At 40.5% G+C, this 288,358-nt stretch overlaps 6 protein-coding genes and 1 pseudogene across 14 annotated transcripts in view; 5 read left to right on the forward strand and 2 right to left on the reverse strand.

The window, feature by feature from the left end:
• The first annotated feature begins 32,888 nt into the window (after positions 1–32,888).
• Positions 32,889–131,929, forward strand: MID2 (midline 2). Of its 6 annotated transcripts, none has more exons than XM_036840359.1 (11): positions 33,653–33,763; positions 44,870–45,101; positions 45,378–46,093; positions 61,317–61,412; positions 106,592–106,699; positions 108,089–108,237; positions 116,917–117,044; positions 118,148–118,381; positions 124,906–125,067; positions 126,515–126,722; positions 127,094–131,929. In XM_036840359.1, exons 3-11 carry the CDS (start codon positions 45,434–45,436, stop codon positions 127,494–127,496), a joined length of 2,148 nt encoding a protein of 715 aa, XP_036696254.1. In that variant the 5' UTR covers positions 33,653–33,763; positions 44,870–45,101; positions 45,378–45,433; the 3' UTR covers positions 127,497–131,929. The 6 variants fall into 6 exon arrangements, with proteins under 6 accessions (XP_036696257.1, XP_036696258.1, XP_036696254.1 ...); XM_036840360.1 differs by having other exon boundaries at positions 33,697–33,763; positions 44,941–45,101; XM_036840362.1 differs by lacking the exons at positions 33,653–33,763; positions 44,870–45,101 and adding an exon at positions 32,889–33,133.
• Positions 108,326–113,617, forward strand: LOC118888910 (annotated as a pseudogene).
• A 5,986-nt stretch (positions 131,930–137,915) lies between the features above and the next one.
• LOC118888799 (NACHT, LRR and PYD domains-containing protein 12) lies at positions 137,916–184,334 on the forward strand. The gene is made up of 14 exons (XM_036840260.1): positions 137,916–137,976; positions 139,602–139,668; positions 160,195–160,265; positions 161,326–161,370; positions 164,497–166,156; positions 168,145–168,234; positions 173,565–173,735; positions 173,851–174,021; positions 175,628–175,807; positions 176,502–176,672; positions 176,781–176,951; positions 177,641–177,811; positions 177,930–178,100; positions 182,245–184,334. The coding sequence occupies exons 3-14, from the start codon at positions 160,196–160,198 to the stop codon at positions 182,324–182,326; spliced, it is 3,153 nt and encodes a 1,050-aa protein (XP_036696155.1). The 5' UTR covers positions 137,916–137,976; positions 139,602–139,668; position 160,195; the 3' UTR covers positions 182,327–184,334.
• Positions 170,138–171,495, reverse strand: TEX13B (testis expressed 13B). The gene is made up of 2 exons (XM_036840440.1): positions 171,037–171,495; positions 170,138–170,893 (listed from the first exon to the last, which is right to left on the reverse strand). Exons 1-2 carry the CDS (start codon positions 171,493–171,495, stop codon positions 170,138–170,140), a joined length of 1,215 nt encoding a protein of 404 aa, XP_036696335.1.
• Positions 184,335–226,952: 42,618 nt separating the features above from the next.
• Positions 226,953–261,909, forward strand: VSIG1 (V-set and immunoglobulin domain containing 1). 2 transcript variants are annotated; one of them, XM_036840246.1, is made up of 8 exons: positions 226,953–227,102; positions 241,153–241,313; positions 242,614–242,721; positions 249,059–249,257; positions 255,040–255,195; positions 255,589–255,708; positions 259,516–259,663; positions 260,426–260,899. In XM_036840246.1, the coding sequence occupies exons 1-8, from the start codon at positions 227,054–227,056 to the stop codon at positions 260,727–260,729; spliced, it is 1,245 nt and encodes a 414-aa protein (XP_036696141.1). In that variant the 5' UTR covers positions 226,953–227,053; the 3' UTR covers positions 260,730–260,899. The 2 variants fall into 2 exon arrangements, with proteins under 2 accessions (XP_036696141.1, XP_036696142.1); XM_036840247.1 differs by lacking the exon at positions 242,614–242,721 and having other exon boundaries at positions 260,426–261,909.
• A 3,834-nt stretch (positions 261,910–265,743) lies between these two features.
• On the reverse strand, positions 265,744–272,835 carry PSMD10 (proteasome 26S subunit, non-ATPase 10). Of its 2 annotated transcripts, none has more exons than XM_036840961.1 (5): positions 272,660–272,835; positions 270,381–270,479; positions 269,203–269,349; positions 268,942–269,108; positions 265,744–266,706 (listed from the first exon to the last, which is right to left on the reverse strand). In XM_036840961.1, exons 1-5 carry the CDS (start codon positions 272,771–272,773, stop codon positions 266,553–266,555), a joined length of 681 nt encoding a protein of 226 aa, XP_036696856.1. In that variant the 5' UTR covers positions 272,774–272,835; the 3' UTR covers positions 265,744–266,552. The 2 variants fall into 2 exon arrangements, with proteins under 2 accessions (XP_036696856.1, XP_036696857.1); XM_036840962.1 differs by having other exon boundaries at positions 265,752–266,706; positions 269,021–269,108.
• Positions 272,836–273,016: 181 nt separating this feature from the next.
• ATG4A (autophagy related 4A cysteine peptidase) overlaps positions 273,017–288,358 on the forward strand; it is a 68,997-nt gene continuing 53,655 nt past the window's right edge. The window contains exon 1 of one of the 2 annotated variants that reach the window (XM_036840999.1): positions 273,017–273,084. In XM_036840999.1, the coding sequence (XP_036696894.1) occupies positions 273,075–273,084 (10 nt within the window). In that variant the 5' untranslated portion in view covers positions 273,017–273,074. The remainder of the gene's footprint in view (positions 273,085–288,358) is intronic. The other variant, XM_036841000.1, reaches the window with a different exon arrangement.

Consider the following 288,358-nt stretch of genomic DNA (forward strand, 5'->3'; position numbering starts at 1 on the left):
CAGTGCAAATGATAAACAAACAAAAAAAAACCATTAAGCATCATTAATTCCTTGTTACTAATTTAATCGGGGTCAGCTTCTATACTGAACAGTCGCTTATTACACTCTTTCCTCCTGTGGGCTGTCCTAGGCCATTGTCTCTGCTTTGGGTCTGCCTGTCTCTTTCAGCTTATGTTCAACTGCTTTTTAAAATACAAGTGTTAAAAGACACAAGAGCATCTTCTACCACTCTGAGGCCTAAGCAGCCTCAATCAAGCATTACTTTCTCTCGGCACCAGCCAGATCTCTGGCCATGAGGTCCAGGCTTCAACAGCTGCTCTCAGCTTTCTCTGTCTTCCTAGGAACAGTCTTATAAAGGTGAGGCATGTAACACTGCTGTCCCAGCTCTTTCTAATTTCCTTTCTCAGAGCTACTGCCTTCATCTGGAGCAGGAAACAGCCTGGCTTTTTAAAGAGTCCAAATCTTTATTTCTTCCGCATAGTTGAAATAATACCAAGCATTAATTTAAGGCAGCCATTGAAAAGGTTCTTCGCAGAGTCCTCCTGCTAATTCCAGAAGGCCAGTAAAATTTGTTTCCTGGAAGTTTATTTGCTTTATCTTGCCACCTTCTCTCCTCCCTCCCCTTAGGATTTTGATTGTGATCATTTTGAGCCATTCTTCAAGTTTTTCTTCTATTTTTAGATGCTCTGACTCATTCTTCCCCACTAGCAAGAGTCAGAGAGAGCCTTCTATTCTAGCCAAGCTCTACTTTATAAAGTAGGAAATAGTCTCTCACAGTGTCTACAAATCAACTTGATGATCTGTGGCCTGTAACGACTCCATTGCTTTTCCACCTTCTCTAACAGTAGCCTTTCTAACTCCCTTTTCAGGTATGTATTCATCCAGCCTCCACTTTAATATACTAGGTAAGTTCACATTTCATCATTGGATAAATGAAAAACTGTGCAGAAAAAGATTTGCAATCTTCTCCTTGTAACTTCTCTCCATTAATCTTACTTTTACCATATGGAGCAGAAATAACCCTTCAAATGTATCATGATGCCGGTCATATCCTCCTTTAAAGGTTAACTATCTCTTTGCTAGACTAAACGTGCCCAATTCCTAATCAATCCACTCTAGTTTGTAAGTGTTCACTTTAAAATAAGGTGCCCAGGAATGGATGTACTGCTCCATGTTTGGTTTGACCAGAGCTGAGTACATTAGGACTGTTCCTTCCTGTGATCTTCTAATGCGATTTTACTATTGTGTGGGCTTAAAAAAGGTCACTTCTTCACATTTATTGAGCACCTCCTTTGGGTCGGATACTTAACATCTACTAAGCAACTTCTCCAAAGGTTCAGTGGCAGAGGTTCTCTGTTCTCTCTTACCCCGTGGAGCCAGGAGATGATATAGTTACCCTCTTCCAATCCTTCTTACTGTTATCTACAGCCCTCCAGGTCTCTCACTTACTGAGCACCTCGGTACCTCACTTATAGTCTCCCCAACTCTGGCCCTTATCCTGAGTGACTTTAATGTCCTTGTAAATGACCCATCTACAAGTTTCATCCTTTCAATTTCCTGCCCTCACCCCACCCTGCCACAGAGCCTCATCCCTACACGTCCTAACCTCCTTCCTTCTTGTCTTGCAGGAACTACTTAGGCTTTGGAGCCCATTCTCTCCCACCTTCTTGAGGACCTTTCTTCATCAGTTATCCCCTCTCTCATCTGTATCTTCAGCCACTCTTTGTCTTTTTACTGGCTGCTTCCCATCAGCATTTAGATATGCTCAGCTTTCTCCTATTCAAAAAAGAAACAAACATGGACCTAGAGATTATCATACTCAGTGAAGTAAGTCAGACAGAGAAAGACAAACATCATATGCTATCACTTATATGTGGAATCTAAAAAAATGATACAAATGAACTTATTTACAAAGCAGAAATAGACTCACAGACGTAGAAAACAAACTTATGGTTACCAAAGGGGAAAGGGAGGTGGGGGAGGGATAAACTAAGAGTTTGGGATTAACAGATACAAACTACTATATATAAAATAGATAAACAGCAAGGTCCTACTGTATAGCACAGTATCACAGAATCACTTTGCTGTATACCAGACGGTAACACAACATTGTAAGTCAACTATACTTCAATTTTAAACAAAGAGAAACAAACAAGCAGAACTCTCCTTCGACTCTGTCCCTAACTGGTCCTCACCTTATTTCTTTCCTCCCACTATCATAGAAGCTTTTCAAAAGAGTAGTCTACACTTACTGTCTCCATTTCCTCACCTCCCATTCAAAAGCCAGCCCCGCTTCCCTCCACCCCCCAGTCTGGCTTTTCTGACCCCAGAACACCACTGTTAACTGCTCTTGTTAAGGAAACCAATGACATCCTGATTGCCAAATCCAACGAACAATTTTAAGTCTTTGTTTTGGTGGACCTTTGTTTTACTGGACGTCTTTCTGCTGCATTTAACATTTCATTCTCGCTCCACTTCTGTCCTCATGCCTCTCTGGAAAGTGCCTACTCCTTGGCTTTGGTCATGCTGCTCCTCTCCTGATTCTCCTCATTCCTCTCTAGTTGCTCCTTTATATGCTTCTTTGTGGACTCTTCTTCGGCCACCCGTTAAGTGCTGGTGTTTCCCAGGATGTTTCTCATTCTACACCTTTCCCTTAGATCATCTCATCCATCCCCATGGTTTTATCGACTGTGCTGTTGACTCCCTAATCTATATCTATGGCCCCAGACCTCTCTTGTAAGCTTCAAGCCTGAATCCTCAATTGCAACTAAACATGTGGGACATATGTCCCACAGGTACCTCAACACCAAACTGTGTGTCACAAATTCATCTTCCTTTTCACATCTGTTCCTCCTGCTCTACCTACCCCATAACTACCATTTTGGTGACTCAGAACTTTATCCACAGTAGTCCAGGCCTGAATGTTGGGAGTCATCCTAGACTCTTCATTCAACTAGTTACCAAGACCTGTTAAGTCTACCTTCTAAGTGTCTATCTGGTATGTCTTTTCTTTATATTACTACATTGTATTAGTCTAGAGTCCCTATCATCTCTTTTCTTTTTTAACTACTAAAATAGCTTCCCAAATGGTCTCCCTGACTCTTGGCCTACTCCCCTTTAATCTTTTCTCCATATTGGTACTAGAATGAGTTTTCTGTAACGCATATCAGATCACATCACTCCTCTGCTTCAAGCCCTAACATGGCTCTCCACTGCTTACTGGTAGAGTCCAAACTGTTCCACATGCCTTACAAGGTCTTTCACAACCTGGCCCTGGCTACCCTTCTAGTCTTATCTTCTATAATCCTTTACTTATCTTCTTGCCCAAATGGTATCAAACTGAACACCCCACCATGCCTCCATGCTTTTGTACACACTGTTCTTTCTGCTTAGAATGACCCCTTGTTTTCCAGCCAAACCCTTATTCACCTTTCAGAATTGGACTTGGTGTGTGTCTGGATAGATACACAAGAAACCAGTGACAGTGATTTGCCTCTGCAGAGAACGGGGTGGCTGGGGCACAGTGTCGGAAGGCAGACGTGCTTTGCCCATCTTTTTGTACATTTTATATTTTGTACCACAAATCTGAATCGGCTATTCAAAAAATAAATACAATGTGATCATTTTTTAAAAGACTCAGGGATCATGTCCCCCTAGAAAGTTGTCCCCCCCTCATATTCCTCCTCTGTAGTTTTCTGTCCCTTCTCTGTGCTGCCTCTGGGCCTAGTATGTGCTCCTATAAGTAGAATAATCACATTGTGTTGGAATTTATCTTGTAAGTTGCCAGTCTCCCCAGGTTGTGAGCTCCTTCAGGGTAGGGGCTGTATCTCATTTCTTATTTCCCTAGAATCTAGCACAGTGCTCCATGAATGTTTATTGAATAAATGAAGAAATGAGCGAATAAATGAATGAACTATGGGATTATAAAATTATAAAACAGGACTCTTAAGCCTGTGCTCTTTCCAGATCTCCCTCACTCTGTCCTTTTGCCCTGTGTTGAATCTAAAAGTAATACTTCACATTTATCCCTAAGTATTATCCATCACCTTGTCAGTTTGGGTTCAATAATCCAAGACTGCCCAGATCTGTTCAAAGTCCCTCCTAGCTCTGTGTCATCAGCAGATTTGATATGTACTTATATGTCTTATTCTGGGTCACTGAATCACAGAATTGGAATAATTTGTCTAGTACCTGCTGTTTATTGAACACCTACAGTGTGTTAAGCACTGTGCGAGGTGTTTTCACCTATGACATTGTCACAGCATTTGCTTCAAGGTACGTGTTTTTATCTCTGGTTTACAGATGAGGAAATTGAAATCAGTGTGGTTAAGTACTTTGCCTAGGGTCACATTGCTAATAAGTGGTAACGCTGAGATTTGAACTGAGGTCTTTTGACTTCAAAATTTATACTTGATTCATAACACTACACTGGTTAAAAGGGGTGTCTACATTGCCTGACTGCCGGGCAAGGGGTTCTCCAAGGTTGGCTTGAACTCCTCGGTGCCTGGTGGTCATTGCTCCCCAAGGCAGCCCATTCCAACTTTGGACTGCTCTGACCATTTTAAAAGCTCTTATTTGTAGGAAGCCAAAATTATAAATGAGCTGAACAAGATACAGCCAAGAATAGAGCTTTTTGGCTCACTCCTAGAACTTCCCTTCTAGTCTGACACCAAATCATTCGTTTGTTCAATCAGTTACAGACTCATTTCAACAAACAGCTGGAGCACCCAGCCTATATTCTGCCATCTCATCTGCAATGAAATTATGGGAAACTTTGTCTAATGCCTGGATGAAATGAAATCCACTATAGCTATCACATTCTCTGATCTGTCAATCTAGTAACCAGGTCAAAAAAGAAAAAAAAAAAAGGAAATGAAGTCTGGGAGGGATATTTGTTTTTTAACCGGGCAATTTGTCAATGACTCAAAGTAATGAGTTTCTAGCAGCAGACTTTCAGACACCATTGACAGGCTGTCAGGAAGATGATTTTTGGGCAGTGGGCTTCCTACTGCTCTTCAAATGACATCTAAGTAGGCAGGGCCCCCCATTTTCATTGCTTTGAATTGTGCAGCACCTGGTTTTATTTAGGCTCCCATTTCAGGTTTCTATGCTTTTATTTTTCTTTGTGTTCTACCCTTGCACATGTTTTCTCTATCTGGCTCTTTCCCTAAATTTCTACACCCTCCCCCAAACACACACACACACACACACACACACACACACACACACACACACACACACACCCTCCTTGTCATTTGAGAATCAGTGCACGCAGCCCTTCCTCTGGACACCTTCTCTGGTGCCTCCAAACTGGGTAACTGTTTCTCCTCCTGTGTGATGTAATGGAAAGTGCACGAAATATCCATCGCAAAGTAGATGCCCAATAAATGTTAGTTTCCTTCTCCCTTTCCCCAGGTATTTCGCTGAAATAGTACTGATCACGCCATATCATGTTTTCTTGTTTACTTGTCTGGTTTCATCAGTCAATTCCGAATTCATGTGTTCTATCATTCAGCACATATTTATTGCATGTCTATTGTATGTGCAAGTCATTGTTCATGCTAGGTGCTGTGGATACAATAATTTCTGAAAATCATACTTTCACTGTATCTTTTTCATTTTTGCATTCATAGCACTTAGCATAGTGCCTGGCAAATAAAGATTGCTCATTATAGGTGTGTTAAGAGAATGCATTTCCTCAGAAGAGTTTCTCAGAAGTGTGGTCCTCGGACTACTTGCATCTGGATCACTGAAGGGTGCAGGTTAAATGTTAAATGTCAGTTCCCAGATCTTGCTCTAGATCTGCCGAGTCAGATTCTCTTAAGTGTGGGCTTCAAGAAGCTGCATTTCAGTCTAGCTCTGCAGGTATTTCTTTCACACTAAAATTTGGGAACCATTGCAAAATAGGAGTGGGGGAGGGGGGAGAACTAATGCATATTTTTGAAAAGTGTAGCTAAAACCAGTTGAATCATTTTTAATGCCTCCGACTACAGTAGGAAAATTTAGTAAAGGGGGAAAAGGGCATTCATTAAAATTATCTGGGAAGGGTTTTTAAGTAGACTTGGAATATTCAAATAATTAAATAAAAGCCTGAAGTCTAAGATGATGAGTGGAATTATTGCTAATAAATCTAATCTTAATTTAGGTGAGATTTATGATGCCAGAGAGTTTTTATTTTTATAGAGTTTCTTGTGTACTTGATAGTACATAGGGATTCTGCCTAACCTAACAACACAATATATTGATTTCCATATCATAGACTCGAATCACAAATTTATTATTTTAAATCATAAGAGAGTATGCCACAAGTGTATTTGTGCTTTGACCCTGATTATGTATGTGTTTTATCTGATGCCTAGTCCTTGATCAGGATGATACTAGTGCTCATTCTCCATGAAAATTTGATCCATTTTACTGTCTTATGCTGTATTTTCTGAGAGCGTACTGTTATTAAATGTGTTCTTCGGTAATAGATGAGGTATGTAAGATCTGAGTCAACCAAAGGTAGCATAACTTCCCTTTCAGGAAGACTTGCAAAATGGGGTTTTATGACCATGTTCCTGGGGCTTGGAACTTGCTATTTTTGGTTTGCCTTGATGTGATCCTCATGGTCAAGAGCTGAAATGTCTATGCATCTGGCACAAACCTCTTAAATATCCACAGGTTTGTATTTCAGTTTCCCTCCTTGTAACTTGACTTTTGTTAAATTTGATTTAGGGTTTCTTTGGTGGTGATACTGCTGCTGAGCTGGATCGGGCACTGCTGCCCTCACAGCGCCCACTGGGCACTATGTCCAAGGACCTGAGAATTCTGTGCAGCGACTCCTCCCTGGAGCAGAGCGAGTACCAGGAGCAGCTGCTTAGTAGCAACGACGATGAGCGTGAAAAATTACTGATGGAAAGCTCCACACTGTATGTGGGGAATCTTTCCTTTCATGCAACCGAAGAGTAAATATTTGAGCTCTTTAGTAGATGTGGTGATGTCAAGAATGTTTTTATGGGCCTGGATAAAATAAAGAAAACAGCATGTGGTTTCTGTTTTGTAGAATACTATAACAGAGCTGATGCCAAAAATGCCATGAGATTCCTAAATGAGACCCACCTAGATGACCGTATTATCCACATAGTTTGGGATATAGGCTTTAGAGAGGGCAGACAATATGGCTATGGCCAATCTGGGAGCCAGGTAAAAGATGAATTTTGTGAAGAGGAGGCTTTGGAAAACAGGCTCAGGTCTGTGGCAGGAGAGGAATCCACTAGAGAAATACCTGCAACTCTAGCCCCTAAAAAAATAATTAAAGAACAATACCAGGTCAGCAAATAGCCCATTTCATAACAAATCTAAATTACTTTATTTGCTGGGCAGAAACCCTTTTGCTGTATCTTTCTCTCTGAAATGTTATTAAATGGTGTGAACAAAAATAGTCTCTTGTTCTTGTCTTAATGTTGAAGCTGGTTGTCAGATTACCAGTTTGATCATCAGGTGGTCAAAAGTGAAGTGTTCTTCAGGAATAAATTAGGTACGTGAGATATGAGTCATGAAAAGCACAACTTCCCTTTCAGGAAGCGTCAGTTGGATTTTATGACCATGTTCCCAGGGCCTGAAATGATCATTTTTTTTAGATTTTGCATAAAATAAAGTCAAATAATTGGAAAACTTTAAAAAATTATTAAAAGAATACAAGCACATTATTTTAAAATATTAAAAAATCCAGAAGAGTCTATAATGAAAGCAAAAATCCTCCTGCCCCACCTCTTCCTACCCCAGGCCTATTCCCTGGGTAATAACTTTCAATTATTTTAGCAGGTTGTTTTGGTTTCTTTCCTGGTAGTTTCCTCCATATTTCTAAATAACATGACTGCTTATACTGTTTATTTTAACTTTAAATGTCATCTACTGACTCCCTGCTTTCATAGATGAGAATTTAGCTCACTTACACCCCCACTGGCACTTCTCTTCTCTCAATCCTCTCAATATAGTTTACAACACTTTACTTACATTTTCTATTGTTACATCACATAGGTTAGGTTATGCTGCAGTAACAAACAACCCCAAAAGCCTTAGTGGCTTAAAATCACTAAAGTCTGCTCCTCACACTACATTTCCATTGCAGATTGCCATGATCATGTTCCTTCTGGGGCCCAGAAGTCTTATCTACTATCAGTAGTGTGAATCAGTTATGGTAATTCCCTCTTTCTTGCTGGTGATTGGTTTAGGAATCCAGGCTTAAGCCAATCAGAGGTTTACAATCCCGTGAGATTAGTTATTAATAAGGTCATAGGTGGACAATGACCAGTGGGGACACCAATAAGACAGAAATGAAGGATTTTTAATTTACGTTTGAAGGAGCGGTTGTCTCTCTCCTTCCCACTGGAAGTGAATAAGTATGTGTACAATGATTGCTACAGGCAGCCTTCTTACAACCACAAGAGAAAAAAATCCCTAGGATGAATTGGACTCTTTAGAAGGTGGGAAGAAGGACCAAAGAAACTGTGTCCTTCACAAAATTATCCAGCTGCCGAATCAACTAACCTTGTAGCACACACTATATCTGGATGTCCTATTATGTGAGATAATACATTATTTTATCCTGTAAGCCAGCTTGTTTACATGCATCTGAAAGTACTCTGATACCAAATACTTTTTCTTAATTTCATTCTTGTACAAAGGATTTAAATTGCGCTCTCATGACCCCAAACTTACCTCTCCAGGGTTCATCACCTTTCATCTGGAAAGTTCGATAAAATCACCTTCTTACTCCTGAATCCTTCACCCTGTGACCTGAGGTTATCCTCTCCATTCAGTAACATTCTTTCCTTAGTAGAGGAGGAAAGGGAATGCCAATTTCTATAAATATTATGTGCCAGAAAATTTGCTAGAGGCTTTAAAACACAATTTCATTTACTCTTAACAACTCTGCGCCCCTTACATAGATGAGAAAACTGAAGATCAGAGAGGTAAGGGCATCAACTAGTAAGTGGTAGAGCTGGGGTTCAAACCAAGGCGTCTATGTCAATGATGTTGCCCTTAATCAAGGTACTCTATTATCTCTTTCCCTTATCTTCAGTCAGGCCAGGAGGTCCAAACCTCTCTTTGAGTTTCCTCTTCTCAGGAAATTATCCCACTGACTACATCGTATCTGAGCTCTCTCTCCCTCAAGCAAGCTTCTCAAGTGTGATCGCCTTTCGGCCTTAACGTCGAGGATCACTCAGACTCCACCCAGCCATATTTATCTTTACTCTCTGGGAGAAACAGGAGTACCCAACATGCATTTCTGGCCAGTTTAGCTTACTCTGCATACAGCAATGGAGTTTACTAACTTTTTAGCATCCCCTCTTTGTAACTTCCGTAAAATATAAAAAGAGATTTTTCAAGTCATGGGATTAAAATTTTGTTTTTATCACAGGATGTTTGTGGAGGAGTACCGTGGCATATCTCCCAACCACTCTTCATAGTGGCTACCCACTTAGCCTGCTCCCAAGGATGTCTTTAAGGATTTATCAATGTCCTATGAAGCATACTGTTGGTTAAGTTAAAGGAACTTTCATACTGTATGGCTAGAAGACTCCTCCAGTAGTTCTTACAATATAACATATTCTTTAAAATCATGCTGAATAGGGGCTTCCCTGGTGGCGCAGTGGTTAAGCATCCACCTGCCAATGCAGGGGACACGGGTTCTAGCCCTGCTCCGGGAAGATCCCACATGCCACGGAGCAACTAAGCCCGTGCGCCACAACTACTGAGCCTGCGCTCTAGAGCCCGCGAGCCACAACTACTGAGCCCACCTGCCACAACTACTGAAGCTCGCGTGCCTAGAGCCCGTGCTCCGCAACAAGAGAAGCCACCACAATGAGAAGCCCACACACCAAAACGAAGAGTAGCCCCTGCTTGCCGCAACTTTGCCACGCACAGCAACGAAGACCCAACGCAGCCAAAAATAAATTTAAAAATAAAATAAATAAATTTATAAAAAATCATGCTGAATAAATCAATAGAATAAAGGATAAAAATCACATGATCAAAATTCAATAGATGCAGAAAAAACATTTGAAAAAATTCAATACCCTTATCATGATAAAAATGCTCAACATAGTAGGAATAGAACAGGACTTCCTCACTCTGATAAAGGACACCTATGAAAACCCCACAGCTAACATACTCAATGATGAAAGACTGAAAGCTTTCCCCCTAAGATCAGGAACAATAGACTTTTATTCAATATTGTGCTGGAGGTTTTAAGCTAAGATAATTAGGCAAGAAAATGATATAAAAGACATTCATATTGAAAAGGAATAAGTAAAATATCTTTACTTGAAGGTTGCAAGAGAAAATCCTAAGGGGTCCACAAAAAAGAGAACTACTAGAGGTAATAATTCAGCAAAGTTGCAGGAGATAAAATCAATATACAAAAATTAATTTCACATCTATGAACTAGCAATAAAAAATCCAAAATGAAATTAAGAAAGCAATTCCATTTAAAATAGCACCAAGAAGAATAAAATACTTAGGAAAAAATGCAAAACAAGAGTGGCAAATTTGTACTCTGAAAACTACAAAATATTGTTGAAAGAAATTGAAGAAGACTTAAAGGAATGGAAAAATATATCCCATGATCATGGATTGGAAGACTTATTAATATTGTTAAGAGGACAATACCTCCCAAATTGATCAACTGTTTCAGTGCAATTCCTATCAAAATCCCAGCTGGCTTTTTTTTTTTTTTTAGAAATTGACAGGTTGATCCAAGAGTTCATATGAAAATGTAATAGAATAGCCAAAACAATCTTGAAAGAGAAGAACCAAGTTGGAAGGCTCACACTTCCTGATTTCAAAACATACTACAAAGCTGCAGTAAACAAGACAGTGTTGTACTGCCATAAGAATAGACATATAGATCAATGGAATAGAATTGGGAGTCCAGAAGTAAACACTCACATTTACAGCCAAATTATTTTTGACAAGGGTACCAACACAATTCAATGGGGGAAAGAATAGCCTTTAAAGCAAATGGTACTGGGACAGCTTTAAATGGATATCCACATGCAAAAGAGTAAAGCTGGACACCTACCACACAGCATATACAAAAATTAATTCAAAATGGATTAAATAACTAAAGATAAGAGCTAAAACTATAAAACTCTTAGAAGAAAACATAAACATAAATCTTTAAGACCTTGGGATAGGCAATGGTTTCTTAGGTATGGCACCAAAAGCCAAAGAAAAAATAGATAATTGGATATTATCAAAAATTTAAAATTTTGTGCTTCAAAGGACACCACCAAGAAAGTAGAAAGACAATCCACAGAATGGGAGAAACATTTTGTAAACCATATATCTGATAAGGAACTTGTATCTAGAATATATGAAGAATTCTTACAATTCAACAAAAAAAGACAAACAACCTAAGTAAAAATGGGCAAAGGATCTGAATAGACATTTCTCCAAAGAAGAAATACCCATGGTCAATAAGCACATGAAAAGATACCCAGTGTCTTTAGCAATCAGGGAAATGCAAACCAAAACCACAATGAGATGCTACTTCACAAACAGTAGGATGGCTATAACCAAAAAGTCAGATTCTAATAACAAGCGTTGGTGAGGATATAGAGAAACAGGAACACTTATACATTGCTGATGGGAATATAACTTGGCATGGCTGCTTTGGAAATAGTCTGGCAGTACCTTGAAATGTTAAGCAAAGGGTTGCCAAATGACCCAGCAATTCTTCTCCTAGGTAGATACCCAAGAGAAATGAAAACATATGCCCACACAAACACTTGCACACGAATGTTCATAGCACCGTAATTTATTAGAGGCAAAAAGTGGAAACAACTCAACCGTCCATCTACTAATGAATGGATAGATAAAATGTGGTATATCCATACAATAAAATATTATTTGGCCATGAAAAGAAATGAAGTACTGATACATGCTATAATATGGATGAACTTTGAAAACATTATGCTGAGAGGCACCAGTCAAAAAGGACCACTTATATGAAATGTCCACTGTAGGTAAATCCACAGAGACAGAAAGCAGATTAATAGTTGCCAGGATCCAGGGAGGTGGGGGGCAATGATTGCTGTTTGATATGAGATTTCTTTTTGGGCTGGTGAAAATGTTCCACACTGATTGTAGTGATGGTTGCACAACTCTATGAATATACTAAAACCTTTAAATGGGTGAATTGTGTGGTGTGTGACATGTCTCAATAAAACTGTTTAAAAAAATCACACTGAATAAAAAGTTTGTTGGGGGCTTCCCTGGTGGCGCAGTGGTTAAGAATCCGCCTGCCAATTCAGGGGACACAGGTTTGATCCCTGGTCCTGGAAGATCCCACATGCCACGGAGCAACTAAGCCCATGTGCCACAACTACTGAGCCCTCATGCCACAACTACTGAAGCCCACGCACCTAGAGACCGTGCTCCGCAACAAGAGAAGCCACCGCAATGAGAAGCCCGTGCACTACAACTAAGAGTAGCCCCCGCTCACCACAACTAGAGAGAAAGCCCTCACACAGCAACAAAGACCCAATGCAGCCAAAAAATAAATAAATTTATTAAAAAAAAAAGTTTGTTGGATATGGGCAGATATAGGGGGAGACAGGCTATTTTATCTGTGTATATCCTGGCAATATTGAAGGCTTCTTCAATTTAAAATTTATTATAGGGCTTCCCTGGTGGCGCAGTGGTTGAGAATCTGCCTGCCAATGCAGGGGACACGGGTTTGAGCCCTGGTCTGGGAAGATCCCACATGCCGCAGAGCAACTAGGCCCGTGAGCCACAATTACTGAGCCTGCGCATCTGGAGCCTGTGCTCCGCAACAGGAGAGGCCGCAATAGTGAGAGGCCCACGCACCGTGATGAAGAGTGACCCCCACTTGCCGCAACTAGAGAAAGCCCTCGCACAGAAACGAAGACCCAACACAGCCATAAATAAATAATAAATAAATTTTAAAAATTTATTATATAAGACTTGTCTTCCCTACAACCCTACTTTCACCCCCAATCCGTCTTCTTTCAATTTGTGTTCCTTGATGGTTTTTCTATGGTGCTAGCACCACCAACACTTTCCTTTGTGGGGAAGGGGGATATATATTTAGTCAGACATTTGGATTCGTTCCTGTTTTCTCTTTGTCCTGATAAGGATAGGGCACTGGACCAATTTCTGATCTCAATCTAGGGATAACTGGAAAGGATATATAATGCTACCTTTAAATCACCTCCTCCCTGAAAAACACTTTCTCTGTCCTCTTGATGCTCTTGGATTTTTTATTTTTATTTTTTATTTTTGCAACTGGACAATGAGATTTTCATCTTCACCAATTTTCCAGACCAAAAAAAATCCCCCTGGAACTTTAACTAGCTGTCCCCAGTGGGTGTAAATTGGGCACAAGGTACAAAATAGCGAACTGAGAATGGCCTTGTATCTCACCTCATAGGATCTCACATCTCATCTCATAGGATTCCCCCAAAACTCCCTTACTGAGATAATCCATGCTTTTCTCTAATAAAGTTCACTGTTTTATTATATATGTTCATTTGCTGGTGGGCAGATAAGACCTGCAGATAACAACTTATTCAAGGTTTACCAAGAAATCAGGGAAATGAAAAGGAGGGAAAACTAATGAGTTATAAATTCTTTAATAGTCTTATAATAGATTTCTAAGTATTTTGAAAAAATGTGGTTTCACTATGTTTTGTTTTTGTTTTTGTTTTTGTTTTTTGGTTTCACTATTTTTGAACTCATATTCATTAAATAATTATTGAGTGCCTACTATATGCCAGCCAGTCTGTAGGTTCTGGGAATATAGCAATGAACAAAATGGACAAAAATTCCTGCCTTCATGGATCTTGTATTCTAAAAGGAGGAGACATAATAAATACATACAATATATATGTTGGATGGTGATAAGTACTATGGTGTTAAAACACTATTTAGTGAATGAGCAGGTAGGATTGCAATTTAATATAGAGTGGTCAGGAAAGGCCTCACTCAGAAAGTGTCACTTGATCAAAAATCTTTAAGAGGTGAAGGAGCTAGCTCCCTCTTCTTCTTGAATCTGGGCTGCTCCTGTGACTTGCTTTGACTAATAGAATGGGACAGGAATGATTTGTAAAATTATCAATGCTAGACCTTAAGAGGTTTTGCAGCTTCTGTTTTTACCCTCTTAGAAAGTGGCTGCTACATAGAGAAATCCAACCTCTCCTGATGTAGAAACAGGCCACAAGGAGAATTAAAGTGCCCCAGCTGACAGCGAGCATGAAGACTCCATTCTTGTGAGTGGGGCCATACTGGATCCTCCAGACCTAGTCAAGCTGCCCCATCCAATACCATGTGGAGCAGAGATGAGCCATCCCCACTGAACTCCGCCCAAAGAGGAGACAGACCAAAAAAGGTAAATAAGTAGAATAATTATAAATTATAGTAAGTTCTACAAAGGAAACAAACAAGAGGCTAAGAAGGAGAATAATATAAGGGACCTAATTTATTTAGAAGGATTGGCCAGGGAAAGCATATCTAAGGAAATGGCATTTGAGTTCAGACATAAAGGATATAAAGGAATGGTGGTAAGAGTATACTAGGCAGAGGGAAAAGCAAGTGCAAAAACCCAGTCTCGAAAGAGAGCTTAGGTGTTTCAAGCACTTTTTAAAGAAGACAAGGGGGGCTAAAACAAGGGAGTTGATTCCGGGGAAACAGACAGAGATTTGATTATACAAAGTCCAGCAGTTGATAAAGAATTTGTATTTTTCCCTAGGTGAACTAAAGGGTTCTAAGCTGTGTAGTGACATGATCTTTCATTTTAAAAGGGTTACTTCTGCTGCTGTGGGAGAATGGATTAGAGGGGTCAAGAATGCAAGTGGAGAAATTAGGTCCTATTGCAATCCAGACTTGAGTGGAAAGTAGTCCCGTTAGAGTGACGACAATGAAGATGGAGAAGTGTGACTAGCTTTAAGATATGTTTTGAAGATACAACCTGCTGAGGAGTGAGGGCAGGATAAGGGAAAAGGAAGAATCAAAGATGACACATCGATTTCTGGCTTAGGCAATAGGATTGATGGTAGTGCTCACTACTGAACGTAAGGAGATGATTAGGGGACTCCAGACTTCAGTTTTGAATGCATAAAGTGTGCTATATTTGTGAGATATCTTTATATAGGTGTCAAGTGGCCAACCGGAACTCAGAGGAGAACTCTGATTGAAAGATTTAAATTTGGGTGTCATCAAAATAAAATACGGTATTTAAATCTACGGGAATGGCTAAGATCACCCAATGAGAGAACATAGAGTAAAAACAGAAGAGAGTATAAGACAGATCACTGAAGAATACCAATATTTAAAAATTAGCTAAAGGAGGAGCAGATAGTTAAGCAGAATGAGTAGTGGCTAAGCAGTTAGGGGGAAAATCACGGGAGAACGGTGTCAAGAAAGGCAAGAGAGAAGTGTATTTCAAACTGGAAGGAGTGGTCAACAGGATTGAATGCTTCCTCTCCCATTCCTCAGAATAGCTATTTTGACCCTATACTATGTACTTCTCTCCTTGCACTGCGTAGATGACTTTGCCTCCTACTCACAAAGAAAATAGGTCCATCAGGAAGGAAATCTCTCTCACCAACTCCTTACGTACAAACTTACAAACTTACCTACGTATGCACAGTACCATGTTTTCTTTCTTTTTCTTTTTAAATTAATTTATTTATTTTTGGCTGCGTTGGGTCTTCCTTGCTGCGTGCGTGCTTTCTCTAGTTGCGGCGAGCGGGGGCTACTCTTCATTGTGGTGCGCAGGCTTCTCTTGTTGAGGAGCTCGGGCTCTACGCGCACGGGCTTCAGTAGTTGTGGCACGCGGGCTTCCGTAGTTGTGGCTCGCGGGCTCTAGAGCGCAGGCTCAGTAGTTGTGGCGCACGGGCTTCGCTGCTCCGTGGCATGTGAGAACTTCCCGGACCAGGGCTTGAACCCGTGTCCCCCGCATTGGCGGGCGGATCTTAACCACTGTGCCACCAGGGAAGCCCTGTTTTCTTCCTTCTTAAGTGCAAATCTATCTACTCTCCTGTCTAAGGCTAATGCTCCAACAATGCGGAACTGCACCAATGTGCCCCATGCCAGCGATATCCCCTCTCTCCTGTACCTTTACCCTATTTCCACTTGATGTTTCCCCTGAGGCTATAAACTGGCACGAATCTGTCCCATCTGTACAACAGCAGCAGCTGCAACCACTACCACCACTGTCCTCCCTCTGGAATTGCCTCCACAGGCAAACTTGATAAAAGAAGTCGAAAGTAAAGTAAAACTAGTTGATAAGAAGTTGCTGTCTCCACTTCTTCATCTCAGAGTCACTTCTTTTTGTGAAATTTTAGCTTTTTATTTATTTATTTAAAAATTTATTTATTTATTTATTATTTTTGGCTGTGTTGGGTCTTCGTTTCTCTGCGAGGGCTTTCTTCAGTTGTGGCGAGTGGGGGCCACTCTTCATCGCGGTGCGCGGGCCTCTCACTGTCGCGGCCTCTCTTGTTGCGGAGCACAAGCTCCAGACGCACAGGCTCAGTAGGTGTGGCTCATGGGCCTAGTTGCTCCGTGGCATGTGGGATCCTCCCAGACTAGGGCTCGAACCCGTGTCCCCTGCACTGGCAGGCAGATTCTCAACCACTGCACCACCAGGGAAGCCCTTTAGCTTTTTATTTGAACATAACTTCAGACACAGAAAACTTGCAAGAAGAGTTTTAAAAAATCCCATTTTGCCCTTCACTCAGATGCCCCAAATGTTAACATTTTACCACATGTGCTTCCTCCTCCTCCTCCTCCTCCTTCTCGTCCTTCTTCTCCTCCTCCCTCTCCCACTTCTTCTTCTCCTTCTCCTCCTCCTTCTCCTTCTTCTCCTTCTCCTCCTTCTTCTTCATCTCCCCCCCACCCCATCGCCACACACACACACTTATGTTCTGGACCATTTGAGAGTAATTTGCAGACATGATGCCATCTACCCTTATATATTTCAGAGTGTTTTTCCTAATAATAAGGATATTGTCTTACATAACTCAAGCACAATGATCAAAATCAGGAATTAACCTTGATAAAGTATTAATAAAACTACAGACCTAATTCCTAATTCAGATATCGCTGAATGCATTGTCCCAATAGTGTCCTCTGTAGCAGAAGAAAATCTTGGTTCGTGAGTAGCACTCAGCTTTCGTGCCTCCTTTAATCTGGAATAATTCTACGGTCCTTGTGTTTTGTGACATTGACGGTTTTGAAGAGTATAGGCCAGCTATTTTGTAGAATGTCCTTCAGTTTGAGTGTATCTGAATTTTCCTCATGATTAGGTTCAGATTATGTGCTTTTAGAAAGAGCATCACAGAAGGCCTGTGTCCTCAGTAGGCACATGATGTTGATTTGTCCCATTAGTGGCCATATTAACTTTGACCACTTGGTTCAGATTCTGTTTGTTGGGTTTCTCTGCTGTAAAGTTATTATTTTTTCCCTCTTGTACTGATAGATATCTAGTAAGGAAACACTTTGAGACTATATAAATATCTTTTTACTCAAACTTTCATCCACCAGTTTTAGCATCCACTGATGAGTCTTTATAAGAGGGAGGAAGGAGAGCAGTTAGAGAAGGTGATATGACATCAGAGGCAGAGACAGTGAAGGATATGTGACAAGATTACGCTGCTGGCTTTGAAGATGAAGGAAGGGGCCATGAGGCAAAGGAATGCAGGCAATCTCTAGCAGCTGGCAGAGGCAAGCAAATGGATTATTCGCTAGAGCCTCCAGAAAGAACCAGTCCTATTGACACCTTGATTTTAGCTCAGTGAGACCGATTTTAGATTTCTGACCTCCAGAAGCATAAGAAGATAAATTTGTATTGTTCTAAGCCACTAAGTTTGTGGAACTTTGATAACCAACGCAATAGAAATAGAAATACAATACAATAGGAATACAGTACAGTAGCAGTAAAAAACTAATTCACTTAGCTCCTTGATACTACACTGTCCTGCTTTTCCTACCTCTTTGGCTGCTCTTCTTCCTTCCTTCCAGGGGTCTCTTCCTCTGCCACTCCTTAAATAGTGATGATCCCCCAAACTCTGTCCTCAGCCCATCTCTCACCTTATTTTGCAGTCTCTTCCTAGGTGAACTTATCTGTTCTCATAATTCCAGTGTGCACACTCATGATTTCCACATCTGTGTATTCAGTCCTTATCTCTTTTCTGAGCTCCTCATCCACATATCCATTTGTCTACTCAACAATTCCACCTAGTTATTCCCTAGGCTCCTCACACTCAACATGTCCCAAACTGATCTCATTATTCTTCCCCCACATTCTCCATCACCATTTCTACCCAAAGTCTGCTTCTCCTTCTGCATTCCCTGTCCCAGATAGTAACACCACCGTCTCCAAGTACCCAATCAGAAACCTGACTCTTTTTTCTCCTTCACTTATTTTGTCACAAAGTTCTAAATCTCTTTCATTTGTGTGCTCTCCTTGTTATCTCTTGCTTAACATATTGCAATGGTTTCCCAACAGCTCTTCTGCTTCCGTCTCAACCCCTTTGAATTACTTCAGCTACTTGAGTAATTTTTCTAAAATGCAAATTTCATCATGGCATTCTTCTATTTAAAGCCATTCAAAGATTGCTCATAGCTTCTGGATATGTCCATACTCCTTGGAATGTCAAATAGAGTCCTTCGTGAACTGTCTTCAGACTATCTCACCAGCTTTTTCTCTTCATTCTACTCCATACTCAACCTAGGCTGTGTTGGGTCTTTGTTGCTACACGCGGGCTTTCTCTAGTTGCGGTGAGTGGGGGCTACTCTTTGTTGCGGTGCGCAGGCTTCTCATTTCGGTGGCTTCTCTTGTTGCAGAGCATGGGCTCTAGGTGCGCGGGCTTCAGTAGTTGTGGCATGTGGGCTCAGTAGTTGTGGCTCACGGACTCTAGAGCGCAGGCTCAGTAGCTGTGGCACATGCGCTTAGTTGCTCCGCAGCACGTGGGATCTTCCCGGACCAGGGCTCGAACCTGTGTCCCCTGCATTGGCAGGCAAATTCTTAACCACTGAGTCACCAGGGAAGTCCTATGTGCCTACAATATTATTAATTTATTGAAGTTACCATGTTCCCTTTGGCCTCTGTGCCACTGTGCCATCTTTCTGAAATGCCCTTCTTCCCCTGAACAACATCTACTCTGCTTTCGAAAGATGACATAGTGTTTTTTTTTAAAGTCTTTATTGAATTCATTACACTATTGCTTCTGTTTTATGTTTTGGTTTTTTGGCCGCGAGGCGTGTGGGATCTTAGCTCCCTGACCCGGGATCGAACCCGCACCCCCTGCATTGGAAGGCGAAGTCTTAACCACTGGACCGCCAGGGAAGTCCCTCTACTCTGCTTTCAAGACTCATCTTTCCCTGGCTACCCTCCTCCCACTTCCACTGCTTAGTAGGATCCCATCCTATATGCTCTGTAGCAGCTTGTATCTATCGTATCTCAGTGCTTTATCACACTTTATTGTAATTGTCTGTTCACTTATCTTTCCCCTACTGGACTGTGGACTCCTTGAGGACAGGGACTCAGCACACACTGAAAAAATTAATGCTAGTATAATGAGTTTGATTTACATAAAGCACCAATGAAAACCAATCAAATTGTTTTGTAGTCACAGGCTTGTATCTTATTTCATTGTATATGCATTGATAATTCCTTGAAATAAAATATGACACATATTTTTTTCAACATTGTTTTTAAAAATATTTTATTTATTTATTTGGTTGTGCTGGTCTTAGTTGCAACTTGCGGGATCCTTAGTTGTGGCTCACCAGCTCCTTAGTTGCAGCATGTGAACTCTTAGTTGCGGCATGCATGTGGGATCTAGTTCCCTGACTGGGGATCGAACCCAGGCCCCCTGCGTTGGGAGCGCAGTCTTAACCACTGCGCCACCAGGGAAGTCCGAGAGTTATATATTGTCATGTATTTTGATATATTTGCTAATTCTCTCATTCTGTTCACTTTTCTGATACTCAGTTTCCTCACTTATAAAATTGATATGATAATGCCTCATTGGGCTGTTGTGGAGATTTTTTTTTAAAGAATACAAATTGACACAGATATATTCTTTTGAACATTCAAGCAATCCAAACCAATTGAACTTTCTCTTCATCTTGATTATGCAGGCACATTTGAAGAGAACATCTTTACAGTACTGTGCCTTCCTATACAGAAATGTCGCTGTTTATTTGTCTTTATGTGCCATGATTAAATTAAATGAAATAATGCTTTAAAAACACTTAGCATGGTTCCCGGACATCTTAAGTGCTCAGAACATGGTAGTCGGTGGCTTTAAAAAAAAATTGATTTTGGAAAATTTCAAATACACACACTGTAAAGAGGACAGTATAGGTGAATCTCCATGTATCCATCACCCAGTTTCAACAATTATCACCACATGACCAATCATATTTCACCTGTACACCAACCCATGTCTCCTTCCTCTGGATTATTTTAAAGCAAATCCTAGACACCTATATCATTTGTACACGAATGTTCATAGCACCATAATTTATTAAAGGCAAAAAGTGGAAACAACTCAACCGTCCATCTACTAATGAATGGATAGATAAAATGTGTTTTATCTATCCACAGTGAAGTGTTTACACTTCAGTGTGTATCTCTGAAAGACCAATCCCCACCCCACCCGTATCTCCCTCTCTCTCTCATTAAAACCATTATGCCATTATTTTCACCTAAAAATTGAACCCAAAAATCTTAATGTGATCAAATATCCAATCAGCATTCAAATATCTCCAATTATATCAAAAACAGTTTTTTGAAGTTGGCTTGTTCAAATCAGGGTAAGAATGGAAGTTGTGTTATTCTTATTCTTATTATCATCATCATTATCATTATCATTTCTATCACACAAATCTCCAGCTTTGACCTCCAGTGATGAGAAGCTTACCAGCTCTCACAGCAGCTCATTTTATTTTTCGATAGTGTGACTATGAGGCTTCCACTCAATATAAGGAAGATTGCTGTCTCCCTGTATCTTCCATCCATTAGGTCTTACATAGAACAAATCTGCTCCCTCTGCTCCATTACAGCCTGTATTACTTTTCTGTGGCTGCCGTAACAAAGTGCCACAAACCAGGTGGCTTAAAACAGAAATTTATTGTCTCAGTTCTAGAGACTAGACGTCTGAAATCAAGGTGTTGACAGGGCTATGTTTCATTTGAAGGCTCTGGGGAGAATCCTTTCTTGCCCCGTCCAGCTTCTGAGGGCTCCTGCTCTTTGGGTTGTGACAGCACAGTTCCAATCTGTGCCTCCTGCTTCACCTGGCCTTCTTTCCGCTGTGTCTGTGACCGAATTTCCTTCTCAGAAGGACGCCAGTCATATTGGGTTAAGGGCCGACCCTATGTCAACATGCCTCATCTGAATGAACTGCATCTGCAAAGACTTCATTCAAAAGTAAGGTCACATTCTGACGTTCCAGAGGTTAGGACTTCAACATACCTTTTGTGGAGGGGGCGGGGCACGATTCAACCCGTAACACAGCCCTTCAAATATTTGAAGAAAATAATCAAGTCCCTTACAGTCTTCTCTTATCCTGGTTAAACCTTCCCTGTTCCTTCAACCATTCCTGAACTTTGGCTTTATTTTTTTCCAAACCACTGCCATTTATTGAATAATCCAACTGAGCCCACTGATTGAAATGTTGTTCAGGCATAGTTTGACCATGCAAATAGACCCACACTATCTCCTCCCTGGTTCCACATACTCTATTTCTATCACTGCAGCTTAGGTTTGACGTATCATTTCCTCTACCTCCCCTCATCTCAGGCTGAATTGGGTGTTCCTTTTCTGTTCTTTTGTTTTACCTTTATCATTGCACTTACCACACTATGTAACAATTATTTGTGTGAAAAGAATTAAGGGTGTTATAAGTCAACCTAATGAGCCAACAGTATGTTATGGCCATAAAATAGTTGATTTATCAAATATTCATTGAATTCTTACTATGTGCCAGGCAGTGTACATGGTGTGATGGATACAATTTTGAATAAAGCATAGTCCTTGCCCTCAGGAAACTCATAGTCTGATGAGGGATATGGGCATGTGAACAGACAAGAAAAATACGGCTGGACAAGTGCTGGGATAGAAGCAGGATGCTTTGGAAGCACAGAAGAGGAAAATCTAACCCAGCCCAGGATGGGACATGTTAAAGAAGCCTTCTTTGAGGAAATGATGCCTGGGCTGAGTCTGAGAGGATGAGAAGAAGTCTGCCAGGCAAGGGGGGAGTGAGAAGCAGAGAGGATGGGCATCAAAGCAGAGGCTGCAGCATGAGCAACGTGACAGAAGTGTTTGGAGAATTGCAAGGTTGCAAGGAGTTTGGTATTGTTGAGACATTAGCTGTGAGTGAGGCAGTAGCGTGGGAGATGAAGCTGGCAAGTTTGAGATTTGCATGGCCCTGACATAACTTGGATTCCATCTTGCAGGTAATGATGTGTTACATGATCATATCTGCAATTTAAAAAGCTAATTCTGGTGGCTGTGCGAAGAGTTGGACAGGGTCAAAACTGGAGGCAGGGAGATCAACTAAGAGTTGGTTACAGTTACTAGGTGTGTGATGAGGTGAGAAATATTTGAGAAGGAAAATTATCAAGATTGGTTTGGGGGGACTTCCCTGGTGGTCCAGTGGGTAAGACTCCACGCTCCCAATGCAGGGGGCCTGGGTTTGATCCCTGGTCAGGGAACTAGATCCCGCATGCATGCCACAACTAAGAGTCCGCATGCCACAATTAAGAAGTCCACATGCTGCAACTAAGAGCTGCATGCCACGACTAAAGAGCCCACATGCCGCAAGGAAGATCCTGCATGCTGCAACTAAGACCCAGCCCAGCCTAAATAAATAAATAAGTAAATATTAAAAAAAAGAGATTGGGTCAGGGTTTAGCTATGGGGGGAGTGAGAGGAAGTGAGGAGGCAAAACTGACTTTCAGGTTTCTGGTGTGGGAGTGACTGGGTGAGGCCATCAGTTGAGACAGGGAATATAAGAAAAAAAATAGATTTGGGGAGGAAATACTGAGTTTGGTTTTGGACATGTTCAAGTTGAGGTACCTGCAGGATTTTTCAGACTCGGAGTAAAGTTATGGCCTGGAGTTATACATTTAGGTGTCATCAGAGCAAAGGTAAAAATGAGAACAATGAGGATGGATGGGACCATCTGGGAGAATTTGGAAAGTGGGAGGAACCAAGGACCAAGGATGGAATCCTGGTCAACACCTATGGGTTGATGGAGGAGGAGGATCACGTGAAAGAATAAGCAAGAATAGTCATAGAGGTGTGAAGGGAACAAGGAAAGTGTGGTGTCATGGAAACCACAAAAAAGAAAGAAATGAGCAGCAGTGTTAAATGACACTGAAAGGTCTAGTAAAATAGGGATTCCAGGAAAGAACTTATTTAATGCTTTGCTAAAATCCAAAGAAATCCAAGATTCCATTTGCTTATTCTTCCTAACAATTAGCCTCCTCAAAGAAGGAAATCAGGTTAATTTGACTTATTCTTAGTGAAAACGTCTCCCTTTAATAATCTGAACGTTCTAGAATTTTTATTAAATGGACATATATTTATTGAGCATTTAACTTATGCCAGGCATTGCACTAGGCTCTGTTCTAGGCTCATCATTAGTAAACCAGACAGAAAAATTCCCTTCTCTTGTGGAGCTTGTAATTGAGATACACTATAGCTATGATTCTGACTCCAATTCCGATGAGTGTCAGGGGTTGTCCCCATACCACCAAGCGATTTTCCCACACCAGCCGGGTGTCCTATAATTCAACTCAATTCTGACACTATCCACCTGGACATAAATGTTAGAACACACAGGTTAAGGGCTCAGTCCTATACGACCCCCCACACCTTTAAATGCCAATCACAAGATCAGATTGTTGCCTGTGCTTCTGACCCACTGGCTATAGATTTGAGGTTCCAATGACCCCCTCCTTGAGTTCAGTTAATTTGCTAGTGCGGCTCACAGAACTCAGAGAAACATTTTACTTACTACATTACCAGTTTATTATTAAAAGATATAATTTTAGGAACAGCCAGATGGAAGAGATGCATAGGGCAAGGTATATGGGAAGGGACACCGAGTTTCCAAGCCCTCTCCGAGTGCCCAGTCTCCCAGCATCAACATGTGTTCATCAACCTGGAAGCTCTCCGACCCCTGTCCTTTTGGATTTTTATGGAGGCCTTATTACACAGGCATCACTGATTAAATCATTGGCCATTGGCTATTGACTCAACCTCCAGCCCCTCCTCTCCCTGGAGGTCCCCTGGCAACCAGCACCCTACCTTGGGTGTGGTCCAAAATTCACCTCATTAACATAACAAAAACAAATTTTCCGCTCTCATCACTTAGGAAATTCCAAGAGTTTTAGGAGCTCTGTGCCAGGAACAGGAACAAAAGCCAAATATATATTTCTTACTATAAATCACAATATCACAATAGCATAATTCTATGAGCCTGGGTCTAAATCCTGGAATCACCACCTGCTAAACTATATGACTATGGATAAATTACTTAATCTCACAGCCCTAGTTTCTTCGTCTGTAAAATGGGGAGACTAAGGATTATTGTCGGGAGGCTATTATTAAGGTTAAAAGAGCTAATACACGTAAAATGCTATGAACAGTGTCAGGTGCATAATAAGAGCTCAATAAATGCTAGTTATTCTGTTGTGTATGGGGGCATGGGGACAAGCCAATAAATAAGAAAATATGCATTAGTGCAATGGAAATAATTAAAATAGATTTGAAAGCAAGTAAATGCATAGTTACCTTAGACTGGATTGTCTTACTCTAAGACAAGGATGTTTGAGTTGAATTCTGAACAAAAAGGAATTAGCTATGTAACAATCCTGGCAAAGTACACTCCAGGTAGACCAACTATGTCCCTTGGGCCAAATCCGGTCCATAGCCTGTTTTTGTAAATAAAGTTTGATTCTTTACATATTGTCTGTGGCTGCTTTTGCTCAGAGCTGAGTAGTTGCGACAGAGACCATATGGCCCAAAAGCCAAAAATATTTACTGTTTGGCTCGTTGGAGAAGAAGTTTGCCCACCCCTGCTCTAGGCAGAAGGAATAGCAAATGCAAAGGCCCTAGGCAGGTATGAGCTTGGAGAGTTCAAGGAACAGAAAGAAGTACTGAAATGGGTAAGAGGAATGAATGGTAATGAATCTTGCCTCAGATCCACATTAAGTCCACACTGGTCTGTAGTTTGCAGAACCCACCTTCTTTCCCCTTTTGAAAGCCATTCATCTCCAGTCTTTGAGGATCTGATACTGGTACTTCTCCCTTCTGTACGATTTCCCAAGGATCACTAACCGTGGTTCATCAATTGTACTTGCAGGTTCTCATTGCCTAGGGAGTAATTCATCTGGGCCAGAAGATTTGAACTTATTTAGAGCAGCACTCTTAACATATCACAGGCCAGTCGATACTAACAGTAAGCACTATCTCCAACCACTGCTTTATTTTAAACTTGATCCCATTCAACTTCATTTCACTGGTATTTTTGACTTGGAATTTATTGTCATGGATCTTAAGTTAACTCTGATTAATATCCATTATATATATTTATAGACATACATATCTGTATGTTTGTCTATACATATCTATACTTGTCTATATCTGTGACAGTATTTCCAAAACTGTATTTTGAAAGATGCTAGTATCCTGTGAGATATTAATAAGTGAGTAGAACATGAAAGTTCCACGGTCAAATATATTTGGGAAATGCTAAGCAAAGCTAAAATAGGTTTTATTTCTGGCAGGACTTCTTAAAGCCTTAATGTGCTAATGTGTGCTGTGGGTCTCTGAGAGAGAGATTCAGTGTGCAACATTTCCTAAACTTACTTGATCAAATTCATTTTTCTCAGAACACCAGTTAGTACCCTGAAGGACACTAGTGTTTCTTGGGTCAGTTTGAAAATTGCTGGCTTTTAGGCAGTTGAGGCACTGAGAAATGTGTCTGGCCTCCCTGAGTGAATCTGCTATAAATTTCTGCCAAAAGATCCTTTCCATGTGATATTCTCATTGCAGATTGAAGGTTGGGGTAAATCTGTATCGGTGTGATTAAAGTTATCTCTGGACTGCACTCTTTCCTGATTCTTGCCATCCACCCAGCAAATATTAGCACCTACTATGAGCTAGGTCCTGTTCTAGGTGTTGGAGATACACCAGTGATGGAGACAGACAAGGTCCTCGTTCTCGTGGAATATATATGCGCGCATGTGTGTGTGCATGGCGGGGAACATATAATAAACACATATGATAATTTTAGCTAGTGATAAGTGCCTTGAAGGGTGTTATATTAGAGAGTAATGTGAAGGGGTAACTTTAGATGGGGTAGTCAGGGAAGGCTTCTCCGAGTACGTGACGCATAACCTGAAAGAAGGAACTAGAACAGCTATGTGAAGAGTGGAAGGAAGAGCACTCCAGCAGAGGGAGAGAACTTGCAAAGTCTTGGGGATGGCCAAGAGCTTGTGGTTCAAGGGGTGTCAGAAGTCTAGTGTGTTTGGATTGTAGTGAGCAAGGGTGAGAGTGGAACAGGATGGAGTGGGAGAGGTAGACAGGGGCCAGCTAATGCCAAGTCTTATAGACCATGTCAAGAAATTTGCATTTTTACTCTAATGGCCATGAGAGGAGAAAGTAAAATGGTCAGATTTCCATTTTTAAAAGATCACTTTGCAGTACTGATTGCAGTACTGATTGCAAGAGGGCAAAAGTAGAAGAAGGGAGACTCAAATTAAAACTTGATGGATTGAACATTGGGTGTTGTGGAGAGGAGAGCATCACGGATGACATCCCAGTATCTGGTTTAAGCAATTGGGTGGTGCCATTTACTGAGATGGGGAGGAGTAGAAACCAAGAGGTCTCTTTTGGTCACATTAAGTTAGTGCTGTCCATGAGGCATCCAGGTGGAGATGTGAAATAGTCAGGTGGAGATGCAAGTCTGGACTCAGGGGAGAGGTCTGAGCTGAAGAGCTAAAGTGGGGATTGTACTTAAATCACAGGACTAGAAGAGGTCACCTAGGAAGTGTAGCTGTAGGTGGAGAAGACAGCCAAGGACCAAGGCTTGGCTCACACCAACCTTCAGAGGTTGAAGAGAAGGAGAAGGAAGCAACAGATCCCGAGGAACAGGCAGTGAGATGGGAGAAAAACCTGGAGGATGTGAAGTCACAGAAACTAGACTCTAAGTGACCCGGTGCGCTGGTTAGGAAGTCATGGTGAGCCGGAAGGTTTAGGCTTGGGCCTGAAGATTAAAGCTCTAGGAAGCCTGTGAGCCACAACTACTGAGCCCACGTGCCACACCTACTGAAGCCCGCGCGCCTAGAGCCCGTGCTCTGCAACAAGAGAAGCCACCACAATGAGAAGCCCGTGCACCCCAACGAAGAGTAGTCCCCACTCACCGCAAGTAGAGAAAGCCTGCGCGCAGCAACAAAGACCCAATGCAGCCAAAAATAAATAAATAAAATAAATTTTAAAAAAAGAAAACTTAAAAAAAAAGCTCTAGGAAAATATTTACCAATGTACTGTAGATTTCAAACAGATGTGTTCATTGTAACAAACACAATAATTCAGATAAATTACAAAACTAATAAAAGCAATACCAAAATATAGATCAAAGGTGAATAAGAAATACCAGGAGCATGCCATTTCTCCATACTGGGAATGTATTTATTTTGAACATGGCCTGTTCACAACTGGTTTTAGAACAATGTCTTATTGATGAGCCCGTGCCAAAGTACTTTTCTTTTCACCATCCTGTTAAGAGCCCCCTGGTTAGAAAAGCCTTCAGTCAACCTCTGGATTTCAGACAACCAGCTGCTTCTTTTGAGAGCAGCATGAAGGTTCCCTTCTGCAGAAGCAACAATGCTCTTGTGCAACAAAATCTCCCTTCTGTGATTTTTTCCTTCTGAAACAGACTGGGTTCTGTGCTTCTCTCTGTAGAAAGTATCTGGAGCGTTCCCCTGCCTACCCCGCCCCCTTATTTGTAGTTAGAAAAAAAGAGCCCATGAGCTGTCCCTTTTATACTCTAGGACTCTGGTGTCCTGAGTCTGCCTCAGATTAATTGAATTAAACACCTCAAGCTGAATCTGTCAAACGTCTTTTTTTTTTGCCATGGGCCTGATTTACTTTGCTAATAGGATCAACACATGTAATATACAAAGGTAACCATTAAATAATTATAGACAAATAATTTCATCCCATACTCCCAGCCGATTTTGCATCTCCTGCCAGATACAAAACATTTACTTTAATACATTTACAGCGATAATTTGCATAAAACCACTGAAAGTGGGGACATTTTCAAAGCAGCTGCTTATGTGATGTGATTAGTAAAATCTCCCTACCCCCATCCCCATCCACCCACGCTATTAGTCATTGCTTTGAGTTAATATATTGAAGCCCTCTGTTAAAATTAAAACATTATCTACAGAGACAAATGAAGTTATTAACATTTAGTTCAAATTAGTTGATTGAAATCCTTAATCAGTAAGGTCCTTTGTGAAGGGAACCCAGAAGCAGTGTTAAGTTTTGAGGAAGGAAAAGGAAAGGTCCAGAATATGGGCTGCTGCTCGGGGAGGGAAGATGGGGTTTGGGGCCCTCTGTATAGAGCTCTGGTAAGCCAGGGAATAGCTTGAAAGCACTGGAATCTCAGGCGGAGGGGAGACTGCTAAAAAGTAAAGGAAAGGATGGTTTCTAAAGGACAATAAAAGCCATTAAAAGCAAGTCTCCTTTAAGTGACAGTTCTGCCAAGAGCCAGCTAGCTTGCTTCCGGTGTGTCTGTGATGAAAGTGGTCATTTCTTCACATTTTAGAAAATTCTCCAGCTCTCTGTAAGGATCATATCAAGTGAGGTTAAAGAATTCTCAGGGGTCAATATGTTCCTATAAAAGGGTTTCATCTTCAAGAAATTCATGGAAAAGACTCTGACAAGTACAGGTTTCTGGTAACTGACTGTACTGCTGAACTGAATGAATAAGCATTTTCAGAACTCTAATGAAAAACTGATGAACTCATAAAAGTGCTAACAAAAGATCAAGATGAAAAAAAAATTAATTACATGGGACTGAGTGAACTGATGAGGATGAGTATAATTTTTGTGACTTTCTGTCTGAATTAAAAAAAAAAATCCCACAAGGACTCAGAGGCAAAGAATATACAAATCAATTTTCACTGCAAAGTAAAGGAGTTGTTACAGTGGAGGATTACTGGACTGAATGTCAATATTATGACATAGTATGAGTGTGTTTCATGTTTGGTAATCGCAATCACTGTTGCTTTTGTTGTGGTCATCCATGTACAATGCTTGGTGTCAGTCTATTTATCTCTTGTAAAAATAAAATACAGTGTGTGTGTGTGTGTGTGGAAAAAAAAAAAAAGAATTCTCAGGGGTCAATTGACTTCTGACTAAACTTTGGGTTTTTTGGAGACATATCTTAAAAAAAAATTTAACTACAAAAGAAATTCTCATTGTAGAATATTCAAACAGTTATAAAATACATAGAATCAAACCTGGGGAATTCCCTGGTGGTCCAGTGGCTAAGATTCCGTGCTCCCAATGCAGGGGCCTGGGTTCAATCCCTGGTCAGGGAACTAGATCCCATATGCGGCAACTAAGAGTTCACATGCTGCAACTAAAGATCCCACGTGCAGCAACTAAGACCCAGCACAGCCAAATAAATAAATAAATATATTTTTTAAAAAACCACCTTGAGGGACCTCCCTGGTGGCGCAGTGGTTGGGAATCTGCCTGCCAATGCAGGTGACACGGGTTTGAGCCCTGGTCCGGGAAGATCCCACATGCCACGGAGCAACTGGGCCCGTGAGCACAACTGCCGAACCTGTGCTCCAGAGCCCGCGAGCCACAACTGCTGAAGCCTACATGCCTACAGCCCGTGCTCCGCAACAAGAGAAGCCACCACAATGAGAAGCCCGCGCACCACAACGAAAAAAAAAAAACACCTTGAAAAAAAAACCTGAATGATCCCCTCAACATCCACCACAATTCTAGGCTCACACTATTTTACACTGTGCTTCCAGGTTACTTTCTATGCATTCACTGGCATATACATACATCTATTTTCTTACACAAATACAATAAGCTCTACCTGTCCTGTATACCTCCTTGTTCTTTTTTAAATTTGTTTTATTGTGGTAAAGTGTACATAATGTAAAATTTACCATTTTAACCAATTTTGAGTGTACAATTCAAAGTACATTCAAAATGTTGTTTAACCATCACCACTATTCAGTTCCAGAACTTTTTCCGTCATCCGAAATAGAAACTCTGTAACCATTAAACAGTATGTCCCCATTCTCCCCTCCCCTCAGTCTCTGGTAACCTCTATTCTATTTTCTGTCTCTATGCTCCTCTTTCTTGCAAAATTGTTTTTGAAAAGGTAATACACAAACATTATAAAAAAATTCAAACAATACAAAAGGGCAAATACAATGTAAAATACTTCTTCTCTTATGCTTGACTCCCAGGGAACCAGGTAATCAGTTTCTTAGGTATCTTTACTGAAGAGTCTGTGCGCATACAAGCACACGTGGACAGACATATACCTTCCCCCCTGTTTTATGTAGTAGTAGCAAACCATACACAGCTTGCTCTTTTCACTTAATATCTGCAATATATAAATATGTATATAATGCATATATATAATTCTTATACATACACTTCTGTTATGCTAGGATCATTTTATTTCTGACTCAATTTTTTAAAAATTAATTTTTTTATTGTGGCAAAAAGCATATAACATAAAATTCACCTTCCCAACAATTTCTAAGTGTACAATACAATATTGTCACCCACATGCACATTGTCGTGCAACAGATTCCCCAGAACCCCTCACCCCAGTCCTGCATGACTGAAACTCTACATCCACAAAACAACTCCTTCCCTCCCCCTCCCCCCAGCCCCTAGCGTGCACCATTCTGCTTTCTGTTTCTATGAGTTTGACTACTTTTGGTACCTCCTATAAGTGGCATCATACAATATTTGTCTTTCTGTGACTGGCTTATTTCACTTAGCATATTATCCTCAAGGTTCATCCATGTCATAGCATATGACAGGATTTCTCTCTTTTCTAAGGCAGAATGTATATGCCATATTCAGTGCATATACACTGAATGTATATGCCACATTTTCTTTATCCATTCATCTCTCCACGGATATTTAGGTTGCTTTCAATTCTTGCTATTGTGAATAATGCTGCAATGAACATGGGGGTGCAAATATCTCTTTGAGAGTCTGCTTTGAATTCTTTCATATATATTTCCAGAAGTGAGATTGCTGAATCATACGGTAGTTCTATTTTTAATTTTTTGAGGAACCTCCTTATTGTTTTCCATAGCAGTTGCACCATTTTACATTCCCGCCAACTGTGTACAGTGTTCCAATTTCTCCACATCCTCATCAGCACTTACTATTTTCTGGGGTTTTTTTGTTGTTTTTTTTAATACTGGTCAGACTAACAGGTGTGAGATGATATCTTATTGTGGTTTTAGTTTGCATTTCCCTGATGAATAGTGATGTTGAGCATCTTTTCGTATGCTTGTTAGCCATTTGTATATCTTCTTTGGAGAAATGTCTATTCAAGCCCTTTGCCCATTTTTTAATCGTGTTATTTATTTTGTTATTGGGTTGTAGGGGTTCTTTACATATTAACCCCTTATCAGGTACATGGTTTGCAAATATTTTCTCTCCATTCTTGCCTTTTCACTGTTGATTCTCCTGTTGCACAGAAATTTTTAAGTTCGATGTAGTCCCACTTGTCTATTTTTGCTTTATTTTTGCCTGTGCTTTTGGTGTGACTCTTTTACTTCTCTTAGGGCCAGACTTTCATCAGGATAGCTTGGTTGTGATTTTTGCCTTCCTTTCCACCTCAGTACTCTCTAGCACATTGTCTTGTTTTTAAATAAATTTATTTATTTTTGGCTGTCTTGGGTCTTCATTGTGGTGCACAGGCTTCTCATTGCCGTGGCTTCTCTTGTTGCCGAGCACGGGCTCATGGGCTCTAGAGCGCAGGCTCAGTAGTTGTGGCGCACAGACTTAGTTGCTCCGCGGCATGTGGGATCTTCCTGGACCAGGGCTCGAACCCCGTGTCTCCTGCATTGGCAGGCAGATTCTTAACCACTGCACCACTAGGGAAGTCCTAGCACATTGTTTTACAGGGGTGTTGGCTAATTACTATTGGTTCTCTGATGGGATACACCCAGAATTACCTTAATTTTTCTGGAATCATTCCCATGGAAGAAGGTAATGGGAGGCCTATGTGAGAGGGGATTGTTTCCTCCCATTTTCTCACTTCTTTCCCTTTCATCTCCCCTTTTTCTCCCCTTCCAGAATCTCCTCTGGGGCCTCCTTCCCTCTCCCACCCTCCTCGTGAGTGGGGCGGTGGTCTCTGAGCCAATGACAGGTCAGCCCAAGGGCTGACTCCAGACCAATGAGCACTTTTGGGTTCCAGATGGACCAATTAGCTTATTAGGGACATTGAATACCTGTATGGCTGGCATCTGTCCCATTGTCCTCTTATTAACGACCCTCTTGTCCATCAAGGATCTGAATGTGTAAATGAAGCCGTAATCTCTCTCTCCCATTTTTTTTTTGGTTTTGTTTTTAAATTTTGGTGGCTTTAATCCATCCCCACAACTTCTGCCCAAGGCCAATAAAACACAGCCATTCTCCCTTTGTAAAAAGAAAGAGGGGTTGGGTTTCCTTCAATTGTCTGCCCTTTTCTGTCTCCTCCACTATTTTTGTTTTACTCTGTAGTTAACTTTGCATAGAGCAGCTTCGTCCGAGGACCTGTGCGGTGGACCTAGGCACTCTTTTCTCACTGCCGGTTGCAACCGCCTTTTCGTTGTTCTAACCTGGGGGTTTGTGGGACCAGGGGCTTGGCGGCTGGGAGAAGAGTTTGGCCAGAGCCTTCCTTCTGCATTTCACACACATTCTGCTCTCGCTCTCTCTCTCTCTCTCTCTTACACACACACACACACACTCTCACACACACCCGTTCGGGCCCCTCTCCGTGTGTCTTCCTTCAAGATGACAGGGCGCTGGAGAAAAGGCTGCTGGAATCAGCTGGTAGGTACAGTAGTAGCCCGAACCCCACCCACCCGCTGCCTTTGCTCGCTCAGGTTTCTCCGGTCACTCCTGCCAGGGGAGAAAACATGTAAACGCGCCTCCAGAGGAGGGGCAGGGGGAGCTGGGAGCGGCGGGGGCGGCGGAAGGTGAGCCGGGGAAGGTGGCCGAGCACCCGTGCTGCCGGGCCCTTCCCAGAGCTCCCTCGGGGCGGCAGTCCCAGCCCGGTTCGCCCCCACCCCATCCCCCTTTTCGTCAGGATTGCCTTTTTTTCCCCTCCTTCTGCGGCGGCGGAAATGACAGTGTGGTGCTGCCGCGGTGTCATGGTGCTGCCCCTGGACTGAGGAGCGAAAACTCTAAGTTTGGCTCGGGAGACCCAGCCGCGGTAGCTTGGCGGCCGCCGTGCTGTCCCCGGCGGGGCGCGCGGGCGGGCGGATCCCGGCTGCTGCGCGGCGGCGGCGGCGAAGGCGGGCGGCGGCCTAGAGCGGCGACGGCAACGGCGGCAGCGGCGGCGGCGGCGGCGGCGGCCGGAGAGCTCGCGCCGGAGCCCGAGCCAGTTCGCGCAGGAGGCAGGCGAGCACCCGGCGCCCTCGGGCGCGCCGAGGACATGGCCGGCAGCCGGGAATGCTCTGGGTAAAACGCGTCCCCTCGCCGCGGCCCCGGGGGCCGAGCGCCACCGCCGGCGCAGGGCTCGGCCCCGGCTCGGGCCGCGTCTCAGGTGCGGCCGGGGCCCGGCGCGGGCAGAAGGCTGCTCCGGGGCTCGGCGGGGCGTGATGACGGGGCCCGCGAGGCTCGAGGTGGCGGCGGCGACGGAGGGCGCCCCGGCCCGGCCCTGGCTTCCCGTTGCGCCGCTGGGGCCCGGGCACCCGTCGCTGCCCTCCCGGGACGGAGTTTGCACTCCGCGATGCGGGGCGGGGGCGGGTCCGAGGCCTCCCGCGCAGCCTGGTCGGGCCGGGTGCGGCCCCTCGAGCGGCTCTCCTGGAGCCTGGGTGCTGGTCTGGGAAAGGGCACCGACGCCTTCCCACGCTCCCGCGGCCGGCAGCCTCCTCGGCCCGGGCGGCGCCCCTCGGCCGCCCGGCGGTGTTTGCTGCGGCAGCCGGTTGCTGCGGACAGCCTGCCCGCAGGAAGGCCCGGTGAAACTTAATCCCTTTGCTGCCGGGGGAGCGATCCTCGAGTCTCCGTCTGGGTGGTTCCTTATTTCTGGCCTAGCTGTGAAAGCAGCTCAGTGGGGGAGAGGGAAAACTTATAGGTCCTCAGGACAGGCTGCGACTGAACCCGGGAGAGGTGGGGTTTTTCCATTCCTGGCTCGTAAGAATTAAGTAAATAACGGCGGAGTAGATTTACAGAAACATTTTCGGTGATAAGGATTAGGTTACTTAGCATTTTGTATGCAGCGCATTTCTTGGAGGTGTTTCTTCTCGGAGCAGGAAATTGGGATCCTGAGGTCGTTGGGTTCTTCACTTTCTCTCTTCCACACTCCCCTACCCGCCTTCATGCTCACTCGCCTTCTTCCTACGTGGTCGTCACACATCTACCTGCCCACCCGAATCTCCCACCAACCACCCGTCCCCTGGACTCCTCCCCATCAATCTGTGCACTCCCAGCCTCCCAGCCATGCAGCCTCTGGCTTGTGAGCCAGTTTGCCTTTTTGAGGGTTTCTGAGTGTGGGGAGGGTGGATGGTGATGGTTGTTTGTGAAGAGGAGCCCTTATAAAGGAATATATTAGAGGCTATGTAAATAGACAAGTACTGTGTGTGAGTTGATTCTTCTGATTCTCAAATAGGGCCAAGAGGGCTGCCTTTAACCCCATTCTGTTCCCTCCCAGTACTCTAATCAGTTCTCTGGCAATGTTCCAAAAGAAGGGAAATGCTGAATAGGGAGACTCCCTCCCTACTCTACCCGGGCTGGTTACCCCTAACCCTCACATGCCCCTTTTCACTTCTCTCCACTGATCACTGCCCTGGGGGGAAAGAGTCTTTGCTATTTTTCTATATTCCTGCCCAGTCAATTAACTTAATGCAGATATATAATGTAAATTAGATTTCTCCTGATTGTTCCTCACAACTTGATTTATGTGCTTGAAATACAAGTCTAGGAGCCAAGAAGATCAGAGAGTTCATCCCAAATCTGATGTTGCATTGGCTTTGTGGCCTTAGGACATTCCTATGACCTTTCACTTGTATGAAAGGCATCATATTGTGTACTGGCTATTGTGAGTCTTGGCTTGGCCCTTTGAAGATGAAAGGGTTCTATAAACTCTCAGCACTATACTTTTCGAAGAAAGTTCTTCATTTACCTTTTATTGGGGTAATAGATTGGGTGTAAGTAGCAACCCTAGTTTACTGGGAACCCTAACTTGCCATTATTAATCCCCTTGGGAGCCCAATCTATCACTCTACTTTGGTCCTAAGTCTGTTTCTTTTTTTTTCCTCTAGTGTACATGCAACTGAATGAAAACATACATAAAAGTAGGCATACAGAGTAATTGGTGATTATTTTACGCTAAGGCTTGAATCATATCTAATGTACTCCAACCTAACAATCTGAGTCAGACTCATTTGAAAACATAACCTCACTAATTTTTAGCCCATATGGGGGCAGGTAGTTAATTTCTACTGAAAAGTGGCATAAATAATTTTAGGCATGGCTATCTGCACATGATTAGCATCTAGCAGTGGTGAGTCAACAATATTTATTAAAAGCACCTACAGCGTGCAGAATCCTCTGTTGACTGGTCTAAGGCCCCAGCCTTGGCCTTGTATCTTGGCCTCCTGCTTGTTTAAGGCCTACCTCCTTACTCGCAGCTCGCAGCTCGGGGATTAGGACAGGGAGGGGCTGTGCGGGGCAGGGGTAGAGGCTAGGGACATGAAGGAGCGATTGTTTCCCTCCCATTTACTTTCATGACTACTAGACTCCTCATCTAGCATGTTGTACCTTGCAAGGCCACCCCCCCGGGAAGTACTGCCGCAAATCAGAATGACTTGCTTGCTTCATGAACATATCATCTGAACAGTGCAAATTGATTTAGGTGAAATTGGTTTAGTTAATCCCTCCTCTAAGTGCCGGGCAACTTGCTCAAACTTGTATATCCTAAAGCAGTGCCAGTGGAGTCTCATAATAGCGTCCAAAACTTGCTGTGGGTAGTGAGCCTGTCCATTCCCTCATCCCTCCTCCCATGAAATCTGCTGACACCATGACAATTGAGAAGGAAACTTCAGAAGGAGTATGGCTTTGCTACTTGGTGAGGAGGAGAGAATGTCCTCCCTTGACTCTGTCCCTTAGTACTCAGGTTCTCTCTTTCCCAACAGGGACAGACAGCCCTAAAAAGGAGGTGAAGACAGGGCGGAGGCACAGAATGTGTCTCAAATGGCTGTTCTCAGAGGTACCTGCTTGGCCTTGTGTGTGTGTGTCATTCAATCTCTATGGGTCTTGGTAAGTCCCTAGCTGTTAGGCCATGGGCCTCTGCTGCTAGTGGAGGCCAGGGGGTGTTCCATTTCCAGTTAGCATTAAGTTTTTGGTCTTCTCTTCTGTGCAAAAGGGGAACATGTGGTACTGTGTTTGCGAAGCACCTCCTTACTTAGGCTGAGTGCCTTGACTTAGAGCATTGCATCACCAAGATATGACATGTAACATGTTGTTACTGCATATACGACAGTTCAGGAGAGTTCACAATTGTTCACTTTTTGATGAATGAAATTTGGGTACCAAGGTGGTGTTGTGCTCATGTCTGTATTTCAGGTCTCTCAACAAACATTGTGTTCATCACTGAGCAGTGTGAAAAATAGACTAGAAAAGTGTTTCTCAACCAGTGTGTTGGATCATGCTAACATGTGAGAAGACCAGATGAGTGGTGTTGAGACAAGATGTTCCAACTCCAATGATCCCTCTGTACGGGCTGCTAGCTAGCCCTCTTTTTATTTCCCCTCTCTTCCAAGGATCAATATATGTTTCTGTCTCCATTTTCATGAATTAAAACTCTGCTAAGAGTCTTCTGTGGGCACTGGAGGTTTGTGGCTCTTTCTACAGTTTCTCTTTTTCCATCTTCCCCTTCTCCATGATCACAGACAGACATATTCTTTTTTGACAATCTCCCAGCTCCTGCATTGCCCTTAGAAATCCTGTAAGCTGCTAAGACTACTAGATGGTTAAAGTATGGGTGGTGGAGGGATTTTGAGTAATGTGCCAACATCCCTACTCCCTTCTCTGTGTTGGGTTCAACTGAATACATAATAAGGGTGTTGGTTCTGCCTAAGTGGGTTAGCAAGGTATCCTTAGGAAGACTTGTCCTACTTGGGTTCTTTTCTCCCTGCAGAGCTCTGACTGCCTGACCTTGGGCTTTGTGTCAGACTCTTTCCTGCAGGTCGGACTCCTCTAGTTGATGAACAGCATCCCCAGTCTCTGGATCTTCCTCTTACAGAGACCAGAAGATCTGATAACAAATTCATTATATAACCTAAAATCCTCCTGAAACAGAAAATCCCGGTATTTACAATTTGCCCAATTAGGGGAATAATGTATGGGCATGGTAGACAGTGCTAATGCAGGACAGTGACATGTCTGAATGTATACAGCCCAGAGATAGAAAAATGGTTTACGGTCCAGAATCCTCCATCGCTTTGTCTATAGCCCTTTGTTCAGTGTTGCTAAGATCCATGTGGTTCCCAGGGGAGTAGAAGCTTGATTTCAAATAGGCTTCTGTTCTCTGTCCCTTGTTTCTGACCTGAACTTGGGGTCCTCTCAGCCTAACACTCAACAGCGTGCCCTACATACATATATTGCCAATTTTATTCTGTAGTAGAGATGACTGCCCATCCGGGGGGCGGGCACTGAACATTAAAAAATTTACAAATATTTTATTGGGTAACAGAGATTGGGAAAAGCAGTCCTAGAATAGATGGAAAGCTGTGCTGGTAGCAGTAGGTAAATTAAGTTTTTCCTTCATTTGTTCTCCAATCTGGAAACTGCTAGTGTAATTGGCATTAAGATAAAGGTGTTATGAATTATACTTAACGATTTGTGACAATTATCATGTGTTACCTTGGCAAATCTGTTTCTTGGTTACTTAGATTAATCTACTGTGTTTGTAGCAGATCTAGGACTTTTAGTTCTGCTATTGTGATATTCCTTTTAATGTTTATGATGACTATATTGTATAAAATAGTCAATGGCTGGATTTAGGAGCTAATTATTGTAAAAAAAAAAAAGATCATTAAGGAACTTCCCTGGTTGAGACTTCGCCTTCCAATGCAGGGGGTATGGGTTGGATCCCTGGTTGGGGAGCTGGGATCCCACATGCCTTGGGGCCAAAAGACCAAGACATGGAACAGAAGCAACATTGCAACAAATTCAGTAAAGACTTTAAAAATGGTCCACATCAAAACCATCTTTAAAAAAAGTATAGGTCTCAAGTCATTAAAAAAATCATTAAATCCATGTACTATAAAATATTAAGTAGGCTTTAATAACCTATTAGACAAGAACTGGCTCTGGTGCTGTCAGTCGGTAATCAACCTCCAGTCCTGAGCTCACCCTGTGCGTGATAAAAGCTTAAGAAAAAAGAAGAGAGACAGTTCTTCCCTTTGGGGGGGACTCCAGTCTAACAGGGGAGACATATGAGCGTAATAAATACCACAAGCAGACCCATGGTCCTCCAGAAAACTTGTGGGGGAGTGTAATTGTCCTCCATTATGTCAACCATGCATTTGGGGTGAATTTCCAAACATGTGCTATTTCCTTAATAACTTGCTCTGTGTCTGTCATCTGTGAATGTGTGTTGAGAATATCTGTATTTGTAAAGCAAGTTAATAATTTTATTTTATTCTCATCTGATCCTCACAAGAGCCTGTGAGATGGGTAGGGCAGGTATTTTTCATTTGACAGACGAGGAGGCTGTGGCCCAAACAGTTTAAATGTCTTACCTGGGATCACTCAGCTAATTCAGTTTAGAGCCAAGACTACAACCAGGCTCTGTTGTGAGGATCAAATGAGATAGTGGCTTTGGAACCATTTGAAAAGTGTAAAATAGGTACACAAATGTAAGGTGACTGTTATTATTAATTATGCTTACTGACCACCTAGCCTCTTTTTTCTGGGTTTCTATTTTCAGTCTATCTTTTTAGGGTGATAATTCTATGCATTGGTTGCCTTTTATGTTCCCGAATGATCATTTCTGAAATTAAAGGGGTCTTTTCCTACTAATAGTATTCTAGGATTTGGTTGTCTTCCTTTTCTTCCAAAAGGTGTTGTCATTAGTTTGTACTCTCATGGGACTCTCCTCACCTTTAGTTGTCCCCTGGAACACCCATTATATCTTCTTTGAAGTACAACAGGCAAAACCAGCCACTGTCCTTGGGCACCTTGGCTTAGCCAAGGGTAAGTAATGCATTTTGTTTATTTCCAGTTCGTTTCATGATGACGCCCATGGCTTGTCAGCCTTTCTAGTCACACTAATGAATAAGACTTGTGTCTTGAGGAGCTGGTTTTCAGTAATCCAAGGTGTCTTTCCTATGTGGTAACAGATAGCAAGAGCTCTGTAATAATAGGATGTCAGAGCTGGAACACATGTTAAAGAGATTGTCTGGTGATTCTAGTCCAACTTGAATGACATTTTACAGTTAAGGGAACATCAGACTAAGCCAGGACTCATTTGCTCATCCTCCAAGGCAGAGAGACAGTTTCTGGTGTTTTTAGGAAGAGCTCATGGGACATTACTGTTAATATCCTGAAGAATGTAAATCCTACAAGCCAGCTCAATCCTCATTGTACAGCCCAGGGGTCAGGTTGGGTTTTACACTCATGGTTTTTCTGTGAAGAAAGGGAGACTGTGGCTCCTCAGGGAGGTAATGAGAGCCCAGACCCATGCTCCGCGGATCTGGAAGATGAAAACTAGATGGAATATAAGCTGTTGAAATAAGTGGGCATTTAATTATGTTCAAATAACACTTGAAATAATAGCATTCTGCCAAGTGCAGATCATGGTTTCTCTCTCTGATCAGAGTTAACCGAATGTTGGATTTGAAGGGCAACGCTGAAATCAATCTTTCATTTTGTAAGTGCAGAATGTATTATTTTTATTCTAATCGCCTGCATTGAAAACTCCTCCTTTGTATTTCTATCTACTCACACAGCCTTATGATACCTTCTTAAGGTTTATTCTCATCAACTTTTTTTTCAGGAGCCTCAGCCTGAAGGGGGGTGCAGGGTGACGATAAGCCATACAGAAACAATTTTATACTAGAACAAGGGCAAATACATAAGCATCCTTATTTGACTACACAGCAGTAACTTAATGATATGGAAGGGAACAAATCAGTGGATGTGGATGTGGGCATTTGTTTCTTAACATGGCATTTGGTCTGCCCGCCTAGGCATTTCATCAGTGCATTTTTATGACAAACCATTGTGTTTTCTGGCAAAAGCTTCATGATTACCTGTCATTCGGTGACACTCTATCAGGTTTACATCCTGTCTTTATCCCTAGTATATTCTCTAATTCTGCATAGATTAGTGATTCACAAACTTTTTGAAGTTGCAGCACTGCCATTGTTTTATTTTTTGTCATACCACTTCCTCCTGTACTTCCTAAAGGTATTTTGTGATCTAGGAGTCAAATATTTTTTAGGAGTCTTATCATTTTTAAATGAATAAAAAATTGGGAGGTGATAATTTTCTGGCACCCATTGATCATTAGAGATATCGCAGGTATTGCAAAACCTAGACAGGGAATCACTAACCTAGAAAAACAATTGAAAGGAGTAAGCAATTCAGTAGAGTTTAGAAATAGTACATAGTTACACAGTTGGCAGTATGGAATAGTGGTTAGCTGTTTGTTCACACTCTGGATTGTGGGTTTGAATGTGTTTTAAAAATTAAGGTAAAATCCATATACCATAATATTCACCATTTTAAAGTGTACAATTCTGTGGTTTTTAGTATGTTCACAAAGCTGTGCAATCATCACTGCTAATTCCTAAACATTTTCATCATTGCCAAGAGAAAACCCATACCATTAGCAGCCACTCTCCATTCCCTCTACCCCCATGCCCCCCCGACCCAGGCCCTTGACAAACACTAATCTACTTTCTGTTCTTATGGGTTTGCCTATTCTGGGCGTTTCCTATAAAGAGAATCATATAATCTGTGACCTTTTGTGACTAGCTTCTTTCACTTAGCATAATGTTTTCAAAGATTATCCATGTCGTAGCATGTATCAGTACCTCATTCCTTTTTCTTGCTAAATTATATTCTGTTGTATGGACATACCACATTTGTTTATCTGTTCATAAGTTGAGGGACATTTGGATTGTTTCCACCATTTGGTTATTGTGAATAATGCTGCTATGAACCTTTGTGTACAAGTTTTTGAATGAGCATATCTTCAGTTCTTCTGGATCATATGGTAACTCTACATTTAACATTTTGAGGAACTGCCAAACTATTTCCCAAAGCAGCTGCATCATTTTACATTCCCACCAGCAATGTGTGAGGGTCCCAATTTCTCTATATCCTGGCTGACATTTGCTATGTTTTTAAATTATGGCCATCCTAGTGTGTGTGAAGTAATATTATAGGTATCCTAGTGAGTGTAAAGTGGTATCTCAATGTGGTTTTGATTTGTATTTCCCTAATGGCTAATGATGTTGAGTACATTTTCATATGCTTACTGATCATTTGCATATCTTCTTTGGAGAAATGTCTATTCAGATCCTTTGCCATTTAAAATATATTTTTTTTGCCTTTTTATTGTTGAGCTGTAAGAGTTCTGTTTATTTCTAGATACTTGGCCTGTATCACATGTATGATCTGCAAATATTTTTCCTATTCTGTGAGTTGTCTTTTCACTTTTTTGATGGTGTCATTTTATAGTACAGAAGTTTTAAATTTTGATGAAGTCCAATTTATTTTTTTCTTCAGTTACTTGTGCATTTGGTGTCATCTAAGAAACCCTTGCTTAACCTAAGTTCATGAAGATTTACACTTATGTTTCCTTCTAAGAGTTTTATAGTTTCTGTGCTTACATTTAGATTGTGGATCCATTTTGAGTATATTTTTATGGATAGTGTGAGGTAGGGCTGTAACTTCATCCTTTTGCATGTGGGCATCCGGTTATCCCAGAACCACTTGTCGAAAAGATTATTATTCCCCTGTTGAATGGTTTTGGAACCCTTATCAAAAGTCAGTTGACCATAAATATATGAGTTTATTTTTGGACTCTCAGTTTTATCTGGTTTTGAATCTTAACTCTGCTACTTGCAAACAAGTGTGACCCTGGACACATTACCTTTTTTGTTGTTGTAAAATAGTACCTGCCTTTTAGAGGGTTGTTGTGCCTGGCGCATGGCAAAAGCACAATAAATTTTAAGGGGAAATGTGCTTAGGTAATCAGGGAAGTAGGGAAAATGGGAGATAGGTTGAAAGGATGCTGAAATATTAGGAGTGACCAGAACAAGGTGGCCTCATAAATGAGAGATGAGATGAACAGATGTTTGGAGAAGTTGCAAAACTACTCAGTTCCCCGAAATTGTAAAATAAAACAGAATAGAAACAGTATAATAGAAAAAGTTACTTACCGTAAGGAACAGACTGTTAACCATCTTATATTATTCTCTACACAGCCGAAATCAGTTAAGGTAGCTATTTTGGAGCACTGATGTTTGGCTTTTTTTCTGTCAAGGACTCTTTTGAGAACATTTTGAATGCTATGGACAACCCTCTCCCCGTGAAAGTGTATGTATGATATACATACAGCATCCTTTAAACATTTCTAGAAGGTTCAGGAATCCCTGGTTAAAAATCCTATTTTGACCTTATCCAAGGCAATCCTGACCCATAGCAGGCTTTCCTAAGCTTAGTTTCATAGTGAGGTTCAAGTGTCTCACTTAGTCAGGAACAACTTTTAGGACTGCAGGAAAATTCGCAGAGCTTTTCCTCTGTACAGAAGAATTAATATGGCATGCTCCTAAGATTCAGAAGAGTTGTGGTACTCTAATTGTTTTTGTAAAGGTTACAACACAGAGGCAGGTCTATCAGCAGTGCATCTTGACCAACTATAATTTTGGCAGGAGGCCTTACTCGATTCTCCCAGGTAGCTTCCAACACAGACACTGAGGAATGCAGACCTGCAGTTCTGGAAGAGACAGTAATAGAAATGCAGAGTAAGGTGGAGATGGGCCTAGAAGAAAGAGCTATGATTCTGAAAGGGACTAGGAGTGAGAGGCAGGTTCAGAGAAACTCAGAGGGACACAGAGAGACACAAATAGAAGTGGAAACATGGTGTCTAGAAACCCTCTTGTAAATAGTCAAGATATTTGTCAAGTGAAGGAGGTGAGATGATTGAAATAAAGGTGTGTGGGAAAGAGCACAGGCCTTGGCATTAGACTGCCCCAGTGCTCTGGGTGTGTATGTTCCTGGTTCATTTACTTAATAACACTGAGCCCCAGTTTCCCAACCATAATATGCGTATAGTATTAGTACCTTCCGTACAGCCTTCCCGATAGAATTTAATGAAATATTGTGTGTAAAGTTCTTAACATGGCACTCAGAATACAGGAGGTGCTCAATAAATGCTAGGTCCCTTCTTTAACTTCCTCTACTTGAAGAGATCCTTCATTTAACAATTTTTAAATACTCTATGAGTGTGAGGCACTGTACTATGAATAAAAATATGAAATAGTTGATGCCTTTAAGGAGCAAGGAGGGTTAGCTGGAGACACAGATGTGTAAATGAAATAAAACAGAATGTTCTGGAAGCCACCAAGTGGTTGAAGTGATAAACATGTTCAGTGAGAGAACTCCTAGGTCTCTGGGCTTGGATGGTGATATTTAACAGATAGGGAAAATTGGAAGAGGAGCAGGTGTTTTGTTTTGGGGGGCAGGGAAGAATAGCAAGTTCATTTATGGACATGTTGAATTTGACCAATGGAACTACCAAAGGCAATATTCCTGCCTTGAGTGGAAGTTGGAATCTATCATCTCTAAAGTCTCTTCCAATTCTCAGATTCTATGATATATGTACATTTTAATTGTTTTACTTTTTCATCTCTATAGGTGAAGGCTGATAGATGTTATAAGCTACAAAATACTAGCCAACAATTTCCAAGCTCTTGTAAATTGTAAAATAAGAATACCACACATCTCACTTTTTAAAAAAGTGGTTATACAAACATCTAAACTTATCAAACCAACTGAGAGTGACCGTTTTACCAAAAGATTCTTCACTTTTACAGTCCAATTTCCTATAGATTTCCATTAAATAGCTAGTTAGTTCAGTGCACTTAAAAGGTTTGATTTAGAAACAGCTTTTAGGGATACATCTATTGTACTTATGCACAATGTATAATTGTACTCAGTATTTAAGTTTCCTGTGAGAGGGCTATGCAGATATCTCTGACAGATGACAAAACCTGAACAAATACCAGTGGCAGAATCAAACTTTCAAGCCCTGATGAGAGTCTCCGGTGATAGTGAGATGATGAACAAAAGTTATTCAAAAGCAAAAGATGCCTTTCTCTTTCCTATAAATAAGATTAACACTTTAAACCGGCAAAATATATTTTATAATTTTTATATTTTAATATTTTTCCAATTTGTCTCTAGTAACTCAGTTTACTAGAAATAAGATGGAACAGAAATTTCCATGTGTGGTAACAGGAAGTAATTCAAGTTCACACATCTGAAGAATTTATTATCCTGTGCCGAGAACTACATTTTTCTAAAGCTCTCTCTTCTCTTTTTATGCAGGCTCTGAGAATGGGATCATTTCAAGAACTAGAGAGTTAGTTTCAAATATGGCCTTGTTTTCCTTCCACTAGATGTGAAATAGGAGCAGCCTCTGTATTTTAACTGGAAGTAAAATAGAGAACAATATTGGAGAATGGAGACTGAGAATTTGGCAGGGCCTCAGGTGCATCATAGTCCAGGACAAGAGATGTCAGTGGAGAGGGTGTGTGAGAGACTGATCCGCACCAGTGTGGTGAGTTGGAACAGGAATGTGAGTCAGTAAACCGGGATTCAGAGATGGCCTCTAGCTTCTATTTATTAGCGCAGGAAAATAAACCCAGGCATTTGTCAAAAACAAGGTTTAAAGGGGGAGAATGGCTTTTTGATTAATTCCCAACTCACTTTCCTATTGCTCCAGCATCCCTGGGGAATCCAGCCTATTAAAACCTCCATTGGTTAGTGTGTCATTATGCTACATCCACGTTTCCTTTGGAAATGCTTAATGACTCTTGCTTCGTGTTCCTTGCAGGTGAAAGCCCAGCCTCTGCGGTTCTTAATGCCTCAGCAGGATTATTTTCACTAAAGATGGAAACACTGGAGTCTGAATTGACCTGTCCAATCTGCCTAGAGTTGTTTGAAGACCCCCTTCTGCTCCCTTGTGCTCACAGCCTCTGCTTCAGCTGTGCCCATCGCATCTTGGTCTCAAGCTGCAGCTCTGGTGAATCCGTTGAACCCATTACTGCTTTTCAGTGTCCTACGTGCAGGTATGTTATCTCACTGAACCACCGGGGCCTGGACGGCCTCAAGAGGAATGTGACTCTGCAGAACATTATTGACCGCTTCCAGAAGGCTTCCGTCAGTGGACCCAATTCCCCAAGTGAGAGCCGCCGGGAGAGGACTTATAGGCCCAGCAGCGCCATGTCTAGTGAGCGAATTGCTTGCCAGTTTTGTGAGCAGGACCCGCCAAGGGATGCAGTGAAAACATGCATCACCTGCGAGGTCTCCTACTGTGACCGTTGCCTGCGGGCCACGCACCCCAATAAGAAACCTTTCACCAGCCACCGCCTGGTGGAACCAGTGCCGGACACACATCTTCGAGGGATCACCTGCCTGGACCATGAGAATGAGAAAGTGAACATGTATTGTGTATCTGATGACCAATTGATCTGTGCCTTATGCAAACTGGTGGGGCGTCACCGAGACCATCAGGTCGCGTCCCTGAATGATCGGTTTGAGAAGCTCAAGGTAAGGGATCTGGGAGATACCCCTTACACGACTTTGTCTCTTTATACACAGTTATACACTTAGCAAGTTCCCTAGTAAAACAGGTCACTTTTTCTATACGACAAGTGAATTAACTGCAAATTCTTCTCGTGACAAATAGCCTCCTAGCCTGCAGGCTCTCACTGGAACCTGTTTCATGTGTTGCACAAACCTGCTTGCATTCGTTCACCTCTGGCCAGTTCTGGGGGAATTAGCCTATGGCTCATACTAATAGTACGTCCAGGGAAACAGCACCCTCTCTCCTCTGACAGTGATATATTGTACCCTATATATCTTTGCCATGATCTTTCTACCTCTTCTTTTAAGTATGTGAGTACCCATGTAGGTGTATTACAATTAGCATATGTGCTGATTTGCATATATATGCGTATAGCTATGGGAAGGTTGGGTGTGTCTCCGGTATGTGTGGGTGGAGGTGTCTGAGTGTATCTATGTAGGTGAGAGGTTTTTGTGGAGGACAGTAGTGTATGTGTTTGCACACTCAGTACACTGAATAAACAAAGCTTTGGTACTGGCCACTACAAATTGCCACCAAACCCTTAAGAGGGGGCTAATTCTAAACCTGCCTTAAAAAACAGAGCAAAACAAAACAAACAGACAAAAAAGGGACTTCAGTGTACCACGAAGTTAGGAGGGATAATCAAATACCTGAACTAAAAATTTAAACTGAAGGCAATAAATATTTAATCCAGTATCATATTTTGTGCCAGTGTTCGTTTTGAAGTGCTTGTTTGCAGTCTCTGCCTGGTAAGTTCCTGTTCAGTGGCCAGAGTTTTCTGAAGTTGTTGTGCCAGCAGAGTATTTATATGCAAGTCTAAGTGCCTATTTTTTTAAAGCACTACTACCTCACGTTGATGTTAACAAATGTCAGATCCAGCAAAATTGTTTTATTCCCATTGCCTGTCTGCTGTGTGGCTTGATTTCTCTTAAGAAGCTACTTAACAGAAATTCCAGAAAAATAAAATTTTTAACTGAATAATAAGATTACCACTCCAGAATCAGGCCTAGATATATAAGCCAAGCTGGAAGGAAGACCCAGATGGGATGGAAGGAAGGCAATAAGGGAGTGGAGATCTTCCTCTTGCCATGCTACGGAAAAGTCATTGTAACATATGTAAAAATTATGATGTTGGTGAGGGTAGTAATACTCAGAATAGGATACATTTTCCCTTCTGTAATTTATTGAAAACAATATTGAGAGTCACATTGACAATGGTTTGTGCTCTTTTTGATTTTTTATTTACATTTAATATTTATAAATTTGTACAAAGTTTAACGTTTGTTGATTTCACTAAGGGTGATATTCTCATTCATATCAAGATGCAGAGAGCAACAATCTCAGTGGCTGCAATTCTTTTTCTTCCCCCATTTTTTATTTTTATTTATTTATTTTTTTAACATCTTTATTGGAGTATAATTGCTGTACAATGGTGTGTTAGTTTCTGCTTTATAACAGAGTGAATCAGCTATACATATACATGTATCCCCATATCTCCTCCCTCTTGCGTCTCCCTCCCACCCTCCCTATCCCACCCCTCTAGGTGGACACAAAGCACCAAGCTGGTCTCCCTGTGCTATGCAGCTGCTTCCCACTAGCTATCTGTTTTTCGTTTGGTAGTGTATATATGTCCATGCCACTCTCTCACTTCGTCCCAGCTTACCCTTCCCCCTCCCCATGTCCTCAAGTCCATTCTCTACATCTGCGTCTTGATTCCTGTCCTGCCCCTAGGTTCTTCAGAACCATTTTTTTTTAGATTCCATATATATGTTTTAGCATACGGTATTTGTTTTTCTCTTTCTGACTTACTTCACTCTGTATGACAGACTCTAGGTCCATCCACCGCACTACAAATAACTCAGTTTCGTTTCTTTTTATGTCTGAGTAATATTCCATTGTATATATGTGCCACATCTTTATCCATTCATCTGTCGATGGACACTTAGGTTGCTTCCATGTCCTGGCTATTGTAAATAGAGCTGCAATGAACATTGTGGTACATGACTCTTTTTGAATTATGGTTTTCTCAGGGTATATGCCCAGTAGTGGGATTGCTGGGTCGTTTGGTAGTTCTATTTTTAGCTTTTTAAGGAACCTCCATACTGTTCTCCATAGTTGCTGTGTCAATTTACATTCCCACCAACAGTGCAAGAGGGTTCCCTTTTCTCCACAACCTTTTTTGATGATGGCCATTCTGACTGGTGTGAGGTGATACCTCATTGTAGCTTTGATTTGCATTTCTCTAATGATTAGTGATGTTGAGCATCCTTTCATGTGTTTGTTGACAATCTGTATATCTTCTTTGGAGAAATGTCTGTTTAGGTCTCTGCCCATTTTTGGATTGGGTGGTTTGTTTTTTTGATATTGAGCTGCATGAGCTGCTTATATATTTTGGAGAGTAATCCTTTGTCCGTTGATTCGTTTGCAAATATTTTCTCCCATTCTGAGGGTTGTCTTTTGGTCTTGTTTATGGTTTCCTTTGCTGTGCAAAAGCTTTGAAGTTTCATTAGGTCCCATTTGTTTATTTTTGTTTTTATTTCCATTTCTCTAGGAGGTGGGTCAAAAAGGATCTTGCTGTGATTTATGTCATGGAGTGCTCTGCCTATGTTTTCCTCCAAGAGTTTTATAGTGTCTGGCCTTACATTTAGGTCTTTAATCCATTTTGAGTTTCTTTTTGTGTATGGTGTTAGGGAGTGTTCTAATTTCATTCTTTTACATGTAGCTGTCCAGTTTTCCCAGCACCACTTATTGAAGAGGCTGTCTTTTCTCCACTGTATATTCTTGCCTCCTTTATCAAAAATAAGGTGACCATATGTGCGTGGGTTTATCTCTGGGCATTCTATCCTGTTCCATTGATCTATATTTCTGTTTTTGTGCCAGTACCATATTGTCTTGATGACTGTAGCTTTGTAGTGTAGTCTGAAGTCCGGGAGCCTGATTCCGCCAGCTCCATTTTTCTTTCTCAAGATCGCTTTGGCTACTCAGGGTCTTTTGTGTTTCCATACAAATTGTGAAATTTTTTGTTCTAGTTCTGTGAAAAATGCCATTGGTAGTTTGATAGGGATTGCATTGAATCTGTAGATTGCTTTGGATAGTATAGTCATTTTCACAACGTTGATTCTTCCAATCCAAGAACATGGTATATCTCTCCACCTGTTTGTATCATCTTTAATTTCTTTCATCAGTGTCTTACAGTTTTCTGCATACAGGTCTTTTGTCTCCTTAGGTAGGTTTATTCCTAGGTATTTTATTCTTTTTGTTGCAGTGGTAAATGGGAGTGTTTCCTTAATTTCTCTTTCAGATTTTTCATCATTAGTGTATAGGAATGCAAGAGATTTCTGTGCATTAATTTTGTATCCTGCTACTTTACCAAATTCATTGATTAGCTCTAGTAGTTTTCTGGTAGAGTCTTTAGGATTCTCTATGTATAGTATCATGTCATCTAGTGGCTGCAGTTCTTAGACTCCTAAGACGGTAGGCCTTGGACTTGGTCTAGTTGAAGCCCTACGCTTTAAAGTGGTATAAATGGAGGCTTTGAGAGGTTAAGCAATTTGGTCAAAGTCCCAGAACTGGAAATGGAACTCAGCTTCTAGAGCTGAGTTGAATTAAGTACCCTTTCTATTGCAGCCTGCTGCCACTTTGTTTTGGACCTAAATTTTCCCTGTGAAATGTGATTTGAAACTTACTTTTATGCTCCAGCAACTGCACATTTCATGGGTCACAGATAAATGGTTAACAGCATCAAGGAAAAGACATAGTATAAACTTACAGCTTTTTAATGGCAAGAGGTGGGGGCGGGGTGCAGGAAGAGTGGGGGACATGGAGAGGTAGAACAATCTCTTGCCAAATATTTGCAGGTGTTGGAACTATAATAAGGCATTGGCCTTGAGAAATATTCCAAACAGAAAAATCTGTATCCATATGTACTGTTGAGATAACAAAAGACTGGATAGAATAAGCCTGTATCTACAGAGCACCAGCTTTTTGAAAACATCCGAAAACATGAAAACATTGGATGATTGATTAGATATTTGGCATCGTGCAGCTATAGTCCTTGTCTCCAGGGATAGATGGAACACAAAAGTATTTTACCAAAAGATCCTTTACTCTGTAACTAATCAGTAATTTTTGGAGAAAGAGAGGCCAAGTTTTGAATCGTTCCCCTTTAAGTTTTTAGGAAATGTGCAGAAAATTCAGATTATAAATTAAGTGGAAACTTCTTTGCTCATTTTTGGACGGAGAGTGGAAACATATGAATCATTCCCAACCGTGTGGTTTGTTATGTTGTCTGGAACATCTTGGGCTTTGAGGGGGGAGAGGGAGGTGCTGCTTGTGTGAGAGGGGGATGGAGTGGGGTAGGAATCACTTTGGTTTGGTGCCAAGTATAAAAGGATATTAGTTCTCCACATTAAGCAGAGAGGAAGTCTGACTTTTAGTGTCACATATCCTCACTTCTTTGAGTTAATTTTAATTTAGAAAAGCATTTAGGATTATCCCCTTAAGCTGCTTGATTCTTCCCCAAGGAGAAAGGAGAAAGCCAGCTGTCAGAAGCTATGGGGGAGATGGCCTTGAGCATACCACCCTGGCCCTGAGAGGAGCACGGGAGTCCTACAGGAGAAGGGAAAGAGGTTTGACTTTCTGGCCAGTGACTGATACAGTGTTTGTTTGTACTTTTTTGTTCTAGAGGTTCATTGTTGGCGTTTATAACTACACTTTTGTACTAATCCCTGATTAGGATTAGTGGTCTCTAATATTTATTTGTTCAATAAAGAATAAACAGATCATTACATTATAGATGAAAGGTCAGAATAACCAGAAGCCAGCCTGTCATCTTAACGTGTACTCAAAATGGGCTAGAGGGTTTGGGATACTTAGTATAGTTTATTATCCTTAGTTAATTGTCCAGTCTACCTAAATATCCTTCAGAAGGCTACCAGTGGTTCTTCAATTTGAAAGAGTAATTGTGTTCATGACAGTTATTACAATTGTAAGGCCTATCAGAGTAACTATTTTCTCTATTCTCTTTTCATTTACTACTCCCAATATATATCTTAGTTCATGATCTGTGTCGCGTTTCTAATGCTTCACATTTTCGAGTTTTCATTGTCACATGAGTTCCTCCCCTTAGAAAAGACTGATATTATTGTATTAATAAATGTGGCTTTATAAAAGAGGTCAAATTTGGGTGACTCTCTATTGGTGACAGATCTCAACTCAATATTCCAAGTTCTGTACAACTTGGTTCTCATGCTTGCCCACCTGTCTTTTCTTCCTGCCACTCTCAAACATGTGACCTTCACCTGTCCAGTCTAACCTAACTGTCTGCTAAACATACTACTCTTTCCTGACTCTTAACTTTCACTCATACTGTTCTCTTGGCCTGCTTAGGAATCCTACCTATTCTTTAGTGCTCAATTAAAATCCCACAAGGCCGCTCCAACATACCCCAGCTATACCATAAATTCTTTGGGGACCAGGCACAATGTCTTTTATTTCTCCAATGTCTTCCTTAGTGTCTAGCACACATAGTATATGCTCAAGAAATCCAAGTGAATTAAATCTTTGTAATGGATTTGCAGTAAGTATACCAGCATCTATAGCTTGTTTCCATACTCATAAGATATAAAGCTGTCTTACCATTATGAATACCTTAGAAGTCTGGGGAGAAAAATCTCCTGTGAACTACTGATAATGTTAAAAACCACAGTGTTAGCAAAAGTACGACATGTCCTTAATTTTAGGTGCCTATCCATTTTGATTGCTGGATTTTCCAACTGCCTAACCCCATGGTGACATCTGTATAAATCAGATGTGATTATTGTAATTCTCTTTGAGAGTGATGGCTTCACATTTCCATGCCCACAGCCTGCCAAAAATATAGCTGATGAAAACCAGGGGGAATAGAGGAATTTCCTGAAAGGAATAAACAAGTACATTTTCTTTATCTCATTACATTTCCACAAATTCATTACTACAAATAATTCTTTTTTTTTTAAGATATTGGAAATGTCTGTTTCTTTTTTAAAAATATTTCTTTATTTCTTTCTTTATTTATTTGGCTGCATTGGATCTTAGTTGCGGCACGTGGGATCTTCATTGTGGCATGCGGGATCTTTCATTGCTGTGTGCAGGCTCTTCCTTGCGGCACGTGGGCTCTTCATTGTGGCGTGTGGGCTTCTCTAGTTGTGGCACGCAGGCTCTAGAGCACAGGGGCTCAGTAGTTGTGGCTCGGGCTTAGTTGCCTCGCGACATGTGGGATCTTAGTTCCCCAACCAGGGATCGAACCCATGCCCCCTGCATTGGCAGGCGGATTCTTAACCCCTGGACCACCAGGGAAGTCCCCACAAATAATTCTTAAATGTAGTTACATTTACCTATCAGGGGTCTTGTTGTTATAAAATATTACCTGGTATTAGAGTAAGCTTTTTGTTGTGGGAAAGTAAAATACACACACCACACACACAAAGAGAGACTGAGACAGAGAGAGCTAAAGATTGCCAAAGAGAAGGGAGATATGAGACTTGGAGACTATTCAAAGGAAAACCATAACGAGAGTCAAAAGGTTAGAAAATATGATATCCTAGAATCTTATCATAGTTGGTTACTTCTCCTTCTTCCTACTCAGTCACTCTATCCTCTACCCACCCATTCTCACTCAGCCACCACCTCCTCCCAGTCGTTTGTCTACTCACTCACTCCTGTCTGCCAAAACAGATACCCTCTCAATTTATCTACCAATGGACATTTGACTGTTTCTGAACCAGTATGAATATGAGTATACGAGAAGGAAGGAGAAATATCTTTATGAGAGACTGGGTTGAGAGAGGGCATATTTGCATACGTCTGTATGTGCCACTATATACAAGTGTGTGTATTTCTGCATGGGTGAGTGGCTGAGAATTTAATCTGTGTGTGTCTGCGTGTATCTATAAATGTGTGTCACTGTGTGTGAGGAGGAGAGAGTGCCTGTGTTGATCTTCTGTGGGGTTATCTGTGGATAACTTGGGTATGAGGGGGCCATGAGTGTAGGGCAAGTTTTCTGTGGTCACCCTAGGGAGAGTTAGGGCTTCAGTAGAACCTATCCGGAGACTAGGGATCTCCCTAATAAATGAGCCTCATGATGGACAAATCTTCAGTGGAGGCCAAGGGTGGGTTACCATAGCTGAGGGAACAGAAAAAGTTGTTTCTCACTTTCACTCACTTAGGTACTGAATCACAGTAGCTAAATATTATAAGAGCGAAGCATTTGTGTCTAGATTTGGACTCTCTAAGGTATGGCGGTGGACATGTGTGCATGGGGTGGGCGTAATATCTGTCATGGGGTTTTTCAGCAAAACCAGCCTTCAGCTCAACAATCGTAAAATCATTCTTGCTTGTAGATCTGGCTTCTCTGTGCTCTCTCTTTTTTTTAAATTTATTTATTTATTTATCCTTGGCTGTGTTGGGTCTTCACCTCTGCGCGAGGGCCCTCCCCAGCCGCGGCGAGCGGGGGCCACCCTTCATCGCGGTGCGCGGGTCTCACTATCGCAGCCTCTCTCGCTGCGGAGCACAGGCTCCAGACGCGCAGGCTCAGCAGTTGTGGCTCACGGGCCCAGTCGCTCCGCGGCACGTGGGATCCTCCCAGACCAGGGCCGGAACCCGTGTCCCCTGCACTGGCAGGCAGACTCCCAACCACTGCGCCACCAGGGAAGCCCGTCTCTGTGCTCTCTTAATTGTCCAAGACTTGCTCCCCATTACTTGTAATATGTATAAATCTGTACATGTTTTGTATGTGTGTGAGAGGGTAAAAAATGCATTTTATTCCATTTCTACTCGAACTGTGTGCTAAGACTCATTTGAACCCCACTTTCCCCCCTCCAATAATTGTATTGATTCTCGGGCTCTACTGTCACATAGCATTAACAGGACTCTGTTGGAAGGTGTTTTCTATTGTTTCTTAGGTTTGAGAGCAAGTTTAGCTAGTGGATACTCCACCTACCTGTGTTCTTATCTTTCTGTTTTTCTTTTATTTCTTTTGTCCCAAGTCTCCTCCTCATCAACATCTGAAAGAGCTAACAATCATCAGTCTGAGAACAGCTTACAAAACATTGATTCAGAGATTGTTCTTGGGTGGATGAAAATTCTGTCTGTTATTATTGGGCAAAAGAACATGTTACAGAAATATAATATAGGTAAAGAAAGATGAAAGAAACAAGAATTATTGAACCCAAAGAAGTGAGGTTTAAAGGGGAAAATGTGATAATGACACTCAAGTTCATGAAGGGTTGATATAAAGAGGTACTGTCTTGTTCTTTATCTCCCCTGAAGATGGACCAGACGAGAACTTAAACTGTAGCGCCAGGGATTTAGGCCAGGGGCTCATTCATTCATTTAAAAAACAATTAATGAACATGCACTTTGTTTATTAAACACTTAAATTGTTCAAGTCATTGTAGTAGGAGCTGGGGACACAGGAACTAAGGCACAGTGCCTGCCCTGCGGAGCTTTGAGCTCAGTAAGGGAGATAGATAAGGACATCTTCGAATTCAGTATGGTAAGTGCCATGGCAGAGGTTTGCACAGGGTTCTCTGAAGCACACAGGAAGGGTCAGTGAAAGGAAGTCATTGAGCTCAAAAGCAGGGAATCATAAATGAATTCATCGGAGAAGAGGGCCAACTGGAGAGAGACTGTGAAGAAAGAATTGACAGGACTTGGAGAACGACTGTAGTGGTTATAGATGATGGAGAGAAAGAATTAAAAAATGATTTTTGAGGAGGAGATGTCTTGAAGAATGGTGGTATTGGGCACAGAAATAGAGAAATTAGGAAGGGACTAGCAGTTTTGGGCGATGACTTCGGACTTGAGTCTGAAGGTGCCAAGCGCTAGAAAAGGGGTTGCGGTTCCAGTGATAAAGACAGCACATCCCAACCCTGGTGGAGGTGTCAGCGTGGTGTGCAGAGGCAGACGAGTGAGGACACAGTTACAAGACAGTGTGGTGAGTCCTGTGGCAGTGGAGGCACGGGGCGGGGGTGTGTGTGTGAGAGCCCATAGGAGGGACATCAGAAGAGACTTTGGGCGGCGTTTTGGACCCCTAGTTGGGGGACAGGGATGGGGTCAGGGACAGGGAGTGTTCTAGTTCAGAGAAAATAGTTTGTTCAAATATCTGGTGGAGATAGAGCATGGGGCACTCTCAGAACTGAAAGGGCAAGTGTTCCAGAAGGGGTTGAAATTCAGGCCTTTGTGGTGGCCGAAAGATCAGGGCCAGAGACATAGGTTTGAGGGTCTTTAGCGTGGAGGTAGAGTCAGGAAGTAGGGAGCTGAATGAAGGCTGAGGAGTGAGCCTTGCAGCACACTCCTGGTCTAGAAGGTAGACAGAGAGGAAGGGCAAGTGAAGGAGAAAGGAGAGGATGTGTATGAGAGGCAGGAACCGAAGAGGAATCGTGCAAGTGGAATACAATATGGAGGCCTCCAGGAAAGTAGAGTCGTTTCAGCTCAATATTATCAAAATGAACACTGGATTTAGGTTTTTAGTATAGGTTTTCTTCTCGAAGGTCCAAATAATAATTTATACATTTAAGCTAGAGATTTAACCATGCTATGCACCTGAACAGAGGGAAAAGAAAAGAATAAGGGATTGTGTAACATTTCTGATAAGGGGACTGGGAGAGGGTGTGTCTTTGCTGGATGATTTCAGAACCTTCTGAGAAGAGGAGGGCTGGCCACCTGTTTCACCTGGCTTGAAGACCAGTCTGGTGATTCCCCAGCAAACCTCAGGTAGAGTAGACCTCATGCCTCCAGTATGTCACCTGCATCTCATTCTGGGACATAGCCCGTGTCTATACAACAGCGAATAAATGTTTGGGGAAAGAATAAACTCAGGCATAAGGGTGTGGGCTTCAGTTTGTGGACCAGATGGTGTGTTCTGCTGTTGAAAGGCCATATGTAATTGATACATAAAGTGACAGACTGAAGCAAAAGCAAAGTAAGTATTTTAAGACAAGCAGTTAAAAAAAGAAGGCAGAATGTGACCCCAAAAGTGTGCTAAGATTTTGGCTACTGGCTTTTGGAAGAGCTGGGAACATCCGTGAATAGACAAGATGTCAAAAAAGAGCTTGTCAAAGAATAGTAACGGGGTCACTGGCTCCGAGTATTTTTAAAGATGAAATTGTCTTCTGTCAGTTGGGAAGGCTCGGGTTTGGGGTGGGTTGGCCCTTCTTCCCTTCACTTCTCTTCGAAACCTTCAAGGTTCAATTGCCACATCAAAACAGTTGGGATCTTGTCTAGTTTTAGATAATGTTCGCCTTGTACCTTGTAGAAAGTAAGAGAGAATATAGGCATTCAATGGCAATAAAACATGTTTCAATAGAACAAACAGAAAGGCCCTGCCCCTTTTTAGGCTTCAAGACTCGCTGTGTCAGGTAGGTGTATGTAAGTGTGCTCATACATGTGTGAAGACATGTGCCTTCCCGGAGCATGACATATGAAGATCACAGTCAAGTGTGTGCCATGAGGGGACTCTCTGGCTTCAGTGAAGAGCTGGTGTTTGGACATGTAGCTGGGTTTCTTCAGGGAGCCAATGAGAAAGTTATCTGAAATAACCTGTGTCTGAAGAAGTGAAAAAAAAAAACCCAGCAATTATTTGAGAGTGTTAGTGAAGCCATTTCTTTTTATGGGAAGCTGTCTGGAAGAATAGCCTGTGCCTAGCTTTCTCAGAAATAGCAAAACATTTTCCTCTTTCGGAAGGGTATAACAGAACACAAACAGGCCAAGTCTATATGACACAAATGAAGTGGGACTTGGATAAAAATGGAATCAGTGTAGACTGCCAATTTAGCTAACTTGGGCCTTTTAAAATCTCAATTATGCAAATCAGCCAAATCTTCCCCTCACTTTGTGCTGTTTAGACACATGTAGAATTTTGTGAGAGCTCTAACAATGTAGTCACCTGGGGGTGTGGAGGGTCTCACGGTTTCATAGCTGAAATGGCTTCTCTAACCTTCACACAGGGAAGCACAGAAGGGCCCAGAGGTAACCTCCTGCAGCAGGAAATGGGAGCTTCATCCTGCTCTCCCTGCCAACCTCCTGTCCGGTTTCCTCCCAGCAGATATCTCCATTCCAATCTCCCCTGCCACTTGGGCTCTCTCGCTGTCACAGTTCAAGTATTCTGAGAAAGCTGCACTAACTAGGCTTGGGCAGAAGGAGGCTGGCCCAGTCACTAAGCAGACTGCTTGAGAAAAGAGCCCAGCAAACCGGTTCTTCACAACCAAACCACCACCACAACAACACAACAAAGAGACGTGTTTAGTTTTACATAAAATTTTGCACACACACACACACACACACACACACATATCCTTTTTGTTTACTTAGTCTGCGTATAGACATAATAATTACTTGGCCAAATCAATGAAATCATTCATACCTAGAGTGGCCCAGGATTTCTAGTTCGAAATGATTCGTCAGGGCTAAGCATGATAAGGAAGGGTGAGGAAATCAACTGCATAATTGCTTCAATTCTCTGCTTCCCTTTGCATATGTTGATTATTGAGCATCAATTCCAGCTTGAGAGGAGGCTTTAATTCCTGGTAAATGAATAGGAAGTGAGTAAGTAAATGTTCGGTGTTTCCCTCAAATTATGTCTCGTAATGTAAGAAAACAGTGGCAAAAAGCCGTCAACAGATGGTGTTTTCATTAGCCAAAGATTTATTTTTCAAAGCCTTTTCATATTAATGAAGTAAGGATGAAATTAGAGTCATCTTGTCAGTTCTAGTTCTGGATTGTTAAAATGTGCTGGCATTCTGCAAATTGCTAGGGGGCCAGAGCAAAATAACCATTTGCCATAATGCTGTGATGGAGACCCAAGGTCCATAGTCTAACCAGACCCCAAATTATGTGTTCAGCCCTAATTTTTGTTTTCAGTGGCTTTACAGAAGCTGTGAGTCTCAGTTGTGGGCCACAAATGAGGAACATACAGCAGGGATCTTAGTCCTGCTCTGCATTATGAATTATTTATAAGATATCAGTTTCATGACAAGTGTTGCAACAGGTTGCATACACTTGTTAGAAAACATTCTCCCCTTGGAATCCCATGTTTGAAAGAAAACACATTACAGTTGAAACACAGATTTCTTACACTGTATCTGCTCTGAGTTCCTCAATCTACATTATATTTACTTAATATGTCCATAAACTCATTTGTGAGACGTGGAATTTCCATTGATCTAGGAATCTGGACCACTCTGTGGGAGGAAATCACAAACTGATTGGGCCCGTTACGCATGCCCACTCTCTAACTTGAGCTGGACCTTTTCATCAAACTATAGCTCCATCATATTCACCTTACGTTCGAATTTTTGAAGAGGAGTCCAGACTTGTAGCCTCCACATCGTCACTATTGACATACTCACTAACCCTGTACAGTTTGGCATTTGCTTCCAAAACTCTACTGAAACTCCTTTTTCAAAGGTCACCAGTGACCTCTAATTACCAAATCCAGCTGCCTTTTCTCAGGCCTCGTATTTCTTGCACTCTCTGCATATCTGAGAGTGACAAATCCTTTCTTGAAACATGTTTCTCTCGATTATCCTCTTAGCTTGGCCCAGATCTGCATTACCAACTGCTTTGCATATTGCAGTCTCCTCCTAACCAGTGCCCCTGCCCCCAGGCTCTCCTGTTTTAGTCTGCTCCACATAGGTTGATCTCATAAATGCAGCCCTGATTATGTCATTATCTTGCTCAAAAGCCTTTGGTAAACCCCTACTGCTTTCAAAAATAGGTAGAGACTCTTCACCCAGACATTTAAGACCTTCATAACAGGGCCTCTGTCTCCATTTCCAGCCTGTGCCCCTCTATTTTCTTGTACCCTCTGTTCTAGCCAAACTCAACTCTGTTCCCTGGACATGTCCTACACTTTATTCCCTTTTACTTTTTTTTTTTTTTTACGGTTAGCTATTTGAATTTATTTATTTATTTATTTAATTTTGGCTGTGTTGGGTCTTCGTTTCTGTGCGAGGGCTTTCTCTAGTTGTGGCAAGCGGGGGCCACTCTTCGTCGCGGTGCGTGGGCCTCTCACTACCGCGGCCTATCTTGTTGCGGAGCACAGGCTCCAGACACGCAGGCTCAGTAGTTGTGGCTCACGGGCCCAGCTGCTCCATGGCATGTGGGATCTTCCCAGACCAGGGCTCGAACCCGTGTCCCCTGCATTGGCAGGCAGATTCTCAACCACTGCGCCACCAGGGAAGCCCCGATTCCCTTTTACTTTTGCTCATGCTACTCCCTGTGCCTGGAACGCCCTGCCCACCTCCATCTCTGTCTATTAAAGTCCTGCTTATCCTTCAAGACCCAGCATAATTTCACCTCCTCTTTATCTCTGAAGTCAAAGCACCTTGAATAGAGTAGGTGCTCAATACCTTTTGTATTAAGTACAAATGAAATACCTTTTGTATTAAATCTCCGAACTGCCATTTCTTTTTTTTCCCCTGACATCTAGTTAGCTTAGAACTCATGTCCAAATCAACAATTGCGGCCCTTCGTTTTTCCTTTTTCTCTCCCTTTTTCCTTGCTAAGGAGAAGACCACAGATTGAGATGGTGGTGGAGTTAAAGAAGGCCAGGAGAGACACAGTATCCAAGCTAAGAAAAATAGAATAAGTGGTGAAAAAATCACTCCCGTGGGCATAAAGCCAAAGAAACCAAGCGAGATCTGGCAAGAAGCAGAGATTAAGCTGATTCTCATAATCCAGATTGAGAACAAGTGAGATCAGACTGCCTGTCCTAGAAATACATATATCTGTGGGAATACTCCTCTGGGATGGATTCATGGGACAGTGCTAAGGGTACTAAGGAGCCACAGCTACCTAGCGGAGAAGAAAGGGGCCAACACGAGTCCTCTCCCCTTCTTCCCACTTTCCCTTGCCCCCTCCCCCCAGCCCGCCCCGCCCAAAACATGCACTTTGAACAACTATAAACCGTAGGAACCATGGAGACAGCCATGAAGCAATGAACACGACCAAGGGAAGGAATGCTGTGCTAGCAGAATAAGGGCCAGGAAGTTGGGGTATTCCATTTGGAACAGACTTTGTGGGGATGTTGGGATGGTGAGTGAGAGAGGAGTGGATATTGGGGCAGGTCCTGGAAGAAGCAGCCGCCAGAGCTGAAGACTTGGAAATGAGGAGGAATAAAAAAAGCCCATTACCAATCTAGAGTGAATAACATTCTATTTTTTTCACATGAGGAATGTAAGAGAGTAGCTTACTCAACTGAAAATATGCGAGGAGGTCTTAGTACTGTTTTAACTATGTTATAATAAACAGATTTGCAAAGCGCTGCTAATGTTTCCCTAAAAGGATCTATGTCCCAGTAAACAACAGTAAACAATGGATGTCCTGTCTTGATACATACAGCTAGGCTTTGCATTTTGAAGTCTGGCATTTCTGTAGGCTATTGCTTAGTGCCAAAGGAGGGAAGCTGTGAGATACAACGCTAGATTTTGATGAATTCCACACTGAAAATACCATCTTTTTTTCTGAAGGAACCTACTGATAAATATAAAGTGTTATCAACAAAGACAAAAAAATCATGGAATACTGGGGCAAAGCTGTATCTGAAGACTAGAGACCTGGATTCCAGTCCTAGCTTTGCTACATACTAATTATATGACTGTGCAAAACACTTGAAGCCCACTCTGCAGCTCAGTTCTCTCATCTGTAAAATGCTGACATCTCCTACTTCATAGGCTGTCATGATTATGAAATGATATGTATGAAATTGCCTAGCATAGTGTCTGACAAGTAGTAATTGTTCAATAAATTATAGTTTTCTTAGTCAACTCATCTATCAAAAAGAGAGAATAAAATCTATTCTCCCTATGTCACCGGATTACTATGAGGGCAAAATGAGATATTGACTATGAAATACTTTTAAAAGTTAAAAAATATTATAGAAAACAAAGTTGCTTTAATGTCATTAAATTCCTACATTCACAAAGTCATGAATGTCATCTTTTCCCCAATAATGACAGTCTGGAGCAAAGGTACAGCATTATTAATCGGCACCTAGAACAGTGCTTGGCCCATGTGCAATGAATCTTTGAAATATTTGTTGACTGACTGACTGATTTCCACGTGATACTGGGTCTCAAACTCATTGAACATTTCTTCTTTTTTCCCCGCTTCCCTGTTTCCCTCTGGCTTCATACTCTGCGATGGAAGCAAACTCTGGAGATGAACCTCACCAACCTGGTTAAGCGCAACAGTGAACTAGAAAATCAAATGGCCAAGCTAATACAGATCTGCCAGCAGGTTGAGGTATGTAACAGAAACATCTGTCATTCTTTCGAAGAACCTGGATCAGGCGATCCTTTTGGGGGGACTTGTTTTGTCAGAGTGTAGCTCGGCCATTTGGAGTGAAGGGCTGAATGATAATTTTAAGAAGTCTCATTCCTTTAGGATGCTTGTTCCAAGAAAAGTGGCAGATAGCTATTGTTTAAAAAATAATAATAAGTGGTGGTGGTGGGTTGGGGAGACGTCAGTCCCAGGGGCAATCCCTTCTCCTTTTCCAATAGCAGGTGGTGTGAGAATCCAACATGAAGTGTGTTTCTTTCTGCATCAGACTGAACATCCTAGCTACTTAAAAAGATTGCTAGGGAGTAAGGGAAGTTGGGAACCCCAGGTCCTCAGGGTAGAGTGAGGTTTGTTCAATGCAATATTGTTTCTATAAGAATATTATCAGAACTGCTTCTCCTCTTCCTAACCTCTCCTCCCTTCTTCCCCATGCACCTTACCTGGTCCTCACTCATCGCCTTTCCACTTATTCTTGTCATCAACAAATGATATCTGTGTTAGAGTTATCTGTGAATTATCAAGTGTTGTACAATATGAGGTTATCTACATCAGATCTCAGAACAGAGCCTACAAGAGGAGTCGACCTCTTCATAAGTGGACATAATAAAACAAAGATGTTATTTCTCTCTTTTTTGCAAGAGTGTGAAACTTCAGCCATAGCATTTGGTTTTGTGTTGATTTTGTTGAAGAGGTGATGGTAGGTAGGGCTTAAAGTGTAAACAGGGTCGAGTAAAATATTCTACAGGACTCCTCATGGGCAGTGGTTGGATAAAAATGTTTCTGTTTATAACCTGATAGTCTGGTTCTAATCTTACTTGTATGACAGAAAACGTAATGGTTCAAGTTTATTTTATTTTAAGCAATAAAATAATTTTATTAAGATCTCATCTCTTAATCCCCCCTGGGGAGTCCTATTTAAGAGAATGTGGAGAGTTTTCTTATAAGGCAAAGAATCTTCTTATATAAGTAACCACTCCTGATTGTTTGGATACCTTAAAGTATTGGGTTTCTTAAAGTAGATTGTTGTTGTATGATGGGCATACCATAGCAATTTAATCCCTGCTGGGCACTCCATTTGTGGAAGAGACTGGTGCTATCGGTAGAGTACACAGGATACCAGTTAAACTCAGGTGTGAGATTATGGAATGGGGTGGGGAATTTAGGAAGAAGCATAAGGAATGGAAAGAAAGAATGCTGGAATGTAAGTTGGAAAATTGGTTTCTGAACTTGACTCTGTCATTAACTGGTAGTATGAACTTGAGTAAGTCATCTAGCCTCTCAACTTCAGTGTCCTTACCTATAAAATGAGGGATTGAACTGAATACATGACCTTCGGTGTCACTTCCAGATTTCTCAAGTCGTGATTCTATGAATGGTTGCTTTCTTTATTCTTTTCTTTTTCTCTTCAGTCTCATCCTTTCCAAGAGGGGAGAAGCAAAACAAAAGGCATTTTAGAGTGGTTTTCAGCTAATCAGAATCCCTTTATGTTCTACTCTATCAAAGCTTCTGATTATGCTGTTAGATTACAGTATAAGAAACCCACACTGGTGAAGAGACAAGGAAGTATTGTGAGCAGGAGACAAGATAAGAAATCCCTTGGTTTAGAATTTACATGATTGAGGGTGGGGTAACATCTCACAGTGAATAAAATGTGGTTAGAAATTGTAATCATCACTTCCTCATTCTCATCAAAAAGTTATTTAAGTAGAGAGCAAGTTGTAGTCAAATTAGCAAAGTAAGCAGTTTATTTTCATTGCTTATTCACTTTAGCACCTCTCTAACATCTTATCATCCCACCCCCCCTGCACCGCCCCCCCCGCCCCCCCCCTCCAGGGAGCTTATCACTCTGGCCAGCCTCACCCAAACATAGCCCTGTTCCAACCTTTCCCAGCCCATCGCACCAATCAAACCTTTATGATTCAGGGCCCTACTCTTTTCAAGTGGCAAGGAGCTAGTCTCATAAAACAGTGCATCATTGTGTTAGTGGAGGAGGACTCATCCTGGTCCTCTAGGTTATAGGTGATGTTTTCACAGTGCCTTTCTGAAGTTAGTATTCCTGCTTGAGCCTACAGGAGATGACAGTAGTGGTGCCCATATGTAAGCAAAGTAGGTGGGAAAAGTAGCCCCATGGCAACCAGCAAAGGAGGGGTTTAAGAGACTCCCTCAGGGATGCTTACTAATCCTCGGCCAATCGTCTGCTCTGGTACACAAAAGGTCACCTTTTATTAATACTTACTTATGCGTAGCACTGTACCAGGTACAAAGAAAACAGCATAGACACAGTATTTACCCTCTGGGGGCTTACATGTTATACAAATCCACCCTGATGTGGATACACATGTGCAAGAAATACAGACAATGGAATTAAAATGTTAACTGAGAATTGGGAAAGAATCTTGAGATACTGCATTACATGTCAAGGGCGAGAGTGTATTTTGGGAGTTAACTCCATGGTCTTATTCAGTTTAGGATTCTGTCTTCGACAGGGGCCCTACAGGATGGTTTATGGAAGGCCATGGCTGTGCTCTATGACATCATCCCTTCTGAAAGGTTAGGGATGTGCCCTAACTTCCCCATAATAATAGGGTGAATCCAGGGTACTTATTATGTTCGTTCAGCACAGAGCCTGTGTGTCCAGAAGGCTTCAAGACAAGCCCCGGGATTAGAAATGCAGTTAAAGAAGAGATTTGAGACTTCATAAATGCTTATAAATACTTTATAAAATGAAATAAATAGTAGGATACTTTCATGCAAGCCAGACATTGAGGGGTGGTTTGAATTTTTTTCATTTTATCTAATCCAGATTTGTCTATCGGGAATGACTATATTCACAGTGTAAACCAGGCATTTCACATCGGGCGGGGGTGGAGGATACCAGCTAAGGCACTTCTGAGAAAACTAGAATAGGCTATTTTCCTGCCAAACCTGTTCCCCTTCCTGATTGTCTGCAAATGTTTTTGTCACAGATTGACTTTTCATAAAAGAGCCATAAATACTGCCTCCCTCTCCTGGTTCTTTCTCCCTGTTCTCTATTCTCCTCAGAAAGTAAACAAAGCTGCAGTCTTCCTATTATTACAGAAACAGAGATTAGGATCACCACAGATTTGTTAGCTGAATTCTTTGGTAACGCAGCCTGTTAGAGTCACTGCCCAGCTTTCAGAATTCAGTGGATAGGCAGCTGGAAAATATTTTCTGTCGGGGCTGGAGAACATGGGAAGGAGGGAGAGGCAGGCCCAAGACTCCTTTAATCTGGTTAAGGAAGGGCATGCTCTGACCTTGCTACTCTGGCCACTTGATCTCTATATATAGTTCTTTGTCCCGTCTCATCAGGCATCCTTTGTTTACATTTCCAAAGGAAATTTCTGTTTAATGCATAGCCAAGGGAAAATGTATACCAACAGATGAATAGTTCCTCTTGGCTTCCAAGTCTGCATGGTTTTGTGAATAAATAAGCATTCCGGAAAATATTGAGGGGAAGAAAAATGGTTAAATACTTAGTAATCAGTCAGGCAACAACATTTCTTGAGCAAACGCGATGTACTCAGTGTGGTAGGTCATTTGGGGGCTACAAAAGAAACGTATGTTGTTGATGACCTCCAGAAACTTTTATTAGTCTAGCTAGGGACAACCCAGTTATCTAGTGAGAAAGAGGAGTATTTATAAAACAGCGTGCAGTACAGGGAGCACAGATGAATGTATTATAGCCCTTCTGTGTTTACTTTTTTAGTCTTATTGTTAACTTTCAGGGCACGGAGCATATTAAAGCACTTTCCTGGCTATTTTGTGTGCCATCTGTTTTCCTCCCCTCCAGAACTGCTGCAGGACAATGGGTTGGCCCATCCCAGAAGCTCCATGGGCAGACTGATTTCTTTCTGGCTCTTCTCAAGCCTTTTAAGGGGCTGGGTGGCATGGCTCTTTAGCATTAAGAGAAAGAAAAAAGAAAGGAGACGAGCTGGAAGAGAGGGAAAGGCTTCCCTTAGTTTGGGGAATTTCAGCTTTTCATCTTGCCACCAGGTTTTTGCTCCAATAGCTTTCAGAAGTCTTAGAGCTCAAACCGTAGGTGGCTTGGATTTCTCCCCTTTCTGCTCATGCTGCTCATTGAAATGGTATTTGGTTTGGGAAGAGCAAGATTCAATGTCTGACTGCTTCTCCAAGCATAAAAATAGGTGTCTTAATAGAAATTAGTTAAAACAACACACCACTATGGATGATTTCAGCAGATGATCCTGAAATGTTTTAGAGTGGTCGAGCTAGAAGCAGTAATAGAATCTAAATCATTAAAGCGCAAATACGTTTGTTGGAGGACTCTTCTGCAAGCACGGAGGACATGATAAAATGAAGGAGTGATTAGACTGAAGTAAGTGTAATTAGGGAAAATTTAATGGATAAAATGCATTTTAGCCAAATGTTGCAGGAGGAAAAATAAATTTCTCCCTCTGCTGAGACAGAGAGCAGTGATATTAATGGAGGTGAAAATGAGCAAATTGTATGGGCAAAGTGGTACACTATGCACTAGGTATACACTGGGTATATAGAGATAAATAGCAAATGGCCCCTGACCTCAAGGAACTTGCTTAACAGGTAAAATGTCAAATATAATGTGAAGTCATGATTATTGTAATGAAGGTAAGTGCAAGATGACAAGCTAGCATAGAGAAAGAAACACCTAAGTCTGCCTGAGGGACTTAGGAAGGACTGCAAAATGTAAATAAAAATCAAATTGTCTTGAAATAAGAGTAGAATTTTGCCAAAAAATGAGAAAAGAGAGCAAAGGGAACACCATGTGAGAACATAGAAGGGTAAACACCATAGAGGTGTTCAGAAAATCACCAGAAGTTTGGTTCAGCCAGAATGTGAGATGTGAGATCATTGCAAGAGGTGAGTGTGGAGAAGTAGCTAGGGCCTGGATAGTGAAGGGCCTTGTATGCCATGCATAGGTGTTTGGACTTTATCCTGAAGACTCTAGGGACCCATGGAAGGATTTAAAGTAGGTGAATAACTGGATAAGGTCTTCATTTCAGTATTGCTCTGGCTGTAGTATGCAGGATGGAGCAAGGGTCAGGGGTCAAAACTGAAGGTAAAGAGACCAGTTAGGTGGCTTTTACTGATCCATGGAGAGATGAAAGCCCAACCTAAGGCAATGGCAGTAGGGCTAGGGAGCAGGGGATAAATTAAAAACACATTTGTAGTAGGTAGAATCAGTATGACTTGGTGATCAGTTAGATGCAGTGGGTAGAGAGATGAGAGAGTAGTAGGGTGATCTATAGGTTTCTGTCTTGGGTAACTGAGTGGACGTGTTTCCTTTAACTAGGTTAGGAAATAGATGGAGTTCTTTTTATTTTTTAAATTAAAAAATTTTTTTTGAATTTTATTTTATTTTATAATACAGCAGGTTCTTATTAGTTATCTATTTTATACATATTAGTGTATATATGTCAATCCCAATCTTCCATTTCATCCCCACCCCACCCCACTGCTTCCCTCCCCCCTTGGTGTCCATACATTTGTTCTCTACATCTGTGTCTCTATTTCTGCCTTGCAAACCAGTTCATCTGTACCATTTTTCTAGATTCCACATATATGCATTAATATACGATATTTGTTTTTCTCTTTCTGACTTACTTCACTCTGTATGACAGTCTCCAAGTCCATCCACGTCTCTACAAACAACCGAATTTCATTCCTTTTTATGGCTGAGTAATATTCCATTGTATATACGTACCACATCTTCTTTATCCATTCGTCTGTTGATGGGCATTTAGGTTGCTTCCATGTCCTGGCTATTGTAAATAGTGCTGCAATGAACATTGGGGTGCATGTGTCTTTTTGAATTATGGTTTTCTCTGGGTATATGCCCAGGACTGGGATTGCTGGGTCATATGGTAGTTCTGTTTTTAGTTTCTTAAGGAACTTCCATACTGTTCTCCATAGTGGCTGTATCAATTTACATTCCCACCAACAGTGCAAGGGGGTTCTCTTTTCTCCACACCCTCTCCAGCGTTTGTTGTTTGTAGATTTTCTGATGATGGCCATTCTAACTGGTGTGAGGTGATACCTCACTGTAGTTTTGATTTGCATTTCTCTAATGATTAATGATGTTGAGCATCCTTTCATGTGTTTGTTGGCAATCTGTACATCTTCTTTGGAGAAATGTCTGTTTAGGTCTTCTGCCCATTTTTGGATTGGGTTGTTTTTTTGATATTGAGTTGCATGTGCTGTTTATATATGTTGGAGATTAATCCTTTGTCCGTTGATTTGTTTGCAAATAATATTTTGCATTCTGAGGGTTGTCTTTTCATCTTGTTTATAACTTCCTTTGCTGTGCAAAAGCTTTTAAGTTTCATTAGGTCCCTTTTGTTTATTTTTGTTTTTATTTCCATTACTCTAGGAGGTGGGTCAAAAAAGATCTTGCTGTGATTTATGTCAAGAGTGTTCTTCCTATGTTTTCCTCTAAGAGTTTTATGGTGTCCGGTCTTATTTTTGGGTCTTTAATCCATTTTGACTTTATTTTTGTGTATGGTATTAGGGAGTTTTCTAATTTCATTCTTTTACAGGTAGCTGTCCAGGTTTCCCAGCACCACTTATTGAAGAGCCTGTCTTTTCTCCATTGTATATCCTTGCCTCCTTTGTCATAGATTAGTTGACCATAGGTGCGTGGGTTTATCTCTGGGCTTTCTATCTTGTTCCATTGATCTATGTTTCTGTTTTTGTGCCAGTACCATATTGTCTTGATTACTGTAGCTTTGTAGTATAGACTGAAGTCAGGGAGTCTGATTCCTCCAGCTCCGTTTTTTCCCCTCAAGACTGCTTTGGCTATTCGGGGTCTTTTGTGTCTCCATACAAATTTTAAGACGATTTGTTCTACTTCCGTAAAAAATGTCACTGGTAATTTGATAGGGATTGCATTGAATCTGTAGATTGCTTTGGGTAGTATAGTCATTTTCACAATCTTGATTCTTCCAATCCAAGAACATGGTATATCTCTCCATCTGTTGGTATCATCTTTAATTTCTTTCATCAGTGTCTTATAGTTTTCTGCATACAGGTCTTTTGTCTCCCTAGGTAGGTTTATTCCTAGGTATTTTATTCTTTTTGTTGCAATAGTAAATAGGAGTGTTTCCATAATTTCTCTTTCAGATTTTTCATCATTAGTGTATAGGAATGCAAGAGATTTCTGTGCATTAATTTTGTATCCTGCAACTTTACCAAATTCATTGATTAGCTCTAGTAGTTTTCTGGTGGCATTTTTAGGATTCTCTATGTATAGTATCATGTCATCTGCAAACAGTGACAGTTTTACTTCTTCTTTTCCAATTTGTATTCCTTTTATTTCTTTTTCTTCTCTGATTGCCCTGGCTAGGACTTCCAAAACTATGTTGAATAATAGTGGTGAGAGTGGACATCCTTGTCTCGTTCCTGATCTTAGAGGAAATGCATTCAGTTTTTCACCATTGAGAATGATGTTTGCTGTGGGTTTGTCATATATGGCCTTTATTATGTTGAGGTAGGTTTCCTCTATGCCCACTTTCTGGAGAGTTTTTATCATAAATGGGTGTTGAATTGTGTCAAAAGCTTTTTCTGCATCTATTGAGATGATCATATGGTTTTTATTCTTCAATTTGTTAATATGGTGTATCACATTGATTGATTTGCGTATATTGAAGAATCCTTGCATCCCTGGGATAAATCCCACTTGATCATGGTGTATGATCCTTTTAATGTGTTGTTGGACTCTGTTTGCTAGTATTTTGTTGAGGATTTTTTCATCTATATCTATCAGTGATATTGGTGTGTAATTTTCTTTTTTTGTAGTATCTTTGTCTGGTTTTGGTATCAGGGTGATGGTGGCCTCGTAGAATGAGTTTGGGAGTGTTCCTTCCTCTGCAAATGTTTGGAAGAGTTTGAGAAGGATGGGTGTTAGCTCTTCTCTAAATTTTTGATAGAATTCACCTGTGAAGCCATCTGGTCCTGGACTTTTGTTTGTTGGAAGATTTTTAATCACAGTTTCAATTTCATTACTTGTCATTGGTCTGTTCATATTTTCTGTTTCTTCCTGGTTCAGTCTTGAAAGGTTATACCTTTCTAAGAATTTGTCCATTTCTTCCAGGTTGTCCATTTTATTGACATAGAGTTGCTTGTAATAGTCTCTTATGATGCTCTGTATTCCTGCAGTGTCTGTTGTAACTTCTCCTTTTTCATTTCCAATTTTATTGATTTCAGTCCTCTCCCTCTTTTTCTTGAGGAGTCTGGCTAAAGGTTTGTCAGTTTTGTTTATCTTCTCAAAGAACCAGCTTTTAGTTTTATTGGTCTTTGCTATTGTTTTCTTTGTTTCTATTTCATTTATTTCTGCTCTGATCTTTATGATTTCTTTCCTTCTACTAACTTTGGGTTTTGTTTGTTCTTCTTTCTCTAGTTCGTTTAGGTGTGAGGTTAGATTGCTTATTTGAGATTTTTCTTGTTTCTTGAGGTAGGATTGTATTGCTATAAACTTCTCTCTTAGAACTGCTTTTGCTGCATCCCATAGGTTTTGGATTGTCGTGTTTTCATTGTCATTTGTGTCCAGGCAGTTTTTGATTTCCTCTTTGATTTCTTCAGTGATCTGTTGATTATTCAGTAACGTATTGTTTAGCCTCCCTGTGTTTTGTGTTTTTTACGTTTTTTTCCCTGTAATTGATTTCTAATCTCATAGTGTTGTGGTCGGAAAAGATGCTTGATATGATTTCCATTTTCTTAAATTCCCCGAGGCTTGATTTGTGACCCACGATGTGATCTATCCTGGAGAATGTTCCGTGTGCACTTGAGAAGAAAATGTAATGTGCTGTTTTCAGATGGAATGTCCTATAAATATCAATTAAATCTATCTGGTCTATTGTGTCACTTAAAGCTTGTGTTTTCTTATTAATTTTCTGTCTGGATGATCTGTCCATTGGTGTAAGTGAGCTGTTAAAGTCCCCCACTATTATTGTGTTACTGTTGATTTCCTCTTTTATAGATGTTAGCAGTTGCCTTATGTATTAAGGAGCTCTTATGTTGGGTGCGTGTATATTTATAATTGTTGTTATCCTCTTCTTGGATTGATCCCTTGATCATTATGTAGTGTCCTTCCTTGTCTCTTGTAACATTATTTATTTTAAATTCTATTTTATCTGATACGAGTATTGCTACTCCAGCTTTGTTTTGATTTCCATTTGCATGGAATACCTTTTCCCATCCCCTCACTTTCAGTCTTTGTGTGTCCTTAGGTCTGAATTGGGTCTTTTGTAGACAGCATATATGTGGGTCTTTTTTTTGTATCCATTCAGCGAGCCTGTGTCTTTTGAATGGAGCATTTAATCCATTCACATTTAAGGTAATTATCGATATGTATGTTCCTATTACCATTTTCTTAATTGTTTTGGGTTTGTTTTTGTAGGTCCTTTTCTTCTCTTGTGTTTCCCACTTAGAGAAGTTCCTTTAGCATTTGTTGTAGGGGTGGTTTGGTGGTGCTGAATTCTCTTAGCTTTTGCTTGTCTGTAAGGCTTTTGATTACTCTGTCGAATCTGAATGAGATCCTTGCCGGGTAGAGTAATCTTGGTTGTAGGTTCTTCCCTTTCATCACTTTAAACATATTGTGCCACTCCCTTCTGACTTGTAGAGTTCCTGCTGAGAAATCAGCTGTTAACCTTATGGGAGTTCCCTTGTATGTTATTTGTCGTTTTCCCCTTCTTGCTTTTCATAATTTTTCTTTGTCTTTAATTTTTGTCAATTTGATTACTATGTGTCTTGGTGTGTTTCTCCTTGGGTTTATCCTGCCTGGGACTCTCTGCGCTTCCTGGACTTGGGTGGCTATTTCCTTTCCCATGTTAGGGAAGTTTTTGACTACAATCTCTTCACATATTTTCTCTGGTCCTTTCTCTCTCTCGTCGACTTCTGGGACCCCTATAATGCGAATGCTGTTGCGTTTAATGTTGTCCCAGAGGTCTCTTAGGCTGTCTTCATTTCTTTTCATTCTTTTTGCTTTATTCTGTTCCATGGCAGTGAATTCCACCGTTCTGTCTTCCAGGTCACTTATCCATTCTTCTGTCTCAGTCATTCTGCTATTGATTCCTTCTAGTGTATTTTTCATTTCAGTTATTGTATTCATCTCTGTTTGTTTGTTCTTTAGTTCTTCTAGGTCTTTGTTAAACATTTCTTGCATCTTCTTGATCTTTGCCTCCATTCTTTTTCTGAAGTCCTGGATCATCTTCACTGTCATTATTCTGAATTCTTTTTCTGGAAGGTTGCCTATCTCCACTTCATTTAGTTGTTTTTCTGGGGTTTTATCTTGTTCCTTCATCTGGTACATAATCCTCTGCCTTTTCATCTTGTCTATCTTTCTGTGAATGTGGTTTTCGTTCCACTGGCTGCAGGGTTGTAGTTCTTCTTGCTTCTGCTATCTGCCCTCTGGTGGATGAGGCTGTCTAAGAGGCTTGTGCAAGCTTCCTGATGGGAGGGACCGGTGGTGGGTAGAGCTGGGTGTTGCTCTGGTGGGCAGAGCTCAGTAAAACTTTAATATGCTTGTCACTTGTCCACTGGTGGGTGGGGCTGAGTTCCCTCCCTCTTGGTTGTTTGCCCTGAGGTGACCCAGCACTGGAGGCTACAGGCTCTTTGGTGGGGATAATGGCAGACTCTGGGAGGGCTCACGCCAAGGAGTACTTCCCAGAAGTTCTGCTGCCAGTGTCCTTGTCCTCACGGTGAGCCACAGCCACTCCCCACCTCTGCAGGAGACCTCCCAACACTAGCAGGTAGGTCTGGTTCAGTCTCCTATGGGGTCACTGCTCCTTCCCCCTGGGTCCTGATGTGCACACTACTTTGTGTGTGCCCTCCAAGAGTGGAGTCTCTGTTTCCCCCAGTCCTGTCAAAGTCCTGCAGTCAAATCCCGCTAGCCTTCAAAGTCTGATTCTCTGGGAATTCCCCCTCCTGTTGCCAGACTCCCAGGTTGGGAAGCCTGACGTGACATGGGGCTCAGAACCTTCACTCCAGTGGGTGGACTTCCATGGTATAAGTGTTCTCCAGTTTGTGAGTCACCCACCCAGTGGTTATGGGATTTGATTTCATTGTGATTGCGCCCCTCCTACCATCTCATTGTGGCTTCTCCTTTGTCTTTGGATGTGGTGTATCTTTTTTGGTGAGTTCCAGTGTCTTCCTGTCGATGATTGTTCAGCAGTTAGTTGTGATTCCGGTGCTCTCACAAGAGGGATTGAGAACACGTCCTTCTACTCCGCCATCTTGAACCAGTCTCCCAGAGTCCTTTTTAGCCATGTGAGGTTTGTTGTGCTGTCAGTCAGAGAGTCAAGTAGGAAATGCCTAGTGGACAGCTGGCTGGATCTGGAGGTCAGGAGAGAGGTCTGGGAAAGGGATAAAAACTTGGGAGTCATCTAAGTGGCACTGAAAGCCACGGAGAATGTACAATGTACAATGAGAAGAAAGCCTAGGGAACAGAAATCCAATTGTTTGTCACTCAGAATACAACAACAAACTGACTTTCCATAAATAAATGGGAAGACTGTGGGGCTTTTTATGAGATTATTGAGGAATGGTGTGTGTTTAAAAAATTAAATATCAGGAGCAAATTTTTCATTTGTGGGAATAGTCAACATTTTAGAAATTACCTCTGTAAAAACTATAATAATAAGTGACACTTAATGAAGATTTCATATATTGCAGGTAAGCACTTTATATGTGTTAACTCATTTAATCCTCACAACAACTCTATGAAGTAAACACTGTTATTATTCTTGCTTTACAGATAAAGACATTGAGATACAGAGAGATTGAAGTGATTTGCCAAGGTCATGCTGCTAGTAGGTAACAGAGTGGGGATTTGAATCCAGGCACTTTAGCTCCAGAGCCTATGCCCCTAACCACAGCATTATACTTCCTTTTGCAAGGCCAAGGTACACATCACTTGGATGTCCCTTGTTTATCACCAGTGGTTCCTGACCCATCATGAGGATGGCTTGTAGTCAGTAAGGGGAATGATATATGGGTGTGAATTCTGGAAGAAAGCAAAAAAGAAACAGATGGAGCAGAAGGGAGGAAGAAAACTGACAAAACAGAGGCTGAAAATAGCAAAGGAAGAGAGGCCTTCAAGGTGTGGAACTTTTAATAGAGTCCATTGGAGCAGCACCATTATACAGGAAGATATTAATGACTTTTGAGGGAGAAGGGTCAGTGGAAAAGTGAGGATAGAAGATAGAGTCAGAGAGGTCAAAGAGAAAGTAAGTTGTAAGGAAATGCACGCTGTGAGAAGTTTGATCATGAAAGTGAAGAGAGAAATAGAGTGGAAGTTATTATCCTTTTGAAGTGCAAAACAGTCAGACTCACAAACACTCGTACAATATTCTAGTCGTTTATTTTGTTACTGGGTAGCTAACAGTAGGAGTCACTAGATCCACTGACTCTGACCGCACATGCTTCATTTCCCATCCTGACTTGGCTTCCAGCCATCTTTCCAATCCTGGGCCCTCCTGCCCAGCTCCTAGCCTCAGTTTCTACAACTCACTCCTCCTAGAAAGTGTGTAGGTTCTGGGATGCAATGTGATGTGGTAGCTTTGGAGTTGGGCATACTAGCTGTGTAACCTTGGACACACACATAACTTCTCTGAGCCTCAGTTTCATGATCTATGACACTTAGACTAATCATATTTTGAAGGGAAAGGTAGTACATGTAAAACACTTGCTACTGTAATTGGCAGATAGTCAAGGCTCAATAAATGGTAGTAGCAGCAGCAGCAGCAGTGACAATAGGAGCAGTTGTTAGTATTAATTGTACTAGTAGTACTAGCAGTATTTCTGGGCACCTCACCTTTGCCAGAGATTCCTAGCCCTGACCTCAGGACTTCTAGAGGATCATCATTATTTCTGAGGGTGGGGAAAACAGTCAATCCCCAATGTTCACAATCAATCTTAAATTTAGCACATGAACCAGAACTTTCCTTGGGAAGGGGGAGTGGTAATGAAATTGCAGCACTAAAAATGTTGGAAATCTCAGCCATATGGCCCTATTTAATCACCCACCAACAACTGTGCAAAGGTGGTACACTAAAAAGGGTTATTATGCTCAATAAGCTGCCAGTTTTCAGTTACTGAATTAAACAAATTTTATTTAGTATGGAAAAGTTCACTGCCCTTCTGCAAGAATATCTAAGGGATTCTTTAAGTTGATATTTAAGTAAACTTGCCTATTATCCTGCCCAAATTCCTCTTTTTTTTTTTTTAAACGAACCTGGGAGGGAGACTTTTTTTTTAAAATTTTATTTATTTATTTATTTATGGCTGTGTTGGGTCTTCGTTTCTGTGTGAGGGCTTTCTCTAGTTGCGGCGAGCGGGGGCCACTCTTCATCGCGGTGCGCGGGCCTCTCACTATCGCGGCTTCTCTTGTTGTGGAGCACAGGCTCCAGACGCGCAGGCTCAGTAATTGTGGCTCATGGGCCTAGTCGCTCCACGGCATGTGGGATCTTCCCAGACCAGGGCTCGAATCCGTGTCCCCTGCACTGGCAGGCAGATTCTCAACCACTGCGCCACCAGGGAAGCCCACCAAATTCCTCTTGATTACTGCCCCTAAGCAAAGGCAAAAGAAAAGTTTTGGGGAGGGACAGATACTTTCACCTCTAGTGGTTTTAAAAACAGAGAGTTTGGGGGATTTTTTTTTTATTGAAATGTAATTGACATACAACTCTGTTAGTTCCAGATGCACAACATAGCGATTCAATATTTACTTGGGATTTTAAAATGTTTATTAGCCAGAATGTTCTGTATTTTTGTGGGACATGGAAGAGCAAGAGCAGCAGACTTAATATTAAGCTCCTGAGGATGATTTGGGCTATGAGTGCCTCGTGAAAATGAAATAGCTATTTTGAAACCAATGTGGAATTATAGGTGGAGAAAATGGTTTTCATGAACAATGGGAAATAAGTACATAGTGACCTAGTCAGTGTATTCATTTATACTACTGAAATGACTAATTCAGAGTATTATATTCAATCTTATTAAGTATATGGCAATTAATATCTAATATAGATGAAAAACCTAAATCAACTGTGCAATCTGAAGTGTGGGCATAGCCTATTTTTATACTAGAAAAGAAAATGCTTTATAATTTTCCAGACACCTAATGTGTTTGATTCTTTTTCAAAAATACTTTGTGACAATTCTTGATATATTCCAGTGAAATAAAATTTTCGAGGACATTAAAGGTTGCATTTGAAACATTTGGAGGGTATGGACACATGACAGGGTTGTAAGGATAAAATGAGTTAGGATTAACATTGTTTTCCCTCCCCTCCTCCCCCATATCTATAGGGCATATAAACTTTCCAGTGTGGCCATGTTTTCATAGTCAGAACAGTTCATATAGGCATGCACTCTTGTTCTGTTTTTGCCCTTTTTATGTTCAGTGCAGTGAAGCTCATTTTATAGCTCCATTCCCCATCTGCTGCCTTCTTCCTCCAGTTCCCGTTTCTCAGTGTTCAAATTCTATGTTAAATGACCAGAACACTTGCCTAATGTTGCCTAATGACCCTTCTGCTTACTCCACTCTTTGCACAATCCACCCAAGTTCCCCATTTCCAGTGTGCTCTTGGAAAGTTGGTGGAATTCTAATAATTCAAGTTAAAGCCCTATCAAGCCTACCCTGTACCTTTAAATGTTTCCAGTTCCACCCCTACCTCCAAGCTCTCTTGCCATCAACCCATCCAAAATGCTAAACAAATAAAACAAAACAAAGACCAAAAAAACCCCTAAAATGGAAACGACTACCACGATAACAGACATGCACACAGCCCTTGAAATGCCCTTTCTGTCTCTGCCTGTCTAGAAGAGTCCAGCTGTATGATATGGTAAGCAGAGGTTGGGAGTGGGAGAGAATCATATCTGAATCATATGTGCTGGTCTTTGTGCTAGAGGCATTCTTGTTTCTAATCTCAGTGTTTATGACAACCCTGTGATAACGTTGGTGATATCCCCATTTTACAAATGAGGAACCTGAGAGTGAGAGAAATTAGATGACTTATTCAAGGTCACACATAGAGTAAGCTCGGGCTCTGTCTTGCACCTCTCTGACTCTGAAGTCCATGTTCTTTCCGCTGCACTATTTGTTTACTTGCCACGGATTCATTTGTGTTCAGATAGAAAGGAGACAGCTTAGGATGTCCACTGCTTTTCCTCCCTTCATTAAACAGCTCCAGAAGAATAGATGATCTATTTGGGGCCTTGGCATTCCTGACTCCATGGTAAGCCTCTTTTGTACCTATATTTGATAGCCCAGAGTGGCTCTCTGTCCTAACAGCCCTTCGTGGGGTTAGGAAGCAGAGGGAGAACGGCTGCTAGAGTTGGCAGAAGGAAGCAGTAGTGCCTACTGTTAAGACACTTACTTGCTCAGATTATTTTTGTGCCATGAGACCCAAGTCAGGGGTTGAAAACAGAGTGGGCAGCTCCAGGTATCGATACTGACCCTGGTGATACAGTCAGTTTACTGTGGGACCCGCACTTCCTTCCTGAGACTGTCTTGCTGGGTCGTCCTAGGGCATGACTGTCGTCTCCACTCAACACAGATTTTCTTAATCATTACAAAAGAGTTTGACAGTAAAGATTAACTCTCAAAAAGTGTCCTTAATCTTATCATACTTTGACTATAACTAACAAATATAATACCACAGTGACTGCAAACATATGGATCTCCTCAGAAAAAGTGCATATATTGTTACTATTTTTAAAACTTCAATTTATTTAAACTAAAAAAAAATAGAAACAGTTCACCCATTTCTTCCACCCCCCCCACCATCCCTCGCCTCTGGCAACCACCAATTTGTTTTGTATCTATGAGCTTATTTTTTTTAATTAAAAAAAATTTTTTTAGATTCCACATATAAGAGAGATCACACAGTATCTGTCTTTCTCTGCCTGACTTATTTCAGTTAGTATAATGCCCTCGAGGGCCATCCATATTGTCACAAATGGCAAGATTTCATTCTTTTTTATGACTGAATAATATTCCATTATATAGGTATATCACAATTTCTTTATCCGTTCATCCACTGATGAACACTTAGATTGTTTCCATGTCTTAGCTATTGTAAATTATGCTACAATGGACACGGGGGTGCATATTTTTCAATTAGTGTTTTCATTTTCTTGGGGTAAATACTTGGAAGTGGAGTTGCTGGATCATATATGGTAGTTCTATTTTTAATTTCTTGAGGAACCTCCATACTGTTTTCCATGGCAACTGCACCAATTTACATTCCCACCAAAAGTACACAGGGGTTTTCTCCACAGTGTTCTTACTGCCTATGTTTTCTTCTAGGAGCTTTATGGTTTTAGGTCTTATGTTCAAGTATTTAATCCATTTTGAGTTAATTTTTGTGTATGGTATTAGGTAGTGGTCCAGATACATTGTTACTATTAACAGTGGGCCCATGTCCTTTGATGGAATGATTATTGAGAAGTGCATGTACACCCACGGACTCAGCTATTTACCACCTCAGGACAGAAAGAGAATTCCACATCTCAGCCCATTCCCACTACCTCTCCTCTCACCTACATCATATCTCGAATCTAAGTTTACCCTGTCTCAGGCAGTTCTAGGAACTGTTATTACTCTTAAGAGCTTTATATGCATTCATTCATTTAATCTTTACAATAACCCTATGAGATAAGTATTATTATTATTCTCCTTTTGCAGATGGGGAACCTGAGGCACAGGGCAGGTAACTAATTTGTACAAAGTCACACAGGGAGTAAGTGGCAGAACGAGGGTTTGTATCCAGTTAGACTCTAGAATTCATGCTCTTAATCACTATGCTGTATTAAAAGTGAAAGGCAAAGCTAACCAGATCACTTAGTGGCTCTATGTGCAGTGCCTTCCAAGTTGCTGATTACTGTGCCTATGATCTGGGTAAGGACAGACGTCTGTCTGTATAACCAGTCTTGGTGTGTTATGTGAATGTGTGTCCATGTGGGAAGGACATGGTGTGTATCTGGAGCAGTGTTTGGGCATGTCCTTCTTTGTGGTGGTAAGCTTCCTATAGAGCATGCATCTTAGCGCCCTTGCACATGCTGTGCATCTCTCTATTTCATACATGGCTGACTGAGTGTTCATCTCGTGTGTGTGTGTGTGTGTGTGTGTGTGTGTGTGTGTGTGTGTAGGGGGTATATTGTAAAGAGGATATATGTGGAAAGAAGGACATGTCTAGTAAGAGAATTAGTGTTTAATTAATTAAACATTAAACTGGGTCGTGAGGACTGCTTTGACATCTGTTTTTTTTTTTTCCCCTCAAAGGGTTCTTTCCAAACCCTCGGAATTTTCCCCATATAGGGGAAGAAACTGGGAAACAACTAGAGGAGGTTGTCTTTTGTTTCCTCTGATTGGAAACATTGTCTTTTGTGTTCCGAGCAGTTTTTCAGCCCTCTTCTCCTCCACATCCCAGGCCTGTTCCAGCTTCTTCTAGTAATATCAAAAGCACAAGGCAATCATTGGCTTTGGAATAATTTCTAAACCAGTAAAACTTTAGCCAAAAGATTGCATTGTACCAATGGGAGTCCATGTCACATAGAATCACACACTTCTGCCTTTAGCTCCTCCACTCCCAATCTATATACAGGTAGTCACGCATTGGCACACAATGGCAGGCTTACGAGTGCACAAAGACGTCTTCTTTGAAACATGTCAGGTGGAGGGGCAAGCACAGGACAGGAGGAGGATTAGAGAAGAGGGCGAGAGGACCAGGCAGGAAGGAATCACAATGGTACACTGTGAGAAAGTATGTGAAAAGGAAGGGGGAAACCAATCATAAGATGCCAGTTTAGTATATAGTGAACAGAACAACGAAATTCTTGCCAAATCTGTGACGTGTTCTAGGATCTGAAGAGCTCTGAATCTTCTAGCCTCCTGGGGCTATTCTGGGCTTCTGATTGCCACCGAGTCATCAGCCAAGAAATCCAAACTATTTTAGGAGGATTCCACTGGCTTTCGAATGAAGTGGAATTTATATTATATTGGTAGCACAGATAGAATATTTTATTTAAGAAGAATCTGATCTCACAGGTGAGTAGGCAAATTGCATATTGTCTGCAGGCCAGGGAGTAGAATTAAACATCTTCATGCTTTCACATTCCATTTCTGTCAAAAACAGGATATTGGCAGCAAACCATCTGAAAAAAAACCCCACTGACCTACAGTGAGTACTGCCAAGCACCATGCTTAATGCTAACCTACTGTACAGCTGGTAACACAGTGACACATCATTAGCCCAGGCGGTAAAAGCAAATGGTGTTCCCAGGATATTAGTGTTTACTATTATGGTCTTCTTTTTAAAAAAATAACTACCCTTATAGAGAGTCAGTAAAACTTCTGTCACTTTTCCTATGTGAACCTTTATCAAAAGGTATTTATTAAACTCCACTCAGTGCTTAGCATTGTGCTAAGTACTACAGGGGACTAGAGCAGGTATGTAAGTCACTATCCTTCTCTTCAAGGACATTATAGTCTAGTTGGGGAAACAAGAACTAACAGTATGAAGCAATGGTAAACAATATAAAATAAAATAATTGGGTCCTCAATTGTGTGATGAGGGCTATAGGAGTCCAGAGGAGAGGGAGATCAAAGAAGGCTGACATTATCATCACTCTCATCAATAGCTAACATTTGTTGATACTTAAAATGTGCCAGGTATTGTGCTAAGTGCTTTACACATATTATCTCATTTAATAGTCTTAGCTACCTCTGAGATAAGCATTATTGTTATCCCCAAAAGATAAGGAAACTCAGATAACTAGGTGACTTATCCAAGGGGAGTAATGAGACCTGAGACTTAGAGAGTCAAGGAAGGACCTGATCACAAAAGACCTTAAGAGCCATGTTAAGAAGTTTGTAATTCATCCCAAGGTCAGAGGGAAGCCAGTTGAAAATTAGAATGAAGCTGTTTTAAGCCTGGGAGGAGTGTGTATTTTAAAAAGATTATGCTGCCTAACTGCTGGATTAAGAACACATTTTGTATTGGGAAGATACAGACCAGAGACAGAGGGACCAGTTAGATAACTATTGTAGCATAGTGCCTGGTACATATGTATTAGGCACTCAATGCCTATTTGTTGGATGGATGGATAGATTAAGGAAGAGATTCTAGTGGACAGAACTAGTGAAGTAATAATAAAGGATAGAAAGGGATAGGTTCAAATTATATTTAGGAGGTAAACTATATGGGATTTAATGATTAATTGGATGTGGAGGATGAGAAAGAGAAGTTAAGAACAATGCCCAGGATTTCTGAGGGGCTGGTGGTGCCATTCATTCATTTAGGGAGTATTAGAGAAGAATCAGATTTAATGGAAAAGTGTGGGGGAAGGAGATGAGTTCAGTTTTGGAAACACTGATTTTATGGTTCCTGTGGTTATACAAATTAAAGTGTCCAGTTAACAGTTCGATATATGGGTCTAAATTTCAGGAGGGAGATTTAGGATGGAGAGAAAGATAAGTGAGGCAAATAGGGATCTTTTAGGGGTGACAGAATTATTCTAAAATTGGATTGTGGTAATGGTTGCACAGTTCTGTAAATTAATAAAAACTCATTGAATTCTCTAGCGGCACTATTTACAATAGCCAAGACATGGAAGCAACCTAAGTGTCCACCAACAGATGAATGGATAAAGAAGATGTGGTACATATATACAATGGAATATTACTCAGCCATAAAAAAGAATGAAATAATGCCATTTGCACCAACATGGTTGGACCTAGAGGTTATCAAACTAAGTGAAGTAAGTCAGACAGAGAAAGACAAATATTATATGATGTCACTTACATGTGGAATCTAAAAAGTAATACAAATGAATATACAAAACAGAAACAGACTCACAGACTTAGAAAACAAACTTATGGTTACCAAAGGGGAAAAGTGGGGAGAGGGATAAATTAGGAGTATGGGATTAACAGATATACACTACTATGTATAAAATAGATAAGCAACAAGGATTTGCTACATAACACAGGGAACAATATTCAATATCTTGTAATAACCTATAATGGAAAATAATCTGAAAAAATATATATGAAAAAAATCATTGAATTCTCCACTTAAAATAGATGCATTTTATGGTATATAAATTGTATCTCAATAAAGCTCTTTTTTTTTTTTTTTGGCCACGCCATGCAGCATGTGGGATCTTAGTTCCCTGACTAGGGATTGAACCTGCGCCCCCTACATTGGAAGCACAGAGTCTTAACCACTGGACCACCAGGAGAGTCCCAAATAAAGCTCTTTTTAAAAAAAGATAAGCAAGGCACTGGCATATAGGTGGTATTGAGGCCTTGAAAATGGATAAGATCACGAAAGACTGAGGGTGATAGAATTCTTGGAATACTGGCATTTAAGGTTCAGACAAAGGAGTTAGAGTGATCAGAAGGAAAACTAGGAGAGTTAGTGCCATGGAAGCCAAGGGAAGAGAGCATTTCCAGAAGAAGTAAATGGATGATTTTTTTTGAAACTATAGGAGAGACTTAAATATCTTTAAATGTCAATGGGATCCAGGAACCAGTTGACAGAGAGAGGTTGAATGAAGCAGAGAGAAGGGAAGATTGATTAAATGAGGACCCCAAGAGGGTAGGAGAGGATGAGATGCAGAGCACAGGTAGAGGGATGAACTTTCTAGAGGAAGAGAGATACCACTTTTTTATAATGCTAGAAGAGGGCAGGATGGTTGAGGATGCAGGCATGTTTGTTTATTGGTTTGTTTTGAGAATTTGAGGGAATTCTCTGGAATGAGTACTATTTTCTTTGTGAAGAAGGAAGTAAAATCATTTGCTATGATTTTATTGAATATTATGAGTGAGAAGGGAGGTGGTGGCTTTGGAGCTTTGAGGACTGTGGAGATTTGAATAAGCTACTGTGGAGAGATGGAGAGAGCTGTTAAGGGAATCATACTAATATAAGATTAGTAGGAAGCACTGAGAGCCTGCTTGAAGCTGGACACCACGAATTTAAAGGGGAATCAATCTATGCTTGTGTGATCAGCATATAGGTCGCACTTAAACCCACAAGAATCAAAATGTTGCTTAGGTGAGAAGAAGGAAGGAGATATGTGTGTGTGTGTATATATATATATATATACAATAGATAAAAGGTTAACATCACTAATATTGGAGATATCCAATATTGTATTATTATATTAGTGATGTTAACCTTTTATCTGTCACGTGTTATGATTTTTCTTGTTTGTCATTTATCTGTATTTTCCTGTATGTCTTTTAGTTTTTCTGGCTTGTGGAGGAAGGTCTCCCCTCCTTAAACATTGTTTTCATATTTTCAGTGGTTTTCTTTTTTGTATTTTAAGCCTTTAATATACCTGGAATTTATTTTATGATATAAAGTTTTGAAATTTATCTTAGGATATGTAGTTTTGTTTTCTTCCAGATAAATAGCTCCTATGCCAAGACCATTTATTCACACAATAGTCCTTTTCCCATTGCCATATATTGGGTTTCCATATGTACTTGTACCTATTCTAGACTCTACTCTGTTCTAATGATTTAATTTTCTATTCTTATGCCAATACCTTACTATTTTGATCATAGTGCCTTCATGGTAACTTTTTTTAAAATACCTTTATTGGAGTATAATTGCTTTACAATGGTGTGTTAGTTTCTGCTGTATAACAAAGTGAATCAGCTATACATATACATATATCCCCATATCTCCTCCCTATTGCATCTCCCTCCCACCCTCCCTATCCCACCCCTCTAGGTGGACACAAAGCACCAAGCTGATCTCCCTGTGCTATGCAGCTGCTTCCCACTAGCTATCTATTTTGCATTTGGTAGTGTATATATGTCCATGACACTCTCTCACTTCGTCCCAGCTTACCCTTCCCCCTCCCCGTGTCCTCAAGTACTTTCTCTATGTCTGCATCTTTATTCCTGTCCTGCCCCTAGGTTCTTCAGAATCATTTTTTTAGAGTCCATATATATATGTGTTAGCATACAGTATTTGTTTTTCTCTTTCTGACTTACTTCACTCTGTGTGACAGTCTCTAGGTCCATCCACCTCACTACAAATAACTCAGTTTTGTTTCTTTTTATGGCTGAGTAATATTCCATTGTATATATGTGCCACATCTTCTTTATCCATTCATCTGTCAATGGGCACTTAGGTTGCTTCCATGCCCTGGCCTATTGTAAATAGAGCTGCAATGAACACTGTGGTATGTGACTCTTTTTTTTTTATTATTATTTTTCTTTTATGGCTGTGTTGGGTCTTCGTTTCTGTGTGAGGGCTTTCTCTAGTTGTGGCAAGCAGGGGCCACTCTTCATCGCGGTGCGCGGGCCTCTCACTATCACGGCCTCTCTTGTTGCGGAGCACAGGCTCCAGACGCGCAGGCTCAGTAATTGTGGCTCACGGGCCCAGTTGCTCCGCGGCATGTGGGATTTTCCCAGACCAGGGCTCGAACCTGTGTCCCCTGCATTGGCAGGCAGATTCTCAACCACTGCGCAACCAGGGAAGCCCACATGACTCTTTTTGAATTATGGTTTTCTCAGGGTATATGCCCAATAGTGGGATTGCTGGGTCATATGGTAGTTCTATTTTTAGTTTTTTAAGGAACCTCCATACTGTTCTCCATAGTGGCTGTATCAATTTACATTCCCACCAACAGTGCAAGAGGTTTCCCTTTTCTCCACACCCTCTCCAGCATTTATTGTTTGTAGATTTTTGGATGATGGCCATTCTGACTGGTGTGAGGTGATACCTCATTGTAGCTTTGATTTGCATTTCTCTAATGATTAGTGATGTTGAGCATTCTTTCATGTGTTTGTTGGCTGTCTGTATATCTTCTTTGGAGAAATGTCTATTTAGGTTTTCTGCCCATTTTTGGATTGGGTTGTTTGTTTTTTTGATACTGAGCTGCATGAGCTGCTTGTAAATTTTGGAGATTAGTACTTTGTCAATTGCTTCATTTGCAGATATTTTCTCCCATTCTGAGGGTTGTCTTTTTGTCTTGTTTATGGTTTCCTTTGCTGTGCAAAAGCTTCTAAGTTTCAATAGGTCCCATTTATTTATTTTTGTTTTTATTTCCATTTCTCTAGGAGGTGGGTCAAAAAGGATCTTGCTGTGATTTATGTCATAGTGTTCTGCCTATGCTTTCCTCTAAGACTTTTATAGTGTCTGGCCTTACATTTAGGTCTTTAATCCATTTTGAGTTTCTTTTTGTGTATGGTGTTAGGGAGTGTTCTAATTTCATTCTTTTACATGTAGCTGTCCAGTTTTCCCAGCACCACTTATTGAAGAGCCTGTCTTTTCTCCATTGTATATTCTTGCCTCCTTTATCAAAAATAAGGTGACCATATGTGCGTGGGTTTATCTCTGGGCTTTCTATCCTGTTCCATTGATCTATATTTCTGTTTTTGTGCCAGTACCATACTGTCTTGATTACTGCAGCTTTGTAGTATAGTCTTAAGTCAGGGAGCCTGATTCCTGCAGCTCCGTTTTTCTTTCTCAAGATTGCTTTGGCTATTTGGGGTCTTTTGTGTTTCCATACAAATTGTGAATTTTTTGTTCTAGCTCTGTGAAAAATGCCATTGGTAGTTTGATAGGGATTGCATTGAATCAGTAGATTGCTTTGGGTAGTATAGTCATTTTCACAATGTTGATTCTTCCAATCCAAGAACGTGGCATATCTCTCCATCTGTTTGTATCATCTTTGATTTCTTACATCAGTGTCTTATAGTTTTCTGAGTACAGGTCTTTTACCTCCTTAGGTAGGTTTATTCCTAGGTATTTTATTCTTTTTGTTGCAATCGTAAAATGGGAGTGTTTCCTTAATTTCTCTTTCAGATTTTTCACCATTAGTGTATAGGAATGCAAGAGATTTCTGTGCATTAGTTTTGTATCCTGCAACTTTACCAAATTCATTGATTAGCTCTAGTAGTTTTTTGGTAGCATCTTTAGGATTCTCTATGTAGAGTATCATGTCATCTGTATGGTAACTTTTAATATTTGGTAATATCTTTTATTTCTTTGTCATAATTTTCTTGCTATTCTTGGATATTTTGTTCTCCATATGAATTTAGAATAATTTTATCTAGTTACTGAATATACTTAATTTGGATTGTGGTTATCATATTACATTGGGAAGAAATGGTGTTAAATCGTCCCAAACAGAATCATGGTATATCCCTGCAGTTTTTTAGGTTTTATTTTTGGGAACTTCTCTTTAGTATTTTATTGTATTCTTCGAATAGGTACACCTTTCTTGTTAAATTGATCCTTAGGTATCTTATGGTCTTTTCCATGTTGTGAGTGGATTGCTTTTCTATTTCCATTTAAAATAGCATGTGGAGGAAACTCTTGATTTTATGTCTTTTCTTATATGTAATAATCTTACCAAATTAATATTTTTAGAATTTTTTAAAAAGCTAGAGTCTCTTAGGTTTATTTGAAGTACTTAAATCTCTTTTTTCACCAATATTTATATCAATTATTTAATTTTCTTATTTTCTTTTGCCTCAGCTAAAACATTAAAAACACTGTTGAATAATAGTGGTGATATCAAACAGCTTTGCCTTGTTCATGTTCTGGGATGGACCTTAGCATTTTCACCATTGAATATCATGTTTGTTATTTGCTTTCTTTATCATATTTAAAAGTTGTCCTTTATGTATAGTTTTTATTTGGACTGCCTGCTGAATTTTGTTTAAAAACCTTTAAGAATGTATCAGTATAATCCTGTATGTTGATATATATTTCTAATGTTGAATCATTCTTTTATTTCTGGAATAAACCCTGTTTGATTATAGTGTTTTATTCTTTTGTTACCCTTCTGGATTTCATTTTCTATTTTATGTAGAATTTTTCCGTATATATTCAGAAGTGAAATCAATCTATTGTCTTATTATTTCTGATACCTTTTTTAGATTTCTGATATTGTGGTTATACTAGATTCACTGAATGCAGTTGGGATCTTTTTATCTTTCTCTGTGGTCTTCATAGTTTAAGCAGCATGGGAATTATCTGTTTTCTAAAGAGTTTGTGGAACCCAGTTCTGAAACCATCTGAACCTGGAGTCTTTTAAAAAAAAATTACACATCTTTAATTCCAGTCTGGCCTAAAGTTATCAGTCTCTCTAGGTTTTGTTACTTCTTCTTGGGTAAAATTAGGTAGTATTTAATAGATTTTTCAACTGTATGCTGTAGGTTGCATGTAATATTTCCTTGTAATTACTTTTATGTACATCTAGTGGTATGCTGCAGTTGGCTAGCCAGTTGTGCACATTTCTGGGTTAAGTGACTACACATTGGTAGCTTAAAATCCACCATGGTGGGAGTTTTTACACCATGTAAATCAGCAAGCACTACAAATAGAGGGTTTTTTTTGAGAGCCGATTGTTAAATGTTTACCAGCATACTATTGTCTGTATCAATGAGTGTATCTCCTTTTCCACTGTGGTTTTTTTTTTTTTGTTTGGCTTTGCTTTCTCTCTTTATCCTTAATCAGGATTTTCAAAGAACCCACTTTTTAAAAAAAATTCATTTTATTTATTTTTTATACAGCAGGTTCTTATTAGTTATCTATTTTATATATATTAGTGTATATATGTCAATCCCAAACTCCCGATTCATCCCACCACTGTCACCCTCTCCCCCCGCTTTCCCCCCTTGGTGACCATATGTTTGTTCTCTACATCTGTGTCTCTATTTCTGCCTTGCAAACAGGTTCATTGGTACCATTTTTCTAGGTTCCACATATATGTGTTAATATACGATATTTGTTTTTCTCTTTCTGACTTACTTCACTCTGTAAGACAGACTCTAGGTCCATCCACGTCTCTACAAATGACCCAATTTCATTCCTTTTTACGGCTGAGTAATATTCCATTGTATATATGTACCACATCTTCTTTATCCATTCGTCTGTCGATGGGCATTTAGGTTGCTTCCATGACCTGGCTATTGTAAATAGTGCTGCAATGAACATTGGGGTGCATGTGTTTTTTTTTTTTTTGTAATTTTTTTTTTCTCATTTTTTTTCACACACACACACACTGTATTTTATTTTTACAAGAGATAAATAAACTGACACCGAGCATTGTAAATGGATGACCACAACAAAAGCAACAATGATTGCAATTACCAAACATGAAACACACTCATACTATGTCATAATATTGACATTCAGTCCAGTAATCCTCCACTGTAAGAGCTCCTTTACTTTGCAGTGAAAATTGATTTGTATATTTTTTGCCTCTGAGTCCTTGTGGGATTTTTTTTTATTCAAACAGAAAGTCACAAAAATTATACTCATCCTCATCAGTTCACTCAGTCCCATGTAATTAATTTTTTTTTCATCTTGATCTTTTGTTAGCACTTTTATGAGTTCATCAGTTTTCCATTAGAGTTCTGAAAATGCTTATTTATTCAGTTCTGCAGTATAGTCAGTTACCAGAAACCTGTACTTGTCAGAGTCTTTTCCATGAATTCCTTGAAGATGAAACCCTTTTTATAGGAACATTTTTGCAAAGGCATCAGAGTACACCCAGAACTGTCTGTAAATGACAAAAGACTTAAAAATGACCATGGTTAAAGATTTGATGAAAGTTCATAATAATGCAATTGACAAGGAAATTTAGTTATTTCTGAGATATACATTTTAAAGTAATAACTAGAATTATGACTTATAACATTATACCAGAACATATAAGATTTTTAGAAATTTCATGTAATGTCTGAAACATTTATATTAACATATTTCCATACAAATAACCCAAAGAAAGTTTAGTATTAGTTGTTTTTTTGGTTTGTTTGTTTTTTTTTTATACAGCAGGTTCAAAGAACCAACTTTTGATTTTAATTATATTTTGTATGATAGTTTCATTTTTATTTCATTAATTTTAACTTTTTAAAAATGAAATCCTTCCTTCTGTGCCCTTTTAGTTTATTTTATTGTCCTTTACCACTTTGTTAACTTGAAAAATTAATTCATTTATTTTTCATCTTTATGCATTTTCCTGAGTAGAGCTTTAAGCGTATTCTGTAGATTTTGTTACTGTGTGCCTTTTCATTATTTTCTATAAAATTAAGAATTTCAGTTTTAATTTCCTCTTTGATTCCAAAATTGTTTAGGCATATGTTTCTTAATTTCCAAGTATTTAAGGATTCAGCAGTTCATATTCTTGTTATTTTCTTCCTATTTTACAGGATTATAATCAGAGAAGGTAGACTATAAAATCTTTTTAAAATGTATCTATATTATATTGTTCTTTGTGGTGAAGTACATGATGAATTGTCAATGTTCCATGAATAGAAGAGAAGAATGTATATTTTCTGTAGGGTACAAAGTTCTACATGTAACTATTTTTTAAAATTAATTAATTAATTAATTATATTTATTTTTGGCTGTGTTGGGTCTTCGTTGCTGCACGCAGGCTTTCTCTAGTTGCAGCTAGCAGGGGCTACTCTTCGTTGCGGTATGCGGGCTTCTCATTGCTGTGGCTTCTCTTGTTGCGGAGCATGGGCTCTAGGCACGCGGACTTCAGCAGTTGCAGCACGTGGGCTCAGTCGTTGTGGCTCGTGGGCTCTAGAGTGCAGGCTCAGTAGTTGTGGTGCACAGGCTTAGTTGCTCCGTGGCATGTGGGATCTTCCCGGACCACGGCTCAAACCCGTGTCCCCTGCATTGGCGGGCGGATTCTTAACCACTGTGCCACCAGGGTAGCCCACATTGTTTTACTGATATTTTTTTTCCCCATATTCTCTATGTCCTTGATTATTTTTTAGTCTGAAACCTACTTATTTCATCTGTCTGCTTCACAGTGTACTGTATCTTTTCCCCTTGTCATTTCTCCTATTTTTAAGAATATTTGTTTCCTAGAAGTGCAACTGACAGTTTTTTTTCTGACAGTTTAAAGAAAAGGCACATCTTTAAAGTTATTAATACATATTGTCAACATTCTCTGTTCACCAAGGCAATTTACACTCCCACCAGAAATGTACAAGGGAGCAGATGGGGCTTTCCTGTGTTTTCATCTACAATACTGTTACAGAATGCTACTGAATTCAGTCAACTCCACCTAGCCTTTTCGGTCTTCTTTATTTATTTATTTATTTATTTATTATTTATTTTTGGTTGTGTTGGGTCTTCATTTCTGTGCGAGGGCTTTCTCTAGTTGCGGCCAGCGGGGGCCACTCTTCATCGCGGCGCGCGGGCCTCTCACTCTCGCGGCCTCTCTTGTTGCGGAGCACAGGCTCCAGACGCCCAGGCTCAGTAATTGTGGCTCACGGGCCTAGTTGCTCCGCAGCATGTGGGATCTTCCCAGACCAGGGCTCGAACCCGTGTCCCCTGCATTGGCAGGCAGATTCTCAACCACTACGCCACCAGGGAAGCCCTCTTACACATTTTTGAAAAATAAATATATGTATTGCAAATATAGTTTTCTAGCCTGTGTTTTGCCTTTTCATTTTCTTAATGGTATCTTTTGAAGAGCATATGTTCTTAATTTTGATGAAGTTTATCAATTTTTCTCTTCTGGTTCATTTTTTAAATTAATTAATTAATTAATTTATTTATTTATGGCTGTGTTGGGTCTTCGTTTCTGTGCGAGGGCTTTCTCTAGTTGTGGCAAGCGGGGGCCACTCTTCATCTCGGTGCGTGGGCCCCTCACTATCGCGGCCTCTCTTGTTGCGGAGCACAAACTCCAGACGCGCAGGCTCAGTAGTTGTGGCGCATGGGCTTAGTTGCTCCGTGGCATGTGGGATCTTCCCAGACCAGGGCTCGAACCCGTGTCCCCTGCATTGGCAGGCAGATTCTCAACCACTGCGCCACCAGGGAAGCCCTCGGTCTTCTTTATAAGAGAAAAATCACTGGATGCCAAGCAGTAGTTAAGAGCAGGAGCTCCCACCGGATTAGGGTTAGGGTTGACAAAACTGACATGTCATCCAGTAGGCCTACTAACTCCTGTTGCAAGGAAGACAGTTGAGTCTTTGGGGTTTGGGTTGTTTCCATACAGAACGAGGTCAGAGAACTCAAAAGCAGTTGTGAGTAAGCAATGAAATATCCCCATGTTGGTCCTTAAGTAGTTTTCTTCACAATTCCTGCCACCCCTGCATCCCCCAGCTTTCTCACTCTCTTTGTTCTGCCCAGTGATGGCTTTTTCTTCTCTCCAGTATCTTTCAAAACTTGTTTTCTGGGACACTGAAATTCACAATGCTTTCTTAATGAATGAAAACTGCTGTACAGAGATCTGCATTTTCAAAAAAGACATACATTTCTGAAAACAGAATTTTAAGGGTCAATAATTAAAGTGGAAAGAGTGCATGGTACTGATGGGGTCTTCCATTTTTTTTTCACCATGAAACAGCAGTATTTAATTATTCATTAGAAATATACATGTCCTTTGAAAAATCAGTATTAAATTCCTCTTCGTAAAGTATCTGATTCAAAGAAATCAACTGTAAAAGCATGTTTTTTACATAATTGGGAAAATTTAAATATGGAACAAGCACTAGATGAATGATATTAAGGCATTATTTTAGTCATTGTGATTGTGCAATAAAATATCCTTTTATTTTTGAGATGCAAACTGAAGTATTTAAAGGGTAGAATAATATAATATCGTAGATATGCTTTAAAATACTCCAGCAAAAAAGGGAAATAAATCAAACAAGTATAACAAAATGTTGATGGCTTTTGAAGCTGGGGGATGGGTACATGAGGCTTTTATCTAGAGCAAGTCTAGTTTTAAATATGCTTAGAAAATTTCATAATAAAATATTTAAAATGGTAATAGTGGTGTATGTTCACTGCAACCAGTAAAACAATGCTAAAATGAATAAGGAAAACATTTTAATTTTCCCTCCCCTCTCTCCAGTCAGAGTCACAGCCTAGCTTATTTTCTGTCTGCTGAATCCATTTCTATCCAAGTCCTATATCCCCACTCTCGGGACTAGCCCAGTTTTCTCCCATGCCCACTTTATCTTCCTTTTTTTTTGGTCACATTGTTTGAAGCTCCTCAGTGAGGTGAACGTGACAACAGGGAAAGATCCAGGTGCAAGAACTAAACCACATTACTATCTAAAGACAGACCACAAGAATTGGCTGCTTGTGGATGCATCCTTCCTTAGAAAATGCAGTTGGAATCTGGTGCTGGAGATGTGAGATTTGAACTCTAAGGGATCTTAGACCTGAATTTCTACAGTATATTCATAACAAAGTAACTGAATAAGTTAGCTCATTATTGAAATAAGGCCAACCCAGCCCTTTAGGTTCTAGATGAGATTAAGAAGAATGAGAGAATGGAAATAACTTCCGAGTAATAATTGAAGCCTTTAAATGATGTGGAAACACATTCATACGTGCACACATACACACCTACATGTTTTAAATTCCAACACTATCTCAATTAACCAACAAAAGATTACAGAAATATCAGTTGTAAATGATAAGCCATCAAGAGTTGAAATGCCGGTCATCCTATTTTTACAGCAATATAAATAAGTATCGACATAAATCTAAGACTGAATTTCAGCTTTCTGGGAAAGAAGTACTGCATATTTCCAGTCTAGAGGAGCAAGTAGGGGTGTGGGAGGAGTGGGAAAGGGAATCAATATTTATTTAACTCCTACTATGTTCCGGGTTCTGTGCTAAGGCTGTTATCTCTATTTTCTCATTTGGTTTTTAGAACAATCTGCGAGATAGGTGACAGTGCTTCTATTTTACTTGCTGTAAAGATGGGCTCAGAGATGTTAAGTAACTTGTCTGAGGTCACTCAGCTTATAAGTGTTAAAGCTAGAATTCAGACTCAGACCTGCTTGACTTTAAATCCAGAGCTTTTCCCAGTCTACTTTGTTGCCTCCCGGGAGAAAAAAGTGCTGAGAAGAAATGGCAACTTAGCACATGAAAACCCTCAAAAAGAAAAAAAAGAAGGGTGCTTTTTCTCTCTAGTTATAGCTACAAAGAGAGTGATCAAAGAGCAGGATTTCTTTGATGGTTAGAATGAAACATGGGGAATCTGAAGGAGCCGTGGCTTTGAAATTAGAAAACCTAATTTGGGTTGTAACTCCATCACTTCGTAGTTTATATGACTTTGATAACTCACTTTACCTCTCTGGATCTCAGTTTCCTCATCTATCAAATGCAGACAGTAATGCCTGCCCTAGCAATCTTGTAAGGTTGTTATGAAGATCAAATGTAGAGATCAAATATACCTGAAAGCACTCTCTAGTCTAAACCATAACAACTACACAGCTATATTAACTACACAACTGTAACTAATGATTTCCTTGGTTATAATAACATTGTATTAAGATGATCAGCTCTTTGGAATTTCCCAGCAAGTTCTTCTTGCTTCTCCTTTTCTTTGCATTTTCTCTAGGAGCTACTGGACTTCCCAAAGTGAGAAACTGAGCCCTGAGCCCTAGGCAGAAAGTAAAGACCCAAAGTAAATCACATTCTGTGCCCCCTCATACCGTCACTATTTATGTATAGGTGAATCAGGTTAAGGGCAACATCAAGGGCAGACTTATAAGGGAAAAGAAGCTTCCAAAAGGTAGCCTTTTGTCTGAGCAAGTGTGAGGTTGGGGGACACAGACCTACCTGCTTTGTCCTAGTGAAGGTGGAGAGAGATTATGAATAACAGGAATTATACACACACGAACACATATGCAAACACTCACACGTATGTGAGCCTCAGGGGCTTTTCACCATAAGGCAATGCCCATCAGGATAGAGTCCCTAGATGTAACCTAGGGCCATCGCTGATTCCAGTAATACTTGCATAATACCATACTTTCTGTTCATATTTTTGACAACTGCCTCTCATCTTTCCTCATCAATACCACAGGCAGGCTAACTGGTGAATCCCTGCTCCGTAGAGCAGGGATTGTATGTGGGAAGGTGCATATTCATCAATGCATTAGCAAGTATTTTAATGAGCCTCCAAGGTATAGTGCTCTACTATGCTTGGAGCTCAGAGTACAGGACAGATGGGGTCCTCTCCCTTAGGGAGCACCGCAGAGGAAACTGAAACAGAATGTAATTACGGTATTATATTTTTGTAAGTGAGGGAATGTGTTAGCTTTCTTGCTTACACACCTATTTCTTCGAGACCCACCCTAATATCTTTTGGGCTCTGAGCCTGGGAATTGTGTTAATTATGAGGGAGCCCAGAGCAGAAAAACAGAGAATAACAAGCTTGAGCCAGCCAAATTCCTTCCCAGCCAAAGATGTGAAATGTAATCAGTGTTTTGTCAGAAATCAGCACTTGATCTCCTTTCTGGCATCAGCCTTCTGGTCTGAATGGAGGGGGAAGGTGATGGTCTGGCTCCTGGTAGGAAGAGAGACCATTTTATCTTCAGATGCAGGGTGAACCCTGTCCAGCAGTGTGGCGGTAACTACATTTGGGCATGAGATCTAGATGCTTAGGTGTGGGAAGAAGAATAAGAAAAGGGGACATGGTAATCTCAAAGAAAAGCAAATCGTGACCCAGTATGTTCCAGAAAGCAAAACAGATGCAGAAACTGAATAAAAATAAACCAGGTGATAAAACAGTGCTTGCTTGTTTGTTTGGCAGAAAACCCCAGAAGATATAGTGGTTTTAGCAATAGTAGTCACAGTCATCCTTATCATCAGAGCAGTAGTAGTAAAAAAAAACCCAACTATTTGGCTACCTATTATATATCAGAAAATGTATTAGGTGCTTTATTTCTGTTGTTTAATCTAATAAGCATGTACAAAACCCTATGAGGCTAGATACTAGTATCATCCTAATTTACAGAAGAGGAAACTTAGGCTGCTTGCCCAAGACCAGACAGGTCGTCGGTAAGTAGCAGAGCTAGGAGGCTAGCTTGAGGCTAACTTCAGGTCTGACTTCAAAGCCCATTCTTTTAAGAATTTTCAGTTTGGCTTTTGGTTCAGTAAAGACAAACCCCTACCCCAGGACACCCAGGGATCCTTCCCAGCGAATGCCCGCATGTGTGTGTGTGAGTGTGTGTGTGTGTGTGTGCGTGTGCGTGTGTGTGCGCGCACGCTCTCTCTCAGTCTCTCTGTCTCTCTCCATCCCCAACCCCATCCCCACCAAGATAGCCTGACCAAGAGCTCTCCTCAGGACCCCTTTATCTCCTTGCGCTTTCCCACATAGAAACTCCTTAGCTCTGGTCTCTGTCCTGGCTCATGAGGCAGTCGGGACCCCTGGAAATATGTTCTCAAGGCATCTTTGTTACCTACTCATGGAACTGGACTTTTTTTCTGGGGTCTCCTTTTTCACTGATGCTCTCGCACAGAATTTTTTGGGTCCGTGTCCTGAGGCTCTTTCCTGGTGCTTCTCTGTCTCCTTTCCCTACTCCCCAACTCCTCCACCCTCCGCAGCTTAGAAAGCAATACAGGCTCTTCTTCAGCTCTTTCCACTCTTCCACTTGGGCCCTTGCTCTTTCTAGTGACCATCTTCCTTTTCTGAACATGGAACCAGTTTTTTTTTTTTCCTTTTGTCATCTGAAATCCCCTGTCTCATAAAGAATGACTTATTTCTCAGAATTATGGCTTTCCTGACCTTAGCTGTCAGAGTGTGAATTTCCTTGGCTCTCGCAGTAGATTCCTTGTTCTGTATGTATATAGGAAGTATCAGGATACCAAAGCCATCTCCCAGAAACAAAGGTCTTGGGGAGGGATGCTTATGTCAGACTTGAGTACAAAGAAGGGCTAAATGCTCCCCACAGTCTAGCCTGAGGCTAAAGAAGGCATCATCTTTCATTGGCTCGCCCTGCTCTCTTTCTCTTACATAGTTCTGTGGTTGTGAAAGGCAGTTAAAAGGAGGACTTGGGGAAAAGCCCTAGACTCGGAATCAGGAAACCTGGTTTCTGGTACTGGCTCCGCCGCCACCCACTAGCTGCATGACCTTGGGCAGAGTGGCCAGTGCATCGCCTCTGTTACACTGCCTGCTTTGCTGTATTAGAATTACCTGATTCTGTTTTGTGTCCTTCATTGGACTATAAGCTTCTTAAAGGCAGTGGCCATGACCACGCCATATTTATTTTGGAAACCACAATTCCTAACTGGTCTCTCTGACTCATGCTGTCCCCCCTCTAATCCATTTTCCACATTGTTGTGGGAATGATCTTTTTAAAATGCAAAGCCCACATGTCACTCCCCTACCACAAACCCTTCAGTGGTTCTCCATCACCATTCAGATAAAGATTTATAAGACCCATCATGATCTGGACCCTACCTACCTCTAGCATGTGCTTTTTACTACCTGCACTTTATAATTTGTTCATTCATTCCACAGATATTTAAGCATATTTCTGCCTTGGGCCAGGCATTGGGAACACAGTGTGAGCATGGCCCCTGCCCTCACAGAACTTCCACTCCTCCCCTTTTCTCCTGGCTGACTACTACTTGTCTTTTAAGACTCAGCTCAGGCATCACCTCCTCCAGGGAACCATCACACATGCTCTATACTTCTCTCTCTCTCCTTACCCCGTGTACCTGGAACACCCTGTGCATACTTCTGTCATAGCACTTCTATGTACTGATCTGTCTCCCCACCAGACTGCAAACTCTGAGAGCGGGTACTGTGTCCTATCCACTTTTTTATACCCAGCACATGGCTTGGTACACAATAGGTATTGAGAAAGGATAACTGAATAAACAGTACCCTCTGGTGGCTGACTGTTGTAAGTATAATCTTTTATGCATCATAAGGGTGAGTAAAGCACAGCTGATTATCCAGAGGAGGTAACTTTTTCTTTCTTTTAACATTGGGTGAAGAACCATTTCAGAATATGTGATCTCCTAGCACCCAGGTTGTTATTCCGATATCTTTCCAAATCTTCCATAATGCAGCAAACAATATGCAAATGACAGAACAAAATTACCATTTTGAGTAATTGTGTAAAAAGAAAATGTGAGGGAAATTTGTCTCATGTAATGAAGAAATGTAATCTAGTATACAATTTTGCATTTGTCCTTTATTTCAGGGCCAACATACTCACATTCATTCATTAATTCAACAGATATTTGTTGAGTACCCACAGTGTGCCAGGCATTATTCTAGGTGTAGTGAACAAAACAAAGTCCTTAACTTTAAGAAGCTTACATTCTAGTTGGGGGAGACACACAATAAACAAATATATTTTTATTAGAGGTTATAAGTGTTATGGATAAATATAAATCAGGGTGCAAAGTGGAGTATGAGATGAGATGCCATTTGGGCAAAGGCCTGAAGACATATTAGTTATAACTTCAGAAAAATACATAAATGTTGGTTCACCAGACCTGCCTAAATCATTGTGGGACATCTAGAGTTTTCTTTCTTTCTTTTTCTTTTAAATTTTGAAATAAGTTAAAGCTCATATAGAAGTTGCTAAAATAAACCTAAGTGTCCATCGACAGAGGAATGGATAAAGAAGATGTGGCACATATACAATGGAATATTACTCAGCCATAAAAAGAAACGAAATTGAGTTATTTGTAGTGAGGTGGGTGGACCTAGAGTCTGTCATACAGAATGAAGTAAGTCAGAAAGAGAAAAACAAATACCGTATGCTAACACATATATATGGAATCTAAGAAAAAAAAAAAACGTCATGAAGAACCTAGGGGTAAGATGGGAATAAAGACACAGACCTACTAGAGAATGGACTTGAGGATATGGGGAGGGGGAAGGGTAAGCTGTGACAAAGTGAGAGAGTGGCATGGACATATATACACTACCAAATGTAAAATAGATAGCTAGTGGGAAGCAGCCGCATAGCACAGGGAGATCACCTCAGTGCTTTGTGACCACCTAGAGGGGTGGGATAGGGAGGATGGGAGGGAGATGCAAGAGGGAGGGGATATGGGGATATATGTATACATATAGCTGATTCACTTTGTTATACAGTAGAAACTAACACAACATTGTAAAGCAATTATACTCCAATAAAAAATGTTAAAAAAGTAAGTTCTTGTATCAAAAAAGGAACTGTAAAAGATCATTAAAATCTAGCAATTTAAAAATAAAAAAAATAATTTAAAAAAATTAAAGAAAAGAATTTGCTAAGATAATAGAGTTCCAACATACCATTCATCTCCTCTTCCCCAGTGTTAACATCTTTCATAACCACGTAACTATCGCAATTAGGAAATTGTCATTGGTACAATATTCTACTAAGCCAACTACAGACCTCATTCAAATTTCACCAGTTTTTACATGTACTCAAACTTTGGGGGGCGGGGGAGTATGTGTATTTCCATGAATTTTATCCCATGTATAGATGCGTGTAATCACCACTATCATCAGAACAATACAGTTTCATCACCCCCAAAAACCTCTGGGGTGCAAAGTCTTTGTCGTCACATCTGCCCCCTGGCAACCACTGATCTGTTCTTCATCACGACGTAATTTGTAGAATGTTATATAAATGGAATCATACATTATGTAACATATTATGATTTGCTTATGCCACTCATCATAATGCCTCTGAGATACATTTGTGTGTATAAATAGATTTAAAACATTTTATTGTTGATGTTCCACAATTTGTTTTTTCATGCCTCCACTGAAGAGCATTTCAGTTGTTTTTGGCTAATACAAATAAAGCTGTTATAAACATTCATGCAAGTTTTTTGTGTGTTTAGACATACATGTTCATATTTCTAGGGTAAATACGCAAGGGTGAGATCTAGAGAGTTTTATATCTTCAGAGGGGGTTATAAGCAAGTGCTGTGCTTCACAAAACAAGCAGTAGAGTAGGAAGAACACTGGATGGGGAGTCAAAGGACCTTGCTCCAGCCTTGCCCTGTCATTGATCAGTAATATGATGTTGGGTAAGCCCTTCTCCTCTCTAGGCCTCATATTTCTATCTGTAAAGTGAGGGGCTAGGAATTGATGATTTCTTCAGTCTTTTTAAGATCTAACAGTTCGGTGGTTCTGAAGAGATAGAAAGGAGGTTTCTGCCTCATTTCACGTAGGACTTATAGCTATATATATAGAATCCCAGGTGCAAACCTAGATTATGCCTCTCCTACTTCTTGCATGTTCTAAACAGCAACCTTGTGTGGAAAGAGAATATGGGGGAGAAAGTAACTAACCCTAAGGCTACCAAGGCTTGGGGGTCTGATCCCTGAGGAGAAGGGACTCTAAAACCAACAAAGAATTGCCACATGGCACAGGGCCATTCCTAAGGCATGTGTATGGAGCAAATTGTCCTCTCTGTTGCCAAAATTTTTGTTAGTTAAACTCAGGGTAAAATAACTCTGGAATACGTGTATGTGTTGATACCCATGTGTGTGCATTATATATTCTAAATGTTACATTATATGCATTTTTATACTGTATATTATTTTCAAAATCAGGAAGGAATTACACAAAATGTTTGTAATAGTTAACTCTAAGGAATGTGATTATCTTGAGAGGCAACTCTGAGAGGAAAAGAAGTATGTTTATGAACACGTTTTCTCTGTCTCTGTTTCTCTCTCTCTCTCTCTCTCTCACTCACGCGTGCACGCGCACACACGCACACACGCTGGTTAAATCACGGACAAGAGCCAGGCTGCCGGAGGGCAAATGCTGGCTCTGCCATTTACTAGTTATATGTATGACCTTGGGCAAATTACATAAGCTCTACGTTTCTCAGTTTCTTTTGTAAAATGGCAATGATAACAACAGCGCCGACTTCATAGGGTAAATGGGAGAAGTAAATGAGTTAAAATATATGAAGCAATTAGAACAGCACCTAGCACATCGTAAGCACCCACAAGCTGACGGGAAACGTGTCTGTCAGTCGACGTCCATGTCTGTCTCGAGGCCTCCCACAGCATGGATCCCTGGGCCCAATACGCTAGGGTTCTTACACTTCAAGAGATGGCCTCACTGCCACCTCCTCGGCCACACTACTTTTCTAGTGTGTGTGATCCACACCCTAGATGGGAGTGATGCAGTGCCGTCCCCCACCTACCTCTACCCTGCAACCCCTCATCCACTCCTCTGCCAAAAAATTAAACTTAAGCACTGAGGCAGCAGGTTGCTTAGCTATGCCTCAGGAATTTTTAATTTTTTTGTCTCCTAAGCTGCAGTTACTCCAGTACAGGGGACTCAAAATCCTATTAATAGTTTTACATGTCCCCCAGTCTGTTAAGTGACCCCTTCCCTCCAAATCCAATGAAACAGATAAAATTCATAAAAACAGCCCTACTTCATTTAGTTATTTTTAGGTACAGCTGGCAGAATCATCTTTGAAATGTTGCAGTGTTTTGCTTTGGAAAACAAAAAAGAAGGTAGTCTCGTCTTCCTCTTCCTTTTATACGTTTGAACCTTCCTTATACGAAGGGCTGCGGAGGTGGTGGTGTGTGTGATGGTGTCCTTTAAAGTGTGATCTGGATTAACACCTTAGCTTAGATGCTGCCACAGTAGGTGCAACATCTGTATCATAAACATCGTGGTTTCTTTTTCCCCCCCAGCTTTGTTGACATATAACATTGTGTTTTAATTGACATATATCACATATAATTGACATATAATATATAACATTGACATATAATTGACAGAAAACATTGTGTAAGTTTAAGGTGTACAATGCGATGATTTGATATGCTAATATATCACAAGATTACCACAATAAGGTTAATTAATACATTCCTCACCTTACATAGTTACCTGTGTGTGTGTGTGTGTGTGTGTGTGTGTGGTGAGAATATTTAAGATCCACTCTCATAGCAACTTTCAAGTATACAATACAGTCTTGTTAAGTATAATCAAGGAATCTAAAAAAAAAACCTGAACTCATAGAAACAGAGAGAACATTGTGTTTTCTTGACTGCATCGTTATGAGAGTAATGAATTCTTTGCAGCTCAGCAAGGTGACAGAGTTGTTCGTAACAATTCCTTGATAATTCGTTAGATGTTCAATTTACCTCTCACTTTTCCTTCTCATCTCCTTTGCACAGAAAGTGGCTGCGTGTTGAATGAAGCCCTCAGCCTCTTTCCTCTGACATTTTGGAGTCTGAGAAGGTGGGGCAGTGGTCACCTGGGTGCTTCTGGGCAAGAATGGGAAGTGAGAAATTTGTTGTGCCCTTCCACTTCTTTGAATACTATGCCTGCTTTTTCTCTCCACCTTGTTCTCAACTAAGATGGTTAAGGTGTTACTATGGCATTAAGATCCAGACATTTTATCCAGGTACGTTCAAAGACTCCAAATGACAGTGCAGCTTTCCGTAATATATCTGCAGTCTCCGTTTCTAGCCTTATTTCCCTCCCTTGCATCTGTCAGGCTGATCTGCTTTACCCAAACACGTTCTTTGCTTTCCTGCCTGTGTTTTTGCTCATGCTATTTATAGTATTCTCTCTGCCTGGAATTCTCTCCCCATAAACCTCATTTCTGCCTGCCCAAGTCTTGTTCATCCTTCAAGACCAGCTCAGCTACATGAAACCTTCCCTAATCCCCTGACTGTCCTTTTCCACAGGCCAAATTATTTTCCCTTCTCTGTGCTTTGTTTGTATTCTATTGCTTGTTCTGCTATTCATTAAATTGTAATTAGCTGAATTCACACTCATCTTTTGCACTAGACTATAAGTGCCTTGAAGGCAGAAGCTGAGTCTTTTTCATCATTTTGGTCCCACTCAGGAACCCTTGTATGTGGTGTAGGCACTCAATAAGTGTTTGCTGAAATAAAAACATTTCCAAATGATCTTTAATGCTGGCATTTCAAAATCTCCTAGGTGGAAGGGGAAGATCTATTTGGGCAGAAGGTTTCAGGAAATAATCATTTATTTATTTATTATATTTTTGGTTGTGCTGGGTCTTTGTTGCTTCGCGTGGGCTTTCTCTTGTTGCAGCGAGCAGGGGCTACTCTTTGTTGCGGTGCGCGGGCTTCTCGTTGCCGTGGCTTCTCTTGTTGCGGAGCACGGGCTCTAGGCGCACGGGCTTCAGTAGTTGTGGCTTGCAGACTCTAGAGCACAGGCTCAGTAGTTGTGGCACAGGGGCTTAGTTGCTCCACGGCATGTGGGATCTTCCCGGACCAGGGATCGAACCCGTGTCCCCTGCATTGGCAGGTGGATTCTTAACCACTGCGCCACCAGGGAAGTCCAGGAAATAAACTAAGCTGGCATTGATCTTTCAGAGCGGAGTACACTAAGATGGAGATGCCAAGGAGGAGTTCTATTACCATGTAAATAAATTGCACTTGAGTCTGGGTAGAGGACTCATCCACTATTTCATACATATTGTTCCACCTGAACATGAAATCTGAGTTCCTCCTGAACTCCAGTGCGGTGCTCTGCAGGACTGATGGACGTGACTGAGCTGAGGGGAGGGTATGAGTGGTGAAGTTTCCCCTGGGGGTGGGCTGGAGGGAAGGCTGATGAACTTAAAACCCAGAGATAAAAGACCTATAGAATGAGTGTGTGGGAGATCTCCCAAGAAACTATGAAATAAGCTCTCTAAAAGAAGGGAAGGGTAAAAGGTTAGCCATTTACATTTCAATAGGGAACAGGAACAATGACCAAAATAACTTTTTGCAGTCTCTTAAACCTTGGCAACTTGTGGCTTTTGTGAACCCCTATGTATTGATTTCCTTGTAGTGACCAGCAAGAAAATCCTTCAAATAGGGAATGTGTGTCTTTGTGTCAGGGAAGGATGGAAATTGGGGAAGACTAGGTCTGACTCTGGGTTTAATCTTTGGGCTGGGAGGTAGGAAAGAACTACAGGAAATAGAGTAGGGTGGGCAGTTGGAAAGAAACATGCGAGTCAAATTCTTGCTGCCTTTGGGAGGAAAGAAGAGAGCACAGAGCAGAAAAGATCTGGAGGCTTAACAGGAAGGCCCATGTTCCCTAGTGCTTAGGCCTTGGAAGACTGGTGCTGAGACTCAGTCTTAAACATCAGAAACTGCCCTTCCTTTACACAAGTAGGTTGCCAAGATTACTCTAATGGTATTTTCAGGGAGGATAGATTTTTCCACAGACATAAAGCCATTTAGTCAAACCCACTAATCTAAACCAAAGAACAAACTTCAAAGAAAAATCTTGAGTCTTCCACAAACCACCAACCAACTAACCAATGAACCAACCAACAGATCAACCGACCAAGAATGCTTATCAAGATAACCCCAGTTGTTTTCAACTGAGGGTTAATAAGCAAGTGAAATACCTCACTGTATTTTCAAAGAAAACTGCAAACAAGGAAAATACCAGGGCTTTTAAGTGCCTTCCAAGCAATTTGAGATGTTTTATTCACATCATGAAGACAGATTTTCCCTGGAGTATTTCCTGTTCAGAAAACACTTAAGGACGCTGCTCTTTTGGGCTGCTTCTTGACATGGAAAGATTTTAATGTCACTGCTTTACCTTTAGTTTGGGATTTTGCCTCTCCAGCCAACTTTCTGCTCTACTAGTTGCATCTGGCTGTTTTATCTTGCCTGATGCAACTGTCCAAACCCCACCCAAGCTCCCTCACTTCAACCTACATTTTCTCTACAAAATGCGTTTACTATAGTATATTTTCTAATGTTTGCCATTCCTTTTTTGATTTTTCACTTTGCTAAATCCATCAGTAAATGTTTCTTAAGTGTTTGTTATGTTTAAGGCATTGTGTCTGTTACAGTGGGAGAAACAAAGTGTCATAAAACCTTTGCTCAAGGAGCTTGCTGTCTAATTGAAGATTTTCAAGCAAGAGGGTGCGTCTCATACTTGACCTTTCCTTTCAGTTCCTGTTACCCTCCTTGGCTAGGCCCTGTTCACATCACAATAGCCTCCTAAATTGTCCCCATGCTTACTATTACCCCCAATCACATTCATCCCAGTTCATCTTCTTAAAAAATTTAATTATGGTCATTCTCCCACCATCTTACCCTCTCCCCCACTCCCAAATTTTCAAAGATACCATATTGTCTAAAAAGTAAGGTTCAATCTCATTAGCTTGGCTCCAAATTTCCCTCCTTCTCACCTTTTAAATCTGAGTCCTATCCATCTCCAAGGCTCAATTCAAGTCCCACTTCATTCAAGCATCTTTTCTCCACTTCCCCACTGAGAGTGATCTTTCCCTTCAATTTCTGTAGATTATAGCCTTCACCACTCATTGATATTTCACTTATGCTAACTTGACTTGTTTGCTTTATATGTGTGAGGCTTTCCCCCATAAAATTGGCCAAGGAACCAATAAGCTGAAGCCCCTATCACCCTTTGGACTGCACATTTATTGAGGGCAGGGCCTGAGCATAATGCATCGTACACAAGAGATGATTAATACATGGTTGATGATGAAGATGGTGATGATTTTCCCTGGTTTCAGGGTGTAGGGTGGATTATGGGGGGCGGTTACAAAGGAAAGATTCTAGAGGTAGGGGGATGAATTAATGAGGCTTTTACAATAATAGTCCAAAAAGATGATAAGGGCTTCAATTTGTTGTTTCCTTGGCCCAGAGCCTCATTGTATTACCAGAAGAACTTTAGTGAGATTGAAAAGAAAAGGAGGGTAGGACTCTGGCAGGACTGCTGTGAATTTATGTGGGGGATGAGGGAGAAGTAGGTAACTGAACCTGAGCAAGTGCAATAATGATAGTAGCAATAACCAAAAAGAGGAAATCAGAGGTGGAAGCTGGATTTAGAGGGAAGGTGATGAGTTTGTTTTTAGACGTACTGAGTTTAGGGTAACTTGAGTAACCAAGTGGACATGTCTGGCAAGCAGTGAGATACTGCCCCCCATTCAATTCAATGCAACAAATATTTACTGAACACCGACCACATGCCAGTCACTATGCTGGAGATATCGTCAAATACGACACAGCCCCTGGCCTCCGGAACTCATGTTTGATCAGGGAAGACAAACTAATAAATTCCTGTAACGTAGTAAAAGGTATAATACAATTATATGTAAAGTGCTATGGGAATAGAAATAGGGAACCAATTGTATCCAAGCAGGTGAGAAAAAGTTTCAGAAGTGACAATCTTTGAGCTGGGCTTGGAAAGATAAGTAGAACTTTGTTCAACAAACAAATAATGAAGTGACTTTCCAAGTGAAAGGAGAGTCTTGAGCAAAGGCACAAGACATGGATGTGCATGGCCTTCTAGGGGAACAACAGGTAGTCTGAAAAGACTAAACAGAATGGGATGACAAAATAAAGATGGATGGTGCAGAAGAGGTAATGATTGTCAGGAACTGAAGACAGGATTCTGTTACACTAGACTGGAGAGGCAGTTCAGTGTGATGGTTAAAGGTGTGGACTCTTAAAGGTGGACTCCCTGGGTTCAAATCCCATCTCTGCCACTTACTAGGCGTGTGGCCTTGAGCAAGTCACTTAGTCTCTCTGTGCTCAGGTTTCCTCATCTGTAAAATGGGGCTAATGGTACCTCCTTCATAGGGTTGTTTTGATGATTGAGAGAGCTAGTATATAAACTGATTAGGGCAGTGCCTGGCATATAGTGAGTGTTATGTCAAGGTTAGTCCAAGGGCTGAATTATAAGAAACAAGGCACCATACCACTGTGTATTATACCATCAGCAGCCTCAAGAGGAAACTATAAATGGGAACTAAGTCTCCAAATAGTCTAAGCACAGATCCAGGGAGCACTAGATGAATCTCTTATTCTCACATGAGTGGAAGTTCTTTGAGAGGGTGATATTATCTTCCTTGGAAAGGTAGATCCAACTTAGGGAGAGAGAGAGGAATCTGAGAAAAAAAACTAGAATGGCCTGAGTGGGACTGTTCCTTCAGGACAAATGGAAGCTCTCATTGTGGCATTTGCCCCCTGGAAAGTGGAAATAAAACAAAACAAGGTTGAAATTCGGCAAGCATATTTTATTTCAGTTTGGTAAGAAACAGAAAATTGGCCAGCAGGGACCTTAGAGGGTGAGAGAGGAGGCAGCAGGGTCCAGTGACAGGTATTTTGCTGCGCTTGGGAGTATGTAAAGGAGCCCTTTGAAGAGGGCTAGCAATTGGAAATGCAGCCCTACCTTGCTAATGAAGCACATCTGGCCACTTGAGTTTTGATGCTCTCAAGTAACCCATTGTCTATTCCTCGGCTTTTTAGAGCTCTACTCGAGGGATCCTTGAATAGACTCTTGGAATGATTGTGCTTCCCTGTGTGACTGCTGCTGAAACGGAACTGAACCTTGTCCGCCCACCTCGCCAGCCCAGGGGTTTCCCTTGACACGTCTTGGTTTGAATACTGGTCTCACCACGTCCCAGCTGTGCAATCTTGAGCAAGTTGCTGAAATTCTCTTAGCCTCAGTTTTCGCATCTGTGAAATGGAAATAAGAATAGCTCCTATATTATAAAGTGGTTCTGATAATTATATGAAATAATTTATCTATCAATATAAAGTAATTGACACATTAAATGCTTAAAAGATGTAAGTTCCTTTCCCCTTCCTTTCCTTTTACACTTAGGCAGCCCAAAGATCCTCTGCTCTCATTTTAGCCCAGCTGGGGACTTCATATCATCTAATGTCAACAGTAATAGAGATGGGCAGAAGGAGAAGTCAGTACATGGGAAGACAATGAAGAATTTTTTCACCCCCTACCCTGACTTGGCAGTAAAGATATTTTGATATAGCCAGTATCCCCAAGTAGGAAAGGTATTCAGATACTGGACAGCCCAAAGTGAGAAATATCTACTAAGACATGATGACAACTATGTGAAAATATATCTACACAATCATATATTTAATGTGAAGATATAGCTATGCATTCATATATTTTAAAATGGAAACATTTTCTATATTTTAGAAAGGAACAAGGAAAACTGAAAACACTTTTGTTAGGATGATACAAACATGTTGTTGTAATGTTATCTTAATATTCTTGTGCCTGTGGAGAGGGATCCTCTTTCCCTGATGTACTTAAATCTCCTTACCCTCTTTCCAAAAGAACAATAAGAGGACAGGGTGTTGGAGTAAAGGGAATTTCACAGTGGGAATAATATGCCCCCATCTCATCTGTCCTTCTGCCCAGCCTCCATTAACCATCATGATCTACCAGAGGCCGGAGAGCTTCCTATCTGTGGTGCTTCAATGCCCTTGCATCATTAATATCATCATCTCTACCCTTCTTCTAGGAGTGGATCTTATGAGGGAGGTATGGAAGAAGTTAAGCATGTTTAGCTATCAGTCCGAACCTTTGAGAGCCAGCAGGGGACAAAGGCAGAAATCACTGTGTAACACTCTGGACTTTCTTGGCAGGTGAATACTGCTATGCATGAGGCAAAACTTATGGAAGAATGTGACGAATTGGTAGAGATCATCCAGCAGAGGAAGCAAATGATTGCTGTCAAAATCAAAGAGACAAAGGTAAAGCACAGCAGTTCAGTGAGGCCAAGGCCGAGTTGACTTTACAAATGTCCAAGCTTCATCCCGATGGTTCCAGTTTGAACTTGGATCATGAAAGCAAGAAGAAATGAGGTTTTAGGGAGATGGGCAAATAAGAAGCAATATTTGGCCTAGTGCTATGAATTCAGTCAAAATGATGGCAGTTCTGGGGTGTTGGAAACGTTCTATATCATGACCTGGTTGGTAGTTACATGGGTGTGTGTATGTGCAAAAAATCATGGAGTTGTACACTTCAGATTTGGGTGCTTTGCTGTGTGTATGGTATAAGTCAATACAAAAAGAAAAAAAAAGTAATGGTAGAAATGTGGGCCAGAATTACAGAAGGATCATGACTGCCATTGTAAGGACTTTGGGCTTAATCTGAAAGGCATTAGGAAATCATTCTAGTTTCTTAGGAAGGGAGAAGGCGAACAGATATGGCAGAAGTGTGCAGGGTAGATCAGAATGGGATGATACTGAAGTCAGGCAAGCATGTTATGAGGCTTATGGAATGATTCTTGGCATGAGTTGATGACGGCCTAACCAGGGAAGTGGTAGCACAAACGGAAGGGAAGAGCATAGCAGGCATTGCTAGCAAGGAACTGATGGGAATCACCGACTGATTAGAGATAAAAGATGAAGGAGAGAGAGAGAAGACTTGCAGGCGTTTAGCATGGGAACTGAAGACTCGCAGTCAAGAAGCTCAGGTGTGAGCCTCTCTGCAGCTCTATGGTTTTACGCTTGCTGCTCTGCTGGTCAGTGTAGTGATTATGAGCTCGTGCTGTGTGTACAGTGTGAGGAATTATGAGAGCCTGGAGTGCTAACCATTACTTTGTGCCATGCTGGGTGGTTCCAACTAACACAGGAACTGAAGTGTCCGAGAACACAGATCTGTGAACACATAGGTATGCTTAAAGATGCTTAGAGAAATATATACATAGAAATGTAGATACTCATAAAGAAAAAGGAGGTGCTTTTTATTAAACATGTATGTGACAAAAAAGTGTCAACAATGGTGATCTCTGGGTGGTAGGGTTTCTTTTTATACTTTTTATTTTCTAAATTTTCTGTAATGACCACGCATTGCTTTTATAATAAAAATAATTAATGTGATCAATAAAAAGAGGAGGTAGGTAACCTGGAGTATATGACTGTGTTGCAGGGTAAGTAAGCGGGCCGTAGGTGGTAGGAGGGGTTGACAAAACAGACATGGTGGGTAGGGTGACAAGGTGAGTGCTTAGTACAGGGACCATGGGATGTTAATAGGTCTTATTTTTAGAATCACTGCAGCAGATCTCCTTCATGTTGTTTTATCATTTTTAATTAACCACTAGGTATGTTATCTTATTTTTCTTTTGCTAATTCTTTAAGGTTATGAAACTGAGAAAGTTGGCACAGCAGGTTGCTAATTGCCGCCAGTGTCTTGAACGCTCAACAGTCCTCATCAACCAAGCTGAGCATATCCTGAAAGAAAATGACCAGGCACGGTTTCTCCAGTCTGCAAAAAATATTGCTGAGAGGTGAGTTCCTTATGTTCTTTCAGCATGCCTCCTCTTATGAAAAGGGGCCAGCTTAACGTCACTTAATTCTGTTCAGGCATGCATCAATATGGAGCAGCTGCCACCTGAAGATTTTGCCAGCTGGCTAGTTACTAAGCCTCAGTGTGGTAGATTGCCCTGTGGATTTCTGGCACCCTTCTCTCTGTCTCTGTAGCCTACCGGTTCTTCTAATGCACAGCCAACCATGTGCCCTAGTGATGCCATGGCTCTCTGCTGCCCACTCAGGGCTGGAGCTTTCTATGTTGGTGATGGTGTAGGAGCAGAGAAACTTCTGGCCACATAGATAGGTGCATGTGCTTCTTAAGTCTAGACTATAGCACTAGACTCCCTAGATTTGAATCCTGCCTCTGACCCTAAACTAGTTGGCTGCTCTTAGGGAAGTCATATAACCTCTCTGAGCTTCATTCTCATTCTCTCATTTGCAAAATGGGAATGATAATAGTGTCTATCTCATAAAGTTTTTGTGAGGGTTAAATGAGTTAGTACTTATAAAGGCTTAGAATAATGCCCAACACAAAGTAAATGCTCAATACTATTATTATTGGAGAGCAGAAATTGGGGATGAGAGGAGATTGCTACCTCTTGCAGTATAACTATTAGCAACATTTGACTATTTAATTAGGTACAAGTATTACGTTAATATAAATAACTTTTAAGTGTTTAAGAAGAGTAAATTAGAGGTGAAGAAATGAAAATTCTTTCAAGAAGTTTGCTGTGAAGAGAAGGAGAGAGATATGGCAGTAGCTAGAATGACTATGAGGTAGAGGAAAGTTGTGGGTATTATTTTTTTAGATAGGAGAGATGTGAGTGAGTTTAAAAGTGGATGTAGGTCGGACTTCCCTGATGGTGCAGTGATTAAGAATCTGCCTGCCAATGCAGGGGACAAGGGTTCGATCCCTAGTCCCGGGAAGATCCCACATGCTGTGGAGCAACCAAGCCCGTGTGCCACAACTACTGAGCTTGTGTGCCACAGCTACTGAAGTCCACACGCCTAGAGCCAGTGCTCCACAGCAAGAGAAGCCACTGCAATGAGAAGCCCGCGCACTGCAATGAAGAGTAGTCCCTGCATGCCACAACTAGAGAAAGCCCGCGCAGCAACGGAGACCCAACACAGCCAAAAATAAATAAATTAAAAAAAAAAAGTGGATGCAAGTCAGCTAGAGATGGGGCAAAACTGAAGCTGTGGAAAAAAGAAAGTATGTGGCCAAAGCACAAATGAAGGGACATCTCTTCCATTTAACCAGAAGGAAGACAGAAGTAATGGATGTGGATGTCAGTATGCCCAGCAGTTTGGTATGAGAAATTGAGGAACTTATCATTTCATATCTACCCCTCTCTTTGTAAAATAGGAGGCAAAGTCATTTGCTGAGCATGAGCAGGAAGGTAGCAGGGTTCTCTAGCTTTTTGAACATATGGAATACAGTTATAATAATTGCTTTAATGTCTAATTCTAATATCTGGGTCAGTTTCAATTAGTTGCTTTTTTCTCTTTATTATGGGCTTTATTTTCTTGCTTCTTTGCATGTCTGGTTATTTTTTATTGGATGCCAGACATTGTGAATTTTATCTTATTGGGCACTATATATTTTTGTATTCCTATAAGTATTCCTAAACTTTGTTCTGGGACACGGTTAAGTTACTTGAAAACAGGTTGTTCCTTTCAGGTCTTGCTTTTAAGATTTGTTAGGTGTGATCAAAGCAGTGTTTAGTCCAGGGGAAATTTTTCCCCACTACTGAGGCAAGACCCTTCTGAGTACGCTACCAAGTCCCCCATGAATCATGAGATTTTCTGGTCTGGCTGGTGGGAACATACACTATTCCTGGCCCTGTGTGAGCATTAGGGTTTGTTCCCTCTAATCTTTTTGGGTGACTCTTTCTCTAGCATTGGGCAGTTTCCTTATATGCATGTGTTGATCAGTATTTTATTGAATACTAGAGGCAAACCCTCTGAAGGTCCCAGAATTCTCTCTGTGCAGCTTTCTCCTCTCTAGTACTCTGCCCTGTGAACTCCAACCAACTTAGTCTCCTTGGATTCACAGCTCTGTGTTCTTGATTAGGGGCTCCATCGGGTTCCACCTGATTTCCCCTTCATGTACCATTTTATTCCCTTAATTTTTGCTGGAACAAATTTTCCCACAGCTTCCTAAGAAAGAGTACAAGGTAAATACAATTTTGAGAATTTTTTGTTTAAATAATATTTTAAATTTATTTTCTAATTTGATAGGTTGGAAATAAATTTTCCTTATAATTTTGAAGGCATGGCTCTATTGTCTCCTAACTTCCACTGCTATTTTGATTCCTGATCTTTTGAATGTGACCTATATTTTAAAATCTGAAGCTTTGAAGGTCTTATCTTTAATCTACTTTTTTCTGAAATTTCACCAAGATGTGCCTTGGTGTGGGTCTTTTATTATTCATTTTTCTTGGGCACTAAGTGAGTCTTTCCAATCTAAAGACTACTGACTTTTAGTTCTGGGAAACAGTCTTTTATTATTTGCTAAGGACTTCCTCCCCTTCTCTCTTCTCTCTTTCTGGGACTCTAATTAGCCAGATTTTGGACACCCTTGATTTTCCCTCTAATTTTAAGACATCTTTTATCTCCTACTTTCCATGACTTTATCTTCTTGATCTAAGATGTTTCCTTAATTTTTCATCCAATCCTTCTATTACAATTTTAATTTAAGTATTTATATTTTTATTTATAAGAGCTCTTTCTTGATCTTTGCTTCTTTTTTAGCACTCTGTCCTTGCTTTATGAATACAAACTATTTATCTTCCTGATGATATTAATGATCACTAAAAAAGTTTTCTTCTAAACTGCATTGTGTTGGTTTCCTCCACGTTCCTTTTCTCTGTTAGTTTCTGTCTTTCCCTAAATGTTTGGGGAGCTTTCCACTGCCTGTTCGAATTTAAGATTAAAAGGTGACTGGAAGATCTGAGGGGGTGGGAACAGTTTGTTGCTTGGTGAACTTTGCTATAGGATTATAAGGCGGAATGCTAGATTTTTAATTTATTTATTTTTATTTTTGGCTGCATTGGATCTTTGTTGCTGTGCGTGGGCTTTCTCTAGTTGAGGCGAGCGGGGGCTACTCTTCCTTGCGGTGCCCGTGCTTCTCATTGCGGTGGCTTCTCTTGTTGCAGAGCACGGGCTCTAGGTGTGCCGGCTTCAGTAACTGTGGCACGCAGGCTCAGTAGTTGTGTCTCACGGGCTCTAGAGTGCAGGCTCAGTAGTTGTGGCCACGGGCTTAGTTGCTCCGCGGCATGTGGGATCTTCCCGGACCAGAGATGGAACCCGTGTCCCCTGCATTGGCAGGTGGATTCTCAACCACTGCACCACCAGGGAAGTCCGGAATGCCAGATTTTTATTGAGTGGACCCGTCTGTAGGTGTTTTCTCTTGGGTCGGTTACCCATGGAAGGAATCCACCAATCTCCTGCTTCTGGAGGGGGATGAAGGGTACAAGTCTGGCTGCCATTATTCTAGGAGCCAAGCAGGGAAAGGGTTTTAAGACTGCTTTTAGTATGGCGTCAGGATGAGAGAGGGGTGGTCTGTGGTTGGGTGGGTCTAGTGGTCTTGCTGTTCCTCATGCAAGCTTTCAACTGTCTGTGGCAATAAATCAGCTTCATGTTTTTGGCTTCCCAATTCAGCTTTCTCTGCTCTGTTGTTGGTTACCACTCATCCATCCCTTTCTAGTTTCCAGACATTTGTTGACAATATCTTACTTGCATCTCTTTTTCCATTCTCTTTGTGGGTTTATGATTTTTTTTCTTTGTCATTTCAGTGGGATTTCATGAGAGCAGAGATAAAACATGTATTTAAACCACTGTATGTAATCATGTCCACTCACTCTCAAGTCTCTGAAATGTCTTGTGCCACTACCACACTATTGAAAGTATTCTTTCCAAGGTCACCAAATGAATACCTTGTTGCTAAATTATAATAGACATTCCTTTGTTTTATCTTACTGTTTCATCTTACTTGGTCTCTCAGTAGCATTTGTCCCTACTGACCATTGTTACTTGAAATTTCTCTGCCCTTAGCTTGAGAACACTCCTGGTTTTCTTCCTACCTGTCTGGTTTCATTTGCCTTTGTGAGCAACTATTCCTTGACCTATTCCTTTATGCTGTTGTTCTTTGTGATTCTGTCTTAAGCTATTCTCTTTTCTCTGTACACATTCTCCCTGTTGCAGACTTGTAGCACCTAGGGCTTCGGTTACCATTTAGCTGTCGATGATTCCCAACTCTCTATATCTAAATCTTCTTTTCATGGGCTCATGTATAGCCTATGTGGTAGGAAGAATAGATGGCTAACTATGTGGTATGGCTTGAGAATCATCTATGCAACCTAAATATCTTTCTCACTGGTCTCTCATAGGGTCTGAAATTCTTCCCCACAATTATTCATTGTAATGTATTAAGAACCAAGACTTCAGTTAAAATGAAATTTTAACTGGGAGAGTTATTCCTTCCCCCTTACAAATGGCACTTATTACATATTATCCCTAATAGAGATCAGAACCTTGAGAGATATCTAATGTTGTGTTTTGCTTAAATACAGAAACACAGACACACACACAGACACAAACACTTACATATATGTCAATGTCATTTTTATCTCATCCTTAACCTTCCAGCCACTGTTAACATTTGGGAGTGTGTGTGTATATATATATATATATATATATATATATACCTCACAAACATAAGGTCATGTCGTATGTACTGCATTTTACCCTATGTTTGAAACGTAACACATCACGAACTTTCCCCTGGCATTGGATATTTTTTTATAACCTGATTTTCAGTGACCTTATAGTGTTTCATCTTTTGATGTATGACACATTACTTAGCTCAGTCCCCATTGTTAGACAACTAGGTTACATACAGTGTGTTGAGTGCTCTTATAGTTGTATCTTTGCATATGTCTTAGTTACTTCTTTAGTAAAAAATTTATGAAGTACTTAGAGAACGGGACGTCTGGTTTGCAAGTGGGAACCTCTGTGTAGCGTGTGATGAAAAAACATATTTTAAAATAGCTGATGTTGAGAAGGGCAAGAAGATTTTGTTCTGAAATGTTCCCAGTGCCATACCGTGGAATGGAGAGCCAAGCACAAGACTGGGCCAAATTTCCATCGTCTACTTGGGTGAAAAACAGGTCAGGTCCCTGGATTCTCTTACACAGAAGTCAACAAGAACAAAAGGCATCACCTGGGGAGAGGAGATATTGAATGGAGTATTTGGAGAATCCCAGGAAGGACATCCCTGGAACAAAAATGATATTTGCTGGTATGAAAAAGGCAGAAAGGGCAGACTTGATAGCTTATCTCAAAAAAAGCTACTAGTGAGTAATATTTGGCCACTGCCTTATTTACTACAAAACAGAAATAGCTCATGACTTTTTTATGTGTACCATATTTAAATTGATCTCATACACCAGAATTCAGATCATGAATGGCTGATAGGATATTTCTGTTGGACAGTCATGACTTAAATAAGATTGGCTTGTGGATAAATGAGTATGATCAGCTTTATGAATTTTGATAGTAATTCCAGTTCAGCAAGTGCCATCACTATTTTCCCCTTCTACAGATATGATTGGGGGACTTCCCTGGTGGCACAGTGGTTAAGAATCCACCTGCCAATGCAGGGGACAAGGGTTTGATCCCTGGTCTGGGAAGATCCCACATGCCACGGAGCAACTAAGCCTGTGCACCACAACTACTGAGCCTGCGCTGTAGAGCCCGTGAGCCACAACTACTGAAGCCCACGTGCCTAGAGCCCGTGCTCCGCAACAAGGGAAGCCACCACAATGAGAAGCCCGCGCACTGCAATGAAGAGTAGCTCCCGCTCACCGCAACTAGAGAGAAAGCCCTCATGCAGCAACGAAGACCCAACGCAAAAATAAATAAATAAATTTATTTAAAAAAAGATATGATTGGACTTGATTAAATAATGTTCAACTTTGCACAGAGGTGGTGAATGCCATCTCAAAACCTATAGGAGACTGTGTTTACATTTAGATTTATATAACTGGTGGTATTAATATATTTAACTACTGAGAAGATCCCTTCACTGTCTCATTGAACAGAGTAAGACTCACCTGTGCTTCAGGCTGTGTTCATTAGCCTGTTAAGGCCAGGACTAACGATAAGCTGGCAATGTCCACTTTCTCTTTTTGGTCTTAACTATGCCAATTTAATCAAAATTCTCTGTATCTAAAATGTTGCCTTTTACTTAATGACAGGCATTTTAGTCTGGTTTAGGTATAATGCCAAATAAAGAGTATTTAATACTTCTCACATTTTTATAGATAATCTATAAGGTCGGATGTTTTTAAAATTCAGCATGACAAGATACAGTAGCAAATTTTGCTTGTGAATTCTTCACTAAGTCAGACCAAGTTATGGTTCAGGATTGTCTTTTAAACAGCTATCCAAAAACACATACAACTGCAGAACTACTGTATATGTGTGATTGGTAATGGTGCTTTTGCCAACTCATTAGAAGGATTAAAATAGAGGAGATATACCATCAGCACAAATTTTGTACATTATGTGATCATAAGGCTTAAGAATTAAAATCAAAATCACAGATCAAAAAAATTTTATGAAGTAGAACTGTGATGTCAAAGAATATTTACATTTTAAGCTATTTTGATATGTAATGCTAAATTTGGCCTCCAAAATTTGAATCATTTTCAGTCCTAATAAAAACATGTAGGCATTATTTAATATAGACATAAAAAGCTTCTATGATGTCTTTACTTATAATCATAAATGCTATCTCATTTTAATTTACATTTCTTTGATTTTACATGTAGCTGGGCTTTTTAATATATTTGTTGGCTATTTTCATGTGTTATGAATTAACTTTCTGTTTTATTTGTCTACGCTTCTCCTGTCACCACTTTGCTTTCTGCTCATTCCCAGACACCTTAAAATCTGATCTGCCTCTAGTTTTGACCCCTTCCAGTCCATCCACTGCAGCTGGAGTATTGTTCTTATTTTTTTTAATTTATTTTTTAAAATATTTTTAATTTTTTTTTTTTTTTGGCTGCGTTGGGTCTTCATTGCTGCGCTCAGGCTTTCTATAGTTGCAGAGAGCGGGGTCTACTCTTCGTTGTGGCGCGCGGGCTTCTCATTGCGGTGGCTTCTTTTGTTGTGGAGCATGGGCTCTAGGTGCGTGGGCTTCCGTAGTCGTGGCACACGGGCTCAGTAGTTGTGGCTCACGGGCTTAGTTGCTCTGAGGCGTGTGGGATCTTCCTGGACCAGGGCTCGAACCCGTGTCCCCTGCATTGGCAGGCGGATTCTTAACCACTGCGCTACCAGGGAAGCCCTGGAGTATTGTTCTTGAAACATAAATTTGAGCACATCACTCCTCTGCCTCAAAAGCTTCAGTGGCTCTCATTGTATTAGTTTTTCATTTGTTTATCCTGACCTGAATTTTATTCCTGAAACCTCTCAATTTCCAGAAACAGCCAAAAGCTATTGTAGGTAGATGTGTAACAGGGTATCCATGCATAAGGATATGTATTTGTTTAACTCCTCATCCCCTTACAACTAGTTCACCATACAAGTTTCCTCTCTGGTCTTCCTGCATTCAATGCCTCTTCTCTCCACTTTAACATGCATATTGTTGCCAAGTTAACGTTTCTTTCCATCCTGTTATTTGCATGCTCAAGGATCTTCATTGGCTCTGATTCAGGTCTGGCACAGGACCTAAACATGTATATTTTGATCAAAGCTCAGAGATAAATCTGATGTGGAACAATGGTTTAGAATTGCTGAAGTATGTAAAAATATACCTTATTTTTTTTTTTTAAAGGAACTGTCTACATGGTTAAGGGTATAAAGTTTAGAATCCAATGAACATAGGTTCAGTTATATATTTTTTTCTGATCTTTGTGTGACCTTGAGCAAGTTCCTTAACCTTTCTATGTCTCATTTACAAAATGGAAATAACCTTTGCTACGCAGGGCGATAGTAAGGAGTAACTTTATGTAGAGTACATGCATGGTGTCTTACATATACTAAATGCTCAATAAGGTTAGCGTTTGTGTTGTTGTTAGTCATTCAGTTATTCATTCAACAATTGTTTATTCATTATGTGTCCAACACTGTGTTAGGGACCATGGAAGATGGATCCTGCTCTTGAGACTCTTAGAATTAGTTAAATGGAAATGTTATAAAAGGTCAAACAAAGTACAGGATTTAGGGGAAGGTTTTAACCAAGCCCCAGCATGCTGGCTTGTTGATTAGCATTAAAAAAATAGAGGGGGAGAAAAAATTCTCTCAAACTGCTCTTACCAAGCCTTCAGAGGTCTAGTTTTGATGCTGCCTGCCAGATGGAAAATGATGCAGAGGGGAAAGAATCCTGTATTTACTTCTCCTAATTAAGACAGGATGGGGGAGTGTGTTTGAGGGGTGAACATATGTGAATAAATATGGTATAACCCTTAATTGGTTCCTGATGATTAAAATTTAAGTGGTTTCCATTGAAAAAGCACAGATATGATATTTTTCACTAAATGAATCAAGCCCTAGCAGTCATTTATTTTCACCTTGTTTAACCAGAAATCAAACATTGGATAAAGGTTGCAAACCTATTTTGATGTATATTGATGTACTTTTCTCTCTTCCAGGGTCGCTATGGCAACTGCATCTTCTCAAGTTCTGATTCCAGACATCAATTTTAATGATGCCTTTGAAAACTTTGCTTTAGATTTTTCCAGAGAAAAGAAACTGCTGGAGGGGCTGGATTATTTAACAGGTGTGAAAATACTGTGCTTTCCTTTCCATTCTAGTCCTTTTCTTTTGGTGTGCTTTTACTTTAAAATAATCTGTAAAGGGCAATATTGATCATGAAAAATGCTTTTATAATCTTTAAGATGATACATGTATCTCTTTAGATAGAATATATTTTAGTTCATGTAACAGAAAAGAGAAATGAGTTGTCAATGACTCCGGGGACAGAATGGGTATACATACCATCCTTACTTAAAGGTAAAAAACAAGAAGTTGCTGATGGTTTTCTCCTTATGAGCCTGTCAGTAATATAACGTCACTTGTTATAAGGGGTAGAACTCGGGTGGTAATTAAAGAATATTAAAGAATGTCTCACATGGGTATAGGTACCACCCAAATGATTTTAAGGAAATTTAGGAATTAGCAGATTAGGAAGAAAAATATCTGAGTTGCAGAGAATTTTAGAAGATGAGGGAGACAACCAGTCTGTTAAAAACACTGACTATCTTCAGGATTGTTGAATGATCATTCCATGAGAAAAATATACACACACAATAACTTTGTGTTTGCAGTTATCTTTGTCACTATGTTAAAATAGCTGTCATTTATTGAACCTCTACTTTATACCAGACACTATATATTAATTTTATATCATGATCCTTACAACGAATCTGTGAGGTAATTATCATCCCCGTTTTACAGATGAGGCAACTCATATTAATTTGCACAATTAACCCCTATTAATACTGCCAAAAATATATAATACAACTTACTTTGAAAAAAAAGAAATAGGTCGAAGGTCACGTAATAAGGAAACATGTGACCACTTTGCTCTAATATCTACATATGTGTTAGTGCAGGCAGAGTAGACGATGGGCAATCAATCATCTCAGTAACTTAGGCTTAGATCTTTGCCTAAAATACCTTTACCATTGAAGCAAAAATGGTTTGGGGGAACTTGAGGTCTCAGCACTTGGATTCAGGTTGTATGGTACATGCAATCTAAAGCTTCTTATTAAGAAAACCTCCTTTCCACGAGATGTTGGGTTGGGCAGCAAGAATAACGATTGTAAAATTCCAGAACAGAGAGTATGCTTTCCTTACCTTCTTTTCCACCTTTCCTTACAGCCCCAAACCCACCATCTATCCGAGAGGAACTCTGTACTGCTTCCCATGACACCATTACAGTCCACTGGATCTCGGATGATGAGTTCAGCATCAGCTCCTATGAGCTTCAGTACACCATATTCACTGGCCAGGCTAACTTCATCAGTAAGTCATGGTGTAGTTGGGGCCTGTGGCCAGAGATAAGGAAATGTAAGGAAGCAGTAAGCTGCTCAAGATTGGCCGGGGCGCCACGAGGCAAGTGTTTGTAAGACATGTTAGGTTGTTTAGTATAGTGTTTCGTAGTAGACAGTGCAAGCTCCCCCAGGGCATTGCAAAGACCTTACTGATGGGTGACAAGCAAGTTGTGTATTTGCTTGCTGGGCAGTCACTGGGGCCACTCCCATTTGTTATGTGATCCTTAGCTTTTCCTCAGTTAATCCATGTCACTCCACTCTCCCAAATCAGAACACAGCTCAGAATTCATTCCTGAGTAGCTAAGCCACCATCATTGCCGATCCTATGTGTGTGAACATCTCTCTCCTTGACTCTTCTTCCACTTCATTATCATGGTAAAATACATTACATTCAAAGACTACCACTTCCTTTACCACACCTATTTGTATCAGTGAATAAGTGAAGTGACAACCTCCTGCCTCTGTCACTCTTCCCTCTACCCCTTCTCCCTTTCCTCCAAGAATTACACCAAATATAAAATGGCCCATCAGTGGGCCATCAAATGAAAGACGTTCGCAAAGCAAAGTCATTTAGCCTACATGTTATGATTTCACCTTCTGATGAATTGGAGCAAGACAAGGCAGTAGGATCTTAACTAGAGCTGCAAGTTCCCCTCAATGTGCTGGGGAAAATGGAAATGAAAGCAGAATTCAAAGTGGATTCAAGATTGGAACTGATTTGCACCCTAAGGTTGCATAGCTGCAAATTAGTATTTTCTTTTTACCTTGTGTTTGTGCTTCTGTGTCTGACTTCACAGACCCGCATGAGAGGAGTTTTTCCAACGAAACCATCCCGATAGGCTTCCTTTTCCCGTCTTGTGACAATTTAGGGCCACATGGTGGGATGGGGAGGTGAGAGGACATTTGGGCTCAAACTCTAAAAAACACTTGCCTCGTGCAGCTCCATCCTAAGCCGCTTGGCCCTGGTAGCTGCTTTCCTGGGTGTTTCTTCAGGTTGTGAAGTCGCAAAACGCTAAGGCCTCCCCAACATACTTGTTTGCAGTTGTCTCTCCTGCTCGGGAAAGTCTTAAAGCCAGTAACTGTGCTTCTCTTTCCTGATATGGGGAGAGCAGTGGTCTCCTGGGAGTTGAGAATAAGTCCAAGAAGTGACAAAGATCAAAAGGCTGTCACCTCTGTTTTCAAGGGTACATAGTCCTTTGTAAAGAAAAGCTTAGAGGATAATTCTTAATAGTGAGAGGACCATAGCATCTTACAATTGGAAGGGACCTCAGACGTCATCTTGTCAAATCTTCCCTTCTACCAGAAACCCTGAAGGTGTTTGTCCTGTCTCTGCTCAAACATTTCCAGTGATGGGTAGCTCAATTCTAGCAAAATAGCCCATTCAGTTGTCGTGCAGCTATAAATAATTGTCAGTGCTTCCTTATAAAAGGCCTAAGACTTCCTCCTAGTGAATAATAATAACAATTTGGATACGTATTATGCTTTTCCATTTACAAACACTCCCATATATGTTATGTCATTTGGTCCTCATGACTTCTTCCTTAGCCTTATGAAATAGATGATATTAATTCTATTTTATAGATGTAGAAACTGAGGCTCAAGTTAAATGAGTTGTCCAAGGTCACAGAGCTACAAACTGATGGAGTCATTATTTGAACCCAAGCCTGTCAGACTGCAAGCTTAATGCTTCTTGAATTAAACCAGCTACCAATTAGATCTAGTCCGCTGAGGATAGCTGTATTATTGCTCTTGTGTGTTAGCTAATGCCCCCTTGTCCTGTACCTTTTTTCCAGCAGCCATGTTGACTGTCGCGTTGACTGAGCATATAGTCAGCTGAAATCCCCAGGCATTCCAAATCCTATTCCTATACAATTGAATATCTAAACTGAAATACAACATCTTGAATTTATTCCTATGACATTTTATCTGATTAGTTCTGATTCCTCATTCCAGCCTACCAAAATTCTTTTGTATGTAGTTTCTGCCTCTCAATATATTTACTTTCCCTTCCAGCGTGCCTTCTATGTCTTCCTCCTTCGACCATTGATAGAAAAGTAGAATAGGACAGGAACAAAGGCAGAGCCCTGAAGCAAAATTTTGGATAGCAATGGGCAGATAAGTTGAAACTATTTTACTAGGAAAAAATATTCATGAAGATTCCAGTCCTACATGCCGGTCTGGCCTGCCACTGTTGACTGAACCCTGGTTGTGAGAGCTACTTTCCCTTGAGGTTTTCCTATATTTTCTCTTTTTTAAAACCACTTTATTGAGGTATAATTGACATACAAAAAGTTGTCCAGCAACAGGTGAATGGATAAAGAAAATGTGGTATATACATAAAATGGAATATTATTAAGCCTTTAAAAAGAAGGAAATCCTGCCACATGCAGTAACATGGATGAACCTGGAGGGCATTATGCTAAGTGAAATAAACCAGACACAGAAGGACAAATACTACATGATACCACTTACATGAAGAATCTTAAAATAGTCAAACTCCACATTTTCTTTAACCAGAAATTTCTTCCTTGCTGGTTAGAATTTTGTCTGGAGAAGTACTTCTCCTTATTTTTTCAACTTTCCCCCTTTATTTCAAACTTTCTCCCCACTTTATGTGAGATTTGAAATTGTCACAAGCCAGTAATGTTTCAGATGATGCTGTTAGCTGAATGAGAATTCCAACAGATGTTTGGATAATGGTCTTCCCCATTACTGTATATCTTTCCTCTGTTTCAGCTTTGCGTTTTGCATTATGAAAGCACTGGCTATAACCTCTCCCTGGCCAGGCAGTCTGTAACATACTGCCACAGAGATGTAACTTCTGTTTCCCCTCATTTTCATTCTCATGCAAATGCTCTCCACACACATTTACACTCAGGTTCATGGATTTCCATATTGTGGCCTTTCCATTTTGAACAAGGTTTACACTTCCATTACCATAATTCAATGATAAATCCCATCTCATTAAGTCTCAGTGATACCCAGAGGATCATATATTTACCTTTTTAAATTTTAGAAATGATTTCAAAATTACAGAAAAGTTGCAAGGCCAGCACAAAGAATGCCCATATACTCTTTACCCAGATTCACCTATTGTTAATATTTTATCCCATTTCCTTTATCATTTGCTAACATTCTCTGTTTCTGTCCATTTTTTCTGAACCATTCGAGAGTAATTGGCATACATCATGGCCTTTCACCCCTAAATCCTTCAGTGTGTGTTTCCTAAGAATAAAGAAATTCTCTTATGTATCCACAGTGCGGTTATCAACTTTAAGAAGTATGACGTTGATGCAGTACTTTTAACTAATCCACCGTTCATATTCTAATCTTGACGGTTGACCCAATAATCTACTTTATGACATATTAAGGACCCAATGTTGTCCTATATAGTCTAGGATCAGGTATTGGACTTAATTGTCATATTTCTAGCATCCTTTAATCTGGAACATTTTCTCAGCCTTTCTTTGTCTTTAATGGCATTGATACTTTTTAAAGTACCCTTTGATTTGTTTATTATGCTGTTCCTTATTTTGAGTTTTTCTGATGTTTCCTCACGCTTACATTCAGATTACACATTTACGTCTGGAAGGCTACATAAGAGGCGTGTTCTCCTTAGGACATCACATCTGGAGACACACGATGTGTACTTGCCCTTCATTGGTGATGCTAATTTTGATCACTTGATCAAAGGTGTTGCCTGATTTCTTCTTTGCATAGTTACTATTTTTCCTTTTGCAACTAATAAGCAATCTGTGCCATGATAACTTTAAGACCATGAAAATATCCTGCTTCCTCATCAAACCCACCCCACCCCCATCCGTGTTTTAGCATCAATCAATAATTCTCACCTGATCCAACCTTTACTCTGATGATGGCAAAATAATGATTTTCCAACTGAGCATCCCCTTCCATGTTTACAAGTTGCCACTCTGCATTCTGCTGTAAGCAAAAGTCTCATCCTTCATTTGTTTATTTATTTTTTTTACTTCTCAGTATGGACTTATGAATTCTCTTTTTTTCAATGGTTTATAATTCTTTACTGCCCTTATTTATTTTGGTGCTCCGATTGCCCAAATTTAGCCAGTGGGAGCCTTTTAAGCTTACTCCTGGGTCCTTATAGTCTTCCATCATTTTCTCCAGTGCTTCCTTACTTTTCAGCATAACAAAAGGTTGTACGCTCATTTTGACCTTATCCTGCCCCAGCCCTGAAGTCAGCCATTTTTCCGAGGAGCCCTGGTCCCTTTTAGTAGGAGAATGTTATTACAGACCAAAACCTGGGTACTAGAAGTACACACATACACCCATGTACATATACATATTCACACATAATATACGTACACACATACTTAACATATGTGCAATATGTATGCACATACACATACAAATACGTATTTTAGAAATCATGAGTTTATACCAATATTTCCAATTCCAGTCCATCCCGCAGGTTCTTTCTTACCTTCCCCCATTTCATATTTGTATGTTCCTACTTCCACAATGAGAAGCCTGGTTCCCAGCAACATCAACACGGGTACTCATTTGCTCAATGACATATCTGAAATAGTTTCAGAATGGCGTTGCCCATCCCACTGCAAACACAAACAATAGTGAGGATTTGTTTACAGTTCTCCTCTTGCCCTTTGCTGTGATTGTTTACATTTGAAATGCAGGTGGCTTCATTTGTTTCGGTTTGCCTTCAGGTTTAGACCCCACTCTTCCCATTCATATTGACAGCATTTAAATTTTTTGAATTTTTAAAACAACAGTGTTTCCAAAAGGGAAAACTATACAAAAAAAGGTGTACTCAGAGAAGTGGCATTCTCTCCTGTATCCTTTTCATTTTCTTCCCCCACCTCCATCCCCTGTAGGCAACCAGCTTCATTATTTTCTGGTTTTTCCTTCTTGTTGTTATTATTGTTTTGTAAATCGAAGCAAATATATGTATGTTTTCTTATTTGCCTTTCTTTCTCGCAAAAAAAAAGGTAGCATACTACATAAACTCTTTTGCAATTTTCTTTTTTAAATTAACGGTATATCTTGGAAATCACTCCATTATCAGTTCATAGAGATCTTCCACCTTTTTTATAGCTGCATAGTACTTCATTGTGAAGTTTGTTTTGGTTTTGTATTGTTAGCAGTATATCTGGAAGATCATATATTTCCCTCTTAGTATTAAAATTTAATGTGCAGTTTATGATTCATACTGTGCATTGATACATAGGCTACCAAGCCCTCAGACATTTTTCCTGGCCCTTATCCTTGTGTCTTTTCATGAAAATCACTGAACATCGCCACCAATTATTCTTCTTTCTATAGCATATCTGTTTGCACCCCATTATGCTTCTTTTTCTAGTTTTTATTTAGACTTCTTCTACCGCTCCCCAAATTAATTATAAAACCCTTCTGATCATATCTCTTTCAAATCACTTATTATTATTTCCAATTTTTAACCTCACTAAATCCTTTGCTAGAGCTGCATAGAAATGACTAAATTCACCACTCATTTTCCCTGCCCTTTCTTTTCTATCTTCTGGTAGAATTATGGTTAAAAAGTGGTAACCTGACTGAAAAGCAGATAACAGAAGAGATAAGTCTAAATTCACAGACTAGAATGTCGATCCCTCTTTTACTAAAAGTTAGCCAAATACATGTTTTTAATTATGTACATTTTCTCTGTTTAAGTCAATGTTTATGGTCTAAAGAGTTTCAAAAGCAGAAACCTAGATCTCTGATCCCTTTCCCTACTTGGGAGGGAAGGAGGTTCCAGACAACAATGTGTTCCTGGACCACCCAACCTCAAATGAGTATTGGAATCAGAACCAGGAAGGGGTAAAACTGGGCAGTGTCAAGTGAGGAGATGATATTCTGCTTTGACTGTCATGTCATCTCCTTGGCTTCCCTATGACACCTTGGAGCCCACCAAGATTGGAAGTAAGGGTGAGGATGGTGTGGGAGAGTTGAATCATAAGCCCTGAAAGCTTCGCTACCTTGCAGAGACTAAGGAACGTTACTGTTTGCTCCGTGAATTGTGATGTAGTGGAGAGAACCCTGGACTAGGATTAAAGAGACCAGAGTTCTCCTCTCAGCACCATTGCCAGCTATCTGTGGCCTTGGGCAAGTCACTTTTCTTCTCTCTATCTTAGTTTCCTATCTGTAAAATGAGGGAAATATAGTGCCTAGTTGTCCTTTTGGCTCTGAGGTTCCATGTTACTGTGCTCTGCTCCACCCATTCGAGGTCAGACTCAGATCTCAGAGGATTGGACCTTTGGGGTAAAGACCTAGAGACTCCATAAAAGAGATGATTCTGTGACTTTGTATAGAAGTTTTCCTGTATTACTTGGCAGCAAATTGGAGTAACCTAACTTTCACTAGTGGTTACGTTCAGTTACCAGAAACAAGGAGCCTGGCATAAGCTTAGCTCCGTGGGAGAAAAGAAGCAGAGGAGGTTCATCTCACTATGTCTTCCACGGCTCAAAAGAAAACAAAATGAAATTCACTTTTGGGGGAGCTTTTGATGAATTTTCAGTGTGCTTCTCATCATCCTACCTCTATTACCTTAACATCCTTGCTTTCCCCACGTTACAGGCCTGTATAATTCCGTGGATAGCTGGATGATTGTGCCCAACATCAAACAGAACCATTACACAGTCCATGGACTTCAGAGTGGGACACGCTACATCTTCATTGTTAAAGCCATAAACCAAGCAGGCAGCCGGAACAGTGAGCCTACCCGACTCAAAACAAACAGTACGTTGTGGTGATTCCAAAAGGAGAGAGCAGTTTTGCCCTCCGTGCCAGCAAGTACGCTTAGCCTGACACTGGCACCCACAGCAGTGTAAGGGGGCAGTGGCACCGGGTAGAGGGGCTGTACTGTTGGAGTCTGTGCTTTGGGCAGGGGGTTTGTTTGTGTCCTTGGGAGGTATGTGGACACAGAGATACACATAAAACAGCTGGTGGCCTGGGAGGATGTTAGTGAAGAGTTTTTCTCTGCACTCTGCCTCCATGCTTTGGGGACAATTGAGTAAAAGAGTACTGTTTGTGATAATCTGGTAAAATCCTCCTGCTGAGAAGCCATACCTGCTAGGAATGCTTTTGACTGAAAGTGACAGAAAAATCCAACTAATTTAGCTTAACAAATAGTATTTTTTAGCAGCTTAAACAAATAGTGTTTTTTTCTCTCTTTCGCGTAGCAAGAAGCTCGAAGGTTAGGCGGTTCAGGGATGGTGCAACAGTTCTGTGATGTCGTAAGAGACCCAGGCTCCTTCTCCTTTTGTGTGTTGGCTTATTGCCACATGGTCACAACATGGCCACTGCAACCTCTAGACGTCATATTTCCTTTCAAGATAGAAGGGGGAAAGTGTTGGTACACGTGATGGCTGTCCCTTTCATCAAGAAAGCAGACACTTTCCTAGAAGTTTCCTCCACCCTCTCTGACTTCTGCTTCCATCTTCTTAGTCAACCCTAGCAGCGAGGGAGGCTAGGAGCTTGAGTATTTAGCTTTTCTGATCTCTATAGTAAAAGCGGGTAAGAGAGAAAAAGTAGGGGGTGAGTGTTACGTTCGCCAGCGGTGTCTGCCAGACGCGTTTTGTGTTATACAGCTCTTGCCATACTCAGCTGTTGGCTTCTAGTAACTAACTGGTTTTGTCTATGACTGTAAGGAATAATTTGTTGTGAATGACCCTGCACAACAAATATTTTTTCTAATTATTGATGATGCGAAAGTCACTCTAACAAAGTTACCTAATTATATGTTATTTACATCCCAGTAGTTAGAGGGCAAACAATTTGTCCTGTAGTTGAGTTATTCTCAGGTTTTTTTGTTCTGCCACCAAGCAGCAGTTATCTTGTCTATTCCCTCACTTTGTCTCACCTCAAATACTCCTTCCCCTGAAATCTGCTCAAAGCCCAAACCACCCACTGAAATAAAGCAAAGTACAAAACTTATTTGAGAACATGAGACCCTGAGAGCCCCCTTTTAACTTGATAGCCTGTGAAGGGAGGACAGTTTATTTTTATTTTATTGAAAACAGTGGCTTCTGGCCTGCTTCCTTAATATAACCCAAACACCAGTCAACTTTTACTGACTCAAGAACGATCATGATGTCGAGGCTCCTCTGATAGTGAGGGTCCTGGAGGACAAAGATAGAATTCTTAAATACTTCCTCATGCATTTTCTTTGTTCTACTTTTTTCAGGCCAACCCTTTAAACTGGATCCCAAAATGACTCACAAGAAGTTGAAGATCTCCAATGATGGACTGCAGATGGAGAAGGATGAAAGCTCTCTGAAGAAGAGCCATACCCCAGAGAGGTTTAGTGGCACAGGATGCTATGGGGCAGCAGGAAATATATTCATTGACAGTGGCTGCCACTACTGGGAGGTGGTCATGGGTTCCTCAACATGGTAAGTGGATCCCACCTTTCTTTTCTCCTCTCTCCCCTGTTGTTAGGTTCCTGGGAGATTCAGTTCTATAGCACAAACGTAATACCAGTAAGTCAAGGTTAAAAGGCGTGTGATGGAAACCACTGCTAGAAAAATTTGCCAGTTTTTAAAAAATAAAATTAGGGAAAATATACTGAGCTAGGAGTTGAAAATTACAGCACTCTAATTGCTAACTTTTTTTAAAGCTCTAGTGCTGTCAGTATTATGGGTCTAAATGTAAACTATTTAAGGAAGAAACATGTATTCTATTTCTTAGATATCCTGTACGGTGTCTAGCATAACTCAGATCATTAATAAATGTTTATTTCTCTCTCCTTTCTACTGTCTCACAGGTATGCAATTGGCATTGCCTACAAATCAGCTCCCAAGAATGAATGGATTGGCAAGAACGCCTCCTCATGGGTCTTCTCTCGATGCAATAGTAACTTCGTAGTCAGACATAACAACAAGGAAATGCTGGTGGATGTGCCACCACAGTTGAAGCGTCTGGGTGTCCTTCTGGATTATGACAACAACATGCTGTCTTTCTATGACCCAGCTAACTCTCTCCATCTTCATACTTTTGATGTGACCTTCATTCTTCCAGTTTGTCCAACATTCACAATCTGGAACAAATCCCTGATGATCCTGTCTGGCTTGCCTGCCCCAGATTTTATTGATTACCCCGAGCGGCAGGAATGCAACTGCAGGCCTCAAGAATCCCCTTACGTTTCTGGGATGAAAGCTTGCCATTAAGTTTCAAGAGAGCGTGTAATTCACTGGCTCTCCAGTTCAGCAGTTCTTCCCCTCCTAAACCTAAAGTTAGTGTCCAATATACAAGATACAAAAATAAAGTTCATTTGAAGCATCCAAAATAACTAGATATTATAGATTTAATTTTTGTGCATCAAAGCTTGTATTTGAATTAATGTGTTGAGTTTCTCAGAACAAATTATCTGAGTAGTCTGGGTTCAAGCCATTGGAGAAGAAATTTGAAGAATGCTTCTCTTGTCATTGGAGAATTAAAAATTCCCCGTGGTTTAGGAGTATAAATGATATGGGAAGGAATTAGGGTCATTCTAGGTAAATAATGTAGAAAGATGCTCTGGACAAGGGGCTAGCCAGCCGGAAAGCAAGGGTGTGTCAGCCTTGCTAGTACTGGCCAATTAGGCCAAGGAGAATTTTGAAGTGTCAAATGACCCCATATTCTATATAGCTTTTTATGAGAAAACCTACAATCAAGGATTTATTATAAAGAAAACATGTCTGTGTATATATAATATATATATAAAATGAATAAATAATATATATTATATATTCATTTTATAATTATATATACATAATAAACTTTTTAATTTAGTCATTTGCGTGAGAAATATACTGGAAGGGAAAATAAATGATACCATCCATTTTTGTCCCCTAAAGGGAACATCAAAATCAGTCAACATTTCTCCCCTCCCTCCATTCATCCCTCCCTTCCTCCCTCCTGTCACACACACACATGCACATGCAATAATGACATAGATGGTGGGAAGAGCTCTAGGTTGGATTAGGAGAGATAGGGAGACAAGATTGCACAAGAGATGCTATTGCTGGATAGAAAATTGATCCAGGTAGATGCTACCTAATGGAGGAGGTTTGTCCGAATTCTTAAAAATTCTGTCACAGAATATTTCAAAGAAATACAGTTTTCTTACTCTCAAGTACATACAGTTACTAGAATTAGGCTTAAAAAAAAGAGTTGCATAATGGAGGTTCTTTAGGAACCTTCTTTATTTACTTACTCAGTAAGAATGGAGTGTTGTAGATGCAACAACTATTTGCATATAAATGTACTTGTATTTTCAGATAAGACACTTCTGAAGTGCTTAAGAATGCCTGAGAATAGTTTGTTTTCTTAAACAGGTTAAATAATCATTCTTCCCGAAATCTTGTTTACACTATTCATTTGCTTAGCCAACCCTTCATGGCAAATGCGGATGTAAGCTTCAACCCAGTCCTTATCACTATCATGGAAGGGAATCAAGCTTTGTGGTCTGTGCTTCTGTCAGTTCCGCTGCTGGGATTGGGAGTGTCAGCACCAGAGCTTTCTCCTTTCAGGAGCTGAGTCGGCTTTAAGGAGTCTACTTCTTGGGAGTCGTGAAAATATTGTTGTTGCACAACGTGTTAGTTGTAACAAGTCCCCAGATCGGAGCCTTGAAACAATGCCAAAACTCCCCCTCTTCCTTTCCACAACCTTGGTGGACGTTCATTCATGAATTCATTCAACCAACTATTAGATGCCGGGTACCACGCTGCAGCTGACCTATTGATAATCCACAGCCCCTGCTGTCAAATGGCTTATTATTCTGTAGGAGAGACAGAGTATCTATATAAATCCCCTAAGGAACAGTTTCGTATTGTTTGTACACCTAACATGGAAAGCAAGACTGATGCAGATACAGATGGCAGGCTCACACTTACCTATCTAGTGGCAAAGTCAGTTTTTTTGGTTTTAAAAACCCTACGTACTTACTGCTAATCAGGAAATGAGCAAGCTCGGTAAGATTCAGCAGTGCTGGGAAATAACTTGCTGTGATGGAAAGCTCATCATAGCCTTCAGACTAAAATCATCTATTTCCTCTGCCATTTACTAGCTGTGTGACCCAGGGCAAGTACTTCACTTCTCTGAGCCGCTGTTTCCTCTTCTGTACAATAATACCTACCTCACAAGGCTGTTGCAAAGATGAAAAAAAAGATAGCACATGGAAACTGCTTAGCACACACCCGGCATTTAGTTAAGTATGGCATTAGTGTGGCATACTTAACTATTAAGCATGGCATTTAGTTAAGTATGCAACAAATATTAATCTCCTCCACTCAGCCCCAGGCCCAGTACAGTGTAGCAGTGCTTTAAAATGGATGTCTTTCATTTCTAAGTTACTCTAAGTCTCTCCTCTAGGGCCTATCTCCAAATTCTTAAACAAAACAGATGATTTTAACCACTTCATAAAATCTTTCACTGGCTCCCATAGCATTCAGTAGAAAGTCCCAGTTACTTACCCACTTTGGCTTTTCAAGTCCCTATTTGCTTTCCCAGCTTCATCTTTTGCCACCTGCCCCATCACACTGATTACTCTAGCCAAGCTTAACGATTTACACAAGTTGTTCTCTGGGCCTGGAATAGAGACATTAGTAACAATTTTGATGCCCAGAGTAAACAGTAGGAATTGTTCTTAAATTAAGGGAATAGTGTGAAAATGCTGTAAGTTCAGAACACTCCACCTTCACCCCAGTCCGATTTTCTTTACCTTGGCCTTGGGACTCCCATGCCATTCATTTTTTGTGCCTTTTAGATTTTAGTGCCCTGAGACAAAGCTTCAGATTCTCCACCCTACTTTTGACTCTAGCCTGGACTTCCTTTCCCCACCTCTGCCCCGCTCGACTAGATTAACTCCTGAACCCCTAGGCTGGGTTATGTTCTCCTCTCCGGAGCTCCCATGGCACCCTGAGCACTCCCCCCTCTCAGCAATAATCAGACCACCTGTTAGAATCATTTTCGGTGTTTGTTAAAACAATTGATTCCTAGACCTCACCCTCGATCTTCTTAATTAAAACATCTGGGCACATAAGTGGAATTTTACATTTTTAACAAGCTCCCCCAGGTAATTCTGATGCACACAAAGGTTTAACATATAAGAATCGTCTTCCCCACTAGACTGTGAATACCTTGAGGGCAAAGGCTGTGTCTTTTGGTTTTGTTGTATTTTCAACACCTGACATAGGGTGTGGAACAGAGTAGTTGCCTGGCTAATGTTAATTGCATGAATGTATGAATGAACAAATGAATAATCAAAGTTCCCCTGTTGTACTCTGATATCCATATTGGTGTTTGTTGTTTTCTGGGCAGAAATGCTTGGCTACTTCTCCATTTGGGCTGTATTGATATTATTTTGCAAATGTCCCAGGACTCATACATATAAATGAGTATTGTCTTCCTCAGAAGCTCTTTTGGAAGTTGACTTGGGGGATTGTCTGGAGCATGTGGCACCACTCTTTTCAATAACTTTTCAGTCTTTTCAAACTTTGAATGTGGATTTAAGTTTTGGTCATAGCCCAAAATCACTCAGAGCTAAGCCTACTGAATAAAGTAGGAAAATAAACTGGGTTTGGGGTGAGCAGTGAAGTTTCTGAGCCAAATAATAAAAAGTGCTTTCCAAGAAAAAACATGGTGGCAAAGTATTCAGTGGGGGTGTGGTGAGTCCCAGATACTTCAGTAAACTTAAGACTTTCATAGAATACTGGCAATGCCAGGTACCTTAAGAGAAGTCATTGACTACCTCTAGCTAAACCCAGCTGGACAAAGGGAAGAGGACCTGTATTTAACATCTTCAAGGAAGGAGACTCCATAAGTTTTCATTGTTGCTCTCCTCAGTCTGTTCTCCTACAATCCTTTCTGCTAGCACATTATTCTTTCTGTCTGCAATTTATGCTTATTTTCACTTTTTATATCATCTTATTGAAGAAAGCACAAAAATAATCAACAATAAAGTTAAACATGTTTTGAGAATATGAAAGAAATTTTAATGCCACATTGGAGTTCTGGCTACTTGTAAGTAAGAGTAACTGCATCTGTATGTGTTTTTATCATGCAATTCCATTGTGTAAACTTTGGATGCAGTGAATTTCAAATTGCAGCAAAATCACTTCTATGTTCTTTTCGGCTAAAATACGCTAGGTGAATTTTCTAAGCTTCCGTGGTTTACATATTTATATATGACTACCTGGTTGGAGCAATCCACAGATGGACTTTTTGATAAGTGCAAATGTTTGATACCCTTTCTTCTACAGAATGGAGAATGTGAGGCTGACAGATGAGAACTACTCCCACACTTATTTTAATTCCTGAAGCCAGCTGCAGCCTCAGAGCCATTGGGCTGTACTTGGCTGTGTATTACAGGTTGGCCAGGTTGACCGCCATTAGGTCTGGTGAAACTGCCTTTTACAGTCTGGTCTGCCAGCTTCAGACATATGCTATGTTGTTGTTCTCGGCTAGAATATTTATTAGACTATTGTTGGACTATTTTTTATCAAATATTTTATCCCAGGCTTGTTTGTACTGGGAGCTCTGGACCAATAGTGTCTCTCCTAGTGACAGAAATCTGAGCATCTGCGGATTACACAGCCTCATCCCTCTAAAATATCCCAGCCCATTCAAAATGCTATATTATGAATTAAATAAATATATATGTATTCATGAGTTCTTGTCTCTCACTGGAGTTTGAATTGGGGGAAGATTAAAAGGAAAAAGGTCATGAGTTACTGGAATTGTCTAAATGACTTAGGGGAAATTAATTATGTAGTGGGTAGAGATTTGGGCAGGGAGGATCCGGAGCATCTGGAAATCGAGATCCAATCATGAAGACTTTGGTTTCAGGAGCAAGATACAGTCAGGAAGACTAAAGAAATGAAGGTATAAGGCCCAAGGAAACACGGCACATTCAGTTTCAGTGATTGGGCCAGAAGGTGGGAATTAAGGAAGAACAAAGAAAATCCCAGTGCTGGAACCTAGTGGTTAAAGTCAGGATAGGGCCAGATGTAAGCTGACTTGCTGTTAAACATCTGGCCTGTAGAAGGAGCCTGGGAGGGTTAGGAGATCCCCGCCCCCCCCCCCCCCAGAGCTGGGCTTGGACATACTTTAATGAGAGTTACTAAAGGGGGAATGCAATGTGAAGCGAAGCAGGCCAGTAAAGGGTGGCAGCTAGCAAAGCGACTAGGAACTATAGCCCAAAGGCAAGAAGGTTAAAATATAAAAGACAAAAATTTGGAATTTCAGGGGTTAGTGGCCCATCTGGAGAACAGCAGCCCATGCAGAAGCTGAATATGGGGCTATTACCCACAGCTAAGAGTTTATACATTTTTGGGGATGTGATGTTTGGAAAGGCTGGCTCCATCTTAATGTGCCAGGCCAGAGCAGACATGGAGTTCTTTATATTCCCCTTCCTAGAAATAGGGTTGGTCCTAGAGTCTCAGTGCAGCTGAGCCTGTAGGTAGGGGTGAGGTGGTCTGTTACAAAGATTAGGAGTAATGGAGGCCAAATAGGTTGTTACATGGATACTGGAAATGTATATAGCATGATAGCTAATGAGAATGACTCTCCCTCACTGCGAATTTCTAGGAGTTAGGGTTAGGACCAAGGTGGTCTTCCTATAACTGTTGGGCATAATGCACAAATTAAAGTTGTGATAGGTCTGGCCTGGTCATTCATGAGGCGTTTATTTATGTTCCAAGGACTCTACTCATATCTGCGGGGGCATATTAAAAAGTATTCCTGACTTTATAATCTGGTGGGGTATGCAACTCAATAATTCTTCCCCAATAATTTTCAATCTCTGAATTAGAGTTACTAGTGGTAGCTGAAAAACGAAGCCTTTATTGGAGACGCAGGGGTGAGAGTGGAAGCTCTTACCTGACTTGTACATAGGAGATACTTGGTAAGTGCTGGTTGAATAGAATAAGAACCTGATAAGCAGAATGACAAATGGGCCACCTCATATATTGTGAGGTTTGTCTCAGGTGAACTCCACACCACCACTCATATAATTCCTCTCAGGCATGTATCTCTGGTCCAGCATTCCCACAACTCCCTCTTGGTTAACAGGCTATTGTTCTTTATGGCCAGTCTCTTTCAAAGGGAGCATTTAGAAGAATTAATATATTAGCCACCAGTAATGTGTAAATGGAAGGGCATGGGCAAAATTCACATCTCGGACTTCCATGGTGGTGCAGTGGTTAAGAATCTGCCTGCCAATGCAGGGGACACGGGTTCGATCACTGGTCCGGGAAGATCCCACATGCCGCGGAGCAACTAAGCCCGTGCGCCACAACTACCGAGCCTGCACTCTAGAGCCTGTGCTCCACAACAAGAGAAGCCACCGCAATGAGAAGCCCATGCGCAGCAACGAAGACCCAACACAGCCAAAAAAAAAAAAAAAAATTCACATCTCTACCAACTCCTCACTCTACCTCTTCCTTCCTTCTCAGAAAACAAGAAAATGTTAACAAGGACCTTCCAGAGGCAATGCTTTTGTTGTCTAACCTAGGGGTGACTGGGGTGGGGCAAGCTTCAGATTTTCAGGTTTGGAAAGGGTCAGCCAACAATGCTCTGGCAAGCCTGTTGGGAACATATTTTGGGCCAAGAGCAGTCTTTCTTTCTTTTTTTTTTTTTAACATCTTTATTGGAGTATAATTGCTTTGCAATGGTGTGTTAGTTTCTGCTTTACAACAAAGTGAATCAGTTATACATATACATATGTTCCCATATCTCTTCCCTCTTGCGTCTCCCTCCCTCCCACCCTCCCTATCCCACCCCTCTAGGTGGTCACAAAGCACCGAGCTGATCTCCCTGTGCTATGTGGCTGCTTCCCACTAGCTATCTATTTTACATTTGGTAGTGTATATATGTCCATGTCACTCTCTCACTTTGTCACAGCTTACCCTTCCCCCTCCCCATATCCTCAAGTCCATTCTCTAGTAGGTCTGTGTCTTTATTCCCGTCTTGCCCCTAGGTTCTTCATGACCTTTTTTCTTAGATTCCATATATATGTGTTAGCATACGGTATTTCTTTTTCTCTTTCTGACTTACTTCATTCTGTATGACAGACTCTAGGCCCATCCACCTCACTACAAATAACTCAATTTCGTTTCTTTTTATGGCTGAGTAATATTCCATTGTATATATGTGCCACATCTTCTTTATCCATTCATCCGATGATGGACACTTAGTTTGCTTCCATGTCCTGGCTATTGTAAATAGAGCTGCAATGAACATTTTGGTACATGACTCTTTTTGAATTCTGGTTTTCTCAGGGTATATGCCCAGTAGTGGGATTGCTGGGTCATATGGTAGTTCTATTTTTAGTTTTTTACGGAACCTCCATGCATTTTTCACAGAACTAGAAAAAATTCCACAATTTGTATGGAAACACAAAAGACCCCGAATAGCCAAAGCAATCTTGAGAACGAAAAATGGAGCTGGAGGAATCAGGCTCCCTGACTTCAGACTATACTACAAAGCTACAGTAATCAAGACAGTATGGTACTGGCACAGAAACAGAAATATAGATCAATGGAACAGGATAGAAAGCCCAGAGATAAACCCACGCACATATGGTCACCTTATCTTTGATAAAGGAGGCAAGAATATACAGTGGAGAAAAGACAGCCTCTTCAATAAGTGGTGCTGGGAAAACTGGACAGGTACATGTAAAACTATGATATTAGAACACTCCCTAACACCATACACAAAAATAAACTCAAAATGGATTTGAGACCTAAATGTAAGGCCAGACACTATCAAACTCTTAGAGGAAAACATAGGCAGAACACTCTATGACATAAATCACAGCAAGATCCTTTTTGACCCACCTCCTAGAGAAATGGAAATAAAAACAAAAATAAACAAATGGGACCTAATGAAACTTAAAAGCTTTTGCACAGCAAAGGAAACCATAAACAAGATGAAAAGACAACCCTCAGAATGGGAGAAAATATTTGCAAATGAAGCAACTGACAAAGGATTAATCTCCAAAATTTACAAGCAGCTCATGCAGCTCAATATCAAAAAAACAAACAACCCAATCTAAAAATGGGCAGAAGACCTAAATAGACATTTCTCCAAAGAAGATATACAGATTGCCAACAAACACATGAAAGAATGCTCAACATCATTAATCATTAGAGAAATGCAAATCAAAACTACAATGAGATATCATCTCACACTGGTCAGAATGGCCATCATCAAAAATTCTACAAAGAATAAATGCTGGAGAGGGTGTGGAGAAGAGGGAACACTCTTGCACTGTTGGTGGGGACGTAAACAGGAGTCTTTCAAATAACAGAATGTAAATGCCCACTCTACTTGTGCATAGACGACAAAGAGGATCTGCTACTCCTCCCGCCAGATTGGAAGTCCCAGAAACATGGAATTTGGGCTGATTCTCCCGATGTACAGTGGCAGGAAAAGGCCATTATGATGTACATATCTTTTTGTTCAGCTCAACTCCCTCAGTGGTAAGGGAGGGTGCTGTGATATACCAGAAATGTGAAATTCACAGCAAGCAGCAAGTACACAAGGCAAGGGGAGTCCAAGGCCTAACTGATTTAGCAGGTAAAGATACAATGAATCACGTTCAGAGTCAGTTTTTTATTTTATTAGTGAAAGGAAAAGTAGTCAGAGTTTCCTGCTCCTAGTGGCTGGTATCCCAAGCACCAAAAAGAATTACACTGAAACAAAAGGGGCCAGAGGACTGCAATGGTAGTTATGAGATATCCAGTTGCTCTGAAGCCAATTCTAGACTGCAACTAAATGACTTTATAGTCTGTAGCTCTCTTCTGAGTGGGATGAGTCAGGAAGACTCTTATCTCATCAGATCTCAGCAGGTGGGAGGCGATGAAAAACTGTCTCTTGACAGTTTCCCACGGGAGAGGAGAGATACAGAGGTGAGTGGGAGATGGCCCTGAAGCAACTTCTTGCAAGCCTCCTATCTTCTTGTTCTCTGGGAGGATCACAGGCATTTTGCCAAGACTCAGATTAGCTGTGGTTCAAGCCTTTGCCTGCGGGGTTTATGTGGATAATGCAGTTTCCAGGGTACCGTGGTGGAGCTGTTGTTCTATAGCAGTTAGCTGAAGGCCCAGGTACGTTCCCTGGAGGGGGAAAAAAGGAAGTAAAGTCAGAGTCTGTTGAGAAACTTCCTTTCTCCCTCCTTCCTGCTGACCTTCTATTTATGTCCTTTCATTCAGTCTCTTTGGGGTTTGGGACAGGGTGGGGCAGGAATTAAAGGAATAATGGGACACACAACAAATTCAGGCCCTGAAAGATTCAGTACCAAGGCCAGAGAATCCCAAAGCCCAAGTCCTTTGCTATCCATTTCTGGCTCTTAGTTTTTCAACTCTGAATTGAAATGTATGAGTAATTTCTAAGGTCCCTTCTAGCTCTAACAGTATTAATTTCCATAAATGCAAGTTTAGTGAATGTAGTGGTAGAGGCCTAATCTGCATACCTACCCCAAGAATGTTGGGACATGAGGGCAGATCATCAGGAACCCTATGACTAGAACAGAAAGGTGGATAACATTACTGTCACTTTAGGACCGCTATCAGATTTCCTTTTGGGGTCACTCTACTCCTCCATACACACTTCGATTCATTCAGAGCTCCCCCCACCAATCTCCCCCACTTAACATTTGCCACCATTATTTTTGAGTTTTCCACTTCAGCCCTCTCCCCCTTCTTTCTTTACTTACTAACTGTACAAGATGCAAATACTGATCTAGCTAGCCACAGCTCAGTTTCAAATTTCAGGTCAGCTGTCTGACAGTCGTCCATGTAGGAAACTGCCAAAGACATTCCATTTTCCAAGGGCAGAGCAGGCCACTTGATACAGCAATCAACAGGAGTCCTATGTGCCACCTTTCCCAATCATAGCCCTTCTTCCTCAAACTTCCACAAATGCACCCCTTACTTGGCATAGCCACTAGTCCAAGTTATCATTCAATCACCCATTTATTCATTAACTCAACAAATAATTTATTGATAGCTGCTTTGTGTCAGGTGCTGTAGTTCGGTGATAAAGAAAATACGTAGTCTCTGCCCTCATGAGACTCACAATCTAGAGGTGAGACAGACCACCAACAAATGAACACCTTTGTAATAATAGGATCTATCACTGATTGATTGCTTTACAGTGTCCCTGACACTATTCTCAGCACTCGAGATGTAGTAACTAATTTAATTCTCCCAGTAACACTATGAGGTAAAGACTACTAGTATTGACTCCAAAGGACACGAAGAGTTAATTCCTGTGCCCTCGCCCAGACCAGAAGATTCCGTGGTGCCCGGTAGTTGCTAGCAAGGGTCTTGGCTCTGGCTGCCTTTGGCGCGGGGGTAAAGGAGTCACGGCCCAGCACCTAGGAAAAGATCCAGCCTAGTGGCTCCTGGATTCGGGGTTGACCAGGCAGGATTCCCAGGACTGCGCTAGACACCCTCGAAACCTCTCCCACCGCGGTTTTCCCATCCTCTTTTTTTCCTCCCCTTTCCCTCCCGCTCCCCAATGCCCCCCCCCCGCCCCTTTCCAGGCCGGCCCCTCCCTCTGAGACGCCTCCTCTCTGAGTCATTTCCCCTTCTCCGCCCCAAGACCTTGGCTCTCCCTTCCCTCTGGCTGGAAGGAGAGGAAGGGCAAACTGGCTTTGGGAACCAGGTGAGCGCTTTTCTCAGCGAGGACGAGAAACGCCTCCCGCCGCACCACCCTACCCCCCAGCGCCCACTCCGTTGGGAGGGACAGGAAGTCGAGGGAGTTCCCTCCGGCTGAGCGGCTGGCTTCCCCGTAGTCCGAAGGCCCCGGTGGCCGAGCGTGGGAGGTGCCACACCCCGCCCGGTGTCTCCTGGGATGCGAGGAGGGAAGCGGCGGCCCAGTTGGACTGGCCTGCAGCAGGCTCGTGCGGGGTGAGCTCAGCGCGCCGGGGAGGGACCTCGGGGCCCGCGAAGCTGGGGGGCGGGGAGGGCCGGGCCGCCAGCCCCCGAGGAAAGCCCGCCCTGGAAAGAGGAGATGGGAGAGGCTCTAGAGGATGCGCGTGTGGAGCGGGGGTCGAGGCGCAGGACTTGGGGAACACGCGTCTGCGCGGAGAGGCGCGGGAGGACGCGCCTGGTTGCAGCAATTTATGGGGGTGTGTGTGGAGAACCTTAGCGCGTGCGTGCGGCGCGTCCGTGGGGGGGGTGCGTGCGTGTGGGGGGCCGTGCGTGTGGGGTGCGTGCGTGTAGGCGTGCGTGGAGGGGGGAGGAGAGAACAGGAAGGAATGCTGAGGGACGCCGGGGGTGGGGACTGACACCGCGAGCTTGCGGGATTGAGGTAAAGATATCAGAGCATCTCCGGCTGACAGCTCCGAGTCAGCATTCTTAACTTTTTTATTTTTTTGAAGGGGGGGGGTGGAGGGTGGACGTGACCCGTTTGAAATTATAAGGAAAAGTATCGATCATCTCCTCAAAAAGAAAAAACAAAAACAAAAACCTAAACAAAAGCACATGGTGGTTCCTGGGCCCAAGGACGGCCATCCGTAGACCCCAGACTGTGGCTGAAGTCGGGCAGAAAACCCAAATAGGTGACTTAGGTATTCGCCACTGGGTCTTGTGATTCTGCGACGGGGGAACGGAACAGGTGACCGAGCTGTTGCCTCCTTTCTCTGCGGGCCCGTCCTGGGCTTGGTGGCTTCCAGGCCGTGTCACCGTGCCTTTGGGAGGTGGCGCCCTCAGAGTGGGTGTATGAAACGGGGTCGCTCCCCAGGGTACGGCCGCTCCGGGGCCCATGGCCTTCCCCATCCAGCTGGGGAGCCAGGCCTTGCAACTGGGTCCCGTGAGCCGGCCGGCTGGTCAGCCCAGATCTGGGCACCGGCCTCAGACGTGCTGGTCAGCTCCCTGCTCTTGCTCAGGTCCTCAGGTCGGAGCGCAGCGCGTCCTCGGATCCCCGCACCCGGGTGTAGTGTGGGGAGTGCGGCTCTAAGGTTGGCCCTTGGCTGGGTAAGTGACTAGGAGAGCAGCGGATTGGGGTTCTGATTCCGTCTTTATCATTAACTAACTGTGGGATGTGAAGCAATTTCCCTCATCTTTCTGCGCCTCACTTTCCTCATTTGTAAAATGGGAGAGTAGCTCACAGCGTGGTTGGAAGTGTAAATAAGACTATAATAATTTCCCAGCAAACGGAAGCATTTAATGAATGTCATCATACCTTAAGTATAAATATAAATAAGTAAGTAAGTAGATAAGTTAAAGTAGAAATTGTATCCTGAAAGAATGTATTAAACTGCTGGTTTTCTTTTTGGTCTCTTCTAGGCACACCTAGTTGTGCCATCCTCAGCCAAAGCCCACCAGATCCATCCTGTAAAGTCACACGCCTGAAGTAAGTGGGCTTTTAGTTTGAATCTTTTGTGATGTTCCGAGAGATAAGGCTTAGTCCACCATCAGCTCTCACCTGGATTGCTGCCTTGGTCGCCAAGCCTTCACACTTGGCCTGCTTCCCTCTCGTTCATTTTCTGTGTTGCAGTCAGAGTTATCATTCCCTCTGAGCTACAAAGTAACCTGCTGGTTGGGAGCACAGACCTTGGTGTCAGACAGATCTCTTTCAGATCCCAACTGCACCCTGCTCCATCACTTTTTGTGTGACCTTGCACAAGTTACTTCACCTCTTTAAGAATCCTCTTCCTTATCTGTAAAAGGGGATAATGGTGGTCTCTACCTCATATAGGTGTTGTGAGAAGTTCCAGAAGTAATGCATATAGAGTGGCCCATAGTAACTCATAGTAGCTCAGTAAATGGCAGATTAAAATGGATTAGAGCAGTGAGACTGCTAACAAGAGTTAAGCAATGAGGTGGTAATGAGCTGAAGAATGGGAGAAGTCAAAGGATGGGAGATCTTGATGAGAATGAGGAGTGGGTATTCTGAGAACCAAGAAGTAATAAGGGTAAGAGGTTGTAGCCAGAGATTGGGTTAGTGGAGTTCAGAAATTCTGAAGTGGAGCAGCTCCATGTTTATCGGGTGGTCTAGGGCACTAATAGCTAGAAATGGCATGTGAAGTGGCATGTAGTCAGAGGTTGCAGAAGTAGAGGAGGTCAAGGGACAATGAAGCTAGAGTGTTGGATGAGTCATCCATAGCCACTGAGGTTGCTTATCTGATGACATGGGTTGGAATGGAGAGGAAAATGGAGCTAGTGCCGATAAGGTCCACCCTGATTAACAGGGAGCAGTCATTTATTTCACAGATATTTACTGAGCTCTTGCTAAATGTCAGGTTATAACAAGACAGACAAGAGTCCTGCTCTCATGGAGCTTACAGTCTAGTAGGAGTGATAACAGACATTAATAATCCCACCTATAAGTAGAAAACTGCAAATTGAGATAAGAGCTATGAAGGAAAAATAAGCATCCTATAAGTACCTATAACAGGAGGACCTGACTCTGTCTGGAATGTCAGGGAAGACTCTCCTAAAGAAGTGATGAGAACTGAAGGATCAGCTGGGGTAGGAGGAGATAGAGGAGGGATGAATGGAGGAAGTGTTCCACATAGAGGAAACAAACATCATGTGCAGAGACCTGAAGCTAGAACATGTGCAAGGGACTTGAAGTACTGAAAGGTGTCTGCTGTGGCTAGAGCACATTAAGCAAGGGAGAGAGTATTGGGAGCTGAGACTGGATGGCAGGGCCCCTTAATTATTTTGGGCTTTATCCTAGGAGCATTGGGAATACTCCTACTAAAGGGTTTTGATTAGGTGAATGACATGATTTATCTGTATTTGTTTCTTTTTTTAAAAAATAAATTTATTTATTTATTTTTGGCTGCGTTGGGTTTTATTTGCTGCACACAGGCTTTCTCTAGTTGCGGCGAGCGGGGGCTACTCTGTTGCGGTGCACGGGCTTCTCATTGCGGTGGCTTCTCTTGTTGCAGAGCACGGGCTCTAGGCATGTGGGCTTCAGTAGTTGTGGCACGCAGGCTCAGTAGTTGTGGCGAACAGGCTTAGTTGCTCCACGGCGTGTGGGATCTTCCCGGACCAGGGCTTGAACCCATGTCCCCTGCATTGGCAGGCAGATTCTTAACCACTGCACCAGCAGGGAAGTCCTAGATTTATCTGTATTTCTATGTTTCTTCCTCCCACCTCAGTTTTATTCAGATATAATTGATATATAACATTGTACAGTTTAAGATGTACAACATAATGATTTGATATGTTTATATATTGCAAAATGATTACTGTAGTATTTCTTAAGTAATGCACAACTATATGCTCATTAGAACAAAATAATCAAACAACACAAGTATATAAATTGTGAAAGTCCAATTTGTATTTTTCTTTCTATGCATTAGAATACATATATACACATGTATAATACAGTAGATGTATACATTATTCTATATATAGAATTATATATATAATATAGCAGCTAGCTTTTTCCACTTAACAGTGTGTCTTTGACTTTTTCCATGTCTTTATTTTTTAATTACTCAATAATATATAAGTATATTTTCATGGTAAAAGATTGAAACAGTACACAGGTGTAGAGATAGTAAATCTTGAGACTTGCCTTTTCTGCTCCCTCTATAGTTGTTACTTCCACCCCCACCCCCCAAAAAAAGCAAAACAGAGAATAAACTAGTTGTCAACAGTTTGGTGAGTATCCTTACAATCGCCTTTCCATGCATTTATATGAATAAATAAGTCCTTATACCATGTATGATTTATTCATATCATTATGCAGCTTTTAAATTTCTTATTTATTGACTTAATTACACAATTGACACACGAATACATTTTTGTTTCAGAGGATTAGAATGTTACAGGGAAGGCTAAAACCTCCCTTAGTCGTCATTGATTTTCTCCCTGATTCTTCCCCTTCCTACTCACTGTTGGACTTAGCTTCTTCCAGACCTTTTCTCTTTCTCTCTCTTTCTCTCTCTCTCCCTCTCTCTCACACACGCACAATATATATATAGTATTATTTAGTGTTATTTAAAAATGTAAATTATTTATACTCCAGTAAAGATGTTAAATATATATATATATATATATAAATTTTATCATGCTTATGTGTATTGTTCTGCTACCTGCTACTTTTCACCCAACATAATGTCTGAGAACTTTTCATGTTAGTACATGTAAATCTAACTTGTTCTTTTTCACTGTTTCGGAGTATTCTACAGAACAGATATGCTATAATTCATGTAGCCATTTCCCCATTGTCATGATTATTTCCAAGTTTTTTGCTAATATAAAATGTGCTGCAATGTATATCCTTCTACATGCCTCCCTCTTTCCTTTCTCTACTCACTCCAAATGCTACCTTTAATCAATACTAGATTCTTATGCATATTTAGGTTTGTTTCAGAATTCTTTATTTGGTTCTACTGACCCATTTATTTATACTTGCATTCATACCACACTTTAAATTTCTATAGTTTTATAATGTTTGATATCTGACATGGAAAGTCATCTTTTTTCTTCAATTTTGTGTTATTCTTGCATATTTACTTTTTAATATAGATTTTAGGATCAAATTATCATACCCAAATAGAATCTTATTGGCATTTTTGTTGGCCTCGCATTGAGTTTCTGGATTTAACGGGGGAGAATTGGCACCTTTACATTAATGACTCTTCCTTTATATGAATATATGTGGTATGACTCTCCATTTATTCAGATTTGTAAGTCCTTTAATAACGTGTCATTTTCTCCATAAATGTATTGAACATATCTTGTTTGGGCTATTTCTAGATACTTTATAGCTTTTGTTGCTACTATTAATAGGATTTTTTTCTTTCATTTTGTAATCAGGGGTATATAAGATAACTTGTTTTTTGTTTGAAATTGTGTCCAACAACTTTACTGAATTCTCCTTCTTTCTAATAGTTTGTTCATTGAGTCTGTTGGATTTTCTAGGTTGGCAAACAGATTATGTGCAAATATTGATAGTTTTCTCTCTGGTTTCAATCTGTATACCACGTGTATTTTTCTTACCTGAATGCATTGCCTAGGACTTCCACTATAAGACTGAAGAGTAACAACGATATCAGACACCCTTAACTTATCCCTCCCTTTAATGGGAATGCTTCGAAAATTTCATCAAGTATGCTTCTTAGTGTGGTTTCTGGCAGTTGCCCTTTATTAAGTTAAGTACGTTTTCTTTAATTCCTACTCTTTTGAGGCTTTTTAAAAACAAGAATGGCTATGAAATTTTATCAGTTGCTTTTTCACCTATAAGTTGGACATATAGGTTTTTCGCCTTTAACTTGTTAATGCATTGGATTGCATTGATAGCTTTTTAAAAACTTTCTATTATGATAATTTGCAAACATAAATGACAGTAGAGAGTACAGTAAACCCCCATGCACCCATAACTGAGCTTTAATAGCCATCAACATTTTGCCATACTTGTTTCAGCTATTCCCCTCCCCTCTTTTGTTCTGGGATGTTTTAGGCTAATCATGAGCATCATATGATTTCACTCCTAAATATTTCAGTATGCCTCACCAAAAAAATTGTAGCAAAAATGACATCTTCTCATATAATCATAATGCCGTTATAATACTAATACCCAGCATATCTTCCGATTTTTCCAGTTGTCTAAAAAATGGTTTTATTTTTTAGACTTTAAAAAAAAATAAATTTATTTTATTGTTGGCTGCGTTGGGTCTTCGTTGCCGCGCGGGCTTTCTCTAGTTGGGAAGAGCCGAGGCTACTCTTTGTTGCACTGCGCGGGCTTCTCTTGTTGCAGTGGCTTCTCTTGTTGCGGAGCATGGGCTCTAGGCACGCGGGCTTCAGTAGTTGTGGCACGCGGGCTCAGTAGTTGTGGCGCCTGGGCTTAGTTGCTCCATGGCATGTGGGATCTTCCCGGACCAGGGCTCAAACCTGTGTCCCCTGCATTGGCAGGCAGATTCCTAACCACTGCACCACCAGGGAAGTCCTAAAAAGTGTTTTTACCATTGGGGTTTCTTCCAGTCAGGACCCAACCAACAACTCATTGTATTAGGTTATATCTCTTAGATTTCTTTTAAGTTTTTAAAAAGCTAAGACAGGACAACACCTCCTCCCTTTTATTTTCATGGCATTGGTTTGTTGAAGAAACCTGCCATTTGTTCTATAGACTCTCCCACATTCTGGATTTGACTGATTACTTCCGTGAGGTGCTGTTTTATCTGTTTCTGTATTGTTTGTATTTCCTGTAGACTGGAAGGTGGATCTAAATGCTTGATTAGATTCAGGTTCTTATTATTTGTTGAGACTGTTCAGTGGTTGATACTATGTACTTTCTTTTACATAATGTTTGCCTGTCTCACTCTTAATGATACTAAAAATGGATTGAAGTGGTGTTAGTCTGATCCTGTCATTGTAAAGTTCTCCATCATCCTTTCACCTAGTGGCTTTACCATCCATTTGATAACTATTATCTGAGTCGATTATTTCGTTAAGGATTTCAAAATAATAAGTTTCTAATTCTATTATTCTTTCTGAATTTATTAGCTAGCATACCTCTGTAAGAAGAACTATCTCTCCTCTACTAGGGCTACTTGGTAAGCCTAAAATACAGTTCCTATACGAAAGACAGGATAAACGCTTAACTCTTTCCCTGTAATTGCCAATTTTCCAAGTAAGGAGTTGGTGTCCTGTTCCACATTGACAGGTCTGTAAGTGTTAAACTTCCCTGCATTCCTAATATTAACCTATCAGGTCAGGGGATGATGTGGTTTTTTTTCTTTTTTAATGTACTCTGAGATTTGAGGGACTAATCTTTTATTTAGCAGTTTTTATCTGTGTTCATAAGTGAGATTGCCTATAGTACTGATTCTCAGCCTGGGGCTGAACCATCCCTCTAGGGGACATTTGGAAATGCCTGGAGGTGCTTTTGGTTGTCACAGTTTATTGGTGTGTGTGTGGTGGGAAGTCCTGCTGGCATTTAGTAGATAGGGATCAGGGATACTAAATGAAGAATTGTTCCGCCAAAAATGCCATCAGCATCCCCTTGAAAAATAATGGCCTGTAGTTTTCCTGTGCTTGATTATGGTATTAAGGTTATGCATTTTTATATCTACGTTCGTAAGTGAGATGGGCCTATAATTTCTTTCCCTTTACTTGTCAGTTTTGGTATCAAGATTATTCTAGCCTATAGTTGTATGGTGTCATTTCCCTTCTTTACTTTGCTTTGGAAATTTTTGTATAAAGTTTGATTAATCTGTTCCTAGATGGTGTGGTCAAACTCTCCCACAGAACTTTTTGGGGCTGGTGACTTTTGAGGTAGAGTATTATCATTTCACATTCTTCTATGATTAATTGGTCTATTTAAGTTTTCTATTTCTTAGGCCAATTTTGGTTGTTTATTTTCTTGGAAATTATCCATTTCACCTAGGTTTTTAAAATTATTGCTATAAAAATTATACATACTACTTTTTGGATAATTTTTTAATCTCTTGTTTCTGTAGTTTGGTTCCCTTTCATTTTTTTATGTTAATTTATGATGGCTTTATTTTTGAAATCATACTTGCTAAAAATTTGTTCATTCTATTGTTCTTTTCAGAGAACTATCATTTCCTTTTATTGATTTACTCGACTGTTTAATTATTGTTTGCTTTCTATTTTGATAATTATTGATTTTTTAAATTGAGGTATAATTGACATACAATATTATATTAGTTTCAGGTGTACAAAGTAACTATTTGATATTTGTATATATTGTTAAATGATCACCACAATAAGTCTAGTTAACATCCATCACCGTACATAGTTACAGAATTTTTTTTTCTTGTGATGAGAACTTTAAAGATTTAGTCTCTTAGTAACTTTTAAATATGTAATACAGTATTACTAACTATAGTCACCATGCGGTACATTACATTCTCGTGACTCCCATGACTTAGCTATTTTATAACTAGAAGTTTGTACTTTTTGACTCCCCTCACCCACTTTGCCCACTCCCCACCCCCTCCCTCCCTGCCTCTGGCAACCACCAATCTGTTCTCTGTGTCTTTGAGGGTTTTTTTTTAAGGTTCTGTATGTAAATGAGATCATGTGGTATTTGTCTTTCTATGTCTGACTTACTTCACTTAGCATAATGCCCTCAAGGTCCATGCATGTTGTCACAAATGGCAAGATTTCATGGTTTTTTATGGCTGAACATAGGGGGTATGTTTTGTTTTATGTGAAACTGCCATATCTTTGTACCATTTTACTCTCCTACCAACATCCTTAGTAGCATTTGGTAGTGTCAGTTTTTTTAATATTAACCATTCTGGTGAGTGTGAACTGGTACCTCATTGCAGTTTTTATTTACATTTCCCTAGTGACTAATGATGTTGAGCATCTTTTCATGTGCTATTGGCCATTTGTATATCTTCCTTTGTGAAAGGTCTGTTCGAATATTTTGCCCATTTTCTTTTTTATTGCAGTAAAATATATATAACATAAAATTTATCACTCTAGTGACTTTTCAAAAAATTTTTAATTTAATTTAATTTATTTTTTTATACAACAGGTTCTTATTAGTCATCAATTTTATACACATCAGTGTATACATGTCAATCCCAATCGCCCAATTCATCACACCACCATCCCCACCCCCCCACCACTTTCCCCCCTTGGTGTCCATACGTTTGTTCTCTACATCTGTGTCTCAATTTCTGCCCTGCAAACCGGTTCATCTGTACCATTTTTCTAGGTTCCACATATATGTGTTAATATATGATATTTGTTTTTCTCTTTCTGACTTACTTCACTCTGTATGACAGTCTCTAGATCCATCCACGTCTCAACAAATGACTCAATTTCGTTCCTTTTTATGGCTGAGTAATATTCCATTGTATATATGTACCACATCTACTTTATCCATTCGTCTGTCGATGGGCATTTAGGTTGCTTCCATGATCTGGCTACTGTAAATAGTGCTGCAATGAACATTGGAGTGCATGTGTCTTTTTGAATTATGGTTTTCTCTGGGTATATGCCCAGTAGTGGGATTGCTGGATCATATGGTAATTCTATTTTTAGTTTTTTAAGGAACCTCCATACTGTTCTCCATAGTGGCTGTATCAATTTACATTCCCACCAACAGTGCAAGAGGGTTCCCTTTTCTCCACACCCTCTCCAGCATTTGTTGTTTGTAGATTTTCTGATGCTGCCCATTCTAACTGGTGTGAGGTGGTACCTCATTGTAGTTTTGATTTGCATTTCTCTAATAATTAGTGATGTTGAGCAGCTTTTCATGGGCTTCTTGGCCATCTGTATGTCTTCTTTGGAGAAATGTCTATTTAGGTCTTCTTCCCATTTTTGAATTGGGTTGTTTGTTTCTTTAATATTGAGCTGCATGAGCTGTTTATACATTTTGGAGATTAATCCTTTGTCCGTTGATTCGTTTGCAAATATTTTCTCCCATTCTGAGGGTTGTCTTTTGGTCTTGTTTATGGTTTCCTTTGCTGTGCAAAAGCTTTGAAGTTTCATTAGGTCCCATTTGTTTATTTTTGTTTTTATTTCCATTACTGTAGGAGGTGGATCAAAAAGGATCTTGCTGTGATTTATGTCAAAGAGTGTTCTTCCTATGTTTTCCTCTAAGAGTTTTATAGTGTCCGGTCTTACATTTAGCTCTCGAATCCATTTTGAGTTTATTTTTGAGTTTGGTGTTAGGGAGTGTTCTAATTTCATTCTTTTACATGTAGCTGTCCAGTTTCCCCAGCACCACTTATAGAAGAGACTGTCTTTTCTCCATTGTATATCCTTGCCTCCTTTGTCATAGATTAGTTGACCATAGGTGTGTGGGTTTATCTCTGGGCTTTCTATCTTGTTCCATTGATCTATGTTTCTGTTTTTGTGCCAGTACCATATTGTCTTGATTACTGTAGCTTTATAGTATAGTCTGAAGTCAGGGAGTCTGATTACTCCAGCTCCGTTTTTTTCCCTCAAGACTGCTTTGGCTATTCGGGGTCTTTTGTGTCTCCATACAAATTTTAAGATTTTTTGTTCTAGTTCTGTAAAAAATGCCATTGGTAATTTGATAGGGATTGCATTGAATCTGTAGATTGCTTTGGGTAATATAGTCATTTTCACAATATTGATTCTTCCAATCCAAGAACATGGTATATCTCTCCATCTGTTGGTATCATCTTTAATTTCTTTCATCAGTGTCTTATAGTTTTCTGCATACAGGTCTTTTGTCTCCCTAGGTAGGTTTATTCCTAGGTATTTTATTCTTTTTGTTGCAATGGTAAATGGGAGTGTTTCCTTAATTTCTCTTTCAGATTTTTCATCATTAGTGTATAGGAATGCAAGAGATTTCTGTGCATTAATTTTGTATCCTGCAACTTTACCAAATTCATTGATCAGCTCTACTAGTTTTCTGGTGGCATTTTTAGGATTCTCTATGTATAGTATCATGTCATCTGCAAACAGTGACAGTTTTACTTCTTCTTTTCCAATTGTATTCCTTTTATTTCTTTTTCTTCTCTGATTGCCCTGGCTAGGACTTCCAAAACTATGTTGAATAATAGTGGTGAGAGTGGACATCCTTGTCTCGTTCCTGATCTTAGAGGAAATGCTTTCAGTTTTTCACCATTGAGAATGATGTTTGCTGTGGGTTTGTCATATATTGCCTTTATTATGTTGAGGGAGGTTCCCTCTCTGCCCACTTTCTGGAGAGTTTTTACCATAAATGGGTGTTGAATTTTGTCAAAAGCTTTTTCTGCATCTATTGAGATGATCATATGGTTTTTATTCTTCAATTTGTAATATGCTGTATCACATTGATTGATTTGCATATATTGAAGAAACCTTGCATTCCTGGGAAAAATTCCACTTGATCATGGTGTATGATCCTTTTAATATGTTGTTGGATTCTGTTTGCTAGTATTTTGTTGAGGATTTTTGCATCTATATTCATCAGTGATATTGGTCTGTAATTTTCTTCTTTTGTAGTATCTTTGTCTGGTTTTGGTATCAGGGTGATGGTGGCCTTGTAGAATGAGTTTGGGCGTGTTCTTTCTTCCACAGTTTTTTGGAAGAGTTTGAGAAGGATGAGTGTTAGCTCTTCTCTAAATGTTTGATAGAATTCACCTGTGAAGCCATCTGGTCCTGGACTTTTGTTTGTTGGAAGATTTTTAATTACAGTTTCAATTTCATTACTTGTGATTGGTCTGTTCATATTCTCTATTTCTTCCTGGTTCAGTCTTGGAAGGTTATACCTTTCTAAGAATTTGTCCATTTCTTCCAGGTTGTCCATTTTATTGACATAGAGATGCTTGTAGTAGTCTCTTAGGATGCTTTGTATTTCTGCGGTGTCTGTTGTAACTTCTCCTTTTTCATTTCTAATTTTATTGATCTGAGTCCTCTCCCTCTTTTTCTTGATGAGTCTGGCTAATGGTTTATCAATTTTGTTTATCTTCTCAAAGAACCAGCTTTTCGTTTTATTGATCTTTGTTATTGTTTTCTTTGTTTCTATTTCATTTATTTCTGCTCTGATCTTTATGATTTCTTTCCTTCTGCTAACTTTGGGTTTTGTTTGTTCTTCTTTCTCTAGTTCCTTTAGGTGTATGTTTAGATTGTTTATTTGAGATTTTTCTTGTTTCTTGAGGTAGGCTTGTATAGCTATAAACTTCCCCCTGAGAACTGCTTTTGCTGCATCCCATAGGTTTTGGATCATCGTGTTTTCACTGTCATTTTTTGATTTCCTCTTTGATTTCTTCAGTGATCTCTTGGTTATTTAGTAACGTATTATTTAGCCTCCATGTGTTTGTGTTTTTTACTTTTTTTCCCTGTAATTGATTTCTAATCTCATAGTGTTGTGGTCAGAAAAGATGCTTGATATGATTTCAATTTTCTTAAATTTACTGAGGCTTGATTTGTGACCCATGATGTGATCTATCCTGGAGAATGTTCCATGCGCACTTGAGAAGAAAGTGTAATCTGCTGTTTTTGGATGGAATGTCCTATAAATATCAATTAAATCTATCTGGTCTATTGTGTCATTTAAAGCTTCTGTTTCCTTATTTATTTTCATTTTGGATGATCTGTCCATTGGTGTAAGTGAGGTGTTAAAGTCCCCCACTATTATTGTGTTACTATCGATTTCCTCTTTTATAGCTGTTAGCAGTTGCCTTATGTATTGAGGTGTTCCTATGTTGGGTGCATATATATTTATAATTGTTATATCTTCTTCTTGGATTGATCCCTTGATCATTATGTAGTGTCCTTCCTTGTCTCTTGTAACAGTCTTTATTTTAAAGTCTATTTTATCTGATATGAGTATAGCTACTCCAGCTTTCTTTTGATTTCCATTTGCATGGAATATCTTTTTCCATCCCCTCACTTTCAGTGTGTATGTGTCCCTAGGTCTGAAGTGGGTCTCTTGTTGACAGCATATATATGGGTCTTGTTTGTGTATCCATTCAGCATGCCTGTGTCTTTTGGTTGGAGCATTTAATCCATTCACGTTTAAGGTAATTATCGATATGTATGCTCCTATGACCGTTTTCTTAATTGTTTTGGATTTGTTTTTGTAGGTCTTTTTATTCTCTTGTGTTTCCCACTTAGAAAAGTTCCTTTAGCATTTGTTGTAGGGGTGGTTTGGTGGTGCTGCATTCTCATAGCTTTTGCTTGTCTGTAAAGCTTTTGATTTCTCCATCGAATCTGAATGAGATCCTTGCTGGGTAGAGTAATCTTGGTTGTAGGTTCTTCCCTTTCATCACTTTAAGTATATCATGCCACTCCCTTCTGTCTTGGAGAGTTTCTGCTGAGAAATCAGCTGTTAACCTTATGGGAGTTCCCTTGTATGTTATTTGTCGTTTTTCCCTTGCTGCTTTCAATAATTTTTCTTTGTCTTTAATTTTTGCCAATTTGATTACTATGTGTCTCGGCATGTTTCTCCTTGGGTTTATCCTGTATGGGACTCGCTGTGCTTCCTGGACTTGGGTGGCTATTTCCTTTCCCCTGTTAGTGAAGTTTTTGACTCGAATCTCTTCAAATATTTTCTCTGGTCCTTTCTCTCTCTCTTCTCCTTCTGGGACCCCTATAATGCGAATTTTGGTGCGTTTAATGTTGTCCCAGAGGTCTCTTAGGCTGTCTTCATTTCTTTTCATTCTTTTTTCTTTATTCTGTTCTGCAGCAGTGAATTCCACCATTCTGTCTTCCAGCTCACTTATCCGTTCTTCTGCCTCAGTTATTCTGCTATTGATTCCTTCTAGTTTAGTTTTCATTGCAGTTATTGTATTGTTCATCTCTGTTTGTTTGTTCTTTAATTCTTCTAGGTCTTTGTTAAACATTTCTTGCATCTTCTCGATCTTTGCCTCCATTCTTTTCCCGAGGTCCTGGATTATCTTCACTATCATTATTCTGAATTCATTTTCTGGAAGGTTGCTTATCTCCATTTAGTTGTTTTTCTGGGGTTTCATCTTGTTCCTTCATCTGGTACATAGCCCTCTGCCTTTTCATCTTGTCTGTCTTTCTGTGAATGTGGTTTTTGTTCCACAGGCTGCAGGATTGTAGTTCTTCTTGCTTCTGCTGGCTACCCTCTGGTGGATGTGGCTATCTAAGAGGCTTGTGCAAGTTTCCTGATGGGAGGGGCTGGTGGTGAGTAGAGCTCACTTTAGTCACTTTTATGTGTACAATTCAGTGGCATTAAGTACATTACATTGTTACCCAAGCATCACCACTAGCCACCTCCAAAATTTTTCATCTTCCCAAACTGAAACTCTGTACCCATTAAACAATAACTCCCCATTACCCTCTCCCCCCAGACCCTGGTAACCACTGTTATACTTTCTGACTCTATGAATTTGACTATTCTATGTACTTCATATAAATAGAATCATATAATATTTTTTATTTTGTGCCTGGCTTATTTCACTTTGCATAATGTTTTCAAATTTAATACATGTAGCATGTTTCAGAATGTTCTTCTGTTTAAAGGCTGAGTAATGTGTTGTATGTCTAGACCACATTTTGTTTATCCATTCATCCGTTGATGGACATTTGGGTTGTTTCCACTTTCTCATTTTCTTCTGTAATTGCATTTTTCATTGATTTTTTTCCTACTTTTACAATTGATTTTTTTCTATTTTTTAATTGAGTTATAATTGACATATAACACTGTTTTGGTTTTAGGTGTACAACATAATGACTTGATACATGTATATATTGCAAAATGATTACCACAAGTTTAGTTTATAGCTTTTATTAAATTGATCTGATTGATTTTATTCACATACCATAAAACCCACCCTTTTAAAGTATACAATTTAGTTATTTTCAGTATATTCACAATGCTGTGTAACCATCACCACTATCTAATTCCAGAATGTTTCCAACACCTCAAACAGAATCCCATAACCATTAGCAGTCACTACCACTTCCCCTTTTCCCCGAACCCCTGGCAACCACTAATCTACTTTCTTTCTCTACGAATTTGTCTATTATGTACATTTCATATAAGTGGAGTTTCGTGTCTGACTTCCTTCATGTAGCATAATGTTTTCAAGGCTCATCCATGTTATAGCATGCCTCAGTACCTTGTTCCTTTTTATGGCTGGATAGTATTCCACTGTAAATATATACCACATTTTGTTTATTCAGTTCATCAGTTGATGGACATTGGGGTTGTTTCCACCTTTTTTGCTATTTAGTATAGTGATGCTGTGACTATTTTTGTACAAATTTTTGTTTAAATACCTGTTTTCAATTGTTTGCGGTATATACCTAGAAGTAAAATTGCTGGGTCACATGGTAATCCTGTGTTTAACTTATTGTGGAGCTGCTGAACTTTTCCATAGTGGCTGCATCATTTTATATTCCCACTGGCAATGTATGAGTGTGCTAATTTTTCCACATGCTTGCCATTTTTCATTTTTTAAATTACAGCCATTCCAGTGGATGTGAAATAGATTCTTATTCAGTTATAAAAAGGAATGAAGAACTGATACATGATACAACATGGATGAACCTTGAAAACATTATGCTAAGAAAAGAAGCCAGACACAAAAGGGCACATATTGTATGATTCCATTTATATGAAATGTCCAGAATAGGCAAATCCTTAGAGACATAAAGTAGAATTGTGGTTGCCAGGGGCTGGGGTGGGGGGAGAATGGGGAGTGTCTGCTTAATGAGTACAGCATTTCGTTTTGGGGTGATGAAAATGTTCTGGAATTGGATAGTGGTGATGGTTGCAAAACTTTGTGAATGTACTACAAAGCAATGAATTGTACACTTTAAAAGGGTGAATTTTATGATATGTGAATTATATCTCAATAAAAATAAACCAGAGTCTCATTTTAGGCCTGGAGGTGAGATTTGTAGCATTTCTTTCTCCTGTTTTTGGCAGCATGCATACCATGTCGAGTCACCATGAAAAGTTGTACAGTTTGTTGACTGAAAAGGCACACAGCCAAGGGTGTGAAGGGGGACTGAAATTAGCCCATACCCTGCTCCCTAACCTGTGTTCCCTAACTTGGTGCTCCCCTAGCGCAGAGGAAGAAGCACCATTTTACCATTTTGTAATTCAACTGCTTGGAGGAGACTGAATTACTTACTTTGATTTGTCTTCTTGAAGAGGGCACCTTTTGGTACTTTGCATAACGATTCCATATATTCTAGTGGAACTCCTAGTACAATGGATACTACTTTCCCATCGTGGAATTTGGGCCATCTCACAGCCTTTTACTCTAACTGGGTCTAATAACCAGTTATAAAATACCCCCAGAGTTCCCTAAAGGTCTGTTGACTGTAACTCACTCTCTGGTATAATTTCTTTTTCTTTTCAATTTTTTTTCTAGTTTTTTTGAGATATAATTGACATACAGCACTGTGTAAGTTTAAGATGTACAGCATAGTGATATGACTTACATACATCATGAAATGATTATGTCGTCTCATATAGGTACAACATTAAAGAAATAGAAAAAATATTTTTTCCTGGTGATGAGAACTCTTAGGATTTACTGTCTTAACAACTTTTATACAGCAGTGTTAATTATCTTCATCATGCTGTATATTACATCCATAGTACTTAATTTATCTTATAACTGGAAGTTTGTACCTTTTGACTGCCTTCACCTAATTCCCCCCTCCCCACCTCTGGTGGTCACAAATCTGATTTCTTTTTCTAGGAGTTTATTTCTTTGCTTGTTTTGGAAGTATAATTAACCTACAACACTATGTTAGTTTCTGGTACACAACATAGTGATTCAATATTTCTATACATTTCAAAATGTCACCGTAAGTCTAGTTGTCATCTGTTACCATACAAAGTTATTACATAATTATTGAGTATATTCCCTACACTGTGACTCATTTACTTTGTAACTGAAAGTTTGTACCTCTTGATCTCCCTCACTTATTTCTCTCCTCCCCCAGTTTCCTCCAATCTGGCTACCACCTGTTTGTTCTCTGTATCTATGACTCTGTTTCTGTTTAATTATGCTTGTTAATTCATTTTGTTTTTTAGATTACACATATAAGTGAGATTATGTGGTATTTGTCTTTATCGGTCTGACTTATTTTGCTTAATATAATACACTCTAGGTCCATCCATGTTGTTGCAAATGGCAAGATTTCATGGCTGAGTAATGTTCCATTATATATATATATATATTCATCTATCAATGGGAACTTAGGTTTCTTCCATATCTTGGTATTATAAATAATGCTGCAATGCAATATCAGAAAAACAACCCAATCAGAAAATGGGTGGACTATCTAAGTAGACATTTCTCCAAAGAAGATATACAGATGGCTAAAAAGCACATGGAAAGATACTCAACATCACTAATTATTAGAGAAATGCAAATCAAAACTACAATGAGATATCACCTCACACCGGTCAGAATGGCCATCATCAAAAAATCTACAAACAATAAATGCTGGAGAGGGTGTGGAGAAAAGGGAACCATCCTACACTGTTGGTGGGAATGTAAACTGGTACGGCCACTATGGAGAACAGTGTGGAGGTTCCTTAAAAAACTAAAAATAGAGCTACTATAAAATCCAGCAATTCCACTCCTGGGCATATATCCGGAGAAAACCATAAATTGAAAAGATACATGCTCCCCAGTGTTCATTTCAGCACTGTTTACAATAGCCAGGACATGTAAGCAACCTAAATGTCCATCAACAGAGGAATGGATAAAGAAGGCGTGGTACATATATACAATGGAATATTACTCAGCCATAAAAAAGAACAAAATAATGCCATTTGCAGCAACATGGATGGACCTAGGGATTGTCATACTGAGTGAAGTAAGTCAGACAGAGAAAGACAAATATCATAAGATATCACTTATATGTGGAATCTAAAAAAAGGGTACAAATGAACTTATCTACAAAACAGAAATAGAGTTACAGGTGTAGAAAACAAACTTATGATTACCAGGGGGCAAGGTGTGGGGGAGGGATAAATTGGAAGATTGGGATTGACATATACACACTACTATATATAAAATAGATAACTAATACGGACCTACTATATAGCACAGGGAACTCTACTCAATACTCTGTAATGGCCTATATGGAAAAAGAGTCTAAAAAGAGTGGATACCTAGAGGAGTGGGATAAGGAAGGTGGGAGGGAGATGCAAGAGGGAGGAGATATGGGGATATATGTATATGTATAGCTGATTCACTTTGTTATAAAGCAGAAGCTAACACACCATTGTAAAGCAATTATACTCCAGTAAAGATGTTAAAAAAATTTTAAAAAATAAAAAACTGGAAAAAATAAAAAAATAAAAAAATAAAAAAGAGTGGATATATGTATATGTATAACTGATTCACTTTGCTGTACCCCTGAAACTAACACAACATTGTTAATCAACTGTACTCCAATAAAAATTAAAAAAAAACTAGTGCTGTGATGAACATAGGGTTGTTTATGTATTTTCTAATTAATGTTTTCATTTTCTTCAGATAAATACCCATAAGTGGAATTGCTGGATTTTATGGTAGTTCTGTTTTTAATTTTTTTAACCACACCTTACTGTCTTTTTGATAATAGCCATTCTGACAGGTGTGAGGTGATATCTCATTGTGGTTTTCATTTGCATTTCCTTGATGATTAGTGATATTGAGCATCTTTTCATATTCTTGTTGGCCATCAGTATGTCTTCTTTGGAAAAAAGGCTATTCAGTTCCTCTGCCCATTTTTTAATTGGGTTGTTTGTTTTTTTGATGTTGAGTTTTATGAGTTCTTTGTATATTTTTGATATTAACCCCCTATAGGATATATCATTTGCAAATATTGTCTCCCATTCAGCAGGTGGCCTTTTCATTTTGTTGATAGTTTCCTTCACTGTGTAAAAGCTTTTTAGTCTGATGTAGTCCCATTTGTTGATTCTTGCTCTTGTTTCTTTTGCCTGAGGAGACATATCCAAAAAAATATTGCTAAGACTGATATCAAAGAGTGTACTGCCTATGTTTTCTTCTAGAAGTTTTATGGTTTCAGGTCTTACATTTAAGTCTTCAATCTATTTTGAGTTTATTTTTGTATATGGTGTGAGAAAGTAGTCCAGTTGGATTCTTTTGAATGTAGTTGTCCAGTTTTCCCAACACCATTTATTGAAGAGGCTGTGTTTTCCCCATTGTTTATTTTTGCCTCCTTTGTTGTAGATTAATTGCCCATATAAATGTGGGTTCATTTCTGGGCTGTCTATTGTATTCCATTGATCTGTGTCTGTTTTTGTGCCAGTACCATACTATTTTGATTACTGTAGCTTTGTAGTATAGTTTGAGATCACGTAGCATGATACTTTATGTTTTGGTTTTCTTTCTCAAGATTATTTTAGCTAATTGGGATCTTTTGTATTGCCACACAAATTTTAGAATATTTGTTCTGTGAAAAATGCCATTGGTATTTTGATAGGGATTGCAGTGAATCTGTAGATTGCCTTGGGTAATATGGTCATTTTAACAATATTAATTTTTCCAATCCATGATTGCAGTATATCTTTCCATCTCTTTGTGTCATCTTCAGTTTCATCAGTGTCTTATAGTTTTCTGAGTACACGTCTTTTATCTCCTTAGGTAGACTTATTCCCAGGTATTTTATTCTTTTTGATGCAACTGTGAATGGGATTGTTTTCTTAATTTCTCTTTCTGATAGTTTGTTGTTAGTGTTTCTGGTATAATTTCTATGTCAGAGTTCTTTAGTTGCAGGCAATAGAAATTGATTCTGAATAACTTAACTTGAGCAAAAATAGAGATTTTTGGAAGGATACTGGAGTTACTTGAAACTACATGGAGTGCTCAAAAACAAGGTTTCAGGGAGGTCAGGAACTAAGGAAGCTTGGGGCATTTGGGTATCAGAACCTCAGTCTCTATAGTCCCCACTCAGGTTTTAAAATTCAGGCACAGAGAATCTGATTATTCCATTAAGAGATATGGGATATCTTATCAAAACCAAGATCAATGAAAGAATGCTGGACAAACCAAACAGTAGTTACCAACAGAGGTAAGAAAAAGAGAGGTGTCAGCATCTAAGTGGAGATGTTGAGTAAGCCTTTAGATGAATAAATCTGGATCTGAGAGAAGAGGGCTAGACTTAGGTAAACAATTAGGAGTTGTAAGGAATGATTGAAATCATGGACATCGTAGAGATTGCCTAGGAAGAGAGTGAGTGGCCATGTACCCCTCCAGCTCCATTACCTGAGGGCAGGAGTGCTTACTGGAGTAATCTGTAACTAGAGAATTTTTTTCTACTTTTTAGAGGACATGCTGTTCCTAGTGACTGGGAAAAGAACCCAAGATGTGGGAATATAACACTGTGCTGGGAACACTCTGTCTCATAAGAAGTTGTTATGTGGAGATTTTAATAGAATGTAACTTCTTTCTGTCAGTTATAATAAATGCCAACTTATTTTTCTCTAACATTATTTATATTGCACGTGGTCCTCTGCTAAGAGTTTTATGTGTGTCATCTTATTTAATCCTCACAACAAAATAATGAAGTAGTTATTATTATCACCATATTTTACAGATGGGTTACTGTAGTCTCAGGAGTTTAAGTAACTTTACTCGAAGTCATCTTGCTAGAAAGCAGTGGAAATGGAATTTAAGTAAGGTCTATCTGAGTTCAGACATTTTTACTCTCTATCAAATGATACAGCAATGCCAACATTAGCTATGGTTTAGGATTATTGAGCCCTTACTGTGTACCATGTAGTGTACTGAATACTTCATATGCATACTTCATTTAATCCTCATAATAACCTTTTAAGAAAGGTTGTGATCAACTGTTGTTATAAACTGTTGTTATCCCTATTTAATAGCTGAGGAATCTGAGGCTTAGAGATGTTAATTCCATGGTTGTCACATAGTAAGTGGTAGAGTCAGGGCCTGAACACATCTGTTTGTTTGATTCCAAAGCCTGTGTGTTTCACCAATACACTCTATCAAAAATAACTAATTCTTAGAACAGTGGCTCTTTTCCCTGGCTGTGTATTCGAATCACCTTGGGAACTTAAAAAAAAGTCAATGCCAAACCTCATCATCAAAGATTCTGATTGAATTGATCAGGAATGCAGACTAGGCACTGTATTATTTTTAAGATTTTATTCATTTATTCAATTTATTCAATGAACATTTAATGAATGTCTTCTCTATGTCAAACACTTTCTAGGCATTTACTCTCTAGCAAGATGTATTAGTTAGCTATTGCCACAACAATACATAACAACAACCACAAAATCTCAGTGGCACGAAAAGTTAAGAATTTATTAAGCACTTACTCTCACCGATCTGGAGGCCAGCTGGGACTCAGCTGATTAGGCAGGGTTCTGTTGGGCAACTCTGATTCGGGCTGGGGTGAGTCTATTTTTTTTGCTGCAGGACTATGAGTAAACTGGGGTGGCTCTACTGCATGTATTTCTCATCCTTGGACGAGTGGACTACCTGGGGCTTGTTTCTCTCATGGCTCATCTCATGCCAGTGGCAGAATCACAAGAGGGAGCATGTACAACTGTGCAAGCACATATCAGGCCCCTACTTGAGTCACATCTGTGTACACTCCATTACCCAGAGCAAGTTTCAAAGTTGAGCTCGAAGATAAGAGGTGGGAAAATAAGTTCCACTTCTTTGGTGTGGACCTGCCAAGTTCATGGCAAGGGCTGAGAATTGGGGCCAATAATTCAATTTAAGGGGGAAATACTGAAAGTGAATAATAAACCTAACTCATAAGAAAATAATCAAGTGTGTTAGAAATTGATAAGTAATATTGCAACAAAGAAAACAAATTCTGGAAGGTGGTGTGAAGGTAATTCTAATGTGCAACTGGGACTTAGGACCACTGATCTTACAATGTTCAACCTGGAAAGAAACCTGGGCTAACATTCTCTCCACCATTTTGAAAATAATAAAACAGATTCAGAAAGTAGAAGAATCTTACTCAAGGTCCATAGGTAGATAGTTATAGAAATGGAACTAGGGCTTGGATCTCCTGACTCTCTAGACTGTTTCTCTTATACCACAGTATTCTAATCTGTTGTCTTAGAATTCTCCCTTTACCAGTGGTACCAAATTGACTTGTGTTGTAGAAGGACACAGGCATTCTTTCTTATCTTGACCACAAACATTAGAGGTATACTGCCTAAATCCTATCCTTCCCTTAATAATGCATTTTAGAGCTCAATTTGACATTTCCCTTATTTGTACTCTTCAAAAGTCTGTGGACATTCTATCCTCTCTTTAGTTTTTTTGTTTTTTTTTTTTCTCTTCAAGCTGAAGACTGTTGATTTTGGTCTATCTTCCTGTGATCTCCTAGTCCCAGCTAGCTCTCTACTTGGTTACTGGGCCTTCTCTCTTCCCCAGCTCTGTGACGCTTTGAGTAGTCTTTCTTGAGTTACTTTTTTACTCTGGGCTTCCACCAGGCCTTACAGTCATCATTTCTGTTTTGGGTTACAGTCTTCTTGATTTGCCAGGATGAACAGTCAAAAGAAACGAAAAGATATGGAACCTGCTTGCACCTGGAGCTTATTGTCTGAACAGAAAGGTGAGTAACTGAATGAGGTAAAAGGGTATAATCTAGGTAGTCTTGTTCATTCTCTTTCCCCTACTTCTCCTCATGGACTGTGGGATTTTTCTGAATCTTTAAAATTGTGTTGTATGTGTATAGGTATATGTATATTAAGGTATTACATGGATACAGAATTTACCCATTAATAATCTCTCCACAATTTTTGTGAAGAGGCATCTGGTGTTTATAATGTTTTCCATAGTCCCCAAAGCATCTATAATCATAAAAGACTCTTAAGTCTCTTCCTTTACTGTAACCACAGATTTTCACAGGAGACAGCACAAAAGAGTAAAGAGTGAAGATTTCTGGAGTCCTTCCCCATGTGGCTGATTCCTGAACTCCAAGGAATGTTTAGTTATGGGGAATAGAAACTGGTTATCTTCAACAGACCACTCACTTGCTGCCCATTTCTGTGACATTCTAATATCTGCCTCTCCATACTCTGCTTCCTCCCATACACCTAGTCACAGCTCCCAACTATGTCTCACTCTTGCCTATAAAGGTGTGCAAGTACTAAAAACCTATAGGAATGTGAAGGGATGTGTGTGTGTGTATGTGTGTGTGTGTGTGTGTGTGTGTGTGCATTTGAATGTAGGTCATTGTATATTTCTGTCGAACTAACATCAACAATGTCTTATTCTTTCTCATTAACAAGTTAGGCTCAACAGAAGCTCCAACAGAAGCAATAAGCTAACGTTCAAAGGAAAACAAAATACCAGAAACAGTCACTTCAAATAATGAATGCCCCTTTAAGTTCATGCCTAAAATTTTCCTTATTTATCATATAAATATAAATGTTTACACCCTAAATATATTTGTGTGGGAATTTCTTAGGTTTACTTCATGTTGGACATTAGCTATGAAATACCTTTTTGGTAAGTTAGAATAGATGTGAGGTGGCTTTCTTTCTTTGTTTTATTTCTGTTTGGGGAACAGCATGAATGGCTGTAACAGTGTGACTAAATTTCTGTGTATTTCATGTTTTGGTACAAAGGTGTATTTGCGATACTCTTAACCCCAGCTCTTCCTCCCACAGCTGCTTCAAGTTCTCTGGCTTCATTTTCATGGAAGGAGCTTACAGGTAGATGTCTTTTCTGATTTACTCTTTTTCTATTTTGGGAATAGTGTCTCCCATGAACCCCACTCATCCCCACTCCTCTCCCATTTCTTCCCCCATATTCACTGAGCAACAATCAATGGTTTTTTTGGTAATATTCATGAAGTCCCAAACTGTCATAACAAATAGGACTTTTATATCATTTAGAATAGATATTCAAATACTAGGAGGACCTCTGATGATGGTAGTCAAGCACCAGACGTACAGGACTTTATGGATAGAATAGATCAGTCTGCTTCTGGAATGATCTAGATTGAGGTCAACAAATTACAGCTAGTGGGCCAAATCCAGCCAGCTGCCTGTTTTTGTAAATAAACTTTTACTGGAACCATCCATGCCCATTCATTTACATATTGTCTAGGGCTGCTTTCACACTAATATGGCAGAGTTGAGTAAAGGTATACCTTGTTTTATTGCGCTTCATTTTATTGTACTTCACAGATATTGTGATTCTTTACAAATTGAAGATTTGTGGCAACCCTGTGTTGCCAGATGATGATTAGCATTTTTTTTGCAATAAAGTACTTTTTAATTAAGGTATGTACATTGTTTTTTAGATATAATGCTCTTGCACACCTAATAGACTACAGTACAGTTAGTGTAAGTGTAACTTTTATATGCACTAGGAAACCAAAAAGTTTGTGTGACTTGCTTTATTGCAATATTCGCTTTACTGCAGTGGTCTGGAACTAAACCCGCAATATCTCCAAGGTATGCCTGTAATTGCAGCAGAGACCTAAAAGCCTAATCTGTTTATGGAACTTTACAGAAAAAGTTTGCAAACACTTACCTAGATCAGCATTCCCCAACCTGCATTCTACAGAATACTATTCTCCAGGAGTTAATAATTTTGCTTTTAAAAAAGGGTTCTGTGAAGTAAGTCAGAAAGAGAAAAACAAATACAGTATGCTAACACATATATACGGAATCTAAGGAAAAAAAAAAGCCATGAAGAACTTAGTGGCAAGACGGGAATAAAGACACAGACCTACTAGAGAATGGACTTGAGGATATGGGGAGGGGGTGGGGTGAGATGTGACAGGGTGAGAGAGTGTCATGGACATATATACACTACCAAATGTAAAATAGATAGCTAGTGGGAAGCAGCCGCATAGCACAGGGAGATCAGCTCGGTGCTTTGTGACCACCTAGAGGGGTGGGATGGGGAGGGTGGGAGGGAGGGAGATGCAAGAGGGAAGAGAAATGGGAACATATTGTATATGTATAACTGATTAACTTTGTTATAAAGCAGAAGCTAACACACCATTGTAAGGCAATTATACTTCAATAAAGATGTTTAAAAAAAAAAAAAAAAAAAGGGTTCTGTAGTCATTTAAGTCCAGAAAATACTGGATTAAACAAAGTTAAGCAGTCCGTTTTTTTTTTAACTGTTGATTCGCTCAGAGCCTTTCATATGCTAATATGTATTGAGAAACTCTAAAATGGGATAGAAGGTGCATTCCCCTTACCTTATTTGACCACTGGACACCTTTTTCACAGCTCTCCTATTAATATCTTGCAAAAATGTTACACGAGAAACTTATTTGGAAAATACTAGCTTAGATATTCACTTAACAGAAGTTTGAACTTGATAACTGACTCCTTGGATTATTTTTTCTAGTTGCAGAAAGTGAAAAACTACGTAGTATAGTATTTAAGCATATAGGCCATGGCTTCAGACAAACCTGAGTTTTAATTGAAGTCTCTGCCATTTACTAGCTGTCGAACCTTGGACAAGTTACCCAATGCTATAAGCAGGACTGGCTACATATTTATGGGGTATGGTGCAAAATGAAAAGACAGGATTCCTTGTTCAAAAATTATTAAGAATTTCAAGATAGGAACAGCAGAGCATTACACCAAGTATGGATCCTCTGAGCACGAGGCCTAAGCACAGATTGCACACCCATGAATGTATAACCCTGGTTATAAGTTTTCAGTTTCCTCAACTATAAAATCTGGACAATACCTACTTCATGGGATTATTATGATGATTAAATTTTAAAAAAATGTATGTAAAGGGCCTAGTACAGTATCTGACACAGAATAGGCATAATAAATGGCTTGTTTTTAATTCAAAAGCAAGCATTTATAGCCATTTTCAACAAATATTGAGTGTCTACCATGTTCCAGGCACCAGCTAGGTACTTAGGGTACTATGATGAAAAAGACAGACAAGGTCCCTGTTTTCATGTAGGTTAGTGGGAAAGACAGATAATGAAAAAAATAAACAAGACAATTGTAAATTGTGCTAAGTGCTATAAAGGGAAAACAGGGTCCTGGGAGAGGGTATAGTAGAGAGGATCTGCTTTAAACTGGGTGGTCAGGGAAGTCTTCTTCTAGGAAGTAATGTTTAAGGTCTGAAGGATGAGAAGGGGATCTCCATGGGAAGAGCAGGAAGAAGTGTGTTCCAGGCAGAGAGAATAGCTGGTGGAAAGGCCTGGAAGTGGGAAAGAACATGGCATTTGTGAGGAACTAAAAGTAAGCCGGTGTGGCTTTAGTATAGGGACTGAGAAGAAGAGTGATATAAAAGGCTGGGGAGTGAAGGTAGATAGGGCCCAGATCGTAGCAGACCTTGTAGGATGAGGTAAGGATTTTGGATTTTATATCAAGTGCAATGAAAAGCTCTTGAAAAGTTTTGGGCCATGGCAGTGACGTGATGTAATTGATAGTTTTAGAAGATCACGTTGGCTGCTTGTGTGGAGAGGAGCCATAGAGGCTGTTTCAGCAGTCCAGGAAAGAGTTGATTGATAGTGCCTTGTACTTGGGTGGTATTTGAGGTTGTAGTGGCAAATAAATGGATTGGAGGCTTATTTTGGAGATATAAATGATAGGCCTTGCTAAATGGATGTGGAGGAGTCAAGGGAAAAAAAAGAAGTAATGAATCCTAACATTTTTCTGAGCCCTGAGGAGGGTTTTTTTGGGGGGGGCGGGCAGTGGAATAGAAATCAAGAGCTCAGATGCGTGAAGTTTGAGGAGCCTTTGAAACATCTGAGTAGAGATGGTGGTGATGGTAGTATTAGTTATAGTTGTTGTTTGTATTGTTGTCTAGGATTCTGTGATTACTGACTCTTGGTGTCACCCCATTAGATTACAGGAAAGTATTTAGAAAACATCTAAAAGAAAAATACCTAAAAAAAGGAGTTGACAAATGTTATCACCATGGCAAGCATATAGAGTCACGACTGCTTGTTGTAAAAGAACACTGTATATCAGAAAAGCCACCATGCGGAATTCCTCAACAAAATAATTTTATTGAGATGGAACATATATTTGATCCTGATGAAGAGGGCTCCAGCTTATCCCAAACTGTGGTGCTTCAGGGATGTGCTGGGATTGGGAAAACAGCTGTGGTGCATAAGTTCATGTTTGACTGGGCAGCAGGAATGGTTACTCCAGGCAGATTTGACTATCTCATCTATGTAAACTGCAGAGAAATAAGCCGTTTTGCTAACCTTAGTGCTGCTGACCTGATCACTAACACTTTTCAAGATATAGACGGACCAATCCTGGACGTTATTCTTGTATATCCAGAGAAGCTTCTGTTCATTCTTGATGGATTTCCTGAGCTTCAGTACCCTGTAGGTGACCAGGAAGAGGATCTTAGTGCCAATCCCCTGGAGAGGAAGCCAGTAGAGACCCTCTTATGTAGTTTCGTGAGGAAAAAACTGTTTCCTGAATCCTCCCTCCTAATAACTGCTCGGCCTACAGCCATGAAGAAGCTTCACTCTCTGTTAAAACAAGCTACCCAGGCAGAGATCCTGTGGTTTACAGATGCTGAAAAGAGAGCATATTTCTTGAGTCAGTTTTCAGGTGCTAATGCTGCAATGAGAGTTTTTTATGGTCTGCGAGAAAATGAAGGCCTTGACATTATGTCTTCTCTTCCCATCATCTCCTGGATGATCTGCAGTGTCCTGCAGTCACAGGGAGATGGTGACAGGACTCTTATGAGATCACTTCAAACCATGACTGATGTGTATCTGTTCTACTTTTCCAAGTGCCTCAAAACCCTTACAGGCATCTCGGTGTGGAAGGGACAGAGTTGCCTGTGGGGCCTTTGCTCTTTGGCTGCAGAGGGACTGCAGAACCAGCAGGTCCTGTTTGAAATCAGTGACCTCAGAAGACATGGGATAGGAGTGTATGATACCAACTGCACTTTTCTCAATCACTTTTTGAAAAAAGTTGAAGGAGGTGTCAGTGTCTATACTTTCCTTCACTTCAGTTTCCAAGAGTTCCTGACTGCTGTGTTCTATGCCCTGAAGAATGACAGCAGCTGGATGTTTTTTGATCAAGTGGGGAAAACGTGGCAAGAAATATTCCAACAATATGGAAAAGGGTTTTCATCATTAACAATACAGTTCTTATTTGGCCTCTTACATAAAGGAAAGGGAAAGTCTGTGGAAACTACCTTTGGGAGAAAAGTCTCTCCAGGACTTCGAGAGGAGTTATTGAAGTGGACTGAGAAAGAAATAAAGGATAAATCTTCTAGGTTACAGATTGAGCCAATGGACTTGTTTCACTGTTTGTATGAGATTCAGGAAGAAGAATATGCAAAAAGGATAATTGATGATTTAGGGTCAATTATACTGCTTCAACCTACCTATACAAAAATGGACATTCTGGCTATGTCATTCTGTGTAAAAAGCAGTCATAGTCACCTGTCAGTGTCTCTGAAGTGTCAGCACCTACTTGGATTTGAGGAGGAAGATCGAGCTTCAGCATTCATGCCACCAACCTTGACACTTAATCAGTGAGTATACTAATGTCTTTTCACCAGTGTTTTGGCCTACAGAAATGATAGGCCTTCTTGTTTATTTCAAGTATTCAGGCACATAATCATTTCTAGCATTGTCAATAAATAAATTGAATTATCTCTGCTTTCCATATTGTATGTCAATCAACACAATAAGGATTTATTGAGTATCTATCACATATTGAACACTGGCCAAGGTAGACACTGAGGGAAAGCTGACATTTGTGAGAACTTAACTATGTGCCAGGCACTGTGCTAGCCACTGTAAGTGTGTGTATGTGAGTGTGTGTGTCTATTAGTCTTCACTGTCTCTCTGTGAAGGTGCTTTATAATTATAAAAAGTTATGAGCATATAAATCATTAAGATTATCATTGAAGACTCTGCTATTTTGGTGTTGATGACTATTCTGGAAAAGGTTGTAAACTTAATGTTCAATTGGTCCTCACTCTTCTCTACATATACTTCATCAGTGAGGCCTCAAAGAGCTCCAGGTTGGTAAGGGACAGAGCTGCACTCCTGTGTATATTGCTATAAAGCCTGGGTTCTTTCTGCTAGACTCACACCTACATGGAGAGTTGAGAGCTGGAGTTCAAAGAGGCTTAGGTAAACCACTTACACAGTATGTACTCTGTAGACTACAAAATACAGCTCTACTGACTTACTAAAGCAGCCAAGAAGACTTATACCTGCATTGTCTGGAAAATGCCACTGGTCATAAGTCTGTTCTCAGTACTCAGGTTAATATGGACAGTGCCTCTCATTTAGTTGTGGGGCCAGGGGAGGGGTAGGGGACCTTGAGAAGGAGACAGGAGTGGGCAGAAAGCTCAACTTGGGAAGTGAGTTAACCCGAGTCTTTTCTCTGGTAATTGTTAGTTCCTCAGTGGGCAGTAGCATAGAGGTGGAATTGAGCATGGCATAGGTGTGTTTGTGGAAAGTGAGGAGGGGAAGTGAGGTGCAGCAAGACTTTGGGACCAGAGGGGAAGGGGTATGAGAAGTTACGTGGACTTGGAATTACGAAGCACTTTGGCTACAGTGTCTTCATGAATTCATGACAGCTTCAATCCAACTGTATATTATAAAGTAAAATAATGGACAATATACATTGAGAGATTTTAAGCACTGATGGAAACACAAAGGGGCTTCTAGTTCATTTTGGGTTTCCAGAAAATCAGCCTTAGATGGAGTCCCCATCCTTCAACCCCATTGCTTTCATCAGAAGGCTTAAATTCTTTTCAAAGTTTAAACCCCCCCCAAAAAAACCCACAAAAACACCCACTTTTCCCAAGCGTGTTGACTAAGTGAGAGTTTACTGCAGTTGGTCCTTGAACAACAAAGATTTGAACCGCGCAGGTCCACTTACATGGGGATTTTTTTCAATAAATGTGTACTACAGTACTATAGGATTGAGGTTGGTTGAATCCTCGGATGCAGAACCTCCGATATGGAGGGATAGAGAGGGCTCACTGTGAAGTTTTACGTGGATTTTCAACTGTGGGGGTGTTGGTACCCCTAACCCCCATATTGTTCAAAGGTCAACTGTATTGAACTTTCCTAGTTCTCAATTATTGTCGTTAATTCTTCTATTAGTACTGACAACCAAGAATCAGTTACAGTGTACAGATAGCTTGGGCAAGTCACTTGACCTCTCTGAGCATCTGCAAAATGGTGATTACAATACCTGTCATTGGATTAAGGACCAGATAAGATAAATTCTGTGTGTAAAGTGTTTACCTCGGTGCCTGGCATACAATACCATGGCTTTGGCTTTGGAGTCAGACAGACCTGAGTACTGACCTTCATTCTGTTCCTATGTGACCTTGGGCAAATTACCTTTTTGTGCCTTAATTTCCGTATCTGCAAAATGGGGTAATACCTCCTAAGGTTTTTGTAAATTAGTACTAAGATGGCAACAGAAGCCAAAATAAGCCTTTTATTTAAAATTTTGTTTTTAATCATTTTATTTTTGCTTTCTCATCTCTTTTAGGCCCTTCCAGCTGCATAATTTGCCAGTCTCTCCACTACACTTGCTCTGCCAAGCACTGCGTAACCCATACTGTAAAGTCAAAGACCTGAAGTAAGTTGAACTTTCCTTTAAACTCTTAGGTATTTGCAGGTAAAGACTGGGTTGCTAGAAATTACACTCCCAGCTGATGAAAAGATAACGCTACAAGCCTAGAAGGGGTAAGGGAGTCAGGCAGCGATCCCTGCCAACCCCTCCTGCCTCTTCTCCTTTTGTATGTGCTGTTTTTGCTGTAGCAAGTGGGTGTCAGGCTGTAAAACCCAAGAGTTTGTGTCTGATGCCCGTCCTGGCCCTACCCCACTCCCCTGCCTTTATCCTTCCAGACTCCCATTGTCTTTCCCCTTGGTTTCCTTTTCTCTCCCTCCGTTCCCCACCCCCATCCTCCTCTGCAATTATTCCCCCAAGTGCCACTGCTCTGAAGCCCCCACCCCCCACCCCCCACCTGGACCTTTACATCCTCGCTCACTCTCAGGTGTCTTGTCTGCTTGTCTGTCCACATCGTACACACACAGACAGGAGCCTGCTTGGTTTCCCACCTCCTCGCCACACAGATCGGTGTCTGCTTTCCTTCCCTTCTGCCCCAGAGGAAGAGGTAGCCTTTCCAAACTCACCCGAGCCAGTAAATTCACTTACTTTTATTTTTTGTATTTTTGTGAGCATTTATTTTACTTTACACAACACCAAAGCATATAAAGACATAAACGCCCTCCATCCCACTGCCCCGTACCCCTCCCCACCCCATACCCCCACTGCTGCTTCCCCACTGGGGGCTGGGGAGGCTTCTCCTGTCATGGGGCTGAACGACCATAGCAGTCCTCGTCTGCAGCTCGTGCTGGCGTCCTCTCTATGCAGCCCTGAAGGATTCCTCTAGGGGTGGCCCTGTTGTAAGCCCGGGGTTAACCCCAGGCCTGTTTTGCTTCTCATGATATAACTCGCTCAGAACATGAATGAGCTTCCTGGCCAGTTCATTGCTGGAGACTTGGGATGCAGGAATCCCCACTCACTACCCATCACTCCCTGATGCACCGCCCCTGCCAATTCCGACATTTCCTTTGATGGTTTGTGGTTTGCAACTGCTCTTCTGGTGTAAATTTCTGGCTTGGCAATAATCTGGTTGCCCAGACCAAGGACCCTCTCAAGTTAGCTTAAAGAAAAAAGGATCTGTGTAAAGTGGATTTTCACTCAGCACAACTGCAGGAAGTGAAAAGTGGTCGGGCTGCCACTCTGCACGTCTGGGGTCACGGGATCAACTCCTCTCGGCTTCTCTGTCTCTCTGCTCCCTGGGGCCTCAGACTGTGATTCTCTAAAGGGCACTGGGCCTTTGTAAAGCACGCGGTTCTGTTCCCCCACATCCAAGGCCAGGCCTCAGCTGTGGCCTCGGTGTCCATGACTCCGACCTTGCCCCTGACTCCCAGTGACCCACTGCTTCATTGCCCGACACCATCCTGGCTATGAAATCTGCCTCTCTGTTCAGATTCTCTAGTGTGAGGATCTGTTTGGCTCAGGATGGGTCAAATGTCCACTCCTGCTCCAGTCATCTACAGTCTAGTTTCAGGGGTGGGGGGGGAAGCAGAGACGGGGGTGTTATATATTGTCTGCCCAGGTCCACCAGATGCTAGAGTTGGGGGGAGACACACACAGAAGCGGCAGTAGTTCTGGGGTGTCAAGTACTAATGCTCTGGAACACAAAGAGGGTCATCAAAACACGTCTGTCTCTCTAGGTCTCTCTCCCCCTAAGCCCCCAATCTACAACTTCCCCAGCCACCACCCCATACCCTACCTTCCACCCCATTTCCCGTCCTCTCTCACAGCTCCCTTGCCCCATTCACCCACCCACCCACCCTTTCATTCCCCCCTCCCAAGCCCTCCCCCTCCCCTCCCCCTCCCCTCCCACTGAAAACGGATTTCCCATCAGGGTACATTTCTATTCTGTTTCACATTTCTGAATTCAAAGGTTTTATAGCCAGATTCCCCTCCCACAGTGGAAGCAAGTTTTCTGCCCTGAAAAATTCACTTTACACCAAGGGCAGCCTGTTGGCCTTCGAAGTACTGGAGGTGTCCCCTGCTGGTGGGAATCAGAGTCCCTCCCGTCTCTTTGTGGTTCTTGAGGGCCCATTCCCTGGCCCCCCACATCAGACCGCAGGCTAGAATCAGAGGGCCCCCAGCGGGGAGACCTCTGAGATGGAGCTCCTGCTGTGAACGGCGCTGCTGGTGGGGATGGTGTGGGTGCGTCTGGGAAGGAGAATAAGGGGCGTGAGTGTGAGGATGGGAATGAGGCAGGGAGCTGGACAGGAGGGGGTTCCTGTGAGGCTGTGGACCCGGACTTTGCTATCCCATATAAATAAAGCATGGGTGGGCCCACGGACCTGAGATCTCCCTCCCTCTGCCCACCAAAGGTGTAAATTTTCTGGTTCCCAACTCCGGGAAGCTGCATAAGGTCTCCGCGCAGCTCCTCTGCTCCCTCGGCAGCTTCTGACCATTCCACACCCTTCTGTCTTCCTCCTCCTTCTGTGGCTCCAAAAGCGGCTGCAGTAGGAGCAGTGGCCCCTGCCTCCTCTTCCTCCTCACCTGCTCCTTCTGCCCCGGTCCCACTGGCAGTGGCCAGGCCTGGTCCCTTTGCAACCAGCTCCTGGAGAGAAGTGAGCAGATCTGACACCTGTTCTGGGGGCGGGGGGGGGTGGTGGTGGCGGGGGTGGCGCAGCAGCGAACGGGACTGGGGGCGGGGGGGGGGGCAGGGGGGAGTGTGGGGGGGGGCGGGGGAGCGGCGAACGGGACTGGGGGGGGGGCGGGGGAGCGGCGAACGGGACTGGGGGCGGGTCCCGGGACGGGCCAGGGACCAAGTCACAGTAATCTTACTGCCTGCGCCAGCTCCCACTTCAGGAGGTCCCGCTCTCTCTGCACCTCCGCCAGCCTGGCATGGGCTAGCTGCAGCAGGAAGGCCGCCTCCTTGCGCTCCACCTCCTGCTGTGCCTTGAGCAACTTCAGGTCTGAGACCAAGGCCTCCGCGGCCGACCTGTGCAGTTCGGTGAAGTCTTGCAGCCACTGCACCTTGTGCGTGTAAAACTGGCTCTGCCTGTGGGCAAAGCGCACGCCCAGGGCCAGGCTGCCCCAGACACAGGCCTCTTTGGCCTCGCTGGGCACCTGACGATCCTCCAGTGTGGCCCGGAGCTTGTCCTCCACCTCCGCCCAGGACAAGTGTATATTCTTGAGATAGAACGCAGAGCCTTTCTCGTGCCTGCTCATCCTCTCGTTGATGAAGGCCACCACCATGTCATGCTGGAACCCATTACTGGGGTCCTCGGGTTTCAAGGCCATGATGGCTGAGGGCCTTTGGGGCTTGGCTGGCCCTGCGGGGATGAATCAACCAGTTGTCCCCTCCCCCTCCGTCTCCTCATCTCCGCTTGCTTCCCCCCTCCCCCCCTCGTAAAGAGCTCTCCCCCCGACTGGCTTGCGCTGCCCCAGGACACCTCCTGCCAAGCCTCACCTTCTGGCCAGCGCGGGTGCAGGCCGAAAACACGGGCCTACCACGCTTAAAGAGAGGGTAACCGCTCTGTCTTTCTCCCCGAGGGCTCCGAGGAAAGAAAGCCTCGCGTTACCACTCCCCGCTTTTACCGTTGGACTGTTCCAACTTCCAGAAACAGCGGGGGTGGGTGGGGTGCGTGAGGAAGATTCCCGCCCCCCACCCCCGACATAAGGGAACTCCCTACGGTGTTGAAAGTCTTTGCAGGCGGGAAGAAACAGGAGTGGTCAGAAAAGATTCAGAACCAAGAACGTGAAGCGCTTGTAATCAAGTACAAAAAGTCTCAAACACCCCCCCCCCCACCACCACCATAATGGTTTGTCCCACTCGGTGGGCCCGCCCTTCCTAGAGGTGGAATATTCTAGAACAGGAAACAGCCCCCATCCCTCAGTGGCCTCCGCTACCTTGTGGAGGAAGAAGGTGGAGTCAGAGTACAGCCTCATCCCCATCACCCTAAGTGGTAATAAATCCTGGCCATATCCCCCCCAAAAACGTGTCTTGAATTTCTCTACCTCCAGCCCTTCCCCCCTCCCCCTGGGCAATTTATTCCCTGGACCACTGCAGCCCTCTGACCCCAGGTTTGTTTCCTGCCCTACCCTGGCATCAGAGGGATCTGACCATGTCTCTTTAAACTTCTAATGGTTTTTCCAGGCGTAGAGGATAAACCAGACAGCCCTCAGGTTGAGTACTACTTTGCCACTTACTGCATGACCTTGTGCTATGATTAAATTTCAGTTTTTACCTATGGGCCTAAGATGAGGACTGAATGACAAAGAGCATGTAAAGTAGTAATGTTTTCTATGGTCCCATTTTTGTAAAATGTACAAATCCTGTGTGTGTGTTTGCATATGTTTCTATGATCTTGGAGAAAGGAGTGGGAGCATACACATCAGACTCTCAACGCTGGGGACCTCTGGGAGGTGGAGTTGGAGGGGAAGTTGGGAAAAGGTTTTTGTCTTTTAAAATAAATCTTTCTGTGATTTCATTTGTTACAGAGAACATATAATGCTATATGTATGCATGCATTAAAAATCTGGAAAATTATATACCAAAATTTTAACAGTGGTTATCTTTGGGTGGTAGGAATACAGAACTTTCTCAAAAAAACTTTATTCTTTATATTTTTCTCTACTGTAAAAATTATTTATAATAAACATGTATTATGTTTTTCAGATTTTTAAGATATTTTTTTTCCTGATAACTTCTGATCACTGTAAACAATTTCTAAATATCTAGAAAGTAAATGTCTCCCTGTAATCCAACCCTTCCCTTCAACCTGGAAGATAACCATTGTTAGCAGTTTGATATATATCTTCCAGTGTTTTAAAGTAGGCCATAGCAAATAATTGGCAGTTTCTCAAATGAAGCATCCCATCTCTTGCCTCCTGGCTTTCACTCAGGCTGCTCCACGAGTGGATTGTCCCTCAGCGCCTCCTGCTCTCCCCGCTCCCATTCTCCTCATCCATCTAAGTCCGGTTCAATTTTTATTACCCTTTCAGAACAACACTCAAGTAGTGGTTCTTCTTACAAATATTTCTTGCTCCTCCAAACCCCACCTCAAGCTAGGCTGAATTGTGCCACCGTTCTGTGTCCCCATGATACCTTGTGCAGACCACTTGCACTACTTTTCACACTGTATTATAATCCATGATTTTCTAATTTTTTCCCCATTAACTGGGCATTCCTTGAGGGCAGGGTCTGGATCTTAATTATTTCTGTGTTTTCAGCATCTAGCACAGTGGTAAGCATCTGATAGATTAATTATTGAATGAATTTAAATAATTCATTACATCGGTAAGGGACAAACAGGTACCTTTAAAGAGAGTTCTATTTTCTTCTCTGAAATGCCTTCTTCTCCACACAGACTGATTTTCTGCCACCTCACAGCTTCTTATGGCAGAGACCTCGCCTTAGTATTTGAAACCAACCAATATCTGACAGATTTGGAATTTGTGAAAAATACCCTGGAAGATTCCGGAATGAAGCTTCTGTGTGAAGGATTAAAACAGCCAAACTGTATCTTACAGACATTGAGGTAACTGAGAGCAGGAGAATTTGTTGTCTGTGTTCGTGTAGTTTTTTTGTCAATTTCTTTTGTTTTGGGGGAGAGCATGACTAAGGTAATGAGGTCATTCTTCTGTTCTCTGAAGGTTGTACCGATGCCTTATCTCTCCTGCTTCTTGTGGTGCGCTAGCAGCTGTTCTCAGCACCAATCAGTGGCTCACTGAGCTGGAATTTAGTGAAACAAAACTGGAAGCTTCAGCTTTGAAATTGCTCTGTGAAGGCTTAAAAGATCCAAATTGCAAAGTACAGAAGCTCAAGTAAGTTGTCACTATTAGTTTCCATACTGCAAGAGAAAATTTAAAAATATGCAGCTCAAGATGGATGTTCTAAGATCAAAACACATTTCAAGGAGTCATGGAGAGGAAGAATAAAAGTGGCAATAACGAAAACCCACACTTACTGAGCAATTACTTTGTGCTAAGCATTCTGCTGAGTGCTTTGTATACATGATTTCCTTTAATGCGCACAACAGCTCTGAAAGATTCAGATTACTATCCCCATTTTAGCAGATGAGGAAACAGAAACCCAAGTTCAAAAGGCTAAATAACATGGCAAAGGCACAAGTAGAAACCCAGATGTGTCTGACTTCAAAGTCCATGTAGTGACCATAATAAAAAATTTACCATATATGTATTAGTCAGGTTTCTCCAGAGAAGCAGAACCAAAAGGATGTGTATAAATATATAGAGAGATTTATTTTAAGGAATTGGCTCACGCGGATTATGGCAGCTGTCAAGTTCAGTATCTGCAGGGTAGGCCAGCAGACTGGAGACACAAGGAAGAGCCAGTGTTGCAGTTCAAGTCAAAAGGTAGTCCGCTGGCAGAGTTCCATCTTCTTCCTGGGAGGTCGGTCTTTCTCTGTTAAACTTTCAACTGATTGGATGAGGCTCACCCACATTATGGAGGGTAGTTTACTTTACTCAAAGTGTACTGATTTAAATGTTAATTTCATCTAAAAAGTACCTTCACAGAAACATCTAGAATAATGTTTGACCAAATATCTTGGTACCATGACCTAGCCAACTACTTGACACATAAAATTAACAATCACAATATATATGTGGGGTTTTCTAAAGTAAAAGCTCTTTAGCATTAAAGCTTTCTAAATCCACTTTGAACCTCATTTTTTTGGCAAAATACCTCTATTTAAAATTTCCAAGTTGGGGAAATATAGATACGTGGTGTCCTTATGAGCCCTCTTCAAGACTGAGTTTGGAGCCTGGTAACTCAAGAGAAAATTGAAGACTCAGAGGTTGTAATGTATATCATAGAAATTCTTGATAGTGATGGAAGAGAAAGTTGATGGGAAATAGTTCAAGGAATTGGACTACCTAATATGGAGAAACAAAGATTGAGAAGACAGGAAGGTCAGTAAAAAACCACTCTTTGTGCCAGAGAAGAAATGTTATATGGATGATGGTGATGAGCTGGGTCTCTCTAAGGACGGCAAATTAATTAGTAATGAACTTACAGATAAAAGAAAAGGAAAGGAAAGATCTTTTGACGGTAAACTTTATTAAGGATGATTATAGCATTTTCCCCTGTGATTCGAAAGAAGATATGAGATAGAGTGCTAAAATCCATGCAGGGAATTAAAATGAGATTAGGTTGTGTTGATATTTTCTCCCAATTCTTTTCTTTTTGGGGGCAGTCAACATGTTTTGAGTTCTCATTGGGGGACACAGTGTTGTGGGAGCAACGTACAAGTCCCTCTTCATGGGTAAAAGGGGGTTGTGACATATTCAGGGTTGGGGGGTCTCGTATGGGTGAGCCTGTATTTTCTTTGCTCATGATGTTTTGCGGGTAGGGAGTAGGATGATAAAGTGGCCAATTCTGTGTCTGTTCATCTTTCTTTCTCTCCAGGTTGTGTGCTAGCTTTCTCCCTGGAAGCTCAGAGACTATTTGCAGATACCTTGCCTCTGTTCTCATTTGCAATCCAAACCTCACTGAGCTGGACCTGAGTGAAAATCCCCTGGGGGACACAGGGGTGAAGTATCTTTGTGAGGGTCTCAGACATTCCAACTGTAAAGTAGAGAAACTAGAGTAAGTTTTTTAGAACTATCATCTGGCATCATCTTATAACTATTGAACTTGTTAAATGCCTGCTGTGTGCCAGGATCTATGCTTGGTGCTTGCCAGAAGTTATTTCACATAATTCACTCCTTGAAATAACTATATAGGGTGGGTTTTCTTACCCCATTGTACAGATGAGGAAACTTTGAGGACTGGGGGGAAAAGTGACTTGTCCAAGGTCACACCATTAAAAAGTGGTATAGTCAGGATGTGACTCCAAAATCTATCTCCATACCCCATGCTCTTTCCAGTATACTGCCATCCTGTGTGTTTACAGGAGTGATGCTAATTAAATGTTAACTCTGTAAAGAATACTACTATGTACCCAACACTGGGCTAGACGTGAATGGAGTTATCAGAAGGACTACAAGTGACAGGGCTGCCCTTAAGGACACACAGATATGAAACAGTTAGAGAGCAACACAGTTCAACGTGTAATCAAGTGCCGAACACTGTAGAATCATTTAGAAATGCCAGATGAGCCCAGGGAAAGGGAGGAGGTCACTGTGGGTGGAGACCTCAGGAGGAGGCTCTGTGTAAGTGGTGGGCCAGGAGCTGGAACTTGAAGGACAGCTAGGACTTAGCTAAATGGGGAGGCTGGGAGAACATTCCCAGGAAGCTAAAGGACAGCAGTGGCTGATTTTTCTTCTTTGTCTCTGGGTAGCTTGAGCACATGTTACCTAACAGATGCTAGCTGTGTGGAGCTCTCTTCTTTCTTGCAAGTGAGTCAGACTTTAAAAGAGCTGTTTGTGTTTGCCAATGCCCTGGGGGACACAGGAGTACAGCGTCTCTGTGAAGGTCTGCGGCATGCGGATGGTATAATCGAGAATCTTGTGTAAGTGTCTGCTTGTCCTCGTCCTGCTCGTGGGCACTGGCATTTGAGGTTCAGTGGGACTCCCTGCTGCCATGGTTAACAGCCACCTTGGTGTCCCCATCCCTCCAGGCTTTCCGAATGTTCCCTCTCTGCAGCTTGTTGTGAGTCCCTCGCCCAAGTCCTGAGCTCTACCCGGAGCCTGACAAGGCTGCTTCTAATTAATAACAAAATTGAAGATTTGGGACTGAAATTGCTGTGTGAAGGATTAAAACAGCCTGACTGTCAGTTAAAGGATCTGGCGTAAGTATCATGGACAAAAGCCGCAGGCAGAGTTCCTTGATGTTTCAGCAACTCCCAAAATTAAATGATTTTTTTCTGGCCTGGTGATATAATCTCTGAGGAAACAATAAATGAAGACCCAGATAATTTAGGGGGAATAAATCTTCCCCTCTCCATAATCTCTGTTTGGCCCTGGCCCAAGGGATTTTTTTTTACACGACACTCTGATTTTCTTTTCTTTTCTTTTTAAAATAAATTTATTTACTTATTTATTTATTTATTTTTGGCTGCTTTGGGACTTCGTTGCTGCGCAGGCTTTCTCCAGTTGTGGCGAGCGGGGGCTGCTCTTTGATGTGGTGCACGGGCTTCTCATTGCGGTGGCTTCTCTTGTTGCAGAGCACGGGCTCTAGGCGTGCGGGCTTCAGCAGTTGTGGCACGTGGGCTCAGTGGTAGTGGCACGCGGGCTCTAGAGCGCAGGCTCAGTAGTTGCGGCGCACGGGCCTAGTTGCTCCGCGGCATGTGGGATCCTCCTGGACCAGGGCTCGAACCCGTGTCCCCTGCATTGGCTGGCGGATTCTTAACCACTGCACCACCAGGGAAGCCCGACACTCTGATTTTCTAATGTGTTTTTCTAATGGGTAATCCCAATACCTAAAGTGACCCAATGCAGATGAAATGATGCCAACCTTATCTACCTTACTTCCTGGCAGACTGTGGACCTGTCACCTGACTGGAGAGTGTTGTCAGGATTTGTGCAATGCACTGTACACCAATGAACACCTACGAGTTCTTGACCTCAGTGACAATGCCTTAGGGGACGAGGGCATGCAGGTGCTGTGTGAAGGGCTGAAACACCCCTCCTGCAAGCTACAGACCTTGTGGTAAGTGCACAGAGACTCTTTGTACCCTGGGCTCTTGTTCCAGGCTGTATATGAAATGGAGGGTCACTGTGGAACTTGGTAAAACCGATTTCTTTCTTGAATCCCCAATCCCCCATAGGCTAGCAGAATGTCATCTCACAGATGCATGCTGTGGAGCCCTCGCCTCTGTCCTCAATAGAAATGAGAACCTAACGTTGCTAGACTTAAGTGGAAATGACCTTAAGGATTTCGGAGTTCAAATGCTGTGTGATGCGCTGATTCATCCAATATGTAAACTACAAACGTTCTAGTAAGTTACTGTGGTGGGGGAAGTGGGAGAGAGGGGGTCAGGACAGGCACGTTGGGTTTGATCATAGTCACTGCAGTGAGAAAAGAGAAGAAAAACTGAGGGCCGGCCACGCCTAGGCAAAATATCAAAGTAAGTGAAATTACCAATAGGCCTCTTCCTTGGACACAGGGACAAGGAGAGAGGTAGAGAACAGGTAGTGCTGGATCCCATTGCTAAGAAAAGCAACAGGGTGTAGGAAAAAGAGCATCAGTTCCACATTCTGCTAGGTCTGGCTTAAATACTAGGTCTAGCATCTACTAGCTATATGACCATGCTTACTTAACCTCCCTGAACTTGAGTATCCTTGTCTATAAAATGGGGCTAACATGAGTAGTACCTGACTACCTGGTGTTAGCATGGGGATTGCATGAAGTGAGACGTTAATTATGAATGTGCAGCCCCTGGCACATAGGAGGTACTCCATAAATGTTAGACCCTTTCCCTTTCTTCTTCTAATACCTGCCAGAGGGCTTGATGTGTACATTTTGAGAGTCTTCAAGACTCAGGGGGATGAAGCTGTTACAGAATTACAGTTACAGAAAGTGGAGGTCTTCACCCTTTCGGGTCAATGTCCATCTGCCAGCTCAGCAGGCTGGCATAACACACAAAGTAATTCTTAATTAGGATATAGCTATGCTCTGTTGGCAGCTAACCAGTGGCCAAATGGCCATTTATTTCTGGCATTCAGAACTGGAACACATAATGGAAAATAAAGGCTGAGTGCAAAAATTCCACATTCCAAAGCCAATTTGATGGATTGAAGCGTAAATGAAAACAGCATAAAGGCCTGATTACAAGTCTGGCTGAAACAGAAGCTGGTTCTCTACTAGCAAAGTGAAGTCTGTTAGACTCGAGACTGTGGTGATTACTGCCCAGGAAGAGGGAATTATTCACAACATAATAAGCCTCAGGGGTTTAGGGACCTCCCTGGTGTCTTTCTCAGAAAAGGGTGACTGGAGTCTGCATTTTCATAGGTTGAAATATACTCAACAATCAATCCTAATGTTTCTTTAAATATAGAGTAATTTAATGTGGTAGCACCCTACGGTGTGTAAGCTTCAGCAAAGGTCCTAAACGACATCACAGAGAAATTATTTTGTGATGCCATTATTTATTTTTTATTGTAAATTGTTGCACCGTTTCCTGTTTCTCTCACCCTTTGTCTTTTAACCAATGTGCTTCCATTGTGTTTTCAGGCCAGCCTTCAAACCCTTGTAATTTGTCAATCTACAAGTTGATAGCAGTGTGCAATAGTAGCTCAAAATACAAAATAAAGGACACACACACACGCACACACAGAGTAGACACCATTCACTGACCTCAAATAAATTTTGAACATCAGAGTGTATATAAGACAGCTAACACTGAAATCAATAGAAATATATACTTGCCCAAGTAAAGTGAGAGGAAACTGTTGATCGTTTAATGTGGTGGTGGGCAAGAGAGGGGATAAATCCAGGAGAGCCTCCTAAAAGGGGAGTCTTGTCTGAAAATTGGAAAGGCTGAAGGAACAAGGTTGTTTTCTAAGAGCTGCTTCAGTGTGAGGTCTGAATCTTATTCCTCATTGTATTTTCCCCATAAACTTTCTAGTTCAGTGCTTTGCGTTTAGCAAATGCATATAGGAAATCAGTTATTAATTTAGAGCATCCGGGGGCAAGGCAAGGAGACAGTTGATGATATGTTCAGTAAAGACTAGGTATCTAGACCTTCAGAAGATTGAGGGAAAAAAAGAGGTTGTGGCCTCAGAGGGACAGTGCTCACCTTCACTCGTTTTACAAGCACTTGCTGAATATCTGCTATGTGCTAGGCAAATGTGCCAGGTGCTGGGAGACAAGAATGAGTAAGATGAGAGACATGATTTGTACTCTTTAGGGACCAGTGGACCTAGTGGTAGAGACAGGCACATAAACTGATGAATGCAGTAGGGTAATCGTGAAATCTTAAGGGAACCATGGCAGGAGACAACTCACCCCGCCCAGGAGGCTCAGGGAAAGATTCCTGGAGGAAGGGCCACCTGAGTTGAGTCTCGGGACTATAGCCAGGGACATAGGGGTAAGGATGGAGAAGGGTAGTCCATGCTCAGGAGATAGCATGAGCAAAGGTAGACAGACAATAAGCAGCATGTTTTGTGGTACTTGAGGGGGATAGAGGTGGGAAACCTCTAGGAAGTTCGCTATTGTTAGAGCATAAAGTGCAAAGCAGAATGTGTCAAGGAATGAGACTGAGGGGGTAGGCAAGGCCTTGTATGCCATGTGTGATTAGTAAGATCTGTTTGCAGAATTCCGGGTTCGAATTCAGTTGTCACTCTTTTCTTTCACATATCTGAGCAGTAGTACATTTGGGGGCCTTTCCTCACCTTCCCAAAACTGGTTCCAAGGATGGAGCCAGTTTTGCTTCCAAAGCTGGTTGGAGAATCAGTCCACTGCTACTGCTGTTTCTTACTGCCACATGGGGCTCATCTTGAGAACTGGTGATCCTACCCAGTCCCACAGAAGCTTGGTGACTGGATGGTGATGCCCTGGCTGGTGTGGATCCCTCCCAGCCCTGCAGTGCCGTTATACTGGGACTCCGAGGTTGCATATATTTTAGTCCACACCCAGATGTGCAGTCATTGTTCTCTAAAGTACCATATGTGTCAGAGTGTCTGGGTCTAGAAGAGCTCTTTGAATCAGCCACAGGTATGTATGTGTGAAGCCAGTCCTTGCCCACAAAGATGTAGGCCCCTGAGTTGAGTCAGGAGCCCCACTTAAGCCTTCTTCTTTCTTCAAGATATTTTATTTTTGGTGCCTTGGTGCCTTTCCCAGGCACTGGGCCTTGGATAAAGCCCCCTAGATCACCCTGACACATGTTCCTAATTCTAAACTTGGAAAGAAGGGGTTGAGAGTAGGTGGTCTCTTAACTCCCGGAAGACCTCCAGGCTTCCTAAGCATATTGGCCTGCCTCTTCTCCAGCAGTGAGTTATACATGTCAGGAGGTAAGACAGCTTTTGCTAAGTCATTCAAAAAATTCTAAAGTTCTTTTTACACTTCCATGGCATTAAATGTCTACTTACCCTACAATTGCATAACTAGCAGGGCTACTCATTTCACTTTGCTAGATAAAGATTAGCTTCTATCTATTAAAAACTAAAAACTGTACCTCACTACACACTTGAAAGAGTTTATACCTAATTTTGTAGTCAATAGGTTTTAATCAGGGATACACATGTGGAGTTTGAAGTGCCTGCAGGAGGACATTGTGGGAAGTTTTCTAGTAGGTAACAGTTGGATATAGGAGTGTTCCCTGGAGGTGATAGCTGAAGCCATGGCAATGGATGAGATCCTCTAGGGAGAATGAGAAGAGAAGAACCTCTGAGGAACATCTCTTGGGAATTAGCCCTGGGCAGTACCAACTTTTAAGAGGTGGGTATGGAAAGGAAAACCCATGGAGAAAACCAAGAGAGAAAGGTGTCCTGGAAGCTATGGAAAAAGTGAGTTTCAAGGAGGAATTGCTCAACAGTGTCAAATGCAGCAGAGATTTCCAAAATGATGAATACTGAAAAGTGTCCTTTGGATTTACCAATTAGGAGGCCATAGGTGACCTTGTCAGGGGCTGTTTAGTGATGCGATGGGGCTGGAAACCAGATTGCAGTGACTTGAGAAGATGGAAGATAAGGAAGTGGAGAAGGAGTGGAGACTACTTTTTCAAGACTTTTGTGAGAAGGAGAAGAAATGTGGGGTTGTAGTCTGGGGGGGGGATTCTTCGTTTTCTTTTTTGTCTTGTTTTTTAGGATAGGCAGATTTGTAAGCTGAGGGAAAGGAGCCCATAGAGAGGGAGAGGTTATAGATACAGGATCGGGAACTGATGGACTCATGGAGCAGGGCCTTGGACAAATGCAGGGAGGGATAGGAGTGAGAGTTCAAGAGGAAGTTAAGCATTTTCTCTTTTGGGATCCGAGGAAGGGAGTTAAGGCTGAGGGAGAAGGTAGATACTGGAGTGGATGAAATAACTGAGTGGTGGTGTGGTGCAAGTGTGAATAGGAATCTTATCCTTAAGAACAGGAAAGAAAGGTACTGAAGGCGTCTGTTGGCTTGGCTTGACACAAGATTCTTTTCATTTTTCATAGCATTGACACGGATCATTTACATGAAGAAACATTCAGAAAAATAGAAGCTTTAAAAATGAGCAAGCCTGGAATCACCTGGTAGTTTCCAAGGAGAGCCCCTGAATCAGCTGCATATAGACCTCCTCTGTCTGGCACCATCTCTAACAGTTGTGCAGTATTCTTGTTCTAAACCTGTTAACCTTTGCTGAGGACGCTAGTGTGAAACAAGCAGCAGTGATTGCTATTTCTTACATAGAACCATCCACTAAATAGGATGTAAAAGGTGGAAGCACCTTAGTTGAAATGTCTTCAGCAATAATACCTTACATTCTTATATTGTGTTACAATGTTTACTGTGTTTTTACAAAAACCTTCCAAGGTCGGAAGATGAGGCTCAGAGAGGTTGTGACGAGCTCCAAGTCACACAGCTCAGTGGGAGAGTTGGGACTAGCATCCAGCCAGGTTTCCCAATACTCAGACAGGGCAGGGAAACAATAGAAAAAAAGACATGTGAAGGAGTCCACTTAAAGAGACAAGATACCTGAAATGATCAAAGAACAAGAGGGTGGACAAACACATGTTATATATTATGGTGCTGATTTTAAGTAAAACTGTAATTCACAAAAGAAAGTGAGAGGAATGAGTTGGGTTAATAGATAAAGGCTTCATCGAGGTGAGACTTAATGTGGGCCTTGAGAATGAATAGGATTAAGATGCGGGGAGATAAACTGGCCAGTGGCTATAAGACTGCAGGCAAAAGGGCTATGTTTGTGAGCAGCTCACCAGAAGCACCTAGGGAGAGAGAAATGTTTGCATTAGAGTTTCTTGAGCTGCCACAATATTCATATCCTAGACTCCTGAGGGTGCTCTCCAGTTCCCAGGCTCCACTCCCTTTCTGAACTTTTAATACCTCCCCCATGTGTTTGTTCTTGTTCATGGACTCTTATGACTGACTCACTACTCATCCCTCACAGCGTATTCCATAGCCTAGCATGGATCCTGCACAACCCCATGTTTCTATCTCTGCCTGGCTTCCACAAAACACTAGATGAGACAAGTGGAGAAAGGGAGCGCCAGGCAAGGAAAATAGCACAGAGCCTGTGGGACCGACAGAGAAGTAGGCTGACCTGATTAAGGTGTAGAGCTGTCTCTGGAAGCTACTTACTAGCTGTGTGACCCTGAATAAGTCACTTGGATTCTTGGAGCCTCAGTTTTCTAATCTATAAAATGGGGGTAAATTGACATTAACCTTGCAGGGCTGCTGTTCCCAGCATGGTGCCTATCCCACAGTAGGTACTGATTAATGGTAGCTGTATGTATGAGTGTGTACCTATAATATAGTTGAGCTGTGTAGTCTTTGAGCCCCCAGACTGTGTAGTCAGTGTGAACTGTGCATTTGAACTAAATGTGTGTGCTGGAGGTGGCGAATCTAGTGGGGGAAGAGACACACAGTGGAAAGTTATTGCAAGCGAGAGGTCCAGCTCTCCATGTCCTCATCTATCATCAGGTATTGTTCCCTGCTGCCCTAGGAGGTGGTAACTCTCAGTTAGAGACCCGGTCTGGCCTGAGAAGAATGGTCAAGGTAGCAATTTGTTTCCAGTTTTCTCAAGTTCTTCTTTCCCTTTAGTTATTTAACACTTATTTATTGAGGATTTATTATGTGCCAGGTTTTGTGCTAAGTGTTGGCTTTACAGAGGTGAATATGCCTTTTTCTGTGCACTTTCCTTACTATGTTCTCTGACTGCCCTGGTCCCTCTGTCAGTCTGGTGAACATCTGATAAAATTCAGTCACGTTAAGAACTCAAAGGTATAATGTTAAATGAAAAATTGCAGAACCGTGTGTGTGTGTGTGTGTGTGTGTGTGTGTGTCCTGTTTGTGTACAAAAGGATAAATATGCATGTGTATGTATGTGTCCAGAGTATGTAAGGAAGGATGTATACAAGAAATTGCTAACAGAAGTTACCTCTGGCAAGAGGAAGTTGGCAAGCAGGGGCATTGGGAGAACAGGAAAGGAACTTTTCATTTTCATCTATAGCCCTCTGTTTTACTTGATTTTTACCATGTGCATGTATTACTTTTATAATTAATAAACTTGATGTTAAAAATAAAACTTATTCATACTGAGGAGTTATTTTTCTTCTTTTAAAACATGACAATTTAGAAGAAAATACAGGGCAGTCATTTATAAACATGACATAAAAACCCAAAGGAAGAGAAAGATCTGACAACATCAAAATTAAAAATTTCTTTATGAAAAAAAATCACCATAAATAAAATTAAAAGACTATTGATAAACTGGAGGAACATATTTGTCATGTGTATAAAGACAAGACTAATGTCTGTATATATAATAACAAATGTCCAAATATAAATAAGTCAGTATGAAAAACAAAACATAGAGGACTTCTACTTCCAGCAATAATGAAGTAACAGTGAGTGGATTTACCCTCTCACATGAACGACTCAAAAAATGGGCAAAATATGGGAAACAGCAGTTTCCGGACATTGGATAACAGGCAGGGTTGGGACAAAAAATAGCAAGATGGTAGTTTTGAATAGAACTGTATCAGTAGTCATATTAAAGTCAATGGTCTCACAGCAACCCAATTAAAAGGCTGAGATTGGTAGAATGGAAAAAAATATTTTTTAAAGACTCAACTGTATGCTGCTTATAGATAATCCATTTTAAATATAAAAACAAATAGGTGAAACATAAAAGATGGGGAAAGATACACTATGTTAACATTATTTTTTAAAAAGCTAGAGTGACTATATTATTATCAGAGAACGTACACTGCAAAGGAAAGAATATTAACAGAGGTAAAGCAGGCCATTTCATAATAATGTGGCTAATTCGTCATGAGGACATAACAATCCTAAAGATATGTGCATTTTAGTAACATTCAAAATACATGAAGAAAAAACTGACTTGAGAAATAGACAAATCCATAATTTTAGTCAGAGACTTCAATATCTTTCTCAATAATGGATAGACCAAAAAGACAGAAAATAGGAATATGGAAAATTTGAATAACACAAATAATATATTTGACCTAATTGACATCTATACAACACTCGACCCAACAACAACAGAAAACATTCTTTACAAGTACACATTGAATATTTACCATGATAGACCATATCTGGATCATGTAACAAGTCTCAGTATTAAGTTAAAGGATGCAAGTCATACAGAGTGTGTTCTCTGACCACAACGGAGTTAAATTAAAAATCAGTAAAAGAAAAATACATGGAAAGTCCTCCAAATATTTGGAAAGAATTACACACTTCTAAATAATCCATGGCTCAAGAGTAAGTCTCAAGGGAAATTCAAAAGTATTTTAAACAGAATGAAAATGAAAACATGAGACATACAGATTTGCGGGATACAGCTAATGCAGTGCTTAGAAGGAAATTTATAGCACTAAACAGCTATTTCAGAAAAGAAAGGTCTTAAATCAATGACTTCAGGTTACATAATAAAAAACTAGAAAAAGGAGATCAAATTTAATCCAAAGTAAGCAGAAAAAAGGAAATAAAGATAAGAGCATAATATATATTGTATGATTCCATTTTTATAAAATTCTAGAAAATTCAAAGTATTCTTTAGTGACAGCAGATTAGTGGTTGCCTAGTGGCAGTTGAGGAAAGGAAGGGATACATTATAAAGGTGCACAAGAAAACATTTGGATGTGATGGATATGCTCATTATCTTGTTTGTGGTGATTATTTCAGTCAAAGCTCATCAAGTTGTACTCTGAAAATATATCTAGCTTTTTGTATGTGAATTGTACCTCAACAGAGCTGTAAACACATACACACACAAACATGTCTGAAAGAGTCATTTAAGAACACCAGTTGGCTAAGCCCCTTATTCTGCAGATAAGGAGCCTGGGATCCAAAGAGGTCAAGGTCACACAGCCAATTCATGATAAGACTGAGATTAGAACTTGTGTCCTTATTCCTGGTCTTGCTCATCTTAGTATACTAAAGGCAGAGCTCAGATCAAAGGAATAAATTGCAAATGGTTGGTCTTCAGTCTTTTGTGGCATACCAGTGGGAGGGAGACATGTGCATGATGAAAAGGGGTGATTTCCCAGGGTTCTTTCAGTGATGTGCCGGAACTGGCTCATACTGACTGGTGAAAGTTGATGGTTACATTTTCAGGAATTTTGCAATCAGTTGTTAAAGCCATTATTAAAAAATCACATGATATAAACTTGCAATTACATAAATTTTATTAAAGGTAATTAATATTCTAGACTCATGACTTCCTACTTATTTTTATCACATTTTACTATCATCTGTGCTCTTGAGGTAATTCACATCTGTTGTATTTGTGTAGTGGAAATGTTAAATAATGGTGTTTTACTCTGCATCTCTTCGGTAGCTTGAAAATGGCCATAATGGGAGTGTTTACAACACAGAAATGGGCAAATGCTACAAATTAAGGATCCCCCTCCTCCTCCTCCCCAGGAGAGCTGGTTGTTAAAACTTTACCAGCACATTTTTGCCTTAGAGCATCACTTTCCCTGCCATTCATTTAAGGCTGGCCTGGAAGGCAACCCATCAGTACCTAAAGTCATGCTAGATAAACAGTGGGCAGTCAATAAATGTTTGAGGGTAACTTAACTAACCATCCCAGTTTATTCAGGACTCTTGATTCCTGAACATCCCAGGAAACCCCTCAGTCCTGGGAAAGCCAGAATAGTTGATCACCCTAGTGTTGGTGCACTTTTTTTTTTTAAAAAGGAACCAGGTGGGTAAATCAATTGAAAGCTCTCTCCATTCTTGGGAAAGTAGCTTCAATATATCTCTTTCTGTGAGCTAACTAGTGGCACATTTGTGCATAAAGCTCCACACTTTACACAATCTCAGTAGTAGCCAGGAGGAAAGATAGGACCTTACATGTGATAGGTGTTCAGAGATGTCCACTGGTGGTAGATGATTGCAGAGAGGCAGGCCTGTAATGGGAATGGAGGCCCAAGGATGGTGGAAAGCTGGAGTCTGTTCTACCAGCTGGTGGCAAATGCAGGTGGCAACAGACTCTGGATCTGAGGCAAGCAGGGGTTGGGGAAGCCTCAAAAGAAAAAGGATCACAAAGGTAGTGTCAATGAGAGTGATAATGAGTGTGAATACAAAAGGGGGTGGCTGCAACTTTGAGGTGTTTATTGTGGTTGTTAGCACTTTGAGGGCATCAAAGGAGTTTATTGGGAAGCACCTGCCTATTCCACTTTGTTTTCCTTTTCTTCTGTTCAAGACTCACTCCACCCAAGGGCTAAGTAGGCAGTTGCCTGTGCAGCATGGGAAAGTTTTCTCTGTCCAAAGACTTTCCCCCTTCTGCCCCTTCCCCACCACCCAGACCTGTAATTTTTATAAGCCAGTCTCTCTCATGAGTTAAGGTGCTCAAAAGTGCTGTGCAGGGAGGAAACAAGAAACTATTGCCAGCCTGTTAACATCTCACCTCAGGTTAGTAAGTTAGTTCCTGATTGGTTTCCAAGAGTCTAGAACATACAGAACATGTGAGCTAGGTGGTAAGAACAGGAGAGGGGAAGGTTCTAGAGCGCTGACAGACAACACGGAAGCCTGTCTGGGCATATCAGTAAAAGCCTAAATTGGAAAGAGAGGTAATGACCTTGGCGTGGAAGGGAGTCACCACAGACAAATGTCACCCACTTCTCAGTTTTGTTTATGGTTGATTGTTTCTCTTGCTCACTTATCTCTTTCTTGCTTTTCCAATCCAGGAAATCTTCCTTGAAAAAGTTCCATTCTGGGACTTCCCTGGTGGTCCAGTGATTAGGACTCGGTGCTTTCACTGCGGTGGCCCTGGGTTCAATCCCTGGCCAGGGAGGGAACTAAGATCCCGCAAGCCACGTGGCACGGCCAAAAAAAAAAAAGTTCCATTCCCTAGTGTGAATGTATCACACACTCGTTCACCAAGCCTCTCTCTCACTTAATGCCCATCAGAACGGAGGGAGGGGGGAGGCATGCCCCCTTTTCTGAAAGAAACAGATAACAGTAGTAGTAGTAGTAGTAGGAATTACTGTTCAGGCACTCAGCTGTGACAGGCATTGTGCTTTACTATATATTCTCATTGAATTCTATGAAGTAGATATTTATTTTCTTCACGTTCTATATGAGATGCAGAGTGGTTAAGTAATTTGCCAAAGGTCACACAGGTAAGTGGCAGAGCCAAAGTTCAAACCTATCTCACCCCAAAACCTGTGCACTTCATGTGGACTCTGGCTAGGGTTGGAGGAAGAAGGAGGTAGACATAAAGGGGGAATATTTTCATTCAACACATGTGTATGCACTACTTACTATGTGCTGGGTTTATGGGGTATAAAAAGATGAGTAGGCACAGTCCTTTCCCTTAACAAGATCTCAGTTGAACAGAGGGGATATGTCCACTGTTCTAATAGCTCTACTAGAAGGCAGAGTTTGATCAGGACCATAATATAATAATGATAACAGGAACCGGTTATTGAGAGCAAACCATGTGTCAGGCACTACGCTAATGTAGGCTGCATATATTTAATCCTTGTGACAACTCTGGGGCGATTACTGCATTTTACAGGTCCGGAGACAAGGCTAGTAGAGGCTTCATTAACTTCTGTGGCTCAGAATAATGTGTTACTGGGCCTTCAGAGGCAGGAGAGGACTGGGCTGAACATTCACTTATGCCTTCCTTTTGAGTGAACTAAATGTATATGCACCCACCTCAGAGCCTACAGACCAGAGCCACCAGCTGCTTCAAGATCATGCATACCTCATCCAGCACTTGGTCTGAAGTACCTTGTCACTATACTTTCGTTGCATTTGGAACCTTGAGAACAGTGAAGGCCACCAGAGTTCATCATTGGCCACCACCACAAATGCGCCCCACCAGCGTTTTTTTGTTTAAAACTATTCATTCGTTACGATTGTACTTTGCTGCCACTGGTCTGTACACTTTCAAATAGATAAAATGATACATTTTATGTTATGTGTAATTTACCACAATAAAAAACATTTATTACACAAAATGTTCACTTTTATACAAAGTTTAATAGGCATTGCAGGTTTACAGAAAATCACTTTCCTGCACAAACAATTTCAAAAGCTGAATAGTATAGAGTTCATAATCAGGACAACAGAGCCTTTTCCCAGGAGACCGGCTCCGCCACCACCTCAGCAGTTTGGGAGAGCAGCCTTGCTGCGATCATATCTCACATTCTCATATAGTCATACCTCATTTTATTGTGCTTCTCAGATATTGTGTTTTTTACAGATTGAAACTTTGTGGAGACCCTGTGTTGAGAACAGAACTGCACCCATGTGAGACGATAGAGTTAACCAATAAACGTTGTGTGTGTTCTGACTGCTCCACGGACCAGCCGTTTCCCCATCTCTCTTCCTCTCCTTGAGCCTCCCTATTCACTGAGACACAACAATATTGAAATTAGGCCAATTAATAATGCTAAAATGTTCTCTAAGTGTTCAAGTGAAAGGAAGAGTCACATGTCTTTCGTTTTAAATCAAAAGCTAGAAACAATTAAGCTTAGTGAGGAAGGCATGTCAAAATTCCTTAAGCCAAAGTCTAATCCAGAGCAAGGTCCTAACTCTCTTCTATTCCATGAAGGCTGAGAGAGGTGAGGAAGCTACAGAAGAAAAGTTTGAAGCTAGCAGAGGTTGGTTTACGAGGCTTAAGGAAAGAAGCCATCTCCATAACATAAAAGTGCAAGGTGAAGCAGCAAGTCCTGATGTAGAAGCTGCAGCAAGTTATCCAGAGAATCTAGCTAAGACAATTAATAAAGGTGGCTACACAAAACAACAGATTTTCAATGTAGATGAAACAGCCTTCTATTGGGAGAAGATGCCATCTAGGACTTTCATAGCTAGAGAGGAGAAAATACCTGGCTTCAAAGCTTCAAAGCTTCAAAGAACAGGCTGACTCTTGTTAGGGGCTAGTGTAGCTGGTGACTTTAAGTTGAAGCCAATGCTCATTTTAGGATTTCAAAAATCCTAGAGCCCTTAACAATTATGCTAAATCTACTCTGCCTGTGCTCTAAAAATGGAACAACAAAGCCTGGATGACAGCATATCTGTTTACAACATGTTTTACTGAATATTTTAACCTTCCTGATGGGACCTACTGCTCAGAAAAAAAATATTCCGTTCAAAATATTACTGCTATTGACAATGCACTTGGTCACCCAAGAGCTCTGATGGAGATGTGCAATGAGATTAATGTTGTTTTTCTGATTGCTAACACAACATTCATTCTGTAGCCTATGGATCTAGGAGGAATTTTGACTTTCAAGTTTTATTATTTAAGAAATACATTTCATGAGGCTATAGCTGCCATGGATAGTGATTCCTCTGATGGATCTGGGCAAAGTCAATTGAAAACCTTCTGGAGAGGATTCACCATTCTAGATGTTGTTAAGAACATTTGTGATTCATGGGAAGAGGTCAAAATCAACACTAACAGGAGTTTGGAAGAAGTTGATTCCAACCCTCACGGATGACTTTGAGGGGTTCAAGACTTCAGTGGAGGAGGTCACTGCAGATGTGGTAGAAATAGCAAAAGAACTAGAATTAGGAATGGAGCCAGAAGATGTGACTGAATTGCTGCAATCTCATGATGAAACTTGAATGGATGAGGAGTTGCTTCTTATGGATGACCAAAGAAATTGATTTATTAAGATGGAATCTACACCTGGGGAAGATGCTGTGAAGATTGTTGAAATGACAACAAAGGATTTAGAATAGTATTGACGCATAAACAGCTGGTAAAGCAGTGTCAGGGTTTGAGAAGATTGACACCATTTTTCATAGAAGTTCTATTGTGGGTAAAATACTATCAAACAGCACTGCATGCTATACAGAAATTGTTTGTGAAACGAAGAATCAATTGATGTGGCAAACTTCATTGCTGTTTTATTTTAAGACGCAGCCCCCGCGACCTTTAGCAAACACCACCGTGATCAGTCAGCAGCCGTCAATATCAAAGCAAGCCCCTCCACCAGCAAAAAGGTTACAATTTGCTGAAGGCTCAGATGATGGTTAGTATTTTTCAGCAATAAAATATTTTTAAATTAAGGTATGTACACTGTTTTTTAGACATGACACTACTGCACACTCAATGGACTACAGTATAGTGTAAACATAACTTTTTTCAATGTGTAAGATTCCTTTATTCTGAGACATCCAAAAGATACATCAAGTAAACTCACTTTGCTAATATTTACTGAGCATATGCTGTGGGTGGCCAGGAAGTGATAGGGGAGGGGGGTGGACCAGCCTCAGACCCAAAACCTCCAGGGACATGCTGTGGGGCCATGTGACAGAGAGGACATTTGGGCTTGGCTTTTTTCGGAAACCAAAAAAAAAAAAAAAAAAAAATTGTGTCACTCCATCTATTGCAGTATTCACTTTATTGCGGTGGTCTGGAACTGAGCCGCAATATCTCCAAGGTACGCCTGTACTATTTTGTGCTTCTTCTCCTCAGCCCTTCTTCCCATGATTTCTTTCCCTCGCAAATATTTGTACTGTGTCCCTCAGATCCTTTGCTGCGTGATAAACAAGCTCTCCTACATGCTCTTCCTAGTCACCATCACCAAATGCTATTCACTCCCCCTTGCCCTAGCTGAGTCTGGCACTTTGCCAAGGACACTCATTTATAAGGACCGCAGGAGTGACTTGCAGCCCTCCTGCTTTTCTGAGGCAGCTTCCGGGCCATTGTTTCTCTGCCCTGCTGGAAACACAGCATTAAGTCACATGCTAGTCTAATCATCTACCACAACCTCATTTTTGTTGTCTAGACACTGTTCATGCCCTCAAAGTAAATCAGGCCTTTTAGCTTTTAATACACAGCCTTCCTTGCCAATATCATGTCATTGTCCTGAGAGGCTTCACTGTTCACCTGTTTTATTCATCCAAAATTTTGGCCTAGCAGTTCTTGACTTCTTAAAACCTAATGACTTTGACCTGCCTCCATTTTATTTATTTTTTAATTTTTATTTTATATTAGAGTATAGTGGATTTACAGTGTTGTGTTAGTTTCAAGTGTATGTTGATCTCTTTTGTTATGGGCTGAATGGAGTGACTTTGAGGAAGACAATTTTGGTTTTTTGTTTTTTTAATTTAATTTAATTTTATGTTGGAGTACAGTTGATTTACAATGTTGTGTTAGTTTCAGGTGTACAGCAAAGTGCTTCAGTTATACATATACATATATCCATTCTTTTTCAGATTCTTTTCCCATGTAAGTTATTACAGAGTATTGAGTAGAGTTCCCTGTGCTATACGTAGGTTCTTGTTGATTATCTATTTTATACATAGTAGTGTGTATATGTCAATCCCAAACTCCTAATTTATGCTTCTCCCCCCACCATTCCACTTTGGTAACCCTAAGTTTGTTTTCTAAATCTGTGAGTCTGTTTCTGTTTTGTAAAGAAGTTCATTTGTATCATTTTTTTAGGTTCCACATATAAGTGATATCATATGATATTTGTCTTTCTCTGTCTGACTTACTTCACTCAGTAAGATAATCTCTAGGCCCATCCACGTTGCTGCAAATGACATTATTTCATTCTTTTTTATGGCTGAGTAATATTCCATTGTATATATGTACCACATCTTCTTTATCCATTCATCTGTCGATGGACACTTAGTTTGTTTCCATGTCCTGGCTCTTGTAAATAGAGCTGCAATGAACATTGTGGTACATGACTCTTTTTGAATTATGGTTTCCTCAGGGTATATATGCCCAGTAGTGGGATGGCTGAGTCGTATGGCAGTTCTATTTTTAGTTTTTTAAGGAACCTCCATACTGTTCTCCATAGTGACCTGCCTCCACTTTAGTCACGCTCTTTCATGGCTGCTCTCTTGACTTGTACAGCCCAATACATTAGCCACTAGCCACAGGTGGCTATTTATTTATTTATTTTAGACAGGTCTTTTAAAAAATTTATTTATTTAATTTATTTATTTTTGGTTGCATTGGGTCTTCGTTGCTGTGCGTGGGCTTTCTCTAGTTGAGGTGAGGGGGGGCTACTCTTCATTGCAGTGTGCAGGCTTCCCATTGCAGTGGCTTCTCTTGTTGCAGAGCACAGGCTCTAGGTGCATAGGCTTCAGTAGTTGTAGCATGTGGGCTTCAGTAGTTGTGGGTCGTGGGCTCTAGAGTGCAGGCTCAGTAGTTGTGGTGCACAGCTTAGTTGCTCCACAGCATGTGGGATCTTCCCGGACCAGGGCTCAAACCCGTGTCCCTTGCATTGGCAGGCAGATTCTTAACCACTGCACTACCAGGGAAGTCCCACAGGTGGCTATTTAAATTTAAATTAACTAAAATTAAATAAAAATTAAAAATGAGCTCCTCAGTTGCACTAGCCACGTTTCAGGTGCTCAATAGCCACATGTGCCTAGTGGCTGCCATATAGAGAAAATTTTCATCAGTGAAGAAAGTTCTATTAGACAGCGTAGCTTGTGACATCATCCTCACCCAGAATTGCTCCACCTCAGAATGTGTATCTACAATTTTCTAGACACTGTTCAAGGAGCTGAGGATACAGTGGTGAACAAAATAGGTATCATTTATTAAGTCTTACTACATTTATTAATTTTACTACTAATCAGGATAATGTGGCATTGGAAGAGGGATAGACACATAGATCACTGAAACAGAATAGAGAACCTAAAAATAGACCCACACAAATATGCCAAGGTTTTTCTTTTTTTCAAAGCAGTTCAATGGAGGAAGGATAGCCTTTTCAACAAATGGTGTTGGAACAATTGGACATTCATAGTTGAAAAAAAGACAGAAAAAGAAAAAGAAAAAAATGAACCTCAGCCTAAACTTCACACCTTATACAAAAATGAAAATGAATTGCAAACTTAGAAGCAAAATATAAAAGTATAGAACTTTAGAAAAAGCATAGGAGAAAATCTTCAGAACCTAGGGCTAGATAAAATTTAAAACTTAATTAAAAATTTTGCTCTGCGAAAGACTCTGTTAGGAGGATTAAAAGACAAGCTACAGGGCTTCCCTGGTGGTGCAGTGGTTAAGAATCAGCCTGCCAGTGCAGGGGTCACGGGTTCGATCCCTGGTCCGGGAAGATCCCACATGCCGCGGAGCAACTAAGCCCGTGAGCCACAGCTACTGAAGCCCGTGCGCCTAGAGCCCATGCTCGGCAACAAGAGAAACCACCGCAATGAGAAGCCCGCGCACCGCAGCAAAGAGTAGCCCCAGCTCGCCGCAACTAGAGAAAGCCCGCGCGCAGCAACGAAGACCCAACACAGCCAAAAAGAAATTAATTAATTAATTAATTAATTTTTAAAAAAGACAAGCTACAAACCACCAGGAGTGTTACAAACCACATATCCAACAAAGAACTCAAATCTAAAATACATAAAGAAGTCTCAAAACAGTAAAAAACCAAACAGTCCAATTAGAAAATGGGAAAAATACATGACCAAATATTTCACTGAAGAGGATATACAGATGTCAAAGAAGCACATGAAATGATGTCAAACATCATCAGCCATTAAAGAAATGCAAATAGAACTACCAGAAGACCCCCCCAAAACAAAAAACACTACATTCCTACCAGAATGGCAAAAATAAAAAACAGTGATAATACCAAATGCTGATAACGATGGAGATAAAAAATCACTCATACATTTCTGGTAAAAAGTGGTACAACCACCCTGGAGAACATTTTGTCAGTTTCTTATAAAACTAAACATAGAACTACTATATGGCCCAGTAATTGTACTCCTGGGCATTTATCCTAGAGAAATGGAAATTTATGTTCACACAAAAACCTATACATGAATGTTCATTGGAGTTTTATTCATAATAGCTCCAAACTGGAAACAACCCAAAATGTCTTTCAACAGGTGAATACAAAACAACTTAAACCATGGTACATCCATACCCTGGAATACTACTCAATAATAAAAAGGAATGAACTATGCAATGCACATGATGAGCTGGATGAATCTTCAGAGAATTATGCTGAGTGCCAAAAGCCAGTCTCAAAAGGTTACATACTTTATGACTCCATATATATAACATTCTTGAAATGAAATTTAGAAATGAAGGACTGATTAGAGGTTAAGGGCAGGGATGCGGGAGAGCAAGTATCTGGGAGAGAAGAGGGTGTGGCTATTAAAAGACACTGTGAGAGATCCTTGTGGTGATCGGACTGTTCTGTATTTTGACTGTATCAATGTCAATATTCTGGTTAGGATATTATATTATGGTTTTGCAGGATGTTACTGTTGGGAAAAACTAGGTGAAGGATATGAGATCTCTCTGTATTATTTCTTATAGCTGTATGTGAATCTACAATGATCTTAAAAGAGTAATTTCAACTTTTTAAAAAGTCAAGGAGGTGAACATTTTAAGAAGGAGGAAGTGACTAACTGGTCAAAGGCTGCCAAGAAGTCTAGCAAGGTGAGAAATGAAAAATGCCCATTACTTTTGACAGTATGGAGGTTATTGTGACAGGAGCTGTTTTTGCTGTAGTAAAGGTCTGGAAATTAGATGGAAGTGGACTGAGGTGTAGACAGGAAGCAAGGAAACAATGACAGTAAGAAAGACCACTCTCTCAGGAAGTTTGGCTGTGAAGGGGAAGGTGGTTGCTTGAGTGAAGTGTGGGGTTAAGCAAGTTTTTGTTTGTTTGTTTTCCTTTGTTTTGTTTTTAATAGAGACACTTCAACATGTTTAAACCTGTTGGGAAGGATCCAGTGGAGAGAAAAAATTTGAACAAATAGGAGAGATGAGGGATCATTAATAGTGTAAGACTTCTGAAAGACATAGACAATGGGATCAAAAGTATACACAGAACTATTGCCAGTGGAGAGAACAAGCAACACCTTTTTTCTAATGTAACAAAAAAGAAGATGAAGATGGAAGGAGATAATTTTCTTTGTGATGCTGGAAGAACTGCTGAGAATAGAGGTGGATATGAAGGGAGGAGGGAGGTATATGAGGGAGAACTGGGATTTAAGGAGGCTGAGAAGGTTTGAAATACCTGTGTGAATTTCTCTAGCAGTGCTCAGGTGCATGCACAGAGAAGACAGAGCTGGGCTTAGCAGGGTAGGGGGTTTACAAAACAAGTTCAAGGCAAGGGAACTTAGAACTGGCAAGAATGGTACTGAAATGATAAACCATGGCATCTAAGCTAAGTAATGAGGGAAATAAAAAAGAAGAGTCCTGATAGATTGGGAAGAAGTAGAGGGATCCATGGACTTTAGGAGCTGAGGAATTTTCATAGTGCTAGTTGAAAAACTCAAAATAGGAGGTTGTGGCTGGAGGAGTGATGACAACCAGGGTGAGGGCCTGGTGGATTTAATCTCAGCAGATCTTGGAGGAGAGTGGAAACCAGGTCCGATGGCTAGAGTTCGTTCAGCCTAGCATGTATAGTCTCTGCCTATTTGGATTAACATGATGGCAAACCCAGAGGTTACAGTTTCTATACTGCCATAGCCTGGAGTGGCATCGATCCCAGAAGAGGTAGCTTCAGTCTCAATCCTTGTGACCTAGCACTGTGACATCCCTGGTGGCTAGAGTTCCACTTCTCTGGCCAAAACCCTCTATTTCTCTAGTCTTTATTGTCACTACAGTTATTCTTCTAAGTCATTTAACCCTCTACTCCTTTGACCCCTCCATTATTTCCCAAGCAATCTATCAGCCCTCTCTTCTTCATTTCCGTCTCAGACAACTTACCAATATTTTCAAACTGCTTGCTGTTTGTCCATCCTTTGTACTTGCATAGTAGCAGAACCCCAAACCTACATCAAATGAAAATGTCTATCTCTTATGCATGGGTATTGGCTTCAGTCTCAGCTGGGTTTTCCACACTGCCATGATGGATACTTTGTGTGCCCTTCATCAGCGTTCTCTCCCATTCGCCCAAGAAGCCAGTTCAGCTCCTCACCAGTTTTCCTAAGCCCCCTTCCCCCTGCCTCTCAGCAGTTAACCTGGACTCCCACTTTTCCATAATTACAGAGGCCAGAAATTACCTCAATTTCCTGCCACCCAACCTGATACACCCCTCACAGACTTAAAGACATCTATTTAACGTTAATCATGGCATCTATGCCCTGTATCCTCCTTCCTTCTTCGGAACTTTGATCCATTGTTTGACGACCCTCCCTTCCTGCCTCCCAGCTGTATCTTCAACCTATCTCTCTCTACTAGTTTCTCCTTATCTCTGACACACACACACACACACACACACACACACACACACACTGTTAAGTATAAATATGCTCAAGTATCATTCAGCTTAAAAAACCCAAATTCTCTTTTCAAACAAGTATTTCTCTGATATTTTATTCAGTTTCTTCATATTTTCTTCAAAATTAAGTCTATTTGAATTAATTACACTTCCAATGCATGATAGCTTGTGTTTGGGGGGTGGGGGTGGGGAGTGGGATGGAAAAGAATGGAAGAGACTAGAAGGAAAGGAAAGGGAACGGAAGGGAAGGGAAGGATGCTGGCAGTGAGAGAAATGATGTTTCAATATGGCCCATAGGAATAGCAAGCAAATATTAGAATGATGCTTACATAGCACATTTATTGCTATTATCATTGCAAAGTGTTTACTATGTATTTTAATTAAAAAACAAGTTACAAAACAATATGAATGGTTTGATAACATTTTTCTAAAAATGTGTGCGTGTATGTATAGGACAACGATGGACCAGAAAGATAAATGCCAAAATATTACCCGTGATTTTTTTCTGGTTTGTGGGATACCGTTGATTGACCAATGTCTTCTAAATCTCCTACATTAAACATGTAAGTTTTGTAATAAGAAAAAAAAAAAACCCTCCCTTCCTGTAGCTACCACCTTATCTCTCTTCTTTCCTTCAAATCTAAATGCTTTGAAGCCTCCATTTGCTTTTGCACGTCTTTCCTCTCCAATCTCTCCTCAACTGTCTGCCATCCAGCCTGACTTCCCACCACCTACTGAAACCATCCTCACCGAGGTCACGTATGGCATCCTCGCTGCTCATCTGCTACAGTTTTTCTGTACTTTTCTGACCTGCCTGTGTTGTTGGACTGGATTAGATGCTATAGATTGCTCTGTTCTTCTTTATATTCCTTAATTCCTTGGATCCCAGGACCACCCTCTTTCCTAGGTTTGCTGGCAGCAAATGTATGAACTGAAAAGGCAGACAAATCTGGGTTTGAATCCTGGCTCTGGCACTGACTAACAGCATACATTTTTGCAGGTTTCCTTAATGTCTCTGGGCCTGTTTCTTTCTCCGGAAAATGGAGAGGATAATGCCTACTTCACAAAATTCTGTTCAGGATTAAATGAGATGATGCCTTTGAAGCAACTTGGCATAGTCATTGGCACGTGGCAAGTGGTAGTAAATGACAGTAGTAGCTTTGGTAGAATTGTTATTCCTCCTTCTCTGAATTCTCACCTCAGGTTCCCCTTCAAATGTCAGTGCTTTCTAGGACTCTGTCCTGGGTCTTGTTCTCTTCTGATGCTATGCCCTGTCCCTGGGTGATCTCTTCCATGCTCATGGCTTCAACTCCCACCACATGCTGATAAACTGTCAAATATGTACCCTCATCTAGACTCATTTCTCCTGAGTTCCAGACCCTTCTAATCATCTGCCTGAGGTTCATCACTTGGATGTCCCCTACCAGAATTTCAGAGATGGGAGGATTGTGTAGTTCAGTGGTTACCAACTGGGGACCATTCCGTCCCTTCAGGGGACATTTGGCAATGTCTAGAGTCATTTTTGGTTGTCATGACTGGTGGTTGGGGGGCGGGGAGTGTGCCCTACTGGCATCTAGGGGATAGAGGCAAAGGGTGCAGCTAAACCTCCTACAATGCACAGGACAGCCATCCACACAAAAGAATTGTCTGGCCCCAAATGTCAATAGTATCAAGATTGAGATACCCTCGTGTAAATAACCCCTAAAGGCCCCACTCTGACATTCTTGCAGGGGACATTCAAGTGATGTTGACAGAAGGAGGTTTCAGTGGCAGAGTGATCATTGATGCCATCCTCCTCACTCCTTGTTTGCCTCCCACCCCTCTTGCTGCTTCCCTCTGCTTCCTTTGTAAACTCTTCTTGGAACTATTCCTTAAACAGCTGTCCCTTCAGTCTTCTGTCCTCACCTGCGCCCCTCTGAGTAACCGTCCCTGAGTGAGCGCATCTAGTTCCGTGGCTTCAGCTTCAGCCTTTATGCTGATGACTTCCAGGTCTATGTTTCCAAGCCAGATTTTGATCTCTCAAGTTCCAGGCTCATGTAGCCACCTACTTCCTATTATTCAGAGTATCTTCTGAACCTAATTTCTATTCTCATATTTAAGGCTTGAGGATTTTGAAGGACTATATACATGCTACTTTCTGCCTGTATCCTCTGTTTTATTCACTTAACTGCCTAGTGTCTCATAACCAATTTTCCACTTTTTTCCACCTATCAAAATTTACCCATTTAGCATTACACTCCCCGGAATCCTGGCAGGTGGCAAGTGCTAATCTTATAAATTCTACTCATACAAGTATTTGCCAAATGACTTAGTATGTCTGAGATGCAGCATTGTCTTTGGGGAATTCAATATAAGGTTACTGTAAGAGATATAATTGATTAACTTTTATCCTGGTTCTGTCACTAACTGGCTGTGTGACTTTGGGTAAATTAGTTTCATTTTCTGGGTCTCAGTTTCCTAACCGGGAAATTGAGAGGGTTAGACGAGAACAGTTTTGGGAATGTGCCTGATTATAACAATCAATAGAACTACTTGCTAAAAGTAAACATCTCCAGGCACTTCTCTAGAGTAGGATTCAGGATGGGTTATTATGTCATGGATTTAACCAGCTAAAATCTCCTATAGCAACCTTAATTCCAGTAGACAAACTCAAGAGCCAAAAATCTCCATCTGCAAAACTCAGGATTTTCCCCCCAGTCAGCTGTCTCATCCCAAAGGACCCAACACTCCCCTGCACTCCAGCACTAATGCCTCTCCCTGTCTCCCTCTACTCACTTCATAGCCACAGGAGAGACTGCAACTGCTGGGTTGAGAGGGGACACAAAATTACCCAGGGCTACACGGAGGAGGCTGCGTTTGGGCTGGGCCTTGAGGGATGGGGCAGGATTTCCCCAGAGATGGAGGGAACGACTGCTTCCGAAAGAGACCGTGGTGTGAATTCATTTATTCAAATGGTGTTTATTGGTATCTACTACGTGCCACGGGCTAAGAGCAAGGTAAAGAAGGGCACGGACTTTGGAGTCAGCGGGACCTGGGCTCTGTCGACTGAAAAAAAGGCACAACCTAAAAATTGAGAATTGTGTTTTATTCAGGGGACTTTCTGAGGACTTAAGACTGGGAGGCAGCCTCTCAGATAGCTCTGAGGGACTGCCCTGAAGCGGTAAGGGAGGAGCCAGGATATAGAGGAGTTTTGGGCCAGGTAGTCGGGGACATCAAAAGATTACTGTTAGTAAAGCAATTATACTCCAATAAAGATGTTAAAAAAAAAAAAAAAAGAAAACCCAGACATCTCAAGTTAATGAATTTAGCGCTTTTTAAATTGTTTTGTATTTTTTATTGGGGTATAGTTGCTTTACAGTGTTGTGCTACCTCCTGCTGCACATGAAAGTGAACCAGCCATATGTATACACATATCCGCTCCTTTTTGGATTTCCCTCCTATCCAGGTCACCACAGAGCACCGAGTAGAGTTTGCCGTGCTATACTGCGGGCCCTCACTAGTTACCTATTTCATACCCAGCGGCATATATATGTCAACTCCAATCTCCCAATTCATCCCCCCACCCCGCTTTCCCCCCTGGTGTCCACACATTTGTTCTCTACACCTATGTCTCTATTTCTGCTTTGCAGATATGTTCATCTTACCATTTTCACGTGTGGGAAGATGCCAAGAGTCTGGGCTCATTGAAATCATTCCTCTGATAGGCACCTTAGCTCTCTAGGGCCAGTATCCTGTTCTTTCCCATCCTGAGTCCACCCAGGGCTCACTGCTGGGGCGGGCTATAGTGGTTGAGGGCATCCTTTATTTGCTAATATGGCAGGCACCGTTTTTCATTCGCAGCTCCAAATACCTGTTTTGTACCCTCATCCACAACACCCGCCTGACTGCCTACAGCAGCTCCCTGTTCTCCTTGGGCCCCGGAAGCAGCTCCCAGCCCACCCTTGCTGCTCAAATGCAGCTGTCTGACCCACAGCCATTTCCATCCAATTGCTGCTCCCCAAATACGCTTCCTAGGCAGCTGGAATTATGTCCCCATGCATCAGAGGCCCATTTTGGTAACTTTGGAATTTGTCTGTAGCAACTCCAACTAAAGTACGGGCAAACTCAGGTGCAAAACTCTTGAGTCCCTCACCCCCAGTATCAGGTCAGGAAAAGCCCTGCAGGCCCTGTTTGCATACTTTGCTCCTGGTCCCTCCCCTCGTCCCCCCCCCACGGCCCCCTCCCCCCGTGCCTCTGTGTGCACGTGCAGTTGGCTCTGGCAGCCATATTGTCTCCCTTTTGCTGGTGGTGTGTCGGCGGTTATGTTGTCCCCAGGGGCTGCATGGGTGTGTTTGTGAGTGTTTCTCCTCGAACCCATCAGTATTAGTGCAAGAAGGTTTGGTGACCTTACAGTTTATTGTCCCAGCCAGGTTATAAAAGCAGTGCTATTAGTCTTTACACCGTGACAGAACTTGCCCCGCGGGGAGGTAAGTCCCTGACCTGAGTGGGGCCAGCTGTGATCTATGGTCACACTATTTATACCCTTATAAATACGAGGGTACAAAATCAGGGGTAAAAATATCCGTATGCAAGCAGGGGTTCTGGCCCAGAAAGGCAGTTTGAACCTCTTGGTAATAAGCCTGAGTCGATTGCATTAGTCTTTTGCAGTACTGAGTTGTATCTGCTTGCAGCAAAGTGGAGTGGAAAATCAGGGTGTAATGCCCAGTCTCCACTAATCTGTCTGTGATATAGTCATAAAGTGACAATGTCTGCCAAAAGGAAAGAGCGCCTTAGGGCCAACGAGACTACCTTAGGCCAAGGTAGATATAAGTATTCAGAAAGTTTAGGAAGTTTTAATTTTGAAACCCCATTAGCTCAAGTAGTCAGTTCCAGCAGAAAGCAAGGTGAGATTGGAGCTCCAGCCCTGGAGACCTCCTGGCCAGGGCTGGTCCGTGAGCTGGAAGAGGGGTGGTGGCCAGTGGCTTCGGTACTTCAGTGACCTGGAATCCTTGACACTGCAACCAGTCCGGTCCTGGCCCTGAGGCAGTGGTGACCCCACCCACTGTGACCTGAAGGTTGTATTGGCTTCCCTGGGTCCTGATCACACCTGCAGCTGATGGTCTCCCAGCCCACCCTGGCCAGGCCACCAAGGATGTGGCACCTTTGGGCAGTGAGCTTGGTGGGGCAAGAAGAATGGTGGCAGCCCAAGTGCTAGATGGGCTATGAGGAGCCTTGAGGACCGGAGAAGGGAGATCAGCATGGGTGTCAGCTAGCCCACTTCAACTTCAGACCATGGACCTACACACTTCTGAGGATCTGGTGTGACCGCTGTTTCCCAGTTGGAGGAGATGCTCCTTGGCACTGGCAACAATGAACAAAGGCTTTGCCAGAGCAGAAGGCTGCTGGAATCCTGAAAGAAGACAAGTGGAGGGGTCAGTAGCCAATAGGTGGTCTCCATTCTACCAGACCTTGATAATGGAAAAAAGAAGGGGTAAGACAACATACCACATTTGGTCAATAGGAACACTAAGGGAAGATTTTCTGTCTCTTGTTTGAAGTCTTGTGTATATAATTGAAAAGGTTTCTCTTAACTTTCCCCCAAACCATTAAAAAGAAAACTTATTTTGTCATATCTACACAGACCGTCTAGCAGTAAGGACTCTTGTAAATGCTCCAGTTTTCCCCTCTTTTTAAAAATTAAGTTTTGGGGCTTCCCTGGTGGCGCAGCGGTTAAGAATCCGCCTGCCAGTGCAGGGGACACGGGTTCGAGCCCTGGTCCGGGAAGATCCCACATGCTGCAGAGCAACTAAGCCCGTGCGCCACAACTACGGAGCCTGCACTCTAGAGCCCGCGAGCCACAACTACTTAGCGTGCGTGCCACAACTACTGAAGCCCACGTGCCTAGAGCCCGTGCTCCACAACAAGAGAAGCCACCGCTCACCGCAACTAGAGAAAAGCCCTCGCGCAGCAACAAAGACCCAACGCAGCCAAAAGTAAAGTAAATAAAATAAAATAAATGAATTTTAAAAATGTTAAGAAAAGTAAAAATTAAGTTTTTTGAGATAAATTTCGCTATTTTAACCACTTTTAAGTGTACAGTTTAGTGATTTTTCATATATTCACAATGTTATGCAACTATCACCACTATTTAATTCCAGAGCATTTTTGTTACCCCAAAGATAAATCCTGTACCCTTTAAACAGTTGTTCTCCATTCTCCCCCTGGCAGTCACTAATTCGTTTCCTGTCTCTATGGACTTGCCTACTCTGAACATTTCATATAAATGAAACCGGACAATATATGGCCTTTAGTGTCTGGCTTGTTTCACTTAGCATAATGTTTTCAGGGGTCACCTATGTTGTAGCATGTATCAGCACTTCATTCCTTTTACTTTTTCTTCAGCTAGGACAACAAAAGAGATGATTTATTCTACACCTGTTACATTCAGCCACAACTGAGAACAGAACTAGCCCATAATGTTACAGGTCCAGGGCAAAGGACCAAAAGGGACTGTTTTGATATGAGCAAGGTGGGTCTCTCAAAGGTAGTCGAGGCAGTCAGAATGGCCATGCATGTTCTAGATCCATTGAGATAAGTTCTAGACAGTAGGCATGCAGTCCAACAATTTGTAGCAGCGTCCCTGGCTATGGCTTCTCTTGTTTCTGCTCCTGTGGCTTCCATGGGTGTACAAGTTTACTTGGACCTCTGCCTCATCTTTCTTCTTTTGTGCTTTAGCCTGCACATTCTCTTCTTCCTCCACTTCACTCTCACGGCACAGAGGTTTCTCAGAAGATGGTGCTAAGGCTGAGAAACTTCAGTCCTTTTTTGATGGCTGGATAATATTCCATTGTATGAATATATCATGTTTGTGTATCCATTCATCAGTTGATGGACAATTGGATTCTATCCAGTTTTTGAATAACGCTGCTGTGAACATTTGTGCACAGGTTTTTGTTTGAATGTAGGTTTTCACTTCTCTTAAGTATATACTTAGGTATAGAATTGCTGGGTCATATAGTAACTCTATGTCTAACTTTTTGAAGAACTGCCAAACTTTTTTCCACAGAGACAGCACCATCTTATATTCACAGCAGCAATGTATGACGGTTCCAATTTCTCCATATCCTCACTGACACATTGTTATTTTTCATTTCTGTAATTATAGCCACCCCAGTGAGTGTAGCTCATTGTGGTTTTGATTTGCATTTTCCAAATAACTAATGATCTTTTCATATGTTTGTGCCATTTGTATATTTTCTTTGGAGAAATGTCTATTCAAATCCTTTGCCCATTTTTAAACTGGGTTCTTTGTCTTTTTATAGAGTTTATAAAGTTGTAAGCATTCTAATATATTCTATATACTAGACCATTATCAGCTATATCATTTGCAAATATCTTCTGTAATCCCATGGGTTGTCTTTTCATTTTCTTGGTAGTCTCCTTTGACATACCAAAGTTTTAATTTTGATGAAATCCAATTTATTTTTTCATCGGTTGCTTGTCCTTTCAGTATTATGTTTAAGAAACAACTGCTTAGGGCTTCCCTGGTGGCGCAGTGGATAAGAATCTGCCTGCCAATGCAGGGCGCACAGGTTCGACCCCTGGTCTGGGAAGATCCCACATGCCGCGGAGCAACTAAGCCCGTGAGCCACAACTACTGAGCCTGTGCTCTAGAGCCCGTGAGCCACAACTACTGAAGCCCGCGTGCCTAGAGCCTGTGCTCCACAACAAAGAATAGCCCCTGTTTGCCACAGCTAAAGAAAGCCTACGTGCAGCAACGAAGACCCAACACAGCCAAAAATAAATAATAAAATAAAAATTTTAAAAATTAAAAAAAAAGGAAACAACTGCCTAGTCCAAGGTACAAATATTTATTACCTATCTTCTAAGAGTTTTATAGTATTAGTTATTACATTTGGTTCTTTGATTCACCTTGAGTAAATTTTTACGTATTGTGTGAGGTAGGGTTCCAAATTATTATTATTATTAATTTTGCATGTGGATATCCATTTGTTCCAGCACCATTTTTTGAAAAAACTATTCTTTCTCCATTGAATGGCCTTGGCACCCTTGCCAAAAAGCGATTGACTGTAAATTTATTTCTGGACTGTCAGTTCTATTCCATTGATCTACATGTCTGTTCTTATAATACCCCCACTATTTTGATTACTGTAGGTTTGTAGTACGTTTTGAAATTGGGAAGTGTTAGATCCCAGCTTTACTCTCCTTTTTGAAAATTGTTTTTGCTATTCTGGGTCCCTTGCATTTCCATATAAATTTTAGGACCAGCTTGTCAGTTTCTCCAAAGAAGGCAGTTGGAATTTTGATAGGGACTGCTTTGAGTCTGTGGATTAATTTTGACAAGTACTGCCATCTTAATAGTATTAAGTCTTCCAATCCATCAACACAAGATGCCTTTCCATTTATTTAGGTCTTTAAAATTTTTTTTCTACAAATTTTGTAGTTTAGAGTGTACAGGTCTTACACTTCCTTGGTTAAGATTCTTCTTAAGTATTTCATTCTTTTTGATGCTATTATAAATTGAATTGTTAACTTTTTTTTTGATTTTTCACTGCTAGTGTATAGAAATAACACTGATTTTTTTGTATATTGATCTTGTATCCTGCAACTTTGCTGAACTCATTTGTTAGCTATAATATTTTATTTGTGGGTACTTTAGGGTTTTCTATATATAAGACCAAGTCATCAGTAATCATTGGTACTTTTAATTCTTCCTTTACTATATGGATGCCATGTATTTCTTTTTCTTGCCTAATTTCCCTGACTAGAACCTCCCATACAATGTTAAGTAGAAGTGTCAAGAGCAGACATCCTTGCCCTGTTCCTGATCTTAGGAGAAAACATTCCTTTTTTCAGCATTATGTATGAGGTTATCTGTGTGTGTTTCCTAGATACCCTTTATCATCTTTAGGAAGTTCCCTTCTATTCCTAGTATTTTGAGTTCTTTTTAATCATGAAAGTGTGTTGGATTTTTGTTAAATGCTTTTACTGTGTTTATTGAGATAATTGTGTTTTTCCCCCTTTAGTCTATTAATGTGGTATATTATATTAATTGACTTTCATATGTTGAACCAATCTTGCATTCTAGGGATAAACCCACTTAATCATGTCATATAATCCTTTAATATGCTGATGTATTTGTTTTTCTAGTATTTTGTATCTAGATTCATAAGGGATATTGATCCATAGTTTTCTTTTCTTCCAATGTCTTTGACTGGCTTTGGAAATGTTGGCCTTATAGAATTAGTTGGGATGTGTTCCCGCCTTTTCTACTTTTTGGAAGAATTTGAGAAGTACTGGTTTTAATTCTTTTATTGTTTCATAGAATTCACCAGTGAGATCATCTGGTCTTAGACTTTTTTATTGGAAGTTTTTTTTTGTTTGCTTCTTTTATTTATTTATTTATTTTACTGCTAACTATGTCAATGATTATACCTGTGGTATTTTAATTTGTAGAGGTGACTGAATGTAAACATGGAGAAGCTAATGCTACTGAAAGAAGATTTTTATTACTTATATTTTCCAGGAGGAGGGAGTATGCCGTACCATGCAAGGCCACATGGGGAAGCACCAGTGTCAGTCAGTAGGCAGAAAGGAGTGAGTGGAAAGCCTAGTCCAGAGCCTTTACTGGGGTTTCCAGGAAAGGCAAGGCAAGGCAGAGCAGGGTAAGTAGCTTAGGACTGGCTAGTTTGAATAATTCTAGTGGGGCTTGGGGCATAGGGGGGCTGTCCCTAGTTGTCTGTTATCTGTCCTGGGTTGACTTAGTTCAGGGGAAATATTGGCTTGGTATGTGAGAGTTAGATAAGGAAGTGGCTCAAAGTATGGGCTCTGTTTATATCACAGAGGAGATATAAACAAATTTGGCCATTAGTTTGGCCCTGTAATTAGTGGATGCCAAAGAGACAGATACAGCTTCTAAGAAAACTCAGTTCAAACACTGACTCGCTTTACCTGTTATTCAGATTTTCTAGTTTCTTCTTGAGTCACTCTTGATAGTTTGTGTGTTTCTAGGAATTTGTCTGTTCCTAGAAACAGATTATCTGATTTGTTGGCATACATTTGTTTGTAGTATTCTTTATAATCCTTTTTTTTTAAAATTTCTCTAAGGTCAGTAGTAATGTCCTCAGTTTGATTCCTGATCTTAGTTATATGAGACTTCTTTTTTTCTTCGTCAGTCTAGATGAAGGTTTGTCAATTTTGCTGTTCTTTTCAAAGAATGATTAATTGATTTTCTCTATTATTTTCTGATCTGCAATTCATTTATTTATGCCCTAATCTTTGTTATTCCTTTTCTTCTGCTTGTTTTGGGGTTAGTTTCCTCTTGTTTTTCTAGTTACTTAAGGTGGACATTAGGATATTGTTTGAGATCTTTCTTCTTTTTTAATGTAGGTATTTTACTGCTATAGGCTTCCCTCTGAGCACTACTTTTGCTGCAGCCCACATGTTTTGGTATGTTGTGTTTTCATTTTCACTCATCTCAAAATATTTTTTAATTTACAATGTGATTTCTTCTTTGACTCATTGGCTATTTAGGAATGTGCTGTTTAGTTTCCACTTATTTGTGAATTTACCAAATTTCATTCTATTGACTACTAATTTCATTCCATTGTGGCAAGACAGCATACTTTGTATGATTTCAGTCTTTTAAAATTTACTGAAACTTGTTTTGTGGCCTAACATATTGTCTCTTCTGGAGAATGTTCCATGTGCATTTGAGAAGAATGTTTATTCTGCTGTTGTTGGGTGGAGTATTCTCTAGATGTCTGTTAGGTCTAGTGGGTTTATAGTATTACTCAGGTCTTCTATTTCCTTGATAATCTTCTCTCTATTTATTCTATCCATTATTGATAGTGGAACATTGAAATCTCCTACTATTATTGTAGAACTGTATTTCTCACTTCAACTCTGTCAATTTTTGCTTCATATATATTGGAGCTCAAATTTGGGGGGAACTTATATTTATAATTGTTATATATTCTTGAGTGTTTGACCCTTTTATAATTAGGTATTGTCCTTCTTTGTCTCTTGTAACAATCTTTGCCTTAAAGTCTGTTTTGCTTGATATTAGTATAGCCACTCCAGCTCCCTTTTGGTTATTGTTTGCATGGAATACATTTTTCCATCCTTTTATTTTCAACCTATTTGTGGTTTGGCTTATAAATGGGTCTCTTATAGACAGCATATACCTGAATCATGTTTTTTTTTCTTTCCATTCTGTCATTCTCTGACTTTTAATTGAGAGCTTAATCCATTTACATTAATGTAATTACTGATAAGGAAGAACTTCCTTCTGCCATTTTGCTATTTGTTTTCTATATGCCTCATTTTTTTGTTCCTCAGTTCCTTCATTACTGAATTCTTTTGTGTTCAATTGATATTTTGTAGCATACCATTTTAATTCCCTAGTCATTTCTTTTAATATACATCTTCAAGTTATTTTCTTAGTGGTTGCCCTGGGGGGTCACAATTAACATTCTAATCTGTAGTAATCAAGGACCAGGAAAAACTTCTAGCTATCCAGAGTGAAGGCAGACAATAGTAAGTACATATTCAAATTCTTGTGATGTAGGAGGTTGTACAAAGTTCATCTGTAAATGTTCAAAGCATCCCTAAGGCTATGGTTTCTGTCTATGTCCCACCTTAAGAGTTTTCCCAGGGACTTCCCTGACGGTCCAGTGGTTAAGACTCTGTGCTTCCACTGATCCCTGGTTGACCCCTGGTTGGTGAATTAAGGGATTTGATCCCTGGTTGGTGAACTAAGATCCCATGTGCTGCATGGCCAAAAAAAAAGTTGTCCCAGAGCAGTTTTCAAGTTTGTTTACTATGATAGGTCACAACCTGCAAATTTTTCATCAAGCTTCATTCCAGAGAGACTGGAGAGACCAAGGGACAGTCTCAAAGAACTTGACCATCCCTTTTATGTTTAAAGAGAAAAACAGACTTCGTAAAATTTGGGGGTGACCCAGAATGGTAGGGTTGTGGATAGTAGCCTTGAGTTGGTCAAAAGCTAACTCTGTAGTGCCCTCTGAAGGCAGAGGTTCAGGGATGCCATTTTTAGTCATGTCATAGATAGTGGCAGGTGATTCAGAAAAGTTGGGAATCCACTAACTGCAATATTCTCTAAAGGCTCTAAATCTGCTAACTTGCCTTTTAGTAATAAGGTGAGGCGATTTTGAATGGCTGTACTTCTGTCTGCTCAGAGAGATTTGCCTCCCTAGGATATACCATGGCTTAGGTAGTGAATCTGAGTGTAACAAAATTGTAAGTTATCCTTACAAACTGTATGTCCTTTTATAGCCAAAGTTTCTAAGAGATAAAGAGGCCTCTTGAGAAGAGGTTATATCAGGTGAATATAAGAGCAGCTCACCTGTATATTGGATCAAGTTAGAGGAACAGAGAAATTGTAATTCTTGGAGATTATGATTGAGAACCTGAGATAAGTAAGAAGGGGCTTCAGTGAGGCCTTCTGGCATCACAGTCAAGGTGTAATAATTTTTGCATGTTAAAGTGAAAAGGTATTGGAAATCAGGATGTAAGGGAACACTAAAGAAGGCTGAAGAGACATCTACTGCTATGAAGTATGTTGAATTTGGAGGTATAGAAACCAGGACAGTGTTGGGTTGGGAACCATAGGGAAATGTGGGATACTGTATGGTTTGTAGCCTTACATCTTGTACAAAGAGGTACCTATGTCCAGTAGGATGTTTTTACTGGATGGATAGGAGTGTTGCAGACACTAGTACAAGGAATGATTAAGCCTTTAACTATGAAATCTGTCACAATGGGTCATACTCCTTCTAGTGCTTTGGGTTTTAGGAGATATTGGCCAATTTAGGCAGAGGCATTGTGAGGTCAATATTGACTTGTAAGCGTTCTATATCCTTTATTTTTCCCATATCTGTAGATGAGGGGGCCCCGAGGATATTGGGTAATGAAGAAATTAAATCAGAAAACTAAGGTAATTTTAGGGGGAAAGTGAATGGAGGACTCAGGAGTAGTCCTCAGGTACTACTCAGGTAGTTGAGGACAGCCAACTTAAGATGGCATACTGGGTTATCAGAGTCTAAGAGATCAAGAAAAAGCCCTTTGGGTGTACACCTAATAGTAGTTCCCCACTGAACCAAAAGGTCCCATCTGAATTGGTTAGAGAGGGTGGAAGGACAGAAGAGAAAGGTATGTTGAGAAGTTAAGGGTCCCAAAGAGATAGACAAAGGGCTAAGCAAGAGGGAGAGAGTGTATTCATTGGTAAATCCCATCACGGAGATTTTTTATTATCCCAAGGGAGGGTGGTGGGAAACTAGAAGGAATTAATGGTAGAGAGTGTGGCTCCAGTGCCTACTAAAAATGAGATTGAATGACCATTTGTGAATAAACAGAGTTATTTCTCCTTGTTGATCCAAAGGCAATTGGGGATACTCTAGGATGCCTTTCTTGGAGGGGAGGAATCACTTTGTTTCTGATTGAGCAACCTGTATAGGGTTGCCAGGTAAAATACAGGAAGTCTAATTAAATGTGAATGTCAGGTAACAAACAAATTACTTTTTAGTGTACGTGTGCCCCAGATATTTCATGAGACATACTCACGCTAAGATATTACTCGTTGTTTATCTGAAATTCAAAATTTCCTGTATCTTATTTTGCTAAATCTGGCAACCCTAGTTGAGTGTCTTGTTTCCTGGCTGAAGTGGGACATTCGCAGGCCCAGTGTCATTTTCTCTGCAATATCTACAAGTATGCATGTCTATCTGTGTTGTATTTGTGGAGGGCCGTTTATTTCCTTCAAGCTGTTAAAGTCATAATGACATAAATTTGCAGTGTGCGGTTTTCTCTGTGTTTATTATGCTCTCCTCAAAATGCTGAACAAAAAAGTGCTGGACACAAAGTGTAACTCATGAATGGGTGTAGTCTGCAAGGCTATTTTGTGCTTCTGAATATCTGATATTTCAGGCTTAAGGCCATTAACAAAGAATGTGAGAGAGTAGCATGGACATATATACACTACCAAATGTAAAATAGATAGGTAGTGGGAAGCAGCCACATAGCACAGGGAGATCAGCTTTGTGCTTTTTGACCAACTAGAGGGGTGGGATAGGGAGGGTGGGAGGGAGGGAGATGCAAGAGGGAGGAGATATGGGGATATATGTATATGTATAGCTGATTCACTTTGTTATGCAGCAGAAACTAACACACCATTGTAAAGCAATTATACTCCAATAAAGATGTTTAAGAAAAAAAAACCATGGGCTTTGTAGACCGTCAAACCTGGGCTCAAATCCAGACTGCCAGGGCATTCCCTGGTGGTCCAGTGATTAAGACTCTGCTTTCACTGCCGAGGGCCCAGATTCAATCCCTGGCCACTTGCTGGCCATACTAGGGGTTGGGGGATCAGCCATAACATAATCAGTGAAGCAGGCTGAGTGGAGACTGACAAATTGGAGAGCAAAAGCCCTGTTTAATGAGGACAACTGCTCAGATGCTGACAGTCATAGCCATGTGGGCTAGTTGGGTGTGATATTCTGATAGTTCAAGAAAAGCTAAAATACTGGATTTTTATGTGAAATACTTTAATTTTTAAAATATTGGCTACTACATTTAAAAGAATAAGTTTGTAGCTCAAACTATATACATCTGTAGGCTGGCTCTCTCCATGGTTGAGACTTAAAGGCTTAACTCTGTACTTAGTACAGCAGGCAAGACCCTATAGCTAGCACCTCTGCTTCATGCCCTGCCTTGATTCTCCCTACATCTCTCCTTCCCTGCCACTCTGTGGCCCAACACACTGAAGTTGTTCTCCACGTGGGCCTCTATGTTCATGCACATGTTGTTGAAATGCCCTTCTCCACATCCTCACCTCAATTTTCTTCTCTTAACATCTCCTACTCTTCAAGAGCCATCTCCCTTTAAGAAGCAAGGCTTCACCAGCTCCTTCTCTGTGCTTCCAAAAACACTGGGTAGTACTTACTGCACTGTATTGTCATTCTTTGTCTACACATCTTTCTTCTCCACTAGTCTGAATATACAGTGCCTGGGACATAAGGGCATGCAATGAATATTTGTTTGGTAAATGAATAAATGGAATGAATATGTGCTTACAATGTCACTTGCTATATGTAACCACACACCAAGAAAAATATGAAGTCCCCTTTCTAGTCACTCATCCATTTATCCAGCAGATATTTATTGAGCACCCATTATGTGCCGGGGACTGTTCTAGGTGATGGAGATTCAGGAATGAACATGCCAGACGAAGTCCCTATCTTCACATATCTGATATTTCAGTGTGGGAAGACACTAAACAAAATATGTAATATAATATAAGATGGTGATAAATGCCATGAGGAGAAAATAAAAGCCAGTAAGGCCTTAGAGGGTGACAGGTGCACTTTTAGACAGGGTAGCTGGGGAAAGGATCTCTGGGAAGGAGACATTTGAGCAAAGATTTGTGGGAAGGGTGGGAGCAAACCATACAGATAGCTGGAGGAGAACAGTAAGTGCAAAGGCCCTGGAGTGGGAGTATGATTGGCATGTTTGAGGCATAGCAAGGAGGCCAGAGTGGCTACAGAGGAGTGAGCAAGGGGGAGAGTGGTGGGAGGTCAGAGGGGCAACGGAGGGCTAGGCCATGTTATCATCACCCTCCTCGACCACCCACTGAGCACAAAGCCTTAGCTGAGAAATAGGGTAAGGAATTTCAGACTTGCTGGGTTGTGTGGTGGTAGTGCCTGGGAGATATGCATGGGTCAAAACAGCTTTCCCCACAGACACATGCTTCTCTTCGTGCCCTCTCTACCCAGAGTCTTTACCGCAAGGCTCTCAGATGCTGGTCCCACCTGAGACCAGGCACTGTTTGCCTTGGGAGGGTCATGAAGTAGTGGAGATTGGCCAGAGTCATTTCCTGCTGGTTTGGGGCTGGGACCAGGTCTGCGCACCTCCGCCCAGTTGGAAAGGGCTCCCGAGTTGTTATTCATCAGATACGTGGGTGTTTAGAACAAGTCTCGAGTTTCCCACTTCTACACCTTTTCCTCTCCCAGGAAGTCATACCAAAAAGCCAGGAGACCTGTATCCTACTCCCTGCTCGACCTCTACAAGGTGCTGTGAGACCCAGGGCGAGGTTGGAGCTCCACGGAATGAAGGATTTGGACTCGATGGTCTAGAGGTGTCACATCATGTCCGTGTCTTAACTCTTCCTGCGTGATGGGCAACGTGACTTCTAACCCCAGAAGTGGGCCTCCTGTGGCCCTCTTCGCGAAGCTGCATGCAGGTGTAATAGCCGTGGCGCTTATTCAAAGGCAGTGGCAGCGGCGGGGTTTGACTGAAGCCCCAAGGTCTCTTTCCCCAATTATCTCCTCCCACAGCTTTCCCTCTCCTGCATGCCCTGACATTCCCACCATTAATCATTCCTCACAAGCAAAGGTGGTGGCACCTAGGAGCCGGCAGGCCTGCACGCCCACCCCGCCCAAGCAGGACTCGATCACTCGATCGTGCTCCTGGAGGGCGGAAAGAAAGAACATCTCCTCTGAGCGAGAGACACACCGGCTTCGAGACTGTCAGGAAACCACTGGGGGTGGCTCAGGCCAAGTTCTTTACTGAGTGGCCCTGAGCAGCTCCAGCACGCGAAGAACCGGGGACCACTAGGAAGCCGACTGCCTGGGAATGCTACAGTGGATGGTGGCTCTGAAGGAAAACTTGGTTGACCTCGCAACGTGGTTTGGGGCTAGCTGCTGTGTAAATTCTTCCTGAGTCGTGGAGCTTTGGGACCTTGAGGCACAGTTTAATCCCCTAAATGAGCATAGGAGGAGGACATAACTTGTCAAGGCCTGGTCACTCAGGGGAAGCGTACCCATTCCTGCTTTGCTGGTCTCAGCTTTGTGCTTCCCGCACAGTTGCTGCTGCAAAGGATTATGGGAGCCCTAAGTCCTTCTTCCCATCAGAAACGCTGAACTGGGCAAGAAGACCTGAGTCAGTGGAGGAGGCTTTGGGGATGGGGGTGCTGGTGCCTCCCAGTGGCCCAACACCTGGGGCCAAGGAGGGACCCCAGCTGGGGAGGAGGACAGATACTTCCCTTAGACTCTAAGGGTGAGAGCATCCTGTGAGCTCAGCCAGGCCTGGGATCCTGGCCCAAATTGCTTCCTTTATGAGCTCTCTTTGTAAATATAGGGGCTTATTAGGAATCAGGATGTCCCTTTCACTTTAAACCGGGAGTCACAGGAGCACATGAGGTGGGCCAGGTGTAAGCAGTTGGGGGTGACGGGGGCTGGGAGCCCTAGAGGGTTACAGCCCCGTGTGAAGGCATCAGCCACTCCTCAGCTGTCCTCAGTTGGTGCCATGCTGCAATCTGCCTGGATGGCCTCATCTACCAGTTGTTTTAGGAGAAGGATCTTTACACAGTGATTTTAGAAATGTCCCACATATTTCAATGTTGATAAGAAATTACATTTGTATTTATACAAAAAGCACATCTATAGTGCTTACTAAATGTAGGCACTGTTCTAAGCACTTTGCAGATAATAACTTGTATGATTCTTGTAGCAATAACAACCTCACGAGATAGGTCTTCTTTTATCTCATTTTATGGGTGAGGAAAATGAGGCACAAAGAATTGAAATAACTTACCCACAGTCCCTCAGCTGGTAAGTGGCAGAGCCCGGGCTTAAAGCCAAGCTGCCTGACTCTGGAGACTGTGCTCTTTGTTGCTTTGCTATGCTGCCTCATTAGAACTAGCAAACGAGCACACTCTAAACAGCAAAAACAAAACACCGCGCAGGACAAAAAACAAGCAGACAAGCAAACACAGAAACAGGCCTTTCATTTGTTTCCTTACTTTAAACCAAATCTGACAGAATTTGACACCTTTGCCATTTTTCCTGCTTTTGTCATCTATCTTCTTTGTAAGCTCCTTCATGCCTGACCCCCATCTTAACAACTCTTTTTTAGATATTCCCAATGATCTTTTTTCCAGCCCTTCCATAAAGCAACCTGACCTCCTTGCTTTATTGTCCTTCTTGCCCTCTGAAATACTACCTCTCTCTTTTCATTGTTCATTATAGATCTTTACCTGCAAAAATCCTACTCAAATCCTCCCAGAATCCCTCTCTCCTGCCAGGTGGATCCCATGGAGCTCATTCTGCAAGGAAGATTTGGGGGCTTACCGCCATCCCTTGCAGTGGCCCACATTCTGCTTTCTGTACTTGTGTTTATTTGTTTTCTGTGTTGCATAATGTGGGCTTTCATAATCTTGTACTTTTTAGCATCACTCCCTGTTTGGTGTGTATTTGTCTTGTCTTCCCAGCAAGAGTGTGAGCCATGCAAGCAGGAGCTGTGTTACCTATGTGTTTTACTGTCCCTTGTTCACAGCTGGGAGGTCACATCACATAATTGGCAAGGGCATGGGTTATGGAGCTGTCACACTTGGGCTCAAGGCCTCGCTCTGCCACTTACAAAGTGTGTGACCAATGAAAGCTCATTTTATCTCTCTGAACTTCATTTCCCTCATTTGTAAACCGAGGAGCATAACTAATACTTCCTTCATAGGATTAGCGTGAGACACAATGCGTATTAAATGCTTAACCCAGGGCCTATCAGCTAGTAAGCCTTCAGCATTTGGCAACTCATTACTATGTCACAGTACCATTAATCACCTCCCGCAGCTGTGAAACTCTTCAATTTCTTGGCTCCAAAAGGACCTCTGAGTTTTAGGGTTACCTTCACTCAGGTATGGCAATTTTAGGAAGTGTTGAATAAGACTGGCTAAAAAAACCAACCAACCAACCAACCAAACCAGGGCCCTGCAATGTACAATTAGAATGTGATTTTTCTGGATTCAAGTCAAACTTGACCTCTCCCAACTGGAAGGAATGGGACGGTCTGAAACCTCTTTGGGTTGGATAGGTGTGTGCCTGTATGTGCGCTCATGTGCGTGTGCTTGCGCCTGCACATACATGCATTTTTTTCCAAAGCAGAGCCTATGACATGTGTTTATACAGTGCGTCAACACAAACTGCCTAGGAGTAGGCTTCCCCAAACACATTAATGTACACAGCAGGTTGAGTCACACTATCGGTTAACATAGGGTTCCTGGTACTAACTCTTTCCAGCCTCCCTACTATCGCTAGGTAAGCAATCCCAGCTACTCAGCACAAGCTGACTCATACTTCTTGTTAAAACACGACTTACCAAAGGAGAACTTTCTGCGTGATTCTTCCCTCCAGGACAGGAAACAAAGATTTCCCAAATTCGATACGACAGGAACCTCCATAGTCCTACCTAAATATATTCCTGACGTGCCCTTGCTTCACAGCTTTACTGAAAGCTGCTGCTGGCCGTTCTCTGGAGGTGTCTGGGGGCATTCTCAGCAAGGTGCTCAGAGAGCATATTTAGGTGTTGCGGGTTCACACGGGGTTGAGTGCCAAGGGAAATTCCTGTCCTTACACACAGGTATGGGAGGGAGAAGGAGGGCTCTTTCACTGAATAACACCATCACAGAATTTACTTGAGAGTTTCCCTTTCTGGAATCCCTGGTTTGGGACTCCCAGCCTCCTGGTGTGGAGAATTGTAGAATCACGTGCCACTTCTCTTTATTGTTTTTAAGGCAACTCAGTGTTAACTTGGAATAAGGAAGTTTGTTGTTGTTGATGTTATTCTAGATTTGTTTATCAACAAGTATACGAGATCATGCACATCCAAATGAATGCTACCGTTCAAATAGTCACTTTGATATACCATGAACTTGAAAAAGTGAATTCACCAAACATTACTAGGCCGGTTCCTTTAAGTCACAGTCTACCATGAGTTAAGAGCACGTGTCCCAGTGCCAGCTGACTTGGGCTGAAGTCCTGTCTCTGGCATTTATGTGATCTTTGGAAAAATTCTCTCTGAGCCTCATTTTCAGCAATAAGGTGGTTACCAGGGACTGAGGTTTTGACCAACAGCAGCTTTACTTGTGAGGGGGATGACTGGCAGCCGTTTCACAGCAGGGAACTGGTAAAGCAAGGTAAACATGGCTGCTCAGTAGATGTGTGCAGTAAAGGACGGGGGAGGGGAACAGGAGCCAATGGGTACTGCCCACTGAAGAGAGCAGAAGACCATCTAACTGTGCATGTGAAATAGGATGCAGGCTATGTAACAGGAATATTTGAAGCCAGTTGAGAGGGACGAGAATATGAGTCCTGAGTCTATCTGTTGCTATATGTGAGATTTGTGCAAATTGCTTGATTTCCCTGTGCTTCTGTTTCTTCCGCTATAAAATGGGCATAATAATACCACCTATATATCATAAAGCTTTGAAGAAGATTGTGATATAAGACATATAAAGAACTTAGCATAATGCCTGGCCCATAACAATCTCAGTGTGTGTGTGTGTGTGTGTGTGTGTGTGAGAGAGAGAGAGAGAGAGAGAAAGAGAAATCACCTAAACACAGTCCTTATCCTCCTTCAGAGCTTGCATTCTTAGAAGCATGAAGAGGACCAGTACATGAGTAGCTGCATTAACCTCTAAGTGCTGAGCAAATGGTATTCACTAGTGCTGTAAAGATGACACCACATCATATGGGAATCAGGAGACAATCTATGGAGGAGTTAACATTTGTAATGAGGCTTATAGGAGGAGTAGATATTTGACAATGAGACTTGGTGGGGTGAGTGATCTAGAAGGAGGGAATAGCTTTGTAAGGGCACAGGGGTGGAAAAGTGAGGCATATGTTCAGGGAACAGAGAGTATTTTGTTTTGTTTGGAGACTACTTGTAAGACTTCGGCCAGCTCTGACATCCTTTGGTGTTAAAAATAGCAGAAAATAGACAGGAAAGGTTGGGTACCTATTGGATGCCAGATGAAAATGTTTATGTCTTGGCAAAAAGGTGATGGGGAGTCATGGAAGATTTTTGATTATAAGAATGACATGATTACATTGGACTTTAGGAAAACTTATCTGGCAGGGTTTTAAAAGATGGATTTGAGAGGAAGATTTGAGGCCAAGAGATGGGCTAGGAAGCTACTGCAACCATCTAAATGAGAGATAACAGTGACTGAACTGGAGTAAGGCAAGAGATGGAAAGAAGATGATAGATTATAAAGATGTTCTCAATAGGATTTGGGACTGGTGGATTGGCAGGGTGAATAAAAGTAGAAGTCAATGAATACCCCAATGAAGAGTTATAATGGGAGCACCAGCAACAGTGGCTGGGAAGTGGCACAGGTTTGGAAACAGAGGATGATATGTGTGAGGTAAAGTTTGATGCGCAAGTGGGGTACCTAAGCAGAGATGCCTGGCAGGCAGTTGGAAAAAGCAGTGAAGCTTCAATGGTGCTGTGATTGCACAAGGAATTTTTGAAACAACTTCTTCAGAACCATTCCAACAGGAATGAATTAAAATCTTTAGACTCAAAGCACTGAATATATGGTGCCCTTCTAAATATAATTCAAAATTTTAAAAATCATACAAAACCATAAATGGTGTATAAGGAAGTCCAATAAATTCTGATTTTCCCACGTTGACTACTTCAACTATCAAAAAATATATATGTCCCAGGGAGGCAAGTATTCTTCAATACATGCAAATCAATGTGATACACCATATTAACAAATTGAAGAATAAAAACCATATGATCATCTCAATAGATGCAGAAAAAGGTTTTGACAAAATTCAACACCCATTTATGATAAAAACTCTCCAGAAAGTGGGTATAAAGGGAACCTCCCTCAACATAATAAAGGCCATATATGACAAACCCAGAGCAAACATCATTCTCAACGGTGAAGAACTGAAAGCAATTCCTCTAAGATCAGGAATGAGACAAGGATGTCCACTCTCACCACTATTATTCAACATAGTTTTGGAAGTCCTAGCCATGGCAATCAGAGAAGAAAAAGAAGTAAAATGAATACAAATTGGAAAGAAGAAGTAAAACTGCTGCTGTTTGCAGATGACATGATACTATACAGAGAAAATCCTAAAGATGCCACCAGAAAACTACTAGAGCTAATCAATGAATTTGGTAAAGTTGCAGGATACAAAATTAATGCACAGAAATCTCTTGCATTCCTATACACTAACAAGAAAGATCAGAAAGAGAAATTAAGGAAACACTCCCATTCACCATTGCAACAAAAAGAACAAAATACCTAGGAATAAACCTACCTAAGGAGGTAAAAGACCTGTACTCAGAAAACTATAAGACACTGATGAAAGAAATCAAAGATGACACAAACAGATGGAGAGATATACCATGTTCTTGGATTGGAAGAATCAATACTGTGAAAATGACTCTACTACCCAAAGCTATCTACAGATTCAATGCAATCCCTATCAAATTACCAGTGGCATTTTTTACAGAACTAGAACAAAAAATCTTAAAATTTGTATGGAGACACAAAAGACCCCGAATAGCCAAAGAAATCTTGAGGGAAAAGAACGGAGCTGGAGGAATCAGACTCCCTGACTTCAGACCATACTACAAAGCTACAGTAATCAAGACAGTATGGTACTGGCACAAAAACAGAAATATAGATCACTGGAACAGGATAGAAAGCCCAGAGATAAACCCACGCACATATGGTCACCTTATCTTTGACAAAGGAGGCAAGAATATACAATGCAGAAAAGACAGCCTCTTCATTAAGTGGTGCTGGGAAAACTGGACAGCTTCATGTAAAAGAATGAAATTAGAACACTCCCTAACACCATGCACAAAAATAAACTCAAAATGGATTAAAGACCTAAATGTAAGGCTATAAAACTCTTAGAGGAAAACATAGGCAGAACACTCTATAACATAAATCACAGCAAGATCCTTTTTGACCCACCTCCTAGAGTAAGGGAAATAAAAACAAAAATAAACAAATGGGACCTAATGAAACTTAAAAGCTTTTGCACAGCAACGGAAACCATAAACAAGATGAAAAGGCAACCCTCAGAATTGGAGAAAATATTTGCAAACGAATCAACGGACAAAGGATTAATCTCCAAAATTTGCAAGCAGCTAATGCAGCTCAATATTAAAAATACAAACAACCCAATCAAAAAATGGGCAGAAGACCTAAATAGACATTTCTCCAAAGAAGACATACAGATGGCCATGAAGCACATGAAAAGCTGCTCAACATCACTAATTATTAGAGAATGCAAATCAAAACTACAAATGAGGTATCATCTCACACCGGTTAGAATGGGCATCATCAGAAAATCTACAAACAACAAATGCTGGAGGAGGTGTGGAGAAAAGGGAACCCACTTACACTGTTGGTGGGAATGTAAATTGATACAGCATCTATGGAGAATAGTATGGAGGTTCCTTAAAAAACTAAAAATATAATTACCATATGACCCAGCAATCTCACTGGGCATATACCCAGAGAAATCCGTAATTCAAAAAGACACATGCACCCCAATGTTCATTGCAGCACTATTTACAATAGCCAGGTCATGGAAGCAACCTAAATGCCCATCGACAGATGAATGGATAAAGAAGATGTGGTACATATATACAATGGAATATTACTCAGCCATGAAAAGGAATGAAATTGGGTCATTTGTAGAGACATAGGTGGACCTAGAGACTGTCATACAGAGTGAAGTAAGTCAGAAAGAGAAAAACAAATATCGTATATTAATGCATGTATGTGGAATCTAGAAAAATGGTACAGATGAACTGGTTTGCAGTGCAGAAATAGAGACACAGATGTAGAGAACAGACATATGGGCACCAAGGGGGGAAAGCAGGGTGGGGGTTGGTGGTGGTGTGATGAATTGGGAGATTGGGATTGACATGTATACACTAATATGTATAAAATAGATAACTAATAAGAACCTGCTGTATAAAAAATAAGTAAAATAAAATTTAAAAAACATATATATATGAAAAGCTTTACTCCCAGATCTCTCTGTCTCTGTCTGTTTGTCTCTCTCTCATAATGGTGCCATAAGAATGGCCTTGGTCTGTCTTTTGGAAACCTGAGATTGACTTCTGAGCCAGCTCCCAAGCCACACAAAGACAGCAGGCTCATTACCTTATAATTATGCCTCATTTCTTGACCACAAAACAGCATTACTGAACTTGATCACCGACCTTAACTATTAGAATTAGCCTCAAATGATCTAGCTATTTTCAAAGAGAAAATTCCCTTAAAGGGTAAGGATTTGCTCTAATTTAGGACATTAGGGCGTTAAAAGAATATTTCGCCCTATCTCACACAATACACAAAAATAAATTCCAAATGGATTAAATCCAGATTCACAAATTTGTTCATTTAACAAAAAATTATTGAGTACCTGGTATGTGTAAGGCACCATTCTAGGCCCTTGGAAAAACAGAGAGAAATTCCTGCCCTCTTGAAACTTACTTTCTAGTTGGGTGAAAAAGTAAACAATAAGTAAGCTGTATAGTATGTTGGACGTTAATGAGTGCTATGAAAAAAGGAAAAGCTAGTGGTGACTGGGAGGGCTGGAGTGGGGAGAGCTGCAGTTTTAAATTGTGTGAATAAGGGAGACGTTGAAAACTGACGTTTGAGCAAAGACTTGAAGATGAGGGAGTTTGCCCTGTTGATATCTGGGGTTAGAGTGTCACAGACAGAGGCAACTGGCAGTGAAAATGCCCTAAAAAGTGGGAGCACGCCTGGCTGGTGTGGAAGGTCTTCAAGAAGAGCAGGCAGCTGGAGCAGAGTGAGAGAGGGAAGAATGGTAGGAGATAAGGTTGGAGAGGTGGTGGAATGGGTGATGCAGATCACCTTAGGGTCTTCTAAGTTATTTTAAAGACTTTGGCTTTTACTGCGAGAGAAATTGGGAACTATTGGAGGATCTTGAGCAAAAGTGAGATGTAATCTGACTTACATAGAAAAGAATCACTCCAGTTGCTGTGAGAATAGACAAGGAGGACAAAGGCGAAGCAAGGAGACCAGTTAGGGGCCTATTGCAGTGAGCCAGGCAATTGATGTTGGTGACTCAGACTCAGATGGTAACAGTGAAAGGTGGGGAAAGTGGTCAGAGCCTGGGTATATTTTGAACACGAACCCAGAAGAATTTGCTGATGAATTAGTTGTGGTACATGAGGGAAGCAGAGGGGTCAAGGATAACGCAAAGGCTTTTGGCCTGAGAAAGTGGAAGGAGAGAATTGCCATAACTGAAAGATGGGACAAAATTATAGAAACACCAGAAGAAAATATATTATATATTAATATTAACATTATATAATAATATTTCTATAGTCTTGGATTAGAGAAAGATTTCTTAAAGAAGCCATGCAACTCAGGAGCTGCAAAGAAAAAATTGCTAGATTTAACTACGACAAAATGCAAACTTCTTTATGGTAAAAGACAAAATTTTTAAAAAAGTGATGGACTGGAAGAAAATATTTATAATGTATATACCAAACTCAGATTAAGATTCATAACTGTAAAGAGTACTTCTACAATATGAAAAGATAACTCAGTGGGAAAATGGTATAAGGTCATAAAACAGGCAGTTTACAGGAAAAGGAACACAAATTAGGCCAGTAAATCTATGAAAAGAGGCTTAACCTCATTAGAGAAATACAGATTAAAACAACACTGCAATACCAGTTTTCATCCATGATACTAATAAAATTAAAAGACTGATAAATTTCATTGTTGACAAGGCTGTGGAGAAACGGGCACTCTCATACACTCTTAATGGAGGTGTAGATTTGTAAAGAATTTCTGGTGAGCAATGTTTCATAATCTGCCCGAAATTAAAATGTTCATACCCCTTGATCATCCAGCAATTCCATTTCTAGGTACCTAATCTACAGAAATAATCACATAAGTGGGCAGAAATATAAGCAAAAGTATGTTCAGTTCACCATTGTTTATAATAGTGAAATACTGGAAATGACCTAAGAATTCACCAAGAGGAGAATGGTAAAGTAAGTTGTGGTATTGTACATTCAAACTATGAAATACCATATAGCCTTAAAACGGATAAGGTAGATCCATAGATGTAGTTGTACATGGTGACATAAAGAGATAACAAAAGCGCTTTCCGGGGGGAAAAAAACCAACTTAATAGAACAATACATATGTTATGATTACCTTAAAAAAAAAGAAAAAACCCCACCTCATGTGCATGTGTGTAAATTCATAGAAAGGCTGAGAAAAATGCAAAACTCCCATTGCTTGTGAACATGGCATGAGATTACACATGTGGGTGAGAGAATGGAGACTTTCTTTTTATCCTCTGTATGCTTCTTTGTTCTTTGAAATCCCTTTACAGTCAAAATGTATTACTTTTGTAATTTTTAAGTATAAAAAAAATGAGGGATAAGTCAGATACTGCAGATTTCTGAAAGTTCCCAGAGAAGAACCCTGAAGGCAGTGGCATGTTTGTTACGATATAGTTACACTGTGCAGTGTGACGGGAGGGACAGCATCTGATGCGTGCTCTGTGGCCTTGGGAAAGACACAACGTTTCTGAGCCTCTGTTTTCTTATATAGAGAATGTAGATGATACCTGCCCTATCTATTTTATTATCAGTTGTGAAGATAAAATGGAAAAGCAGTTTAAAAATTGTAAAGCTCTGTAAAACTGTGCAAGATATTTGATAATATTTCACGTGCCAGTGAATGACTCGCTTCTTCTGAGCAATAGTCAATGACATCAAAATTCAGTCCGAAGTGGAAACTTTAGATTATCTCTTATTTTAACAGAGCTCTACCTGTCCAAGTTAGTTCCCACATAGCAACAGTGTAAGCATTTTACTTAAATTTTCTAGAGTGTTTTGTGTTTGTATGAGAGATTCTGGTGCAGATGAATTTTGGCAATAGCCTTAAGCTATACCCTCCACTCCCCACCTCAGGGCCAATCACCTTGGACATACTGAATTAATTAGCAGGCTCTTACTTAGCACCTGCTTTGTGCTTAGCACTCTCCTGTGGGCAGGAGGCCAGACATTCAGGTTTGCCTGGGACTGTCATGGTTTACACTATCTGTCTCATGTAATTGCTAATAGCACCACTTTCACTCTCAAAACTGTCCTAGTTTTATGATTAATTATATAATCACCCTACTATAGTCACCTACGGCGCACGGAAGGAAACACAGGAAGTCCTTAGCTGATAAACACCAGACTCAGAGAAATTTCTTTCCCCATTCCAGCTCCCCACCACTGGAAAAGCCAGTATTACTTCCACAGGAGCCATTATGAAAACTATGGGTCTCTTGGAGGCTTGGTGGCTCAGAGGTAAAGGCAGAACCCAAGCTGAGAAGAGCTGGCGTGGACCTCCAGAAGGCTGCCCTGCAAGTTGTCCTCCTCTGCAAAATCTCCTCCCTCAGACTATTTCTCTTTATTCATTGCCTGATACTCCTGTTCAGAGATTTATCTGGGGGAAGACAAGCACTCTATTTTCAATAGTGTAAACAGGTTGGGGAATGTTCATGGCAATTGATTTTTTTTCCCCTCCTAGCATGGAGCTGATACCTGCTTATACAGAGGAAACAGTGTGTTTCTTGGAGGAATAGGATTGGAAAGAAAACAGTAATTTTGCTGCACAGGATCCTGGGGGAGTAAGAGTCTCCCTTAGGGAAGCCTAGGTACACAAGGGGCCAGTGGACCATGAGGGTGGGGGGCAGAAGGGAAGGTGGGTGACAAAGACATGTAATAGTTATTTGGGAAAAAAACGTTGCCTTGTGCTTAACCTGTGTCTTGGGAAAAGGAAAGGAATGTTCTTTCTCTGCCACCTGCTACTCCTTCTCCTCCCCTAACCTACATTGCCCAGCACCCAGGATTCAAGCCAATGCTAGACTATGCTCTGCGTAGGTTTGGGAATGAGACTTCATTTATAGCCTTGCTTTAGCAGGAATGTGTACTCTTGGGTCCAAACAATGGGCTTACCAATACATTTTGGGACATATCCTTTCTTAAGTTGGGAACTACCTGTATAAGACCTGGTCCCTGCCCTGGAGGGGCTCACAGCCAGTGGATTTAGGAGAGACCCCATTAATAAACAGGAGACTACTGAAGAGTAATCAGGTGCCAACTGTAGGGTATTGGATCTAAGTACAATACAGATTTATCCAAGAGGGAGCCCAGAGAGGGGTGGTTTGTGGGCTCTTCAAATTTTTCACATAGGACAGCATGACTGATCTGCGCTAAGAATATGCTTAGATAGCAAAAGGAGGGAGGAGAAAGTTCTAAGTAGTGATGGAATTCACCTGAAGCCAAAGTTTGGCATCAGACATGAACATGGACAGAGAAGGCTTCGAGAGGGTATCATACCTGATGAGAGCAAAATGGCTTTCTGAGGAGCAGTGAGAAATTGGCTTGGCTGAGATGAGATGGTGTCAAATATTTCCTGTGAATTAAAGTTCATAAAACACCTCACTGCAACTTGCACATATTTCATGTGACTGAACACTTTGAGGCAATAACCTTTGACAGCATTTTTCAGGTGGATGATTTAACATGACTTAAGTTCAGATGAGGTGAGGACCAGATCCTGGAAGGCTGGGAATCCAGAATAAGGACTTTGGACTTGATGAAAGAGTCCATAATGGTGTCATTGAAGATGCGTGGTCAAGATTGGAACATTGGCACGTGGCTGGTACACAGAGTGAAGGGGGAAGGAGTCAGGGAGGCCATTTAGGAAGCTGCTACAGTAGGCTAGAGGTGAGGAGCTGCGTGCCTGGACCAGGATGGAAGCAGCAGACTGGAGAAGGGACAGATCTGAGAACTATTGTAGAGACAGAAACACCAGCATTTAGAGATTGCAGGTGAAGAGCCAGAGGAGGCCCTTATGTATCTCAGGGTAACGTAAGCATGAGAGCAACTTTGTTAGAAGTTCATGTTCAGTTGAAGGCCTCTCATCTCTGCAGCCTGCCATTCCTTTCTAGTGAGCCCCCTTTCCAAGATAACTCTGTAGCACCTATTCAGTATTTTAATTCTGCAAAAATTCAGACTCATCCAGTGGAAGTCTTAAAGCATTTATTCATTCACCTGATTTTGCAAAATTAGGTGGATGAATAAATGCTGTCGGGTTTCTAACTTGGAAGACAAAAGCATGCAATTCATCCTACTGCTAGGGCTTCACAAAAGTGTGACATGTCCAGAGTTTGTTCACATAGAAATGAATGCTTTCTTGCTTCATGTCCGCTGTGCCCTTTCTGTGAACCCTGTCTCCTGAGAAAATCTTAGAGCGCCAATTTGCTAACTTAATTTGTAAAAGGTTAGTGAATCAATGCCCTGAGACTTTTATAGAAGTATTTGAAATTAATTAGCCTTGTCAACTTTTATTTATATAGGCTCTCTTCCAAAAGGAGCTCTCTTTTCCCCCCAAGTATAACTTTTCAATAAGATTGATTTTAAGCAATAAAACTTAGAGGATCTGTGTAAGATTGAAGAATTTAAATACGTGGGTTTATTATTAACACAGTAGCAAATATGCCAAGGAAACACGCCCCATGAAAAGTGTTTCAAAGAAAGACACATCTGCTCTGAGAAAGGTTTGTACCCAATAAGTAAGCCCGAAGAGGCTTGTTTGCTTGGTGATGCCGGCAGATAAGCCTGGCAAACCTCGGTGTGACTGAAGAAGCCAGGTTGAGACTCAGCCTAGCCCAGGCGAGCTACTGGACCCTGGCTGTGCTCAGCGAACCTTGGCACGATGGTGTTCACATATTGGAAGGTCTTTCTGATCCTAAACTGCCTTGCAGGTAAGGAAAGGATCTCCAACCGACCAAAGATCATTGGGAATGGAGTTTCTTTTTAAACTGAAATTGCCAATTTTTACATAGACTATTCCCCTCCTGTGCTTAAAAGGAACTATGATTAGTATGCTGAGTAAAATAATTTTTGGAAATCTTGCTTAGCAAATATGTGCCATGCCGATATTTTGGGGGTCCAGCCTGTAAATAGAATTGTTTTATGTAGTTTCTGAATTAGGATTTTTTTCACAGAAAAATCACAGTATCTTCCTTTTTTTCGTTTGAAAGTTGAACAGATGAATTTACTCAGAAGCTGAAGTTGTGCCAAGGATACATTTTTCTCTGTTTTACTTGAGCATTTCCTTCAAACTCATTTTGATTGACTTGCTAAGCCTGGCTGGGGGTGCCTACCATGCTTTACTATCTAACATTTCTTAAGAGTTGTCCTTTTCCAAGCATAAGACTGTATTTAGGAAAATATGTGAGTGATTTATCATTGTGCACAGTATGGGTGTTTTTAGGGGTTTGAGCAGAACAAAATTATTTTTAGAGTCAAAATCCTAATGTTGGTAGACCCAGGAGAGAGCACTAATTCAGAAAAACCCCTTGGCTAGTTTTTTCAAATACCGGATACATTTTGAATCTGTTCTTATGATAAATTAGGTCCATGGTAGATAAAACAAGATTGTTTATCCAAGAAATGATATTTTTAAGCCATCAGTAATATTAGGCAGTTATTAGAATGAGGTTTACTAAGCATATTTAATGACATAAGAAAATGCTCAGGATAAAATATTGAGTGAAAAAGCAGGATATACCCACAGGATATGCCTAGAATAAATTACTAGAAGGTTATATACCAAACTGCTCATGGTGATTGCCTCCGGCTGTTGGAATTAGAGATTTTTTTTTTATCTTATTCTCTGCCTTTTTCATATTTTCCACGGTTTCTACAAAGAATATTACACTATTTTTATAATCAGAAAAAAGTGTTACTTTTCAAAACTATATGGTATTTAGTAATAGTTCTCTAACTGTTCGTTACTGTTTAAACAAACATGTTCTGTGGAGTCACCAGAAGGCAATACTGCATTTATCCAGTGATCTAACCAGGACTTAGAGCTGGAAAAAGCCGCCTTTCTCAATTTCCATCCTGGTGGGAACATATGTTACTATTTTCCCTTTCCCCCAGGGATATTCATTTTAAACCTTAACTTTAGACAGTGAAAGTCTTTGTCCCTTTTAAAGAGCTTCCAGTCATTAGCTAATTGGGTCGCCCCTGGGCCTTCTGCACTAGCCCTCTAAAAATCACACCTGTAGTTAACACCTACTTCCCTATGTGACGCCTTTCTCTGGCCTATACTAGATGCCAGTTGCCAGTTTCAGGACAGTTGCAAGAGTGGTTTTTCACTATAACAAACATATATATATATATATATATATATATATAATTTTTACTGATTATAAATGTAACGTATGGTCTTTGTAGAGAGGTTGGAAATACGGAAATGTATAAATAAGAAAATAAAAGTCACCAGAAATCTTACCAGAGATTTGGGTGAATTTCTTATTGTTTTCCTTTGCAAGTGTATATATTACATTACAAAATTGGGTTTATACCTTGTATACATTTTTTTTATTGTTTAAAACTTACTTAGATGATGTCAGGATCTTACTTGATTATGACTTTTGGAACAAAGCCCAATCAGAGTGACCAATAAATACTTCAGAGCCTTTGTTTTAAAATTACTGTATAACTGGTTTTGTTGGTGTATAGTGTACATATACAATTTAGCTGGCCCAAAGCAAAATGTGGTAGTGTCAGTCTAGTAGATAGAATGGAAATATGGTACAATATATTGTTGTTTGCTTACATAAGTATGGAAGTCAGAGAAAGAAAGAGTTCAGTAATCTATGCCTGGCATTAGTAGTGTCCATCAGTTGATCCAGAAATGGCTGTGAGGTAACTGGTAATGTTTCCATCCATGTGTAATTTGATGTCCTACCTGGACTTGTTTCCTGGTCAGGAAGAATGCCACATTTTTGGTGTCAAGCATGGTGCTTGGCACATAGTGGGCACACAGGAAAGGTTTACTGAAAGAATTAACTACCTTCCGAAATCTTGCCATTTGTGACATGGATGGACCTTAAGGGCATTATGCAAAGTGAAATAAGTCAGAGAAAGACAAACACTGTATGATCTCACGCATATGTAGAATCTAAAAACAAAAACAAAAAAACAAAAAACTGAATTCATAGAAACAGAGAGTATAGCAGTGGTTACCAGGGGTGATGGGTGTGCAGTAATAGGGAGATGTTGGTCGAAGGGTACAAACTTCCGGTTAGAAGATGAATAAGTTCTGGGGATCTAATGTACAGCATGGTGACTATAATTGACAATACTGTATTATATGATTGAAAGTTTTTAAGAGGGTAGATCTTAAATATTGTCACCACAAAAAAGAAAACATAATTATGTGATGTGATGGAAGTGTTAGTTAACGCTATGGTAGTAATCATTTTGAAATATATATCAAATCAACACTTTGTACAGCTTAAATTTACATGATGTTATATGTAAATCATATTTGAATAAAGGTGGAAAAATAAAAGAGTGGATTACCTCCTCAAACCCCAAACATCCAGAAATGATTTTCACTTACATATATAAAATGAATTTTTTGTACAGCTAAGCATGACAGATTTTATTTTAATGAAAACTTTTCGGCTGACTTCTAAGGAAGTTAGGTTAAATTCCACTTCAGGAAAATAATGTTAATCAAAAATGTCTTCTGCGAAAATTCAAGCATATCATTTTAGATGCTTGTAATATATATTAGTCACCTGTTGGAAAGATATGTTAATGTTGTTTCCATTCTCGGGTGGTACGTGCTATGCATTTTAATGCAGTAATATATTTGAACTTTGGTTTTGCAGTCAGATCCATAAAGTTAGTGATCATTTGGTTATATTATTCCCTAACTCAAAAAGGAAGCAATTTTACATGAAGTTGCTGGAAATTAAATCACTTCAAATGCATCAGGTCAAATATGGCTATTTGGTATATTAGGAGAATAATAATCCCCCTACAAGCAAAGCGCCTTCCACATTGTAGGTATTAAATAGATGAATGAACAATCATTACCAAAACATGAGGCATTTAAAATCTTTCTAGAGTGTTGATTAACTCAAGTGTATACAACTTGGATTATTTTCCTTTAATAGTATGCACTGATATTTAAAAGCAGTCACACATATTTCAACCACGTATATGTTTTTTTGGGGGGGGGTGTTTTTTTTTAATTCAGTCAGGTCAGTGAGTGAAATTGCAATTCTGAGTTTTGTTTAAATCAGGTACTAATCTTTATTTTGCTGTTTATTCACAGTCTTGTCAATGTGGAGATTTTTTCTGACTTTTTCAATTTTTAAATAATTTCTCAATTTAGACTAAATGAATCCAAAGGAAGGGAACATTTTTTTTCCTGACACACACAGAATCACTTTCAGTTTAAGACTAAATTTGTACTGTTCACTATCCACATGTGGCTATTTAAATATAAATGAATTCAAATTAAATAAAATAAGAAATTCTGTTCTTCAGTCACACGAGCCACATTTCAGGTGCTCCATAACTCCATGTGGGTAACGGCTGCTGAATTGGACAGCACAGCTGTAGAACATCATCACAGAAAGTTCTATTGGACAGTGCTGGGCTAGACAGTGGTCTCAGAGGTTTAAGTAGTGTGCACTAATTGAATGATGTGACATTTTTTTGAAGTTCATCTGGAAATATATAACTCAGCTCTGAAGTGTATTGTCATTATATTAGAGATGGACAGTTTCTGAAAACTGTCTTTTCTTCAGAATTTAAGGATTGATTATGGTGCTGAGTATTGGGAATCAGGGCAATAAAAATGGCCTGGAAATATTGCCTTGCCAATTGTTACCTATTTACAGAACAATGTGTCGTATTCTTAAAAATATATTGTCTCACAGTAGATTTGGAGGTTACCATACTTATTCTGAGGTGATATTGTTGAGCTTTTACAGATCTCAATTTACATATTTATATGTTTTCTATTAAAAATATGTTGAAAATCCCAAATCCTTGATTTTCATTTGCCTCCATTCTGGTCTGTACTATAAATGGTTCCTCATGCGTTGACATGGCAGGCAGAGATTGTGTCTGTCTTGTTCATTAGTATTTCCCCAGTGTTAGCACTGTTTGTGGCAGAAAATAGGTGCTCAACAGGTATTAGCTGATAGGCATCAAGGCTTCTTCCATGGCTTACCTTGTGCAAGAATTGTCTTTACTCTGCCTTCAGACACTTTTGTCGAGGGTAGCCCTTAAAGGTTCTTTTGGTTTGTTTTTTGTTTTTGTTCTTTTTTTGCCTTACCTATCATAAATTATTACCATTAGCCAATCCCATAATAGATACTGGGACATAAACTAGAGGACAAAAATGATGGCCAAATAATATCTTCAAAATCCCTTTTTTAGGGGAAAGTTTATGGGAACTTTAACAGCCACCAAATCCCCATTCTATCCCTTTAATTTTGGATGCTTTAAAGACATCTGGAAGTCACTATTTGGGCATAGCCAGAGATAGATGTGGCTAACTTCCAGGAGAAATGAGATGGGCTTCTGAGGGCAGGAAAGAGTCACTTAGCTTTCTCCAGTGAACTTTCCATCAAAAAAAGTAGCTGATTTCTGCAGGCCAATTTTGGTTTTGGGGTAGGCATTATGGGAACCAGGAACACATAGGGAGGAGAACACTGGGAAAGGGAAAACTGCATGGAGTTAGAAGGTGCTGCATTGGTGTATACCCTAAAACACTTCTCTCAATTCATCAAGACATTGGTTGCCATGTAAACAGCCAACTCTGACAGAGAAGCAGCTGGACCAGATGGTCTGGCTGTGACAAAGAACATGGCTATTGAATCCAGGAAACCAGGGGTAATCAGTACAATGGTTTGCTTTTTCTTTAACATTTTCAAAATGTTTGTTAATTCCCTGAGTTCCTTTTGCCTGACCACTGTCATTAAGAAAAAATAAAATCAAAGTCGTCTTTGGGAAGGGGGCCAGGAATTTGTCTTTCTGTACTATTTCCTCTGACCTTCCCACCATCTTTGTATCCTCATCCTGTCCCAACCTGTAAGGCAGCTAGCGTTCTCACTCTAGCCCCCCTGCAGCATAGAGAGCACCTCTTAAACTTGACCTTTTCTAATACCTGCCTGACAGTCTTATGTTCCATCCTGGAAAGCTTCTATACTCTGACTTCGCAATGGAGAATAACCAGTTATTACGATGAGCCAATGCCTCTATCGTGTTACCCAAAGTATTGTCCCCTATAACATCCCTTGGGAAAATGTTTACGTAGTACTAAGGATTTCAAGTACAGTGGTAGGCTGGATTTTGGGGTAGGGAGCTCTTTGGTATTCCTCCAAATCATATGGGCAGCAGATCCTTTTCTAAGGCCAATAGTTCTCTCAGGCCCCTTTTACAATCTTAAATCTTGAGGGAGATTTCTGGTTTGGACAAAATGACATAGATTTGTGTCTCCTTGCTTCTCCCTGCTAAGCACAAGTATAAACCCTTCCAGGAAATAATGCAAGAGACAGCCAAGGGAGAACTCTGAAAGATAGTAAGAAAAAAGCAAACTGGCTTGGATCCTGGGAACTACAGAGTGGCAGGGTATCTTATGCCTCTTTACCCAAAGGAGGAAGGGGCCCCAGTCCTGGCATTTCCTGATCCTAACATAGCAGCCCACAGGGAGACTGATTCTTACCCCAGACTGAATGGGAGTCCCTCTAACATCAGATGAGCTCAACACCACTGGCAAGGGGCAATCATCAGGAGACTCACCAACAATAGGAGACAAAAGAAGCAATCTCCTTCTTCACTGGGCCTGAGACTCCCTACTTTCACCTAGCGATACTGAGGAGGGAGGGTGGAACAGACAAGAGGGATGAAACCACAGAAAGTATCTGGTTCTAGAAGGCTCTTTGTCTCTCCTCCCCCACAGAGAGACACCAGGGCAGCTGGGGGTTCCAAAAGGAGTGTCCTGACATACCTATCTCCCACTGAGAGATACCCAGAAACCTGACCTAGGGAAATGCTTCCACGTGCTCAGGCAACAGGATCAGGGATAAATAGAAGCCCTGGTGACCCCAGATAACCAAACAGACCAAAACAACACCACAAAAATTAAACTGGCATTAGAAACATGCAAAAGTAGGCCAAGACCTGTGTGCAAAACATAAAACAAAATAAAAGTGACTGTCCGCTAAAATAAAAGATTTAAGTATGAGTTTTCTAACATAATAGACAAAATGTCTGTAGGTTTTGACAAATGTATAATCACATGTATCTACCATTATATTATTTTACAGAGTATTTTCACTGCCCTAAAAATCCTCTGTGCTCCACTTATTGATGTCTTCCTCTACACCAACCCCTGTCAACCACTCATCTTTTTACTGTCTGCATAGTTTTGCCTTTTCCACAATGTCATATAGTTGGAATCATACAGTGTGTAGCCTTTTCAGATTGGCTTCTTTCACTTAGGAATATGCATTTAAGGTTCCTCCATGTCTTTTCATGGCTTGATAGCTCATTTCTTTTTAGCACTGAATAATATTGTCAGTGTCTGGATGTACCACAGTTTATTAATCCATTCACCTACTGAAGGACATCTTGGTTGCTTCCAAGTTTTGGCAGTTATAAATAAAGCTGCTATAAACCTGTGTGCAGATTTTTGGGTAGACATAAGTCTTCAACTTCTCTGGTTAAATATCAAGGAACACAATTGCTGGATAGTATGGTAAGAGTATGTTTAATTTTGTAAGAACCCACCGAACTGTCTCAAAATGCCTGTACCATTTTACAGTCCCACCAGCAACAAATGTTGCTGGTTCTCCACATCCTCATCAGCATTCAGTGTGTCAGTGTTGTGAATTTTTTAAAAAAATTAAAAAAATTTTGGCTGCGCCATGCGGCATGTGGAATCTTAGTTCCCCAACCAGGGATCGAACTTGTGCCCCCTCCATTAGAAGCACGGAGTCTTAACCACTGGACCACCAGGGAAGTCCCCCAGTAGTGTTGTTTTAATTTGCATTTCCTTGATGACATAAAATGTGGAGCATCTTTTCATTTGCTCATTTGCCATCTATATAGCACCTTTGGTGAGATGTCTCTTTAAGGTCTTTGCCATTTTTTAATCTGGTTGTTTGCTTTCTTATTACTGAGTTTTAAGAGTTCTTTGTATATTTTGGATAATGGTCCTTTATTATCTATGTCTTCTGTAAATAGTTTCTCCTAGTCTGTGGCTTGTCTTTTCATTCTCTTGACAGTGTCTTTCACAGAGCAGTTTTAATTTTAATGAAATTCAGTTTATCAATTTTTTCTTTCATGGATCATGCTTTTGGTGTCATCATCAAACCCAAGGTCATCTAGATTTTTTCTTATGTTATGTTGTAGGAGTTTTATAGCTTTGCTTTTTACATTTAGATCTGTGATCCATTTTGAGATAATTTTTATGAAATGTGTAAGTTCTATGTCTAAATTCTTTTTTGTTTTTTTTTTTTGGCACATGGAAATCCAGTTGTTCCAGCACCATTTGTTGAGAAGATTTTCTTTCCTCCATTGTATTGCCTTTGCTCCTTTGTCAAAGATCAGTTGACTATACTTATGTGGGTCTACTTCTGATCTCTCTATTCTGTTCCATTGATCTATTCGTCTATTCTTTCACCAGTATTACACAGTCTTGATTACTATAGCTTTATAGGAAGTCTTTAAGTTGGTTAGTGTCAGTCCTCCAAACTTTGTTCTTCTCCTTCAGTATTTGTCTTGGTTATTCTGGGTCCATATAAACTTTGGAATAACTTTGTTGCTATCCACATAATAACTTGCTGGGATTTTAACTGGGATTACATTGAGTCTATAGATTAAGTTGGGAAGAACTGACATCTCAGAAATATTGAGTCTTCCTTAAACATGGAATATCTCTCCATTTATTAATTCTTGTCTGATTTCTTTCATCAGAATTTTTTAGTTTTCCTCATACAGATCTTGTACATACTTTGTTAGACTTACACTGAAGTATTTCATTTCTGGGGGTGCTAATGTAAATTGTATTGTGTTTTTTTAATCTTAATTTTATTATAATATAGTTGATTTACAAAGTTGTGTTAGTTTCAGGTGTACAGCAAAGTGATTCAGTTATACATATACATATATTCATTCTTTTTTAGATTCTTTTCCCATATAGTTTATCCCAGAATATTGAGTAGAGTCCCCTGTGCTATACAGTAGGTCTTTGTTGGTTATCTATCTTATATATAGTAGTGTGCGTATGTTCTTCCCAAGATCCTGATTTATCCCATTGTGTTTTTAATATCAAATTCCACTTCTTCATTGCTGGTTTATAGATAGGAAAGCGATAAAGTTTTGTACATTAACCTTGTATCCCAAAAATTTGCTATAATCATTTATTAGTTCCAGGAGATTTTTGTTGATTCTTTTGGATTTTCTACATAGGCAGTCATGTCATCTCTTGTTTCCTTCACAATCTGTATACCTTTTATTCCCTTTTTGTGTCTTATTGCATTAGCTAGGACTTCCAGTATGAGGTTGAAAAGGAGTGATGAAAGGGAATATCCTTGCCTTGTTCCTGACCTTAGTAGGAAAGCTTCTAGTTTTTCACCATTAAGTATGATGTTAGCTGTAGGGTTTTTGTAAATGTTCTTCATCAAGTTGAAGAAGTTCTCTGTTCCCAGTTTATTGAGAATTTTTATCATGAATGCATGTTGGATTTTGTCAAATGCTTTCTCTGAATAAATTGATATGATCATGTGATTTTTTTCTTTAGCCTATTGCTGTGATGAGTTACATTAATCAATTTTCAAGTGTTGAACCAGTCTTGCATACTTGGGGTAAATCACACTTGTTCTTGGTGTAGAATTCCTTTTATTCATTGTTGGATTTGATTTGCTAATATTTTGTTGAGGATTTTTGCATCTATGTTCATGAGAGATGTTGTCCTACAGTTTTCTTGTAATGTCTTTTTCTGGTTTTAGTATTAGGGTGATGTTGGCATCTTAGGATGAGTTAGGAAGCATTCCCTTTGTTCTGTTTTCTGAAAGAGATTGTAGAAAATTTGTACAGTTTCTTCCTTAAATATTTGGTAGAATTCACCAGTGAACCCATCTGAGCCTGGTGCTTTCTGTTTTGGAAAGTTATTAATTATTGATTCAATTTATTTAATAGCTATAGAATAGATATAGGCCTGTTCGGATTGTCTACTTTTTGTGTGAGTTTTGACAGATTGTGTCTTTCAAGGAATTGGTCCATTTCATCTAGGTTATCAAATTTGTGGGCATAGATTTGTTCCTAGTATTCCTTTATTATCCTTTTAATGTCCATGGTACCTGCAATGTGGTCCCTCTTTTATTAGTAATTTGTGTCCTATGTATTTTTTTCTTAGTTAGCCTGGCTAGAGCCTTAACAATTTTCTTTATCTTTTCGAATAACCAGTTTTGGTTTCATTGGTTTTCTCTATTGATTTCCTGTTTTCAATTTCATTGATTTCTCCTCTAATTTTCATTATTTCTTTTCTTTAAAAAATTAAAAAAAAAATTTTATGGAAGTATAGTTGATTTACAATATTGTATTAATTTCTGCTGTATAGCAAAGTGATTCAGTTTACATATATATATTCTTTTCCATTATGATTTATCACAGGATACTGAATATAGTTCTCTGTGCTATACAGTAGGACCTTATTGTTTATTACTCTTCTTTTTCTAGTTTCCTAAGGAACAAGCTTAGATGATTGATTTTAGAGCTTTCACATTCAGTGTTGTAAATTTCCCTCTAAGCACTGCTTTGGCTGCATACCACAAATTTTGGTAAGTTGTATTTTCATTTTCATCTAGTTAAAAATATTTTTAAATTTCTCCTGAGCTTTCTTCTTTGACCCATGTGTTATTTTGAAGTGTGTTGTTTAATCTTCATGTGTTTTGGGACTTTTCCGTAATTTTTTTGTTATTGATTTCTACTTTATTTTCATTGTGGCCTGAGAGCAGACACTGTGTGACTTCTTTTAAATTTGTTAAGGTTTGTTTTATGGCCCAGAATCTGGTCTATCTTGGTGAGTATTCATAGTGTTTTAAAAGTGCATCTCTTTGTATAGAACACTCTACCCCAAAACAGCAGAATGCACTTTTTTTTCCTCCAAGCACCCACAGAACACTTACCAAAATAGACCATAGGCATGGCCATATAACAGACCTCAACAACTTTAAAAAATTTTAAATTATACAGTCTGTTCTCTGAGCACAATGGAATCAAACTAGAAACCAAGAACAGAAAGACAACAGGAAAGTCTCTAAATACTTGAAAATTACACAACACACTTCTAAATAATCTGTGGATCAAAGAGAAAGTCTTAAAGGAAATTTTAAAAATATATATAGAACTGAATGAAAATGAAAATATAACATATAGACAAATGTAACATGCAGCTAAAGCAGTGCTGAGAGAGAAATTTATAACACTAAATGCTTACATTTGAAATGAAGAAAAGTCTCAAGTCAATAACTGAAGTTCCTACATCAAGGAACTAGAAAAAGAAGAACAAAATAAACCCAAACAAGCAGAAGGAAGGAAGTAATCAAGAGTTGAAATCAGTGGAATTTAAATAGGAAAACTATAGAGAAAATTAAATGAAATAAAAATCTGGTTCTTTGAAAAAAATTGATAAACCTCTAGCAAGACTGGTAAAAATAAAAAGATAAGACACAAATCATCAATATCAGAAGTGAAATATGGGATATCACTATATATCTTGCAGTCATTAAAAATATAAGAAGGAAAATATATATATATATAAGAAGGAAATACTATGAACAACTTTACATTCATATATTTGATGACTTCTTAGAAGAAATGGATCAATTCCTCAAAAACAACAAACTACTAAAACTCACCCAATATAAAATGTATAAGCTGAATATCCCTATAATCATTAAAGAGATTGAATTCGTAATTTAAAAACCTCCTGAAAAAGAAGTCGCCAGGCCTAGACTTTCACTGGATAATTCTACCAAATGTTTAAAAAATAATTAACAACAATTTTACACAATCTTTTCCAAAAAATAGAAGAGGAGGGAACATCTCAAACTCATTTTTGAGGCTCATATTAACCTGATACCAAAACCAGACAAAGACAGTACAAAAAAGAAAGCTACAGACCAATATCTCTCATGAACTTAAACTCAAAATCCCTCAAGAAAACACTAGCAAATTGAATCCCACGATGTTTAAAAGGAATTCTACCCAAGTGGGATTTATTTAAGGTATGCAAGGCTGGTTCAATATTCAAAAATCATTCAGTGTAATCTCTCATTTCAACAGACTAACTTAAAAAGAAAGAGCATATCAATTGATACAGAAAAAGTACCTGACAAAATCCAACACCCATTCATGAAAGAAAAAATACAAAAAAACAAAACAAAAAACCCAAAACCTCTTAGCATGTTAGGAATAGATGATGTGTTAGTTTCCAAAAGCTGCTGCAACAAATTGCCATAAACTGGCTGGCTTAAAACAGACAAATTTATTCTCTCACAGTTCTGGAGGCCAAAATTCCAAAGTCAAAGTGTTGGCAGAATTGATTCTGGAGAATCCATGCCATGCCTTTCTCCTAGCTGGCTGCTAGCAATTCTTGGTGTTCCTTGGCTTATATATGCATCACTCCAATTTCTGACTCCATCTTCACATGGCCTTTCCTTCTATGTATCTGTGTGCCAAATATCACTGTCCTTGCTCTTATAATGACAGCAGTCGTTGGGTTTAGGCCCCACCTTAAATCCAGGGTGATCTATGTCATCATTAATTACATTGCAAAGACCCTGTTTCCAAATAAGATCACATTCACAGGCACCAGGGATTAGCACTTGTTCGTATCCTTTTGGGGGCCCCAATTCAACCCATGGCAGAGGAATTCCCTTAACTTGATAAAGAACATCTACAAATATCCTACAGCTAACATTGTATTTAATGATGAAATACTGAATGCTTTTCCCCTAAGACTGGGAACAGGCAAGGATGTCTACTTTCTCAACTCTCTTATTCAATAAAATACTGGAAGTTATAGCTACTGTAATAAGGCAATAAAAATTAATTAAAGACATACAGTTAGGAAAGGAAGAAATAAAGTTCGCTCTACCCAACAAAAGACTGGCATCTAGGTTGTATAGAGAACTCTCAAAATTCAAAAGTAGAAAATTAAGCAATCAGAAAACAGGCAAAAGACATGAAAGACATTTTGCTGAGGAAGATATACAAATGGCAAATAATCACAGGAAAAGTTATTTAGCATCATTAATTTGCATTAGGGAAATGAAAATTAAAACCACAATAATATATTACTACGCACCTATTAGAATGGCTAAATTAGAAAATAGTGACAACACCAAATGCTGACGAGGATGTGGAGAGGCTGAACCACTCATACACTTTGGAAAACAGTGTGGCTGTTTTTTGCTTACCTTTAATAAAACTAAACATGTAACTACCATCTAACCCAGCAATTGCACTCTTGGGAATTTATCCCAGAGACATGGGAATTTATCCTCATACAAAAATCTGTACATGAATGTTTGTTGGAGTTTTATTCAATTGCTAAAAACTAGAAACAACCCAGATGTCCCTAAATGGGTAAATGGTTAAACAAATCGTGGTACATACATACCATTGAATGTTACTAAGAAATAAAAGGCAATGAACTACTGATACACACAACAACTTGGATGAATTTCTAGGTAATTACGCTGAGTGAAAAAAAGCTAACCAGCAAAAAGGTTACCATGCTTCCATTTATGTAACATTTATGAAATGACAAAATTTTAGAAATGGAAGACAGATTAGTGGTCGCCAATGCTTAGGATCAGGGATGGGGTACAGGAGGGAGGTGAGTGCGATTATGGAAGGGAAATATGAGGGATTTTTGTGGTGGTGGACTGTTCAGCATCTTGACTGTGGTTGTGGATACACAAACCTACACATGTGATAAAATTGTGTAGAATTAAATGCATACACACACAGGAGTACAAGTAAAACTGGAGAAACCTGAAATGAATAAAATCAGTGGACTGTATCAATACCAGTGTCCTGGTTGTGATATTATACAGTAGTTTTACAAAATAAGTTACCATGGGGGTGCTGAGTAAAGTGTACATGGGATCTCCATCTTATGTCTTAGAATTGCGTGTGAATCTACTATTATCCCAATAAAATTTTCAATTAAATATTGTTGAGGGCCCAAAAGACTTTTTGCTATGTAGGTCATTTCTATCTATATTTATTGTATTAGAAAGTAAAACTAAAAGAAATTTAAACACAAAAATACACAAGCATGCATTCCATTAGCCACTAGAGGAATATCATTACTTGTCATGTAACTGCTAGAACACTCCGTTGTACACTCATGAGAAGATGAGAGTGAAAAAAATAACAACTTAGTATTATTCTGAACATCATTTTGATCTTGTAGCCTCCCCAAAATGGTCTCAGGGCTAGGATGACCAACTCGTCCTAGTTTTACTGAGACTTTCCTGGTTTAAGCACTGAAAGTCCTGGCAAAACCAGTATAGCTTGCCCGAGACTCACCTGGTTTTAAAACTGAAAGTGCCATATCTACAGAACCTCATCAGCCCTGGGCAAACTGAATTGGTTTTTCTCCATACTCATGGACTTTTTGGGTCCTTGGACAACACTTTAAGAACCTCTTTGTCAGGCCATCCTTACACAGAAGAAATTCCCAGTTCAGTGTTATTACCTCACCATCACATAGGAGTTGAACATCTTCACATTGTAATTTGTTAGAAACTCCCCTACCCCATGCCAGTTGCTTGCTCGACTTTCCTATGTGGTTCATTCTACATTCTCCTTGCCTTGGATTCCTCAAATAAGATGTCATTGAAAGTGCTTTGTAATGAAAAAAATGTCATCAGAATGTGAGTGTGTACCATCGTTTTTTGATGATTATCTTTTCAGGTCCAGTTAGTGGAGTGCAAGTGACCATCCCAGACAATTTTGTGAATGTGACTGTTGGATCTGATGTCACTCTCATCTGCACCTACACCACCACTGTGGCCTCACTGGACAATCTTTCCATCCAGTGGACATTCTTCCATAAGGAGTCACAGCCAGTTTCTGTAAGGACTTCTTCCCCTTAAACTCCTCTCCTTTGGTAGTTCTGACACATAAACTGTTGGGGTCAGTGTGAGAAGAAGGAATGGTAAGCCAGTGGCAACAGGAGCAGAACCTCAGATACAAGGGGTTTGAAGATAGCTGTTTAGGGAAGATCATCATCTAAGTGACTTGGCTTTCGTCCTCTCCTCATATTCAGTTACAGCCTGTTATCTCAATTCTGCGTAGGTCAACATCAAGTATATCATGTATTCTAGAGTAGACAGGAAGGGTCTTTCTCACAGGTGAAATGAGCAGTAGTTCTGAAAGGGCTTCTCCCCTCCCCCAAATCTCTCCCTATTATTTCCAGAAAACCCCAGTGCAAATATATGTCTTAGTTGATCTGCAAATCTCTGTCAAACTTAATATCTGGGCTCTGCCTGTCAAGTGAGCTAGCTCATTGTGCCAGACTGAGTCCTGATGGAATGAGACTCTCCAGGTGGGTGGATAAGGGCAAAGTAGTAATGAACCTTGGGTAATAAAAGGCATCTGGAGGCTAGAGGATAAGGGACAGGAGGGGAGGCTAGGGTCTGGGGAAGAGGTTGCTGGAGGAGGGTGGGTGAAAGTCAAAGGAGGAGGATGATTCTACATGCAAGCTGCCTATTCCCAGTTTTTTTTCATCTGGCCTTAAGGATAATGCCTTCTTTAAATTAGTCCAGGGACTAAAATTGTATACTCAAAAGTATGTGTGTGTGTGTGTGCACGTGTACGCACGTGTACGCATGTGCATGCACTCATGCATGTGAGGGTGCAAGCATGTATGCCAACACATATCCCTTGAGGGAAAAAGTCTGTAGCTTTCATCAGATTTCCAAAAGGATGTATGATCCAAAACAAGGAGTTCAGAGAAGAGATAAATCAGTGTGGTTTGGATATAGTGGAGTTGGGCCTTGAAGGAAAGCGAGGGTTCTGATTATAGAAAGACAGAGGAAGAGGCGAGTTGAGCGGGATAGAGGAGGCCCAAGGGCAGAGGTGGAGAAGAAGGAGGGCCAGGGTCTCTTCAGCCATCACTGGTCTTTCGGGCTTTTGTCTTTACCAAAGGTCCTGAACATTTGTTTAGCAGGAAACATCGTTCAAGAGGAGACTATCAATGCCACCCTCTAGTCAAAGTTCAACAATTTTGCTCAGTACTGGTTACCTTAGACAAGTATCTGAATCACTCTATGCCTCTCTTCAAAATATGGTAGAATAGTAATATTCTTCTACATGGGCAGTATACCATGCAGCATTCAGTTCTCAGATCCACCCACTTCTAATCAAACACAGCACAGCCCATGCCTCGATAGTGAGGGTATGAAGGAAAAGGCAGTCAGTCAGTGTCTAAAAATGGTGTATGCAAGAGATGCTTGGGAAAGATGTAGTTGGACCTGTCAGGCAAGAACACCTGTACTGGACCCCTTCATTGTTTGGGGTCTCTAGGGCAATGGCACCGGCTTTTAGGAGTGGGATGGGAGGGTCTGAGTTTGGTAACAATTCAGATCAGCACAAGCCCCTGGCAAAGCTGGGACAGTCTTGAGTTTGCCTTCTCATGCCCATGTCTGGAATTCCTTTCAGCTTCCTCCAAAAGGCTTTGGGACCTGTGGCTGCCTTGAGCAGGGCAGTGGTCAACTCTTGCCATAAGTTCATCTTCTTTTTCTCCCCCAAGATCATTGTGTTAAAGGAGCAGTTGACTCCAAGACCTAGTATTTCTCAGTACCCAGGGGAGAATATCATCTCTTACTGACTATCCCCTCCATGGGGTTCCTTTGTGAATGGGGGCTACGGAAGTATGCCATAAGTCTTCTGGCGAGGAGCCAGGGTATTCATTAGCATGGTCTTTCTCTTAGAGAAGCCCTCCTCTCAGAAGACATGGACAGATTCAGATAGTCAGTCCCTCAGCAGGGAGTCACAGCTGAAGCCTCTAGGCCCCAGAACAGGCAGGCTAGCATAGAAGTTTTGGTTCCCCTGTGATCACATGAATGGCCTCCTCTTCCATCCAGCTAGTCACTGGTAAAAGTACAGAGACTTCACCTGCCCATGAACAGAACAGGCATTGACCCTACTTAGCATGAGTCTCTCAAACAACACTTACTCTTCTAGAATAGCCACAGTGGAAGAAACCCTTTGCCATCTTCATCTTTCTAACACACGTATAATGTGGACAACTTCTTTCTAGAACCTAGTATCTTTATATTCCATGGCTGCTCAGATTCTTCCAACTTGGCCTCTGCAGATAGCATTATATCAAATGCTTTTCAGATGTTGGTGGGGTGAGGGTGCTTCACCTCCTCAGGGGCGTTTGAAAATGAGAGGAGTATTGGTTTAAGTGTTATAAATGGGAGTCACTACCGGCATTTACTGGGTGGTGGCTAGAGACGCTTAATGTCTTGCAATATGTAGGAGAGACCCACACAGGAAAGAATTGTCTGCCCCAAATGCCAGTGTGCCTCCAACTGAGAAACACTCCAAGTTCTTCTCTTCCCACCACCCCTTCCCATCAAAGTTTATCTATTCTGTGTCCCATTCCCTCAGGTGTCTATTCTTGTTAAATCTGATAAATTAATGTAATGCTAAGGTGTTAAGGACTGGTGATTGTTCACTTTGTTCTCTCCCAAAGAAAATAATTTAAGCAGAAACCTTCCAGGCTTCAAAGAAGCAGTTTGGTTGGTGGGTGTCTCTGGCAAATGGCAGGCTGGGAAGGGAGTGGTTTGGAGGCAGGGAAGCCTTCCTTTTGGTGTTATATTCCTTCCACGTGCAATCCCAGCCCCCCCTATGCAGTCTAGAGAAAATTCTGGGCTTGAGACCATTGCCACTCTACACTCCTCACCTCCCATGGCTAGCGCCTTTATGAACAGTGCAGGAAAGCAAGAAGCTGGAAGGGAAAGAATGGGTGGTTTGCTGTGGACTTCCATGCCCTTCTCATTTCCAGAATGTACCCACAAAGCAGCTCTGGAGGCTAAAGGCATTTATTAACTCCAACTCAGACTCAAACAGAAAGCAGGCTGAATTCTTTCAACCCTTCTTGTTTATACTCCAGCTTCTAGTTAGAGAGCAGTGTCACAAAGCTGAGGGGAAAGAAATCTTTTTGGACAAATCTGGCTCCCAGCTGCGTGGCCTCCTGTGAATAGGAACTTGGCACAGTAGGAAGAGAAAGGCTGTCATTGCAGCTGGCAGCCGTCGAAGGCCTCATGCGGTGAACCCACTCGGCATGGGAAGCATCATGCCAATGAATAGCAGCAACTGGCAGGAGAAGGGTTGGGTTGGAGTAGCGGATGGGATGGCCCCAAGAGGGGAAGGTTGCCTGGGAATCATCTTCCTCATCCAAGGCAGGGCTATGAGTGCCGGGTTAAGGTATTCAGCGGGAATTGGGAGGTCTGGATTCTAGGTCTGACTACAAATTGTGTGACCTTGGGAAGATCACTTCCTTTACTGGGGCCTCAGTGTCCTTTTCTGTAATAGAAGAGGATGAAATCAGAGGTTGCAAACTGGCAGCCTCTGGGCCTGATTTGGATGCATGTTGGTTGGCCAGCCCAGTATTTTGTTCGTTTCCACAGTTTGAAAGCCTTGTTTGTCTTGGCTCTCCAGTTCACCACAGTTCCCACTATCCTCCATGATCTTACCACTACCCACCAGCCCCTCCCAGCCATTTCCCATATGTCCCAATACCCAGCTGGTTTCTGAAGGCTCTTCAACCTTAGCAACCATGAGCTAAATTATCTCTAAGGGGCTCTTATAACTAATGTGCTATTATGTCTCCACATGTCAGCCTCTAACATCACCAAGGGGCAGGCAGAGGGGACCTTGGGGGGAAAGTGGGGCAGTCTGTCATGAACACAGCCACAAAGGGCAAGTGGGCAAAAGAATGAACAAGCACCGCTTAAGGAAACACTTGGATGGGTTTTCTTAAAGCTGACTTGCCAGCCCCCAAATCACCACCCCCAAAGGATGTGGCCTGTTGAATGAACATCCATGGCTGTTCCTGGACCTCAGTTGCTTTGATCTCTAAATTGACAATATACTTTCTTTGAAAAGTGTACAATACTCACAGGATCATGGGCCTGGATTTGGCCATCGTTCAGCTTTGATTTCTAAAAGGGTTATTCTTTTGTGGAAAATGGAACCAAGTTTCAGTCCTTCCTGTGTGATTAGATAAGTGGTTTCAGGAAAGCATTTCATTTTTTTCCTCTTTACAAGGACAGTGTGACAGTGTGGACTTCCCCTAACAGAAAGCCCCTCCATCTGTGTGTCTGGCTGCTGACTGGCCCTGGGGACTTTCCTTCTCACACAGCACCCTGAGGCCAAGGCCTTTCCCTTTTAGGTCTCCATGTTACACCTCCTTACCTCCATTTCTATCCCAGACACCTCCAGTATTATTTGTGAGAGGGCAGGATATATTAGGCTACAGTGCGAGGAGCAAGGATAGAAGGGTTGGTGAAGGTCCTTTTTGTTGGGAAGTTACAAGTCCAGGGCCTCATGACTTATTTGCTCATTGATTCCTGCCCAGCCGTGAGACTTTTACAATGTGGCTTCTTTCCATGTCCTGGTCCTGACCTAAAACACATTCTCCTGGCCCCCTGCTTTCTGCAGAAATAAAGTCCTTTCAACTAGATCCTCTGGGACTTACTGTGGGCCGTAGGCAGGACTGATGTATCTCCCTGTGATGTCATCAGGCTTCAACATAAAACAGGCCGACCTACCCTCAGTCCTCCTAGGAGCAGGGGAAGTGGCCAGATGTCTAAGTTGTAAAGGGCTTCCTTGATAGACCATAGGCTGCGTTCCAGGTAAGAGTCCACAGGACTGCAAATTGTTCATTAGAAAGTAAATAAGGCCAGCGCTGGCTAGTGAAATGGAAAGCCGGATATCTTGGATGTCAACTCACATGAAGGTAATAGACCTTTGACAAGTTGAACTTCCTCCCGGCCTACTTGAATACCTTAGGTTACACTGGCTTTCCAGTTTGTAAGTCAAACAAGACCCCTCTGGGGCAAAAGTTTGTGATTTCAGTAGGTGTGAATGGATGAATTGAATTATAAATGGTTCCTTTAGGGCAGAAAAGAAAGCTAGTTGATGTTAGAGAACCGGAGGAGAGAGACAAGTTGTTTTCTCCTTAAATATGCTCTTTTCTTTGAATTTTCCATCAGAATCTCCCTTTCTGCTTTAGTTTAAAAGTATATTCGCTTTCTACCTGAAGGAGAATACATTTGAATTTATCTAGACAATATCTTTTGGTTTGCTGATTGCCTTCCCTCTCATTAGCCTGTTAATGTAAAAAGCACTGGACAAGGAATTAGAAGAACTGCGTTCTTGACCCGGCCCAACTGTTAACTTTGTGTGTCTTTTTTTTTAACCTCTTTGGGCTTCAGTCTCTTCTGTAAAGTGAGGAGAGTGAATTAAATGAACCATAAGTCTCTTCTAGTAGATTTTATGAAATATTAATTGCCATTGGACTAGGGCAATCCCAGTTTATTGAATAATAAAAAACAATCCCTGGAATTATACACATTTATATGAAACTAGCAAAGTGTGTACATAGACTTTGTGTATTATGAAGGGACCTCAGGGATCACCTAGTCCAGTGATTCCCAAAGTTTAGTCATTCATGTCTCATCTTCATGATTTGTGTCATATTTGTGTATTACCAACACTAGTAATTATTTAATGTTGTTTTCTCTATTGACTTGGTTTTTTTTTTTTTTTTTTTTTTTTTGGGCTGCACCACGCAGCTTGTGGGATCTTAGTTCCCTGACCAGAGATTGAACCCGGGTCTGGTAGTGAAAGTGTTGAGTCCTAACCACTGGACCACCAGGGCACTCCCTGACTTGGTTTTTAAAAGTCTTAAAAATGTCTGCCTTAGTTTCACTGTAAGCAATAATATCCATGAAGTCACAGATTTGATGTGATAGCTATGTCTCTAATACACATTACATTTTTAAAGTTTCCAATTTCTTGCCACCTAAAATCAACTTGTGGGCCTATGCTTAGGGAGTACATATCATACTTTAGAGAACACTACTCTGGTTCCTCATTCAGATGTGGAAACTAAAGGTTGGAGAGATTAAATAACTTTGTTTCTTATTGCAGAGTAGGTTGCCATGTAGACATGAGGAGAGGCTACTTCCCCCATGTCACAGTCAGAGGTCCAGCATGGCTAAAACCCAGGTCTTATGGAGGCAACCTAAGTGTCCATCAACAGAAGAATGGATAAAGAAGATGTGGCACATATATACAATGGAATATTAGCCATAAAAAGGAACGAAATTGAGTTATTTGTAGTGAGGTGGATGGACCTAGAGTCTGTCATACAGAGTGAAGTAAGTCAGAAAGAGAAATACAAATACTGTATGCTAACACATATATATATGGAATCTAAAAATAAAATCATTCTAAAGAATCTAGGGGCAGGACAGGGATAAAGACATAAAGACGCAGATGTAGAGAATGGACTTGAGGACACGGGGAGGGGGATGGTTAAGCTGGGACGAAGTGACAGAGTGGCATGGACGTATATACACTACCAAATGTAAAATAGATAGCTAGTGGGAAGCAGCCGCATGGCACAGGGAGATCAGCTCGGTGCTTTGTGTCCACCTAGAGGGGTGGGATAGGGAGGGTGGGAGGGAGATGCAAGAGGGAGGAGATATGGGGATATATGTATATGTATAGCTGATTCATTTTGTGATACAGCAGAAACTAACACACCATTGTAAAGCAATTGTACTCCAATAAAGATGTTAAAAATAAATAAATAAATAAATAAAACCCAGGTCTTCTTACTCCTAGACCAGGCCTCTTTCCATCACACCATGCTGCTTCCACAGTTGCCATTATGATCTGAATATCCATATTCTTTAACAGAGATGGGACTATAATCAAGATCTTTCTTAAATCTAGTAAATAATAATAATAATAAATAAATCTTTATGGCTTTGGGTGAGTCGTTTAGTCTCTGTGTTTGAGTGCCCTTATTTGTCTAAAAGCAGTAATGATTCCAGTTCTGCCTCCTGCCATGTGGGGAGAAAGGTAGTAGCTACCATTGACCAAGCACTTCCTAGGCCCTTGGCTAAGTTGCTTTGCTTCATCCTCGCACCACCACTATGAAGCGAAGGGGCCAGATGGTTTCTCAGGAGCCTCTCTGCTCTGAAACGTTATTCTTCTAACAAACAGGATGAACTCAGTTTTGCTTACCCAAAGGAATATGCATGTAAGGAGCATGAATATTCTTTTAGGGAAATCAGATATTCTAGATAATCCCACTGGGTAAAGTAAACTGAAATCAAAAATGTTTATCAAGTAGGAAAGACGATGGTTTTGGTTTTCCCATCAGACGTTTGTGTCCTATATAATGAGTTTCCTCCAGGTAGACTCATCAGGTGAGCATCTTGATCTGTTAGCCTAAGCTTAGGAGTTGAATCCTGTCAGCTCCAGCTGCCTACTGTCTATAAGATCTGCATATCTCCCTGCCCTGATGACATCACAGAGCTGCTTTGAGCACAAATGAGGTCGCGGCTGTGCAATGCTGTGAGAAAGCTAAAGTGTCCCACTGAGCTGAGAAACTTTTGCCACAGGGACCTGTTCCTTACCGGGGGGGGGGGGGGGGGGGGGGGGGAGGGGGATACTGCTTCATTTTTCATTCAGTGTCAAAGTAGGTAACATTGGATAGGGGGAACTTCCACGTAGCTTATCCTAGCCCCGGACGCTGCCCAGTTCTCATTTCTGTCATTTTCTGTCCTAGATTTACTATTCTGAAGGTGGACGAGCTACAGCCATCGGGCAATTTAAAGATCGCATTGTAGGGTCCAATGCTCCAGGTAACGCATCCATCACTATTTCGCATATGCAACCAGCAGATAGTGGCATCTACGTCTGTGACGTTAACAACCCCCCTGACTTTTCCGGCAAAAACCAAGGCACCCTCAACGTCAGTGTGTTAGGTATGGACAATTTTTTCTGCTTTTTCTCTTCTTGGAGCAACTTAGGACACTGAATGAGCTAGGGCAGTGAGTTATTGGTACCAATTAAGTCCCAGGGTAAATATCCTCCCTGCTCCTTTTATTATCGGGAAAATAAAGACACACCACAAACCCAACCCATAGAGTAACACTGAGAAATCACTCATAAAACATGTTGAAACAATTGTCAAACCAAAAGGGCTGCCAACATGACAGATAGCAATAGATGACCACTTCCTGGACCCGTATCTCTGAAGGATGCGATGAGAACAGATGGGAAAATGCACAGTCCCACTATATGATCACTAGCAACTCTTTCAGAGGGAACCTCCAATTAGGGCCAGTCCTACCTGGGGGAAACAACTGTCAATTTGTTACCTCTCCAAAGCCAGCCACAATTCCCACCATTAAATCATTCTGTGGAATAAAGGCAGATGGGTCCCTTTCTAAAATATTAATGCTATTTGGAAAAAAGAAAGAGTTGAGAATTAATTTATTTATGCACAGATATTCAATATGTGACATGGGGCAAGTCATATCTGCTCTTAAATGAATTTGGAGTGGTTCATTTATGCAGCATTTATTGAGTGCCTGCTTTGTGCCAGGAGCCAGGATGGAGGTGTGGTTTCTGCTCTTGGGGAAGTTCACAATTTTGGTGATTCTTAGGGATCCTTCCCATCTCTGTCTGAGAGGACACTGGGAGTTTTGCTCCTGTCTGTATGCCTAGCAGGTCCTGTCTGCAGGCCTTCAGAGGTACTGAAGGGAGGGATGAAAGGGCTGTCAACCTTCACCAACTAACCAGTTGAGCTAAGGGCTCTCCCACTTCTAAGTAACCCCAAATAGAGCTTATCTAGCCGTTGCTGCTCTTGAGCTGTGTATGTCCATCACGGGAAAGGAGGAACTAGATCAAACCAGTGACTCGATAATTGAGTAGCTTTGAAAAGCCGCAATTGGTAACAAGGTGCACACCCCAAGAGGACTGCCCAGAACCGTCTGAGCTTGCTGCCCAGGTGATGCCTAAAAAGAACCAGCCATTTACTGTGAGGTTTGCTACTGCATCTACCCACCTGGAAAAGAAGAAAAGGTAATCGAGAGCTGATTTCTAGGAACGGGATAACTCCATCATGTTTTTATTTTGCTGCACCCTGTGCTAGGCTTTGGGGTACAGGGGATGACAAGAGAAGTATACACAAGCCCTTTCCTGGGAGAGTTGATATTCCAGTGTGGAATAGATGCTAGCACATCAGGCTGGGAGTCAGAAGACCTAGGTTCTAGCTCTTACTCTGCCACTCAGTGGCCTCAGACAAGTCAGTCCACCTTTCTCTGGCCATTTTGAGATGGGGTTGAAATTCCTGCCCTGTCATATTATCGTTATGAGAATCAAATGATATGCTGGAGATTCAGTGTTCATAGAATTTGAGGGATTAGTCCCCTAATGGTTTTCTGTTACTCCCTGGCTCTGGGTTGTCCTTCTGACCAGAAGCAACCTAAAGAAGCCAAGCCTCTTTTTCTCTGAGCTTGGAAATAGCCCTGAGGTAAAGTTAGGGTGGTTAATATTCTTAAATTTAAAGTTCAGAGAGTCCCCAATCAACTTCCATAAGAAGTTGAGGGTCATTTCCTCTCTAAGTTGTTTTTTCCCATGAGTCTTTGGGTCAGTTGTTCTTGCAATGACTGTGTCATGACTTTTCCTTAAGCATCCAGTACCCAGGCAAGATAAGAGACAGAAGGCTCTGTGGATTTCTTTGTTTGGGAACTCTCAAAATCCTGTTTTTATTAATTAGGCTAAGAACAAAGGCATTCCACAAATGTATGCTTTCTGGAAATTTTGAGACTGATAATTTCCTCTAAAAATTGCAAATTCTATTGCACGTGAGTGCCTGCTCTACTTGCCCTGACTGAGGGGTGGGGCATGGTAGGGGCAAGTGTGTAAGGGAGACCAACTGAGGAGAGAGGTATTGATATTTCCTTAAATATTGCTCTTCCTAGCAATGCGTCTTTTGGAGACTTTTCATAACCCAGTGGTAGACATAGATCCCATGCATTCACTCATTCATGCATAAATTCATTCGGCAAACCCTGAACACATGTTCAGTTACTATGGTAGGCAATGGAGATGGAAAGATGTAAAAGTTCAGCTCCCAGCCCTCCTAAACTTCAAAGTCTAGTGGGCGAGGCAGATATATAACATAAGTTTACAGTGGAGGGAGGAGAGGAGAGCTGGGAGATCACAGGGGAAAGGGCATAAAGCCATGCAGGGGGAACTGGAGAAGGCTTCCTGCAGAAAGTGACTTCTGCATTGAATGTTGAAGGATGTGCAAGAGCGTGTCAGGCAGAAGAGGAGCTGAGGTGGCAGGGCACGATTTAGGTGGAGGAAACAGCAACGTGCAAAGGCCCAAGTGGTTTGGACAACCATTCATTTGAGAGACTTCCATTAGGTATGATAGCCTTGGAAAATGAATCTCTGAAAAATACCCAGCAGAAGTTTGAATAATTATTTTGTATGCATTTGGAACAAGCATCATCTTCCTTCTGCAATTTGGCACATAAAAAGAAAATGATGAATTTAGAGAAGGTTTGAGAACACACTGAAGCATTTTCATTTATTTTCTGAGATGAGCCTCTTCTTCCCATCCCAATTCTGTTGAAAGCAATAAAGCTAAATGGTAGATCAGTGGCTTTGCCAGTAAAACATCCAAGTTCTGTCGGGGACTTTAACTGGATGAAATGTCAATTCAATACTGAATCAGTAGTCTTAGAAAATATATGGGTTTGGGATGTGGTTCAAAGTGATTCACTAAGTGTTTGGTTAATAAAAAATAAAAGAAAAATATGTTCAGCAAAATAAAAAAAATGCCTATCTGGGTTTGATTCTGGGCTCAAGAAATGAATGCAAGTCATTCCAGGTTTTTGTCCATAATTAGTTCAAGTCCTGGGGTCTGGCTCCGTGATGAAGCACCCCCGTTTAATTTTCGGTTCAGATTATTCTATTCCACTTACGGTGGAATAAAATCACCACGTTTTTAAAAAAGGCAATTATTTAAATCTAGTGATAGGTGCACTGGATTTCTGGTTAAATAGCCTAGTTTATTTAGGGTAGGCAAATCCAAGGAGTTATCTCCATCTGAGGAAATCCACAGTAAGAAAGAATAAAGAGGGACTTCCCTGGTGGCACAGTGGTTAAGAATCTGCCTGCCAATGCAGGGGACACGGGTTCGTTCCCTGGTCCAGGAAGATCCCACATGCTGCGGAGCAACTAAGCCCATGTGCCACAACTACTGAGCCTGCGCTCTAGAGCCTGTGAACCACAACTACTGAAGCCCGTGTGCCTAGAGCCCATGCTCCGCAACAAGAGAAGCCACCACAATGAGAAGCCCACGCACCGCAACGCAGAGTAGCCCCCGCTCGCCACAACTAGAGAAAGCCTGCGCGCAGCAATGAAAACCCAATGCAGCCAAAAATAAATAAATAAATAAAGTTATTTAAAAAAAAGAAAGAATAAAGAGCTAAACAGAAAAATACTTCTTTTAATTAAAAGACACCTGTTTAAAAGAAGGGATGGCACAACAGACAATTGGCTTAAGAAGGTATGGTACATATACACAATGGAATATTACTGAGCCATAAAAAAGAATGGAATACTGCTGGTTGCAGCAGAATGGATGGACCTAGAGAATATTATGCTTGGTGAAATAAGTCCAACAGAGAAAGACAAATACTGTATATCATTTATACGTGGAATCTAAAAAATAATACAAACGAATGTATATGCAGAACAGACTCACAGACATAGAAAACAAACTAGTGGCTATCAGAGGGAAGAGGAAGGGGGAGGGACAGATTAGGGGTGTGGGATTAACAGATACAAACTACTATATATATAGTAGATAAGCAACAAGGATATACTGTATAGCATAGGGAATTATACCCATTATCATAACCTATAATGGAGCATAATCTGCAAAAATACTAAATCGCTCTGCTGTACATCTGAAACTGTAACAGAATATCGCAAATTGAGCATACTTCAATTAAAAGACAAGAAGTGATTGTGAAATTTTCAAAGAACTCTAGCTATATCCATCTGTTTTCCTGCTCACATGTACAGTGGGTTAGAGTCTGAGATTGCAAGGTTGTCAGTGGCAAGGTCGGAAATGTGGCAGCAGGAGTTCATTCCTGCCTGTGGCCAACAGCAATTCCATGTGTACGATACTATATACATTATTTTATTTATGTAAATACAATATATTTGGATAAGCTGGAGGCCAGGTAATCTCCTGTTCACATTTTACAGATGAATCAACTGAGGTTTGGCTATGCTAGGTTACTTGCCTAAATACGTCTAGGGTAAAGTTGTGGAGCAGGGTTCGGTGTGGATCCAGAGCTGTGCTCTTAACTGCTGCTTCCCAAGTAAGAGCCAGAGAGCTGGGCAGGCTGGAGCATTTAGGGTCTAACTAGCCTAAGGCAGAGAATCTATGCCTTTGGAGTGTTTTATGTCCAAATTAAGGAAGGTGAATTGGAAAGTATCGATTCAGATCCTTATCTATAAGTCAGACTGAGGATAGAATAAGCTGTGAGCATTAAGATAAGTGAGGAGAATCAGATTCTCAGCTTCCCACAGGAGTTCCCCATACGCAGCTGAAACTCAGTATATCCCAACTGACCTCATCATCACCCCTTCCTCCTCCTCACTACTTCCCCGAACACCTGCTCCTTACCCTAACCCTAACCCTCACCCTAACCCTGTATTTATCTCAGGGGATGGCAAGATCGTGTACCCAGCTGTCAAATCAGGGACATGGGAGCCATCACTGAGCCCACCCTCTTCCTCATGCCCCAGATCCAGCTGGTCCTCAAGCCCTCTCGACTTCTTAATACAGCTTGAATCTGTCTCCTCCTGTCCCTTGGCTCAGGAACCCCTGGAGTCAGAGCAATTCATCTAAAACGTTAAAATGATCATCGTCCCTCCTCTGCTTAAATTCCTTCTGTGGTCCTGCTGCTCTCGGTATAAAATACATGAAACACAGAGCCCCCTAATCTATGGCCTCACTGCTCTCTAGCCTAATCTCTTACCACTCCCCCACCCTACTTCAGAACTGTGTCAGAGTCACTTTTGAATTTCTGGTGCCTAGTCCGGTGCTGGGCACACAGAAGGCACTCAAGTAAATGCTTGTGGCGTGAAGGATGAATCAAGATTTCAGTGCCCTGTAGCACACCCCTCCCCCACAATGGGTTTCCTCTCCCGATGAGGGACACGGGCAAATTCAAACCCTCCATTTTGTGTCACCCCCAGAAGAATAAATGCCAAAAAATGACTCACAAAGGAAAAATATGGCATTAATAAAACAATGTTTTAAAAAGAATAAGTAACCAGTTATCTCCAAGTATTTAAGGGTTCTGTTTTCCTTTAAGACTGTGCTTCCAAAGTATAAACTATGTTCCTAGTTGTTTTTTAATAAAGGCATATTTTAAGGCACAATGCGGAAATTCATGGTTATGAATCTGGGGAGCAGGCAGATAGAATGGATGCTATTAGAATATTAATGGTCCAGTGACGGAAGGTCTTTGTACCTGAAGTGCTCTACTCCCACCTGGTGGTACAGCTAGAAAACTGTCAAAATAAGTTTTTAAAGATTAAAAAAAAAGTAAGTATACATACTCTACAAAATGAAAGTGAGGAAGTGAATGAAAGTGAGGAAGTGACTAAAATTGGTACAGACTGCCATTCATCATGCAGGAGTTTTTACTCTTTGTCATTGCCTTACAGTCAAACCTTCCAAGCCCTTTTGCAGCATCCAAGGAATACCAGAACCTGGCCATCCTATATCTCTTACTTGCCTCTCTGTGCTTGGAACACCTTCCCCGGTGTACTACTGGTATAAACTTGAAGGAAGAGACATCGTCCCAGTGAAAGAAAGCTTCAGTGAGTATAGCCCTCTGCTGCCCCTGGCAAGGCCTGGTGTGTGGGCTTGGTTGACAGCATGTGTGTGTGACTGGCCGCTTGTCCTTAGAGCACAGTCTTCTATTCTTCTGGGGGGAGAATGTACAGAGAATGTCAATCTTCCATCAACATGGTTGTCCTCTGGTCTTCTCCCCAACTTCTAGAAGTCAAGACCATTTTTGGCTCACAGGCGGTGAGTGTGGAGAAAATAGGCATGGTCCCAGATGGGAGTCTCCAGGGGTCTAGTTGGACCCTGGACATCTCAAGAAAGGGAGGCCAATGTGAGGAAGTGGGTGGGCATTGAATGGTCTGCTACATTCACATGATCTCTACCCACATAAGAGATTTCAAAATGCTATTTCTTGGTTTTGACAGACCCAGCCACCGGGATTTTGTTTATTGGAAATCTGACCAATTTTGTACAAGGTTATTACCAGTGCACCGCTATCAACAACCTTGGCAATAGTTCCTGTGAAATTGACCTAACTCCTTCACGTGAGTTGATCATATAACTTTAACAGTTTCTCCTTAAGTCAAGTATCCTGGGCCTGCCAATCAAGTAAATTAATTAGAATCCCCGGTTAGTCCTTCCTGACTGGAGATTTTGGTGCTTTATTTATAGGTTGACATGGTGGATGACCATCCTAATATCTAACGCTTACATAATACTTAATATATGCCACGTGCTGCTTCAAATTGTTTACAAAAATTAATTTGCTTAACCCTCACAAAACCTCCGGAAAGTAAAACAACAGCCTCATTCATAGTATGAAGCTGAATTTTCTTTGTGATGCTGTTGGTAGATCCAGGTGAAGCTATAGCAATCTGTGTCAAACATGGAGCTCACAAACTTTCCAGTTATTGACTAATTTGCTAAAATCTGCCTCTAATAATAATAGTAATAACGACACTTGCACCTACATTCAGGGTAGCTAATATTGCGGAGCACAAACTATGTGCCGGACGCTTGGCCGGGTGCTGCGAGCATTATCCCACTCTGTCCTACAATCACCCCGTCTAGGAGGCAGAATATATTGTTAAGCTTCACTTTACTGGAAAGGAAACTAAAGCTCAGGGAGGTAAGTGACTTGCTCAGGGTCATTCAGTTTGTAACTGGCAGAGTCACGATGCCTCTAAACCTCAACCTTCCAGTTCAAAGGTGCCTAGTTACTAAGCATAGACTGGAGGGCCTGAGATTGTCAAATTGGGCCAATCAGGGGGCAAGTTCTCACAAGGGATATCTTGCTACACCTCTCAAGGATCACTTCATTACATTTCAGATCCTGTCATTTATTCATTTTTTCAAACTTCCTTTCAATCTGTGATTTTAATATATACCATATCCAGGGGGCCCAGTTCCATTGGAATATTATTTTCCTATGAAGCTGAGCTTTCTTCCTTTTATTTGTCCGGAATCAGACATTTTCCAACTCCAGTTTGCTCCTTCATTTTCGTATCACTTTCAGCCATTTTTTTTAACATCTTTATTGGAGTATAATTGCTTTACAATGGTGTGTTAGTTTCTGCTTTATAACAAAGTGAATCAGCTATACATATACATAGGTCCCCATATCTCTTCCCTCTTGCATCTCCCTCCCTCCCACCCTCCCTATCCCAGCCCTCTAGGTGGTCACAAAGCACAGAGCTGATCTCCCTGTGCTATGCGGCTGCTTCCCACTAGCTATCTATTTTACATTTGGTAGTGTATATATGTCCATGCCACTCTCTCACTTTGTCCCAGCTTACCCTTCCCCCTCCCAGTGTCCTCAAGTCCATTCTCTACATCTGCATCTTTAATCCTGTCCTGCCCCTAGGTTCTTCAGAACCATTTTTGGCTTTTTTAGATTCCATATATATGTGTTAGCATACTGTATTTGTTTTTCTCTTTCTGAATTACTTCACTCTGTATGACAGACTCTAGGTCCATCCACCTCACTACAAATAATTCAATTTTGTTTCTTTTTATGGCTGGAAACTTCATCTTTTTGTGTGTCCTTTTTTGTGGTCCCATTCTGTCCCTGCTCCCTTGATCATTTCTGCTGTTTTTCTCCAGATCTTCCCCAATCTCTTTTTGCCTTTCTAGAGGTACAGTCGTATTGCAGATATAGAGACTCCTCAGATTTGTCCTTGAGCCTTGCTTCCTTTTGAATCCTCTTTTCAATGATGTCTAGCATTTGGCTTCCTTCCTGCCTTCCTGCTTTCTTGACTTCCTGCCTCCCTCCTTCCCTCCATCCCTCCCATCCTCAAACCTTCGTTGACTATCTACTGTATGCCAGGGAATGTCCTAGGCGATGGAGATTCAGACATTTAATAAGATATATGTCTTACGCTCAAGGAGCTCACAGATTAGCTAGAGGCACAAACACTAAAATTTGTTAAATGTTATAACAGAGGTCTGCACAGGGTCTATAGGATGCCAAAGAAGAAACAACTAATTATGTTTATAGAACCAGGGCCAGCTTTACCAGTGAAGTGCTATTTGAGATGGAGCTTGCAAAGCCTGTTTCTTTATCTTTAAAATTAGGATGAGGGTAAAAGGAGGTTGAAGGATGACAGCAGAGCAGCAGACTTAGGAGGGCAACCAGTCCATGCTCGGGGAGGAAGGTGGGGGACTCCAGAAGGGATGTCTCCAAGGGAAGAAACAACAACATAAGAAACCGATAGGGCTTCCCTGGTGGCGCAGGGGTTGAGGATCTGCCTGCCAATGCAGGGGACACGGGTTCGAGCCCTGGTCTGGGAAGATCCCACATGCCGCAGAGCAACTAGGCCCGTGAGCCACAACTACTGAGCCTGCGCGTCTGGAGCCTGTGCTCCACAACAAGAGAGGCCACGATAGTGAGAGGCCCGCACACCGCAATGAAGAGTGGCCCCCGCTTGCCACAACTGGAGAAAGCCCTCGCACAGAAACAAGGACACAACACAGTCAAAAAAAAAAAAAAAGAAAAAGAAACCGATAGATTAGCCGATATGTTTGAAACTACTGAAAGGACTTTTGCTGGAAATTTTGGGGATTAGTAATAATACATTAAAAAACCCATAAATCCCCAAATGAGGCAATTATTAACCTTGGGGAAATTTTTAAAATGTTGTACAAGAAAGAATCATACTATGTTCTGCAGCTGTGAACGATATTTACGTAGTCACAATACTGCAAACATTGATTTAACAGTACCTTATGTTATATTAGGAGAATATGGCGGGATGTGAGGGGAGTGGTGTAAGAGAGTTAAATCCTCAACCTCCAGAGTAGGAAGCCAATAGAAAATGACAAAAATTGGAAAAGGCAGAACATATTAGAACAAGTGTAATAGAAACATGGGGGCAAATTCCTCTTGTGAATGGGACTTAGAGATGGGAAGGAGTGGAGAAAGGAACTGCTGATTTTTTTTTTTGTTAGAAGCCTAGTAGAACTGTTTGACTTTCTAAATGATGCACATGTATTCCTTTAATCATAGAAAGTTAAAAGAATGATCAGGCAACTCAACTAGGCTTTCATCTCAAAGTGTAAGATATCCATCCTTGCTTGAAGGGAGGCCGATGGGGATGGGCCCACCTGGAACCCAGACATGGTCTCTTGTGGACAATACCTCAGTGCTTGAAGGTCTGGCGCTCAGCTAGATCATCTCACGCTCATTAAATTTCTCCGTAGACTGATCTAATAAACCAGATGCCTGTTTATGGAAATGGGCATATCCCTTCCCAGTGGCCAGAATGCATGAGGCTCTTTGGTGAGCATGGAATCTGTGGAAGAGAAGGTCTTTAGGGAACTACTTCACCCATGCTTTGGGAAAGCCTGGTGAAATGTCCCTGCCTGTAACAGACGTCATTTCTCTGGTGACCGGATTGCAGCTCCATCGTGTCTCTCACTGCCCAAGCAAATGCACGGTGAAGACTTATTTCTCCAAACCGCTTTTTTTTGGGGGGGCGGGGCCGTGCCACAGGATCTTAGTTCCCCGACCAGGGATCGAACCCGCACCCCCGGCGGTGGAAGCGCAGAGTCCTAACCACTGGACCGCCAGGGAAGTCCGAAACCGCATTTCTAAAGCAACCCCACCTCCCCCAAGCTGGCATATTTTTTTTTCTTTATGTGTGTAAATGGGAGTGGGAAGGCTACATAGTCAAGCCTTTCTTCTCCCGCTATGAGTCCAGCTGAAAGAGTTCTAGGGGTTTCCACGCTCTCAGCCCATACAAGGCACCTTCCCACTATATGAATGCCCCGGATATTCCCCGCTGGTCACGAATGCACGTGGATGAGGCAGACACTATGCTCCACTTTCCTAACCAGCTGCTTGTGTCCTCCAGATCCAGAAGTTGGAATCATTGTCGGGGCCTTGGTGGGTACCCTAGTAGGTGCTGCCATTATCTTCTCTGTGGTGTGCTTCGCAAGGAACAAGGCAAAGGCGAAGCGGAAGGAAAGGAAGAGAAATTCTAAACCCACCACAGAACTCGAGTAAGACCCTACTTTGTTGTCTTTACTTGAATAGACATTTCTCAGGCCTATCTCTTTCAGTCAGCTCTTCCTAAGCACTCCTTTTAGCATAAGATATAGAGGTATCTTTCTGCTTACTCACTGCTTTTATAAAAGAATGGTGATGGCTATCGTGTACTGAGCGCTGTGGGCCAGACTCTGTTCTAAGCATTTTATGTGTATCAACTCATTTAACTGCCACGACAATCCTTTTAGGGTTAAGAAAATGTTTTAATATATTAATATACTTGTCCTTCTACCAATAGTGATAAAATATAATTTTTAATATTTATTTTATGGAACAAGGGGCCCATGGAAGCAAAAGTGCTGAGGGCCCAGGCTCTTGACCACTTTGTTATTTCTTATCAAATGTTATTTCTTATCCATTTCTGTGCTTCCACAATCAAGTGCCAAGCATTGTGCTAGATGGAGTGGGTGCTAGACATGCACCAGAGCCATGGATTTGGCCAAAGACCTTATTAGAACTTCAGACCCTTTCAACCTCACAACAGTTTTCTCACCTCTTAAACACTAGTTTGTCTTTCTTGAACTTTCATTATATTGTTGAGACCTAACCTTTCTGCACCCCAAATGGAGACCCGTGGTCTGACAGTGAGTCAGACTATCAGAAATCACAGAGGTCCCGAACAGATTGGGACCTATGGTCACTGAGGCTACAGAGCCTATGGCTCCATGTGAGATGTCAAACCCTAACTTGTTCTTCCCTGGGCCTTCTTCCTGCAGACTAATGACAAAGATAAACCAAAGTACAGAGTGTGAGACAATACCAGATGAAGATATCATCCAAACAGAAGCAACTCTGCCACCTTCCATCCATGAGGCTGAGCCTAATACCACCCTGTGGCCAGATCACAAGCCTGTCCCCAAGCCTGAGCCTGCCTTGCAGCCTGCGCTAGAGCCGGCCTCAGGGCCTGAGCTTGCCCGGGCGCCTGAGCTTGAGATCAAGCTGGAGCCACAGCAGGAACCGGAGCCCTCGATTGTAGTTGAGCCCTCCTGTGACGAGGGAAAGGGGGTGATTAAGACATAGGCCGGTGGCCTGAGTACAGTCTTCATCACTAAGGAACCCATTACCGGCGTTTGGAATTCAGTTGACCTAACTAACCCACCACCTCCCTCCATTCTGACCAACCCTCTTCTAACAAGGTGCTCCTACCATCAATCCAAAACAGACAGGTCAAGATAACTACTAAATAAATGCAAGGGTTCCTGCATTACCAGTATAGAGTACTTACAATTTGACTAACATGTAAACACAACTAATGAAATGACAAGTGATTTTGAACTCAGTTGAAGGTGTTTTGCAACACCTGTGTCTTATTTCAGACAATCTTACTTCTCTATTTTTAGCTACTCTTTGAGATTCCACATGCACACATGACAAGGTGGCGTTAACTGGATTCAATATTATTTCTAGGATTTGTTGTTGACAGAGCTTCCCTATTCATTTTCACATTGACCACTAAGAAAAGAATTCACCAGCATTATCTCATAGATTGGAAAAAAATTCCTTAAAATTCCAGAGGGAAATAAAGGGTACATATTAATTGGTACATAGCATTTAAAACTAGGTCTTAAAATTAATGCTTCATTTATCATATTAGATTTCCCAAAGAACCACCGGCTATCCAATATCTGAGCACAGCAAAATTTTAAAATAACCCAATTTTTAAATGCAAAATAACGTACAGGCAAACAATTCCAAATACACTTTTCCTTCAATGAACACAAAATATTGATATTACAGGTGATGTACAATTTAGCTTTGAATGAGCTATTATGTTGTCACACTGTCTGATGCTATCTACTTTGGAAGGGCCAGACTAGGAAACTGTTCTAAATGAACACTTAAGATCTATTTTAGATAATCTGAACTAATTAATCTATTTTACTGTTGGGATATTTCACATTAATAAAGAGATATCATTCTTGTATACATGCTTAATATTAACTAAAATGCATTGATATCACCTCTTCTTCACCTGTTAAAAAGCTTTTCTATTGATCATATTTCACCCACATCTCACTTTGAAGAAGTTTACCTGTAGACTTTTTCATCTGTGTAATCAATCAGATTTTAAATCTTATTTTAAGGTTCAATAAGTAATACTCAATAAAAATCTTCTTTTAATGATCCTAAGGTAAATCTTTTATAAGTAATTTTATTGATATATACATTATGTACAATAAACTGCACCTATTTCAAGTGTAAAATTTGATGAGTTTTGACAGACGTATACACCCATGAAACCACCGTGATAATCTAAATGGAGCATTTCCATCATCCCAAAGTGTTTCCTGTGTCCCTTTGTGCAATCCTACCATCAACCTGGACCCAGGCAACCACTGATTTGTTTTCCATCCTTAGAGATTAGCTTTGCCTTTTCTTGACCTTCATATAAATAGGACCATACAGTATGTACTTTTTTGTGTCTGACTTCCTTCTAAGTGAAGTCTTTTTTAAAAAAATTTTTATTTATTTTATTTTTTATTTTTGGCTGTGTTGGGTCTCTGTTGCTATGCGCGGGCTTTCTCTAGCTGCGGTAAGCCGGGGTTACTCTTCGTTGTGGTGTGCGGGCTTCTCGTTATGGTGGCTTCTCTTGTTGCAGAGCACGGGCTCTAGGCGCGCAGGCTTCAGTAGTTGTGGCACGTGGGCTCAGTAGTTGTGGCTTGCGGGCTCTAGAGCTCAGGCTCAGTAGTTGTGGTGCATGGGCTTAGTTGCTCCGCGGCATGTGGGATCTTCCTGGGCCAGGGCTCGAACCCGTGTCCCTTGCATTGGCAGGCGGATTCTTAACCACTGTGCCACCAGGGAAGCCCCTAAGTGACGTCTTTTAAAATAAAGTAATGAATCTGTAACTTATCACATTCATATTTTCATGTAGAGGAAACTGTGAAACCTTTTGTATACAGATCATACCTATACAGTAATTGAGGTAGAGTCTTAGAAGGTTTTAGGGTAGATTGAAATTGAAATTAATATTACGCTTGTCCAGAGTCACGGAGAGAAGAGATAGCAAGTTTTTACTTATGCATTTTCCTTGATGTGTTAATTTTCAGCCAATCACAGGGATTTTTGAAGCATCTGTAATTCCATTCAGACCAAATATAATATTATGACATACGGTGTCTGATGGGTTCAGGAAGCAAAATGATGAAGGTCTTAAGAATGATCTGACATTTAGAGCTTAAAAATTTCAATTACCAGAATGCCAAAGTAGCTGGAATTCACCTTCCTTCTACTCTTATGATAGAGGTAAATCGCAAGAGACTAATAATATATAGTAGTCAACACCACCCCCAAATTTCTGCTGAATTGGTGCTGAACAGGAAGGCAGGCACCCTCAGTGGTCTTATAGAGCTCTGCTCTTATTAGCACTGTTCTGATCAAAATGCCAATAAATAGTTGGATCAGCAGTTTTTAACCTTTTTTGAGGCCATGGATCACTTTGAGAATACACTGAAAACTCTGGACCCCTCACCTTAGAAAAATGCTTATACACACAAAATGTCAAGTACAGTTTTAGATAAATTACAGACTCCCTGAATCCAAGAATAAGAACTAGTGAATTAGATAAAAACACAGAAGGTACACTTAATAAATCATGCATCCTGGGATGCGTGGATACTCAAAATGATCTTGATAGTCTGGAAGCTGAGTTGAAATCAACATAATGAATTTGCCAGGAATGGAGGGTATGGTCCAGATTTAAGGATATAGGGTACATGTTGCCAATGCAAAAACCCTAGCTGGGCAAGGTTGGGAAGTAGGTGAGGTTAATCTAAGGTGGTATCTTTGGGTCTCTCCTTTCAGTGCCCTTCTTGGCCTTCTGGCATTATTTTCCAAACACCCAGGATTGTCATGCGCCTACTGGCTCAGTGACCCATTTGGATCTGCGTCCCTCAGGCAGGATTCATTGCTCAACCTATCTCTACCCTTGCCACCCTTTCAAAAGGTAGCTGTTCTGTGACCTGTTCTTGTCCAGTGAACATTATCTTTCATCATCCAGTGATGTCATTCAGGTTGATAATAAACTAGCTCTCTTAGGAAAATTTATCTTTTAAGAGGGGACTCTTTAAAAAAATTTTTTTTTATTTTTGGCTGCATTGGGTCTTCGTTGCTGTGCGCGGGCTTTCTCTAGTTGCAGTGAGCGGGGGCTCCTCTTTGCTGTGGTGCGCAGACTTCTCAAAGCAGTGGCTTCTCTTGTTGCAGAGCCCGGGCTCTAGGCACGTGGCCTTCAGCAGTTGTGGCATGTGGGCTCAGTAGTTGTGGCTCACGGGCTCTAGAGCTCAGGCTCAGTAGTTGTGGTGCACATGCTTAGTTGCTCCACAGCATGTGGGATCTTCCTGGACCAGGGAATGAACCCGTGTCCCCTGCATTGGCAGGCGGATTCTTAACCACTGCACCACCAGGGAAGTCCCTAAGAGGGGACTCTTGAAGACAGATAATTCTTTAATCCAAAGATACTAAAAATGGTGGAATTTCAAGCACTGGAACAATCCAGAGGGGAGATATTCCTGGAGAAAGAAGCTTTCTCAGCCCCTCTCAAATCAACCCATGCGGGTTACCATCTATCTACTCCACCTACTTATAAGGCCATTCTGGGTCAGTGCAACTTTTATCCCAGTCTCCTTAATCTTCTATTAGTACATCCATAATATACCATATATTTATGTTTGTGATGAATCCTGAAACTGTATAAAATACAGAATCGTAACAAAATTGTGTTCACTAAATTTTACTTGGGCAGGAAAATGGACTCCTATGTTAAAGAGATTTCCAATAAGGGAACAAAAGAAAGTTTTTTTTTTTCTGCTTATTCATCAGTGGATCAGAAGATAAGTAATGGAATAGGTCATTACCCAAATAGTCTGATAGCTTAAGCTTCGACCAAATTGTTTCAGCTTAATTCTCACTCAGATAAGGTACTACCTGATTTATTTTGCTACAGGTAGTTAAAAGTTAAGTGGGTAGTCCCAACCAAATCCCAAACCAGCCTTGGCTTCTTAACCATTCACTTCTCACCACCCAAAAAGACTTCCAGGAACTTCTCTCACCTCTTTATTTCTGCATTTAGCAACTAGGATATGCTAAAGTCAGTGGAACAGCTTTGGGGCTGTCGGTCCTTATTCTCCCCAAATTCATCTGTTTATTCAGTCACCCACTGGACATTTACTGAATGGGTACTATGGACCAGGTACTGTGGCTGATGACACAATGGTGAGCAGAATCAGAGCTAGCTCTTGTCTTAATGTAATATACAGCTTTACGAACTATGACAAGTTCTTGCACGTCATTATCAACAGTAGTGTGCTGACTGAAGGGGAGAAGGCTGGAATTTGTACGGCACTGTGGAGGGCCTCCAAATAATAGTGATCTATGATTTTAAAAAAAGGACTAAAACATAGTAATTCTTGACCGACAACCAAGAAACTATGCATTTGAGATCTCCCATGTCCTTTAGAGTACCAAGTGAACTTTCCCCGCAATATTGTATGCTGAGAAGTTAATATTTGCAGCTTTTACACTGGCCTGTAACTCAGGTTTGATGAACTTTCAGTAAGAAGAACTAGAAAAGAATATGCTTCCCTGATTAATAATTGTAAAGCTCAGCACTCAAAATACTCACGTAAAAGGGTCTGAATATCAACAACACAGTTTGCGTTTACAAAACTCATTTTAGATACTGGTCATTAAGTCTCTGACCCCAAATTAACTGAAGTTTGTGGACTCACTTGGATTACTTATTTCAAGCAATATTTGCAGCATAAAGTTCAAATTAAAAAATAATTTGAAGAGTCACTTGGAGTTCATTAGATTTTATGACTAGTAATCATTTAAAATGCTTCCCTAAATTGAGATCAAGTTTACACTTATTTTCTTTTGCTCCACATTTAATTAGCAATTCAGAAGATTACTATTTTTAAAGATTTTAGCTGTAGTTCAAGCTTCACTAATTTTATTGACTTCAGAGCTACCAAAAACTAAGAAATTGTCTTTATAAAGGATTTAAAGGCTTAAGTGGGTGTCTGATTTGCAAAAAGAATTGGGAGATTCTCTCAACATTTTATTTTTTTAGTTTCTGAAATACAAATCAAAATACATTTTTGTTACACGTCATGGTAACAAGCTTGACATTCTTTTCAATACAGGATGACTTAATATAGGTACTTCAAAACTTCCTTTTTATAAACAATACACTTTATTTTGGAGGGAAATAGCCCATTAAAAACACACATTGGTACACAGGCTATTATTTTTCATTATTTTAGTGTTTACGAATGCCAAACTTGGATAGCATGCCCTCTGAACTGAAAATTTCGTCCTCACAATATATAAGTATTCCTTCTATAACAAAAACAAATTAAACCATACTGTTGGAAAAAACAGAAATATTTGGCATAGGCCTCTGAGTGGGCTTGAAAAACGAGTTACGATGTGTTTCAACTGTATGGAAGAACATTCTAGAATCCACCTAGAAACATTTGGCAAAACAATTGGCCTGGTGCTATTGGGGTTGTTCTGCCTCAGAGGGGGATAGAGGGTGCATGGCAGGGTGCTGAAGACTCACAACAGCCACAGAATCACTTATTCAAAGTTAACCAAGATTCAATACAGAATAATATACAACAGTAGAACAATCTCAATTATTATTATTGTTATTCAATGCCTGGAAAGCAAGTTGTAAGCTAAGAAAAAATACCTCAGCAGGAACAATAGTCAACATGTTTATAAGACTTGGAAGATGAAAAAACTTCATCATTCATAGATGACGTCTTGTGCACAAGTACATTAGTTTCCAGGACATTAGGGGACAACCACAAAACATACAAAGTAAGAATAAATCCAAGCTGCTTAACTTTCCACCATTCTCTTGAGTATTAAACCCAGACCACCTTTGGCCACTTGCAGGGGTGTCTTTTCTTCTTTATTCTCAATGTAAATACTTGCTCCTTGGGACACCAGCAGTTTTGCTTCTTCCACTCTCTCCTCATCACAGGCTAAGTGTCTGAAATCAAGGACCACAAAGACGGATTAATCATTTGCAATTCTATGTAATGGTTAGGATTTCCTGACAGGTAGTCTAAACTGCATATTATTAGGTAGTGTAATATTGGAAAGTTACTTAATCTGGAAAGGAAAATCGATTTTCATGGGGAAGACTGTTTATAAGTTAAAATTCATTGGAATAGTCTTATAATACCAGATCATAAATCACAATTCTGGTCCTACTACAACAGAAGTGATCTAAATGCCAGCCTAAGGAATAACGTCCTTATTTTATGAAGATTAGTGGTTTACACCAAACACATGCAATAATTCCAGGCTAGAACTTCGAAAAACCTCCATACACAACCTGCTAACAGCAATTTGTGTGGTTTAAATTTTGGAAAAGCAGTTTAAAAAATTTTATATCATCTGATTGTTACAGACACCTTGTAAGTTAGCAAGGTATTATTATCACCATTTTACAGTTGAAATTGTGACAGAGGTTAGTCTTTGCCTATGATGACATGGCTGAGCAGTAAGTGAGGGGGAAACCTTGTCAGGCACTTAACGGTTTACCAGGTAGGGTATTAGACACTAACATGTTATTTTATTTAACCTTCACAACAATCTAGTGAGGAAGGAATTATTATCCTCATATTACAGATAAGGAAATTAGACTCAGGAATGTTAAGTAACTTCTCTGAGTTACTTAATACAAGTATTTAATATAGTTGTTTAAGTGGCTGAGTTTGGATTGGGTAAACAGCATGTAGCTATTCCTTAATCATAGGCTCTGCTCAGGACCCGATACTGCCTGACTCCTAAATTTCCTCCAGGCCACCTTGCCTTTCTTATTTGGAGAAAAGGGCTAGAATATGCATGTTTTTCTAGACAGAGTCGCTCAGAACTACAGAAAAAAATTGTAAAACTAAGAGTTAAGAAAACAATACTTTAAAAAAAATTGAATCCTACTTTGGACTAAAAAGAAGACTCACAGAATTTCTGGTTCAAAAAAGTCACCATTCGATAAGGAAGAATAGTGGCTAAGTACTGTAGAAAAAATATCAAGGTAGAGGACGGCTTCAGGTCAAGCATAAATCAATTCCAGATGGATTTGAGTTAAATGAAAAATAATAACCAAACCAAACCAATGCAATGTTTTAAAAAAAACTACAACAAAATACAGGTGAATGGTTAGCTAATTTCAGGGTGAGGAAGCACTTTCTAGCTATGAGGGAAGATTAATAGGTTTGACTGTATAGAGTTGAAATCTTCGGTTATTTCAAAAAAAATCATAAACAAAATGAAAAGACAAACTGGGAAAAATATTTTCAACTAACATGGCAGAAGGTTAATATTTGTACTATGTCAAGTCAAGGGTACATAAAAAAATCAGTAACAATAAATTAATTCTCCAAAAGGAAATAGAGAAAGGGACACAAAAAGTTATAATTTAGAGAAGGAATATAATTAGTCATAGGCATTAAAAAATGTTTAGCTTCATTGATAATAAAAAATGTAAATTACAACTCTGAAATACCATTTTTCCTATAAGAAAAGGATATTTTTGGTGTTGGTGGGGGGGTAATAGGCACTCTCACACTGCTATTGGGAGGGTACAATGATACAACTCCTCTGGAAGCAATCTGGGAATATTCAGCAATTGTCTTAAACTATGTGTATCTGTTGACCCAGCAATTCTACTTCTAACTTCTATACTAAGATAATAATCAGCAGTATGGCCAATGATTTTTGTATAAAGTTGGTCAATGTAGCATTATTTATAATAGTGGAAAACTCAAAAAAGCTTAAATATACAGTAATAGAGGAATTATTAAATTATGCCATATCCATAAAATGGAGTTGTGGATAGCCATTCAAAAACGTTTTAGAAATATTTATTAACATTGGAAAATGCTCACAATATACTATGAGGTGAAAAGAACAAGATATAAAACTACATACACAGTATCGTCCCAATTTTACAAAAAAAAAAAGCGTATGTAAAGTATGCACATTTGCATATAAAAGACAGGGAGGAAATACGTTAAAATGTTATCAGTGGTTATTTCTGGGTGGCAAAATGATAGGCATTTTGAATTTTTATCTTTATACTTCTGTGTACTTTCAATTTTTTTTCGCCATAAACATGTATTACATTTATAAGCAGACTAAAAAAAGAAATGACGTGTAAGAATTAGTGCAAGAGGGCTGATGTCAGGTAGAATACAAATGACTGCTACTTGTCACTTACAGAGGAGTGTTACCCTCAGTGTCTTGGATGTTTGTGGAAGCTTTGTAGTACAGAAGAATATGAATCATCTTCAAGTTACCCTTGGCTGCTGCCCGGTGCATTGCTGTAGCCTCATAATGGTCCTTAGCGTCTGGATTAGCCCCGCCTTCCAGTAACATGACAGCAATCTGGGAAGATGGAGAAGAAAACAATGCAGAGATCTATTTGTGTTTGCGTACAGGTTTAGAACTCAAAAGAAGTAGCCTAGGAATGGAATCCTACCTCATGCCTGTTTTTGGAAGCTGCATAATGTAGGGGAGTACAGCCATTTTGATTGACAGCATTCACTTGAGCACCTTTTCCCAGAAGAGCTTTTACAATCTCATCCCGGCCAGCAGAAGCAGCAATATGAAGAGGAGACCAACCTGCCTGTAAAAGAGGTGGGCAGAACAAAAACCAGGGAGAAAAGGCACAGGGATCAATGCTAACATTTAGGCAGGGTTTACAGAGCTGTGTGTAAATGGTTTAAAAAAATAATATTCTTTCTCTTTCCCTCATTAAGCACTGCAGGATATTTGGAAACCAGATATATAAAAGAAAAGAAAAGCACCCATAATCCCACAACATGGAAATAATACATAAGTCTAATTCTAATGTGTTTTAAGATTGGGATCAAGGATACCCCAATAGGATATCAAGTTCTGTGAGGGGCGTTTTCCACAATGCCCACTTATCATTACTTTGTGAGAATTTTTCTATGTCATTCTTTGGAATCATAACTTTATTCGTTGCATATTATTATCATTATTATTATTATTTTTGGCCACGCCAGGCGGCTTGCGGGATCTTAGTTCCCTGACCAGGGATTGAACCTGTGCCCTCGGCAGCAAAAGCACGGAGTCCCAACCACTGGATCACCAGGGAATTCCCTGGTTGCATATTATTTTATTAGGTGGATATATATGCTGTATTCAACTGTTCCTCCATTAAACTGTTTTTACTTTTTTGCCGTTATCAATATTATTTCATTGAGCATCCTCGAAAAGGAATCTGCCTACAAAAACATTTCCATCCTTATTCTTCACAAGTCTTATCCTAATATAACCAATACCATTACACCAAATCTTTATATAACAAAAAAAGATATCTAGGCCCTTATTATTCAGGCAATATTCACAAAAAACAATTTCCAACATAATAAAAAGGATTTGTAGTCTCTTAGGGGTCATCATAATAAGACTTGATCTGCATGTTTACCTTAAATTACAGGCTATGAGTGGCAAAATGAACATTCTGAAATAATGCAACCACCAGTCCTGTATTTGGTCACTGGGGCCATGCTGTAACTTCCTAGTCATAAAGGTTAAAATTTGTTTGTGAGCTTAATACTCGGGCTTTCGTAAACACCAGTCTGGAGTCTAAAGATAACTGGGAATTTATCAACTCTGCCTAGTACTCACATCATCTTTATCATTCACTGGCACTCCAAGTTGCAGCAAGAATTCAACAATTTCTGTATGTCCGGCTGAGCATGCCCAATGCAAGGCAGTTCTGCTGTCCTACACGGGAAGCAGAGAAGCAATAAGACCAACATTCTTGAAGAGAAATAGAAGAACTAAGGCAAGAAAGCAGAAAAAAAAATTAATATTGGAGCCAGCAAACCTACGGTTTGGGAACAAGAAATGGAGAGCACTGGATCCTCAGGTAGGTAACCTTAAACCATATTACTTACATAAGAGAGACCAAGGTTTTAGTAACATGAGGAGAATACATTGATGAACGTAGGTAATTCTGGGCAGACTAGAGCCATGAAAGCAATAGAGCAAAAAACTGATTTCAGTGCTTTGGCAGAAATACAGCTTTGGCTATTTCCATTATTTACGTACTTTTATGTCAGGCACTGTGCTAAGAGTTTTACGTGCATCATCTCCTGTAGTCCCCATGATCCTATACAGTGGATATTATCCCCATTTTACAGACTCCTCAGGGTAAGCAACTTGTCAAGGTCGCACAGCTAGTAAATCGTGAAGTTGGGACACAAACCCGTCAGCTCTGAATTTTCTAGATGCTCTAGAAAGAACAAATGTATCTTGTGGGAAAGAAATGTTCATGAAACTAGTTGAGACTATAACCATTTAAAAAACATACCACACACAGAATTAGAAAGCAACATTACTTTAAAAAAATAATAAGCTAGGAGTTAGTCATGTTTCTCAAAAGGAATCTCTCTCTCTCTCTCTTTTTTTTTTGCAGTGACTGCTATATTTCTTAGCCCTATGTAAAAGAAAATGGTATTTTAAACTTTATTACAAAAATTTCAAACTCATATAAAAATACAGGGAACATAATATAATCCATATGCCTATCACCTACATCTTATAACTATTTTGCCATATTTGCCTCATCTGTTTTTCTCCTTGATGAGATTTTTAAAAACAAATCTTAAATATTATGACCTTTCATACCTAAATATTTGAGTATCTAAAAAATACTTCACTACATAGCTATTACACTGATTAAAATGAACACTAACTCCTTTATAACATCAAATACCCAGGTTTCCCCAACTGTCCCCCAAATGTCTTTTTGCAGTTGGCTTGTTTCAATCAGGATCCATACAAGCTCCATAAGTTGCAAATGTTTGTTATGTTTCTTAAGTCTTTTGATCTTGAATAGTTTCTCCCTTTTTTATGCCATTGACTTGATGAAGAATGGTTAGAAGTATTATTAAATCTTAATTTAATATTGTTAAATTAAATCTAAAGTATTAAATATCACCAGACCAAAATGAAGGTAAACTAGACAAAGGCATTTTCAGGTTGAGCAATAAAGGAAAGTTCCAGAAAAAAAGTCTCCGAACTTCTAATTCTCTTCCCAAACACACAAAATGGAGATTTGTAATTATGTGACACTGTCTTGCTAGTGCTTAGCATGGTGCCTGTCAAATAGGAGGCAATCTATAAATGTATGTTGGCTTACTGAGGGCACCGTGAATCCTTCTAGAAACTCAGGGTGAAAGCATGAGGGTCTTTTGAGCAGGAGGGCAGAAAGAAACACTTCCCAAGGTCCACTCACTTTTGTTCTGCCTTTGCCTAGAATACCCCTTCATCCCCCAGGGAAATCCCACTCATCCTTCAAGATACAGCCAACCTTCCCTCCTTTGCAAAGCCTCTTCAGTTACGACAACATTCGGCTTTTCTAAGCGAGATTAAATCAGGTCCTTCCATGATATGTCCTGAAAGCCCCACGTCAACTTCTCTCCCGAGTATTTACCACAATTTATAATCGGACATATGATTTGGGATTATTTTATTAACGTCTGCTCCTTCCATTCGACTGTATCCTCAGCTCCCAGCTGAGGCGTTCAGTTACACGTGTTCCATAGAATAAAATCACTAATAAAAGCAGACAAACCCATTTCCAAAAACCAAAAACTTTCCTTCTCACGGATGTCTCAAAGAGTGGGCATTTCTGAGAAACGCGCAAACGTTCTAGAAATATCCAAGATACAGCGACTAAGTACTGGGCCAAAAAACAACATTGGCGGTTTGTGGGGCTAGCTCCGGCCGCCCAGTCCCGAGTCCTGAGGTGACCCTGGGGTAAGGATGGGGCGGCGGGGGCGGGGATCTGGCCCTCTCGGAACCGGCCTCCCCATGGGTTGGGCTGGGCCGGGCAGCCACGTTGGTCTCCGCCGCTGCCGCCGCCGCCGCCAGCGGAGAGGCCCCAAGCGTTGCTTTACCTGGTCAGTCCTAGTGGCCAGGGATTTATCGGCCAGGATCGTCTCCTTCAACTCCTCCAGCTTCCCGCTGTAGGCCAGGTTGCAGACCATTAGGTTAGACACACACCCCTCCATTTCGCTTTCCCAGGATCTCGGTGAAGCCTGACCAGGGACCGCCTCACGTCGCCAGCTCCGACTGCCAATCAAAAGAGGCGTTAGAGCTCCCCCAGTCACCAACCTCGCTCGTTCCTTTGCTTCTTTTCCCATCGCAGGGCGCCTCTGGGAGTTGCAGTTTGAGCGCAGTTCCGGGCGGGGAGGCGCCTTTGCCGCTGTCTCAGTCTCTGCCATTAGCAGCGCGGAACTACGAGTCCCGGGGTCCCTTGCGGCCGCCGTAGTCAAGTGGCCGGTGGAATTGGCCCAGGATGACAGCTGGAGAATGGAGTCAGGTACGGGGAGCGGCTTCGTGTAGAACCGGGGTGGGTGGTCGCTGTTGGGGCATTGAGTCGGTGACGCGAAGTGGGTGCGGGGTCATGGCAAGACAGTTATGGGAGCCAGAAAGTCCTGTCCCACGGGGGCCCTGACCTGCAGTGGTAAGCGGAAGGGAAAACGGTAGCAGCTGAGTACTACCTCCTGCGCTCGAACCAGTGCCTGTGGCCATCCTCCCCCTCGCTGCTACCGCCGCCAAAGGAATGGAAAGAACTAGGGGTTAATTATTCTGACGTTTCGGCGGAGTGGCATTAGGGCAGAATTCTGCCACAACAGTGATAGCATATGACACCGTAGTAAGGTGATGTGCCAGGGTGATGCCAAAGGCAGAGTGTGATGCCATAGGACCCACTTGATATCTAAGAGATCTCGGGAAGTCCGTGGCGTGGTGACATCACAACTTGATGAGGGTCATCTTGACACTGTGGTATGGTGTTGGCTCTTTAATATCACGATAATAACGGTGACATCGAAGTCTTGCCAGAACTATTAAGCTAATAGTGTTTCTATTTATGGGATTCCTAAATAGTGCCATAGCAGAAGAGATGCAAGGCTTATCCTTTATAGGGCATATCCAGACTGGCATCATACCAAAACCAGGTAACGATAAGAATACACTCAAGAAAGAGACTGACTGTGTTTATATTTACCCTGTTATGGTGTAGAACAGGGCTTGGCAACCTTTCTGTAAAGAGCCACATAGTAAATATTTTAGGCTTTGGGGGCCAAAAGGCAAAATCGAGGATAATTTGTAGGTACTTATATGACAAGGGAGAAAACAAATTTCAACAAATATTTATTGATGAAATTCAAGGTATAGTAATAATAATTGAGCACTTTTTTTTTGTAATATGAGACTACTAATGAGAATAATGGAATTCTTTTGGGGGAGTTAACATTTTGTTTATTTGGGGCTAATAGTCAGTGTTCCCCATCGTCAAAATCATTTCAAATGTTCATCTGTTAGTACTGATCTGTAATGAGATTTTACCCATTTCATCTTTGTAAATGTCTTTTCACACAGATAGGTATGAATCCACAAACATATTCTTGTTATTTTTTATTTAAATACATTTTAAATTTCAGAATAGCTTTAGATTTATGGAAAAGTTGCAAAGGTAATGCAGAATTCCTGTGTACCCCTCACCCAGTTTCCCCTACTGTTCCTTTCCTATTTTTAACAGCTTTATTGGGATATATTTTTCATATCATAAAATTCACCCATTTTAAGTATAGTTAAATATTTTTAGTAACTTTACTGAATGGTACAACCATAATCATAATCAGTTTCAGAACATTTTCATTTCCCCCCAAAGATCCCTCATGCTCATTTATTTACAGTTAATCCTCGTTCCCACTCTCAGCCCCAGGTAACCACTGATCTACTTTGTCTCTATAAATTTACCTATTCTGGGCATTTCATCTAAATTAAATCAAATAAGAAGTGGTCTTTTGTGCCTGGCTTCTTTCACTTAGAATAATATTTTTTGAGGTTCATCCATATTGTAACATGTACCAGTACTTCATTAATTTTTATTGCCAAATAGTATTCCATTATGTGGCTATAACCCATTTTGTCTGTCTACTCACTAGACATGTAGGTTGTTTCCAGTTTTTGGCTATTATGAATAATGCTGCTAAGGACATTAGCGTGCGAGTCTTTGTGTGGACAGGTGTTTTCATTTCTCTTTGGTAGGAACCTAAGGGTGGAATGACTGCATGATATGGCAAATTTAATCTTTAACTTTATAAGAAACTATAAAACTATTTTCCAAAGCGGCAGCACTGTTTTGCATTGCCACTAGTAATGTATGAGGGTTTCTGTTTCTCCACTTCCTTGCCAACATTTGTTATTGTCTTTTTGATATAGCCATTCTGAATGGATGTGAAATTATATCTTATTGTGGTTATAATTTGTACGTCCTTAGTGACTAATGATGAGCACCTTTTCATTTACTTACTAGCCATTCATACATCTTTTCCATTTTTAAATTGTTATTGTCTTTATTGTCTTTTTATTATTGAGTTGTAAGAATTATTTATATATTCTGGATACAAGTCCCTGTAGATATGATATGTGGATATTTTCTCCCACTCTGTTGCTCGTTTTTTCATTTTCTTAATGATGTCTTTTGAAGTGCAAAAGTTTAGAATTTTGACAAGATCTAATTTATTGTATTTTTTTTCTTTTATGGATCATGCTTTTGGTGTTGTACACTTTTAAAAATTGTACAATTTAATGTTATTAGTATTTTAGAATTGTGTTACCATCACCACACTCTTATTTGAAACATTTCCATTACCCCAGAAAGAAACCTCATGCCTGTTTTCACTCTCTCCCCATTTCCACTCCCAGGCCTAGGCAACCACTAATTTATTTTTTGTCTCTATGGATTTTCATTTTGGGGGATTTCATATAAATAGAATCATACAGTATGTAATCTTTTGTGTCTGGCTTCTTTCACTTAGCATAAGGTTTTTGAAATTTATCCAAATTTTAGTTTATATCAATACTTCATTCATTTTAGTGGCTGAGTAATATTCCATTGTATGGCTATACCATATTTCACTTATCTGTTCATGAGTTCATTGGTTTCTGCCTTTTGGTTATTATGAATAATGCCATTATAAACATTCATGTACACGTTTCTGTGCAGACATGTGTTTTCATTTCTCTTAGCACGTATCTAGGAGTGGAATTGCTGGGCCATATGGTAGCTCTATGTTTAACTTTGTGAGGAACTGCCAGACTTTACCAAAGTGGCTGCACTATTTCCCTTCCCACCAGCAATGTATGAGTGTTAGAATTTCTCCACATCTTTACCAACACTTGTTAATGTCTTTTTTTATTATAGCCATTCTAGTGAGTGCAAAGTGGTATCTCACTGTGATTTTGTTGTTTTGACCTGTGACAGCATGGGATGCATATAAAGCATGTTGACATTACTTATGATTCAAACAATGTTAGCTGTTGAAATGACTTTCCTACAGTGTAAGTTTCACATATAAGTGCTGTTTTGCCTTGTAATTTTAAGTTGAATTAATTAAGAAACATTATCAAGTCTGGAGCAAAAGCTAATTTCCAGGGCCATTCGGTGTTTGGCAATAGTGGTTGAAGGCAGTTCTTCCAACAGTTAAAAAATGTAAAAATCATTCCTACCTTCCTTACCATAAGAAAAACACATAGTGGATCTAATTTGGCCTGCCTGATGTAGTTTGCCGATGGCTGGTGTGTAAAAGTGTCCTGTATTTAGCAGGTGTTCAATAAATATTTATCCAGTTGATTACAGAGGTACAGCAGGCCTGCTGTGTGGTATTCACAAAGAATTGGGTATAGTAACATTTCACCATAATAATACATCAAGAAATTGGATTTGATTGTCAGAAACAGCTGGAAAAACAACTCCAAGTGCCTCTCCTACTGAGTGACTTGTTTGGGTAATCTTCCTTTATAGACGGTGTGTTGTGCTTTTATTTTATTTGATATGACAGGGTGGTTAACTTTCAATTCTGAGTCCCTTAAGGCCAAGGGTAAGGTATTCTTTGACTTTTTGAAAGCTTTCAAAGGTGTCTTCCCTTTTGTCACTGTCCTCAAGTATGGAGGAACAATGTAGTTACTGTTTATCAAGAAGAGTCAAAGGGGGGCCCTGTTAGGGACTGACTCCGTTGTTGTGCATACAATTGCATATTCCCTTTACTACTGGTCATATAGAGTCTAGGTCCTAGAACAAGCCAAGTTCACCTTCTGGCCTTTAGAATAACTAACGTTTACTGATCACATGTGTCAGGTATTGAGCTTATCTCATTTAATCCTTCACAACAACCCTATGAGGGAGGTACCATTATCCTCCAGTCCCCACCTTTTAAAAAATGAGAATACAGGCGCAGAGAAGAGAAGTAGCATGCCTGAGGTCACACAATTTGGCCAAAGTTTTAGCTAAAATGAAAATCCAGTGCTATTCTACCCCAAAGCCCTAGCGCTTAACCACTGCAATATACTGCTAAATATTGCTGAAGATGAAATTATGTGTAAATGCAAACCTCAGGTAATGCAATACTAATTCCTGTCAGAGCTCTTTGGGCTGTAACACTACCTATGATTCTTGGGAAATGACATGATTTTCATGCTCTAGAGCCACACTGTCCGGTAGAACTTTTTGTGATGATGGAAAAGTTCTGTATCTATGCTGTTCTGGTAGGGTAGCCACTAGTCACACTGAGCACTTGAAATGTGTCTAGGGACTAAATTTTAAATTTAATTTTAGTTATTTTTAATTTAAATAGCTTCATGTGGCTAGTGGTAATCATTGTGGACAGTGCAGAGAGGCAGTTTCCCCCTACTTGCTCCTTTCTAATTATCACTAAACATTTTATTTAATGTAAATGTTCTTTCCATAGCACAGCTGGAAACCAATATATTCTATAGTGAAACCAACTTGAGGAAACCCTACAGAGGTATATGACAGTTAACTGTATGACAGTCACAGGAATAGGTTCTGGCTTATCCAGAATGAAACTTCTCCATTCCCACCACTTGCTAGATAAAGTTTGAACAACTGGCCTTGAAGACCCTTTGCGATTGATTTTTTTCACTGTTTGCAGATGTAAGTTGTTTATGTGGTCAATTGCAAGCAATTCACAATAACCAGTTGCCTGGTTTAAGATGAGACATTTTAATCTGTGGCTCTAATATTTTTTTAAGCACATGTTTTAATCCTACAGATAAAAATGTCCTTGGTATTGTGTGTCACTGACCTATGCAAATCTTCCCCATTTAAATCTCTCTCTTCATAAAGCTGGCATATTGTTATAGGCTATTATAATAAAACATTTTATTTACTTGCTCCCTGGGTTTTAGCTTCCACACACTCTTGTTTTCTGAGTTATTTGCTTTATAAGTGGTTTACTTTTAAACTTTTTACTATAAAGAATAAGGGACTCACAAGAAGTTGCAAAAACAGTACCATATACTCTTCATCCAGTTTACCCCAATCATTACATTTTATGTAATTATAATACAAGGTAAGAAACAGGAAATTGACATTGGTAGGATGTGTGTGTACGGTTCTATGCTATTTTCTCACTTGCGTAGATTTGTGCAACCGTAACTGCAATCAAGATACAGAAATATTCCTTCACTAGAAAGCTACCCCTTCATAGTCACAGCTATCCACACCCCCTGCCAAATACTAATTTGTTTTCCTCCTCTATAATTTTGTCATTTTGAGAATTTTATATAAATGAAATAATGGAGAATGTGATTTTTTCCAATTTTTTCCACTTTGTTTAATGACCTCGAGATCCATCCAGGTTGATACGTGTATCAATAGTCTGTTCTTTTTTATTGCTGAGGAGTGTTTCATGCTATGGGTATACCACAGTTTGTTTAACCATTTACCTAATGAGAGACATTTTGGATATTTTCAGTTTGGGTCTGTTGCAAATAAAACTGTTATAAACATTTGAGTATAGGATTTAGTGTAGACATAACTCTCATTTGTCTGAGATACATGCCCAGGAGAGTAATTGCTGGGTCATATGGTAAGTGTATGTTTAGTTTTTAAAGAAACTTCTCCAGAGTGGCTATATAGCATTTTACACTCCCACCAGCAGTGTATGAGAGATCCAGTTTCTCTGCATCCTTACCAGCATTGTCGTTGTAATTGTTTCTTATTTTAGCCATTCTGATAGGTGCATAGTGATATCTTATTGTGGTTTTATTTGCATTTCTCTAATGGCTAATGATGGTCAGTATTTTTCCATGTGTTTATTTTCCATCCCTATATCTTCTTCAGTGAAATGTCTCTTCATGTCCTTTGCCTATTTTCTTTAAAATAAAAAAAAATTATGAGGTAACAGTGGTTAATAACATTATATGTTTCATGTGTACAATATTTTATTTCTGTGTACACTACAGTGTGCTCACCACCAAAAATCTAGTTTCTATCTATCACCATGCAGTTGACCCCCTTTGCCCATTTTGCCCTCCCTCCGCCCCTTCCCTTCTTGTAACCACTACTCTGTTCTCTGTATCTATGTGTTTGTTTATATTTGGTTTCATTTGTTCATTTATTTTGTTTGTTTATACATTTCACATATAAGTGAAATCATACAGTATTTGTCTTTTTCCATCTGACTTAGTTCACTTAGCATAATACCTCAAATTCCATCTACGTTATTGCAAATCCTTTGCCCATTTTATAATTGCATTGTTTGGGTTTTTTTGTTTTTTACCTGTTGAATTTTGAGAGTTCTTTATATACTCTAGATATATAAGTTCTTTGTCACATATGTAGTTTGCAAATATTTTTCTACCAGTCTATGGCTTGTCCTTTCATCTTATTAATAGGATTTTTTCATAGAGCAAACGCTTTTAAATTTGATGATGTCCAGTTCATCAATTTTTTTCTTTTATGGATTGTGCTTTTGTTGCTATGTCTAAGGACTCTTCACTAAGCCCTGGGTCTCAAAGATTTTCTCCTAGATTTTCTTCTAAAGTTTTTTTAGTTATATTTTACCTTCAAGTCCATGATCCATTTTGAGTTAATTTTTGTATTTAGTGTGAGGTTTAGGTTGAGGTTAATTTTTTTAAACTATGGATGTTCAGTTGCTTCAGCTCTATTGAATTGCTTTTGTACTATAGTAGAAAATGAGTATGCTGTACTTGTATAGGCCTATTTTGGGGTTCTCTGTTCTGATTCATTGATCTGTGTGTCCCTTTGCCATCTCACACAGTCTTGATTACCATAGCTCTATAATAAATTTTAAAATTGGGTAGAGTGATACTTCTTCCTTTATTATTTTTCAGTATTGTTTGTTTGTCTTTCCCTATACTTTTCAGAATAAGCTTTCCTATATCTAAAAAAAGGTTGCTAGGATGTTGATAGGAATTGTATAAGAGCTGTATATCAATTTGGGGAGAACTGAAATCTTTACTATGGTGAGTCTTTCAATTCATGAACAGGGCATATCTCTCCATTTATTCACATCTTCTTTTATTTCTTTTGCTAGCATTGTGTCGTTTTCAGCATTGTGTAGTTTTCAACATACAAGTCCTGTATATGTTTTGTTAAAATTATAATTATTTCATTTTTTGTGTGACTGTTAATGGTATTGTATTTTAAATTTTGGTTTCCATGTGTTCATTGCAAGTACATAGTAATACAATTGATTTTTGTATAATTTGTACCCGGCAATGTTGCTGAATTTACTGATCAAGTTCTAGGAGGTTTTTTCTGTTGTTGGTTTCTTTGGCTTTTCTTTGTAGACCATCTTGTCATCTGCAAATAGGGACAGTGGTATTTCTTTCTTTCCACTTTTTATGCCTCTTATTTCTCTGTCTTCCCTTATTGTTCTGGCTCAGAATTCCAGTACTATGTGTAATAGCTGTGGTGAGAGCTGAACCTTTGCTTTGTTTCCAATCCTAGGGGGAAAGTAGTCAATCTTTCAGCATTAAGTGTTATGTTAACTGTAGTTTTTTGGGGGTAGATATTCTTTTTAAAATTGAGGCAATTCCCCCCTAATTCCTAGTTTTCTGAGGCTTTTTGTCATCAATAAATGTTGAATTTTGTCAAACAGCTTTTTCAGTATCCACTAATATGACCATGTGCTTTTTTTTATTACACTGATTGATTTTCAAATATTGACCCCACCTTGCATCCCTGAAATAAATCCACTTGGTCATAGTGTATAAATTTGTTTACATATTGCTGAATTCTATTTGCTAATATTTTGTTAAGGATTTTTGTGTCTCTATTCATGAATGATATTGGCTTGTTATTTAATTTTTTGGTACTGTCTTTGATTTTCATATCAATGAAATATTAGCCTTATAATAAGAATTGGGAAGTATTTCCTCCTCTTGTATTTTCTGGAAGAGATTGTGTAACAGTCTCTACACAAAATTAATTGTGTATTAATTTTCCTTTAAGTGGTTGGTAGAATTCTCTAATGTAACCAACTGGGCCTGGAGATTTTTTTTGGAGTTTTTTTTTTTTTAAGGGAATTTTATTTTTATTTATTTATTTATTTATTTTTGGCTGTGTTGGGTCTTCCTTGCTGTGCAGGCTTTCTTTAGTTGCGGTGAGCGGGGGCCACTCCTCGTTGTGGTGCACGGGCTTCTCATTGTGGTGGCCTCTCTTGTTGGGGAGCACGGGCTCCAGGCACGCCGGCTTCAGTAGTTGTGGCTCGCAGGCTCTAGAGTGCAGGCCCAGTAGTTGTGGTGCACGGGCCCAGTTGCTCCATGGCATGTGGGAACTTCCTGGACAAGGGCTCGAACGTGTGTCCCCTTCATTGGCAGGCAGATTCTTAACCACTGCACCACCAGGGAAGCCCTGGAGTTTTAAAAGTACAGATTAAATTTCCTTAATAGCTATAGGACTACTAAAATTATCTATTTTGTATTGGGTGTCTGTTTGTGTTTTTCAAGGAATTGGTCCAGTTTTCAAAATTGTAAAATTTGTTTGTAGTATTTCCTTTATCCTTTTGGTGTTTGCAGAGTCTCTAGTGATATCCCCTGTCTCGTTCTGATATTAATAATTTGTGTTTTCTCTCTTTTTTTATTTGTCATTCTCGCTAGAGGTTTGTCTATTTTATTGATCTTTTCAAAGAATCAGCTCTTTACGTCATTGATTTTTCTCTATTAATTTTCAGTTTTCAATCTCATTGATTTTTGCTCTTAAATTGATTATTTCCTTCCTTCTCCTTGCTTTGGGTTTATTTTACTCTTATTTTTCTAGTTTTTTTTTTTAAGGTGGGAAATTATATTTTTAAATTTGAGACTTTTCCTCTTTTCTGAGGTAAGCATTTAGTGCTATAAATTTCCCACTCAGCAGCGGTTTAGCTGCATATCACATATTTTTTTATCGTGGTAAAAAACACATAATATGAAATCTACCCTCTTAAAAAAATTTTTTTAATATAAATGTTTACCTACTTTTCTTTTTTTTTAATTAATTAATTAATTAATTTTTGGCTGTGTTGGGTCTTTGTTTCTGTGCGAGGGCTTTCTCTAGTTGCGGCGAGCCGGGGCCACTCTTCATCGCGGTGTGCGGGCCTCTCACTGTCGCGGCCTCTCTTGTTGCAGAGCACAAGCTCCAGATGCGCAGGCTCAGTAGTTGTGGCTCACGGGCCCAGTTGCTCCGCGGCATGTGGGATCTTCCCAGACCAGGGCTCAAACCCGTGTCCCCTGCATTGGCAGGCAGATTCTCAACCACTGCGCCACCAGGGAAGCCCTACCCTCTTAAAATTTTAAGTGTACATTACACAATATTGTTAACTATAGGCACAATTTTTTTTAAAATTTTATTTTATTTTTAATTTATTTTTGAAAAATTTATATTTATTTATTTATTTATTTTTGCCTGCGTTGGGTCTTCATTGCTGCATGTGGGCTTTCTCTAGTTGCGATGAGCAGGGGCTACTCTTCATTGTGGTGCGTGGGCTTCTCATTGCGGTGGCTTCTCTTTGTTGCAGAGCACAGGCTCTAGGTATGTGGCTTTAGTAGTTGTGGAACATGGGCTCAGTAATTGTAGCTTGCAGGCTCTAGAGCGCAGGCTCAGCAGTTGTGGCGCATGGGCTTAGTTACTCCGTGGCATGTGGGATCTTCCCAGACCAGGGCTCGAGCCCTTGTCCCCTGCATTGGCAGGCGGATTCTTAGCCACTGCGCCACCAGGGAAGTCCTCCCCACAATGTTGTTTTCATCTTGCATGACTGAAACTCTATAACCATTGAATAGCAACTCCCCATTTCTCCCTCCCCCTAGTCCCTGGCAACCACCATTCTTTCAGTTTCTATGAGTTTGACTACTTTAGATACCTCATTTAAGTGGAACGATGCAGTATTTGATCTTCTGTGATGGCTTATTTCACTTAGCACAAGGTCCTCAAGTTCCATCTGTGTTGTAGCGTATTGCAGAATTTCCTTTTTATATGGCAGACTAATATTCTATTGTATTTATATACCATATATATACCACATTTTCTTTATTCATTCATTGATGGACATTTAGGTTATTTCTTCCTCTTGGCTTTTGTGAATAATGCTGCAATGAACATGGGAGTGCAAATATCTCTTCCAAAGCCTGTTTTCAATTCTTTTGGATAAATACCCAGAAATGGTATTGCTGGATTATATAGTAGTTCTATTTTTAATTTTTTGAGGAGCGTCTATACTATTTTTCCATAACAGTGGCATCATTTTACATTCCTACCAACAGTGTAGAAAGGTTCCGTTTCTCTACATCTTTGCCAACACTTGTTATTTTTTTTTAAATAGCCATCCTAGCAGGAGTGAGATGATGTCTAATTGTGGTTTTAATTTGCATTTCCCCGATGATTAGTGATTGTGAGCACTTTTTTCATATATCTGTTGGCCATTTGGATGTCTTCTTTGGAGAGATGTCTATTCAAGTCCTTTGTCCATTTTAAAATAAAGTTGCTATTATTATTATTTGCTATTGAGTTGTAGGAGCTCCTTATATATTTTGGATATAAACCCCTTATCAGAGGTATGGTTTACATATATATATAACCTCCTATACTGTAGGTTGCCTTTTCATTCTGTTGATTGTTTCCCTTGCTATGCAGAAGATTTTTTTTTCAGAAGATTTTTAGTTTGATGTAGTCCCACCTGTCTGTTTTTGTTTCGGTAGCCTGTGCTTTTAGCGTCATATCCAAGAAGTCATTGCCAAGACCAATATCTTGAAGTTTTTTCCCTAGGTTTTCTTCTAGGTGTTTTATAGTTTTAGGTCTTCTGTTGAAGCCTTTAATTTTGAGTTGATCTTTGTGTGTGGTGTAAGATAAGGGTCTAGTTTCATTCTTTTGCATGTGAATATTCAGTTTGCCCCACACCATTTGTTGAAGTGACTATGCTTTTCCCATTGTGTACTCTTGGCACCCTTGTTAAAGATCATTTGACCATATATGTGTGGGTTTATTTCTGGGCACTGTGCTCTGTTCCATTGGTCCATATGTCTGTCTTTATGCCAGTGCCATTTTGTTTTGATTACTGTAACTTTGTAATATGTTTTGAAATTAGGAAGTATGAGGTATCTAGCTTTGTTCTTCTTTCTCAAGATTGTTTTGGCTATTTGGGGTTATTTGTGGTTCTACATGAGTTTTAGGATTTTTTTCTATTTCTATAAAAAATGCCATTGGGATTTTGATAGGGATCATATTGAATATGTAGATTGATTTGGATAGTGTGGACATTTGAACAATATTGTCTTACAATCAATTAACATGGGATATCTTTCCATGTATTTGTACCTTTAAATTCCTTCCAGCAATGTTTTGTCATTTTCAGTGTACAAGAGTTTTGCCTCTTTGGTTAAGTTTATTCCTAAGTATTTTATTCTTTTCGATGCTGTTTTAAATGAAATTGGTTTCTAAATTTCCTTTTCAGATGGTTCATTGTTAGCGTATAGAAATATAACTGATTTTTGTATATTGATTTTGTATCCTGTAAAGACTTAATAGTTAGAGCATATGCTGAATTAATTTATTAGTTCTAACAATTTTTGTGGTGTCTTTAGAGTTTTCTACATATAAGGTCATGTCATATATAAACAGAACTAATTTTACTTCCTCCTTTCTAATTTGAGTGCCTTTTGTTTCCTTTTATTGCCTAATGGCTCTGGCTAGAACTTCCAGTACTATGTTGAATAGAAGTGGTGAGAGTGGGCATCTTTGTCTTGTTCCTGAATGAGGAAATCTTTCAATTTTTCATGACGGGGTATGATGTTAACTGTGGACTTTTTATATATGGCTTTTATCATGTAGAGGTAATGTCCTTTTATTCCTAGTTTGTTGAGTTTAGAATACTCAACTTTTTAACCTGAAAAAGTGTTGAATTTTGTCAAATGCTTTTTCTGCATCTATTGAGATGATCATGTGATTTTTTTTTCTCCCTTCATTCTGTTAATGTGGTGTATCACATTGATTGATTTGCATATGTTGAGTTATCCTTGCATCCTGGAGATAAATTCTACTTGGTTATGGTGTATAATTTTTTTAATGTGCTGTTGAATTTGGTTTGCTAGCATTTTGTTGAAAATTTTTGTATCTGTATTCATCAGGGATATTGGCCTATTGTTTTCTTTTCTTGTAGTGTCTTTCTTCTGGTTTTTGCATCAGGATAGTGCTGGCCTCACAAAGTGAACTGGGAAGGGCTCCCTCTTTTTCAGTTTTTTGGAAGAGTTTGAGAAAGATTGGCTTCTGAAACTTTTTAAAAAGGAATGAAGTTAATTCTTTAAATTAAGAATTAACTTAGACATGAATTTAAAGTTAATTCTTTAAAAGAAGTTAATTTTTCTTTAAATGTTTTATAGAATTCACCAGTGAATCCATCTGGTCCTGGGCTTTTTATTTGTTGGAATGTTTTTGATTACTGAGTCAATCTCCTTGCTACTTATAGTTCTGTTCAGATTTTCTGTTTCTTCATGATTGTCTTGATTAGCTATATATTTCTAGGAATTTATCCATTTCTTCTAGGTTATCCAATTTGTTGATGTATAACTGTTCATAGTAGTCACATATAATCCTTTTAATTTCTATGGCATTCATTATAATATCTCCTCTTTCATTTAAAATTTTTTTCCTCTTTCATTTTTGATTTTATTTATCTGAGTATTTTTTTTAAACTACTGTAGTTAAAGGTCTGTAAATTTTGATGATCTTTAAAAAAGCCCAACACTTAGTATCATCGATTTCTTTCTATTTTCTATTTTGTTTATTTCTGCTCTTAATTACTTCCTTCCCCTAACTTTGGACTTAATATGTTTTTTTTCTAGTTTATTGTGATGTAATATTAGATTGTTCATTTGAAAAATTTCTTCTCTTTTAATGTAGGCAATTTTCACTATAAACTTCCCTCTTAGTACTGCTATTGCTGCATTCCATAAGTTTTAGTATGATGTGCTTTCATTTTCATTTGTCTCAAGGTATTTTCCAATTTCCCTTTTGATTTCTTCTGTGACTCACTGGTTGTTCAAGAGTGTGTTTTTAAATTTCCACATATTTGTGATTTTTCCAGTTTTCCTCCTGCCATTATTTTCCAGTTCCTTTCCATTGTGGTTGGAAAATATAGTTGGTATGATCCCAACCTTTTAAAATTTGTTAAGAATTATTTTGTTACCTAACATGTGATCTGTCCTAGAAAATGTTCTGTGTGCACTTGAGAAGAATGTGTATTTTGCTGTTATTGGGTGGAATGTTCTATATATGTCTGTTAGGCTCATATAGTGTTGCTCAAGTCTTTTGTTTTCTTACTGATCTCATGTCTGAGTGTTCTGTCCATTATTGAGAGTGACATGTTGAAATCCCCTACTACTATTTTGTTGCTGTCTATATCTCCCTTCAGTTTTGTCGGTGTTTGCTTCATATGTTTGTGTCCTCTGTTGCATGCTTTATATTTGTAGTTGTTATAACTTACTGGTGAATTGACTTTTTATCATTATATAACGTCTTTCTTTGTATTTCTTGGCAGTTTTTTTAAACTTAAAATCGATTTTATGTGATATAAGTATACCACGCCTATGCTCTTTTGGTTACATTTTGCATGGAATGTCTTTTTCCATCCTTTCAAATTCAGCTTATGTGTGTCCTTAAATCTAAAGTGAGTCTCCTGTAGTTTTCTGAGTACAGGTCTTTTGCCTCCTTAGGCAGGTTTATTCCTAGGTATTTTATTCTTTTTGTTGCAATGGTAAATGGGATTGTTTCCTTAATTTCTCTTTCTGATATTTCACTGTTAGTGTATAGAAATGCAAGAGATTTCTGTGTATTAATTTTGTATTCTGCAACTTTACCAATTTCATTGATTAGCTCTAGTAGTTTTCTGGTGGCATCTTTAGGATTTTCTATATATAGTATCATGTCATCTGCAAACAGTGACAGATTTGCTTCTTCTTTTCTACTTTGGATTCCTTTTATTTATTTTTCTTCTCTGATTGCCGTGGCTAGGACTTCCAAAACTATGTTGAATAATAGTGGCGAGAGTGGACATCCTTGTATTTTTCCAGATTCTAGAGGAAATGCTTTCAGTTTTTCACCATCGAGAATGATGTTTGCTGTGGGTTTGTTGTATATGGCCTTTATCATGTTGAGGTAGGTTCCCTCTATGCCCACTTTCTGGAGAGTATTTTTTAATCATAAATGGGTGTTGAATTTTGTCAGAAGCTTTTTCTGCATCTATTGAGATAATCATATGGTTTTTATTCTTCAATTTGTTAATATGGTGTATCACATTGATTGGTTTGCATATATTGAAGAATCCTTGCCTCCCTGGGTTAAACCCCACTTGATCATGGTGTATGATCCTTTTTATGTGTTGTTGGATTCTGTTTGCTAGTATTTTGTTAAGGATTTTTGTATGTATGTTCATCAGTGATACTGATGAAAGAAATCAAAGATGACACAAACAGATGGAGAGATATACCATGTTCTTGGATTGGAAGAATCAATATTGTGAAAATGACTGTACTACCCAAAGCAATCTACAGATTCAGTGCAATCCCTATCAAATTACCAATGGCACTTTTCACAGAATTAGACCAAAAAATTTTACAATTTGCACGGAAACACAAAAGACCCTGAATAGCCAAAGCAACCTTGAGAAAGAAAAACAGAGCTGGAGGAATCACTTTCCCTGACTTCAGACTATGCTACAAAACTACAGTAATCAAGACAGTATTGTACTGGCACAAAAACAGGAATATATATCAGTGGAACAGGATAGAAAGCCCAGAGATAAACCCACGCATCTATGGTCACCTAATCTATGACAAAGGAGGCAAGAATATAAAATAGAGAAAGGACAGTCTCTTCAATAAGTGGTGCTGGGAAAACTGGACAGCTACATGCAAAAGAATGAAATTAGAACACTCTCTAACACCATACACAAAAATAAACTCAAAATGGATTAAAGACCTAAATGTAAGGCTGGACACTATAAAACTCTTAGAGGAAAACACAGGCAAAACACTCTGTGACATAAATCACAGCAAGATCTTTTTTGACCCACCTCCTAGAGTAATGAAAATAAAAACAAAAATCAACGAATGGGGCCTCATTAAACTTAAAAGCTTTTGCATAGCAAAGGAAACCATAAACGAGATAAAAAGACAACCCTCAGAATGGGAGAAAATATTTGCAAATGAAGCAACTAACAAGGGATTAATCTCCAGAATATACAAACAGCTCATGCAGCTCAATATCAAAAAAAATAAAAAACCCAATC

The sequence above is a fragment of the Balaenoptera musculus genome, chromosome X (genome assembly GCF_009873245.2).
Source record: "Balaenoptera musculus isolate JJ_BM4_2016_0621 chromosome X, mBalMus1.pri.v3, whole genome shotgun sequence".
In the NCBI taxonomy this organism is placed as follows: domain Eukaryota; kingdom Metazoa; phylum Chordata; class Mammalia; order Artiodactyla; family Balaenopteridae; genus Balaenoptera; species Balaenoptera musculus.

What these genes read in the sequence shown, in the direction of transcription:
- MID2 (XM_036840358.1), top strand. An exon ending in AGATCTGCCAGCAGGTTGAG is followed by an intron (nt 61,413 to 106,591) that starts GTATGTAACAGA and finishes CTTTCTTGGCAG; the next exon opens with GTGAATACTGCTATGCATGA. An exon ending in GCAAAAAATATTGCTGAGAG is followed by an intron (nt 108,238 to 116,916) that starts GTGAGTTCCTTA and finishes TCTCTCTTCCAG; the next exon opens with GGTCGCTATGGCAACTGCAT.
- LOC118888799 (XM_036840260.1), top strand. Translation starts at nt 160,196, where the DNA reads ATGAACAGTCAAAAGAAACGAAAAGATATGGAACCTGCTTGCACCTGG. An exon ending in TGTAAAGTAGAGAAACTAGA is followed by an intron (nt 175,808 to 176,501) that starts GTAAGTTTTTTA and finishes GTCTCTGGGTAG; the next exon opens with CTTGAGCACATGTTACCTAA. An exon ending in TGTAAACTACAAACGTTCTA is followed by an intron (nt 178,101 to 182,244) that starts GTAAGTTACTGT and finishes CATTTTTCATAG; the next exon opens with CATTGACACGGATCATTTAC.
- TEX13B (XM_036840440.1), bottom strand. Translation starts at nt 171,495, where the DNA reads ATGGCCTTGAAACCCGAGGACCCCAGTAATGGGTTCCAGCATGACATG. An exon ending in AGTGGGAGCTGGCGCAGGCA is followed by an intron (nt 170,894 to 171,036) that starts GTAAGATTACTG and finishes CCCCGCCCCCAG; the next exon opens with TCCCGTTCGCTGCTGCGCCA.
- VSIG1 (XM_036840246.1), top strand. Translation starts at nt 227,054, where the DNA reads ATGGTGTTCACATATTGGAAGGTCTTTCTGATCCTAAACTGCCTTGCA. An exon ending in GATGTAGTTGGACCTGTCAG is followed by an intron (nt 242,722 to 249,058) that starts GCAAGAACACCT and finishes TTTCTGTCCTAG; the next exon opens with ATTTACTATTCTGAAGGTGG. An exon ending in AAACCCACCACAGAACTCGA is followed by an intron (nt 259,664 to 260,425) that starts GTAAGACCCTAC and finishes TTCTTCCTGCAG; the next exon opens with ACTAATGACAAAGATAAACC.
- PSMD10 (XM_036840961.1), bottom strand. Translation starts at nt 272,773, where the DNA reads ATGGAGGGGTGTGTGTCTAACCTAATGGTCTGCAACCTGGCCTACAGC. An exon ending in CAGTGAATGATAAAGATGAT is followed by an intron (nt 269,350 to 270,380) that starts GTGAGTACTAGG and finishes CCTCTTTTACAG; the next exon opens with GCAGGTTGGTCTCCTCTTCA. An exon ending in ACTGAGGGTAACACTCCTCT is followed by an intron (nt 266,707 to 268,941) that starts GTAAGTGACAAG and finishes CCTTGATTTCAG; the next exon opens with ACACTTAGCCTGTGATGAGG.